The 288,358-nt window shown below is 43.6% G+C and overlaps 3 protein-coding genes, 1 long non-coding RNA gene and 1 pseudogene across 43 annotated transcripts; 2 read left to right on the top strand and 3 right to left on the bottom strand.

The window, feature by feature from the left end:
* Positions 1-41,219: 41,219 nt before the first annotated feature.
* GPAM (glycerol-3-phosphate acyltransferase, mitochondrial) lies at positions 41,220-109,376 on the bottom strand. 12 transcript variants are annotated; one of them, XM_081540260.1, is made up of 23 exons: positions 82,645-83,168; positions 81,690-81,764; positions 81,146-81,276; positions 79,797-79,919; positions 76,549-76,622; positions 74,393-74,549; positions 74,188-74,301; positions 72,339-72,485; positions 65,225-65,321; positions 64,438-64,574; positions 62,000-62,099; positions 61,477-61,689; positions 59,352-59,465; positions 58,145-58,230; positions 54,167-54,282; positions 52,668-52,738; positions 51,416-51,680; positions 50,722-50,858; positions 49,465-49,542; positions 48,642-48,782; positions 47,512-47,701; positions 45,858-45,916; positions 41,220-45,172 (listed from the first exon to the last, which is right to left on the bottom strand). In XM_081540260.1, exons 7-23 carry the CDS (start codon positions 74,229-74,231, stop codon positions 45,056-45,058), a joined length of 2,112 nt encoding a protein of 703 aa, XP_081396386.1. In that variant the 5' UTR covers positions 74,232-74,301; positions 74,393-74,549; positions 76,549-76,622; positions 79,797-79,919; positions 81,146-81,276; positions 81,690-81,764; positions 82,645-83,168; the 3' UTR covers positions 41,220-45,055. The 12 variants fall into 12 exon arrangements, 9 of the variants coding, with proteins under 9 accessions (XP_081396386.1, XP_081396375.1, XP_081396331.1 ...); XM_081540249.1 differs by lacking the exons at positions 81,690-81,764; positions 82,645-83,168 and adding an exon at positions 108,887-109,257; XM_081540205.1 differs by lacking the exons at positions 74,393-74,549; positions 82,645-83,168 and adding an exon at positions 108,887-109,099.
* A 50,067-nt stretch (positions 109,377-159,443) lies between these two features.
* On the top strand, positions 159,444-177,279 carry TECTB (tectorin beta). Its single transcript, XM_081540156.1, has 10 exons — positions 159,444-159,519; positions 160,639-160,829; positions 162,387-162,529; positions 162,633-162,705; positions 168,173-168,276; positions 168,419-168,502; positions 172,664-172,826; positions 174,324-174,396; positions 175,489-175,521; positions 177,230-177,279. The coding sequence occupies exons 1-10, from the start codon at positions 159,444-159,446 to the stop codon at positions 177,277-177,279; spliced, it is 990 nt and encodes a 329-aa protein (XP_081396282.1).
* Positions 162,316-225,565, bottom strand: LOC145539513 (guanylate cyclase 2G-like; annotated as a pseudogene). The gene is made up of 21 exons (XR_014077869.1): positions 225,182-225,565; positions 223,569-223,906; positions 221,506-221,615; positions 219,050-219,231; positions 217,238-217,384; positions 212,406-212,548; positions 209,212-209,285; positions 205,332-205,403; positions 198,879-199,037; positions 197,299-197,455; positions 191,387-191,564; positions 189,926-190,066; positions 188,744-188,942; positions 186,832-187,011; positions 185,408-185,505; positions 184,042-184,135; positions 182,690-182,795; positions 173,260-173,417; positions 172,396-172,476; positions 163,513-163,560; positions 162,316-162,894 (listed from the first exon to the last, which is right to left on the bottom strand). The product of XR_014077869.1 is annotated as a guanylate cyclase 2G-like (transcript).
* A 12,816-nt stretch (positions 225,566-238,381) lies between these two features.
* Positions 238,382-287,528, top strand: ACSL5 (acyl-CoA synthetase long chain family member 5). Of its 28 annotated transcripts, none has more exons than XM_081539717.1 (24): positions 238,382-238,706; positions 241,431-241,610; positions 256,895-256,976; positions 258,963-259,147; positions 262,685-262,793; positions 268,048-268,112; positions 268,242-268,343; positions 270,397-270,496; positions 271,476-271,654; positions 272,398-272,430; positions 272,519-272,570; positions 273,336-273,409; positions 273,954-274,031; positions 276,292-276,426; positions 277,523-277,657; positions 278,186-278,281; positions 281,204-281,276; positions 281,558-281,646; positions 282,181-282,297; positions 284,187-284,330; positions 285,016-285,117; positions 285,607-285,678; positions 286,358-286,504; positions 287,263-287,528. In XM_081539717.1, the coding sequence occupies exons 4-23, from the start codon at positions 258,992-258,994 to the stop codon at positions 286,496-286,498; spliced, it is 2,052 nt and encodes a 683-aa protein (XP_081395843.1). In that variant the 5' UTR covers positions 238,382-238,706; positions 241,431-241,610; positions 256,895-256,976; positions 258,963-258,991; the 3' UTR covers positions 286,499-286,504; positions 287,263-287,528. The 28 variants fall into 28 exon arrangements, 27 of the variants coding, with proteins under 27 accessions (XP_081395843.1, XP_081395786.1, XP_081395796.1 ...); XM_081539660.1 differs by having other exon boundaries at positions 286,358-286,518; XM_081539670.1 differs by lacking the exon at positions 256,895-256,976 and adding an exon at positions 244,190-244,380 and having other exon boundaries at positions 286,358-286,518.
* Positions 239,267-244,714, bottom strand: LOC145525947 (uncharacterized). The gene is made up of 2 exons (XR_014068523.1): positions 243,917-244,714; positions 239,267-239,542 (listed from the first exon to the last, which is right to left on the bottom strand). It is a non-coding gene; the product is annotated as an uncharacterized LOC145525947 (long non-coding RNA).
* Positions 287,529-288,358: the final 830 nt, after the last annotated feature.

Raw genomic sequence — 288,358 nt, 5'->3', positions numbered from 1 at the left:
TGATGGTGGGATTCTACTAGGGGTGTGTGTGTGTGTGTGTGTGTGTGTGTGTGTGTGTGTGTGCGCGTCGGGGGCAGGGGGAGAATATCAGGAGGAGCCTCCCTGAGGAAATGGTGGTTGGGCTGAGATATGCAGGGTGCATAGGAGTTCACTGGAGCAAGAGAAGTGAAAAGTGTATTCATGGCAAAGGAAAGAAGGCAAAGGTCATGGAAGCAGGAGGTGATACATACAAGGGGCTGAGATGTGGACAAAGAAAATGAGGATGGCATCAGAAGAGGCTGCAGAGGGACTTCCCTGGTGGTCCAGTGTCTAAGACTCTGAGCTCCCAATGCAGGTGGCCCAGGTTCGATACCTGGTCAGGAAACGAATTCCTACATGCAGCAACGAAAGATCCCACATGCGGCAACTAAGACCCAGGGTAGTCAAATAAATGAATAGTTTTTAAAAAAGAAGAAGAGGCTGGAGGGGGATGTAGAGTGGAGACCGTGAGAAGCTTTGGCTTAGGGAATGTTCACAGGGTGAATCTTTTTCTTAACAGCAACGGGAAATCATTCAAGTCTTTTAAACTGGAGCTGGGGATCATGAAGGATTGAGATCTCTCCTTGTCCAATGGCTCCCAACCTGGTTCACACATAAGAAAAACACTGGGGGAGACCTTTAAAAATAAACATCTTCTGACCCCACCCCAGATCAAATGAATCAGAATTTCTAGGGTGTGTCCCAGAGATCAATCATTTTTTATAAGGTTGAGGAACAATGTTTTAAGCTGTCACAAACCCCACATTCCTATATAGCTCTATAATCCATCACATAGTTCATTAATATATGCCTGAGGATGACTAAAGATGAAGTTACCCAGAGGCATCTAGAACCTTCCATGGATGGAAAAGTGATTCCAGGCTAAGTTTTGGGGTCAGGAAGATGGCTTTATTAGCAGAAGGCCTTGCTATAGCTTACCAGCCTATGGTAGGTACTATTCTAATTCTGGTCTTTACAAAACTACTAACCGCCTCTAGAATACAGTTAATCCCATGAGTTTGGAAATCTGCAAATGCCAAGGAGCTGCTGTATTTAGAAGATGCAAATGTTGAGGTAGAAATCAGATTCACATGATGCAGGAAAGCAACAGTAAAAGTGGGAAAAAGAAAAGTTGAACTGAACAGCAGACTTGCTGATCATGAGGAGAGACGTTATGTTTTTAAGTAATTTCAAGGGGAGTAGGGATGGAATTCATTTCTGAAGTTTGGAGTTTCGATGTTGCCTGGAATTACAAATAATTTATGAAGTTAGGAGAGATCCTTTAATTGAGTGCGCCCAGGCAAAGGGAGTGGTCTTTCGCTAACTTACCCCTTTACGGTACAAGGTAGGCACTAAACCACAGTGAACGTGACAGAGATCATTTCACATCACAGTAAAACCTATTCTAAGCACCAACAATAAATAGGCTATATTTTGAGCTAATAAAGGCAAGCAGAGACATGGGAAGGTTTTCAACACAACGTATTAGACCAAACAGTACAGCTAACTCAATTAAACAAAACTACTTCCATGAGGTCAGCTTTATCCCAGCAGATAATTCATTTGCTTCGGTTCATCATGCACACAGAGCACTGGTTATTAGAGACACCTGGGAACTACAGCACGTCCCAGTGGAGTTCATGACCTTGACCCCTGGTCAAGGCCACTGGCAAGATGAGTAGGAGGTAACCAATAATTCCTTTTTGTTGTTGTTCAGTCACTCAGACGTTTCTGACTCTTGGTGTCCCCATGGACAGCAGCACACAGGCTTCCCTGTCCTTCACCATCTCCCGGAGCTTACTCAAACTCATGTCCATCGAGTCAGTGATGCCATCCAACCATCTTGTCCTCTATCATCCCCTTCCCCTCCTGCCTTCAGTCTTTCCCAGCATCAGGGTCCACATTGCTTTGTTGTGGCTTATATAAGAATGGTGGGAGAGGGGCAAAAGAAAACCATGCATCTAGCTTCTTGGGTCAGACTCAGGCCCAAGTACTCCGGCTTGTGACACAAAAGTCCAAAACAGACCAAGAATCTTTTCAGAAGCTTCCACTTGAGGATGCTCTCAAAGTATGATACTTAGCTAATATTCTATGATTCTACGACAACAGATATCTAAGGTTAAGGGAAATCTTAGAGCAGTTTGCAGGGTAGTAACAGAGACACAGACATAGAGAACAGACTTGTGGACACAGCAGGGGAAGGGGAAGGTGGGACAAATGGAAAGAGTAGCGTTGACATATATACACTACCGTATGGAAAACAGAGAGCTAGAGGGAAGCTGCCGTGTAGGGTAGGAAGCTCAGCCCAGGGCTCTGTGATGACCTGGAGGGGTGGGATGGGGGTCAGGGTGGGAGGGAGGTTCAAGAGGAAGGGGATACATGCATACATATGGCTGATTCATGTTGTTGTACATCAGAAACTAACACAACATTGTAAAGCAATTATTCTCCAATTAAAAAAAAAATGGTAACAGAGCAAAGGAGAGAACTCAGGCAACAGAGATACTCAGAAATTGGAACATTTTGACCAAAAGAGAGGCTGATTCTTATTTTTTTTATTCAGATTGTTTGTAAAATAAAATAGTAAGAACCCTGGGAACCCTTTAGTAACCCACTGATCTATACCCTTACAAGCCAAATTCTTCCAATGATATAAATTTCACTACCCATCACAACCCATCTATTTTTTTCCCCAACACTACACACGAGGGTTAAAAAGGGTCAAATCGCTATCAGGATCACAAACTATGATATCACAAATTAAACAGAATTTTCTCCAGACAAGGAAAAAAATTATAAGCATTTCACAAGAATTGCTTTTTTATTATTTTTGTCAATCAATTGATTAATAGTGAGCCATACATAAGGGGCTTGTCTGGTGGTTCAAACAGTTAAGAATCTGCCTGCAATGCCGGAGCCCGGGATTCAATCCCTGGGTTGGGAAGATGTCCTGGAGGACAGCATGGCACCTCATTTCATATTCTTGCCTGGGGAATCCCCAGGCTTCTTGAATCCCCAAGATTGTATCCCCAATTGATTGAATCCCCAAGCCCACCAGGTTCTAGGATTGCAAAGAATCACACATGAGAGCGACTAACACTTCCGCACGTTCACACGTCTCATACACAAGGAATTTTGGATTTATAAGATGAATTGTGACTTCAAGCATTAAAGGGGAAAACTCCATTTAATTATGGATTTCTGTAGGATGTGTATTTGCACTTTTGCTTTACCTTTAACACATGTTCCTCTCAACTGAAGGATAAATGCAGATGACATTTACAGAAGGCACACACTGTAATTTCCAGACAATGAAGCATTTTTCCTCTTTTGATTAAATTTATAGTTCCATCAGAAAATGACTAGGTGGTTTTGTTTATATTTTATTTGCATCTGAATGATGCAGGTAACAGGTGATGTTCCTGGAAGGAACCCCATTTCCAACCAAAGAGGCCAGTGTCCTTGTATTTGGGCAAGTTTTTGCTATGGATGAGAGCAATTACCCCAACAAACAGCAAATCAAGTGGATAAACTTTTAATAAAAGAACAAGCCCATATACTCTGTATGTATTTCTTGACCAAGCAACTTAACTTTTTAAAGGTTTGATTCTTTGTATATATACAGTTTCATTATTTGAGAAATGCCCTAATACATCAGAAAGAAAGCAAAGTTAATGACTGACATGCCAGGCTGAGGAATGGAGAATCAGAGAACACACAGGACTTGTTGTGCTTTCGTCTTCCTCTTTGTCTGGAGGCCCAGATCTACTGTCAATCACACAATCGATGAACTGTAACTAATTGATTTCCTAAGACCCACTGAGACATGACAGGAAGCTATGAGATTATTCCCACCTTATGTTACAACTTTATTTCCATGCACTCCTTAAACAGTGACTAAAATTCTACTGTTTAAGGTCTATTCTTTCCCAGGCACCATTCTAGGAACTAAGGAAACAAAATCAACTTGTCTTCATCAGATCTGGTCTAATTGTGGGTTTGCAGACATAAATAAGGACACTCGAAGGCATTAACTTCCTAGGGTGGGATTTGCTCAGAATGTCTTGGGGCTTCATAGCAGAGGAAACATTTATTGAGGGCTTCCCAGGTGCCAGGAATTTTACATGGATTATTTCATTTAACTCAAAAATGAGCAGGGTACTTATAATCTCCACATTCTAAAGAGGAAGAAATTGAGCTCTAGAGAGTTTCAGGAAGCTACTCTGGGTTACACAGAGAATAAACGATGACACCAACATGTGGACTGGAATTATCTGCCTCCAAACTCTCTTCTCTTGATTTCCCTGCAACAGAATCCTGCAAAGCAGAAGTGGTGAGTCTCATCTTGAATGAGGTCTGAAAGAAGAAAGCAGGACAGGCTTCATGGAGGAGGTGGCTCTTGAGCCAAGTTTAAAAGATGAGGGTGTACACTGGTAGGCAGACCCAGGAGAGGGCAGCATGAACAAGACAGAGATGCAAACATCTTAGCCCTCAGGGAAGTTTCAGGGCAAGGTCTGGAGAGATGGCAAGCCACGCACTGGAGATACCCACGGGGCCAGACTGTGGAGAACATTAAATCCAAGCTAAGGAGCACAGACCTGGTCCACAAGCAGTGGGAAGCCACCCAAGGGTTTTAGGCAGGTACATTAACATGGTCATATTAGCATTTTAGAATTATCTGGTGACACAGTGGAAGATGCATTAGAGGGATATCAGATGGAAGGCAAGAAGATCAGGGAAGAAATCATCACATTAGTATGGGATAAAATCACTAATACAGCAGCCCTGGGGATAGAGAAGAGAGGATAAATTCAATTAATAGAGTTGCGGTGAAGAGGCATGTGACTGACTAGCCCTAGGAAGAGAGAGAGGGAGGTGGTTTGGAAGCCACTCAGATTTCCATCCCAGGGAACTGAGTGATGCCATTTACCAGGTCAGAGACAGTAGGAGACTCAGCTGGTAATGTAGAGCTTCAAGGTAATGAGCTCATATGGGGATATTTTAAATATCAGATTTCTATGGACCTTCTAAGCAGAGGCATATCCAGTAGGATATGGGGTCAGAATGCCTTACAACAAGCACACATCAAAACAGTAAGGGTAATAAGCACTGGACAAGGACACTGTGGTTCCCTAGAGGACCAGTATGGACGGTGGGGTGTCCTACAGAACTCTGAAACCTCAGAGGCAGCAGAGGGAGCGTTCTCTGTTTTCACCACAGGAGGGCAGCACAGAGTCCCCACCTCACTGGAGACCAGTCGCTCTTCTGTTTCTTGGCTGCATTCATGCCCTAACTGTTGACACAGGACACCAGCGTTCCACCTAAATAAAGGTGGTTCCCAAGGAAGCCCTATCCATTTGCCCTTCCCGCCTTGAGCAGGGAGGCAGGCTGGGACAAGCAGTTTTCCTTTCAATATATTAGTCCTGACCGGCTGAGCCCTGATGACAGGTAAGGTGAACTAATTTCTCCTCTGTCTAAACACATCACCTAAAGTGTTCCAGAAGTGAAGTTTATGGAGGTTTCATGTGGGTATTTAGTCATCAATAATTCCACATGCCCCTGAAGAGTTTTCCCTTAAAGCACTTTACAGTTTATGATTGCGTCTGTATGTGGTCATTTGATTAACATCTAACTTACTATTTCTGCCAGGGTCTCCCTTACTATTTGTGTCACCCACTGTGTCCTCCTAGTTAATGTTTACCCTTCAAGAAATATTAAATGCTTACCGTGTACCAAAGGATTAGTTGGCTGAGACACAGTTCCTAACATAAAGTTGTTGTTTAGTCACTCAGTTTGCATATTAAAAAGCAGAGACATTACTTTGCCAACAAAGGTCCATCTAGTCAAAGCTATGGTTTTTCCAGTAGTCGTGTATGGAGATGAGAGTTGGACTATAAAGAAAGCTGAGTGCCAAAGAACTGATGCTTTTAACCTGTGGTGTTGGAGAAGACTCTTGAGGGTCCCTTGGACTGCAAGGAGATCCAACCAGTCCATCCTAAAGGAAATCAGTCCTGAATATTCATTGGAAGGACTGATGCTGAAGCTGAAACTCCAATACTTTGGCCACCTGATGCGAAGAACTGACTCATTGGAAAAGACCCTGATGCTGGGAAAGATTGAAGGTGGGAGGAGAAGGGGACGACATAGGATGAGATGGTTGGATGGCATCACGTACTCAGTGGACATGAGTCTGAGTAAACTCTGGGAGTTGGTGATGGACAGTGAGGCTGCAGTCGATGGGGTTGCTAAGAGTCAGACACGACTGAGTGACAGAACTGAACTGTGTCCGACTCTTCGCGACCCTGTGGACTGTAGCCTGCCAGCCTCCTCTGTCCATGGGATTTCCCAGGCAGGAATACTGGAGTGGGTTGCCATTTCCTTCTCCCAGCCAACTGTGGCTCCAGTATTGTCCTCTTGGTCAGCTAAGCACATTGACTCTGACTCTGTTGAAAAGAAGCTCCCTCTGGTCCCCTGGCACTAGCTTCCAAAGCGCCCCTCTAGGTCTGATCCTGACACTAAAACCACGACAGCAGAGCCCAGGGAGAAAGGTGCCCCCATAAGTCATCACACTAGAGATTAATAAAACACTTTGAATTTCTTTTAAAAATGATAACATTGTTGATTCTTAAGTGAGAGATAAATTGTACTTTAAGAGTCTCATTTGTCCTCTTTCATTCTGAGCTGTGATATGCCTCCCCAAGTCTTCATAATCAAAAGGCTCTGTCTATTTCTCACAGCAGACACAGCTTCATGGACCAACCCATCAAAGTTATGATTTACATATTTGTTTTTGATATTGAGGATTTTAGTCTTGCTGCTCAATGACAAGAACTGTCATGAATTAAGATAAAGAATTACAGACCTAACACATGATCAGAAGTGATTAGCTTGAGAGAAACAAAAGGATATTGTACCATTATTATTTATGAAGTAACTTAACACTGAATTTTTTTCTTCAGCTAATTTCTACAGTCATTTGTCTATATAGATAGATAGATGCGTGCGTGCTAAGTCACTCAGTCATGTCCAACTCTTTGTGACCCTATGGACCACAGCCCCCCAGGCTCCTTTGTCCATGGGATTCTCCAGGCAAGAATACTGGAGTGGGTTGCCATTGCCTCCTCCAGAGGATCTTCCTGACCCAGGGTGGAACCCACATCTCTTACATCTCCTGCATTGGCAAGTGAGTACTTTACCACTAGCACCACCTGGGAAGACCAGAGCGAGAGATGCATGCCCTTTTATATAGAGATACAGATCCATTTAATTGAGGTATAATTTGCACACCATAGAGTTCACTCATTTAAAATGTTCAATTCAATAGTCTTCAGTATATTCACTGAGTTGTACAACCATCACCAGTTCACTCATTTAAAATGTTCAATTCAATAGTCTTTGGTATATTCACTGAGTTGTACAACCATCACCACTATCTAATTTCAGAATGTTTCCATCATCCCCAGAAGAAACCCTATCTATAAAGCAGTCATTTCCCATTTCCCCCAGCCACTGGAAACCACTAATCTACTTTTTGTCCCTGTGGATTTGCCTCTTCTGGACATTTTATAGAAGTGAAATTACATGATATGTGGTCTTTTGTGACTAGCTTCTTTCACTTAGCATATTTTTAAGGTTCATCCCTGTTGTACCATATATCAGCACTTCGGTCCTTTTTAATGCTAAATAATATTCTGTTGTATGGATAGACCAGATTTCGTTTATCCATCCATAGCTGATGGACATGTGGATTGTTTTCACTCCTTGGTGATTACAAATAAGTTGCTGTGAACATTCATGGTCGAGTATTAATATCTGCATGGATATGTCTTCATTTCTCTTTAATGTACACCTAGGAGTGAATTTCTTGGCCATGTAGTAACTCTGTGTTTAACATACTGAGGAACAGAAGGCTATTTTCCAAATCACTGCACTGTTTTAAATTCCCACCAGAAATCTGAGAGATCTACTTTCTCCACCTCTTTGCCAACACTTATTACCATCATCTTTTAGATTATGGCCATCCTAGTGAATATCAAGTGGGATTCCATGTTTTTGATTTGCATTTTCCAAATGACTAACAACAGGCTTTCCCGGCAGCTCGGCTGTAAAGAATCCACCTGCAATGCAGGAGACGTGGGTTCGATCCCTGGGTCAGGAAGATCCCCTGGAGGAGGGCATGGCAACCCACTTCAGTATTCTTGCCTGGAGAATCCCCATGGACAGAGGAGCCTGGGGGGCTACAGTCCATAGGGTCACAAAGAGTCGGACACGACTGAAGCGACTCAGCACGCACACATGCAATGACTAATGATGTCCGTGATAATTCTGGAATATGAATTAGACCTTTACCCTCTACATTGACATGAAAAGCTATCTTCTGAAAACATAAGCAACCATATAAGGCCATGCTGCTGCTGCTGCTAAGTCACTTCAGTTGTGTCCAACTCTGTGCGACCCCATAGATGACAGTCCACCAGGCTCCCCCGTCCCTGGGATTCTCCAGGCAAGAACACTGGAGTGGGTTGCCATTTCCTTCTCCAATGAATGAAAGTGAAAAGTGAAAGCGAAGTCACTCAGTCATGTCTGACTCTTAGCGACCCCATGGACTGCAGCCTACCAGGCTCCTCCATCCATGGGATTTTCCAGGCAAGAGTACTGGAGTGGGGTGCCATTGCCTTCTCCGATATAAGGCCATGGGATCTAGAATATCCTTATAACATCAGTAGAAGCTGCAAGCGCCATCAATGATTTTGGGGAGCAGAAGGAAAATGCAGTGAAGTTGTAGGTAGACAGTGTTCCTGTTCTTGGGCTTCCAGAGAGAGGGGATGTAGAGTCTACCAGCCTCCAACTAACGGGGGTGGGGGTGGGGGTCCATCTGAGGCTGCACTGAGCAACATCATTTCTATCTGTTCCAGTCAGGTCCTCGGTGCAAGATCTAATGAGGCAAAAGTCAGAACCCAGTAAGAGAGGTGGGGATTGGGGGCGGAACAGCAGTTCTGTTCAGTCTTGCTGACTGGCCTCAGGGAAGATCTCACTTGGAGTTTGGGAGAAGTTTGTACAAAGCTCTATAGGACCTTGTTTTGATCCTAAAGGGGCTTTAGACCAAAGATAGGATCATAAGAAGATAGTCCAGGATTGTAAAACCCAAAGTGGGAGTGGACGGAACCTTTCAATCAAAAACTTCTTAAACAGCAAACCAGCTGTCACCACATCTGTGATCAAGGCCAGCATGAAACAAACTAAATGTGAACACACCCACCTCCTCACCCCTCTTCTATCCAGAGGCCTTGCCATAGGCTGGCAAGGCTCCTCTGTTCCTGAGGTTTGTGTGAATCAGCTTGTGTTACAAGAAATTGCGAGAGCCTCTGGGTTGGGCTAAGTCTTCATCAGAAGACTTAGAAGAGATGCAAAGAACTGGACTCCCTTTAAGAAGCTCCCACATTAAAAACAAAGGCAAAGTGGGGGAGAGAGAGAGAGGGAAAGAAAAAAAAAGAAAGGAAGGGAGGGAAGGATGGAGGAGAAGGGAGAAAGAGAAGAAGGGAAAAAGGTGTGTATGTTCACCTCTATGATTTCACGTGGTATTTATCAGTAATCTAACTTTTTACTTTTAAAGCAAAAGTCACCAGTTAGGATGTGACTCTCAATGAAATCAAATTGCTAGCCCAAGCTTATGACAGAGAGGGACATTTGGGAGCAAGAATTGTTTGTGTTGAGCCCACATGATCAGCAAGCTTGTGGTTGTAGATCATTGCTCAGCATGGAGCAGAACAGCTCAAGCTGCCCATGTGAATCCATCAGACCCCCATGAGGCTTCTCTCCCCTTCCGGCCGTGTGGGTCAGATGAGCCTGATCTAAACCCCCAGTACAGGGAAAGCACAGCACCTAGGACTGGCCAGGAAGAGAACAACTGGGGGCCCTAGCTGGAACCAGGGTGACAAAGAGAAGACATCTCTTTCTACTGGACTTGAAGCGAGACACCCTTGGGGACCATTGTGTGGGAACATCCGCCTATGAGAGTGGCCAACAGAAGTGATGTCAAAAGACAAAGAGACACGAAGCACTATTGACATTTGAAGTTTTGGTTACACCTGTGCCTGAAATGAATTACCTCTGGAATTTTCCATTAAGTGAATGAATGACCCTCCCCATCCACATATATACATATTTTTGTTTGGTTTCTGTTTTATTTTTCAGTTAAATCAGTTTAAATTGGGTTTCTGTTACTTGCCAACAAAGGTCCCAATGGACACCCAACTCGGAAATGAATTTATGTTCAGCAATCACTATGCAGACCTTCTTTAGCACCAGGGCCTCTGTTTGGACCTACCTGCTTGTCCCTGGACCACACTCTCTTTCCATACAGACAAGGCAAATCCCTGTCATGTGTCCCTACACAGGCCAACTGTCTCCACCACCAGCTTGCCCTTAGTGATGCCCCCTCTCCTGTCTTCACCACCAGCTTGCCCTTAGTGACCCCCCCTCTCCTGTCTTCACCACCAGCTTGCCCTTACTGACGCCCCCTCCTCTGTCCTGTGACAATCTGTAAGCTGACCCACCCACAGCAAGGACCCGCTCCACTCACCCCCATCCTGCTCTAACACCATCTGCTCAAATGCATCCTCAGCTCCAAGACAACAAGCCTGACACACGGCTCATGGCTTGGCGGCATCTCAAAGGCTTTCCCAGCTAAGCAGTGCCCTGGGGTCAGGCTCATCTTCTGGTCCACTCCTCCTTGCTTTTCCTCTTTCCAGTCCACATATAAATGAAGGGATTTTTAACTACGATAGCAATCTGCTCATTATCAGATGCAATAACCATTCTAAATGATGCTGTCACTTGTTGCCTACTTGCTAATCTGTAGGGAATAAAGCCAGGCACAGTGAGAATCCTCACACCGCCATCCAACCCAAGTCCCTATAATCCCACTGGAGTTTTCTGGGGGTGTCTATAAAAATTCACAGAGAACTTTACCTAAATCCTCGCAGTGGAGAATACATGTATACAGATGTCCCGAATCCCACTCCGTGTTCTCTTGCATGTCACCTCCTTCTCCCCCGCTGCTTCTATTCACTCCCCAACACTCCAAAACCTTTCAAACAGACAGGAATATGGACAAAAGGAAGTGGCTGATCACACATCCTGGATGGGTCTTTATCCCTATGCTGGTGTATCTTGGTTCCCAGTCAGAACGGCATTGTTCCAAAAGCATCCTTTAATTTTTATTATGCTGTGATTTCACCTAAAAATCCTATCTCCCTGGTTTTTGAGAAAGCTGTTGTTTAGTCTCTAAATCATGTCCAACTCTTTTGTGACTCCATGGACTGTGGCCCACCAGGCCCCTCTGTTCATGGGATTCTCCCAGCAAGAATACTGGAGTGGGTTGCCATTTCCTTCTCCAGGGGATCTTCCCAACCCAGGGCATTGGCCGGCGGATTCTTTTATCACTGAGCCACCTGGGAAGCGTTTGGAGAGACTGAGGCCTACTGTTCAGGAAATGGAGAGACATGAGCACACAGACGCAGCACAGTGGTTTACAGTGTGGTCTCTGGAGTCGGACTGTCTGAGTTTAAATCCCAGGTCAACCATTTGGACACACTACATAACCCGCTTTTCTTCTCTAATAGAGATAATGATAGAAGTCACACCATTAGGTTGCTGGGAAGATCAGCAATGATAATGTATACAAAGCATGCAGCACAGCACTCAGCTTAGAGAAAGAGTTGGAAGGACATTCTCTATTGAGATGCTAACCCTCCAGTTGGTGAAGGAAGTTTGTGGGTCCTATAGTTCGTGATGTCCAGATGCTCTCAGTGTCCAATTGTCTCCAAATGTGTGCCTGTAGGTCTCAAGTAGAAATACTGTCTAGGCAGTAGTTCTCAGTCGGGGTCAATTTCACCACCATGAGTCAATTAACAGTATCTGGAGACATTTTTAATTGTACCAGTTGGGAGGGGTGTTTCCACCAGCATCTAGTGGTAGAGGCCAAAGATGCTATTGCCCACTCTTCAGGACAGACCTCCCCCAATTAAGAATCACCAGCCCGAATGTCAATAGTATCAAGATTACATAACTCTGGTCTATGGCTACAGTTCTTGAAGTTTGGTTCTCTGGTGACCTGCATCAGAATTAGTTTGGAGTACAGGCTAGAAATGCACATTTTAGGGACTTCCCTGGTGGTTCAGTGACTCTGTGCTCCCAATGCAGAGGGCCCAGGCCCCATCCCTGGTTGGGGAATTAGATCCCACATGCTGCAACTAAGAGCTAAGAGTTCACATTAAGTGTTAAGAGCTAAGAGTTCACATTAAGATTTTAGACTCCAAAATCACTGCAGATGGTGACTGCACCCATGAAATTAAAAGACATTTGCTCCATGGAAGAAAAGCTATGACCAACCTAGACAGCATATTAAAAAGCAGAGACATTACTTTGCCAACAAATGTCCAGCTAGTCAAAGCTATGGTTTTTCCAGTAGTCATGTATGGAGATGAGAGTTGGACTATAAAGAAAACTGAGTGCTGGAGAAGTGATGCTTTTGAACTGTGGTGTTGGAGAAGACTCTTGAGAGTCCCTTGGACTGCAAGGAGATCCAACCAGTCCATCCTAAAGGAGATCAGTCCCGAGTGTTCATTGGAAGGACTGATGCTGAAGCTGAAACTCCAATCCTTTGGCCACCTGATGCGAAGAACTGACTCACTGGAAAAGACCTTGATGCTGGGAAAGATTGAAGGCGGGAGGAGAAGGGGATAATAGAGGATGAGATGGTTGGATGCCATCACCAACTCAATGGACATGAGTTTGAGCAAGCTCCAGGAGCTGGTGATAGACAGGGAAGCCTGGCATGCTGCAGTCCATGGGGTCACAACGAGTCGGACATGACTTAGTAACTGAACTGAACTGAAGAGTTCATGTGCTGCAACTAAAGATTCCGCATGCCACAACAAAGGTCGAGGATCACACGTGCCACAGCTAAGACCCAGCGCAGCCAAATAAATAAACATTTTTTTAAAAGAATGAAAGAAAGAAATGCACATTTTGAAGCTGACCCCCAGAACTACTTGGTTAGACCCTCTGGGGCTCCCTGTCGATTCCCAGGAGGACCACAGTTTCATGGGACTCCTTCATGCATCATGCCAGCCTTCACGGACACCCCCAGACCCATAGGCCTGTTTCTCTCCTGCTGTTCCCTGACTAATCAAAGAAGACTGCAGAGGATCAACACTGGGAGCTGCTCTAGGTACTGACTTTAGGTACTGACACATCGCTCTTCTGGGTTCCAGAACGCACTGGGATTGGTGAGTCAGGGAAGGGGACTGTGAGAGCCAGAAAGCATCAGTGAGATCACCAAAAAACCCCTTCTTTTTGCAAAGAAGGAAACTGACATCATTAAGAGGAAAAAAGATAAATCCATACTTGGTCAAATTCCAGAGTAGGTCACTGTTGGGTTTTTTCCTATTTTTTTCCATCTTAATCAAAATCGTATAAAAAGGAAGTGGAGGAGGAAAAGCCTCATGGCAGGAGGTAGAAAGAGAAGGGCTTGGTAGTTGGAAAGGTGAAAATAATGTGCTCTTGCAGTAACGGAAGAGGAGGCAGCGGGAGCAGAGACAGTCGGCCCGAACTCCCGGCTCATAACCGTTGAGTCCTGCACCCTTCCCCGGTCATCTCAGGGTAGCTCTGGCCCCTGCAGAGTCTGTGGGCCTGAGGCAACTCCAGCTGACAAGGCCGTCAGCCAGGAACAACCAGGGAAACATCACTGGCCATATTCTTCTATCTTTCCTTTTGGAAAGGAAAAGCAAGGGTATTATCAGTCTGATTATAACACAAAAAGGCAGACATCTTTCACATGCTTTTTATTCAGCAAGATCACCATTCGGGGAAAACTTTATGTTCTACACACAAGCACACACATACAAATACACACATATACGTAACAGTGACAGATATATATACACAGATAGATAAATATACACATGCACATGTATATATACATGCACAGATATACACATATGTATTCATCCATGCACACACATACATACGCACGCACTGAAAGTCACAAATACATGTACACAGACACACAAGCACACATATACACAACAGTTATACATACACACAGAGATATACAGAGATACACATACACACAAATACACATGAATACACATATACACACAAGGTACACACGGAGACACATACCATCACAAACACACACACACACAGTCTTGGGAAAGACAGCACAGAGACAGCACACCTACATTTCCCATCCTTCAAGCCTGTCTGTTCAGGCTTCTGTCTACTTTCAGAAATGGCATCTCTAAAGCTCTCCAAAAGGCTTGGAGGGATAGAAACCACACTCCCTGTCCTCACGGGATTTTAATCTGGGTAGAGGACACACGCCTCCCCACGAACACAGACAAAGCCACAGGAAGCAAAGCCAACTACGATGTTAGTGGGGTAAGGTGTGTGCGTTAGAGGGGCCACCTCCATCAGCATCCACCCTTCCCTGCCTGGAGCAGCCTTCCTGCCTGCAGCCTGAACTTCAGGTCAGTCCCTGAGCCCTCTACCCTGGGGACAGTCAGGAGACACTGACCTGCTGTAAATCTCAGGGCCTCAAGGATTCCCGTGTCCTTGACCTCTGCTCCCCACATTCTCTGCCCCAAATCCTTCAAACGGGATCCTTCCTTACATGCCATGGCTAGAGCCAGGATTACCCTGGGATCCTCCCCCTGGAAGCGAACATTTAGTTCCCCTGAAGAGGAAGAAGGTCCATTTCACTCCATAGGAGCACCCTGCCCAAGAGCAACGGGCTGAGGGGGGAGGAATTTCCCCGTCTCTGGAGGTGGACTGTGAACCAGGAGGGCCTATGGCGGAAGTGTTCACCCGGTACTCAGAGTGCACGTGGACAAACACAGGCACTGGGGTCAGGGGGAATCTAGTTCCAGTCCTCCCACTGCCACTTCAGAACGGTAGAAGAAATTATGCCCATTATTGAGATGTACTGAAGCAGGTGCCTGCTTTCTTGATTTCTTAGTTGACCTATGCATGGTCTCTTTCTTCTGCTCCAGGTAATAGAACCACGATTTTCCTCTATGGAGAAAGTATCTGACTACCCCATCCCTAGCTCAAGAGGTGGGCATTGTAGCCCAAGAGGTCAGTCAGTATATTCCAACCCCTAAGTCACATGGATCAATTAATCAGCATGACCCATGACCCAAGTTAGACCAAGGAGATTCAATTCAGGGATTTGGAATTGGGATCTCTGAGAAGGAAATCTCCCTTTTTACTATACTTGAAACAAAGAAGTCATAAACCTGAAGTCACTGGGGCTGTCACACCAAGAAAGCCCACCAACACAGAAGAAAGTAGAACCAAGACCACGAAATGGAGCCCTGATGACATCATGAAGACCCTGGATCCAGCTGTACCTGAAGCCTTAGAATTTCTACTTACATGAATAAAGTCCTCTCTATTTGCCTCACACCAAATGAAACTGGATTCTAAACATGTGCAAACACAAGTCCTTGGTAATATATCCTCCAAGCCTGTATTTCTTCATATTATAATATATAAAATATTTGTTTTTCATCTCATATGGTTGTGGTGAGATCTTTAATCATGATGTAGCAACAAACAGAAAGTGTTTTCATGCCAGTTTCTCTTATGGAAGAAACTCAACTTGATCAGATCAGAGGTTGTGGCAGAAACAGTCATTGAGAACAACAATGTTCCTCAAACATTCCATGTCTCACCCTGTATTTCCCAGCCACAAACATATATGAGGCCATATGACCTGTCCTGTCCAATGAGCTGTGACCAGCATTGCAGAGCTGGTGTGTGACCCTCCATCTCTCTCATCTCTCACCCCAGTGACCAAGAAGCTTCATGAAGAGGTGATGGCACCAGATCAAAGCAGCCAGAATCACTGAGTTATGGCCTGAAGGACAGCTGCCCTGAGTGTTGCTGGACCCATACCTGCTGTTTGAAGCCACTCGGATTTAGACAGTATTTGTTACCACAGCATAGCTTATTTCCTACTGTGGGTCTTAGTTGTGGCATGTGAGATCTAGCTCCCTGACCAGGGATCAAACCCAGGGCCCCTGCATTGGGAGAACAGAGACTTAGCCACTGGACCATCAGGGAAGTCCTACCTAACCTCAATGGACTAACAGAGTTGTCTTCTGAAGCAAGACTTCCACAACCAGACGGGTGAATGTAGTAACCATTAGAGCCTGCACCGAGGGCGACTCATCCAAGGAGATGGACGCTCCACCCCCAAGATCAACTTCAGGCCCTTGTGCAGAAGATCCACCCCTCCCAACTCCCGAGACTCTACCTGAAATCTGTCAAGCGCAATAGGGTAGGCCAGGTTTAGATGTCAACCAGAGGGAATCCATGGCCAGGAGGAGGGCAGAGGTTGGGAACACTTTGCCAATGCTCTGAGGATTAAACATGCAATGCTAAGTCATCACTATGACTCGGAAACCCATGATGACTCAGAAAACCCATTACTCCAGGCTGCAACTCATGTGTGGCCCCCTCAATCATGACACCCCCACCTCATTGACCTACCAACAATTTCTGGAATATCTGAGTCTCATTACTTCCTCAGGGCTTGTACACAGGCTATTGCCTCTGTTCAAATGCTCTTCACATGGTTGGTTCCCTTTCATTTTTCTGGTCTGAACTTTCACGGCAAGTCCTTCTCTGGGTCTTCTCAATCTCTCTTTTGGAAGCAAGTCCCCTCAATGTTGTCCCTCTCAGCATCCTTCCTGATTTCTCCTCTTCCTCCTCCCTGAAACCTTCCTCTTCTTCTTCATCAACATAACTAACATTGATTGGTTGTTTCCTACGTGTTGGGTGGGACTCTAATCTGTCTACAGGGATTATCCCATTGAATCTAGCAACAATCCTAGGTACCAATTGGGAATTTTAATTTCACCAATAGACATGACTCATTTGAAAAGACTCTGATGCTGGGAAAGATTGAAGGTGGGAGGAGAAGGGGATGACAGAGGATGAGATGGTTGGATGGCATCACTGAATCGATGGACATGAGTTTGAGCAAGCTCCGGGAGCTGGTGATGGACAGGGAAGCCTGGCCTGCTGCACTCCATGGGGTCGCAAAGAGTCAGACATGACTGAGCGACTGAACTGAATAGACATGAAGCTTATCTAGGACAAAAATACATGTGTAGGAGGGGTATTTGGTAGCTCACAAAATCAGTAGGATGCCTAGAACCAAGCAAGACTTGATGGTCAGAGTCCCAGCCGCAAACCATAGGCAGAAACTGTCTAAGAGCAGCTGCCACCAATGCTGGACATGGGCCAGGATGGCCGTCACCACACCCCCAGAACTCAATACACTCGCTGCCTTGGTCACCTCTAACTGCTCTAGCACCTCTGAGGCACTTCCTTGCTTGAGTCAAAGTCTTAAGCAGGTGCATCCAGTTTTCCAAGCTAAGACCCAGGCCCTTCCCTGGGGCAGGATAACAGCTGGCAATGTCAGCCCACATGGATAGCAGTAGGGCTGCCTGGTGAGGTGCATGGTGGGATATTCCCAAAGCAGAAGAAGGAGCTGCAGAAGCTGCCCAGCTCTAAAGGCGATGAATGCTCACTCGCCTTGAGGCAGACAGAACGTTCAAGTCCCAGTTTTTAAAAACTCCTTTCCGACACCAATGACACCCCTACTTAAAAAAATATGATGAGCAAATATTTAAAGACTACCCATTTGAAGAGGGGTCAGATTTTTAGCCTGACAAGGGCACCCACACTCTTCAGTCTCATTCTACTGGTGAGGACGGGCAGAGAGGTTTTCCAGGTGAACGTGTGTTTCAACCTGAGTTTCTCATGGACATGTAGCTTCTGACAGTGACAAAGCCAGCTAGCTGAGCCTTCCAGGTCTCGCTATACAACATGTGATCCTGGAACCAGCAGCAATGTCACCTGGGAGCTTGTTAGACATGCATCTTCTCAGGTCCCACTACAGCCTACTGAATCTATATCTGCAGTTCAGCAAAATCCCCAGTGATTCGCGAAAGTTAGAATGTACTGTGGGAGTAGCCCAGTGATTCTCAACCTCACCCACATGTCAGAATCACAGAGGCAATTTGTACAAAGTATGGATGCCAGAAGGGCTTCCCAGGTGGCTCAGTGGTAAAGAACCCACCTGTCAAGGCAGGAGACACGGGTTGGATCCCTGGGTCGGAAAGATCTCTTGGAGGAGGAAACAGCAACCCACTCCAGTATTCTTGCCTGGAAAATTCCATAGACAGAGGAGTTTGGTGGGCTACAGTCCATGAGGTCAAAAAGTGACTTGACTGAGCACACATCGATGCCGAAACTCACTCCCAGAGATCCCACTGTGATTATTGGGAGGTGTGGCCTGGGTATAGACATTTTGAATACTCCACAGAAAACTCTAATGAAAATCCAAGTCAAGAACTACTTAGAAAGACGATTCCATCCAATTCAGAGTACCCTTGGATTTAAAAAAAATAAATAACATTCTTAGGAAAATTGTGTCAACTCAGGGAGTCATTTTTCAACAGTTCCCTCCTAAAGGCTCCCTGAGCATCTAGAGGTCCATTCTTGGACATGTAATTCTGAAAATCAAAGGGCGCTGATGAGTCTCTGCCACTCTGAGCTAATTATTCTAGACCTCAGTGCCTTAATTTATTTTTTCCTACAAGTGTCCAAGTTTAATAAACCCTAGAGGTCACGGGATCTAACCCTCTCATTTTACAGATGAGAAAACTGAGGCACACAGAGAGGAAATGAGTTTTCAAGCATAATGGAGGATCTGAACTCCAACTTTCCAACTTCCCAGGCAGCTCCTTTCCACCATGCATACTCCTTCTCCAGCAACAGGCACTTATGAGGAAGGATGTTTGATGAGCACATGGTCAAAAGTTCATCACCAAAACGTTTATTATTAATAATAAGGTTAAAAGCTTCAAAGCCAATCCAGTGCCGGTGGCTCCCATGAAAGCCATTTTTCAGTTTGTTTTCATCTAATTACTGGTAGGTACAGTAATTGGAAACAGGCTATATCCGATGGGCAGGGTTTCAGGAAATGGAAATCTCTAATACAATTCTGCCTGGGAAGGGTCAGCTGCCATCATCACGTGCAGCTGGGACTCTCACAAGGTCTGTCCTGGAAAGAAGGAAAAGAGAGACATTCCAGGAGAAGTGGGGAAAACAGACATAAAAGATAAGATGGCTGAGGTTGGGGAGAATTATGGTCCCACCAGGAAAGCAAGCGCTGAGGGCACTCTGGGTCGTGCCAGAGCTCCAGGGGCCATTACTACAACCACGTTATAGAAGCACCTGTGTGAGTGTGGTTGGGGGTGGTCTTGAAGTTACACTTACTAAGTAGGTGGTGCTAGTACAAAGTGGCAGGTACTGAACTAAGGACTCTGTTGCTAGTACCCCATTTAATCCTTGTACCCATTCCATGAGATGGCACTGCGCTCAGTCGTGTCTTGACTCTTTGCGACCCCACGGACTGCAGCCTGCCAGACTCCTCTGTCCATGGAATTTTCCAGACAAAAATACTGGAATGGGTTGCCATTTCCTTCTCTAAGGAGATACCCTCTTTGGCAGAGGAGGAAACTGAGGCTTCAAATGGCTTAAGTCACTTTGCCATAGTCCTGCAGACAGGGCTGGAGCCAGGATTGGGACCCAGAGCCCTGTATCCACTGCACTCCACTGTCCAGCCTTCCTGGGTGCAACAGTTTCAGCCTGATGGTTGCAGGTGGAGGCGAGCAGAACCCCACTAGGCTCCATTGGAGCCGAAGGGCAGAGGCTGGTCAGAGGAAAGGAAGAGAAAGGAAGGAAAGGGCACTCACAGAGCAAACAGATGCTCCTCTCAAATGCTCAGAAGGTGCCAGCAATGTGAGTTCAGCTGACCTGGGAGCTGCCAACCCCAGCATCTGCCACGGTTCGTGTTGGGACCATGAGACCACCACCGCCACTGGCACCATCTGGCCTTCAAGTGGCAGAGATGCGCCCCGTTTGCAGCTGAGCGTGAGCTGAGCCAGTCTCCAGTGGCTACCGTTTAACAAGTTCATGGCTCGGTGGTTCCCGCGATGGATTACTGGAAGCCCCGTGCTTGGGTGCTGATTTTCTGCAAAGCCGGTTGCAGGTGGTTTCCTCAGGTTGCCATCAGCCTTGTTAACAGGACCTGATCTGTAGATCATCACTTTCCCATCTGGTGCCCGCCAGCTGGGCTGCCGGTGGCTGGGGGATTGATTTTTCAATCTCTCCCTCCCCCTCCCTCCCTCTCCCTCCCTCCTGCCCTCCCTCTTTGCATTTTTATTCCAAACTGACTTTTCTCAGCACTTCAAAACCCCATACTTCATTTCGACCCATTTGGTCCTTGTTTTCCACCTCAAATTTGCATCGGCTAGGTGAACATATTCCTTCTGGTATGATCAACCTGGTGATGTAGCATCAGCTAATTCAAGTCCACCCGCCTTCTTCCGGAGATCACACAGGAGGTTCAGGAAGGCCAATGCAATGCTGAGGTTTGGTGGGATAGGAAGGACAAAGGCTGTCTGGATGTGGTCATCAGCTGCCCCTGCAGGTCACAGCAGAGTCATCTCCACCCCACCCACGGGGGCCACTTTTGGCCTCATGACCCCCGAGAATTGTCCACTTCTTGTTTTTCATTTTAGGTTGAGGAGACACTGAAACTGTCAGGATGTTGCTTATCAAGACCCCCTCAGGAAACCATTTCTTCCCCTACGTCTGGCGGCCTCAGACAGGGCTCTCTTCTGCCCTCGGCTCCCACAATTATCTGTGTGGCTGCTTCTCCAGGGCTCAGCCAAGCTCCTCCGGGGATCTCTCTGTGTCTACACTGGGCCTCCTTCCCCTCCAAGCCTCCTCCCTGCGTCTTCTGGGCAGAGACGGGGATAGAAAAGGGTTCCCTTTCACAAGCTTTGTTTCCTCCAAAATATTTCCCCTCTGATCTGAGTCCTTTCTGGCCCCCAAAGGGTTAAGGCTATTAAAACGCAAGTAAGAGGGCTCCTTTTCCTTCTCCTTTCTGCTGTCACAGGAAGGGATATGGGGAAAGAGAAGATGCACCAATGAGTGAGGGGAGGGGCCAAGAAGGAAAAGGAAAAATACAAGTTAACATTTTCAAAATGTGACACTGTCACCGGTTAAGAGACAGTCTCTGAGACATGAGGTATGTTGCCCAAAGACACAGAACACATGATTGTGGAGGGATTTGAACTGGAAATTAGCCTCAAGAGGATGAAACATGAGAATTCAGACACCTTTAATCCACTGGGTCCGGCTGTGAGCCAGAATCACCTGGTCTCACGTGGAGTCTGACTTTAACAAGAGCCACTGGAAATTTTCTAGGGTAATTCTGCACTCTCTGGAAATCATTTTCCAGATGAAGACACTTAAGCCCAGAGAGAGCAGGCTCTTATAGTTAGTTTGCTGTTGTTTATAATCTATCTCTGTCCAAAAAGAGTGGAGGCCATTCATAACAAGTTCACGGCATCACGGCTAGACCGTGAGGCTCAGGATTCCTTCTTCCAGAAGCCGACCTGTTTCTCCTCCATCCTGTCCTCTTCTGGCAAGGGAAAATTTCATCCATCTTTTATGATTTGTAGCCAATGTATTCCCCAAAATTATCTAGGAGGCCAATAGAGTTAGAAGAGAAATGGAAAAGCTTGTGCCCAGGTGCAACTGCAGTGAGAAAAAAGTGATGCAAGTACACAGTCAGAACTCTTCTGTCCACCAGAGGGCGTATACACGTGTTTGGGGCAAGCAGGCTAAAGATAGGGCTTCCCCAACCGCTGTGGATAAAGAATCCATCCACCTGCAATTCAGGAGACACAGAAGACGTGGGTTTGATCCCTGGGTCAGGAAGATCCCCTGAGTAGGAAATGGCAACTCACTCCAGGATTCTTGGCTGGGAAACTCCATGGACAGAGGAGCCCGGCAGGCTATAGTCCATGGGGTCACAAAGAGTCAGACACTACTGAGTGCACACACACACACACATACACAGGCTAAGGATAATCCCCAAACACTGATATGATCGGCAATTAATTACTTGATTAGTCCTAGGAAACTACTGAACAATGTCATTTTTTTTTTTTTGATGAACAAAATCATTGAATTCTCCTATGTGCTCACCCCCACACTTAGACTGGGGATACAGGTATATATGTCTATAAGGCCTCTATGCTTTAGGAATTGACATTTTTATGGGAAGACAGATCAAAAATAAAATTAAACATGAAAATATATACATTGATTCTTATATATGAGGAATGACATCAAGAAAGCAAGCAAGAGAATTCCCTGGTGGTCCAGTGGTTAAGACTCTAGGGGAAGGGGCACAATTTGATTCTTAGTTGGGGAACCAAGATCCCACATGCTGTACAGCATGGCCAAAATAAAAGAGCAACTATACTCCAATAAAAATGAATAAAGAAAATGCAAGCAAGCAAAAGGCTGAGCTAGAACAGGAGTCGGCAAACTTTCTAGAAGGGGCCAGATGGTAAACATTTTAGGCTTTGTGGGCCATATGGTCTCTGTTGCAACTACTTGGCTCCACGATTGTAACCCCATCGCAGCCAAAGTCAACAGGTGAAGGAATGGCCAGGGGCCGTGAACCAATAAGCGTTGTTTACAAAACCAGGCTGCGGTCACATTTGGCCCACGGAGTTTGGTGACCCCTGAGTTCATGCGTGGGGAGTAGAGTGGACGTCTCTAAGGAGGTAACATTTAAACGGAGACTGGCAGGCTCTTCAGGAAAAGCAGCCATGGGAATCGAGGGGACAGCCTCAGGGGACATCAGGGGAGCCCAGGACAGGAGAGCCCGGGCAGCGAGACAGCAGATGGAGGCTGGTGAGGAGCTACAGGGCTGGAAGCCTCGCCAAGGACCCTATCTGTGGGCTCTGGAAGGGGTGGGAATTTTTATTCCAAGCACAACAGAAAATCATGGACATTTTTAAGTAACGAACTGACAGAATCTGAGCGACTTTGATCCTAAAAGCATCGCCCGTTTTCAAGCTGCTTTGTGAGACACAGACGGTATGGGAGACAGGAGTGGCTGCACACACCAGGGCAGAGGCTTCTGAGCGAGATGATGGTGGGGCCCTGGTGATGGACAGGGGCGTGGCATTAGAGACGTGGGCAGAGATAAAACCACAGCTCTGGGGGTAGACTGCGTGTGGAAGGGAGGAAAGGACAGACTCAATGATCATTGCCAGGTCTCTGACCTGAGGAGGTGTAGGGGATGGACTACACGGTCCCCTTCGCTCTGAGATGCTGTATTTCTATACATGAGGGAAACCATGATGACACAGTGGATGGGTAAGTCACCAAAAGAAAAAAATAAATCATCTCAACTACAAGTTCAATTCAGTTCAGTCGCTTATCGTATCCGACTCTCTGCAACCCCATGGACTACAACACGTCAGGCTTCCCTGTCCATCACCAACTGCCAGAGTTTGCTCAAACTCATGTCCATTGAGTCAGTGATGCCATCCAACCATCTCATCCTCTGTCGTCCCCTTCTCCTCCGGCCTTCAATCTTTCCCAGCATCAGGGTCTTTTCCAATGAGTCAGTTCTTCACATCAAGTGGCCAAAGGATTGGAGCTTCAGCTTCAGCATCAGTCCTTCCATTGAATATTCAGAACTGATTTCCTTTAGGAGTGACTACAAGTACTCAAGGCTATTCATCGCCTCAGTCAGCCTTAATTAAGCACTAACTGCGTGCCCAGCACAAAGCAGGATTTTTTGGCTCCACATGGATGGAGTGGGCAGTTTACTGAGAAATCAGGACAGGAACCGGGGACGGCAGGCCTCCTCTGGCCCCACCGCTCCACCCCCTCCACCCCCGTTTGTCTCAGGTTCCTGGACATCAGACAATCAGAAGGGCAGTGAAGACAAAAGCAGGGCTGCAGAAGCGGGGCTGTCCATAAGTGACTTATCAGCATTGGCTACTCTGGTGGAAAAGCTAGGGAGTTTTTAAAAATTTAACTTTTAAATGAAACAGAACTGCCACCTTTATTATCTTTAAGTAAAAGCTAGGCCTGATCAAGTGATTTAAATGCCAGCCCTCCAGAGAGCCTACAGAGGGGTTCTCTGCTTCGTTTCTGATGTGTTTTGGTTTTTTTTAAGAGGAAAGAAAGGCCTTGGGGAGGATATATCCACCTAGGGAGCCCGGGTTCTAGGCCTACGCTGCCCACCAGAGAGGACGCCCGAGTTTTACGCTCATCTAGCCAGAGGCCCTCACAGGACCTTGGTGGACCCATCTGCAAACTTGGAGAGGGAGCAGACGTGCTCTGAGGCCCTAGAGTCTGGCCTGTGCCGTAAATCTCTCCTGTCGGGTGATGTAATTGCCCACAGTCATTTGGCCCAAATGGTCCGAGACTCATGCAAATCATGCCCTCTCTTGGGGACCCATGAATCACAGCCCAGAGAGCCGAAAGGCCTTTCCCATAAACTCGGGACATGCAGAGCCAACTTCTGTCCATCTGGCAGAGAAGTCCAGCACAGGCAAGAGCCTCCCCGAGTTTAGGATGAGACCCAGGAACTGGCACAGATCTGCCTTCATCACCATCTTCCCTGGGGGCTGTGGATTGGGTCGTCTGAGTCATTTCTGATCCCCACCAAACCCACAAATCTCTCCTCCTCCTCGCCATGTCCCACTGACACTGATATGACCCTCCATACAGCCTCCTCCCATGAAATATTGTCAGTTGCACTCGTTAGCTTCATTTCTTCATCTGATGTTTATGGAGCCCCTACAACATGCCAGACACACAGTACACAAAGCTGGAGATCCGGGGTCAAGAAGGCAGACACACGTGCCCACCAGGAGCCCACAGTCTGCTCAGGGAGCAGCACTGAACTCTATTTAAAATTACCACTTGTAAAAAGGTGCTAGGATGGAAGTTCAGAGTGAGATGTGAGAGACAGACGGGGGACCAGGAAACAGGAGGTGTGAGAGGAGCACAGGCCCAGGTGGCAGGACAGATGGGGCCAGGGGACGCCCGGCCGGTGGGACATGCCGGTGGTTTAGGGTGTTCATCTAGATGCCATCTTATTTTAAACTATTTATTTTGGCTGTGCCGAGTCTTCATGGCTGCATGGGGCTTTTCTCTAGTTGCAGTGCATGGGCTTCTATTACAGTGGCTTCTCTTGTTGTGGAACACGGGCTCTGCTTCCATAGCTGCGGTTCCCGGGCTCCCGGGCATGAGGTCAGTAGGTGTGGCACACACTGGCATGTGAGGTCTTCCCGGACCAGGGATCAAACCAGTGTATTCTGCATTGGTGGGTGAATTCTTTACCACTGAGCCACCAGGGAAGCACTCTAGATACCATTGTGAATGCCATTCATGAAGGCTTTATTGGTTTCCTAGGGTGGCTTAAACTACAAAAATGTATTCTCTCACAGTTCCAGAAGGTGAAATCCAAAACCCGGGTGTTGGCAGGGCCGTGCTCCCTCTGAAGGCTCTAGGGAGGAACCCTTTCTGCTCCCTCCCAGCTTCTCCCGGCTGCTGGTGATCCTTGACTTTCCCTGGCTTCCAGGCATCAGTGCAGTCCACCACGGCCTTCATGTGGCTTTCTTCTCTCGGTGTCTCTCCACGTCCTCTTCTCATAAGGACACCAGTCACTGGGTTTAAGGTCCACCTTAGCCTGGCATTGGACTTCCCTGGTGGCTCAGATGGTAAAGCATCTTGCTTACAATGTGGGAGACCTGTGTTCGATCCCTGGGTTGGGAAGATCCTTTGGAGAAGGAAATGGCAACCCACTCTAGTACTCTTGCCTAGAAAATCCCATGGATGGAGGAGCCTGGTAGGCTACAGTCCATGGGATCGCCAAGAGTTGGACACGAATGAGCAACTTCACTTTTTTAACCTAGTATAACCCCATTTTAGTTACACGTAACTTATTTCTAAAGAAGGTCACATTTTGAAGTTCCAGATAGGCATGAGTTTGGAGGGGAGTGCTCTTCAACTCTGTACAGGATTTTCAGTAGAGAAGTATGATGGGATTTATGCTACAAAAGTATGACTCTGGCTGCAGTGTGAGAATGGATTAGAATGAGGAAAAGAGAAGCTTGGAGTTGGTGGGAAGCAGTGAGGAATTTGATGGAGAGAATGGGACCAATCTAAAATCTGTTTGGGGGACTTCCCTGGCAGTCCAGTGGTTAGAACTCTTCGCTTTCATTGCTGAGGGCCTGGGTTCAATCCACGGTCTGGGAACTAAGATTCCACAAGCGCCTAGCCTGGCCAAAAAAAATCTGTTTTAAGGGTTGAGTTGACACAGTTGACCAGGGATTGGATGTTAGGGACAAACATGAGGGGTCGAGAATTCCTCCCTGCTCTTGGACACTGGTCACCAACTGGCTATAGTGCCACATGTACATTGAGGGTACAAGGTGACCCTTTCTTCTCCCAGCACCAGTGAGGGCTCAGGAAATACCCTTGGTTAGATGGATGCTCCCAGAGCAAGGATTTCTGTTTCCAGGACAAGCATCTTAGAAGCTGAGCACAAGGCCTCTTTCTCCACTTTGCAGCTAACACCTCCAGTCTCCGTCTCCAGCTAGGATGGTGGTTTTTACCCAGTACGAGAGGTGGAGAACAGACATGTGCTCCCTGCCCTGGCCCCTCTGTTTCCAGGGCATCCCCGGGGACCTCTGGCTGGGGGCATTTGAGCAATTGCTGTCGCTGCAGTTTCCTTGTCTGTCTGCCCCATCAGCCCATGGGGCCTCCGGGGTTAGAAGCAGAGGTTCATGTCTAACTTCTCCACTTTTGGCAGAGAACTGGTCCTGAAAGCTAGGAAGGAGCAGGAAGAGAATGCTAGGTCCTCAGACTTTGTAGGGTCCCTGACCGGAAAGACCATGAGTCAAAACATGGGGAACAGAAGGAGGCAGGGGGAAGAAACTGGACGCAGACATCAACATAAAATCTGTCTCCACTGAAGGTTTCTCCAAGGCAGCATTCCAGGGGACTGGCTTGGAGAAAGTGTTGTTGTTCAGTTGCTCAGCTGTGTCTGACTCTTTGTGACCCCATGCCAGCATGCCTGGTTTCCCTGTCCTTCACTATCTCCCGGAGTTTGTGCAAACTCATGTCCATTGAGTCCATCATGCCATCCAACCATCTCATCCTCTGCCACCCCTTTCTCCTCCTGCCTTCAATATTTCCCAGCATCAGGGTCTTTTCCAATGAGTCAGCTCTTTGCACCAGGTGGCCAAATTACTGGAGCTTCAGCTGCAGCATCAGTCCTTCCAATGAACACCCAGGACTGATCTCCTTTAAGACTGACTGGTTGGATCTCCTTGCTGTCCAAGGGACTCTCAAGAGTCTTCTCCAATGCCACAGTTCAAAAGCATCGATTCTTCACCACTCAGACTTCTTTATAGTCCAACTCTCACAACCATACATGACTACTGGAAAAACCAGAGCTTTGACTAGACGGACCTTTGTCAGCAAAGTGATGTCTCTGATTTTTGATATGCTGTCTAGGGAGAAAGGGTACAGCTTGCATTTGCTCCTTAACAAGCAGCCCTGAAGCAATTTTGTAACCTTGAAAGGAACCTGTGACCATGGGACAACAGTGGCTTCTGGGAGGTGGCCAAAGGCAGGAGAGAATAGCCTACATGCACATGCGCGTTCGCACACACAGGCATTCGCACACACTATACATTGCTCAGGAGGCTGTCTTTTAATCTTGTGCTTTGAGAATGCTGGTGCTATGAAAATTGAACCTGGTTGAAGCCACCAGATCGAAGTTCCAGATGACAAGAAATACAGGGGACAGAGGAACAGGCTGTAAGGGACCCTGAAGACACCAATGGCCAGAGCCAGGTGGAGGGAACCACAGAGTAACTGACCAGACTGCTTAAATAGGATGTTGCAATGGGAAAGAGAGAGGGAGAGAGAAAAGACAGCTCAAGAGAAACTGAAAAGATTTTGCTGCCATGCATGGCTCTTACTTGGATGCTGACCAACTGTTAAAAAAAAATTGAAGCAATTGAAGACAGACTAGAGTGAGTCCTGATGTTTTCAGGTGTGATAATAACATTATGATTATGGTTTTAAAACAGAGCCTTTATCCTTTAGAGCTGCCTGCCGAAATACTTATGGATGAAATGATACAACATCAGGGATTTGCTCTGAAATAATCCATACATGGTGGAGCAGAGAAGATACAGATGGAACGGAATTGGCCCTGGGTTGGCAGCTGTTGAATGTAGGTGATGGAAGCGTGGGGCTTGTTACACTATTGTCTCCACTTGTGTGTGCATGAAATTTTCCATGATGAACAGGAATTTTTCTAGAAGATCTTTGACCTGCAGACTCCCAGCTCTCCACTGCCCAGCAGCAGCCCCTAGCTGCCCCTGGCTCTCCAGGAGCCCCAGCCCCTTCTAGGGAGGGACTCATGCCATGCTGGGGCTAGATGGAGTCTACTCAGGACTCCATGACTACCATTTACTTTTGCTATTTATTTGTTTGCTAGTGTTTATTCTCTCTGGGGACATTCTCAACAGGGCATCAAATTATTAGTTTGGCCAAAAAGTTTGTTTGGGTTTTTCCATTACACCTTAAAACCCTAACAAATTTTTGGTCAACCCAATACTAGACTTTTTTTTTCTTTCAACTATTTTTCACTTCCTCCAAGAAGACTTGCTTGATACCCCATTCAACCAAGGTGAGTTCCTCCTCTGAGTCACCCTGACATCCGGCCTGGGCTCCCCCCACCCGTATGTTATAATGGCCTGTTGACTTGCCTTCATTCCCTATGAACTGTCCTGGCCATCTCACATACAGTGAGTGCTCTGTAATCTGACCAACTGAATAAAAGGAACTGTGGACTGCCCACCCTTCAGTGGCCTATTTTGTAGAAAGAACTTTGAAGATCAGGATGCAGAAATCTGCCTCCCCAGCCTTGCTGTGTCTCCACTTTACTGTGTGACCCAGGGCAAGAATCTCAACCTCTCTGAGCCTCTCTGCCTCTATAGTCACACTTGCAGTCACACTGCCACACAGAATGGATGGAAAGCTGGCCACCACCCACTGCTTCCGGTTTCCTCCTGGAATCTGCACTCATAACACGACCTCTCTGTCATCCTCATCTTCAGAGGTATCACCATCTCCAACATGCCAGCCCTCTCCTTCACTGGATCCCTTCATGTTCCACGTGGGCTCTGCAGGAGTCCGCAGGCTCTGGACAATTGCCCTTAGGAAGACTCTCATGGTGGAAATCGTCTGCCAATGACTTTTTAAATTAACATTTCAGACAAGCCCATTACACAACTAACCCAATGAGGGAATATTTTCAGCCTAGAGAAAAGGGTGCTGGAGACCAGCAAATAAGTAGGGACCTGTGGCTGCAGAGCAAAAGCTGGCATGAGAAAATGCAGCCTGGCCAACGTGCCTACAACCCACGTTACCAAGGCAGGAAACCCTCTCAAAATCCTAATGGAGCATCTTGATCCTCAGGTCCTATGATGCTCAGAGATGCTGGTGGCGAGAACCACACCAGCTGACACCTCTGCAGACGTGACAGCTACACCTGCAGCTCTCAGGGCCTCTGTGAACCCCATGGTGATCCTCCAGAGAGCTCGGCCCCTATGGTTGAAGGCCAGGGCAAAATAAGGAAGACATTCCTCCCTGGTTGCCTGGCCCAGAGCAGCCTGGAGGTTAGAAGGCTCTAGAAGCTGGGGGAAGAGCCAGTTTCATGAGTTGGTTTCCTGGGTCTCAAACAGCAGCAGCTGAGGTGCCCAATGGTTCAAACCCTCTCTGGCTGTAGATTCCCCCATCCACCCACCCCGGGCTGTCTTGACCCTCCACCATGCTTCCAAGAGCAGCTCACTGCCCTCCCCTGCCTCTTCCTCTTCTTCCTCTTCCCCTTCCTCTTCTTCCTGCTCCCGCATCACCACTGGGCATCCCCAGCCTTTCAGCTGCTTCTGAACCTCATCTTGCACAACCACCACCTTCTCACCCACTCACTGGCTTCCAAGGTGCTGCCACCACCCTAACCAGCTGCCTGCTAGAAGCCACACCCAGGAGGCACTGGGCCCCCTGTGGATTTGATGAGCTCCTACTGACTGCAGGATCCAGCTGGGTCCTGAAGGGCAGAGGAACAGGCAACAAATATTCCAAGACAGGTTCTCTTTCCCAGGAAACTCACCCCACAGGGAGGAGGCCATAGGCACTTGCAGGCTCCTGGGCAGGCAGACCCGACTATGCACACGGGGGCCAGTGTGGAAAGCCCCTCTGATGTTCATCACAGCAGCCCAAAGCCCCCACCTGTACCTGTACTTGGCCAGGGGTCCCTATTCCCCAGGGCTCATACTGGCAATGGTGGGGCCAGAGCTGGTCTATGAGATGCCCAAGGAAACAGCAGCCACATGTGAGCAGCAGAGAGAAAGAGGGGGCAAAGGGGGTACAAGGCAGGAGTTCCAGGAACGATGGAATTTCCGAGGGCCCTGAGACACCCCAAACTCCTCATCAGTGGCCTTCGAAGCTGCACCAGCAACTGCAGGATGCTGGCGCCCTCTAGTGGATGGAGGGGCCAGGATTCACCTGGACCTTCTTCCCTGAGCCCTGGGAGAAAGGTTAAAAATCCCAGACAGGCGCCAGCCCAGGGCAAAACTGCAGTGGACAGGACACCAGCCTTCCAGCCTCAGCATCACTGCCCTTGCCCCTCCTCAGCATCTCCCCATCTTCCCACCAGTCCCAGATGCAGTTCCCATGTCTCCCTACAGCCCTTCCCAGCTAGCTCTGTGGATTTCAGTGTTTCTGAGGTACAGATTTGACACTGTAAGACTGACTATGGCAGCTTTGTCAGAAGGAAGTCTGTTTAGAGCTGGCAAAGTCTTTGTTAGGAGGGAAGTCCCGATATGACTCAGGCATCCAGGAGGCATTTCTGGGAGACATGGGAGGTCCCACTCTCCTCTTTTGCAGGGCAAGCTGGATTCTAGGGCTCCTGAAACCATCAGCACCCCACCTTCCAGAAGTGAAGAAGTATGCAGGTGGATTATGAAAGGGGAGGAAGCAGGACAGGGGTTCACGGCTTAGCAGCCGCCAAAAGAACCAAGAAGGCTTAGAGTCCCGGACACAGAGCCAAGGAGAAAAGCGAAGGCCTGACCTCTGCAGCCACCGCCAGCATCCTCAGTGCTCCCAAGACAGCCACCGGTGGCAGGCAGTAAAAGGGGTCCTGCTTCGGTCCCCTGGGCACCCGTGTCTCCAACAATATCAAATCTTTACGTTTATTCTACCAAAGGGAGGCCACCTAGGAGACACTTTCTACAGTCACAATTCATCCAGTACACTTCCTGCCCTCAGGGAGCTTTGAGTCCATCAATCAAATGTCAGATCCATCATCCATCTGCAGCACCCCCTGCAACCCCCTAGATCAGGGGTGCTGTATCACGTGACTCTGCCCCTCCCTCACAGAGCCCCAGAGGCAGTGACCTCTTTGCGGCCCCAGCCACTGGAGTATTCAACTTGACACTCAGTCCCATGCCTTTGTTGTAGGGCAGACCTAGAACATCCCCACCCCCACCCAGTCCCAGCCGCCATCCTCTCTCTGCATAGCAGTTTCATTTCTTCCCCTTCCCCCAGGCCATGTGCTCAGAGAAGCAACCATACTCTCTAAAGAGCATCAACCTTGATGTTCTACTTCAGTGGCTTCCCTGCCTCCTGCTCTGGCAGCCTCCAGACTCAGAGGCTGCCCAGCCTCTTCTGGCTTCTCTGCAGTCCGGGAGGGCTCAACCCACCCCTAAGCCCCTTTTGCAAAACTGGCGCCTTCTCAGCCTCAAGACTCAGCTTTGATGTCAACTTGCTCGGAGGAGACTTCCTGAGCACACACCTCACAATTACCCTCTTCCACAGCACCCAATAGTTTCATTTACTGCACTCACCACAATCTGTACTTTATTCACACTCCTGTTTACTCCTTTTCAGGGCTTCCCTGGTGGCTCAGATGGTAAAGATTTGGCCTGCAACGCGGGAGGCCTGGGTTTGATCCCTGGGTTGGGAAGATCCCCTGGAGAAGGAATCTTGGCAATATTGGCAACCCACTCCAGTATTCTTGCCTGGAGACTTCCACGGACAGAGGAGCCTTGTGAGCTACAGTCCGTGGGGTTACAAAGAGTCAGACACGACTGAGTGACTAACACTGACTGACTTACTCCTTTTAGATCTATCTCAGCAACTAGAATGTAAGCTCCACGAGGGCAGGGATGTCAGCATTATTCCCCTCTGCACACCCAGCATCTTGCTGTATACAGTAGGTGCTCCATGAATACTGGAATGGCTGAATGAAAGGGTCCGGTGCCATAGGAGAGATGTAATGAGGGCTCAGAAGAAGGAACAATCACCTCCAGGTGGCCCAAGGGGAAAAAATAAGATTTAAATATGCAGAGGGGTGACATCTCGCAGAAGCAAAGGCGAGGAGGAAGGAAAGGAGTGGTTGGGTTTGACTGCACTGAAGAGTGACGGCAAAGAAAAGAGAGGTGGGCTTGACGGGCTCTGAAGGTCTTCACAGAGGAGCAGAAAGGCGCGTGGAAAATGCACTGCAAGGCAGAGGTGGGCAGGGGACCGGAGAGAGTGACAAAGCGACCAGAGCCTGGACTAGCACAGCACAAGGGGCAGGAACGAGGCTACGGACAAGAGACCGACCCCGGGTTGCAGGAACCACTCCCGCTGCAGCCAACCTCACTCTTCCCGGTTTCTGTCGCTTCCTTTCCCTTTCCTCCACTTAGGGGATTCAACCCGGAGCCTCATTTGTGACAATCGGTGAGAAGCTCCACTGCTAAGGCGCACCCAAAGCCCCGCCAGGAAGCACCAACTCCAGTCCCAGGGTCTGCGTGGCTGCGCCCTCCTTTCGGTCCCGCGTTAGACGCCCGAGATGAAGTTCCAGCGCCACCGCGTGGACCAAGCTGGAACCGCGGCCACATCCTGCATCCCGGTGGGGCCGGATTCACGCAAAGTGAAAGCCGTTCAGTCATGTCCGATTTTGCGACCCCACGGACGCATGGAATTCTCCAGTCAAGAATACTGGAGTGGGTAGCCTTTCCCTTCGCCAGGGTATCTTCCCAGCCCAGGGATTGAACCCAGGTCTCCCGCATTGCAGGCAGATTCTTTACCAGATGAACCACAAGGGAAGCAGATTCAAGCAAAGTTGCCCCTGAAACTCCACGGCCTCAGGAAGGCTGAGGAGGCTGGGGAAGCACAAAGCACTAAGGTCAGAACTACGCAGTGACTTGCCCAGCGTCTTGCCAGAATATTCTAGGAACTGCTGGCTGAGAGAGCGAGAGGGTAGGTGGAAGTAGAAAAAGCAGAGAGTCCCAAGGAAAATTTTCTGAGTCATCAAAAAAGGGGAGACCTTTAACAGAGCTAATATTTATGAAGCATTTACTATCTATGTGCCAGGCTTGGTATTAAATGATTCGTGAAGATTCAGTACTTCCTTGACCACTCGATTAAGCGGAGGCAATTTAGCAAAAAACAGACTCCAGCCACAACTCCTAACCCGGTGCTGGAGAGCTCGGGAGCCGGCACCTACTGAAGCCCCTACACTACAGAGCCGGAGCTCCACAACAAGAAAAGCCACTGCAGTGAGAAGTCCATGCACCACAGCTAGAGAGTAGCCGCTCCTCGCCACAGCTAGAGAAAAGCCTGTGCGGCAATGAAGACATAGTAGAGCCAAGAAATTAAAAAGAAAGAAGAGAGAGGCACCAGGTTGGGGCTGGTGAGCGCTTAACTGGGATTCGAACCCACCAAGCTTTAGCCAGATCCCGGATACAGAATCACAAAGCTATAAATGCTTTGGCTGCAGTCACATCACAAAGATAACCTGGAAGCCCCCAGACTACCACACCAGACATTATCTGTTCAATACTAGTTTGTTGGTAGGTGGGGGCTCTGTACCCCCAAGAAAGCCAAGAAGATGGACTCACCTGTGACTTCTGTTCATCACCCAGAGGCTCCGCACCAGGGACTGGCCCCCACATCATGCTCAATGCCAGCCCTCCCATCCCTTCCCCTCCCTTCCCCTCCCCTCCTCTCCCTTCCCCTCCCCTCCTCTCCCTTCCCCTCCCCTCCCCTCCTGGAACACCTGTGGCCTCTTTGTCCTTGATTGGGCGGGTTTAACTGCTGGAGGAATATGAGGAAGATGCGTCTGTCCTAGGAGGCAGGCTTTAAACTATGGGGGGAAATCATAAAGCCCCACATCTTAGGGCATCACCACTCTTTTCCTTCCCACCCTCATCCCTATCCCACCCCTAAATGTGGTCACAGAGGGGACTTAACCACACCCAGATCGAGAAATCCAAACAGGAAGAAGTTCAAGATCAAGGAAACTTCAGGGTGCCATAGAAAGAACAGGGGTTTGTGCAGCAGGCTGGCCAATGTTCCCTTAAGAAACCTGAAGCGCTTCCCAAGACTTCTAGAGCCCCCACTTCCCAGTGTGTAAAATGGGGAGAAGCTAGTCACGTCTGCAAAGCTGTTGGCGCAGAGACTGGCAGATCGTTTCACGCTCCATACGTATTACTTTTTCTCCTCACCTGCACACTCAAAGGTCTTTCTGAACTTAAAATAAACATGTGCATTTAGAGACATTGTTCTTTGCTTTGGAAAAATAAAACTGTATAAAGCCGTTGACTCAATGACCCCTGACCTCTGATAGCAGACAATCCTGCAGGCAGAAATGTAACAAACTGAAATGCGCATGCCCCTTGTAAATAACCTCGCCCCATTGTTAATCCATTGTTCCAAGTCGAGTGCAGACCCAGTGCTGCCAGATCTAAGTTTTAACCAAAGCTACAGTTTAGCTACAATTCTAGACTTCAGAAAAATTGGATGTCTTGAACTTTGACTCCATTCATTTATTTCTAAATTACCAAATGAGGTAAGTCTGCAGGCTGAATTATACCCATGTACACAGGTCTTGCACATGAGCCATAGCATTAATTATTAGGTGAGATTTTGAAAGAATTCTTTTTCACACTGTCTGGGTCTTTCCCTTCCTTCCAGGCCCAATTAAAGACTGACTCTGCCAAGTGCCTCCTCAGTCACCACCCACACCAGATTCTGTATTTTCCTTGACCAACTATAATATTATTAAGTAACCTTTCTTGGGTAACATCCTGGTCCCCTAGGAGACAGGGCACTGCTCCCAGGTCAGCATGTGCTTTACACTTGGCATCCTCTCCGCTGCCTACCTCTCATGCTGGTGCATGCTCATTTGCACAGTCACGTCTGACTCTCTGGCACTCCATGAACCATAGCCCACCAGGCTCCTCTGTCTGTGGGATTTTCCAGGCAAGAATACTGGAGTGGGTTGCCATTTCCTTTTCCAATGGATCTTCCTGACCCAGGGATCGAACCTGCATCTCCTACATTGGCAGGCGGATTCTTTACCACTGTGCCACCTGGGAAGCCCCCTACCTCCTTCTAGACTCTGTCATTCTTGGTTCCTGATAACAGTAACACTCCCCAAATCTTTACCACCCTGAGTTCAAATCTCTCTAACCACCATGTGGATCTTTCTTACTGGCAACCAGCAAAGGGGGAAGGATGGTGTTTACAGATCCAGTCCTCATCACCATCTTCAAACACAGATGTCACACTGGGAATTAGAGGTGTCGTGTTCTCTGTCTCTACTTATTCTGCGTTGACAATGCATTGGTGAGTCCAGCTTAGCAGTCTTTGAACAGTCTTTGGAAGCACTAGCTCTCAACACCACTTTGTGCTCAGCATCCAGTCCATGAACAGTCATGAGGACTGTCTCAGTCTGAATTCCCCCCAAAACAGCTCCTCAGACCACATTCGCTCCGAGTCCTTGATGTGTGAGCTGAGGTCAGGGAGCACAGGTAAGGGACAGGAAAGGTTAGACATGGGAGGGGAAGAAGGATTATTATACCCCAAGAAAAGGAAATAATGAATGGATCACCGCTGTGGCCAACTGGACTTTAACCCCACTGGGGACCCTCTGAATTGCTCCAGTGGGGGGCTTTTTAACTTGTAGCTCCCAACCCTCTCTGGTTGAGGGTCCCTCCTGGGGTGTTGACCACCCAGCAACTTCAGCAGGCTCTTTGGGCTCCACATGCCCCCATATCAGGGACTGCCCTCAGCAGGGAGATCCAGGCAGACAAGGTGCAGGAACATCCGCAGGTGACCTCTAGGTGGCCACAGGCATATAGGTAGCTTCCTACAGAACCTACTGCCAGAACTCCACCTCAGGAAAACCCAGCACCTCACAGAAGCCTGTCTTTACATTTAGATAATAAATGACACTTTCCAAGCACCACCCACTGGCTCAGGTGGCTTTTCATTTCTCCTATGATAGACGTGGTACATGTGGGATGTTAATCAGTGCCCTAATTTACAGCTGGGAGAAAGTCACGTAACTAGTTACTAACTCTAATTTGCAGACTTGGTGAACTTCATATAACTAAAGATCTTAAAATTATATGTTCAGTTTACTGTTATGATTGGGAAAAGAATATTTTAAACAGAAAAACCACGTTTGTTTTTTTTTTTGCTTTCGGTGAGTGATATTTTCTATAGTATTTAGAGCGATAAATATTCATGGGATGCACTAAAGCTTAGACAGGGTTAGAGAAACATTGGGCTTCCCTGGTAGCTCAACTGCTAAAGAATCCGCCTGAAAATCCACAAGCATGAGACTCCGGTTCGATTCCTGGGTAGGGAAGATCCCCTGGAGAAGGGATAGGCTACCCACACTCCAGTATTCTTGGGCTTCCCTGGTGGCTCAGATGGTAAAGAATCTGCCTGCAATGCAGAAGACCTGAGTTCGATCCCTGGGTTGGGATGATCCCCTGGAGGAAGGCATGGCAACCCACTCCAGTATTCTTTCCTGGAGAATCCCCATAGACCAAGGAGCCTGGTGGGAAAAGGTCGGACACGACTGAATGACTAAGCATAGCACGGGGAGTTACTTTAAATAGCAAAGCATGTAATACTTCAAAATTATTTTGTAACTTTTAAAACTGATTTCCTAACAGCTTTGCTGCAGTGAAACCCATATTGAGGGTCTGCCACTTTCCGGCCTCTCACAGGATCCTGAGACCCAAATGCCCTCTCTGACAATTACTTTTTCAACCTCTGTACTTTACCTTTATTTATGTAAAATTATTTTCTGGGCTCTGACAAGATTTTATTGTTAATAAAATTGATTTAAAACAGGAACCATGGATATACCATGTAAACCTACCCTCTTGGTTCAACAGATTAGAGAAACAATGAATTTTCATCAAGAAAAGACCTAAATGCAGGTTGTTGGCAATGAAAATTAAGTTTTATCCTGATCAGAGACAATGACTGTGTTCCATCACCCATTTTAGACACACTTCTTAAATTAATTTGATTGCTTTATACCTGCATTGTGCCAACGAAAGAATGTCACCATCTGGCTTTATAAGGATTAAGTCACTAGCCACTGCCACTGCTGACCTTTAACACATTCTGAAAGGAGATTGGGGCAAAGATCAGACATGAGGCACTCTGTGCTCTGGGAAAACAGACAGAACAGGCCTTCAGAGAGTTAGATATTTCCAGGAGAAAATTTTATGAACATAACTTCTTGCATCTTCTCATACTTAGACAAGCACTAAAATCATGAACTGAGATGCCCGTTTTCTTATGACTAGCAGCTACCTTCTATGGAGATGTGTGCCTGTTTGCACGCACCCTTTCTCCAAAATCACTCTCGGGCCAACCTCTTTCCTACCTCTTTGGGGCAGTTCCTCACAGCTACCCAAGAGACCGTCTCCCAAGATATCATCCTTAGGAAATCCCCAAATAAACTGAAACACACAGCTCTCACATTGTGCGTAGTTATTTCAGTCGACTCTTGGGAGGAAAAGTTTTCCATGGGGGAAACTGAATGAGGCTCCAAGGCTCCAACAAAAAAAATTCCCAATTCAGAGATGTAAGCAAACTTTATGTAAAACCTGACTTGCAGTTTAGAGCCTTACAGCATTACAAACGTGTGGGCCTGCTACCACCATTACTGTCTCAGGATTGCAGATTTAGAAGTGATTCATGCAGTGTCCTGGAGGCAGGAGATAGCTCCTGATTCCAGGTGGAGGGGCCAGGACTGAGTCTGCAATTCGGGAGGCCAGGCTGGAACTGCCCCCTCTTCTTTCTGCACAAGAGGCAGAGATTTTCCAACTCAGTGAACATAGTGGAAGACTTCAGAGCAAACCCAGCCAAAGTCTGTCCTGTGTTCGAAACCCCTGTCAAAGAAACTCCATCTCCAGATCCTGTTCCAATATGATTTATTCTCTCTTCTGGACATGGACCCTTAGAGAAGGCTGAGTGTCTCTACTGAGTGCTTGTAAAACACAGTTTTGAAGATCAAGTTTGGAAACCAGCCCCAGCCTGCCAGCAACACAACCTCGAGAAACTGCTTACAATCAGTTTCCTCTTAGGGTCTTTGGGATCCCTCCTACATGATCAGCATGGTACCTGGCCCACATGATCATAAAAATACAATCACACTGTTGGTTTGCAAACTGGCCCCCATACACAGAGAGCAAGGAGAGAATAGAGGAAGAAGCAGACCGCCAGTTGGTAGGTGGCAGGTTTAGCAAGCAAGGGAACTTAACTATGAAGATTGTCATGGACAGCACAAGATGAGTGGATCTCCACCCCCACGGGCCAGAATCTTAAGTTACATTAGAGGCTTTAACTGGGTTCAGTCACGTATTCACTCAGTCCAGTTGGTCTTGACAGCATCTTACTCTCTCAAGGTCGCATCCTTGTCACGGCTGCCAGCATGGGAATAGTAAGCAGCATGGACATTCCAAGGAAAAGGAGGGGGTGAGGAACCTCCTATTGCTGAGATATAGCTCTGCAATCAACTAATGATCTCCTCTCTGTGATCCCCTCGGAACCATTGCTGAATTTTGGCTCTGTACCATGACAAATCCACAGCAAATGGTCGCAAATTCTAGCCATCTTTTCAACCTCAGAAACTCTCCTCCTGCTTAACTCTGGGCAAATGAGAGCTTCTGAGAAATCCTTTGAGCTGGACACATCACCTGAGTAATGTGGTTGCTCTCTGAACTGTACAGGGACACCCTCATGATGGACTTTTGAAGATGAAATTAGGTGGAATGAAGGGAGAGAATCCCTACATTCTTTTCCCCCAGCCCAGATGAGATGTACTGCTTTCTGCCTTATTTCTCTGGGCCTGTCAGTTGTTCTAGGACAAGGGCAGAATTTACAAACCCAGGAAAACCTGTGTCACTATGATGGAGAACAAATCTGAACTCTGCCTTGGCAGAAGCCTTCAGCAAACTGCCTCACCCTGAGCCTCAGTTGCATCGGTGGTAAAATGGAGCTAATTAATGGTACCAACCCTAGAGGATCAAGATGATACATAGAAAGTGCTGAGCACAGTGCCCAACTCTGTACCCACAAATAAGTCCCAGGTACCAGCATGTCCAACACATTGTTTTGCTGGAGTCAATTAACTTCCTTCCACTTTCACATCCTTATGTAATTTGCCAAGTTCCACACCAAATGCAAGGACTGTCCCTACTTCACCGGATGGGACTTGATCATTTTGCTTTCTTGTGCTTTTTCATTTGGTTGGTGGTTATGGGACTGCAGTGTCAAACAAGGCTGCTTCTCTTCTAGATTCTGTCGTCACTTACTGTGTGAGCACAGTGGTATTCTCTTCTGTAAAACATGGGTGCCGAATACTAGGTGACTCCTAAGTTCCCTTTCAGAGCTAAATTTTCTTTCCTAAATATGAAATGAAAATGAAGGTGAAAGTGTTATTCACTTAGTCTTGGCTGACTCTTTGCGATCCCATGGAATGTAGCCTGCCAGGCTCCTCTGTCCATGGGATTCTCCAGGCAGGAAGACTGGAGTGGGTTGCCATGCCCTCCTCCAGGGGATCTTCCCAACCCAGGGATTGAATCCAGGTCTCCTGCTTTGAAGATCGATTCTTCACCATCTGACCCACCAAGGAAACCCTAAATACGAAATGGAGAAAACAAATACCACACAATTGCAACACTTTTAAGCTTATAAAACATTTCTGCATTCATTCTACCTCATTTCATCAAAATCCTGTTGTCCCCATACAACACAGAGGATACCCAAGTTCACTGGGGCGAGGTGACTAGCTCAGAGGCTTCCAGCATGTGCCGAGAGAGCCAGAGTCAATCCTTTAAGTTTTCTGTTCCCCAAACCCCATGCTCTTTCTGCTATATTCCTTTTCTTTAAAAATAATAAAAACTGATCTGAAAGGCCATATAAAATCCACACACAGAACACAACTTTGACAAGTCTTCCTTTTCCTAGATTGAGGGCTGAGAACCACCCAGATGCCAAGCTTTCTGGTACAAGTTCACAAAGTGCAGGAGCTATGCTGGCATCTACAGAGATGGCTAATGATGGCCATCCTGTGGACATCACAGGTGCTGTGGACAACATAATGCTTTGTATTTGGAGGTTAGAATTTTACTAGCTGTGTGTGTACCAGACAGACTGTAAGGTGTTTAAAAAGGGAACAAATAGGACTAAAATTAGTGAATATAGGACTAAACATGAAAAGACCAGGGTTCAAAATTAATATCCAGCTAAAGAGGAGTGGCTGTAAAAGTGGGCATTTTGCTTTGATCAAGGGAAGGCCACGTTTGGCAGCAATAAGAAAGTTGCTAATGCAAATGAAAGAACAAGTACACCCAAGGGTGAGGGCACAGTCACGGCAACAACACCCAGAGGAGACCAAAGGGGCCAAAGTACAAAGTTCAGATGGAGGGGCTGGCACAGAACAGATGGGATGGCCCTCGGTGTTGCTCAGGTTCACAGTTCCATCATGCACTGTCATGCACCCCAAGGGCATGGATGGTGTCGACAGAAGGCTGCATCTGAGCAATCCAAAGCATCCACAGAAAACAGTGCTCCAATAAAGAACTTGTCCTATTTGTCAAAAAAAAAAAACTATTTTGAGTAACTATTATGAACTAGTGGGAAAAACCCAAGACTTCCATTCATACTTTTATAAACTTAAACATATTAAAATGATAGAAGCACCATGCTTAAAGAATATTCACAGAAACCCAAAGAATATTTCTGTGATGTGAATATTTAGTGAGGAGGGCAATAGCTAAGCTGTAGATATCTACAAACCCAAATGCTTGATCAAATTTGAAGAGCTCTGGCTCAATAATAAAATCATGCACTGCAGGTTCACAAATTTATTTAAGATTGTTTCCTATAAGCATTTTAATCATGGTCTACGTGAAGTCAAACAAGAAGTGTTTGTATAACGAATTATGTAGGGAACTTTTAACTACAGATACAAGACATCAAGAATATGTTCATTTTTTGGTTTATTAAAACAAAGCTACACCTCTGTGCTTCTTACAATATATTAACAGGCGTAAAAATCAATCCACGTTTCCAAATCAGTTTCATTCACAACTTCACGCCATGCTATTTTATGGTACTTTATAATCAATCTTTTTACAAACAATCTAACATTTCTTTGTACAACAGGCAAACAGTTTAACACCTTCCATCAAGGCATTTCAAAACTTTAGATGTTTAGAAATAAAGTCAAAAGTCTCTTTCAAATGCCATCATTTTGTATTAAACTGAAATGCCAGATGTCAAGTCTCAAGTTCCTAAAAAGAGTGCTTTAAAAAACAGATTTACATCCAAGTTAAGTCTTATAAATCTCAGTGGTAGGTCCTATCATTTCTAAACACTAGAACTATTTGTGGATAAAAAGCTGCATTTGATTGTGCAATATCTTCTGCTAGGTCTGACTTAAAATCTTAATTTTTTACCCCAATTAATCCTAGTGTTAATTTTGCTCCTTTCAGTTAAAAACCCAGACACATTGAGGGCAGATCTTTCATCAAAGAGCTCTGACCACCTATACAATAGTTTTCTGTGCTTATTGTCTCCAGGGGAGGAAGTATATATCCATTTAACACAACGCTTGCTTGATCGTACAAAATGCATGCAAGATATGCCTCTGTACCACCTGGCGGTTACTGTCTTGTCCTCTTACAGAAATACATAACATAGTGTTTCCCAAAATGTTTTCTGTGAACCTCAGGAGAGGTCCACAGGGGTGTTCCGAAGGGGAAAAAGGCCCTAGGGTTGCACAGATTGGGAAATGCTGGGTTAATACAGGCTTGGTACCGGTGGGCCCTGAGCCCTTACTGTACTAAAGTGCACTGTGAGTTTCTAGGAAAGAGGGTTAGTGTGCAAATTAATTTTACCAGCAACACATTTTCTACAAAACACCTAAGAACATCTCACAGAGCACTCATATACACAGAGAACTCTGGGAAATGGTTTGCTCCTCAGATTGGAAATTCCACAATCTGAGTTTACATTCACTGCGGTCCCTGATGCGTTTTCTCCACTCACCCTTGTGACTTCATGAGACTTCACAGATCTGAGGAGGACTCATAGTCCTTTCTCTGTTACTAGTTCTACACACCTCACGCTACTTCCTTCCTTCTCCCTTAAAAGCGAAAGTGCCTTCTTCTCTTTTGAATTACTGAGGACTTTCTCATTTTGAAAGAGTGTAGCTTCATATTGCTTATCATTGGGTCTTTTTGTTTGCTTTTTAACTCGACTCACAGTCTGTCTTCCCCTGGAGGGCATGCATTTCAGTATTCTAGAAATGCAATAGAGTAAACGGTAATGAATTATTTACAAGCACCTAGTTCGTTTAATCTTACGTGAAAGCCATTTGCTTTTGGAAAACAAGGAGAATAAATCTTTTAGCAAAAGAGTGGTATCTGGAAGCCTTACTGGGATGATGGATGTTTGTTCAGTAATGAGGCACTAAAGAATGAGCTGTGCTAAAATTAACTCGAGGGTGAGCTTGTCTGGATGAGCAGAACTTTGGTTGAGATTTGTCTTCCTTAAAAAAGGTTTTCAAAGCACCAGTTAATTACAGAAAGCATGCATATTTATTCTCACAGTGAGTTAAGTGGTGAGAGAGCTAGCAAATCATACATTGCATTCCCCAAAGCATCTGAGTAGATTTCTAGAAAACAAACCAACTGAAAGGGAAAATAGAGCCAGAGAAGCCATTGCTCCCTGCTCAGGCTGGCGAAGCAGCAGCTCTTAGCGGAAGTCACAGGCAGGGCAGCAGAGTCCACAGGGAAGTCAGTGCCAACCTTGACTTGGACAGTCTGAGTAAGCCTTGGTCTATAATTTCATGGATGAGTAAAAGAGACTAGTGAAACGTTTGCTTACCTAGATAAGGAACACACAAGGGGATAAATAAGCCTCCCTGGCTGTTCCCCAAAACACAGAGCTCAATCCTACTTAGGATGTAAAACGGAATGTAACACGGTGAAGACCCCACTCCACACCAGAGCCGCTGCAACACTGACAGCGGCTTAATGGGATGTGAGCTCCTATAAAGAAAACATGTTTTAAATGCGGAATTTGAGAAGAGTGGAAGAAAATCCCAACAGCATGGCATTATTGCTCCGAGTTTCAAAAATTTCATACAATGTGAAATACCAATCAGTATTTTTCCCTCTCCCAACACACACAGAATATTCACAAGACATTATTAGCGTTTAAAATCCAAGCTGACAAAAGTACAAACTTAATTCTCAGTACCTTTCTATTAAATTCAAAGATTACCTGCAGTATTTGTCAGGAAAAATTCCTAATTCCATCATACCACGGAGAGAAGAAGTAACAGTCAACTGTTAGAAAACATTTTATATCACATGATCTTTAAGAAATCACCGTCATTGCCACAATTAGCAAACAATTATGATCCCTGCTCACAAAAAAGGCACCTACCTGTTATGAACAATTTTTCATAATTATTTGCCACTATATGGCATCAGGGTTTAGGAAAATAACCCATGCACATTTTTAAAGAACCATGGTTTTCTTTTTCTCAAAGCTAAAAAAATCTACAAATGCCTCTGACCATCTGCCAGTCTGCAGGGCCATCACATATGTGATGTACAACCCACAGGTGGTACTCTGCCCAACTTGAGTGGATACCAGCCACTCAAAAGTATACAACCAGTCTGCAGGACTAAGAGGCCTGGGTCATGAGTCTGCAGCCAGAGCACTTTACACTAACATGGGCGATCAGGTCAAGCTAATAAGTTAGGACAGTTGCTATCTCCAAGAAACAACTGTACCTGAGAGGCAGGTACTACCTGAGGCAGGAGGTGGGGGGAAGGGTGGCAGGGGAGGGACACAGACATAAAACAGGAGTTGTTCCTAAATACTTGCTGGTCATTTAAAACTCAATGGCACTTTTTCACATGAGCAAACATTTTCAAAGTCAGTTTTCTGGCCAAGTTTATCTTGAATTTCACCAGCCAAATTTACTTCCTGGTACTAGCTGTTTGGTCAGATTATCTCTATTTCTGACCTAAATTAATATTGTGTTTTCACTTAGCTCTTAAAACACTTTCTATACCTGACTGCCTCAGACAGCACAGTGACACCTATGTGTGAATCGCCCGTTCAATTTGTCAAGCACTTTGCGAGGAAAAAAATGTTCCCATTTAAAAGTTAGCTACAATTGACATAGATTAAACAGAAAAAACAAACATGAAAAAAACAAAAAACAGTGAATGGATGACGCAATTATTTTTAAAGGAAGCATTAATCAGAACATATACCAACAAATTACCTGACAGCATTAAGTGTACTAAACACGATTCAGTTTTAGAATCAACTACATTTGTGTGTCCATCACAGCAATAAGTCCCTAACAGTTATATTTAGAATGTAAATCTTTAATAAACTCCAAAATTTCATTTTGCAATCTATTGATTATGAACTGCAAACGGAGGCTGGGGCCCCCATGGTGTGATCTGTAGGCTGTTGTGTCACCTCAGTGTCCAACGATCACAGATCACGGAGGGGAGAAGGCACTTGTCTTCCAGGAGGTCACGTCGGGACAGGTCAGGCCCGACCACACGACGGCGCCGTCCACTCTCATGCCACAGGCGGAGCCTATGAGGAACTGGTCCCACGCCCTTCACCTGCCAGAGGTGCCCGAAGTTACCTACAGCACCACAAAACTCAGAATATATTCCAGGAGTTTTTGCCGGTTGCATTGAGGTAGAAAAGTGCTGCTGAGTTCTAAAACAGACACTCTCTTTTGTTTGGTCTCTTTGAAAACCTAGAGAGAAAGTTTAGATTAAATTAAAGACAAACGAAAAAGGGGAAGGGGGCGGGTAGACATTTCTGTCACCAACCCTTACTTGATGTGCGGTAAGGCATATAAAGCCATATCCAGGCTTTAAGAAAATGTACGCGCAGGGTGTGTGTGAGTACAGGGTAGGAAGGTTATGGGGGTGGGAGATTATGGGAGCAGGTGTGGGGTTTACTAGTGCACTAAATTTTAAATTTTATGTTAGAATAAAGTCACAGAATAGTTCCTTACAAAGACCACTAGTACCTCCATGGAACTCATGTCCCAAGTAATTTGTGAAGATAAAGGATACCTGAGGATACTTCTAGCAATACTGGTAAAAACACAAGAAAATAACTGAAAATCATATGGCATAATTAACATTCCCACCAAAACTGCAGTAGAATCTTGAAACACATGGACACCTTCATTTAGGATGAAGATGAAAACCAGGACAATTTTGGAACATTCAAATAAATCTGTGTGGAGGGGCCTCACCTTCAACATGCCCCTCCTCCTCCCAATCCCCAGAAGTGCCTGCATGATTAAGCCTGCAGAAACTGCATCTCTCAGGGTCCAGCCCAACACAAAGGGGACTCAGACAGACTAGATCTAAACAGAGAGAGGACAGAAGTGAACACACGCTCTTATACCATAAGCGGTGGACACTCACCCCGATATCCTTAAACATTTTCACAGCATTCTTCACAAGACAGTAAGTGGCACTCTCAGCTGTGGAGAAAGAATCAGGCCCTGTTAAATGTTTAGCCCCAGTGACAATGAAAACCTCAATATCCACAGGAAGAGAGTGTAGGAGGCTGGGAGGAGGTCAGAGCAAGTCCGAGGACTGCGCCAAGCTCCCTTTTCTACCAGTCACCTGTGAGGCCGCAAAGGGTCTGCTCTTTCTTTAAATCTACTCTGTCATCTTTTGCAGGGGGTGGGAAATGGAGAGAGGGGTAGGGAGAGAAAGAGAAAAAGGGAGGAAGGAAGGGGAGGAGGCAGGGAAGGACAGAGAGAAGAGGAAGGGAAAAAGAAAAACCCAAAACATCCATCTCGAAAGCTTTTTGTGAGACTCAAATGAGCCAGAACGTATAAGTTCTTTTAAACTGTGCAGGAATGCATAGATGACTCCTACTGGAGTGGACCCAGAAAAAGCACAAGCCCAGAGGTCAGAAAAAAGGAATTCTAAACCCAGGCTGCCCTTTAACTAGCAGCATGATCTGGAACAGTGTCCTCATCTCTAAAGTGAGGTGACTCTAAGTCTTGATCTCCATCTAGAAATATAGCTATAGATGTAGCTATACATCTCTCTATATATCAATCTGTAGAGTTCTAGCTGCTGCTGCTGCTAAGTCACTTCAGCCGTGTCCGACTCTGTGCAATCCCATAGACAGCAGCCCGCCAGGCTCCCCCATCCCTGGGATTCTCCAGGCAAGAACACTGGAGTGGGTTGCCATTTCCTTCTCCAATGCAGGAAAGTGAAAATTAAAAGTGAAGTCGCTCAGTCGTGTCCGACTCTTCATGACCCCATGGACTGCAGCCTACCAGGCTCCTCCATCCATGGGAGTTTCCAGGCAAGAGTACTGGAGTGGGGTGCCATTGCCTTCTCCAAGAGTTCTAGCTATCTCTAGATAAATATCTAGTGATTGATTATCTCTAGATCCCTCAGGGCTTTAAAAATTATTGATTCAAAGTAGCTGCAGTCCTATAGAATAACTGTAGAGAATGCTACTCCCACCCCAATCACACCTCTTCCATAAGAGACAGAACCAGGTGCCAGCCAGGAGGGGGACACCAGAGGTGCACGCTGCTGCTGGGAGTTTCTGGGTTTGGCACTCAGGAACCTCTGGACCACACCTACTGATGCCAAACACACCACACCCTGCGAACAGGCAACTCTCCTCTACAGGCCAACATAAATGAGTCCATTTGTTTGCCCAAGGACACACCCAAACATGTTCATGGCAGCACTATTCAGAGGAACTCTGAACTGCAAAACCCAAATATCCATCAGTGATGGATACAAATCGATGAAATGTGGTAAATATTTATACAGTGGAATACTACAACACAACAAGAATAAACAACTACATGGAACAACATGTATGAATCTTGCTTATATTGTTAGGAGAAAAATGCCAGACATGAGCATGTAATCTGTGTAATTCAATTTACACAACACACCCAAAGAGGTAGTAGTAGCAATCCATGGAGTGAGAGGTCAGGATAATTTTGCATTCTTTTTTTCCAACTATCTGCAATGAGCAGATTCCTGTAACCAAAAACAACAGAGCTTTCAAAGGAAGCGAAGGGAGGGGCACACATACCGTACACGGCAACCCTCCTCTCCGTTCTCGTGATTAGGTATTTGTGCAGCTTCTGCAGGAATTCAGGCTCGGGAACGGGACCACTGAAGTTGTGAATGAAGATGGCGGCAGAGCTGTAGGCCTCCAGCAGAGGCCCAAGGAGCCTCTGTAGGAAGGTGATGAACTGCTGGTGCTCCTTGGACTGGCTCACCTGGGAGGGCGAGAGTGGGAGACCCAGTCGTGGGGGGACAGAGGCACCTCCTTGGAGCACCAGCAGCTCAAGAAGACGGTCCCTCCCTGTCCCACACAGAGACAGCCTACTGCTCTGTGGGCTCAGAATCACCCCTGGAGAAGACCGCTGGTTTTGAAATGTGTTCTTTATTGTAACTGGTGACTTTCACAGTATTTGAGGTTTACATTCATTGAACAGCTGCCTAGAAAAAATGGTTGTACTTGAATGACATAATTATGACATACTCTCATCACTGAAAATGGCTGGTCCCCAGGCTGGACCCTCCAGGCTTTGAAGCCTGGCTCAGCAGTCACTCAAGTGCACAAAGGCCACATGCCAAGACCCCTGACATCATCTCGGTCCCTTCCAGCCCTTACAGCCCACCACTCCCATGTGGTCTCAGGCCCACAGTCTAGCACCACAGGAAAAGGTGGTGGTGGTGATGGGGGTGCTCTGGGCAGTGGCGATGGAAAGGTGGAACACGACTCAAGCAGAGCAACCAGGCCAGCGGCAGTAGAACATGCACTACTCCTCTCCCTCACCTGGCACGGCACCGCCTTGCCTTGGTGATGCCTGAACAGAACCTCTGCCTCCTCAGCAGTGAGTGCAGGGATGGCTACCGGTCTGCACCCTTGCATTCTGGTGAGAGGGTCATGAAAGGTATGATCTGTGATGTTCATCTTCCTGAAAGTTGAGACTCTTGTCTCTTCTTCCATTTATCTATACCCCAGACTGAATCATTTCAGGAATTAATTCAGTTCAGTTTCAGTGTCTTAACTGGGCAGAAACTACCACGGCTAGTTTGTGGGTGCTTTGAGTATGTCACCAGAGTCCCAGTTTTTAAGCACCTTGTCAATCTGTGGCTACATGAGCCTCAACTCAGCACTGTGGTGTCCACCCAGATTCTTCACCCAAGTACCTTCAGGTAGCAATCTCGTTGCTCCTCACCAAAATCGCTGTCTTCATCTTCTTCATCACTTCTCCAAGACAAAGGTTCTGGAAGCTTCTTGTCCCACTGCTGCTCGGCAAGACCAGGACTGATATCTTCCTGATCATCTTGCTATGCCAGGGAGATGACCAACAGTTAGTGAATATGCACAGGCACACAAACACCCGCCTGGCTGGACCCCAGACAAAGTTGTCCTCTCTCTTGCCCTCCCCTCTTCTGTCTGTCCAGCCATTCATGACATCAATCCACCACCCTCTCCAAAGCCAAAATCACTTGGGAGACAGCAGGGGAGGAAAGAAGAAAAGAAAGAGTGGGGTGAAAGCCACCAGACACATCAATTGAAGTACCATCAGCTCTGCTGAACTGGTATCTATTTTCCCAGGCCACATCTTTTATACGAAAGCTGCCAAAATTAAAACAAAATCTCAAAAAAGAAAAACACACACATGAAAGCTACAAGCACATGGATATGCAGAAGATCTGGTCTTGGAACACAGGCTTCTGGATGCCATGGAACCAAGTCAAGATATGCTTTATGCAACACCAGTTACATAAAAGGAACCAAAATAATATTAAACCATTCCAAAAGACATTTACTCACTCTCTCCATTCCTATTTTTCTCATCTCATCTTGGACATGACTCTCTCCCTCTCTCTATATATATATATATAAATATATATATATGTATATACACACGCACACATCAAATGGAATCATTGGTAAAGTGGGTGGTAGAAAAGATAGTAAAGAACAAGAAACTAAAGGCAAACAAAGGCAAGCTCGTCTTCTTACCTCTGCCACTGTAAGAATGCCATACTGGATAAACCTGCCCACTGTTTCATGGCAAATTTGGTAAAAGGTCTGGCAGGGCTGCAAAGAAAAGGCATTTCAGTGTAAATGTCATGGTCTTCCACTTATTTTTTTTTAAAGACAGAAGACCGTACAAAGTGGCTGCCAAATACTTCCATGGTTACACCTGCCTCACTCCACTAGTCAACCACTAAGATTTCCAACGCCACCCTCTTGACAAGCTCACACTGTGGACAAAGTCTGAGAAGAGACCTTGTTACCTGACTGGCAGAGCGCCCAGTGAGGCACCACCTGCAGACGGAGCTCCTGAGCTGAGTCCCCCCAGACCCCCACCCCTCCAGTAGAGTGCGGCCTCAGAAGGGCTACGTGTCCGGCCCCTACACCTAATTTTTTCCTTTATAAGACAATTTCCCTGCAAAACCTGTCTTACAGTAAATGCTGTACACAAAGGTGGTGGATGAGGAAACGCAATATGTATTCAAGTAATTAAAAAAAAACCCAAGTGAAAGACAATGTCAACCTTGAGAGCCTTATCTACCCTTTTCTCTCCCATCCTGCCCCCCAGATTCATGCGAAACAGATTCCACAACAGGACACAAATATAACATATACAGACAATGCTGTAGAGGAGGGCTGTACTCCCAATACCTGTACTCAGAAATGTCCCAGGACATATTCCCGTTAAGTGGAAAACAACAGACTTTTAAATAAAAATTTTATTAATGGATGACTTTGAGGGGAAAAAACACCTCTCTACTGCTTAATATGTATGCCTCATTATAAATGTCTAGAAGTGTTTAAATATAACATAAATGCTCATTAGTACTGCTGGGCCTTAGTTTCGCCATTTGGAAGAGGGGCTGAGCAGATGAGTTTTAAGACTGTTTCTGACTCTCATCTTCTAGGTTTCTCTCATCCACGGGTGGGCATGTTAATCATTTACAAACCTCTGACCCAGTGGCTTATGCATGATAAGAGTTCTGTGCCTCTGGATCCAAGTGACGGAGAACGCTGAGCCCCTGGAGCCATCACAGCACAGGAAGGGTTCTCTGGAGCAGTGACCCCAAGAGCAAACCAAGACAGTAATGACACAATGGTCTGGTGGTCACCGAGACCCAGGAGGAGGATGTAAAGCTTCAGTAATAGACCAAAAATTCTCCAAGAGGAAAGCATTTTATGTTTTCATTAAGACGCTCAAGAATAAGAGAACAGGAGACACTGAAAAGAGTCTTCACTTACGAGAGAGATGGTGCCTTCATTGGAGAGCAGATAGCACAGGCTGGCAGCCTTGCGGACCAGCTGCTCCTGGCTGATCAAGCTGGGAGATGCGGGACCTCCTGGGCCCCTCTTCTTCAGAACTGCGTAAAGGCTGCAGGCTGAGAAAGTAAAAGCATCAGCAAAGCTGGCAGCCTTAGATTTCCAAGAAAAACCTCAATTGGCTCAGACTGGCTGCACTACTGCAAAAGATCGTTGATACATCCAAAATAATCATCTGCGTTCACTGGAAAAATTTAAGTAAATCCTTTCAGAATTTACTTCTTGTGATTCCATGTGATCCCAACCTGTCAAACCTTCTTCAGAAGCTTCCATCCCCTCTGCTCTCCATTTCCTCTGTTCCCTCCACTCACTTCACTGCCACATGTATGTCTCATTTCACCTAGATTTTCAGCTCCTGGGCAGCAAGACATCTGACCTCTCCTACTTGGTAAATCATGTAATACTATGTATACACTAGTTCAGCTACTACTCATTGAATAGTAAATATAAAAATAAGCTATAATCAGTGAAATAGCAGATGACACTTTTATTTCAAAACTAAAACTATAGCAACACATTCCCTGAAACAAGGGACTATTATCCAAACTGAAGTAGACACCACCACGTGCTTTTGGCCCCTTGATTTGCCATGAAAATACTTCGGGGCCTGACATACCTATGATGGCCTCCATGATAAAGACGTGGAGCACCCCATTGCTGTAGAAGTTGAGTTCAAAGACTGATGGGATAGTTGTGCTAGGAGTAATAAAAAATTCATCGTTCTTGCTGGTGTGGGTGATTGTGATACAATTTCCCAGCAGCTGTATGGCATGCATGACTACATCTTCTGAATTTCCTGAGAAACCCAAGTCAAAATCACGAGCCAGGACTTCCTCCTTCATCACAAAGAAGTCTTCCACCAATGTGGAGAGGTCAATTCCCTATAAAAACAGACAGAAGGGGTCTCATGAGAACACAAAACCCACTTCTCAAAAGATGGAGAGACTGCCCCAAGGATTTTTTTTTTTTCCCCCTTGCCTTGGCTTTCCTGAAGTTTGCTGTCAGAAAAAAAAAAAGCCAGAACACCAGTGTAAAGAAAGTTAGAAAACTGGTTAAAAAGCTGTCCCCCAGGAATGTCAAGATATTTCATGTCCAGAGCATACTCTAGCCACAAAACATGATGTGAGCGTGTAAGATCTCAAAGGGAAGAAGCCACCTTCTGAAAAGAAGTGGTACTTATTTTTCAGCAAGAATTTCTCAAATTGCTTAGCTGGTATTTATGTATTGGCACTGCGTTTGGTGTTGAGAACATGACTGTGACAGAGACAGACAGACAGTCTTTCCCATCACAGGACGTAGACAAGTGTACGGTAGGAAGGCGGAGCACAAGTCCTCAATACAAGTCAAAAGGCCTGGAAACCATCAGCAATCAGAACACTTTCTACGTGTTGATAGACACGCCTTATTTCCGTTAACTGTATTCCTCGAAGAATGCCTTACTGTCAGATAAAACAGTCACTGAGGCTTTTTTCATATAGATGTCTTCCTCCATTGGGCTGTAAGCCCCTGTGGGCAGAGTCCTTAGATTATTTGACTGTTCACCTCACAGGACTGTGGTTCCCTGGTGGCTCAGATGGTAAAGAATCTGCTTGCAATGCGGGAGACCTGGGTTCGATCCCTGGGTTGGGAAGACTCCCCTGGAGAAGGGAATGGCTAGCCACTCCAGTATTCTTGCCTGGAGAATTCCATGGACAGAGGAGCTTGGCAGGTTACAGTCCATGGGGTCGCAAAGAGTCGGACACGACTGAGTGACTTTCACTCACAGGACTAGCTGCAAGGGAGCCAAATCTATCAGTGGACAAGCATCTGAAAAGCTGACAAAGCATTTCCCTGCTTTCTGTTGACCTCCAGCGACACTGCAGACATACCTGCCTGTGTCTGTAGAGGAGCAGACAGGCCACGATGTGTGTTGACATAATAGCACAGGACTTGTTAGCAGCTGGAAGGCAAACACAAATCTTTAGTTGCGCTTTTTTAATATAGCTGAAACTTTTTAAAAAGTACCTAAATCTTGAAAAAAAAAAAAGTATCTTAATTAGAAGCATTTAAAACTATAAAAGTCCTCTTGCTCTGGACCAGTAGAAGCTCATTAGAGATCATTGCTCATATAACAGAATTCAGTCTAAGATAGGTCTACCCTCAACCCAGAAATTGATTTTAACTTCCTCTTTTCAACCTGGACCGGAGGCAGGTCAGAGGTAGGAAGGAAGGGGACAGACAGACATCTGAAAATGACTAGAGTCCATTACTCAATATTCCAAATATGTAGAAATTTATAATCATACAAATCAAATATGAGAACAATTGTAGTAGCATGGAATAATCTAAGATAAAGACACCATTTGCAGGTTGTCTGAGAAGATATTGAATTCACGAATACTTCATTCATAATTAATTTTATCGCCAGTGTTTAAGAAACAAAAAAGTTCCCAGTACCATATATATTTGGCCTTTAAAAAGTATATTTAAAAAAGCTTTCATAATACTTGTTTTATAAACGGAAAACAGCACAAAAAAAGAATATTTTCATAGACTAGACAGTAACCCATCTGGTCATCTGGGTAGTGGATTTTATCTTTACTTTCCAGTTTTTTAACATTTAAGGATGTATTATTTTCAGCATCCAGGATTTAAGCAGAGACTCCATCAGACATCCTCAGAAAAGAGGATCTCAGCCCAGCGTAAATCAGTGGCAGCAGCAGCTAGACAGAAAGGAGCAGGATGAGGTGAGGATGCGTCCACATGGACAGGAAGTGTGGAGGGCCTAATCTGATGGGGAGGAGGCACAGGGAAGGGCGAAGAAATCCCATACTGTTGCTGCTTCCAATCTTAAAGCAGCCTCTACAAGGTAATACAATGCTGCCATTTGCAACTTAAGGACGACTAATTCTGCATGTAACTCATTCCACGCTGATTCACTCCCACTTGCATTATTAGTGTACAACCATCCCACTGAGAAGAGCAGAACCTCTTTAGGTACAGAGCCAGTGATCCAATGTGTACTCCCCACAGCTAGAACAAAGCTTTACATGCAATAGACACACAATATTTACCAAATAAAAAGGATCACGAGGTCACAGGGTAAAGGGACGTGCAACTATAAACCTAGAAGCTATACCATAAATGAGTTCAAAGAGACTAATTCATGAGCATCTACTAATAATCAGGCACCGTGTGAGATGTTTCATTCAGTTATGTCAAATCCTCTCAGCATGATCTTCCTTCTAATAACTTACTTAGAATCCCCTGCGTGTTAGTGCTAGAACCAGAAGTAGAATCTAACTTTGGCAAATTCCAAAACCTGTATAGTTCACACTGCATCACACTGGATCTGAATTACAGAATGAAAGAGTGGAATTCTACTTACTGAAAAGAATGTGCTCCGCCAGATGTGCAATCAGTCTTCTTCGGCAGGATTCATCTGTTGCATTTCTGGACTCGTTAATGGACATGTCTGTACCTTCATCAGCAGCATCACTGGGTCTAAAAAGTTTTTTGTTTTTTTTAAATTAGACTTCTATAACCCCAATCTTTCACAAAGCAAATGACATGAGATACAAATGTATTAGATACTTTAAACTACTACATATTCTAAATTTAAACCACAAATAGATTATTTCTATAAGTTGTTTTACTCCAAAATATACTTCATTATGAGCTTCCCTAGTGGCTCAGATGGTAAAGAATCTGCCTGCAATGCAGGAGATCTAGGTTCGATCCCTGGGTCAGGAAGATCCCCTGGAGAAGGGAATGGCTACCCACTCTAGTCTTCTTGCCTGGAGAATTTCATGGACAGAGGAGCCTGGTGGGCTACAGTCCATGGGGTCACAAAGAGTTGGACACAACTGAGTAACTAACACACGCATACCTCATTATATTTAAGACACTCTCCTGAACACAACATGTTATTTATTTATGACTAAATAATCTGTTGGTACATCACTTTCAGAACTCACTGGCAGAAAGAATGCATAAAACAAGAAGTTCCATTTTAAAACAGTTTCAAAAATTCGACATTTGAACATATAAAAAGAAAGGCTTAATATTTCTCTAAGTGACCATTTGATTTGAATTCTGGGAAATTCACATAAGAAACCCTTTTACATGTCACATGAATGTGCAATATGCATAAGCTAAACTACTACCAAGAAGAACATTTCAAGCATTCAAAAACAGAAATCAAATAAGAACTCATATATGATTCACAAAAATCAAAAAGATTTTAAGATCCAAATAATCAAAAACCTTCAAACTAATACACAAACACATTATTTTAAGAAACTTAACTAGACCAAGAGAAAAATTACTCAAGTGAGGAAGTAAGGATAAGAATATGAATGGCCTTAACAAAGTTAATAAATTTTTTCCATGCAATACAAGAAATCCATGTGTGCTGAATCACTTCAGTCATTTCCGACCTCTTTGCGACCCTATGGAGTTTGTAGCCTGCCAGGCTCCTCTGTCCATGGGATTCTCCAGACAAGAATAAAGGAGTGGGTTGCCGTGCCCTTTTTCAGGGAATTTTCCTGACCCCAGGGATCAAACCAGTATCTCATGTCTCCTGCACTGGCAGGCAGGCTCTTTACCACTGGCGCCACCTGGGAAGCCCAATATAAGAAATAATAGATATTCAGTATAAAAAACTTCCATAAATCTTCAGTTCAGTTCAGTTCAGTCGCTCAGTCATGTCCGATGCTTTGCGACCCCATGAACTGCAGCACGCCAGACCTCTCTGTCCATCACCAACTCACGGAGTTTACTCAAACTCATGTCCATTGAGTCGGTGATGCCATCCAACCATCTCATCCTCTGTCGTCCCCTTCTCCTCCCACCTTCGATCTTTCCCAGCATCAGGGTCTTTTCAAATGAGTCAGTTCTTTGCATCATATGGCCAAAGTATTGGAGTTTCAGCTTCAGCATTAGTCCTTCCAATGAATATTCAGGACTGATTTTCTCTAGGATGGACTGGTTGGATCTCCTTGCAGTCCAAGGAGCTCTCAAGAGTCTTCTCCAACACCACAGTTCAAAAGCATCAATTCTTCTGCGCTCAGCTTTCCTTACAGTCCGACTCTCGCATCCATACATGACTACTGGAAAAACCATAGCCTTGACTAGATGGACCTTTGTTGGCAAAGTAACATCTCTGTTTTTAATATGCTGTCAAGGTTGGTCATAACTTTTCTTCCAAGGAGTAAGCGTCTTTTAATTTCATGGCTGCAATCACTATCTGCAGTGATTTTGGAGCCCCGCCCAAAATAAAATCTGCCACTGTTTCCACTGTTTCCCCATCTATTTGCCATGAAGTGATGGGACTAGATGCCATGATCTTAGTTTTCTGAATGTTGAGCTTTATTTAAGCCAACTTTTTCACTCTCCTCTTTCACTTTCACTAAAGAGAGGCTCTTTAGTTCTTCTTCACTTTCTGCCATAAGGGTGGTGTCATTTGCATATCTGAGCTTATTGATATTTCTCTGGGAAATCTTGACTTCAGCTTGTGCTTCATCCAGCCCAGCGTTTCTCATGATGTTAAATAAGTTAAGTTAAGCATATAAGTTAAATAAGCAGGATGACAATATACAGCCTTAATGTACTCCTTCCCGTTTGGAACCAGTCTGTTGTTTCATGTCCAGTTTTAACTGTTGCTTCTTGACCTGCATGCAGATTTCTCAAGAGGCAGGTCAGGTGGTCTGGTCTACCCATCTCTTTCATAATTTTCCACAGTTTGCTGTGATTCACACATTCAAAGGTTTTGGCATGGTCAATAAAGCAGAAATAGATGTTTTTCTGGAACTCTCTTGCTTTTTCGATGATCCAGCGGTGTTGGCAATTTGATCTCTGGTTCCTCTGCCTTTTCTAAATCCACCTTGTACATCTGGAAGTTCACGGTTCACGTACTGTTGAAGCCTGGCTTGGAGAATTTTGAGCATTACTTTACTAGCATGTGAGATGAGTGCAATTGTGCGGTAGTTTGAGCATTCTTTGTCATTGCATTTCTTTGGGATTAGAATGAAAACTGACCTTTTCTAGTCCTAGGGCCACTGCTGAGTTTTCCAAATTTGCTGGCATACTGAGTGCAGCACTTTCACAGCATCATCTTTCAGGATTTGAAATAGCTCAACTGGAATTCCATCACCTTCACTAGCTTTGTTCATAGTGATGCATCCTAAGGCCCACTTGACATCACACTCCAGGATGTCTGGCTCTAGGTGAGTGATCACACCATCGTGATTATCTGGGTCATGAAGATCTTTTTTGGATAGTTCTTCTGTGTATTCTTGCCACCACTTCTTAATATCGTCTGCTTCTGTTAGGTCCATACCATTTCTGTCCTTTATTGTGCCCATCTTTGCATGAAATGTTCCCTTGGTATCTCTAGTTTTCTTGAAGAGATCTCTAGTCTTTCCCATTCTATTGTTTTCCTCTATTTCTTTGCAATGATCACTGAGGAAGGCTTTCTTATCTCTCCTTGCTATTCTTTGGAACTCTGCATTGAAATGGGTATATCTTTCCTTTTCACTTCTCTTCTTTTCACAGCTATTTTGTAAGGCCTCCTCAGATAGCCATTTTGCTTTTCTGCATTTCTTTTTCTTGGGGATGGTCTTGATCCCTGTCTCCTGTACAATGTCATGAACCTCCACCCATAGTTCATCAGGCACTCTGTCTATCAGATCTAATCCCTTGAATCTATTTGTCACTTCCACTGTAGCATCATAAGTGATTTGATTTAGGTCATACCTGAATGTGAGAGTTGGACGGTGAAGAAAGCTGAGTGCCGAAGAATTGATGCTTTTGAACTGTGGTATTGGGAGAAGACTCTTGAGAGTCCCTTGGACTGCAAGGAGATCCAACCAGTCCATCCTAAAGGAGATCAGTCCTGGGTGTTTACTGGAAGGACTGATGTTGAAGCTGAAACTCCAATACTTTGGCCACCTCATGCGAAGAGTTGACTCATTGGGAAAGACCCTAATGCTGGGAAGGATTGGGGGCAGGAGGAGAAGGGGACGACAGAGGATGAGATGGTTGGATGGCATCACCAGCTCGATGGACATAGGTTTGGGTAAACTCTGGGAGTTGGTGATGGACAGGGAGGCCTGGCATGCTGCGATTCATGGGGTTGCAAAGAGTCGGACATGACTGAGCGACTGCACTGAACTGAACTGAATGGTCTAGTGGTTTCCCTACTTTCTTCAATTTAAGTCTGAATTTGGCAATAAAGAGTTCACGATCTGAGCCCCAGTCAGTTCCCTGTTTTGTTTTTTCTGACTGTATAGAGCTTCTCCATCTTTGGCTGCAAAGATTATAATCACTCTGATTTCGGTATTGACCATCTGGTGATAAATCTTACCTTGAGGGAAGTATAGCTGGCAACAATGCTTGCTCCAAAGAAACTGGAGCAGAAACAGGTTTCTGACTTTGGCTTTCTAAATATTCCTGAAAAAATAAAATACAATCATTTACCCCCACTGTCTCACTTCCATAAACATATATAAAATATAATTTCATCTTCAAAAAGTAAAAAGGGCATTGTTAATAAAATGAGCCATACTATTGATATATAACATGAGAAATACTTTCTACAGCCTAAACTATCTTCAGAAGTGCAGAATGACTCATAGAATGTTGTTAAGCATGAAATCTAAGAACGGAAGCTCCAGAGACAGGATGACGTTTAAGCAAAATCATTTAAAAATTAAGGGCAAAATTTAACTTTTCTCACATCTTCATGAAATTAGTGGGCATTCTCAATATTATTAACAGTGAAAATTGACCAACCATACCCTTTTAAAGAAAATCTGACAACCCGAAGGTCATATTATATTCAAAAGAATCTCAATTCAAAAGCAAAAACAAGAGAAGCTCTGCAGTATTAAAAAAATAAATAAATAAAAAAGTGGTGAGAAATGACAAGGTTCTTAACCAAAAGCATATAGCATAGCAGTTAGACTTCCTTAAAATAAAACCAAGAAGTGGAACAGAAGGAGAGCAGGACCTCTGTGCCTTATCTTTGGGGTTCCCAACTCCCCATCCTTCTCTTTCTCCTTTACCAATTTGAAAATTTTAAGACTTTAAAACTGTAGGACCTCAGAGAACCACCAGCCCCAGGCTCCTCCATGAGGATGGCACTCTTCTTCTGAATACGTGGGTATTAGACTCCACTCAGTAGAACAGCACATCATCCTGGACCATCAATGTTACCCAGCTGTGAGACATGTTTTTAAAAATGTCTCCTAAAGGCAATTTTAAAACATAACATATAAAATATTGATATATGTAAAGCAATATGCAAAATTCTCATGAATTATAAAAGACAACAAAAAATTATGAAACTGGTATTTCCCAAAGACAGACAGTTAGTCTCCTTTGTCAACAGGCATAGTTTGGTGGGAAAATTCAGGAAATACTACTCTTGTCAGAGTCTTATTCTACAAGAGAAGAAAATGAGGCTGTAACTCACATGGAGAAGAGGAATCAGAGGCTGGTCTGGATCCCAGATCTCCCGACACTGAGCTAGACCAATGATTCCACACAGCTTCATCTCAACAGACACTCACCTTTAAAGAAAATGGTTGTGCAAAATCCACTCTGACACATCCGTAGTTTTTTCGTAACATTCTGACAACGCCTCTTGCTATGCCCCAGAGGCTCTCATTCTTCTTGGGTTTTCCCTAGTTTGCAATTTTGAAAGAATAGTATGGTAAGCAATACAGCCAACAAATATGCAAATATTATTATCCAAAGATAAAGTTTATAAATTTTTTTTTATGGAAACTGAAGGTTCATCTGGAAAAATAATAAATGAAGGACGAAAATACATATCCATTTACTGAGACCTGCCAGAAAATGTTGAGCACTCAAAGATGCTAAAAAATGTAATGATATCATTGGGAAGGTAATTTGGCCAATGAAAAAGGAAACATTTAACACAACTTCTTTTAATACATTGTTTACATCATTCACAAAAATACAACTGCAAACTACTGAAGGATAAAGATGACATAATAGCCTGAAAATCTGTTCTGCGGTTCTCAGATAAAAACAAAGAGGCCACCTTATTGTGATCTGATGATCATGATGGTCCAAATACATAACATTAAGCATCAAACATCAAATTTAGCCCCAGAGTGGCCTGTAAGCCAATTGTTCATTAAGTGAGTGTTTCCTGAACATTTAACATGCATAAGGCACAATGAGAGCTGTAGACTGGACACACGACTCAGACATGACATCATGAGAACCCATCAGGGTGAGGGAGCATATGTCCAGGATGGACACAGGCAATACAAGGAGGGGGTCTCACAAGAGATACAGATAATTATCCAGGTCTATCACTTTATTTTTTATTAGGAGTACTTGAGTTTCCAGTATGTTTTGAGCAATAAGCTTGAAATAAGTACCATGAACAGGACTTCCACACTAAATAAGAACAAAACTAAATCCCTCTGGAACTTGCACACTGCTGGGAGGAACAGTAAGTTGGTAAAACCATTCTGGAAAACTGTTTGGCAGCATCTACAAAACTGAATGTACATATGCTTTAAGATCTATCAATTCCACTCCTAGGTACATACTCAACAAAATACATACATATGGTCATCAAGAGAAAGGTTTAAGAATGATCACAGTCAAAACCAGGAAACCAAACTTTTTTTTTCAACAGTAGAATAGACAAATTGTATATTCATACACTGAAACTCCAATACTTTGGCCACCTGATGCGAAGAGCTGACTCATTGGAAAAGACCCTGATGCTGGGAAAGATTGAGGGCAGGAGGAGAAGGGGACGACAGAGGATGAGATGGTTGGATGGCATCACTGACTCAATGGACATGGGTTTGGGTGGACTCCGTGAGTTGGTGATGGACAGGGAGGCCTGGTGTGCTGCGGTTCATGGGGTTGCAAAGAGTTGGACACAACTGAGCAGCTGAACTGAACTGAACACTGCAATATTACACAGCTATGACAATGAACAAATTTCTAACTATCTGTAATAAGTTGTTGCTTGAGCAAAGGAAACCAGAGACAAAAAGTCCACACACTACATAATTCCATTTACATAATGATCAAAAACAGGCAAGCCAATCTATTCTGTAAGAAGTAAAGATAACCAGCTACCAATGAGGGGACAGCAATGAGAGAATGGATAAGGGGGTTTCTAGGGTCCTCGACCTCAGTGCTGATTATGTAGGTGTGTTCACTTTGTGCTAATTCAAGCTACATTCGTATGATGGATGCATTCTTTCATAACTGTTCAATAGAAAGTTCAACAAAAAAATTGCTGCCAGTTTTCAAATTAACTTGTAGCTGCTTTGCCAACATGATCCCACCAATTCTTCAGGTTTAACTTAAAACTCTACACATAAGCAATAAGCCCTGACTAGACCAAGCCATATACACCCTTCCCAGGGCAAAGATGGTAACCCTGTATCAAGTATTCTTTCATTTCCCAACTCTATGACTAAGGCTGGTGTTGATTAATCTAATCATGGCAATTCCTCCAAGTGCAGGAAGACACGTTAGCACTACTAATCAGGCTGCCATAGGAGATGAAAGCCCAGCCTACCATGTGTTATAAAATTAGAGAGTACCAAGAATATTCTCAACTAATTCTAAAAGCACTTATCTAAAAGCAAAAGGTTAGAAAAGCAAAGATGACTTCTGTGCAGGTGGTCTTCTTACCAGTTGTTCGCCATTGTAATGACCCTCAATAATTCGATCGTAGGAGATCCCAACAGGTATTATCAAGATGTCTGGGATGGTATTGGTAGACAGAGAATCTACCACAACTGACAAAAGTCCTGCCCGAGCACAGGAGATTTTTCCACTTCTGGAGCGTGTGCCTTCCAGAAAAATCTCCAAGAACTGCTGCTGTCGAAGTAGTTCAACTATATGCTGGAAGGTAAGAAGAAAGGAAAACACGAACTCATGAACTTAGAATAAGCTCAGCAAAGTTAAATCTTAAGAACAAAAATCCCTTAAAACTTCACTACAGACAAAATATTTTACACAAATAGCAAAAGAGCATCTCCAGTGTTATATTTTGATGATAACAAAAAGTAATCAGCAAACTCATACTCAAGCAATAATCATTGAAATAATTAACTCAGACAACTGTTTTTTTAAAAATCTCAATCAAGTCTCTCTTTCTTCCACTGTAATCGCTACCATAACAACTTTAAGGATAATTAGAGATCACACATACCCCATGGAGCAAAGCTCTATAGAGAATATCTTTCCGTCCATCTGGCGTCTCATCTAGCCTCCGTCGTATGAAAAAGCCTCCAAGCTTATGGATCAAAGTACTATAAATTTAAGAATGCATTAATTTTTTTAAAAAATGTAAAAAGAAGACTCAAATTCCAGTGTGGATATAAGCCACAGGTGTTGTTTGAGCTGCTGATTATGAAAATGTGGACATCACCCATATAGTTGACACATTTCTGTCATTTACATTATGCATTAGCTTTTAGAATGTCACTGTGTATAATGAAGCTCTGTTACATCTGTTATATGCCAAAAGGAGTTTCCATGATACATTACCCTGCAAAAGGTGCTGGTACAGATTTTAAGAGGATTATAAAATACTGCTCAATTTTAAAACCCTGTCCAGGGTCTCAAGACACTGATCTTTAGACATCCCCACATTTTCCTATGGCACATCCACTTCAAGATGAATATGATATTAAAAAAGCTCCTTTGGGGAAATTTTCCCAAATAAGTTATTTCTTAGAGAGTATCCCAGTGAGATAAGGATAAGTTTGTCAAAATAGAACCAAGCATAACCATCCTCCCAAAGCATGAAATAAAAATTTGCTTCATTTACGCACACACAGAATAAACAATTCTTACAACCCCATGTCTCTGCCTACAAAACTGATGAATTATTTATGTCTCTGCCTACAAAACTGATGAATTATTTTGATAGGAGGCTGAAATTTTCCAATACTTGTCAGCCTTTCCAATCTCAGAGCCTCCTCCTCTGTTCAAATAGTGTGATATTAATACAAATATTAATACACAGTTTTGGCACATTCTATAGTCAGCATAAGGAGGACAGTAAGATATCCCTGGAACTTAATGTCTGTGAAAGTTAACTCTCTGAAAGTTAAACTCTGCAGAACAAATTCTTAAGGACATGAGCCATCCACAAAAGTAACCCATCCTGAAAAGTGGTTTGTGACTGTACAGACTGACATGTAACAAAATAAAGTTACTGACATGTAATTGCAAATAAATAGGTCAGATTATTTAGAGTCTGTCATAGCTGAAGGAATGATAAGCTAATTGGCATAGAGGTCATGAAAAGGGAAGAAATTATCAGAGTTTATTAAGCAATTCCCAGAGATCCACCTTGAGAACCAATCCAACATGGAGGGAATGAATATATAAGTTGTTCTGATTATAGAAGAGGGAAACTATTATGGGCAAGGCTTCTCCAGAGCCCAGATGAAACAGCCCTCTTCATGCTCAGTCTATGACTAAACACTTTTTTGAAAAAGTGAAAGTGAAAGTTGCTCAGTCGTGTCCAACTCTTTGTGACCCCATGGACTACACAGGCCATGGGATTCTCCAGGCCAGAATACTGGAGTGGGTAGCCTTTCCTTTCTCCAGGGGATCTTCTCAACCCAGGGATCGAACCTAGGTCTCCCACATCACAGGTGGATTCTTGATCAGCTGAACCACAAGGGAAGCCCAAGAATACTGGCGTGGGTAGCCTATCCCTTCTGCAGTGGATTTTCCCAACCCAGGAATCGAACTGGGGTCTCCTGAATTGCAAGCAGATTCTTTACCAACTGAGTTATCAGGGAAGCTCCCTTTCAAAAAAGAAACATTTTTTTTGATGACTTTCTAATTCAACGTTCCAGGTTCCTTGATACTGGGAAGAGGTAACCATGAGAAACAGCATAGATATTATGATCCTTGGAAAAGCATGCTACTTGGAAAAGTCTGTAGCATCATATCACAGTGGATTAGAGTTAGCTGTTTGTCTACATTCCCCACTGTTTTATATGAACTATTTGAAAGCAAGGACTATTTATCTTGTTTACCCTTGCCTGGAGCACATGTGGGCAAGTATCAGCTGACTGCATGTATGAATGGCTTCTCTTCTCTCACGTGAGTCAGGTTAGCTACAGAACTCTGAACCAAGGGATTAGGAAGCAGCTCCTTGGACTGTGAGGCTGAGGATCAGACTCCCTGGAATGCAAAGCAGTGACCGCCCCCTTGTGAGGCCCTGCCTGCACGACCCGCCAGCCTGCTCCCCTTGGGTCACTCTCCACACTCATCCTCCTCTTGCTCTCTACTCCTCACACAGCTGACCTGAGAGATGCTTTGTGCTCTGAACTTTGAGACTAAACACTTCTCAAATCGATGACCGCTTCTCTGAGAGAACTATTATACCTTTCTTTAAGTCTTCATCATCTGTTGTCTGAACTAACACTGTCAGAATTGATGTAAGTGTTAGTTGCTCAGTCTTTTTTGTACTTTCCAAATTTCCCATGATAAACATGCATTCTTTTAAAACAAAGCTAAAAATCCTAATGTCCTCATTACAATAAAATGTATCTAGAGTTATAATAAAAAAATAAAAATTCAAAACATAATCTTCATATCTTAACTTTCAAAATAAGGTGATCTTACCTGAAGATGGGGATGTTGAGATTATTGCCTGAAGCAATGTACGGTGCTTTGATGTTATGGCAGAAGAGAATGAAAGTGAGCAGGAGATAGTCAATGTGTGACCTATGAACTGGCAGAAATATAAGCGGCAAATTCATCTAGCAAAAGGAAAAATGCCAAATTTAAAATTCAAATGGAAAGTTGAATTATAGTTCGAACATTTGGTTAGAATCATTCAAACACTAGCTAATTAGTGACTCATTCTGTAAAAACATTTTTCACTAAATAAGAATGGCAATTAATATTTCAATTATATATTATCTAGCTAAAAACAACTGCAACAACGAAAAAGAATCAGGGAAGGAAGAGAGCAATCAAGAGTTCAAGATGACTCTGTCATACATCTTCTGAGAGGAAGCCCTAATTATATAAAAAAGAATGTAGGTTTTGGACACAAGGTTGGTTTGGTTTGAAATTCTAGAGAAATGACCTATTGGCCATAACTTGGGACAGTTTCTCTATCTATATGTGCCTTTATTTCCTCATTCATAAAATAAGGATTGTTTTATCTGATTTTCAGAATTATTGCAAGGTAACTTACAGAAGGAATCCTGCATATTGCTGATAGGTCCTTCTTTACACCACTTGTCCCCCCAAATACAAAGCTACTGTAGTTATCTCATATGGGGGAAAACTTGCAAATGTGTGGGACTGCACAAGAGTATACAAAAAAACATTCCCCAAAGAATTCCAAAATCACTCTGCAAAATGTGGAGAAAAAAGAATGACAGATTCACATAATTCTTGCCTCGGTTGCAGCTTTAACCATCTCAAGTTGACCCTTGTGAATCTGAATATTCCAAAAGAAGCTGTTGAACAGTTTCAGCAGCACCCATCCAGTCAGTCTGAAAGGAAGTTTAAAAAGTTTTTAAATGTATACACATATTTATATATACACACATACATAGTTTGACAGCTATCTACCTAAACTTTTGGACCTAAAACCTAAGAGTGACTGTAACTGACTTCATGTTAAGAGCACATATGCGTGTATATGCGTGAATGTGTACATCTGAATTGTGGGCTTCAAGCACTGATTTTACATATGTACTACTCATAGAAGCATCCATTTATCATGTACTAAAATCTTATATTTTACTCTGCTTGCATACTTTATACTTCAGAAGCTATAGTCAAGCAAATAGTTAGGTGAGCAGAGTGATCCCATTACTGAATACAAATCACTCCCTTTAAGACATAAGCATGAGCAGATTCATCAAGAAAAAAAGAGAGTGGGCTCAAATAAATAAAATTAGAAATGAAAAAGGAGAAGTTACAATCAACACTACAGAAATACAAAGGTCATATGAGATCACTACAAACAATTATACCCAAATACTGATAAAATGGACAAGCTAGAAGCAATGGACAAACTCCTAGAAATGTACAATCTCCCAAGACTGAACCAGGAAGAAATAGAAAATATGAACAGACCAACTACCAGTAATGAAACACAGTCAGTAACAAAAAACAAAAATTTCCAGCAAACAAAAGTCCAGGACGAGGTGGCTTCACAGGTGAATTCTGCCAAACATTTGTAGAAGAGTTAACACAAATCTTTCTTAAACCATTCCAAAAAATTGCAGAGGAACACTTCTGATTCTCCCCACTCTATGAGGGCAGCATCACCTTGACAGCAACACCAAAGACATCACAAAAAAATAAAAGCACAGGCCAGTATCACTGATGAACTAGATGCAAAAATCCACAACAAAATATTGGCAAACCAGTTCAACAACATGGTACATTAAAAGTATCATACACCATGAAAAGCAGAATTTATCCCAGGATGCAAGAATGATTCAACATCTGTAAAATCAATGTGATACATCACATTAACAAATTGAAGAATAAAAAAAAATCATATGATCATCTAAACAGATGTAGAAAAAGCTCCTGATAAAATCCAACATGCATTTATAATTAAAAACTCTCAACAAAGTGAATACAGAGGGGACATACCTAAACTTAAGAAAAGTCATAAATGACAAGCCCATGGCTTACATCAGACTCAATGGTGAAAAGCTGAAGGCGTTTTCTCTAAGATCAGGAACATAACAAGAATGTACTTTTCCGTCACTTTAATTCAACACAGTATTGAAGTACTGGCCATAGCAATCAGAAATGAAAAAGATATGAAAGAAATTCAAAGTGAAGAGAGCCTCTTGATGAAGGTGGAAGAAGAGAATGAAAAAGCTGGCTTAAAACTAAACAATCAAAACACAAAGATCACAGCATCTGGTCCCATCACTTCATGGCAAATAGATGGGGAAACAATCAAAACAGTGACAGACTTCATTTTCATGGTCTCCAAAATCACTGCAGATGCTGACTGCAGCCATGAAATTAAAAGATGCTTGCTCCTTGGAAGAAAAGCTAAGACCAACATAGACAGCATATTAAAAAGAAGAAACAACACTTTGCTGACAAAGGTCCATCTAGTCAATGAATAGTATCAAAAGGCAAGAAGATATGACACTGAAAGATGAACTCCTCAGGTCAGTAGGTGCCCAATATGCTACTGGAGAAGAGTGGAGAAATAGCTCCAGAAAAAATGAAGAAGCTGAGCCAAGGCAAAAACAACATTCAGCTGTCGATGTGACTGGTGGTGGAAGTAAAGTCCGACGCTGTAAAGAAAACACTGCATAGGAACCTGGAATGTTAGGTCCATGAGTCAAGGTAAATTGGAAGTGGTCAAACAGGAGATGGCAAGAGTGGACATCGATATTTTGGCAATCAGTGAACTAGACCGGGAGCTGACTGTGGCTCAGATCATGAACTCCTTATTGCCAATTCAGACTTAAATTGAAGAAAGTAGGGAAAAGCACTAGACCATTCAGGTATGACCTAAATCAAATCCCTTATGATGATACAGTGAGAGTGAGAAATAGATTCAAGAGGTTAGATCTGAGAGACAGAGTGCCTGAAGAACTAAGGATGGAGGCTCGTGACATTGTACAGGAGTTAGTGATCAAGACCATTCCCAAGAAAAAGAAATGCAAAAAGGCAAAATGGTTGTCTGATGAGGCCTTACAAATAGCTGTGAAAAGAAGAGAAGCTAAAGGCAAAGGAGAAAAGGAAAGATATACCCATTTGAATGCAGAGTTCCAAAGAATAGCAAGGAGAGATAGGAAAGCCTTCTTCAGTGATCAATGCAAAGAAATAGAGGAAAACAATAGAATGGGAAAGACTAGAGATCTCTTCAAGAAAATTACAGACACCAAGGGAACATTTCATGCAAAGATGGGCACAATAAAGGACAGAAATGGTATGGACCTAACAGAAGCAGAAGATATTAAGAAGAGGTGGCAACAATACACAGAAGAACTGTACAAAAAAGATCTTCATGACCCAGATAACCACGATGGTGTGATCTCTCACCTAGAGCCAGACATCCTGGAATGCAAAGTCAAGTGGGCCTTAAGAAGCATCACTATGAACAAAGCTAGTGGAGGTGATGGAATTCTAGCTGAGCTATTTCAAATCCTAAAAGATGATGCTGTGAAAGTGCTGCACTCAATATGCCAGCAATTTGGAAAACTCAGCAGTGGCCCTAGGACTGGAAAAGGTCAGTTTTCATTCCAATCCCAAAGAAAGGCAATGCCAAAGAATGTTCAAACTACAGAACAACTGCACTCATCTCACATGCTAGCAAAGTAATGCTCGATATTCTTCAAGCAAGGCTTCAACAGTTTGTGAACCAAGAACTTCCAGATGTTCAAGGGGATATAGAAAAGGCAGAGGAAAGTGAAAGTCGCTCAGTCTTGTCTGACTCTTTGTGACCCCATGGACCGTAGCCTGACAGGGACCTCTGTCCATGGAATTCTCGAGGTAAGAATACTGGAGTGAATTGCCATTCCCTTCTCCAGGGGATCTTCCTGACCCAGGGATTGTACCTCTGTCTCCTGCATTGCAGGCGGATTCTTTACCATCTGAGCTACCAGGGAAGCCCAGAGGCAGAGGAAACAGATCAAACTGCCAACATTCACTATATCATAGAAAAAGTAAGAAAATTCCAGAAAAATATCTACTTCTGCTTCATTGACTACATTAAGCCTTTGACTGTGTGGATCACAACAAATTGTGGAAAATTCTTAAAGAGATGGGAATACCAGACCACCTTACCTGACTCTTGAGAAATCTGTACACAGGTCAAGAAGCAACAGTTAGAAACAGACATGGAGCAACAGACTTATTCCAAATTGGAAAAGGAGTACATCAAGGCTGTATACTGTCACCCTGCTTATTTAATTTATATGCAGAGTACATCATGTGACATGCCAGGCTGGATGAAGCACAAGCTGAAATCAAGATTGCCGGGAGAAATACCAATAACCTCAAGATATGCAGATGATAACATCCTTATGGCAGAAAGTGAAGAGGAATTAAAGAGCCTCTTGATGAAAGTGAAAGAAAGAGTGAAAAAGCTGGATTAAAACTCAACAATCAAAAAACAAAGATCATGGCATCTGGTCCCAACACTTCATGGCAAATAGATGGAGAAACAATGGAAACAGTGACAGATTCTATTTTCTTGGGCTCCAAAATCACTGCAGATAGTGACTACAGCCATGAAATTAAAAGACGCTTGCTCCTTGGAAGAAAAGCTATGACCAACCTAGACATCATATTAAAAAGCAGAGACATTACTTTGATGACAAAGATCCATATAGTCAAAGATATGGTTTTTCCAGTAGTCATGTACGGCTGTGAGAGTTGGACCATAAAGAAGGCTGAGTGCTGAAGAACTGATGCTTTCAAATTGTAATGCTGGAGAAGATTTTTGAGAGTCCCTTGGACTGCAAGGAGATCAAACCTGTCAATCCTAAAGGAAATCAACCCTGAATATTCATTGGAAGGACTGATGCTGAAGCTGAAGCTCCAATACTTTGGCCACCTGATGTGAAGAGCTGACTCATTGGTAAAAGCCCTGATGCTGGGAAAGATCAAGGGCAGGAGCAGGAGGGGTGAGAGAGGATGAGATGGTTGAGTGGCATCATGGGCTCAATGGACAGTTTGAAGAAACTCTGGGAGATAGTGAAGGACAGGGAAGCCTGTGTGCTCTAGTCCATGGGGGTCACGAAGAGTCAGACAAGACTGAGCAAGTGAATAACAATAAAAAGTGAAAAGGAAGAAGTGAAACCATTACTGTATGCAGATGACAAGACACTAGGGAAATCCTAAAGCTATCCAAAAACTACCAGAACTCATCGATGAATTTGGTAAAGCTGCAGAATACAAAATTAATATACAGAAATCAGGTGGATATCTATACACTAACAACAGACTATCTGAATGGAAATTAAGAAAACAATCTCATTCACAAATGCATCAGAAATAATAAAATACCTAGGAATAAATCTAACTAAATAAGTAAAATACCATACTTGGAAATATGTAAGACACACATGAAAGATACTGAATATGACACAAGTAGATGGAAAGATATACTGTGTTCATGGATTGAAATAATATTGTTAAAATGACCATATGTCCAAGGCAATCTACAGATTCAATGCAATCCCTATCAAAATGCCAAAGGCATTTTTCACAGAACTAGAATGAATAATTCTAAAATTTGTACGGAAACACATCTGAAATAGCCAAAACAATCTTAAGAAAACCGAAAGTGGAAGCATCACACTCCCTGATTTCAAACTATCCCACAAAGTTACGGTAATCAAGACAGACAGCACGTATTGGCACAAAAACAGATACATAGATCAGTGGAACAGACACCCCAGAAAGAAACTCACACTTATATGGGAAACCAATCTAGGACAATGGAGGCAAGCATGTACAATGGGGAAAAGAGTCTCTATAATGAATGGTGCTGGGAAAACTGGACAACTACATATAAAAAATCAAACTGGACTACTCTCTCGCACCATGCTCAAAAATAAATTCAAAACGGATTAAAGACTGAAATCTAAGACCTGAAACCATAAAACTTCTAAAATAAAACATAAGCAATATACACTTTGTAATCAGTCTTAGTAATATTTTTTTCGATATGTCTCTTCAGGCAAGGGAAACAAAAGCAAAAATAAAGAAATGGGATTACATCAAATTAAAAAGTTCTTTCAGAGTGAAAAAACTCTCAGCAAAACAAAAAGGCCACCTATTAATGGGAGAAGATAATTGCAAAAGATATATCTGATAAGGAGTTAATACCGAAATATACAAAAAACTCAAACAAGACAACAACAACAAAAAACAATCCAATTAAAAAATGGGCAGAGGATCTGAATAGACATTTTTCCAAAGATACACAGATGGCCAACAGGCACATGAAAAGATGCTCAACAGCACAAATCATTGGGAATATACAAATTGAAACTATAATGAGTTATCACCTTACCCATCAGAATGGCTATCAAAAAGACAATAAATAACAAGTGTTGGGGAGAACGCAGAGAAAAAGGAACCCTTGTATATGGCTGGTAGGAATTTAAATTGGGGCACCCACTATGGAAGACATCATAGAGATTTCCCAAAAAGTGAAAAATAGAACTATCATAATCCAGCAATCCCACTACTGGATATTTATCTGAAGAAAATGAAAACACTAATTAGAAGCCATATATACACTCTTATATTCACTGTAGCATTATTTATAATAGCCAAGATGTGGAAGCAACCTAAGTGCCCATCGATAGATGAATATATAAAAAAGATGTGGTATGTACACACACTCAAAAACACACAACGCATTATTACTCAGCCATAAAAAAGAATGAAATTTTGCCATTTGTGACAATATGGCTGGACTTAATGCTAAGTGAAAAAAGTCAGACAGAGAAAGACAAATACTGTATGATTTCACTTACATGTGGAAACTAAAAGTCAAGACAAAACTATAAACATAACAAGACAGATACAGAAAAAACAGGTGGTTGCTAAAGGAGAGGCAGGTGGGGATGTAAGACATAGGTGAGGGAGATTAAAAGGTACAAGCTTCAACTGTAAAATAAATGAGTCACATTTATTTTATGAGTTTGAAATGTACACACATTTCATGAGTATGAAATGTACAGTGTGGGGAATTTAGTCAATAACTACATAGTACCTTTGTATGTTGACAAATCATAACTAAACTTATAGTGGTGATCATTTTGAAATGTACAGGAATACTGAACTACTATGTTGTGTAACAGGAACTAGTATGGTGTGGTAGATCAATTATACGTCCAAAGCAAACTCAGAAAAGAAGATCAGATTTGTAGTTATCAAAGGTGGTGGAGGGAGGAGGAATCGGATGAAGGCGGTCAAAAGATACAAACTTTCAGCTATAAGATAAATAAGTACTAGGGATATAATATACAACTCAATAATATTAATTAACACTGCTGTGTGTTATATATGAAAATTGTTGAGAGTAAATCCTAAGAGTTCTCATCACAAGGAAAAAAAAATTTCATTCTATATCTTTAATTTTCTATCAATATGAGATGATAAATGTTCAGTAAACACATTGTGGTTTTCATAGTGGATGTGAGTCAAATCATTGTGCGGTATACTTTTAGCTTACACAGTGCTGTCAGTTATATCTCAATGAAACTAAAAGAAAATAAAAAGACATGAGCATGTGAAACCTAACTCACAACTAGTCTAGAAGACAGCAGCAGTAATACAATGGATGCTATCAACTGACAGAGACTGAGGTACCTTGAAGCATCCCAAGCGCTACTTCTCCTCAGAGTTAAATAAGAATATAAAGAGGAGTCGGTTTTTAACATCAGAATATGTTAAAAACCTCTTTTGGCCCAAGAGCATTAAACTAGGAAAGTCCAACGGTTCAGTCCTGTCTGCTCAAAACCAGATGACCCTTGATTAAAGTTTTTTGCTTTGCCTTTTAATACCTGATCATTGCCGGTGAAACGGTGGCAACCATTTCTTGAAGGATCTTTCTGGCTTTCTTTTTCACTTTATTCACAGATTTTGATTGCTGATGAGCAGAACCATCAGGGTTTAATTCAGCAGCCACTTCTGCAATTGCCTCTTGTACTCTGATTTCAAAATGGAAAGACAGACAATGTAACTGGCTCTATGCTACAGTCTGTATTATTTTCTAAACTACAGATACAAATCACAAAATATACTTTCTCTTTTAAATGTGATAACACAGAAGAATAAACTCAAGTTAGAAGTGCTTTCTTTGGCTGTTTATTAAATATTAAGTATATTATATTCCCAAATCAATGACTCCCTGAGGAAGCTGGAAGGCAGCTTTAAAATTTTAATTCAAATTCACTGGGAAACAACTATGTGAATTTGAATGTTCCAGTTATGCTGTGAGGGGCAGACGCAAAGTTGCACTCCAGCAGAAGGGAAGAAAACAAAGATTATCCTTCTAGATATATAATTCAGAGGTACCTCAAACCCACTGCCAAAGTAACAAGATTTTTTCTTTTACTCATTATTCGTTTACATTGTGCCTCTATGAGTGGGATATTTGTAAAACTCTCTAGGAGGGATTGAAGGTGGACATAAATAGTCACAAACATTTTCCAAATCAAGTCAGTAATTTTAAAAGGCACAGCTTTAAATAGCACAGACCAGTAAGCTATAAGGTAAAAGGGAAGATTTAATCCAGTCTTGTAAATCTCCCACATAACTTAGGGAAGAATGCATGAGGTTTAAAACTCCTAAAAATAACTTCTAACATCCTAGTTACCAGTCAAAACATCTGGATGAAATGAAACACACTTGATGGGCTTTACCTAGAAAACAGAATATAGAATAATCCAAAGGAGTTTCTCAAACAATTGTTTTTTTCCTCTCACTGCTGTTGATTTTAGAATAATGTACAGCAAAACTCCCCATCATTCATTACTACAAAAAGACCAATTCCACAGGACACTGATACACCATCCCTAAGTCTATCCTTGAACAGCATTTATACAAATACGGCCAGGAATGCTTTCACAAGTAATTCATGTAGTTAGTACACCACCATGATTAACTACTAGTTCATTCGATAAATATCAAAGTACCTACTACATGCCACTACTGCTCAGCCCTTAACAATTGTACCACTAGGCTTGCATTTCTAAGCATTTTTCAACCCTCTTTGGTCTCCAGCTCCCCAAATTCAGATAGGTGTCTAACATGGGCCACAACAATGAGGTGGAATAGAGGCCAACCTTCACCCAAACTCCCACAATTTAATGGCTAAACTTTGTAATGATTTCCCCACTCCATCAGAGTTCAAGTAGGTCTCTCCAATTTTTAATCAAGATCCTCTGAGGGCAAGGACAATTACCTTGTTCTCTTAAAATTACTAATAATGACTTTCTAATAAAAGAATCTGTGCCTAGGTGCTCAACAATTATTTGACAGAAATATGAAATGAGCTTCTCTTCTGGCTGTAAAGTAGGAAATGCATCATCCCCAATATTCACATTACAAAACACTTAACAGAGAACTCTGGAAATATTTGCCTATCTGAACTCCAACTCGCCTTTCATATTAGAACCCCATTCAATTATTCATGCATAAAACAAAGCTGTTATTCCCATATGGCACCGAAACCATCTGTTCTCTTGCCTTTCTTTGCTTTCTTCTGGAGCTTGAACATTTAATGTTTGGAAACACAAACTCCTCTTGGGACAGAGTCCCAGAGAAACTAAAGGTTAATAAAGGAAATTACTTCTCCACTCCCACCACCCATCCCTGCCTTTCCCCTTTACAGCAGTATCCCACCCTTACCGACTGCTGTTCAGCACATTTTCAGTTACGTTGGTGGCAAACATGCCTTTATGAACATCTCGCTCTTGAACGAAAAGCACATAAGAAAGACGTCTTGCCAGCCACCCTCGGTGCCTGCAATACGAAAATGATTTAGCAGAGAAGAAACCTAGGAATACCAATTATACACAGACTTCCCTCCTGTAAAAACAAATCCTCCTTTCACCTGTTTCAGAGATTTAGGGTTTTCCTGTAGCAAATTCTCCTTAGTAAGTAGTTCAGGATGCTATGAAGACAGTTTTATTTCTTTCCTTTCATATACTCTCAGCTAAAATTTAAACTTGGAATTTGTGTATCAATGCTTGAATAGATTGCTCTGCAAACTAATAATCCAAATATAAAAACAAAAGAAATGTAAGCATCTTACTTTATTAATACCACTTAAAAAACCAAATATGTTGAATGCTTTATATACAAGCTATATAGCTTATAGCTATAGCTACGGCTATAAAAAATAATTCGGGAATCTTTTCCTACCACAAAGGGCTAATTTTCTTTTTGTTGTCGTTACAGTAATTCTTCTAAGGTGATCGCTGACTCTCAAATGGAATTGATAAGGCTAACCAGTTGACAGAAGTCAAGGTTAACTAGACAGTAGTCTGAATACTTGCACTCTGGTCTTATGAAGCCAGAAGTTCTTACTGAGTTTTCTTTCCGTGTTTTTGTTTTTGGCCTTTTTATAAAACACATTCAACACACCTAAGAAACAGGACAAACTTCCAGCAGTGACAATGACTATGTGTTATGTGAATGGGGGTTAAAGACAGGGATCTCAGAATAAGAATGCTGTAAGATTTCATTATGTGATGATTTGAAACCATTTGTAATGATTATATAATGTCTCATTATCATTTCCTCCACAAAGATATCCATACAGACAGTAGAAGATTTCAATTACAAATTAATTCTGAAAATATACAAAAAGTCTTCAATCAAGGAAAAGTAACTTGGGGGAGAATTGTTTATGAATCACATGTTCCTGCAACTCTCCTTCCTTGCATTCTTTTTCTTCCTCCTTTCCTTTGTCCCACTTCGAACAACTTGGCCCAATATGTTAAGTGTTTAATTCTAAAATCTTTCAGTGAACAGTTTCAAAATTATTACTGGAACGTACAAAGTCCACACTCTTGATGAAATCCTTTTGCAACAGACTGAAAGCAGTGTGTGTGTGCACATAAAACTGTTCATGCTTTGCTCCGTGCAACACAGAGAAGAGCTAAATAGCCAATCCACTTGTACAGGTAGCTTTATTACACTGAATAGTTTCATATTGCCTAGTCAATATAACATGCTAAAAAGTGTGTGTGTATCTCATATGTTTTTTTTTCCTTAACCGCCTCCAAATGAAGACAACAAATGAACTTCTCAGTTTTGTATGTAAAATATCTACTTACATAAAGAAGAGACTGAACGGGATTCTTTTGGTTAGGATTTTAATCATGTCAACCAAAGGGAAAAAAAATTGCTCACCAAAGGGAAAAAAATTGCTCTTTCCTTTTAACTTAAGAAAACAAGAGAGAGAGGAAAGGAAGGGTAGCATAGAAACTCGCAAAACCACATCTCTTGATTTTAGTTCTATTACAAAAAAACAAAAAACTTAGCTAACATATATGCAAGTATATGCTCATTTATAAAAACATTATTAAAATATGAGCAGTAACATCAGAAAGCCTTAAAATTTAAGTATCTGACTTCTTGGACCAGTTTTTTCATGAAATTTCATGTATTTCTCATCTCCTGAGCCTCCAGGCATTTACTCTTGGAACTATAAGGACTGGTAGTGGTTTTGGCTCCCATTCTGCTCTTGTCTTGCAGACATTCACCCTCCTTCCTCATCCCCCAGCCTAAATCCACTGAGAATAAAGCCTCTTTTTCTCTCACTCTGATGCCTGGAATTTGGAAGTAAGAATTCTAAGAAAAGACTTAAGCCAGTAGTAAACCAAAGAATATTCACTCTATAGACCAGGTAGATTTCAGAAAGTTATACTTTTTAAGTATAAAATAATAATATATCATAAGACATTCAAACCTAAACCTCTCCTCCGACAAATTTCTATCACATTGTGGCACATTTCAGCAGCAACATCAATATATGAATAAGTTAAAGAAACCTGTAAGTAATATCTACAGTCTCATGAAAATAGCAGTAGAATAGTAAAAGGTCTCTCAGGTTCCAGTTTTTAGATAAAGTATCATATGTTAGAAGTTAATACCGTATTAACTCTTTAAAAAAAAAAAGAGATTCATCTTAAAGTGCATTGGTTGGTTATTATGGAGTCTTTCTCTTGACATGCATTAGAAGTATAAGAAATGTATTTTTACCTTGTGTGCGTTTCATTGATATAAATAACATTCCGCAAACCCAAAGACGGGATACTGGGGTTGAAAAATTTATCCTATATAAAAAAATAGTAAATATAGACATAAATATACAACTGGATTGTTGAGGAAGGACTCAAATGACTAGTTCTTGAGGACTTTCAAAAATCTGAGATGAAGAAAAATGTTTTATTGAAAAGTACTCTTTAGCTTTCAAAGGTCACAAACTCAAAACTACTCCTCAGCATCTTGCAAAGGAAACAGTGCCTCTGCCTTTTCCGAGCCCCCCACCCTCAATCAGAAAGAGTTAAAGTCATGATGGCTTGTCACTGAAAGGAATACTGGAGATTTCATTGTTTTTAAAATACAAAAATACTATGCTAAGTAGTAGTAGTGAAAGTCACTCAGTCTATGCTAAGTACCATGTATTATTTTGAGATTACTAAATCTTCCAATAATCCTGACATATAAGAATTATTATCCTCATTTTTTTTTTTTTGCCTTTCTCAGTTTAATGGTATTTTAATATTAAGAGACATTAGAAATCTCTTTTTAGGAAGTCTCTTTGCAGCCAACTTTGGTTTTAATTCACTCGCTTTACTGAGTGGATAATAATGTATTCTAAATCAACATCTTATCTGTGGCCGTCAGAGAAATGACTTCTGCTCATAATTGCTAATATATTCTTAAGTTTATTTAGAGGTTAAGAGGAGCATGATTTTGAAGCTTTTCTTAATGTAGTAAGTGGCTTTATGAAGTATATGAAAAGGTACAATTGGAAGAATGGAAAAATCATGAGTAAATATCTTCACATTCCATCATAATCAGACTAGCAGTAGAGGGAGATGAATCCCAATTATGCCACTGATCAGCTATATGACCTTGAGCAAGCTTTTCCTCAATTCCCTCATCTGAATAAGGAGAATTATAATGATAGGACTTTTGTGAATATAAGAACAGTTTTTATTTTTAATATTACTTGTCTATTTTTATATACTTATATATGTTTCTTTGGGCTTCCCAGGTGGTTCTAGTGGTAAAAAATCCACGTGCCAATGCAGGAGATATAAAAGATGCAGGTTCAATCCCTGTGTCAGGAAGATCTCCTGGAGAAGGGCACAGCAACCCACTCCAGTATTCCTGTGGAGAGAATCCCATGCACAGGGGAGCCTGGCAAGCTACAGTCCGTGGGGTCGCAAACAGCTGGACAGGACGGAAGCAACTCAGCATGCACACACATATATTTCTTTTATATATTAAAGACCTGGCAAGGACAAATCGTTCACTCTAATAACAGTAATTCTTGAGGACTATAACATACATTATCTCATTCATCCTCAGGGTAACCCATATCCCCATTTTATAGGAGGAAAATTGAGGCTGGCAGAAGCTTAGTAGTCAACCCCAGATCTTGCTTCAAAGTCTGTGGTCTTTCTAGTCCCCTAAAATGATTGTCTACTTAATGAGAAAATGTATAACTAAAGGTCACCCTTTTTGTGAGTAATCTTGGAAGATAATCCAGAAATAGTTCTGGTAAAAAGATAAAGTCCATAACTTTAACAATGTAGGCAAAAAGGTAAACCTTCCACAAATAAATGCTGAGAAAGCATAATGTAGCCACAAAAGAAGATGTCAAAATACTTAAGTGCTATCTCTTTAGAGAAATAGGACTTCAGAGAAAAGGTAGCAGAAAATCACTATAAAAATACTGTCAAGCAAAAATTATTTTACATAAACAGGCCATGGAAGAACTTAAGATCAAGTTCAGCACCATCAGGTACTACGTTTAAGCAAAAATCATTTATCTATTATACTACTCATCTCTCCCCACCCCAAACCATTACCACCACCAAATAATTTCTGACTGATTAAAGTATTGTTTTGATCTTTTAACCATTCAAAATTAGAATTAGATGAGATGCCAGATCTAAAAAGAAAAGCCACATGACCTTCTACTTAAATCTTTATTTCTATTGGCCTATTAATCAGAACTGGCCTTACTCTTAGACTAGAAATTTCCATGATCCTTCATCTACACCAAACTATTCCAACAAGATATGTGTGATTTAAGAGGAGCACTATTTCTATCATGATGTTCTTGAGCAGACTTGAATATTTAACACAAACTGCTTATTAAACAAATCTCTCCCAGATTAATAAACTCCTTATACCAGGCTAGAAATTCTACTTCCTGCCCAGCCAACCCTGAGTGGGTTCCTGTGTGCTCCTCACACAGCACCAGTAGTTATTTACACAGGTTATAAGCAACCTCAATAAATGGCAGGGTTAATAAACAGCACTTAAACGTTCTAATAACTAGCCCATCCCAGAAAGAGTTTACCATCCAGGTGACCCTACTGCCTGAGATCACAGCCATATTAGAGCCCACATTCCTGTGCTAACTCGTACTTCCGGCAAAATGCCCTCAGATGCATATTTATCCAATCAACTCAGATACTATAATGTGGAAGATTTTGCATGGCTTTTTTCCACCAAAATACAAACAACAAACCCATCACACTCTTTCTTAAATCTTCACTCTAACATTTTAGTGACCATCCTTCACCGTCACAGAGTCCAAAGAAACCCCCTCGCACCCCCCTCCACTGTGGGAACAGACACTTAGCTAAAGGGTAAAGCCACAGTTTTACTTTCTTTTTCTGTCCCACTCACACTCACATGTGTGTGTATGTGCATATGTGTGGGCACGCTCATTTTCTTTCTTTCTCATTCATCTTGCTAGCATTTTAAAGTTCAGTGCTAAATTTCAATGTCTTGAAGTTACATGAAGGATCCCACTAACTCTTTGGAAAAGTTATCTGAAAGCAAGATCTACTCTCCCCCTAAGGTCATACTAAGACAAAAACAAAACAAAATATTGCCTGGCACCAACTATTAGACCAATATTCACTGAATAAATGAATGGAAAGAAAAATTAACTCAACATTTTTACTTGGAATATTTGGTTCATAAACGTGGACCTAAGTTCTAAAAGTGCATTAAGTCCATTAAGACTAAGCAAAAATAAAGTTTACACGAAGTTGGAAATCCATGTCACATATTTCACTGTTTTGGGGGGCTTCCCTGTGGCTCAGACGGTAAAGAATCTGCCTACAGTGCATCCCCGGGTTGGGAAGATGCCTTGGAGAAGGGAATGGCAACCCATTCCAGTATTCTCACCTGGAGAATTCCATGGACAGACTCACTAATCTATTAAAGGTCAACAAAGGTATTAAAGGTAACATTCTTACCCAGCTCTGAGGAGTACAGGAATAACAGCACCTTCCCACAAAGGGCCTCTTCCGGCTCATTAGGCTTTCTTTCCACTTCAAGGTCGCAGATCTGAAGACGGTTGGCCTGAAACCACACTCACCCTAATAAATATTAAGGAAAAATAGTGTGTGAATGGCAAGAAAATTCTACTCGTCTACTTGATCTCAAAACTCTAAAATCTCTTAAAACTAAGCTGTTTGAGACAGAAGAGAAATTTCTGACACATTTTCCTTTTGGTAACCCGCGTTTCTGTTTCTCATTCCAAGGACTCCGTCCATGACCGACACCTGGAACAGAGCTTGGACCATAAGCAAAAGCTGAGCACCTAAGAATAGCAATAGCTGGCAACACTCAAAGTAGCATTCAAAGGTTTAAACATTAAGTTGTAAAAGGTCAGACAGCCTTCTGACAGTAGCAGGAGGAATTAAGTCAAACCCCTGGAGCCCTATGCTAACAGTTCATCTCCCTCCCTCTTAAACCACACACTCCTACAAAAGAACTACAAAGGCCTTACTTAAGAGTAAGCAAGTTGTTATAATATAGCTTAAAATAATTCACTTGAAATGAAAAACAAGGTCAACTTATATAACATTCCCGTATCCTAACAAGAGAGTTTAAAGTCTGGAATTGAAATTACAGCCACACTATCCAATTAGGGTCAAATTCTGCTCTTCTGTCTAAATGTCCTTTAACTTTGAATTCATCAGTTGCTCGAATCCCAGTGATAGAACATTCTCAAAAAGAAACCCAAAGACCACCCTAAACTCCAACCCCCGCAAAAAAGTTTTGTTTTGTTTTTAATCTGAAGCAGACTGAAGAAATATCTGAAGAAATATTGAAAACATGCCATGTTATACTGACATAGAGAAAACAATACAAGAATAACAACAAAAAAAACCGCCAAAAAATGCCTTTTGGATTGGGATTCATACTAAAATTTCCTATTTTCAATTATTTAAATAAACTTTATTTCCACTACAAAATTCACACTTCTGAAATGTAATTATGGAAAACAGATACAGAATTAAAAATAAATCTGGTTAAATTACACCACCCAAAAGAACAGGCTTTTTTTCCTCTGCAAAAGTATTTTGCTTTTAACATAATCACCGTCCTTACACTTCTTACCCATTTTTTTCTTCCCAATAACATAATACCGTAAGAATTTTTAAATATTAGACTTCATAAACTAACCTTCAAACAGCTGGAGGCAGTTTCTGTAGCTATTAATGTCTATTTGAATTTATGCTTCCAGTATATCCACCTTCATTAACACTGAGAAGAACATCTTTAGGCTGAATGCTTTTAACCTGTATCTTAAACTTACCCACTCCTCAGTGGCATGCTTACACCGACCAATGCTGTATTCAGAAGAATTTGGCAAATAAGATACATCTATCGTGCCAAGGGTCAGTGCAGATTCATCCATGTCACACAGCGTAATTCACGAATCATGTGCTGTAAAAAATGTATACCGTTTAAGTTAATGAGGGATCCAGAGAGTAAATAGTAGAACTCAAAATTCTGATTTCTATGTTATTTTGCTTCAGGGTAGGATGTTAAATGAACTAAGGAGGACTTCTTAGTCATTGTATAAAACTGGACTTTGATGTATATATATGAACTCAGTTAGGTCATCCAGAGTTAAAAAAAATCTGTTATCTTTAGACTTCATGAACAAAACAGCTATGAATTCATGAGGGTAATTATCACCCTATTTCAGGTATGTGACAAATAATTATTTTATTTGTGTTAACTGAATAGTTCCTGGAAAGATGAAAATACGCATTTATTAATTTAAAGTTACATGTATGCACACAAGTAGATAATTTGTGAAAAATTATGTGCTGGGAATTTTTGGTCATACATACCATGCAATGTAAGATGAGTGCACCTCTAACGTTTCCCACTTAAACTGAATTAAGCTTCTGATTTTCTTGTGCTGCCTTAAATGAAATGGTATTTGCACTTTTAATACATCTACAAAGCTCTAAACCAAGAAAACACTGTTCTAAAATATCTGATTTATAAGTTTTCATATCTTTGCAATAAGCCTTTTCCCGCCCTCAGAAAAAACGTTCACTAACAGTGAACTGCTAAAAAAAGATATTAAAATATAAAAATTTTCTAAAATAACCCTCAAATTATTTCAGCTTCTGACTATTTCTCACCTGGCCTTAAATCAGTCCTTTAAAACCTTAAAAACTCATGTCCAGGTTAACAGAGTTCCTTGGAGAGCAGATTCTCATTTCTTTACAATCCCCATATGGATTTATAGTGGTAACTGTAATTCTCAGGATAACTGTACACATTCTTAACAATCTTACCTAAGTAACAATCTAACAAATAGGCGAGAGGAAGGAAGAGTAAACCAATGCACTTGGCAAGAAAGCTCTTCTGTGTTATAAAATAAAACTCAGCTATCAGTTTCAGGTGCAGAATGTAGCTACGACAGGGGGAGCCGGCGGCTGACTGGGAAAATGAAGGCTTGGCTGGCCCCAGTGATGAGGGGAGGACGAGAGGGGGAAACAGCCCTGTGCCAATAAGAAGTCCACGCTTCGCTCCTCCCTCCACACGTTTGTCCAAGGTTGAAACGTGCTTCGACGCCACCCCACCCAAAAAGAAAAGCCAGGCTATGGGCTGAGGGGAGCCAACTGTGGGTTTTGAAAGCGAGAGAGGCAGGAGGGCCGACTATGAAACACATCCCCCTCTGTTTACCATCCGTGGTCACCAACAAGATGGGTTAACAACAACTTAGACAAGCTGGTTAATTCCCATGCCTTGGTTTCCCCATCTGGCAAATGGGCACGATATGATAAATCTTACCTCCTGAGTTGCGGGAGTTCTGGATAATACCCCTAGGGCGTCTGGCACTGTGTCTGACGCCCAGTGAGTGCTCAGCTCAATCAGTGGTCATCTGTCATGGGACTGTCCCCTGCACCAGCTGCTTTCAGCGTACCCCTGCAGCCTCAACGCCAAAGTCAATGCCTCCACGTCCCCTTCGGGTGTGCGCGGGGACTGAGCCCAGAGGGACTTCCCTCCCGTCCCGGGTAAGCCCTGCCACAACCCGAGGTCCCCGGGAGAGAACGAGCTCCACCCCCACGCCGGCACGAGCCGGGCCCACCGTTCAGGGGCAAACCGGGAGGGAGCTCGAGAGAGAGCGCGCCGGGGCGAGCAGACCGCCAGGCAGCTGGCAGGAGCCGCGCTGGGTCCGGCAAGAGGGCGACCACGCACCTGTTCCGGCGCTCCCGGCCCCAGCAGCCTCCCGCAGCCCGTTCCCGCCCTGGCTGCTCGCACCCGCAGCTCCGCCGGCTATAGCTCTGCAGCTGCCAGCATTTCAAGCCTGAGCCGGCGCTGCTGCGGCGTCGCTCCCTGATGACGCAACGAGGGGGACGAGAGTGACGGGCGTCAGCCCACAGCCGGCCAGTTCCGGGCGGGCAAGGGCTGGGGACCCGCGCTTCGGGCGACTCGGGCGTCGTGCACCGCAGTTGGGATCTGAGAGTAGCAGGTGTGCCCGCAAGTGTGTCTTTGTGGTGTGTGGCCAGGCGTGTGCTGCCTAATCGCTCGGCGGTTCTGTCTGGGCGCGGAATCACGTGAGTGTGTGTGCTCTTGTCTGCGTCGTGTGAAGCCTGCTCCTCTGAAAGTTTGTATCTCCGCCCGGCTCTCCTGGGAGCACACACGCGGGCCGTCTGAGTTTACTTGTATAGGTGTAGGCCGTCTTTTTTGTGAGATTTGTAAGACTGCAGAACTTACTGGGCATGAGAGAGGTGGGGACTGGAATGGCCCTGTTGTGTAATTTTCCGAACAGGGACTTAGTGCCTTTTCCCTAAAGAAAGAAAATGAGGAATTCAAATAGAAACAAATAAGGCTTGGAAGAACCGGAGTCCAAATTTCCTGGCCTTTGGTCCTTGAAACAAAATAGCAAGGAGCATGAAGAGTTTTTTTCACAATATTTGTCTTGCCATTGACAAGGCCAGTGGTTATAAAGAGATTAATAATTTATTGATAGAAGGTAAAAGATAACCTTTTACCTGCACTTCAGCAACAGGCATTAAGTATGAACTAGCAGATAGGGAGGGGTAATGGGCTTCCCTGGTGGCTCACAGGTAAAGAATCTGCCTACAATGCAGGACGCATGGGTTCAGTCCCTGGGTCAGGAAGATCCCCTGGAGTAGGGAATAGCAACCCACTCCAGTATTCTTGCCTGGAAAAATCCCATGGAACAGAGGAGGCTGGTGGGCGACAGTCCACGGCGTAGCAAGAGTGGGACTGGACTGAGCACCCACATAGGCAGCAGATGGAGATACAAAGATGATTAAGGCATAATCCCTGTCCTGGCGCCTCTGCCACCAGGCCTCACCTCCTCTGCATACATGAACCCTTACCCTCTCTTTCAGACAATCTCTGTCTCTGTCCACAAAAACCATCCAGAGCTCCCCACAGTCCAAATGCCTAAGCCTAGCATCTAAGACTTTCACAGAGAAGCCTCTTCTTTCCCCACCGTTCTCCATCAGGAGCCCCTTCCTTTAGCCTCTCTGATTTTTCCTCATCAAGCCCTGGGCACTGGTACTCCTAACAGTGCTCACATCACTCTCCCCTAAATTTGACAGTTCTTTGCTAAACTAGGTCTCCAAGCCTTCCCTCATCTCGTGCGCCCTCTATACTCACACTGTCAAGTGAAATCGCACAGATTTACTGTGGTACCACACCTTGGGTCTTTAGGAGTTTGTGTCATTTCTCCACAAGATTATGAACTCATTATCGTAGCATGTTTCTCAGGTAACACTACAATGTATTCTTATAGTAAACACTCAGTAAATACTTGTTGAAGCTAAGGAACAAGAAGTAAAAGAAGCATTGCTTCCCTTGCACTTTCTACTGTTTATAAATCCATCCCAAAACAATTCAAAACAGCAGGAGTGATTATTCATTTAAAAAAAGATTTTGAGCTTCTTGAAGTCAAGGACCCTGTTTTTATTCAACCCTTCTCCACACACACACACACACACACACACACACCCCTTCACCACCTAAGTGCTCCAGGCCAATGTTGGCTAGAATAAGATGAATTCTCATCCCCAAATATCATGAAATTTGTGTACAGATTACTGGCCCCTGACATGAAAGAAAGAAAAGGAGGGAAGAAAATAGGGGAAAGTCACTGTTAAAGAGAAAGTAATGAGAAATGAAGTAGAGCATCACAGGAATGAAAATGTAAGCTAGAGGGGAAAATTAATTGTCTTACATAGACTTCATTTGTATGCAACTCTTCTGTAACACCCTTTGCACAAGAGTTTACTGCACCCAAAGGAGATGTGGATTGCGAAGCACAGATTACTTAATGAGGATTGTTTTGGAAACAAGCGACACCCTTGGCAGTCTTTCATCTACAGAACAGTGATAATTTATAGTAACCCAGATGCAGTCTAGCCAGCCAAGGCAGAGCAACAAGAACTGAATTTACTGTCCTGCTAACACAACAACAGCAAAAACAAAACAAGCAAAATATATTGAAAAGGCAGCTGCGCAGGACAGTGCTCCATAAGGGAAAGGAAATGAATGAGGTTAAGCACTATGATTGCCTCAAATTACTGCCTAGAAAGAGTTTCCAGTCTATAGTGCAGACAGAGTAATCCAGGAAGAGCTAGGCAGACTTTCTGAGTTGAGGAGCTAGAATCAGGAGACCAGGAAGACCAAAACAGTTGGAGCTGGGAGAAGAGTACCAGAGAGATGTTCTTGTTCTCACAAGGCAGAGTGAAAAGACGCCCAGTGAACCTATGGGACCAGGAATATAGGGCTTGATCCTGGCCCCCTGGAAAATCTCATAATTTGCAACTCAGAAAGTCTTGCCTCAGTGCTCAGTTGCATCTGACTCTTTGTGACTCCCTGGACTGTAGCCCGCCAGGCTCCTCTGTCCATGAAATTTTCCAGGCAAGAATACTGGAATGGGTTACAATGCCCTCCTCCAGGGGATCTTCCTGACCCAGGGATCAAACCTGTGTCTCCTGCATCTCCTGCATTGGCAGGTGCATTCTTTACCATTGAGCCACCTGGGAAGCCCCTTGCCTTAGTAGTGGGGTAAAATTAATCTTAGAATATCTAACACTGCTCTGGTCCTACCTAACAAATAAAAGGCAGTCCCCAAAGGATCAAACTTCCCAAAGACAAAATGTCCCAAAACAAAGCACAAGAATACTTATAGGAAGTCAGAAATATTTAGCACCCAACAAGGTAAAATTCACAATGTTGTCCTTCCAATTGAAAGTCACCAGGCATGCAAAATGAAGCAGGAAGCAATGAACCACAGTGAGCAGAAAAGTTAATTAATTGAAAGAATCCCAGAAATGACAGAGGTGATAGAATTGGTAAATACAGACACTAAAAAATACTTACAACTATATTTCTGTAAGTCCAAGAAAGTAGAGGAAATATTGAGCGTGTTAAATAGATGTGGAAAACATAAAAAGACCCAAGCCAAACATCTAGAAATTATAAAACCATTGCCTGAGATTTTTAACATACACACATGCACACATTACTTGCAGGGGACTAAGAGCAAATTAGACAGTACTGGGGGGAGGGGGTGGAGATTAAAGAATCAGAAAATACTGTCATAGAAACTATCCAAAATGAAACAAAGAGAAAAAAAAGTAAAGACTGAAATTAAAATGAACAAGAGTATCAGTTGAGCTTAATATACATGCAATTGCTGTCCCTGATGAAAAGGAGAAATACCAAAAAATGTATTTGAAAAAGTAATGACTGAAAACTCAGATTTGATTAGAACTGTAGGTTCACAAATCCAAGAAGCTCAACAAACTCTAAGTAGAAACAGGAAGAAAACTATACCAAGGAACATCTCAATTAAACTGCTTACAACCAGTGATAAAGTGAAAAATCGCAAAAACAGGAAAAAAAAAGGACAAGTTACTGTGCAGAGGAACAAAAATAAGAATATCGAAGACTTCTCATTAGAAATATGCAAATGAGAAGAGAGTGAATTTGCATCTTTAAAGTACTCAAAACTGTCAATTTAGAATTCTTTCCCCAAACATACATTTCAAACACTAGACAAAATAAAGATATATCTGACACGCAAAAGCTGAAAGAATTCACCATCAGCAGACACTATTAGAAATTTTAAAAGAAACTCCTTCAGGTAAAAAGAAAATACAGCCAGATGGAAATCTGAATCTACATAAAGGGATTAAGACCTCAAGCAAGCGTAAATCTGTAGGTAAATACTTAAAAAATAAAAGACTCTTAAAAGATAATTGCTTAATGCAAAAATAAAAACAGTATTTTGTGGGGAGGAGTAGTCTGTTGTTATAATATTCTTACACTAAGGATAAAGTGGTATACTATATTGGGTTGGTCACAAAGTTCATTCATTTTCCATAAGATCGTATGGAAACCTGAACGAGCTCTGTGGCCAACCCAACTCTTGAAGGTAAACTGAAAAGTTAAAGATGTATACTCCAACTCTTAAAACAACTGCCATAAAAGCAAAATAAAGAGTTGTAGCTAGTACATCAATGAAGAAAATAAAGCAGAATCATTTTTAACAAGTCACTCAATAAATCCAATGGAGAAGGCAATGGCACCCCACTCCAGTATTCTTGCCTGGAGAATCCAGGGATGGCGGAGCCTGGTGGGCTGCCGTCTATGGAGTCGCACAGAGTCGGACACGACTGAAGCGACTTAGCAGCAGCAGCAGTGAATCCAAAAGAAGGCATTAAGTGAGTAGAAAGGGGAAAAAAATGGATTGATAAAGAGAAAACACATAGCAAGATGACAGATTTAAATTCATGCATGTAAGTAATCACCTCAGTTAAAAGGCAAAGATTGTCAGACTGGAGAAGAAAGAAAGAACCAACTATATGTCATCTATTAAAATCACTTTAGATGTAAAGACAAATTGGTTAAACAACTGAAAAATAATGTACCATGCTAATGCTAATCAAAAGAAATATGGGTAGCTATATTACTATCATAAAAAATACATTTCAATACAATGAATATTACTGGAAATAAAGAGGATCATTTCATAATGATAAAGGAATCAGTCCAACAAGGGGGAAAATTATTTTAAATATTTATGCATCTAATACAGAGCTTCCAAATATATGAATCAAAAACTGACAGTCTTGCAAGGAGAAATAGAAAAATCCATGACTATAAACAGCAGTTCAACCTCTCTCTCCATAGCCAAGCAAGTAGGCAGAAAATCAGTAAAGATGTTCAAGGCTTGTACGATACCATCGACCAGCTTAGCCTAGTTGACATTTATAGAACACTACATTCATCAACAGAAGATCATTTTTTCAAGTGAATACAGAACGTGTTTTAGTAAAACTTGCCATAAAACAAGACTCAATAGATTTATAACGATTCAAATCACATGAAACATACTCTGGCCACAGTGGAAATTAGAAATCATTAATTTAGACGTACCTGGAAAATGCCCAAATATTTGGAAGCTAACATGTTTCAAAAAACAAAAACAGACCAAAAGACACCCCATGGTTTGAACAAATAAGAATGAAAATTAGAAAGTAGTCTGAACTGAATGGTGGTGAGAACACCCCTTATAAAGGCTGGGACTCTTAACACCTTGAAATACCACCTTGAAATCAGTGATTGGAGTTGAGACTTGTTTTCTAATACAGACATTTTACTGCTATAAACGTCTTGCTAAGTATTGCTTCAGATACATCTGTCAAATTATGACACATGCTTTTTTTTCCCCTCTGCGAGAGTATTATGAGGAACAATGTCACCTTTCTTGCCACAATTCAATAATAAAATATCTATGACATTCCATGATCTCAGATATAACAATTACTCTATCAGAAACTTTTATAGAAAATAAAGTCTGTCCTGACTTCCTCTTAATCCATGCTGTTCTCATCATCTGCTTTCCTCTAGATTCATTTTCTTTTTTTATAAATATGTATAGAACTCCTACTGCCTGCCAGGCAGCATAGGATGAGACCATCTAGAAGACAAACTCCTGTTTGATCATTGTATCCCAAAAGATTCAAAAATCAGCATCAAGTTCAGTAGACTGTGGCCTCTAGAACTCTGCTGATTTGGGGCAAACACTGAGACCTATCTGTCTGCTATCCATTGCTTGCAGGTTCCTGGCTATTAGAAGCCTGATTTTATTCAGGATGATCTTTTGTCCAGCCCTGAGAAAATAGTGAATCAAAGTATCTGAGTTAATGATGATAATCTTGCTTTCTAATATTCTAACTGTTCCTGCAGCCAAGATGGTCTTATGATCCAGTTCTGGGTAATGACACCTAAGAGAAAATCAAACTTGAGGATTTCTGGAAAAGCTTTTCTTTCCTGGTAAAAGGTAACCGGTACAGTTGGTATGTTTCTTTTTCATTCTTTTCCCTATTTGCTCTGCAACTTAATATCCAAACCCCACACTACCAATCACACAAGACTGGTTTTTAAGCCACTTAAATCTTGCTTTCTGTTCCACGTTCTGTTGCTCAGTCATGTTTTACTCTTTGCGACCCCGTGGATTGTCACCCATCAGGCTCCTCTATCCGTGGGATTTTCTAGGCAAGAATACCAGAGTGGGTTGCCATTTCCCACTCCAGGGGATCTTCCCAACAAATTGCATTCCTGACTCATCTTTAATTCTTAAGCACAGTCCTGGCTGCTAGAATAACTCAGGTATATGGAGGGGAAAGAGTGTTGAGAAACAGTCCCTGCTAGTATATCACCCTGGGGAATGGCAATGGATGTGACCTTGGAGCCTGCCATTTAGAAAGCACCTTAGGCCAGAAGAGAATGGGACCGCTCCCTTCCCTGATTCACATTTACCACATTTTTGACAGAACCGGTACTTCAGTTTGACTGAAAACGGCTTCACAATAGACTAAGCTAAAAACTTCAGATAAGCCAGGCAGGAGGCTGTCTACCTTCTGGGAGAGTTGCCTTGGCAGCTTCCATCGTGTAGACTGCTTGACAGAGCTGATTGCCCACCCCCACGCCAGGAAGGAAGGCGGGCAGAAACTAGGTAGGGTTCCAGGCTTTTGGTCACTAGCAGGGCCTCAGGCCCTGATGACTCAGCAGGTAAAGAATCCTCCTGCAATTCAGAAGACACGGGAGATGCTGGTTGGGTCTCTGGTTTGGGAAGATCTCCTGCAATGCAGGAGACACGGGAGATGTGGGCTGGATCCCTGGGTTGGGAAGATCTCCTGGAGGAGAAAATGGCTACCCACTCCAGTATTCTTGCCTGAAAAATCCTATGGACAGAGGAGACCAGTGGGCTATAGTTCAAAGGGTCGCAAAGAGTCAGACATGACTGAGTGACTATGGATGTAGGGCCTCAGGGCAGGAGACCAGCTCTAGAGTTGGAAGTGGGACACTGGATCAGCAACTGCTAGAGCTGGGTAATTAAGGAATTAGCTTCCCAGTTAGTTTTTTTTTTTTTTCCAGTTTATAACTGTTAGCTCATTCTTAAGAAAGGAAAATTCTTTCTCTTTCTTTCAGGAGCGTAGCCAGGCTCTGTAGTTTAAGTCCCAAGGTTCTGTTGAAGGAACCTAAGTCAGCGCCATTAGTAGTCTTTGTTCCTGAAAGAAGACAAAATCTGAAGGGACCTTTGCTTTCCCTGTGCAGTCAAGCTAGACTGGGTGAGAGGGAGAGGTTGTCTTGAGCAGTGGGGGTGGGGAGAGTCCACAAAGCATGGAAACTGCAATGAAACTCCCAACAGCACCTGGTCACCTGTGACCAGTATTAGATAAAGGAATGGGAAGGGCCTCTCCAAGTGAGGAGCAGCTACGCTAAGGCGAGGGTGTGAGAAGGATGGGAAAGGAGACCAGAAAAGATCTTTACAAGAAGAGGGGACTATACCTGCCAAAGCCCCAAAGGAAGACAGAGCTTGGCAGAGAGAACTGGACAAAAGCCAGTGTGGGCTGTAGGAAGGGGTTGGGAAGACAGAAGGGGCTGGATAGAGCAGGGCTTTTTAAGCCGTAGTAAGAAGTTTGGAAAATTAGAAAGAAAGTAGTGACGTGTCACAAATGTTGAGGAGGAATCCACATGCCCTTTACCCTACAAAGATTAGAGAATAATGCATCAAAACGAGCCCAGGTCTCTGGACTCAGACAGCCTGGAGAGAGAAATGGGCCTTGATTCAGGAGCTTTGGGGTAAGCAGGGGCCTGCCTGGTGCATATTGGCCTCAGAACATCTAGGTAAGAGGTAAGTCAGTACATTTTGTAAGCTGCCACTCACTGGGCAATTATTACATGCCAAGCACTATTCTCAGTACTTCATAGGCATGATCGCAAGCAATTCTTTGTATCAGTCATGGTGCAGTATGGAAAAGAGCCCATGCCAGACAGCCACTAGCGAACTTAAATAGAGTTCTACTCAGAAAGTTCTTAGAAGAACTGAAAGGACCAAAGGGGACAGTGAGGCAGCCCTTGGCAATATAAGATCACTACCTTCCCTGGGGCTGGAGTGACAAAGCCAGGTGCTAACAGAGCCAGGAACCAGAACCAAGTAGGCAACAGCTGGGACCAAGGAGAGACAGGCCGCCTAAGAGGAGCCGAAATCACACTGGAGATGTCCCTGGAGAAAGAAGGGGCCACCATCCCTGGCTTTTACCCCTTTCTGGCCTCCCATCACCTGCCAGTCCTCCTGTCGGCTGAAGTAAACTGCAAGGGAGTCTAAGGAATGAAGGTGCAGGGGCTGCCTCCCCTACTCTCCCCCAGCCCCTCCCCAGACAAGGAGTAGAGTTGAGAAGGGTGGCGATTAGATCTGAAAGCAAACAGGCAAATAAGGCACCCATCCTCCCGGCAGCCCCATGAGCTAGAAACTATAAATCCCCATTTTCCATATGGGAAAACTGAGGCATGGGGAGAGGTAAATCTGGCATGTGGAAGAACCCCAATTTGAAATCAGATCCCTCCTATTCTAGAGCTCAAATGTGTGACTGATATGTTATTTCAGTTCAGTTCAGTTCAGTCGCTCAGTCGTGTCTGACTTTTTGCTACATATGTACCCCTATGGCTAATTCATGTTGATGCATGGCAAAAATGAAACCAATATTGTAAAGCAATTATCCTTCAATTTGAAATAAATAAAATTTTTTTAAAAAGTGGATTTGCTAACATTCCCTTACTTACGTGGTTACTTTGAGGTAAAATGAAATAATGTATACAGATAATTAGCATATTGCCTTCCAAGTAGTGAGATTTACTAGATAGTAGCTATTATTATGATTGATGTTGGTCTCCCCTTGCATAGACTCCAGAGACAAAAGAGATATCCTATTCCTTTGAGCCTAAATCCTGGCAAAGTATTTGTCCTGAAACCTTCCAAACTCATTTGAGCCATTAAGGTTACTTTGTTCTGGGGAGAATGTCATGGTACTGGTCAGGATGGGATAGGTTGCAATTCAGTGACAAACGTCTCAGAGTCTTGAGACAACAAGGATTATCTGCCTCTGCTACATGGAAACTGTGGGTTATTACAGGGGCTTATAAGGTCACTGAGGGAGGCTGCAACTTGACAAGTGCTTCCTCGATTGCTGAGGCTGGGACCAAAGAGTGTAGTGAACCATGCACTAGGTCTTAATTCACATCACTTCTGTCCCCATTTCATTAGATAAAGCATCATATGTAAGCAAGAGAGTGAAGAAGTGTAATCCCACCACGTGCCCAAAACAAGGTAACTAAATATTTATGAACAATCCTAGTGACTATCAGAATAACCTCAGTAACCTTTTGATTGGGCTGGATAAAGCAAAGGCCCCAGCCTGGAATGAAAAGATACAGGAGCCTCTAACAGGCCAGAACTACCGAATATGACATTATAAAAGTTTGTCTTTTTTGAGAAATGTTTTTGTTGTGGTGAAAGTCACACAACATAAAACTATTTTAACCATATTTAACAGGACATTTCAATGGCACTAAGTATATTCACAATGTTGTACAACTCTCACCATCATCCATCTCCCAAATTTTTCACCTTCCTAAACTGAAACTGTCCCCATTAAACACAAAGTCCCCATTCCCCCTTCCCATCCCCCACTCCCTCACACCAGTCCCTGGCATCTACCAATGTACTTTCTGACTTTATGTATTTGACTGTTGTAGGTACCTCACGTAAGTGGAATCAAACAGTATTTGTCTGTACCTACTGTGTATTAGAATGCAGTTTTTAGGTTGACTTAATATATGCCCTACAAATAGGTTTTTTCTTCCCCCCTCTGCTATACAATAGGTTCTCATTAGAAATCTATTTTATGCATAGCCATGTGTACATGTTAATCCCAATCTCCCAATTTAGCCCCCTTCTTTTCCCTGTGGGTGTCCATATATTCTTTCTCTACAACTATGTCTCTATTTCTGCTTTGCAAATAAGTTCACCTGTACTATTTTTTCTAAAAGTTTGTCTTCGTTGTGCCTAGAATGGCACCTCTGAAGACATTATGTCTTTTAGGAAAACTTTTTCTTCCTAAAGATTGCTTAAGACCACTTCTCTGAAAACCATTGTCAGTTGTTGGAACATGTGATCCAAGATGGTTTGTGGAGCTGAGTTGCTGACTGAAAACAAAGCATCTTGTCTTCTGAAAGAAGGATCCTAATGTGGGCTAGATTGTGCTTGCGCAGACTTAGCCAGGACCTTTCTACTGTTGCATAACCTGCTGCCAGGTTATTGAATAGTGATGGCTTGTTGAGCAAGCTCAAGCTCTGGGTGTAAACCTTTTCTCAGCTTACACAACCAACCCCATGTCCTGCTGGATCGCTTTCTACCTACCTGAATATTTTTTCTTGGCATCTTTTGCTAGCTCAAGGCCCTCCTTCATTCTCATTCCACACACTGTCCTTAGCAGACCAGGAACCTAGGAGTTGTTCTTAACTTCTTCCCACATTCGACCCGATACTGACATCTGACAATTTTACCTCAGCTTTTAAACTCATCTCCTTTTATCTTCCTCTCTGCCTGAACTGTGTTATTTGAGGACCTCACCACCTTCCCTGGAAGCATAACAGCTAACTACTAGGACACCTCATGTCTGCTTTCTACCCATCACCCTCCCAAACATGCCACACATCAGCCAGGATGAACATTTGAAAGTACAACACAGACAATGTCAAACACCCCCATTTCTCTGTCTGATCCCCACTCCAACTGATGAAAATCTTGTCAATTATTCCTTTAGAACTGCCAGTGCCTGGCACATTCCATCATTGTTAATCTCACCACCCTCATGTCCTCCCACTTGCCCTCTTTTTCTCTGACTTCAGTCACTATGGCTTTCTTTCAGTTCCTAAGAAAAAGGGACTCTGCTCTCCCTTTGCGCAAACTACCTTCTCTGCCAGCAGTGGTCTCCCCCACAGCCCTCTTTTTCCTCCCACTCATGCTTCATAACATAGTTCAGATCTCACCTCCTCATGAAAAACTTTTTGACCCTCAGACTAAGGCAGGTCCCCTGTCATACGCTTCTTCTCCAAGGAATATATCACAATTATAATGAACATTAATTAATTGTAGAATTAGCCATATATAATTAGCCATCATCTCTCCCTCTTAAATGTCTATCTTAACATCTCCCATCCCCTTCCTTTGTATCCCTAGCACCTAATAGTGCCTTGTGCAAAATAGATGCTTAAGATCTATTTGTTAAATGTCTAAATACAAGACACAATTAACAATTAATAAAGGAGGTGTGAATGGCTATTACACCTGTCAAGAGTCCTGGACACAGATAGCTCCAGGGACACCCTATATCTGGACACAGATAGCTCCAGGGATTTTGAATACTTCAAGGAGAAGTATTCAAGGAGAGATATATGAACCTAGAGTTTTGGGGGCTCAGGACTCACGTGTCTTGGGGAAGGCATGTACCCAATCTGATAGGCAGGTCGGAAGCAGATTTCCCATTCCTCTCCCACACCCATTTCCTGAGCCATAGTAGTGGGAACAACATAATGCAAGGGAGACCAGGGGCCCAGCTCCTCAGGGGTAACCAGCAACACAGCGGGAGGTGGTCCACCGTGGATAAGAACGCCACAACTGAGAGCGAGGCAAAGCGCAGGATACACTTGAAGGAAGGAATGGGAAAACACTTGAAAGGGAAAGCTAGACATGGCTGGAGACAGACTTATTATTTTTCTTCTCCTAGAATCAGTCTTTGTCAAAAAGGAAAAAAAAAATTCATGAAGGGGACAAGGAGAAACAAAACTACTCTGCATTTATTCTTTTTTTCTAATGAGTTCAAAGTCAGCTAGAAACTTACTTATTAAGTCTAATTAGAGGAAAGATCAATTGTAGTTCAACTAAGGCTCATTTTTAGAACACTTTTAAATAAATTTACTTTCATTACTTTGGGGACATAGACGTTCTAAGATTTTCTTTTGGGAAAGTTATTCTCCTGGGTATTCTAAACATACTCCTTGAAACTGTCTCTTTTAACTTACAGTTTTCCCAAAAGAAAATCTGTCCAAAGTAAAGAGCATTATCAACCCAGTTTCCAATGATCTAAATTACCTGATATAAAGTGAAACCCCAATAAGCATAATACAGTTGACTGTGGCTTTAACCAAATATTTTCTGCTGGTCATCATCATATTATTCCATAAAATATTTGAAATTTGTTACAAGGATGACCGTCAACATGAAGTAAGGTATTAAATAACAGGCCTTCCATACTTGAGGGTCATGGGTTGAAATCCTCTCTCCTAGGTCCACTTTGTCATTCTGCTGGCTTGGTGTGGGATTAAATCTGACCCTTCACTCAATTAAGATGACTTATACATCACCTGTTCCTGTTGCAGATTCGATTTTGCTTAGAAGATAGCAAAACATTTCCCCCTTTATCAAATTATGTTGTGTTTTTTTTCCCAGAGAGGCTCTGTTCTAGCCCTGTATTCCTATCTTACCTCTGTATGTAAATTTAGCCCACATACATGAATAGTAGAATTCCTAGTAGCCACTAGAGGCTACAGGTGGGATTAAACAAACCTTAATAGCCACAATGTTGGTTTTCCTATAGATTATTTATAAGTGATTTTCTTAGAGAACAGGTCATCTAAATTTCTAGGTCACTTGCTCATTAATTGTTAAATAAATATAATCTAGGCAAAGGGTGAATTATATCTAAAGTCCCATCAACTGATCAACTCCTGGAATGAAAGAACTTTAGCCTCCCAAAGATAAAGTTTAGCTATCTTTAAGATCTGCAGGGCGATAGTATGCCTTATGTACATAGCAGAAATTTCTTAGGGATAATAATAGCTACAATAATAAAATTAGCTACTTGGTCAGTCACCACACTTGATAAACCATGGTGATTCAGCTAAATTCAAATTAAGTAGTCAGCTGGCTCTCCTCTGCATGTGACCTGCAATCTGTTTTTATTTATGAAACCAGAACTGCCACCTTTAAAAATCCTGTCATTAATGAGTTCTGGGCTTCATGGGTACAACATGGCCACTATTCAGACACATCCAAAATGATAATTATTCTGAGCTATTAATCACAGCTGGACAAACTATATTATCCAGAACAATGAAGGGTCTTGGGATGCTGAATACAAAACTTAATGTATGGTTTTAATCTGTGCATGCTCCAATTCCCTCATCTGTAAAATGAGACTAATAATTGTACAGACTTTATAGAGTTACTCTGAGGAATAAGAGTTAAAATCTGCAAGGCTCTAGGATGAACTAGAGAACTATATAATGTCTGTGAGAACTATATAATGTTTGCAGTCATGATAAGAATTCCCAGGGTCCTCTAAAACAAAGGCTGCCTTTGATCCAATTATCAATCCTACTTGCTTTCACAGATCATGCTTGATAAATGTGATCTTTGAGAATCGCCAGCTTCCCCAGTTCCAACTCAATAAATTTTCCTTTTCCACTTAGAAAAGTTCTAGAATTTTCCTTTGAAACTCACACTACAGATTGAGTCAATAAAGTCTTTAAAGCAGTAGTTCATAACTTCTTGCAATCAGGGAACAGTTTGAGAGTCTAATGAAACCCTAGACTTTCTCCTTTTAAAAAAATGTAAAAAGTTTCTATTCCATTTCAGGGGGCTCATGACCCCCATCCATGATCATTCATGGACCCCAGATTTTAAGAATCAGTGTTTGAAAGCATGGCTTGGAAGAGAGCCACCTTCATATCTTGCTCTTTTAACAGTGTCTGAAACAAAATGAGACAGAAACACATACTTGCGCATTGTAAAGGAAGTATTGATTACTGTTAGCCAGGGGAGAAGGGGGTCAATAAATCAAGGGTTTTGATGAGGATAAAGATGATAAAGGAGGAGGAGAATGAAGAAGAGAACAGGAGAGGGAGGAGGAGTCACCCCAAGTGAATCAAGGTTGATAAACTAAGTGCACACTTTTACCTGTAAGTGAGCCACATATGCAGCAGGGTTTTGAACTGGCAAATACTGTATGACTGTTATTATTGGCAACTCAAGGCAGATTATCTGATTGTATCACAGCTTTCTTTTCAACCTCAAACAGGTAAAATATTATCACTGGGGCTCTTCACGCCTGTTCCTTGGCACAGATACAAAAGAAATGCTAATTATGGGAACTGAGCTGTGAATTTTGAGTGACCCTAGGGATCAAATGATTATCTGGTTGTCTTAAGTTGTGGGAAATTTGTTAGGGGGTTTTAAAATTACATTAACGGTTTTTTACCTTAAGTGCTCCACCTGGAGAAGTATTCAAGTCTCCTGATAAAGAATGATTTCAAAGAGGTAATAGCATCAGCCAGAAGACCTTTGGGGTGAGTCAAAGGTACTGTAAGGGGAAAAGCCCAAGCAAGCTGGGTGTGCCCAGCTGGGGTGTGATGGGTTTGCCACTCTGACTCCAGCTCACTAGGGCCCCTACTCGTCTCCTGTTTCTAACAGTGATGAATGCCAGAAACCAAAAAGGAAGAATAATATATTTACAATAAAGGTCACAGAACGAGGCCAAGGACTCGGTTACATTTCTGCCCCATTACGATCTTAGATTGCATCCATGCCTCTGAAAACCATCTTCCCAGGTCTCCAAGCAATGACATATTCTTACCTGTGCTGACCTCTGCTCCTTCGTCTTCTACCATCACTACCCCCTGCTTATTGTGCCCCAGTCCCCAACGCCATCACTTTGTTCTTGGACCATCCCAAGCTCACCCCTGGCTCAGGGCTTCTGTATTTATTGTCTCGGCCAGGAACATTCTTTCTCTAGATATTTGCATGGCTGACTCATTCTTATGTATAAGTCTCAGCTCAGGTAGCAACTGAGCTGACTCTGTCCCCTGCCTTGTCACCTTCCTTCTTACTATCCTGTTTTATTTATAGCACTCGTCACTAGCTGGAAATAACCTCTTGATTTGTTTTCTTCATATTGTCTGTCTTCCCCATTAGAATGTAAGCTCCATGAGAGTGGGGATCATCTATGCCTTGGTCACAGCTGCAGCACCCGAGGCTTAGTGCAAGAAAGCACTAGATATATATTTGTTGTGAATGAATGATCATCATAATAGCTACATTTATTGAGCTCTTTCTCTGTACCAGGCACAGAGCTGCAACTTTTTATAAATAGTATCTCACTGAATTCTCACAGCTACTCTCCAAGGTGAGTCTTTCTTAGCCCCATGGTACCGATTAGGTATCAGAGAGGTGATGAGGCTTTTCCAGTGTCAAAGCGAGTGAGTAACTAAGACCTGATTTAAACCAAGGTGTATTCAACTCCAACGCAGACACTCTAAATTAGGAATCAGTAGGCTTTTTTTTTCTGTAAAGGGTCAGATCATAAATATTTAAGGCTTTGCAGGGTCTCTGTCACAATTACTTGACTCTGTTGTAGAAAACAACCATGACAAGACATAAACAAAGGGATGTGGCAGCATGTCAGCACAACTCTGTTTACAAGAGGAGGAAGGGTTTGGCCTATAATTTACAGATCCCACCTTTAAGTCATAATTCTAGCTATGCTTTCCTAGAAGGGGATTAAACAAAAGAGGAGGAGGGGAGTAAAAGAAAAACATCACAATGTGTGCTCTTGAAGTAAGAAAGACAGCAAGTGGATTCAGTTCAGTTCAGTCGCTCAGTCGTGTCCGACTCTTTGCGACCCCATGAATCGCAGCACGCCAGGCCTCCCTGTCCATCACCAACTCCCGGAGTCTACCCAGGCTCATGTCCATCAAGTCAGTGATGCCATCCAGCCATCTCATCCTCTGGCAAGTGGATTAACTAAGTTTAAAAAGGCAAAATAGAGAAATTCTGGTGGGAGTAATGACTCTACTGATTCAACTTTTCAACTGAATTATAACCATCACTGAAGGTAACAGGAGAGTTTGATGCAGACAGGGAAGCCTGATGTGCTGCAGTCCATGGGGTCTCAGAGTCAGACATGACTGAGCAACTGAACAACAACAAGGTATTCTGTTTGAACCACGGTCCCATTCATATTGTAATGACAGGTGATCTCACCTGCCAACGTGCAAACAGACCCACATAACCTCCATCCCAGCAGGCCCAAGGTAGGCAAGATTGAAGGACAAAGTAAGGCATTCTGATTGCTAAAACTCTTCCTCTCTCCACCACTGAGCCTGAAAACTTCAGTCTTTTCTTCCCAAGCTAATGTCTGAGTTCACTGGCAAGAGGTGAAAGACATGAATCACAGGTTGGAGCCAACCCAGAGAAATCTCTTGAAGCCTCATTGAGGAGGTGAACATACTGGGTGCCTAGCTGTTTAATCAGAGTGGCTCTTGAGACTGAATATCAGCATTAAAGCAAAAGATCAACTCACCAGAACTTTGAGCCTGGGTTGAAAGGTAAGAGCTGAGCTATGGGAAGGTGGGAGGCAGGAACAAAGGTGGTTTCTGTAGTGTTTAGCTGGTGCGTGAGCAAAGGCTGGTGTGGGCTGGAGCCATGGAGGACAAGGCCTTCTCATTGCCCAGTTTTTCTCTTGGGCAGCCCTAAGGCATTAGAAACACGGTAGATAAAATACTCATTTCTCTCTTACCCTAGAAAGAATACCTCTGGAAACAACATATGATTCTTGTCTTAGACCAGTAGGTGAATTTTCCTCAGTCTGTATGCAATTTTCTAAACATGGGCTTTAAATGTTTGAAGAGTGACAAAGATTCAAACCGTAGTCAGGGTCCGGAACCTTCTCTTCTCCGAGGCCTGCATGTACGCTTTCTTGTAAAATCCAGTTCTCATAAGAATGCTGCTGAGTCAGTTTAACCAGAGTCCCCACCTTTGACTTCTGATTAGGTTCCTTATCCTCTGCCAACCCCGGAGGTGATATCCAACACCTTAGACTTTCAGCAAAGAATCCTATTAGGTCAGTCCACCCAGAAACCCCCTCATCCATGATGTTTCCTCTTGGCAATTTTCTACCCACTGAACCCCATCCTGCTCCTTAGCTATAAATCCCTACTTGCCCAGGCTGTACTTGGAATTAAGCCCAGACTCTCTCCCCTACTGCAAAATCCCATAACAGCAGTCCCTATATTTATCACAGTGGTCTTGAGTAAAGCCTGCTTTGCCATCTTGAACAAGTGTTGTTGAGTCCTTTTTTCTTCTAACACAGAAAGGCAGCTTCAGCATGGTAGAGCCAGCATCTGAAGGGGAATCTAGAGATGCAAGATCTGCATTAACAAGCAGTGATGTCCTGGGTACCTCTTGCCTCTCTCTTTCTTTTTCTGAGCCTATTTTCTTATCAGTAACATAGCAAGTCAATTTCATACCTTTTCATCTATCTTTTTGTTGTCTGTTTAACATCTACTATATGTATTGTTATTAATAGTCATATTTAAGATCCTTTCTACTATTATAAAAATTGATTTCTCTTGAATACTTGGTATTTACCAGAATTGTGCCATATGCTTTCCATATGTTCTCATATTGAATTCTCACAACATCCCTATAAGGAGGAACCCTTCTGATTGCAGACTCACCGGTATGACAGCTTAGGTTCAGGAAGGTAACATAAATTGCCCAAGGTCAACTGGAGAGTAAGTGGCAGAGTTGGAATTTGAGCCTGAACCTTTTTTCTTTGAGAACTGCACTGTCTTCATGAGCCCTGGAGCCCCTGGTCAGGGTCTAAATGGAGAGGAAAAATGCAGATTCAAACTCTCTTACCTAACTTTTTATTACTGAACCACAATTTCTCTCACTGGGTCTGACTACAAAATACCAGGGTGTTTTTCCTGGAGGAGATAGTGCTGGACCTGCCAGGGATGTTCAATGCATGGTCTTTGCCCTTGAGACACTTAAAACCCAGGAGAGATGATAAAACCCATGACTTTATCCATGCCCCAGGAGTCCTGATAACCCACAAAGTGAGGGTTCTCATCCTCGATTCCATATAGTCATTTTTGTGCTAAACCAACAGCAAACAATGTCATTTGCAACTCTCTGGTTATTGGAGAATCTTTTCTCTTTGCTAAGGAGAGGCAGTCCCTTAATGGATGGACCAAGTCAACAGTCTAGTGATACAAGCACTCCTTGAAACAAACAGTTAAAGATTTATTTTTTGAAATGACATATCCATGTTGGCTTGACAGGGAGGTGGTTGCAGGCACATGGTAGGATAAGGGTAGATTCCCAGAAACAGAAGAGCAAGGCTGGCAAAGTTACTGGTTTGTGCAGAGCTGACTCGTGGGGTGGGGGAGAGAAAAGAGGAATGATTTTAATTATTGAATGTCTACTACGATCTGTGTGCTTTTATATACACTAAGCATTAGGTCCTCACAACAATGTATAAAGTTTCTATGTTACAGAAGAGGGTAGCAAGATAGACAATGGGAATTTGCTGTATGACTCAGGGAACTCAAACGGGTTCTATAACAACCTAGAGGGGTGGGATGGGGAGGGAGAAGGGAGGGGGGTTCAAGAGGGAGGGGACATATGTATATCTATGGCTGATTCATGTTGATGTTTGGCAGAAAGCAACAAAATTCTATAAAGCAATTATCTTTCACTTAAAAAATAAGTACATTTTTAAAAAAGATCGTTTTAATAAAAACTAAAAAAAAAAAAAAAAAAACCCAAACAGGACTTCTAGCTCTTTTTTTTTTTTCAATCTTTACTTCAGTGCCTGTGTAGACACCTTCCTACTCTAATTCAGATTTTCATGAAGCAGACGGCACTAGAATACCACTATATTCAGGCTGTAAAAACTAAAACAGTGCAGAACATACAATAGGAGCTCAATATAACAGGGTGAATTAACAACTCCTAATGTGGTTTCTCAAACTTAGATGTCATCTGATCCAATAGTTCCCCACTGGAGATATTTGGAAATATCTGGAGATACTTCTTGTTGTCACAAAAGAGTGGAGGTATCCAGTGACTAGGATGCTGCTAGCATCCTGCAATGCACAGGACCGGTCCACAAAAAAATTATGACCCCTAACGTCAATAGTACCAAGGTTGAGACATTCTAATCCAACCAAACGTGTTTCGCTAGGAAACCATGACCCAGAGAGATGAAGAGACTTGTCCAGGGCCATACATCAACAGCTGGTTGATGACATCCCCTGGAGCCTTCTACAATTGTTTCTTGCCAGACCTCGAGGCTAACCAGCCAGAAGGCTCCCTGTTGTAAGAGAGATGGGTTCAGTGGGAAGGAAAGGTCATGTTGACATAATGGCCCAGGTAAACCAAACATAATCACACCAGTTCAAAAGGACCACAGCTCTTCAGTCTGGATCATCCCCTGAATAAGCAGCAAGGGAGGTTCTGGAACTAGGAGACCAGAACTCAGAACACAGAGTATTCACCTGGAAGCCTTTACTGCCCACCAGCTTCATCTTCCACTCCTTCCTTTCCTTAGGGTTGCAAACCAAACACGATCATCAAGTCAAAAAAAATTTTTTTTCTTTTAATAATTAAATAGGCAAGTTAAAAATATTAATGATTAAGTGGTCATATTAGGTCAAGTAGAAATTGCCAGAAACTGAGTCTCTCTAAAACATGTTAGTCCTTTGCATTGTCATTGTCACCATCAACAATTTTTTGACCTCTTATGTGTCAAGAGACATGCTGGGACCCAGGGGAGAGATGGGCAGAAGGAGAAGAGGGTCTCCACCAGAAACACACAGAAGTTATATCCTTGACCCCAAGAAGCACTAAGTCCAAATGTGAGGATCTCCTTTGCAATTGCCAGCACAGAGCAAAGCCCACAGTGCAAAACGGGTCAAACAAAGCACCTCTTAAAGCTAACTAGCTAAACCTTGTGTGAGTCACTCATTTTAAACACCTTTTAACACAAACATTCTACTTTAACCCAAGAATTTGGACTTTACCACTTGTATAATATTACTGGGATTTGGTTTGCCTGGTGGACATTTTCTTCTATTCATCAAGCTTCAGGGGGGGATTTTCAGTGCCCTAGATAATACCTGGAATGGCAGGGTAACCAAGTGCAATATGAGACTTCATCTAACCAGAGCAGATGCCTGGACCCCAAGATCCCCTAACCTAAGAAGGTAGACAGAGGGCCCCCCAAAAGGCAACTTTAAGCTAAAGTACCAGCATCTTTTCCAGTAAGTCTCTAAGCTGCATCTCAGTGGAAGATGGGGATCTCAGTTAACACAATTCTGCAAGATCAACTTTTATCTTGAAATTTTAATGAAAAATTAAACATCCTGATAACAGCGAGTACTAATGGCTTTTATTTCCATTGCAACTGCTTTCTGAGACGGATAATTCCCTTTTAGATTTTCATGAGTTTGACCCAGAAATTGGATATTCAAGGCATTAAACATACAGGAGCCTGGGCAGGCAAGAAAACAGTAGAGTCTATTTAAGGATTGGGCTGCCACAGGCAGCTAAATGTCTTGGGGAAGTGAGTGGAATTTGAATACATCAGCTCTGCCACTCTGCTGCAGACTGGAAAATCGGATACTAAGACAGACGCCCCAGGGGCTCCTGCTTGGGTTTGGACATAGGTGCGAATTTCAGTGATGAGCAGCTTTTTTGGGCAATGATTCCCAAGCCTTGAACTATCGCTTTTTTATTCAGCCCAGTCAAAATATTCAAATTCAACTCAGCAGAAATTGACAGTCTACAAACATCATCATGTAATAAAAGAAAAGAATGTTTTAACAGCCCAACAAGGAGGACCGACAGCTTCTCAGAACAATGGGAAATTTCTCAAATTGACTATCCATGGCTGTCTTAAAGAGTTGCTACTTTGTCCTCAGTTCTTATGTCACCATAGACTACAAAAACCTCATAGACCAGCACCATATCTGCAGTCTAGAGTCTGGGTATTGTGAGCAGCCACTGGAGTTGTGTAAAGAATTAGGCTTGAGACTCAGCTTAAACAGAGAAGACATTCCAGGGCAAGGATAGGGAGGGTTGAGGGGGTGAAAATGGGGGGACAGCAGGTGCCCTGAGAATAAGCCACTCTGCTCTATGGAGGCACTCTGCACACTGTAATGCCACAGTACGTTGATTGCTTAATTACCCATCTCTTCCATTGGGCTTTGAGTTCCTTGAGAGCAGTGTCTGTGCCTTGTTGCCCTGAGTCACAGAGCTAATTAGATGTGGTTGTGTGGCAAGGGGGCACTGGAAGGAACAATGGCAAAGCGCAAGGGACACACGGTGCTGCTTCAAGGATCCATATGATCTAAGGATTTGGAGGGTACATTTTCTATTATCTAATCATGCATGCAGTTTCTGCCTGGTGGAGTGAAAGAGGCTCCACCTCCATCCTACCTGGCAGATTCATCCTGAGTATCAGCCCACAAGATAATTAAAATGTGCCCAAGAGGAGCTTGGTGGGGGTCAGGACTGCAGCTGCTCAGGACAGGTGCCTGGGGACCACTGAGCAATGGCTCAGGTCTGCTCCCTTGGTCCCTGAAGCTGTTTGGGCAGGAGCAGGGCTACAAGTGGGAGCAGCCAGCCTCCTGCCCAATTGCTGCTCGATCCTCTTGTTTCCCCACTGCCAAGTCTGAGAAGGGTTCTCAGTTCCACGGTTTTCACTTTTCCCAGGCCCTTGTTCCTCATAGTCACATTCTGGAATTGACTCAAAGAAAAACATCATTGACACTGTTACCAGGAGCTCCCAGGGTTAAGCTCCACAACAAGCTCCCCTTCCCTGCAGAGAAAGTCCAGCCCACAGGGAAATGGATGTTGCTTTCTTTCAAGACTCATTTTGGAAGTTTTGATTTTTTTTTTTTTCAGTCAACCTGATATCTGGCAGGACACTGAAGCCCAACAGACAGAGCCAACCTCAGCTGAACTTCCTGCCAGCCCCACTGGCCACTGGATGGAAGCCAGATGCAAAGCTTACCCAGCAAATGCACTGAGAGAAGGGGAGGATAGGGTGGGGAGACAACACAGAAGCCCAGGAGTGATGATTGAGCACTTTCATTAGCTGACTCAGTGTGACAACCAGTCCACTTCATTTCAGTTCAGTTCAGTTGCTCAGTCGTGTCTGACTCTTTGCAACCTCATGAATCGCAGCACGCCAAGCCTCCCTGTCCATCACCAACTCCCGGAGTTTATCCAAACTCATGTCCATTGAGTCGGTGATGCCATCCAGCCATCTCATTCTCTGCCATCCCCTTCTCCTCCTGCCCCCAATCCTTCCCAGCATTAGGGTCTTTTCCAATGAATCAACTCTTCGCATCAGGTGGCCAAAGTATTGGAGTTTCAGCTTCAACATCAGTCCTTCCAATGAACACCGAGGACTGACCTCCTTTAGGGTGGACTGGTTGGATCTCCTTGCAGTCCAAGGGATTCTCAAGAGTCTTCTCCAACACCACAGTTCAAAAGCATCAATTCTTTGGCACTCAGCTTCTTCACCGTCCAACTCTCACATCCATACATGACCACTGGAAAAACCATAGCCTTGACTAGACAGACCTTTGTTGGCAAAGTAATGTCTCTGCTTGTCAATATGCTATCTAGGTTGGTCATAACTTTCATTCCAGGGAGTAAGCGTCTTTTAATTTCATGGCTGCAATCACCATCTACAGTGATTTTGGAGCCCCCAAAAATAAAGTCTGTCACTGTTTCCACTGTTTCTCCATCTATTTCCCATGAAGTGATAGGACCAGATGCCATGATCTTAGTTTTCTGAATGTTGAGCTTTAAGCCAACATTTTCACTCTCCTCTTTCACTTTCATCAAGAGGCTTTTTAGTTCCTCTTCACTTTCTGCCATAAGGGTGGTGTCATCTGCAAAACCAGGAACCCCGTTAAACATCTGAAATGCTGCTCAGCGGCTGAAGAACTAGGTTCCACGTTGATGGGATTAGCGAGGGTGTGGGTTCTGGAAACTGAATGGTGAAGATGAGTTTCCCATTGCAAACATCCTGCCATTTTCCTCTTTTGACCTGTTGGGGAGAATTGACCTCGGGGTACCACTCGCTATTTAAAGTCTTGTTGGAAATGGTCTTGTCTAGTGTATTATTTACGTCATAGCATCTCTTTTCCTTTCTCAACATCTAGTCTTCTGTGTCTCTCTCACCAAACAGGGTCTGAAATCCTGAATCCGGGTGAATTCAGTTACGTGCCTTAAGATATCAATCCTACTGCCTGCTCCCTGCTGCCATGCCTGCTCCCTTCAGCCATCACTGGCTAAAACACTGATGGCCCCAGGAGGTCCTACTAAGCCTTGTGACCAGCGAGCAACAGGTGGGAGTTGGCTAGCAGACAACTGAAGGCAAAAGAATGAAGCCCCAGCTAAGGAAGAGGGGATGGAGGGAGAATTGATTTGTCTCTGAAGGTCATGGGCACAAGGCCCCCATTGGGAAAGTGGAAAAGAAGATGCTGACACCGTTCTTTCAGAAACCTGAGACTGACCATTTCCTTTCATCACTCTCTGCAGGCTCAGCCTTCCCGTCACCTCCCGGAACTTCTGTCTTTGTCTGGAAAAAATGCTAACCAGCTCCTTACAAGAGCTGTCACTGAAGCCCCGGCCAGAGGGCTCACAAAAGACACTGTGTGCAGTGGGAAAGGAGCATGGTGCTCCTGGGAGGCTGAGTGGGTGGGGAAGGGGGCAGTCTTGAGCGCACTGATGGGCAGCCAGAGAAGATGATGTGCCCATCCCAAAATACTCGCCCCTCCCCACCCCCCTGCTCTCCTCCCAGCCTGTCCGTGCTTGGAATTTCACCACCAGAGATGACCGCCCCAGGTGGGTAAATCATCTAGGATGGAGATGTAGGAACCTGGGGGAGAAAGACACAGAGAACCTGTTTTCTGCACCCTCAGCACCCCTGCCATCCCTGGGAACGGGTTAGGGATTTTCAGCTGATAGAAACAATCCCAGGGGAGGGAGTATACTGGGCTCCAGCAACAGAGTAGGGTGGGGGTGCTGGGAAAAAGGGATTCTAGGAGACTGGCCCGCTCTTCCTCTGTCCTCCTTGAGTTTGGGCCCCGCCTCTCCAGCGGTGGAGGCAGCCAGGTAGAAGAGCACTGGACAGGGAGTCAGGAGGCCCCTGTTTCATCTGCCTCAATCCTGCTACAGGTCAAGGAATCGTCAAACACCAGAGAGCAGCAACTCAGTCTTAGGAATCATTCAGCTCATCAAAGAGGACTTTCTCAACTAGCTCTCCACCCCCATCTGAACCAAGTCCTTTGTTCTTTTTTCTCATCACAGATGGGGACAACCTATTTATTTGTGTGATTTTTTTGTTTGTTCGTTTACCACCTCTCATCCCCCACCCTGAACTGTAACCTTCCTGAGGGCAGGGAGCTTTCTCTGCCTCATTCTCCACTACATCCCAATGCCCCTCACACAGTAGGCACACACTGCTATTTATCGAAAACAGATTCTTTATTACTAAAATAACCCCATGAGAGAAGTCTTAGAACCATTTTACAGATGAGGAAACAGGGACTCAGACAATTTAAATGTAAGTGGAAAAGGCAAACATCAGCCGTGGATCTGCATGGGCCTTCCCCCATGCTCTACAACCTTTGTACCAAAAATTACCAGATGACCAGACAAGGGAGATACCCTTAAGCTGTGGGCATTGGCTTAGGCTTTTCGGGCTGTGATGCTGTAGGACCAGACGCCCAAGACGGCTGGGAAAGAGGAGGCGGGAGGAGGGAGAGGGGTCTCTCGAGAACAGGTAGATCCCCAGGTAGGTGCCTGGTCTTGCCACTTCAGGCGCTAGATCAGGATCAGGAACCATAACTCTGTGCACTGGGCTCATCCTCTACCTCTTCACATTTCCCTGAAAATTATGAAGGGGAAGCAGGATTCACTTTGATGAACTTCTCAGACCAATGACTCTGAAGAGTCTCAAGAAATCCAGCGGGCTCAGTAGAGAAAACTCCCTGGGAACCACCAAGTGTCAGCAGGAAGAACAAACTTCCATCCTGTGGGGCAGCTTTGTGGGACCAAGCCCTGATACCCTCCGACAGCAACTAACAGAGCAGGGACAACCTGGATACAAATGCTTGAGAATTAAGACAACACAGATGGAAACATTTGGACATTAAGACAGCCACCGAGACAGGAGAAGGGCAATGCACTTGGCATGGCTATTTCTTCATCTAAAATGCATAGGGAAAAAATCAGTTTGAAGAATAACCATTTACCATTTGTTATTTAGCTTCATAAGACATATCCAACTCTTTTGTGACCCCATGGACTGTAGCCAGCCAGGCTCCTCTGTTCATGGGGTTTCCCAGGCAAGAATACTGGAGTGGGTTGCCATTTCCTTCTCTAGGAGTTCTTCCTGATCCCATGTCGGGATCGAACCCATGTCTCCTGCAAAGTGTGCAAAACCCTCTCAGTAGTGAGCCAGGGAGGAGGAGGATGAAGAGGCCAAGGGAGCAAATAGACCTGGAAGGATTTCATGGGGACAGAAGCACGCAGACCTAAATGGCACATCACCTGCCATCGCACTCACACCTCTCCAGGTGCAAACACCTCATGCCTTGGCTCTGCCTTTCCATAGAATTCCAAGATTCTGACATCTCTCCTTCTACTTCCTTCCTCCACATCCTCTGCCTTTCCCAGGCAGTTCTCCACCCCAGCCCTGCCCCAGCCCTCCCACCCCAGGCCCATTTCCTAAGAAATCAGAATCCCCTCCCCCTTCCCAAATTTTTGTTTAAATACCTGTATCCTTGACTCTGTGCTGATTGAGGAATTATTTCCAAACAGCTGATGAGCAAAGCCGATGGAGACCCTGGAGAAGACTGCCCCAATCTGAGTGGGGGATGAAAGAAAATCTCCTCTGGGTGCTTGTTTGTATGACCAGAAATGGAAGGACTTTGGGTGCTCAGTAGTAACCTCAGAAAAAAAAATCCCCAGGCAGCAACAAACTCTCCCAACACAGTTTTGAAACACCACCGGAGGAAGAAGCCCTCTTTGATCAAATAATAACCAGCCAGAGATAAGGCCTGCTAGGCTGAGCCCAGCTGGCCAATCACATACTTCCTTCCCACCCCAAGGACAAACAGATCCAGGCTTCTCATTCACCCAGGAGTGAGTTTCAGGGCTTGTTATAATTTAATGATGCTGCCACTGGCGTCTTCTTGACTTGGCCTGGTGGGGCTTTCTGACTAGGAAGTGAAGCTCAAAACTCAGGAACCTCCTCACTCTCAGTGAAGGCACCCAGCCAAGGGGCTGCAGCTGAGGACCCCGTGTGATCATGTGACACCCAGCTTCCCACGCTGATGCTCCCACCTTGCCAGAGAGAGTCCTCACTGCAGCTGGGGAGCAGCTGGGGTCAGCAGGGGGTGAGCATATTTGACTCGTTGACTGTGACCCAAAGAGATGGTGGAGACCCCTGTGACTCGCCCTCATGTGTTGGAGATGCTTCACAGGCACTTCTTAGGGGTCCTTTGTTAGCAGTGACTTTGAGCTTTTCTCTGTCCTCCAGCCTTCCCAATCACCCTCCCCTTCCACTGTTATCAGTGCCACCTTATGTCACAGAGGTATATATAGAGAGAGGGTAGGTTCTAGAAACTTAACAGGCCTGGGAGTGAATAATGGCCCTCCAGCTCTTTTCCAGGGCACTCTGAGGTTATTACAGGCCCTGAGGAGGTGTAAACAAACCCTTCAGTAGTATTGTTATATTAGAGGAACCCAAGGAGAACCCTCTTTGGCTTTTTTGTGTTTTTATTTTTTGATGTGGACCAGTTTTTAAAAGTTTTTATTGAATTTGTTACGGTATTGTTTCTGTTGTATGTTTGGTTTTTTGACCTCAACAGATGTCGGATCTTAGCTCCTCCACCAGGGATTGAACTCATACCTCCTGCATTGGAAGGCAAAGTCCTAACCACTAGACCATCAGGGAAGTCCCAAGAACCCTTTTGTTAGTAAGTAACACAGCATCGATTTTAGGGCATTTCATCACCCCCAATAGGAACGCCTTTCTGCTAGCAGTCATTCCCCCTCCCCCAACCTCCCCATCAGCCATTCACTCAACAATATTTATTCGGCATCTATTACTGGAGGAGCACCAGGGGTGAGTTCTCCACCCTCAGGAAACAATGTTATAGCACAGGAGGCAGGAGTTTAATAGAGTCCTCTGTGCATGGAGCCAATAGCAGGGCAGTAAAGGGGGCTTGTCACAGAGGATCTGCTCCCGTCCCAGGGCAGCAAGGGAGAAACCAGCAACGGTGCAAGGGAAATGGACTCAAGACAGAGAGCCAAGTGCAGCCAAACCTTCCCCAAGGGAACTCCCTACAGATATCAGACTAGGGGGACAAAGAGGAAAAGCAGAATTGTATCTTCTCTCCTTTAAAAAAAAAAAAAGACTTTTATATATATTGGGCTTCCCTGGTAGCTCAGACATAAAGAATCCACCTGCAATGCAAGAGACCTGGGTTCAGTCCCTGGGTTTGGAAGATCCCATGGAGGAGGGCATAGCAAGCCACTCCAGTATTTTTCCTGGAGAATCCCCATGGACAGAGGAGCCTGGTGGGCTACCGTCCATTGGTTAACAAAGAGTCGGACACAACTAAAGTGACTAAGCACAGCATATGTATACAATCTTATGAAGAATAATTCCCATACGATGCAATTCTCCCACTTGAAGTGTATCATTCAATGATTTCTAGGATATTCACACAGCTGTACAGAATCAGTTTTAGAACATTTCATCACACACCCCCCCACCAAAGAAATCTTTTCTCATTAGCAGTCATTTCCCATTCCTGCCCTCCATTCCCACCTCTGCCAGCTCTTGGCAACCACCAACCCACTTTGTCTCCCGTGGATTTGCCTGTTCTGGACGTTTCGCATAAATGGAGTCATACACTATGTGGCTTTTGTGACTGGCTTCTTTCACTTGCCACTATGTTTTCAAGGTTCACTTCATTGCTTTTTATTACTAAATAATATTCCATTGTAAGACTATATGACAATTTGTCTTTCCATTCATCCATTGATGGACATTTGGATTGTTTCCACTTTTTTTTCGCTGTTACAAATAATGCTGCTATGGACATCCATGCTCACATCTCCACTCCCTTTTTTCCCACAAATTCACAATCTCATAGCAGGGAAATTAAGAAGGAAACAAAGCAAGTGAGAGAACTAGCTTTTGAAAGACATCTCTTTAGCCGGAAGGTGGGATAGCGCAACAGTGGCTGAGCCTCCTATCTGTGTACATTTTCACAACACGTAAAACACTGTCATATGTTCTCTCTTGTGTAATCCTCTCTTCAACCCTAGGGATTAGGGAGGTTTCATTTTTATTGCCGTTTCATTTTTATTGCCATTTTAAAGATAAGATCAATCCCTGGTGGCTCAGATGGTAAAGCATCTGTCTCCAATGCGGGAGACCCGGGTTCAATCCCTGGGTCGGGAAGATCTCCTGGAGAAGGAAATGGCAACCACTCCAGTACTCTTGCCTGGAAAATCCCATGGATGGAGGAGCCTGTTGGGCTACAGTCCATGGGGTCGCAAAGAGTCGGACACGACTGAGTGACTTTACTTCACTTAAAGATAAGATCATAATAAGAAAATTTGAGTAACTTGCCAAAAGTCACTCAGTAAAGAACTGAGACAAAATTGAGTTCTCTGTTCTTTCTACTCCAGCTCTTCATACACAAAACAGGCTTTATTCTTCTCTTATATACTCAGACTTGGCTTCCAAGATGCATAGCTCAAGGGCGTGGGGGTGCAGAGGAAGAAGAGAAAGGAAAGAAAAAGAGATTCGGCATTACTTATGGAGAAAGTGGAAATTAGGCCAATAAATAGTTGTCATTGTCTGCATTTAAAAATTTTGTACTTAAGGTTCAGGAAGATTAAATATCTTATCTAAAGGCACAGAACTAGTGAGCCAGCCATTGCTGATTTAAAGGCAGCTACGTGATTTCCAAACACAGGCTACATTAGCTTGTTTTCTTCCTAACATCTAACCAAGAGCCTTGGAGCTCTTGATTATTCAGGTGAGAGGAAGGATTAACTTTGGAGCGAGCACTGCAGGTGAGGGTGGGCCTGGGTGATAAAGAGGCCATACATAGTAGGGAGTGCAGAGGGAATAAAGGAACATGAGAGTCTGAAGATGTAGAGAAAAGAAAACTATGGAGAGAAGAGCAGAAAAGCAAAACAGAAAGAATGTGGAGCGAGTCCAGTTGAAAGGCTGGCCAAGTTCCCAGCTTGTCTCATGGCCAGGAATGTTTCATCCAAACCCTTGCAGTCACTTGATAAACAATATGAACAGATGTTCTGGGTGCAACAGTGTGGGAAAAATATCAACCAGGACAAGAGAATCCATCCAGCTTCTCATCCCCTGTCCAGTCCCAATCAAAGAGCCCAGCCCTGCACCACCCAAGAGGGATTCTCCCAGAAGCAGGTGGGCAAAGATCTCTACGAGGGAGAGATGAGGTCAAACAGGCCGGGTGAGCACAGGTGGTGGCTAGACACAGCTCACCTCGCCCCACGTGGAGATTCCAATGCAAAGTGCTTCTCACCTGGGAGTAGGATGACAGCATGAACGGCAGGGGCGTGGGCATGCCAGGGAACCAACCAGGCATCTCATGGCTCTGGCTCTTGACTCGTTGCACCAAGACCATGCCAACTGTACTTGGTTTCCTTGGGCCCATTACCTGCAGAATTCAGTACACAGCAGGCAAACCACTGTCAGGAAAAGTGGGTTAGAAAATCTCTTTAAGGTTAGGAAGCAGGCCTAAACTAGTCACAGGACCCTCAAATCTCTGAGCCGTCTACAAGATCCACTTCTGGAAAATGATGGGCTATCTTTGGAAAGTCTGCATCATGGGCCATGTCCCAATAGATGCTTTCCCTGTCACATTTTCTCTTTACAAAAACCTATAGGGTAGAAACGGGCTTCCCAGGTGACTCAGTGGTAAAGAATCCACCTGCCAAAGCAGGCAATGCATTCCCTGGGTTAGGAAGATTTCCCCAGAGAAGGAAATAGCAACCCCCTCCAGTATTCTTGCCTGGAAAATCCCACAGACAGAGAAACTTGGCAGACTACACTCCATGAGGTCACAAAGAATCAGACACAACTGAATGACTCAGCATACACGCATGCATAAGGTAGGAATATTTATACCCACTTCACAGAATAAAGGGGTGCCCTGGTGGTTCAGATGGTAAAGAATCTGCCTGCAATGAAGGAGGCCCGGGTTCGATCCCTGAGTTGGGACAATTCCCTGGAGAATGGAATGGCGACCCACTCCAGTATTTTTGCCTGGAGAACTCCATGGACAGTCCATAGGGTCACAAAGAGTCAGACACAACTGAGGGACAAACACTTTCACAGGATGAAAAAGCAGAGCTCAGAGGGATTAATTAGTTCACCTGAGGTCACACACTTAATGGGTGGCAGAGCAGGAACTTGAGCCTAAGGCCATCTGACTCCAAAGCTCATAATCTTTCTATTTCTTGTTACCACTCTTTTCTTAGATTCATTTTTTTCTGTCTCTGACAAGCTGCCACTTACTCCCATTCTTCCTTCAGTAATTTTTCTAGCATTCCCCAAATCATTTGTGTGCATGTGATATATAACAGATATGCATCTAAGTTCATACTCATATGTATCTGTGAGAATATATATCTGTGTACACATATTCACATGTATGCCTCCTTGCTTTTAGCTATGTGTGTTCTGTTGCCTTCATAAAAGGGAACAAATGCCTTTTCTTTTTACTTCCTTGAGGCTGTGAATAAGTCTGTTCTGAGATGCCTGAATGAATGTCAGCTGTTGGAGAAGACCTGGATGCTGGGAAAGATGGAGAAGGCAATGGCACCCCACTCCAGTACTCTTGCCTGGAAAATCCCATGGATGGAGGAGCCTGGTAGGCTGCAGTCCATGGGGTCGCTAAGAGGCGGACACGACTGAGCGACTTCACTTTCACTTTTCCCTTTCATGCACTGGAGAAGGAAATGGCAACCCACTCCAGTATTCTTGCCTGGAGAATCCCAGGGATGGCGGATCCTGGTGGACTGCCGTCTATGGGGTCGCACAGAGTTGGACACGACTGAAGCAACTTAGCAGCAGCAGCAGCAGCTGGGAAAGATTGAAGGCAGGAAAAGGGGAGAGCAGAGGATGAGATGGTTGGACGGCATCACTGACTCGATGGACATGAGTTTGAGCAAGCTCTGGGAGTTGGTGAAGGACTGGGAAGCCTGGCATGCTGCAGTCCATGGGGTTGCAAAGAGCGACTGAACAACAGCAACACCAAGCAGAGAAATTGGTTCCTGTGACCAGGGCAATTTCCCTACTGCAGGCATCTTCTGAGGACCTGGTCCTAGGATGGGGTTTTCCTAAGGGTTTCTGAACCTGACACTCAGGCTTAAGATTCTCAAAAACAGAATTTTCAACAAACAAGGAAAGATCAGAGAATCCTGGCCCAAACCTAGAACCAGCAAAAGGCAAACACTGGTCCACAGTGAAATGGTTCTACTAACCTCAGAGATGGTGCTCCTAACTTCTGTACCAAGCTATGTGATCTTGGGCAAGTTCTTAAGCACTCCACCCTTCTACTATCTTTATTTGTTTATTTATTTTTTGGTCGCCTGCTGCAGCTTTCAGAATCTTAGTTCCCCAACCAGGGGTCAAACTCCAGCCCACAGCAGTGAAAACTCAGAGTCCTCACCACTAGATCACCAGGGAATTCTCTCATCTCATCTTTATAACAGAGGTGCTTCATAGGGTTGCTGTAAGCGTTGGCTGCGTTAAGATATGTAAGTTCTTAGAAGAGAGCGCAGCATGTGCCAAGCTCACAGTAAATGTTGACAACGTACCCTCTCTGGTCCACTGGAGACTCCTGACAAATCTGCCCATGGAGCTTCAAGCCGTGGCCTTCCACTTCTCAAGCTAACCCATCTGGTAGTAGTCGGGCCAGACAACTCCTTCTGAAGGCTTTTGTTCACAGGGGGGAGTTTGCACTCTGATTTTAGCCTCTTCTCATTTCAACAGTTGATGGAATAATCCTTCCTTGAATATGAACTTTCAGTGCCTCTGCAGTGTGTACATGCACTGGGATCAGGTCCCTGAAACCACAGACTCTGGAGACAGATGGCCAGTCTTCAAATCCCAGTGTTGCCACTTATGTTACTAGTCACACTGCTCTACCTCTTTGTGCCTCAGCTTTCTCATCTGTAAAATGGGGATAATAATGGTGCTCGTAGGATCACTATGAGGATCAAATGAGTTAACTTCTGAAAAGTTCTAAAAACAGCTCCTAGCATATATTAATGCCTATATTAGTATTATCATCATGACTCTTATTTTTACTGTAGAATTTAAAATATTTTAATTGTGGTAAAATAGTTATTGCATATCATTTAGCACCATTTCTATTTTAAAAAAATTTTATTGAAATATCATTGATGTACAATATTATATAAGTTACAGGTGTACAATATAGTAACTCTCAATTATTATTATTATCAAATACTGGCTACATTCCCCATGTTGTATAATATATCTTTATAGCTTACTTTAAATATAATAGTTTATACTTCTTAATCCTCTTTGCCATGTGATGCGAAGAGCTGACTCATTGGGAAAGACCCTGATGCTGGGAAAGATTGAGGGCAAGAGGAGAAGGGAGCGACAGAGGATGAGATGGTTGGAGGGCATCACTGACTCGATGGACATGAGTTTGAGCAAGCTCCGGGAGATGGTGAAGGACTGGGAAGCCTGGTGTGCTGCAGTTCATGGGCTCACAAAGAGTTGGACACAACGGACTGAACAACAACTTCTTAACCTCCTACCCCCTTTCCTTCCATCATCATCATTTTTAAGTGAGAGTTCAGTAGGATTAAGTATATTCACATTATTGTGCAAACATCATCACATCGTCTTCACATGGAAACATTTTTCATCTTGCAAAACTGAAACTCTGTACCCATTAAACAACAGCACCTCATCTCCCCTCCTCCCAGGCCCTAGAATTCATCACGCTATTGACTGTTTCTGCCTCTATGAGTCTGATTACTCCAGGGACCTCACAGAAGTGGAATCATACAGTATTTGTCCCTTTGCAACTACTGTATTTCCCTTATCATTAATGCCTTCAGGGTTCATTTATGTTGTAGCATGTGTCAGAATTTCCATTTTAAGGCTGAACCATATTGTATGTATAGACCACATTGTGCTTATGCATTCATCCATCCATGGATTCTTGAATTGCTTCCATCTTTGGCTATTATGAATAATGCTACTATGAACATGGGTGTATAATATTTCACTGGGTCCCTGCTTTCAATTCTTTTGGGTTTATACCCAGAACTGGAATTTCTGGATCATGTCACAATTCTGTGTTTAATATTTTTGAGGAACTGCCGTGTTGTTTTCCATAGTAGCTGTACCATTTTACATTCCCAACCAACAGTGCTCAAGGGATCCAATTTCTCGACATTCTCCCCAACACTTGTTATTTTATGGAGTTTTTGTTTGTTTTGTTTTTATAGTATCCATCCTAATTAGTGAGAGATGGTATCTCATTGTGGTTTTGATTGGCATTGTCCTAATGATTAGTGATGCTGGGCATCCATTCATGCACTTATTGGCCATTTGTGTATCTTCTTTGGAGAAATGTCTATTCAAGCCCTTTATACATTTTTAAATCAGGTTGTTTGCTTATTTGTTGTTTAGTTCTCATCATGATTCCTAAGCACTGACTCCTGTAATTTATATTATTTGGAGCTTGGTAGCATTCAGAAAACAAAAACTGCTTGTTTTCCAAATAGCTTACAAGGAAAAAACCAACTTCTTAAAACTGCTGACAGAAAATGAAAAGAAAGTCCAAGTTATTGAATTCAGTGCCTTTCCTTCTTTGTACTTGTATAAACTCTGAGACATCAGGGTATTAGCATGAAATAGTGTTTGCCACCAAAAGAAAAACACTTCCTGCTGATAAATAGATATCCATGGAATTGTATACAAATGGCCAATACTCTGAGGGAATTAATACAAATCTTGAGACATAAGAACATTAGTAATAATATGAACTGAAAAGACTGACAAAATTCAACTCGCAAGGCCAATAATTGGAACTTATAAAAGCTACAACCATCTCCAAATCTAAAGTGCAAAAAAAGATGCAAGGTCTGTGTGTGTGCAAGACATATTTTGTATGTTTGTGTGATGTTATGTATAGATTGTACAAGAAAGAAAGACTATATGTGTACATGTTAAAAAATTCAGGTGATATAATTTAATTCTGGAATAATCGGGCAATTCAAGAATTGGTACTCTGTTTGGTCTTTTGTCACCTAGTTATTTAAGCAAGAAAGTGTTTCTCCCTTGACATATTAATAGATTCTGAACATATGAAAATGTCACTGCACTTCATGGCAGAAAACCAAATGCATAAAATATCATTTCCTGTGTATTCTATGAAAGCAGAAAACACATACAACTAATACATTTCTTATTTTTCTAGTTAGACTGGAAAGTATGGGGGAAGAAATCATGCTCAGGGGTTCTTTAATTTTCCTCCACATTGCCTAGCAGAGAGCTTCCACATTATGACATGAACATGATTGCAGCTAGCTACTGGGCTAAGCACTCTATATAAAACTCTAGCAGCCCTGCAGAATAGATATCATTATGCCCACCTGACAGATAAGAAAATTGAGGCTCAGGAAATATAAATGTGTGATAGTATTGTGGATATGTTTTAAAAGAAGAACAGTGCCCTTATTCTTCAGAGATTTCACCAGTGAAATTATAGGAGGTTGGGGATTTGCTCCAAAATAATACAAGAGGGGGGAGCTGGATGAGGCTACAGGTGAAACAGAATTTGCTGTGAGCTGATAATTGTTGAAGCTGTGTTATGAGTGTGTTGATGGTCTATTATATGATCTGTTATTCTATTTTTTCACGTTTTTTCTATGTAGTTTTTTTCCTGGTTTTTTTTTGTGTGATAAATGGAAAGGAAAGACTTCCCACTACTACCTCATGCTTCACAGAGCTTAACAGATTCATAGTAATGAATAGCTTCGTCCATTGTTTGCACCCCACCATGTATATTAGCAGGATTCCAATCATTAGGAGCCCCACACAGTCTCACATGCTTCTATAGGTTTTTTTTTTTAATGACTCATCAGTCTACAAGGCCTTCAATATTGTAAGCTTGTTAATGATCCACCTAATTACTGTACCTGGCATGGAGCCTGGTAGTTGATAGGTACTTGGTGAATGTCAAATGGATGGAGGCAGCACGTGGGCGTGGGGCAGGCTGAAATGGTGCAGAACACCTGGCACACACACCTATCATATTGCCTAATGGAAACATCCTAGGCTCTCCTCCAAGGACCCCTCTTTGAACCTCCAGCACACATCACCCCCCACAATCTCACACTGTTCCATCACTCTCCTGTTATTATTGCCTTGGCCATTATTTAATGCACATTCCCTCTCTGAGGTGTGCCCACGTTTGGTCCTCCCAGCTAGACAATGAGCTCTGAGGGATGGCAACCATGTTCCTCCAGGCTGAGCATGGAACCTGACACAGGGGGTGCAGGCAAATGCTGCACATCATGGTAGCCACAGAGGTGCACAGCTCAGCTGCACCGTCAGGAGAACCTGCTGCAGGAGCGTGGTTGACTGACAGCCTCTAGGTGCCACCCTGTTGGACCATGCCATGTTCCCACCAATGCCACACTTCCGCTGGGCTGCTGCTGGCCAGTGGCTGGGCATGGCAGGGCGCTAGAGCCAGTCCCTTCCTGCCTGCTGTGACATTCTTTCACCCGCTCAGCAGAGATATTCCAAAGCTTCTCTGTGGTCCGAGGCTCTTCCTACCGAATACTACCTTCCCCCTCTCCTGCCACAGGGCTCAGACCTGCATCCTGGTCCAAGGTTTGCCTATGTCTGCTCCTTCCCCCTTTATCCTTCAAAAGCATCCCCCTAATAAATCTCTGGCATATCTACTCCTTTAGCATCTGTTTCTCCAAGGACCCAAAGTACCTGAGCTCTGATAATATCCAGGGACTTTCACAGTTCCATACATGTGTGAAAATTGCTATCGACCTCCCAGGTGACATCAGAACCAATGTAAATAAATTGAAGAAATTGCACACTGCACTAAGCTGCTCTCTTCTATGCCAAAGTCACAAGCTACAGTAGAGTGAATCAAGGTTCCCTATTCAGTTACACATGACCATGGAGACCTTGAGCAGAGCACTTTACCTCATGGTGCTTCAGTTTATTATTATTATTATTCTTTAAGTAAGTAATAAAATCTTCCTTCTGTTGAAATAAATGTCTAGGCTCAAGAAGGAGACACTCCTGTCTTGGATGCCATATCAGCAACCTGAATCTTAGGTAATATTCATTTCCCTGTAATGCTCCACTTGTATAACCACTCACCACTCCTCGAGCACCAAGCCACCTCTGGGATCTATATTTATTTCCTTTTTCCTTGTTAAGGAAGGCCATCAGTGGGCAGAGGATGAGAGGGGAAGGAGAAGGGATTTGCAGAGCACAAGAATTAGAACCCAGAGGTTGGAGGAGGGTGAGGAACTGTTTCTCATTGGAAATATAGAAGGAGGTTTGGAAGAGATGTGGGGAAGTTTCACCATGCCTGGCATCCAGGTTACACCCAAAACCCATATGACCCTGGGCACATCACTCACTCTGTTGAGTGTCTCCATATCAGAAAAAATAATTGGTGGCCTAAATGACCTCCAAATCCCTTTAAGTGCCAACATCTATGATCCTGTCTACCCCAGCCAGCATCTTCCTCTTTTACTTCTTGTGGACCCTCTCCTGATGCCTTGTAGGAAAAATGACATAAGGTGTTAATGTAATGTGGTCTTTGAAGAAAGGAGAGTCTTTTAAACACAAACTTTTACTTCTTAAGGAAAGTGAGTTTGGGGGATGAAGGAGCATAACAGAATTGATTATTCTATTCTTTTCAACTAACCCCTGAGCCTTCTCTCCTGCTCCATGCTCCTCGCTGGCACCTTTCCTTCCTGGAGCCTGGTCATTGCCTGTCCTTGTTCTTCCCTTGCTCAAGTAACTCACCTGATGGGCTGAGGTCAAAGCCCCTTCAGTTCCTACAGTCACCAAGTGGCCTTGGCTTTGAGCCCTCTGGCCTCCCACCAAGCGGAAGCTAAGATTATCCTCTCAAGAGATTTATTCCTGGTCCCCATGGTTGAAGAAGATGGATTGGGCCAGGCAAACGAGACATGAACTGAAGACATTCACTGAGCAGTTGGCTCTCATCCTGCTGCTGCAAGTGGCCAGACAGAGGTCAAAGTTCCCACCCCCACCTACAACCGTTGTGCAATGGCACACCAAGGAGAACTACATGGCAAGCGCTTGGTGACTTTTGGAACCACAAACAGTTCAGGTCAATGTGATCTGAAGACTTATTGGGCAACCATACTACCCTTTCCCCTCTTTTTCTGCCTTGCCACGAGACTCCCTGATGACCCACTACCTGCTCAGACAGGCAAGAACACCAGCTTCTCAATTATAAGAGACCACATCACCAAGCATAGTTCAACTAATTGACTATCTCCTGTTAGCAGACATGAGCAGAACCAAAGCCTCCTCACTAATCATTTCCAGATCTTTTCAAACAAAACCTTTCTTTCCAAAGGTTAATCTTAGCACTGGACTGAGATATGAGGTAATAACAATGGATGATAAAATAACAATGGGCAGCTGAAAATACTCCTTAAGTGAAAGAGTACTGTAGCATCATTTTGACCACTCTGCTTAACATTTTAAAACACAAACATTGTTTTGTGTTCATGCATTCTGTGAAGACCTCTAAATCAATAGTCTCAGAAATTCTGACACATTCTGTAACCAAGAGATCAGAGAGTTAAAATCAGACAATCAAACCACTAATTTATTGAGTATCTATGTTTCACAAAGCACTGTGCTATGAGTTGATACACAGAAATATAAAGTTCAGCTCTTGATTTGGGGATGGTAAGTTGGTCACTGAAGGGGGTTTAAAGACATAAAAATCACAATAGCCAGATGTTATGAACTCCCACTGAAATGAACATGTGAATAGGTACCTTCCTGGATCAAGCATATGATTGTGAACATTGCCCCACCAAGTTCAATAATGAGAGTTGGTAATTTTGCATGGAGCATGAAGAGATGAAGGACAGACTTATTTAATACTGAATTCTATATGAATCTCAAATCAGCTAGGAGGGCAATCATAAATAGTGGCTGTAAAACTCACAATAAAGATTTAAACAAGTTCTCACTCAATAAGAATTCCAAAAGTAGACAGCTCAGAGCTGGAGACGCTATCATGATATTTTATCAACAGTTTCTACTTTGCTTGTGGATTTGTCCTCATATTTTTAAAATGGCTGCTACACTCTAGGCATCACATCCACATTCTAAGAAGGAAAAAGAAAGGGTAGTGTAAACAGTGAAAGTTTTCTCTTTTTATTTTCTTTTTATTTGGGAAGAGAAGCCTTTCTCGGATATCTGCTTTAATTCTCTTGATCAGAAAAAATAACATGACCACACCCAGCAGGCTTCCCCTGTGGCTCAGATGGTAAAGAATCCATCAGCAATGCAGGAGGCCTGGGTTGGGGAGATCCCTTGGAGAAGGGAAAGGCTAACAACTCCAGTATTCTGGCCTGGAGAATTCCATGCACTGTATAGTCCATGGGGTCGCAAACAGTAGGACATGACTGAGTGACTTTCACTTTCACCCCCAGCAGCAAGGGAAACCCCCTTGCTTGTTCACCCCCTGGTGGCTCAGATGGTAAAGCATCTGACTACAATGCGGGAGACCCAGGTTCGATCCCTGGGTTGGGAAGATCCTCTGGAGAAGGAAATGGCAACCCTTGCCTGGAAAATCCCATGGATGGAGGAGCCTGGTAGGCTACAGTCCATGGGGTCACAAAGAGTCGGACACGACTGAGTGACTTCACTTCACTTCACTTCACCCAGCAGCAAGGGAAACAATAACTTTCACTTTCCAGGTTCCATAGTAGAGAAAAGCAAGGAAGGTGATTTAAATAGGTTTTACTGGGCCAATAGCATCTTCCATATTCTATCACGTAATAATCACATTATGTATGAAACACACTGAATTTTTTTTTTTAATAAATTTATTTATTTTAGTTGCGGGCTAATTACTTTACAATATTGTAATAGTTTTTGCCATACATTGACATGAATCAGCCATGGGTTTACATGTGTTCCCCTTCCTGGACCCCCCACCCACCTCCCTCCCCATCCCATCCCTCTGGGTTATCCCATTGCCCCAGACCTGAGCATTTGTCTCATGCATCGAACATGGAATGGTGTTCTGTTTCACATATGATAATATACATGTTTCAATGCTATTCTCCCAGAACGTCCCACCCTCACCTTCTCCCTCAGAGTCCATAAGACGGTTCTATGCATCTGTGAAACACACTGAATTTTAAATGGTCATATTATAAGAGATTATTTCCCTGGCCTCACTAAATGTGCAATATGGCCCAATTTTTATTGGAATTTTTTTTTAAGAATAGCTTTTAGACATAATTATATTTTAGGAATATGTTTTTAAAGAATAGTTAGGTATATATTTTATAGTCATTATCTCTGAATTGTGAAATCATAGATTTTTAAAATTTCTTTGTGCTATCTGGGGTTTTTATTTCATTTTATTTTTTCTAGTTATTTTATTGTAATTATTTTACAAAAAACAAAATTTCTTAAATAAGAATACTCATGATGGTTTATGGCATAGTCAAATGAAAAAGCAGTATATGACATGTTCCCAATTTTCATAAGCATGTATGAGAGAAGTAAATAATATGTATATAAGAGAAGTAAAAGCCTGGAGATTTCTCTGAGTGCTGGGAATATGGATTATTTTCATTTTCTTCTTTATGCTTTTTTGCATTTTCCAAAATAATCACAGTAAAAAATATTAGAAACAAACAGCTATCTCAGGTTAAGCAGTTCTCTGCTTGGTCTTAAAGGAAAGACAGCCTTGCATATTACTGAACAACAGGCTTTGCAAATGAAAATCGCAGCAAAAAAAAAAAGAAAAGCATTCACCAGAGGAACAAGCCTGGCTTGTTGACACCAAAAAGGATACAGGAAAAAGCTTTCCTCACTCCCCTTTTCCTTTTTCGGAAAGCACTTTCTGCTGAGAAATATTAAACCCTCTTAACATCTTCAGGGGATTCTCAAGTCCGAGGCTCAGAGCCCGACAGAGGGGTATCTGTTCCTTTCTGGTGCATCAGCTGTAAAACATGGCAGATTGTTTTTCAGCAAATATGGCCACTGGAAGGGACATTTTCCTAGGATCCTTTCTTCCCAGGAGCAGGAGAAGCTGGGGAGCAGAAAGATGGCTGATGGCTCCTTTGCCCTTCAGATGGCCCATATTCAGTCCATATTCATATTCAGTCCATATTCATATTCAGTCCATATTCAAATCCAGCAGCCATTCCCTTCTGTCTCTGGTTCTCTCTCTTTCTTTACTGCTTTCTCCCAGAAAGCAAAAGGCCATCTACAATTCTCCTGAATATGCAGAGGCAGAGGCTGTAATCCCAAAGGCCTGGGAAATTAATAGTCCTGCCCCCACTGGCTCCATCTCAATGACAGACAGCCCATTCCTCAGGCATTCATTCATTCCTTCATCTACTCACTCTTCCATCCAAACATTCAACCACAGTGCCTGGTCTGGGGATACATAGCAACAAGGCAAACAAAACATGGGGCTTTATATTTGCAGGCCATGGAGGCAGGTGGGGCCAGACAATGAGAAAATAGGAAACACAGCAATACATACTTCCATAAGAAATATAAAGAACTATATTTACACCATATAAGAACATAAAGCAGGGCAAGTTTCTAGAGAGTCACAAAGGAGCAGGGTGGTCAGGAAAGGGTCTTTCAGGAGATGATATTTGAATAGAACCTGAACAGTGGGAATGGGGGAGCCGTGAGAAGCTCAAGCAGACAGGCTGCAGCCGGAGGTGGGATCAGAGCACTGGGAGCACGGGGTCTTATAGGGAGGAGGACAAGCGGCCATCAACAGGGCACTGAGGAACCAGAGCGAAGGGTTGCAAGCGGCCATCCAGCTCTCAGCGACTATTTTCCAGCCTTCCTGAATGGAAACACAGAAGATTTTTGACAAAAAGTTTCTTATTTCCTAGGTGCCTCCAGTCTTGGGAGGCAGAAATGACACCCAGCACAACTATGGAAGAATTCAGGGCCAAATTGTGTGGCTCTGGTTCTACGCAAAGGCATCTGGAGATACTGAGATCAATGTAAGCAGAAGCAGTCAGAGGATTTCATGATGGGTGGGAAGTGGGCTGGACACAGGCGAGGGGATGGTCAATCCCACGGTGAAGACTGTCCTGCACACACGCCCCTCCCTCCACTGCAAACGCCTTCACCCCTGCACTGCTCTCTTTTCTACTCACCGGGGTCTCCAAAGCCTTCTCAAACTAGCATCCAGGCAGATGCCTTCAGTTAATCAGAGTTAGCACAGGAGGAGAAATTGCAGCCTAAGCCAGAGACAGTGGGTCAGGGAAACTAGGGGGAGAAAGTGCGTTCTGAATAGAGTGGCCTAAGGATCAGGCGGGAGTTTCCCAAGTGAAGTTGGGAAAGATGGTGGCCCCAGCTAGAAGCAGGGCCCATGTGAGGACTAGGGGTAAGAAAGGGGGCAAATGATACCATGTAAAGTGCAGGGGGCAGAAGAGCCTGGAGAGCTGAACACAGAGGGTGGTGAAGGTCATGGGAAGAATTGGAACTTGACGGGACAGCAGTGAATAGTCTTCCCAGGGCTTACGCAGCAGGACACAGGGTGGATGGGCAATATCCTAGTCTAACTTCAACCATCATTCTAACTGCTCTACAAACCAGGGACAGTGCAGGAGAGGGGGCTGTTGCAGGAACCAGATAGTGGGGTGAGGGGTTGGGCTAGAGAGGTGTCTGGGTAGATGGAGCCAAGTGGGTGACTTGGAGGAAATTTAGGACAGGGAATCGCTCAAAAACAGTGAATAGACGTGATCACAGAGAAGAGGGTTGAGGACACAGTCTGGCTTCCTCACATGAGTCCACAGGTCCTCCCACTGACAAGGGAGAACTGAGCTGGGTATTCAGATCTGCAACACCCGCAGGAAGCATTGGTGCCTGAAGTTTTTGCAAAAGATATCTACATCTCTACTGAGAACTTTACACATCAGACAGGCAGCTTCTTGTCACTTCTTGTCACTTCTTCCACTTTAGGTTTCAGGCAAACTGTACACAAAGGCCTGTCTGTCCCAGCCAACTCCTTGTACAGGCACCAAGCAGTAGCCCAGCCTTTGAAAACCACTTGATATTGTAATTTGCCAATAGATAATCTTCGTAGAGGATCCTCCTAAGGCTCAGAGAGGCTAGGGATGTCATTTAAGGTCACACAGCAAGATGGAGATGAGCAGAGAGTTAGAACAAACCAGTCCCAATTTATTAGACTGCTTGCTGCTCAGGCCCCTAACCAACCCAGCATCTTAAGTTATTATGCCTCTTCCTGCCTTAACACGTTTAAGTAATAGTGCCACACGCAGGAGAAAATGACAAAGATCTCACCCTCTGTGTGTTGTGTCAGCATCTCTACGAGACTCCCCTGTACATTATAAACACCCTTCAGGGTTGGCCCTGGAGAGGTAGATGGGTGAGCAGGGATTCACAACATCTATATGCATCCTAGTTCTTCCAGATTCTACATCTTCCTTCTTTGATGAACTTTTAAAACTTGAAAGAAGGTGGAGCGGGGTGTGTTCAGATTCTGAAACATGACATTGGAATGGGACCTCACTTCTGAGAGAGAGCTGTGAGCTGAGGTGACACCTCTGACTCCTCTTTTCTAGCGGCTCCCCCAACAGGCATGTGAGAACCTTCTGTGGGCAGGACTGCCGTCAGCACTGCACACTTGTTACCCTTGTTCTTCTGTTTAGGCCTCTGCACTTTATGCAGACAGGAAGAAACAAAAAAGATTTTGTAAAGTTCGCCTTCTCCTGAACTCTAGGCCCCTTTTGACTGACCTCCTTGTGTGGGGCATGCAAATTCAAAGGAGCTGAATTATAGTGTGAAGGGAAATGATGAGATATCTAAAGATCTGGGGATGGGAAAGATGAAGGGGGGGGGGTGGTCCTGGCATCTCAGAGGCTGGGAAATCCCCGCACAGCGGTTTCTCTCCAGGATCGGAACCTTCACCCCTTTCTGTTCCTATGCTTCTGTTGTGGTTAGCTGTGTTTGTTTCTTTGTTGGCAGTATTTAAAGGGCTTCTGTAGTGAGTTCACGAGAGTCCAGGGAAAAGAACAACGATCCTCTGTCCCAAAGAAATATTCCCAAAAATGATTAAACCTACTGAGGCCCCTGGCTGATGGGTCCCTAACACTCAGCCAGGGAATAAGGCCATGTTCATTTGGAAAACAAGCCCTAAGCCTATTGTGACCTGGCCTCATGAGGAGATTATTATTGATGACTGGAGAACTTGAGTCATGTATCAGGGAAAATTACAGAAACTAAGCCAATTACCTTTTCTCATAAAGATTGGGACACTAGAGATATTTGTGCCCCTTAGAATCTAAGAGTAAACAGAAAGAAATATATGAATTGTATTGTAAATATTTTCTAGGTAAACTGCAAAAGACTTGTCCCTGCCAGAAATAGTCTTGTGGTATGTGGGTAGATGGTAAACAAACCACCACCGACAATGGCTGTATTATGAAGAACTCTTGATCTTAGATGCCACTATAGTACTTATTCACTGAAGCAAGACGCTGTATTCGCTGTAGTAGCAGGTTGTACAGAATAAGTAGATGGAACAGTATGATTCATAGGCTATGTTTTAGTAGAATAAAAATAGGTTTCGGGGTAAACATGTAACCAAAATGTAACAAAGGACTAGGAAAAAAACTTTTAACATCTTAGAATCAGGGTATGTTGAACTGAAGGGAAAAATATTGTAAGAGTCATTACGTAGAAGAACATGTGCTATATAAGTAGAAACTGAAAGCAATAAAGATTATGGTCCTTGGGCCATCAAAAAAAAACCCTGTTTCTTTCCTCTCGCTGATGCCGTTCATCCCGTGGGTACTCCTGGACCAGCTGGAGCAGGACTCTGGCAGCAGAGCTTGGCAAGAATAAATATAAGTGCTTGACAAACACGTGCTGAATGAATAATCAATGTGTCTCATCCATAGCTCACTGCATCTATACTGCATTTCACTCCCTTGACCTGACTATCAGTTCCAAGTTTAACTCAGGCTCTGAGACGAGACAGCATCTTTCACAACTAATAATGTTCAAGCAGCAAAGTGTAGTTGTAGTAAAGCATTCTTAGCTCATGTGAATGCCAAGTGTCCCAGAGCCCACTTGACTCTGCTTACCCCACACCCAGAAAAACAAGTCCTGGACATAAACACAACCCATCAAGTGTTACCAACAATCATCTTGGCAATGCTGAAAAGTCTAATATGTTTTCAGTGATCTCTGAGCTTCTCCTTGAGTGATGTTCTCAAAAGAGGCTTTACCTTTCCAGATTCTTCTTCCCTAGTCAGACACACAGGCACACACAGAAGTATGGAATGATGGAGCAATGGAACAAGGCAGGATTCAGGGTCCAGAGGGTTAAATTCTAGTCTAGCCTCCTATACTTTGTAGCCATGAGTTTGCACAAGTCCCCTGTAGTCTATAAACTTCAACTTACAAAACAGCATCTAATATTAATCATCTCCATATGCTCCTTTCTGGCTCTGAAACTATTACTCTCCTGTGAAATCTAAGTCTCTGTAAAGAGGATGCCAGAAAGATTCAGGATTGCATCTTCTCTCCTCTTCCACTTGACCTGTCTCTGCTCTCCGTCTCTTCCCTCTGAGCAGACCACCTTTGGTCACACTCAAGGGCAATCTTGATTACAAGTTTCTTGAAAGGGTCTCTTGAGCTTCAGGTAGATCATCTCTGAAACGCAATAAGCATACCGACTTCTTGGGATGAAATAAGCTCATATACACAAAGCACCCCCCCTCAGGGCATGATATAGAGCAAGCTCTTGGCAAACATTCATTCTCTCCCTTTCAGGGCCCCTCACGGTTGGTTTGGATGAGTCCAAGGAAAGAGAGAGTACACCAGATCATTAACTCTGGCCTCCATCTGATCTCTTCTCCATCTTCTCTTCAGAGATAACAAGCCAGGCCAGTTTGCCTTGGTTTGTACACTTCCTCCTGGGCTCAGTGAAATCATCATGATGTCAACAGGCATTTTTGTGGATCACTCACAATACTTATTTAACTTACATGCAGAGTATATCATGCAAAATGTTGGGCTGGCTGAAGCACAGGATGGAATCAAGATTGTTGGGAGAAATATCAATAACCTCAGATATGCAGATGACACCACCCTTAGGGCAGAAAGCGAAGAGGAACTCAAGTGACTCTTGATGAAGGTGAAAGAGGAGAGTGAAAAAGCTGGCTTAAAACTCAACATTCAAAAAACTAAGATAATGGCATCTGGTCCCACCACTTCATGGCAAATAGATGGGGAAACAATGGAAACAGTGACAGACGTTATTTTTTGAGGCTCCAAAATCACTGCAGATGGTGACTACAGCCATGAAGTTAAAAGATGCTTGCCCCTTGGACAAACCTAGACAGTATATTAAAAAGCAGAGACATCACTTTGCTGACAAAGGTCCATATTGTCAAAGCTATGATTTTTCCAGTAGTCTTGTATGCATATGAGAGTTGGACTATAAAGAAAGCTGAGTGCCAAAGAATTGATGCTTTTGAACTGTGGTGCTGGAGAAGACTCTTGAGAGTCCCTTGGACTGCAAGGAGATCTAACCAGTCCATCCTAAAGGAAATCAGTCCTGAATATTCACTGGAAAGACTGATATTGAAGCTGAAACTCCAATCTTTTGGCCACCTGATGCAAAAAACTGACTCCTTGTAAAAGACCCTGATGCTGGGAAAGATTGAAGGCAGGAAGAGAAGGGGACGACAGAGGATGAGATGGTTGGATGGTATCACCGACTCAGTGGACATGAGTTTGAGCAAGCCCCGGAAGTTGGTGATGGACAGGGAGGCCTGGTGTACTGCAGTCCATAGGGTTGCAAAGTCAGACACAACTGAGCAACTGAACAACAGCAACACAATGGCTTGGTTTTTTGCAACAGTCAGTCTCTCATTTAACCTTCACAATAGCTCTCTGTGAGACAGATATCATATCCCCATTTTAAAGATGAGAAAACTGAGGAATGGGGTGTTAAGTAGCTATTCACAAGCTAGTGTGTAAAGACTGGGAATGAACTTCTAGTTTCCAGATGCCCTGTTCCTTCCTCCTTTCCAAAGCTGTCTGGTGAAATGGGTTGGAAGTAATGAGTGAGTGCCTGGGAAGCTGGGCCAAGTTGAAGGAACTAACATCACCCTGGCCTCTGACTTACTAAGGGGAAAAAACTAACACACCTTAACCTGTTAGGCAGCCACATGTCTATGGTATTACATCTGATTTCTAATTTTTCAAGTGATCTTATAGGAAATAGGGGTTCAGAACTGGCCTGAGGATACCCAGACAGTGACTGGTGGAGTCAGGATTCCCACCCAGGCCTCCCTGGCTCCATGATCCCCCCTATCACTCTGTAATTATTTCCAGTAATATTAGATGCTGGCTCCTAGGGGTGAGGTCTAACAGCTACATTATTTGAGCACTCACCCTGCATGAGCCCTGCTCTGAGTCTCATCACAGGAACCAGCAGCAAGGATTTGACCTCGACTTCCCCTCCTCTCACCAGAGCCCACCAGGTACCCTCCCTCTCACCAGCTGTCCCACTCACCAGCCCTTAAAATTGCTCTGTTTCAGTATCATAGTCCATACTTTCTCGGAGACAAAGGACACCTCAGGACAGAGACTGTCTGGGGTCCATCTTTGCTCCCCCATAGTACCTGGCTTAAAGCCTCTTTCTTAAAGCTTGAGAATGAATGGCTTTCTTCTCAGTACCGTGGGAACTGTAATGAGAAGTGCATTTTACTTCATTACCAGATTGTTGTTGTCAACCCTGAGATGAAATGGGCTGTGAAATTCGCAGTTAAGCAGTAAATACTCAGGTTAAGAGTGACTTGAGAGCTGAAACCATCTGATTCAAGGTTGAGCCCTTATCCATGACCTCGATGCACAAACTTTGCCAAATCTAATAACCCTCTAATGTCTGTAAATATTTTTGAGGATGTTCACTTGTCCACCACAAGAATTTATAGCTTTACTCGGATTCCCAGAGTGGATGAAGACGCGCCTCCCTAAGTACACAGTACATGCTCAGTCATCCATCTAACCGATGCTGAATGAACGCTTCCTTAACAACCATTTGCTACCTGGATTAATGGGCCTCCAGGTGGCTCGGAGATAAAGAACCCACCTGCCAATGCAGGAGATGCGGATTCTATCCCTGAGTTGGGAATATCCCCTAGAGGAGGAAATGGCAACCCACTCCAGTATCCTTGCCTGGGAGACCCCATGAACAGAGGATCCTGGAGTGGCTATAAGTCCATGGAGGGATCACAAAGAGTTGGACATAACTAAGCAACTAAATGATGACAATCCGGATTAATAGCTAAAGAAAGAGAAGTGTACAAAGTACAGACTATTTATTTCACTAGTCTTAGGTAAAGCCTTTGGGGTTCTCCTAGGTGACCAAATTCTTTTTCTCAGTCCAGGTATCAAGTAAATCAACACCCACAGGCCAAATCTTAAAAGTGATAATGTTACACGAGTTTTGGACTGGAAACTGGGAAATCTGAATTCTGATTAAAGTCTTTGCTTAATCAGTCAGCATAGCCAAGGGTAAATCCTTGAAAAAAAGGTGATTAATATCAGTTCTTAATCTGTATTCTGCCACAACCAAATGACAGATGACATTCTCATTGGAAAACAGGTATGTGGTTTTTTTTAATGTATAGGAAAGTAAAATATGACAATAATTCCCACTCACTCTGTGTGCATTAACAACATGTTCCAGAGCATTCTTTAGGACACCACACACCTGCATCCTTCCAGGTCCCTATGCTTCTCACCCACTTCTGTCTTTCCTTTTGTTTCTATCCAAGAAAGCATATGAGCAGGTGAGCAATAGAACTTCCTCCCAATTTAATTTAAAAGTTAATCATTTCCAGATGCAAGTGCTCTGGTGAGTGTATATTACAAACCCATATGATATCCCTCCAGCAGGCTGAGCATACAGAGCTAAAGAACCACAATGTGTGTGGGTGGAGAGACTGTGACTTTATAGTCAGGTCACTAGGAGAGCACATCTCAGCTCTGATGTTGGGCTATGTGACTTTAGGAAGTTAAGTGACTTCTCTGTTTTTATCTGAAAAACGGTAATGATGCCCCTTACTCACAGGATTGTGAGGAGTAACAAAGACTGGTGTGGAAAGGACTACATAGTCCTGTGCTCAGCCCATGGAAATGAATTTTTGTGCCTCTCTCCTCCTATTCCCCTCTCTGGACCTCAGTTTCACGGTCATCAAGATGCGAAAGTTAAATTAGATCCAGGTCAGAAGACATATGTTGGCCTCCTTCACCTTCTGCCTCTAGAGTGGCTCCCAGTTACTTTGGGAAGAGTCTTTCCTAATATGGGGGAAAGAGACAGAAACCTTGTCAGCAAAATGATGCAACAAAAATTTGTTACTTGAAAACTGGCCAATATTTTTCAGTGAATCTTCTTTGCAGCTATTTCTCCCTGAAGGATAGAAAAGATGCGGGATGTCCGTGAAAGCCTTTCATCCAGGGCACAGAATGGAAATGTGCCCCCAGGATCACCTTCACCCCTGTAGCACCCACAAAGGGAACACACTGTCCAGGCTTTCCACACTCTACAGATAGAATTAAATATCTACAAACCCTCATTTCTCAAATTAAGGGACCAGTATCCTTGCAGGAATATGGAAGGAGCTGAGGACACCCAAAGGCACAGGGTAAACAACTCATCCTCCTGAGACACCAGTTTTATTCTAATTTATTTTTCAACCTTAATTTTTCATGCTAAGTTTCTAAAGTGGCTATATAAAACCTCATTTTTGCTTTTTTACAGTGTCAAAAGTTTTACAGTGTCAAAAGTTTTACAGTGTCAAAAGTTTTTATGGCTGTTTAAGACCGGGGAAGAGGCATAATCCATGCACGTATTCCACTGTGAGGGAGAAAATTTGAGAAACACAGGACAGAACAATCTTCCTAAAATCTTCTGTGGTCACGTATCTGTGTCAGGTCCAGGCCTGCCTCAGATTATCAGAGCTTACTAAAAGCAAACAGATTCATTAAAATATAAAGCTGGTGGTGGGGGTGGGGAGTGGGGGTGAGGGGAGATTCAAGTTCACCTTGAAAAGAATTAGCTCTAAAGGCAACCAAAGCAGGGAGAGCTGACAAACTAAATGCTCCTGGCACCAGGCTGTAGGATCCTGGGGGAACATTTCCATTCTGTGCCCTGGATGAAAGGCTTTCATGGACATCCCACAGCCTGAGTCGGGTGCCTTTGTGATGTTGAAGGCAGGTAGGGAATGGGTCCATCCTTCTTATAGTGTGTGAAAGGAAACCCGGAAGCTATAAATGTTGTCATGGAAAGAAAGCTCACAAGTCAACTAAGCATCAAGGATGACAGAAGTCTTATCATTTCTAGGCACTGCTTACATTTGGAAAGCAATTCATTTTATTATGTACAATTGGGAAGTATAGGAAAGCATAAACCAGAAGTAAAAGTCACCCATAATCCCTGTTTTAGTCGGTTGAGGCTGCTATACCGGAATACAAGCGACTGTTGTCTAGTTGCTAAGTAGTGTCTGACTCTTCTGCGACCCCATGGACTGTAGCCCGTCAGGCTCCTCTGTCCATGGGATTTTCCAGGCAAGAATACTGGAGAGGGTTGCCATTTCCTTCTCCAGGGGATCTTCCTGACCCAGAGGTGAAACCCATGTCTCCTGCACTTGCAGGCTGATTCATAACCACTGAACCACCAGGGAAGTCCTACTAGAGACAGGGTAGGTTACAATACGAACTTATTTCTAACAGTTTGAGAGGCTGGGAAGTCCAAGATCAAGGCACTAGCAGATTCGATGTCAGGTGATGGGTGACTTCCTGGTTCATAGAAGGCTATCTTCCTGCTGTGTCCTCACGTGGGGAAGGGGAAAGAGTTCTCTGGGCACTGATTCCGTTCATAGGGCTGAACCCTCATGACCCAGTAATCTCCCAAAGGGCCCACCTCCTAACACCATCACACTGGAGGGGTTAGGATTTCAACATACTAATTTTAGAGACACACATTCAGTCCATAACAATCTCTTCTCCCAGAGATAACAGCTGTGAGCATTTTATATAGCATATACATATATAATATACGTATGTGTATATGTATATGTGTATGTACAATCTAAATTTGGGATCATACTATACCTAATGTTTTATAACATATTTTTTCACTAAGCATTAAATTATGAGCACTTTTCCATGTAAATATTCTGCCTTCTCAAAGGTATCCAGAAATATCCAATCTACTTTCAGAAAAAATAAAAAAAGATTTGGTTTTATTTCTAATTAGTAAGAGACAAAAAAAGTAGGGAAAACCACTAGTCCATTCAGGTATGACCTAGATCAAATCCCTTATGAGTATACAGTAGAAGTGACAAATAGATTTAAGGGACTAGATATGATAGACAGAGTGCCTGATGAACTATGGACAGAGGTTCGTGACATTGTACAGGAGACAGGGATCAAGACAATCCCCATGGAAAAGAAATGCAAAAAAGCAAAATGGCTGTCTGAGGAGGCCTTACAGATAGCTGGGAAGAGAAGAGAAGTGAAAAGCAAAGGAGAAAAGGAAAGATATTCCCATCTGAATGCAGAGTTCCAAAGAATAGCAAGGAGAGATAAGAAAGCCTTCCTCAGCGATCAGTGCAAAGAAATAGAGGAAAACAACAGATTGGGAAAGACTAGAGATCTCTTCAAGAAAATTAGAGATACCAAAGGAACATTTCATGCAAAGATAGGCCCAATAAAGGACAGAAATGCTACGGACCTAACAGAAGCAGAAGATATTAAGGAAAGGTGGCAAGAATACACAGAAGAACTATACAAAAAAAATCTTCACGACCCAGATAATCATGATGGTGTGATCACTCACCTAGAGCCAGACATCCTGGAATGTGAAGTCAAGTGGGCCTTAGAAAGCATCACTACGAACAAAGCTAGTGGAGGTGATGGAATTCCAGTTGAGCTATCTCAAATCCTGAAAGATGATGCTGTGAAAGTGCTGCACTCGATATGCCAGCAAATTTGGAAAACTCAGCAGTGGCCACAGGACTGGAAAAGGTCAGTTTTCGTTCCAATCCCAAAGAAAGGCAATGCCAAAGAATGCTCAAACTACCACACAATTGCACTCATCTCACATGCTAGTAAAGTAATGCTCAACATTCTCCAAGCCAGGCTTCAGCAATACGTGAACCATGAACTTCCAGATGTTCAAGCTGGTTTTAGAAAAGGCAGAGGAACCAGAGATCCAATTGCCAATATCCGCTGGATCATCGAAAAAGCAAGAGAGTTCCAGAAAAACATCTATTTCTGCTTTATTGACTATGTCAAAGCCTTTGACTGTGTGGATCACAATAAACTGTGGAAAATTCTGAAAGAGCTGGGAATACCAGACCATCTAACCTGTCTCTTGAGAAACCTGTATGCAGGTCAGGAAGCAACAGTTAGAACTGGACATGGAACAACAGACTGGTTCCAAATAGGAAAAGGAGTACGTCAAGGCTGTATATTGTCACCCTGCTTATTTAACTTATATGCAGAGTACATCATGAGAAACGCTGGGCTGGAAGAAACACAAGCTGGAATCAAGATTGCCAGGAGAAATATCAATAACCTCAGATATGCAGATGACACCACCCTTATGGCAGAAAGTGAAGAAGAACTACAGAGCCTCTTGATGAAAGTGAAAGAGGAGAATGAAAAAGTTGGCTTAAAGCTCAGCGTTCAGAAAACTAAGATCATGACATCTGGTCCCATCACTTCATGGGAAATAGATGGGGAAACAGTGGAAACAGTGTCAGACTTTTTTTGGGGCTCCAAAATCACTGCTGATGGTGATTGCAGCCATGAAATTAAAAGACTCTTCCTCCTTGGAAGGAAGGTTATGGCCAACCTAGATAGCATATTTAAAAGCAGAGACATTACTTTGCCAACGAAAGTCGGTCTAGTCAAGACTATGGTTTTTCCAGTGGTCGTATACGGATGTGAGAGTTGGACGGTAAAGAAAGCTGACCGCCGAAGAATTGATGCTTTTGAACTGTGGTGTTGGAGAAGACTCTTGAGAGTCCCTTGGACTGCAAGGAGATCCAATCAATCCATCCTAAAGGAGATCAATCCTGGGTGTTCACTGGAAGGTCTGATGTTGAAGCTGAAACTCCAATACTTTGGCCACCTGATGCGAAGAGTTGACTCATTGGAAAAGACTCTAATGCTGGGTAGGATTGGGGGCTGGAGGAGAAGGGGACGACAGAGGATGAGATGGTTGGATGGCATCACCGACTCGATGGACATGGGTTTGTGTAGACTCTGGGAGTTGGTGATGGACAGAGAGGCCTGGTGTGCTGCAATTCATGGGGTTGCAAAGAGTCAGACACGACTGAGCGACTGAACTGAACTGAACTGAGTAAGAGACAGAGATCCTGCACCTTAGATATTTTTGAACCCAGAAAATGATCATCCCAGGGAGTTGACCACCTTCCTCGAGGCCCCAGGACTTTACCCTGATGGCACTTTAGGAAAATGACATCTGTAAGAAATGAGAAGGCATCACACTCAGCTTCCAATGGCACTTTCCCGGAGGACAGCACCACGGTTGCTGAACCAACTCACTATTTTCCCGCATCTTTCAGTCACTCACAACCTTCCTGAAAAAGTGGAAGCAGCCAGTGTAGAGGAGGCCCTGAAACCAGCCAAGAGGAAATGCTCATCATGTTCCCCCAGCCCCCGCGTCTTCGCCACCCTCACCCTCTAGCGCTTTTACAAATCTGATAAAAATATCATTTTCCTTCCTTCCAGTTTCTCATGTTTTCTTCTAACACAGGAGGCTGTTTCAGAAGTTGGAAGATGGCCACTTTTTCCCTGAAGCTCTCCTGCCCTCCCACCCAACCCTGAGATGAGTTTTTCTTTTGGAAGCCAGTCCAGACCTTTCTCTGTTTTGGCCTTGGGACAGAGGAGGAGGGGGTGGTCACGTTGGGACAAGGGAACAGGCCAAACCTGTCAGCTTCTTCCTCAGAACCCTCGCTTTCTCCCACCACTTTGGGAGGTTAAAAGGGGGCTTTTTGAAAGGCAGAAGAAAACAACAGAAAGCCTTTTGGAACAATGCTTTAACTGTTACCAGATCCCTCTCATGATATTGGGACAGGAGCCAGGTGAAACCAGACTGGAATGTTCCATATGTTCTCACACATTTCCCCTCCAACCCTCCCCCCACACACAAAGTGTATCCATTTGCAAGAAAAAAACAAAAAAACACCCAAGAGTATTATTGTAGTATTGTTCACCACACTTCCTGGTCCTCAGCTCCCCCAAAAGTGGGCAGATAGGATAGGCTTGCAGAAAACCAGATTGCTTCTCACAAAACACTGCCAGGCATTTTTTTTTTTTTTTGCATATGTTTGTTTTAAGGCAGACTCCTCCTCCCTAGGTAGACTTTTAAAACCAAGCCAAAGCACCAGGTTTATTTGTAAAATAATAAAACATCAACTCTATCAAGTGTTTTTAGAGAAACTTTATTCCAAACTCCTTGTTTTGCTCATGGAGACACCCACCAGGAGATGTGACTTGTTTCAGGGTCAGACATGGACATGGTGGCCAAGGAGGGAGGTGACTCCTCAGCAATTGCGGAAGAGGCCAGGGCTATGATAGTGACCTTGGCAATGCACAAGCCTCCTCCACCACCTCACCACCCCGGGAAAGAATTATGAAGGAATTTGCTTTTTTTTTTCCATGTATTTCCAAATGAACATTAAAAATTCAAAACTGCGTTGGATTCTTGATATCTATTTTGCTATTCAGTATTTATATTTGAATTACAAATAGGACAAGAGGTGACATGAGATTTTTAGGGCTTCAAGCCCTGCAGTCTTAACACAGCCTGTTCTTTACCACTTCTCTAGGCCTCAGCTCCTCCTATGTCAAACATTGCACTCCTGCCTCCTGCCTCAAACAGTCCCATCCACAACCCACTCAGCGAGGGCATGCTGACTTTCTGTGACATCTTCCTCATTCAAGAGGCTGCCCGTGATATTCTCGTGGACCTTCTGCTGTGGAAAGTGCTGGAAGCTGGTGGCAGGAGGAGAAGAGAAAGGTGCACGGGGATTTCCCCTGTTGCCCTGAGTGGGGGTTTAGAATTAATTCTACACAGAGAGAAAGGAAGGTGGGGCCAGGATCTCTGAGCACCATACTCCCACTGCACAAGTCAGGGAACAGAAACCCAAGGGACGACTCAGATCACCTGTGGGCAGAGTCAAAATTCAATCTGGGAATCTCTCTCCGATCCCGGGCATTTGAGGAGAAACCTGCCCCCATGAACCCTAGTGTCTTTTAAAGGGTAAGCATGGGAGTTACCGCTAAGGAATGGCACTACTGGGAAATTTTTAGACTCCAACAGACAGAGAGAAATTAAGAGGGTGTCCACCAGAATGATCTAGGGGCTCTTCCAAAGGAAGCCTGCTCTCTCACTCCCCACATCCCATCCCCTCCAAACCACCTGAGGTGGGAAGAGAAAGTTGCCCCCATGGTTCCAGTACATAAAACCCCTTCCTCCTGCCACTCTGGTGAGAATCCACAGTAAGCCTGACTCCTCAACCCCTTCCTCCTTCACTCCCACTTCCCCAGATGCTCTCTGAAGGCATCTGGTGAACAAAACCACCGGAAAATTTCACCCAGGAGAATGCCCGAAAAGATGGGTCCTAAGATCTCTTAAACGTTGTCAAACCCATGAGTCAAGTCACAGGCTAATGTACTTCCAGCCACTGAATGAGGCCCATTGTTCAGGCCTCTGGGCCAAGCTGACTCTGAGACGTCGAGACCTGAGGCTTCTGGGTTTGAGCTACTATGAAGGTGGGTTGGGGAGAGGAAGCAGAGGAAGGTGGAGGGATGAGACCCCCAAAATGGTGACAGCTATTGGCTGACACTGGTTGGGTACAGGTATAAGAAGGAAATGACTCCCCTCAAATGAAAACCAGAAACTCCTGGCTTGAACAAGAGCAAGGAAGGCAGGCCTTACAATGTAAGCAACCTTGACCATGGCCCTGGGTTCCCAACTCCTGTGTCACCCCTATCCTGAGAACCAGCAGGTGTGTGTGTGTATAAGTTGCTCAGTTGTGTCCTACTCTTTGTGATCCTGTGGACTGTAGCCCACTAGGCTCCTCTGTCCATGGAATTCTCCAGGCAAGAATACTGGAGTGGGTCACCATTCTCTCCTCTGGGGGATCTTTCCGACCCAGGGATTGAACCCAGGTCTCTTGCATTGTGGGAAGATTCTTTATCATCTGAGCACCAGGAAAACCCTTTTAATACTCAGGCCCAGAGTGTTCATAAAATCTTGGTGGTTCTCCTCAGTTCCTTTCAGCACAGCCAAAACATGTGGCATTTTCACTTAAAAAGAAAACAAATAAAAACCTTTGGAATACTAAGGAAAAACATAAAAGAAAGGAATACAAAAAAAAATGCAGAGTGACAGTCAACACATTCTGCAGTAAAGTGTTCTATCTCCATCGAGGTCATGAAATAGTTTGCTGACAACCAAATACACTCACTCACCCAATGATACAAATGTGTATCCTGCATTTCATTACTTCCAGTTCAGTGCTCATAGTAGACATCACTAATCAGTCACAGCACTTCATCCAAATGTTGACTCTACTAATCTGAGAATCTTTCTCAACACAGCTTTCTATACAGCCAATACTGCCATCTGTGCTAGAGAGAAAGTTTATCTGCCATCTCTGCTCTTGCCAAGAGGGCTGAAAGAACAATGGAGCACCTTGTTCAGTTCCTTCCCTTTTAGTTCCATTTGTCTTTTGACCAAGAAAAGCCTTCAGTCATCATCTTGATTTCCTTTTGGGCAGGACATGGTATAACAGTCACTTTCAATGAATTTCCAGTGCCTCCCTCATTGAAGCGCAACCTTTTCCCATGTTGCAACAGACCATGGAACCTAGGACCTTTCATTAGGTCTCTTTCTAGGCTAGATAAATCTTGTCCACACTGGGCAAACCCCTAGAGTTGGAGTCCTCTCTGCCTTCCATACTCCACATCTCATCCCTCATGGTCTGCCCACATAAGTACTGATGGGCCCCAGCCAGAATGGGAAGATTCAGGATTTCCCCAGATCTGAACCCAGACATCTCCTCCAAGTCTTCAATGTCATGTTCTAGGTGTTTAGTAATTCTTTAGAAGATATCCTGAGTGTCTTGGTCTTCCTTGTTGGCTCAGATGGTAAAGAATTTGCCTCCAATGCAAGAGACCGGTGTTCAATCCCTGGGTCAGGAAGATCCCCTGAAGAAGAGAATGGCTACCTACTTCAGTATTCTTGTCTGGAGAACTCCATGGACAGAGTGTGTCTTAGTTATATGTTATTTTCAAATTTTCATTGTTTCACTTAAAGCAGGAGTTGCAAACACAAATGTCTTCAGAGTTGAGACAGGAAATAGGAATGCGGGAGGCAGAAGCAAGTGGAAGCACAGGTAGAGACTCTCAGTGAGCGGCAGGGACTGTGACAACTGGAGAGTCTGTGATCTGCCAACAGGGGCCAGGGGCATCTCTGCAACCACAGCTACCACTGTACACAGCTACCACTGTGGGCACTGTATTGCAAATTAAAAGTTAAGTTGTTATGTGAAATCTTATTTTAAAATGTGGACTCAAATTCATAAAGCCCTATGAGAGCCAAACAAGTCATGTCACCTGCTGGCTAAACTGGCCAATGGCCTGCCTGCTCATGACCTCTGATCTAGGGAATGCTCTTCTGTAAATAGTTACAGATTAGGTAAGTAGTGGGAAGTGACCCTGGAAAGAAAATAGGGAACCACTATCAGCAGAATGGAAACACTTGAGCAAGAGTTGGGGGGTTATTAGTCCATGGCACACGAGAGAGGAACTGTGATTAATTTACTAAGAGGGATGGAGAAGAAGGAAATAAAACCAGAAGCATAAATTAAGGGAGGTCATGGAGGGACCTTAATGTTCATATCTGGGGATTTGATTTGATCCTGGAAATTCACAAGAAGTCATTAAACATGTTTGAGCAAGAAAATGATTGACATTGTCCTACAGAAAGATCTTTGAAAATCTGACCATTCCTAGAATCTCCTTTTCTAAAGGATGAAACTGCTTCCCTCCCCTTAATTAAACCAGTAGACTACAATCAAAGGAAAGCAGTAGAGGCTACAGCCCCTTTGGCAGTACAGGCACAGCTGAAATCCAAGTGCAAACTTGCCGACTTGACTTTGTTCTTTTTCCCAAAAGCCACTTTCTGGTCGTTCTCCCACTTGCAATGTGTAAGCCGCCTCTAAGGGCCACCTAGGAGTTACTTAATACGGGCTCTGAAAGGCCTGGGACAATGGGGATGACGCGATCAGCTCCCTTGAAACCATAAATGTAGAAAAACAGGGATTGCCCAGCAGGATAATGGTTTCAGTGTATTCAGAAAAGGAGGCCCTGGCCCAAAGTCATGGGCCTGAGTGATGCGGAGGAAAGAATTCCGATCCCCACTCAGGATAAGCTCGGGGCACAGGGGAGAGATTGATATTTGCATTTTTTTCCAGTGGCCATTTGATAGGGACCCTCTCCTGGACCCTGATGAAAGATTCAGGCGTGTAGTTTACGGTCACAGTGCTGTTATCGCCACCTCAACCCCTTTCACCAGCTGGAAAATAAAGATGTGTGTTCCCCCACTCCCTGGATGGCTATGAGGCTAAGTGAGGTGATTCTCCAAGGCTCCAATTCCCCAAACTCCACCTGGGAGATGAGAAACAGAATCTGGTACTGCCCTTCTCCTACTTAGCGATGTGGGGATGGGGGCACCTTTGACACAGAGGAATATTTGAGGTTGAAACTAATCACAAATGATCCTGAAAACCCAAGACATGGAGTCACTTGCTCTTTCCAGTCGTGTGAATTGAGTTTCAAGTAGTGGGGGACTAGGTTATGGGATCTGATTCCATAGTTAGTGGTGGAGCCCATCGACAGGTCACAGTGCAATGCAGTTTATTGTCACGTGTGTACTAGTTAATGGAAAGTCATGGAAAGTGCCCTGAACAGATAGTCAATTGCTGGTGAAATAGAGAAGTTTTATTTAAAAGGTGAAAGTGAATAGGGCTTCCCTGGTGGTTCAGATGGTAAAGAATTTGCATGCAATGTGGGAGACCTGGGTTTAATCCCTGGGTGGGGACGATCTCCTGGAGAAGGGAATGCCTACTCACTTCAGTGTTCTTACCTAGAGAATTCCATGGACAGAGGAACCTGGAGAGCTACAGTCCATGGGGTTGCAGAGTCAGATACTACTCTTATCATTATTGGGGAATCATATTCTATGCAAATATTATCAAAATGGGGATTCAAGAAAGTGTGGGGAACTTCCTTGGTGGTCCAGTGGCTAAGACTCTCTGCTCCCAATGCAGGTGACCTGGATTCAATCCCTGGTCTGAGAACAAGGTCCCACATGCTAACTAAGAGTTTGCCTACCATAACTAACACCCAGCATAGCCAAATAAATAAATAAGTAAATATCTTTAAAACAAAGAAGTTCCTGAGATCCATCCCTAAAGATTATCAAGGTTCTACTACAGTACAAATAAGAAAGATCAGGATACCAAAATTTCATAAATAGTAGACTCTCAATGATGTTTTTAAAATGCATAGCTTAAAAACAATAATAACAATAACAAAAGAAAGAAAATAGAGAAGAGCGTAGGAGTTGCCTCAAGGGGAAAGAATTATGCATTTTCTCGGCTTAATATTTTATAGCCTTTCTAGATATTCTGCAAACAGAAAATATTACTTCTATAGAAAGAACGAGTAAAAAGGAAACCAAAGGGGAGGGAGAATGAAGGTAAGAAACTTGGAAGAAGAGGACAATAGAGGATGCTAAGAGCCATGTCTCAACCTAACCTAAACTTAACTTTAACCTAACTCAAGTGTGCAAGCTCCAGCTCAGAGTCACTACTTCAGCCTTATCTCTATTTGCACATTCAATAAATTGTAATCTGTACAACAGTCTAGCCTTTCCGCAAGATAAAAACACCACCAGCCACAAGGCCAGCTTTAGTGTTGGAAAAGGTGATCCCTGTAGTGTGTGTGAACTTACAGTTTTTAAAATGGAGCCATTTGCCCGAGGATGCACAGAGACTTAAGAGCAGAACCGAACTGAGGATGGGGTCTGGGTTGGAGGAACCTTAGGCTTCCCAAGACCAAGGGCAGACCACGATCTCCTGTGGTTACCGTGGAGTGCGCACAGAGATGCAAATGGATTTCCTACCAATTTTAACCATCTTTTAAGTGCACTGGGGAGGATAGATGTCCACAGCTTTTTAATCCAATGTAAGATGGTCAGGCAAAGAAGGCAATGGCACCCCACTCCAGTACTCTTGCCTGGAAAATCCCATGGATGGAGGAGCCTGGTAGGCTGTAGTCCATAGGGTCGCTAAGAGTCAGACATGACTGAGCGACTTCACTTCACTTTTCCTGTTCATGCACTGGCGAAGGAAATGGCAACCCACTCCAGTATTCTTGCCTGGAGAATCCCAGGGATGGCAGAGCCTGGTGGGCTGCCGTCTATGGGGTTGCACAGAGTCGGACACGACTGAAGCGACTTAGCAGCAGCAGCAGCAGCAAGATGGTCAGGAAGCAATAGTTAGAACTGGACATGGAACAACAGACTGGTTCCAAATAGAAAAAGGAGTATGTCAAGGCTGTATATTGTCACCCTGCTTATTTAACTTACATGCAGAGTACATCATGAGAAATGCTGGGCTGGAAGAAACACAAGCTGGAATCAAGATTGCTGGAAGAAATATCAATAACCTCAGATATGCAGATGACACCACCCTTATGGCAGAAAGTGAAGAGGAACTAAAAAGCCTCTTGATGAAAGTGAAAGAGGAGAGTGAAAAAGTTGGCTTAAAGTTCAACGTTCAGAAAACTAAGATCATGACCTCTGGTCCCATCACTTCATGGGAAATAGATGGGGAAACAGTGGAAACAGTAACAGACTTTATTTTGGGGGGCTCCAAAATCACTGCAGATGGTGCTTGCAGCCATGAAATTAAAAGACACTTACCCCTTGGAAGGAAAGTTATGAGAAACCTAGATAGCATATTAAAAAGCAGAGACATTACTTTGCCAACAAAGATCCATCTAGCCAAGGCTATGGTTTTTCCAGCAGTCATGTATGGATGTGAGAGTTGGACTGTGAAGAAAGCTGAGTGCCAAAGAATTGATGCTTTTGAACTGTGGTGTTGGAGAAGACTCTTGAGAGTCCCTTGGACTGCAAGGAGATCCAACCAGTCCATCCTAAAGGAGATCAGTCCTGGATGTTCATTGGAAGGACTGATGTTGAAGCTGAAACTCCAATACTTCGGCCACCTGTTGCGAAGAGCTGACTCATTGGAAAAGACCCTGATGCTGGGAAAGATTGAGGGCTGGAGGAGAAGGGGACGACAGAGGATGAGATGGTTGGATGGCATCACCAACTTGATGGACATGAGTTTGGGTAAACTCCAGGAGTTAGTGATGGACAGAGAGGCGTGGCGTGCTGCAATTCATGGGGTCGCAAAGAGTCGGACACAACTGAGCGACTGAACTGAACTGAACTGAACTGAAGATGTAAGAGAATAGGGTTGATTGCAAACCCAAAACTAAAGCTGTGTAAATAGTATGAGGTAACTAGTGAAGGCCATAGGGTGCAAAGGTCAGGGCAGGAAACCACAGAACCATTCAGCATTTGCAATACTTAAAATGAGTGAGGCCGGGCCATGCAACTATCCAAATTGCTCAAATTCAACTTACTGAGCTACTCTTTTGTTTTCCAAAGGAAAAATATACATTATTGCACTACATGTTCCCATAAAATATCTCACAGCTGGAGAAATATACAGTGACCACAAAAATCACTAAATCAACTGGCTCCATAAAGACAGCTAGTGACAATAAAAACATATGGGAATGAAACCAGAAAGACAGCTCATTGGTGTCCCAATCTTGCAGGTGAGAGGTGGTAGGGATTTGGACTAAATTCATCCTGTAAGTTCTAACCCTGCATGTTCTTTTGCTTTGACCCAATTTCCCAACCCATGAGGAGATGTGGGCTGACAAGACAGAGTTGGTGGATAAATGGTCCCTTAGGATGGGGTTTAAAAGCGAACTCAATGTCAGAAAGACTGGACTGAGGGCCAGAAGTATCTTGAGGTCAGAAGCTCCCAGAGTGTTGAAGACAATGGTGTGGGCATCGTGCAAAGGAGATCACAAGTCCACATACATGGGGACCTCTGAGCCTATCCAGTGGAAGCTCCGAGGGTTCAGAAGATTTCTTTTATTTTTTTATTGGAGTATAATTGCTTTACAATGTTACATTAGATTCTGCTATAACCAACCTGAATCAACTGTGTGTGCTAAGTCACTTTTGGTTCAGTTGCTCAGTCGTGTCAGACTCTTTGTGACCCCATGGACTACAGCATGCCAGGCTTCTCTGTCTATCACAAACTCCCAGAGTTTGCTCAAACTCACGTTCATCGAGTCGGTGACGCCATCCAACCATCTCATCCTCTGTCGGTCCCTTCTCCTCCCACCTTCAATCTTTCCCAGCATCAGGGTCATTTCCAAGGAGTCAGTTCTTCGCATCAGGTGGACAAAGGATTGGAGTTTCAGCTTCAGCATTAATCCTTCCAATGAATATTCAGGACTGATTTCCTTTAGGATTTTCTGATTTGGTCTCCTTGCACTCCAAGGGACTCTCAAGAGTCTTCTCCAGCACCACAGTTCAAAAGCATCAATTCTTCAGTGCTCAGCTTTCTTGATAGTCCAACTCTCACATCCATACATGACTACTGGAAAAACCAAAGCTTTGACTAGACAAACCTTTGTTGGCAAAGTAATGACTCTGCTTTTTAGTATGCTGTCTAGGTTGGTCACAACTTTCCCTCCAAGGAGGAAGCATCTTTTAATTTCATGGCTGCAGTCACCATCTGCAGTGATTTTGGAGCCCAAAAAGATAGTCTCTCACTGCTTCCACTGTTTCCCCATCTATTTGCCATGAGGTGATGGGACCAGATGCCACGATCTTAGTTTTTTGAATGTTGAGCTTTAAGCCAACCTTTTCACTCTCCTCTTTCACTTTCATCAAGAGGCAAGATTCTTAACCTTTCTGGGTCTCAATAGCCTCACTTGTACATTGGAGATAAATATACATATCCACCTCATCAGCTTGTTGCAAAGAATAAATTTGTCAACACATGAAAAGTGTTTATAATAGTGCTAACCTCATAAATGCAGCATAAATATCAGCTGGGACTCTATTACAAGATAGCTTACTAACTAACATCATTCAATTTCAAAAATAAATCCCTTTCAATAACATGTTACTTGGAAGATAAGGAAGCCAGTCATTAAAGGGCCTGTTGAATGTCCTGGACATAACAATCTGAAGGCCTTCCACTTATAACCCTCTTCTGAAGGAAAGGGAAGGCAGCATTGCTTTATGCATGATCGCCATACTTTAACCAATTTGAACTTGACTCTCTAATCTCCACTGATTGGACCAGAGATTGGTCAATGTATGGGCTAGTTTGCAACCAGTGCGACAGTTGGCCTGGCCAAAGAGCTGCACCAATAAGGAACTAGCTGACCAATCATGTCTTCTCCTGGGATTGTCCCAGAATCTACATAGGGCTCTGCAAGCAAAGGAGCAGGTAGGCAGAATGTCTTGGAAACTAGAAGGAGATGTGGCAGCATCGTGCCAAGATTTACTCTTCTGGCCAGATGATCATCAAAACCTTTGCCAGGTCTGATAGCCCAATGACACTTCCAGCCCAGGATCCCAACTTCTTCTGTCCCCTAACGGCCAGAGTTCACCAGCCTGAAATCTGGGGCCTGAGGCTTGCCTGCTTTGCTCAGAAAGCCAGGCCTCTCTGAAGTGTGTGCAGTCTTTCTACTGAACCGTGTCCTCATTATCTCAGTGGGGCCTGCCTCCTCTTTAGATTTCAGTGGTGGAGGGAAGAAAAGGGAAAATGAGACCTTTTCAGTTGGTTTGTTTGATGTTTTTTTCCCACACAGTCAGCTTCCATCAAAAAGCCATCACACTGTCTGCAGTTCTTCTGCTGGGCCAGAGCCCAGGAGATGGCCGCCAGCAGGCACTTCTAATGCAGCCTGGGTTGACAGGCATAACCTTGCAATGTTGCCGAAGGAAGCAGAAGTGGGCATAGGGGATGAAGGAAGGGCAGAGAATCTCAGCATCACATCTATTTCCTGGACAGATGTACAAAAAACTAGAGAGGATTGGGAGACCTCAGTTTATCTATAATACACATCAACCATTTCAATCTTCAAAATGAACAACTGAGATTTTTCAGTCTTCTGTAAGTTACCCATCACCAAAATATCCTGTTCTTAACTAAGTTGCTGCCTTAAATATTTTCCTTATAGAAAATTTGACACCACTGTGTATAAGCTAGTTCTTCCTGGTACATCACTGGGTTCATTCTGCAGAGCCCCTACTCAGGCTCAGGACCCTTCTGTGATCCTTCCCCTGCATAGAACCAGTGCCAAGGCTGGTATTCATGGAGTATCTGCAGGGCAGTGGATTCAAGAACAGTGTAGCATGTCCGAAGGTGATTTCTTCTGTCACTCTCTCTGCCAAACCTGAATATTTTCAATGAGTAAGATACCTAACCCTTTCTAGAATGAGATCAGGAAAGAAGTCATTCTTTAACAACCCAGAATCAATGCTTCTGAGAGCAGCCTTTCAGAAGTTAGGACAGTCTAAGACCCAGTGCATAATCTCAGCTTATTTCCCAAAATTCTCTAATCAGGGGCCTTGAACCAAGTCCAAGGCCTTTGGTTTGTGTTCATTAGGCAGTCAGTTAACCAATATTTACTGAGCATTTATTAAAGATTTTCATGTCATAAATTGATAAGGTTGGAGCTGTCTCTTAAGGATATTGATCTGTCAATAATTTGCCTGGTTGATGGACATCAAGGAACACAGATGTGGCTATTCTAGCAGTTAAATTAGGATGTTGTGGGGCATGAATAAAAATAATGACAGGGACATAGAGAACCATGGAATAGTGGCATAAATCCATTAAGAGGCAAATAAAGTGTGCTGTCTGTAGAACGAGACAATCATGGGTCACATTCAAGCGCCAGTATTTACCCCAGCAAGTGACATAATCATCTCAGGTTTCAGTCTTCATATCTGTAAAATGAAAATAGTAAAACCCACTCATAGCTAGAAAGATAGGTAGGTAGATAGAAAGAAAAATAAACAGATAGACAGACAGACGGGTATGCACAGACTCTTCCCAAAGGCAGCTCTATGTATTAGACTGCTATCTGTTCACCAAAACCCATTTTTTCTTCTCCCTGGGCAGACGGCTGAAGTTATATGCCGCACAAGTGAGTTCTAGTCAATAAACTGTAAGTAAAATGATGTGTGCTCTTTCCAGGCCTGACCTTTACAGATCCCCCCTTGGAGCTCCTCCATACTCTTTCTCCATCTGTTGGCTTAATACAGAGATCTCTGAGGACTCAGAGAACCGAGCCATGATATTCAAGAAGCCCAATTCTGTGGGCAATCACAGAAAGACTACTGAAAAACTGGGAATAACAGTCTGAAACTTTACATGAGAAATGAATTTCTATTATATTTAGTCAGTTCAGTCATTCATTTGTGTCCGACTATTTGCAACCCCATGGACTACAGCATTCCAGGCTTCCATGTCCATCACCAACTCCTGGAGCTTACTCAAACTCATGCCCATTAAGTGATGCCATCCAACCATCTCATCCTCTGTTATCCCCTTCTCCTCCTGCCTTCAGTCTTTCCCAGAGTCTTTTCCAATGAGTCAGTTCTTCACATCAGGTGGCCAAAATACTGGAGCTTCAGCTTCAGCATCAGTTGTTTCAGTGAATATTCAGGGTTGATTTCCTTTAGGATGGACTGGTTGGATCTTCTTGCAGTCCAAGGAACTCTCGAGAGTCTTCTCCAACACCACAGTTCAAAAGCATCAATTCTTCAGTGTTCAGCTTTCTTTATGGCTCAACTCTCACATCCATACATGACTACTGGAAAAACCATAGCTTTGACTAGATGGACCTTTGCTGGCAAAGTAATGTCTCTGCTTTTTAATACGCTGTCTAGGTTTGTCATAGCTTTTCTTTCAAGGAGCAAGCATCTCTTACTTTCATGACTGCAGTCACCATCTGCAGTGATTTTGGAATCCAAGAAAATAAAGTCTGTCACTGTTTCCATTGTTTCCCCATCTATTTCCCATGAAGTGATGGGACTAGATGTCAGGATCTTAGTTTTTTGAATGTTGAGTTTTAAGCCAGCTTTTTCACTCTCCTCTTTCACTTTCATCAAGAGGCTCTTTAGTTCCTCTTTACTTTCTGTCATAAAGGTGGTGGCATATGCATATCTGAGGTTATTTATATTTTTCCAGGCAATCTTGATTCCAGCTTGTGTTTCATCCAGCCTGGCATTTTGCATGATGTACTCTGCATATAAGCTAAGTTAGCAATGTGAGAATATACAGCCTTGACATACTTCTCTCCCATTTGAAACCAGTCTGTTGTTCCATGTCCACTTCTAACTGTTGCTTCTTGACCTGCATACAGATTTCTTAGGAGACAGGTAAGATGACCTGGTATTCCCATCTCTTTAAGAATTTTCCACAGTTTTTTGTGATCCACACAGTCAAAGGCTTTAGCATAGTCAATGAAGCAGAAGTAGATATTTCTCTGGAATCCTCTTGCTTTTTCTGTGATCCAACGGATGCTGACAATTTAATCTCTAGTTCATCTGCCTTTACTAAATCCAGCTTGAACATCTGGAAGTTCACAGTTCATGTACTGTTGAAGCCTAGTGTGGAGAATTTTGAGCATTACTTTACTAGCGTGTGAGATGAGTGCAATTGTGTGGTAGTTTGAACATTCTTTGGCATTGCCTTTCTTTGGGATTGGAATGAAAACTGACCTTTTCTAGTCCTGGGGCCACTGCTGAGTTTTCCAAATTTGCTGGCATATTGAGGGCAGCACTTTCACAGCATCATCTTTTTGAAATAGAATTCCATCACATCTACTGTCTTTGTTTGTAGTGATGCTTCCTAAGGCCCACTTGACTTTGCATTCCAGAATGTCTTTCTCTAGGTGAGAGACCTCCTCAGATTTTGGGCCTGATATCTATCTTTCTATTCTTGCACTGAACCTGATATTATAATCCCTCAATAAATTATCATTATGTCTGTTTTTGTGGTTTTACCAGAAATACAAAGACTTACAAGTTCTCAGTTTAAGAAGACAAGATATACACAGCAGCACACAGTATACGTGGTGCAGACAACAGAAGTTCAAAGTCCCCAGGAGGGAGAGCTGAGACAGCCTCACATAGCATGCAGCACTGAGTTTGTCTTTGGAGACTGGCTATGAATTGTCTGGATAATACAGACTCCATTCATTCACCAACATTTTAAGAAATCAACAAAAAACTCCCCATAATTAGGTATCTACCCCTATAGTCTGTAGAACACTTCAGCTCTTACCTAGTATTTCTCTTTCTCATGTCTGCTGCCAATGATGTCCAAAGTGGTCTAGCCCAGGTTGCTATGCCAGCTACCTGCACCTTCTGAAATCATCTAACTTCTGCTTTCCATCCCCGAAAACTCTGACTCAAGAAACAAAGGGCATGCACTTCAGAATTTTTGAATCCCTTCTTCTTGGGTCCACCACAGCCCTGAATTTATGGCTTTTAGAAAACCATTGATCAGCCACTGGTCGATGAGACTATAATTATGTGTGTACATTGCTCAAGATTTTTACCTTGCTCCCTGCAGCTATTGGGCTTCCTTGGTGGTTCATGCGGTAAATTATCTGCCTATAATGCAGGAGACCTGGGTAAGAAAGATCCCCTGGAGAAAGGAATGGCAACCCACTCCAGTATTCCTGCCTGGAGAATCCCATGGACAGAGGAACCTGGCATGCTACAGTCCATGGGGTCATAAAGAGTCGGACATGACTGAGTGACTAACGCTTTCATTTTCTGCAGCTATTGATCAATAAATCCATTTTCATTGCCATTTCCCTCTGGCTGTACAAGCAAAGAGCTTCATTTCAGAAATCAAAAGACTGATCAATCCAATGAAAGGATTTTGTTTTAATCAAAAGATTGATTAATCTAACAAAAGGGTTTTCTTTTAATCAAAAGATTGATTAATCTAACAAAAGGGTTTTCTTTTTTGGTCATTACCTTACACAGAAAGTCTACAATATAAACTTATTGCTCTAATTTCCCTCTGTAAATAATGAATCATAGATGATAAGATGGGAATTCTGCCGTGATTTATTAGTTGTTTAATCAAAACTATTGTCTTTTAGCCTTTTAAAAAATATATTTATTTTATTGGCCATGCCACGCAACTTGCAAGATCTTTGTTTCCCAGTCAGGGATCAAATCCGTGTCCCCTGCAATGCAAGCATGGAGCCCTAGGCCCTAGACTGCCAGAAATTACCCTGCCTTTTAGTCTTTAAAACCAGTTGGAGTGCCTATTTTATAGGAATAGTAGAAACTACCTTTGTAACTTTCCAAGTTTTCAATTTTCCCCAAATGTTGAACACAGACATTGTAATTCTCTAGGTTCAGAAAAGCACAATGTATTCACTGAGATGTGAATTAGACTTAAACACATCATTCAGCCAGTCTGTTAAACAAATGGGATCCACATATGCAGTGTCAGGGAAAACAGAATAACAGGAGTACTCAGAATTTGGTACATGAGACCATTTAAAACATTTAATCACAACGTCCAGCATGCATTTTGCAGGCGAGTGCTAACCAGGCTGCAGGATTTAGAAACATTTTCTCCCCCACCTCAGAATGCTATTTGGTTCTTAGAGGAAAGGGGGAACATTGGTGGGTATATACACTACAGTTGTACAGAAACCACTTTGATGCAATATGGAAATGATCCTCTCTTCAGAAACGCTTAAACAATGATGTCTGCAGTTGCTGCTATAATCATACCAGGTACTGAGAACTAGTATGGACTACAAAGAGCTGGCTGAAGGAAAATCAGAGACACACATTTTCAGGGCTTCAGGAGGAGTCTGATCAGGTCATTATATGCTAACTAGCCAAATTGAATTGAGTTCACATAGAAATCCAGAGGGCTTTTCTGGTAGTGCAATGGTAAAGAATCCCCCTGCTAATGCAAGAGACACAGGCTCAATCCCTGCGTCAGGAAGATCCCCCGGAGAAGGAAATGGCAACCCACTCCAGTATGCTTGCCTGGGAAATTCCATGGAAAGAGGAGCCTGGTGGGCTACAGCCCATGGGGTTTCAAAAGAGTTGGATACAACTTAGCAACCAAATAGCAACAACAACAAAGAAATCCAGATTAATACCCTTCAATAGAGCTTTGTGTCTGAGCACAGTTGCTTTGTGGTTTGAAATGTCCTTTGGCTTCTTCCAAAAACAACTCTGTGTCATTTACTCATTCAAAAAATATTTTCTAAGTCAACTATTAGCTAGCTACTGTGCTGGGAGCTAAGGATTTAATTTTAAGCAAACACCCAGATATAACCCTTGCCTTGATGGAGGTTTCATTCTGATGAAGGAGGTTCATTCCAAAATCTGAAGTCATACTATGATAAATGCTATGTAGGAGAAGTGCATTAGTTCTAACGGTGTAATTCTGGCTAAGAAGCAGTCCAATTGCTTATACTGCAGATAACTGAATGGGTTTCAACCATATGCTAATTCCAACTGATTCAAATAGTGTCTGAAATACAGTGTTGATAATGCTTCTGAGGTCTTGTTTGAGGTCAAAGGGGAAGAGTTTCCTGATGAGTGAATCTGGCATGCATACAGAGGGGGAAGTGACTGTATGTGTGGCTTGTATCTGATGTATCTGGTATTCATCAATAGCATATAGGCATTTGAGAACAAAGTGATACGTGGTTACAGTTGCGCAGGTGTGTAGCAGACAAGATCCCTATATAGGTTCTTTTCTTCTGCGGCTTCTTACTTCCATCTCTGGCTACCTGAGAACTGGACTGGCCAGTATGTCTGCACTAACCCATGACAGACAGTAAGGAAGATGAAACTCACTCCATCTCTGGCACAGTTACACAGATATCAGACTTTGTGAGACTTTGTCCGGGAGTGAGGAAGAAGTCACAAGTGGCTCATTGGGTAAGAGAAGGCTCCCCATGAAGTTTTGAAAGGAAAAATCAGTCAACCAAAACACGGATCCTAGAGGGCAAGTCTGTGAATCAGTGTTAAGTTTCTAAGGATCCATGGGACAATCACTATAATTTTAATTATAAATCTATAACCAGAATAGGGGCTTCCCCGGTGCTGCCAGTGGTAAAGAGCCCACCTGCCAATGCCAGATATGTGGGTTCAATCCCTGGGTTGGGAAAGATGCCCTGGAGGATGGCATGGCAACCTACTCCAGTGTTCTTGCCTGGAGAATTCCATGTACAGAGGAGCCTGGTGGGCGACAGTCCATGGGGTAGAAAAGAGACATGAATGAGTACATAACCAGAATGACACTAATTTGCCAGAGAAAGAAAACCTAGACTGGCACTATCTACCAAGGATGGAAATGGTGAAGATGTGAAAGCCCAAGTAAGAGGAAATGTGCTTCAAGTCAAAAAGGAAAGCTTGCTTGGGTGTCTGGGAAAAGAGCTTTAAAATAAAAACTATATGTTGGTTAGTGAATGTATTATCTCCATCCTACATCAGAGCCTCCTTAAGTGCCATACCCCTACCCCCTGCCTAGAATATTCTGTCCCTACACACACACACACACACACACACACACACACACACACACACACACACACACCCATGCATACAAGCATGCGTGCACACATGCACACATCCTATCAGCATCTACCCCAACCTCTCATCCTTCAGGTCCCCTCTTAAGTCTCTTCAAAGAGATTTCCTCAATCATCTAACTTAGATGCCTCTTCTCTGTCTCATTATTCTTTATTTTTAAAGCCTTCTTGTGTCCTGTATCAATATCCTTACATTAACCCCAAGTAGGAGATAGATAGGTAGATATTCATATATATGTATTTCATTATTATCTGGTAGATTACAGACAGTCATTACATATCTGGTGAATGAATGAGTAAATGAATGAAAGAATAAATAGATGATACTCTGAGAAGATTCAAGAACAGAACAAATTACTTGCCTTGAATGTTTTAGACCAGCAATGGGATCCCTAATCCTGATCTGAGGAGAAGCTGTTTTAATTCTTCAGTTCTATGATTGGAAGAAGGTCCTAGTCCTGAGAGAAAGAAGGCAAAGCTTTATCTCCTGCTTAGAGATGAGTCAGATAAGCCTGGAGAGGCCAGTTCGTCTGTAGGAACTGGTGGTTACAGGGTCTGGGGAGTGACGGGGGCGGTGGAGCTTCTTGTTCTGATTTTCGGAGGTACTGTCAGAAGAGGGTCTTTTCTCATTTCTCAACTTTCCTTTATGAAGTGCATTTGCTAAGAGAGAAACACCACTTTCTTTAGAGAACAGTGAGAGGCGTAGGCCATCGAGGCCTGCAAGGGAACACCCACTCATTTGCAAATTGGCTAAGAGAGTCTCCCACAAAGTAGAAGAAGGCTTGATTCAGGACTTAAAGGAAACAATGGAGTCTGTTCAACAAAGCCAACATTTAAAGAACCCGAAACAGTGTGCTTTAAAAACTGAGTTAACAAAGCAGCCTTTTAAATTTTACTGCACGCTTTTTGGGTTTATTTTCAAACTACCATCTGTTATCCCAGTAAGAGTTTACTGGTTTGTTTATCATCATGATTCATCACCTGTAAGATTCCTGAGGTATGAATGACAACGCTGATTGGAATTCTGCAAATGGCAATACTTTTTGCATCTGGGCCAGCTTGCACCAATCATGCAAGACCTTTGAATAGAACTGGCAATTCACAACAGAAAGACGCAAGGAGAGACAAAACATCTTTCAGATGAGCCTGCCATAAACCCCTTTTGGAGGGGCTCTTTTACGATTCTGAGGTTTTAAAAATCTTCCCATCCATTTTGTGTTTTATGGAGACATAACCATGGACCTCAGTGGGAGATGTTGCTTTGGGGTCATCTCCCAGTGGCACCCTTCTCACTCCATCATCTTACAAAGGGAGAAGAGTGGTGAAAAGCAGAGAGGGGATGGGGTAGTGCCATGGAACGGTGGGTAATGACCAAGAAAAAAAAAATAGGAGCCTCCTACCTTTTATCAGAGCAAGTATCAAATACTGTTTGGCCCAAGTACGTTTTGTCCCATTCTGTTTCTTATGCAAATTAAACATCTAGAGACCAGCCTGCCACAAAAGTTAACTCTGCTTCCCTGACTTCATTCAACTTGCCCTTGAAAGGAGTATCATGTACCTGATTATTAGCTGGATCCCCCCTCCGAGAAATTGTAGGCAAGATCTTATCATTATCGGGCAGAAATCAAAAGCACCTGCCCTTTGTGAAGGTGGGCTTCTAAAGAGAGAAACATTCCCATTAGAAAAATGCCCGGAGTTCATACAGGAACACGATTGACATGTCTTCCCAGCTTGAAGGCACCAACCTCAGATGAAGAAACTTGCGAACGTGGGTCAAGCACTTACTGTGTGCCAGGCACTGTGCTAAGCAATTCAGAGGCTCAGTTTCATCAGGCCCTTGCAACAGCCACAGGAGATGGGGAGCCTGACTATACAGATTTGGAAACTGAAGGCTTGGAAAGGTCAAGTTCCTTGCCCAATATCACACAATTGGAAATGTGACAGAGCCACAACCTCTAGTTCCAGAGGTTGTGCCCTTAGTTACCTATGACATAATTCAGCACTAATGACATCAACATGTACCATCCAGTGACAATCCACTCCTAAGAGGCTTCCCTCTTCAGATTTTCCAAGTAGAACTGCACATAAAACCCAAGTTTTCCCTGATATTCTGCCCCTGTAGAGGACAATAAGCCATTCTAGGACTCCCCATTGGTCCTTCCCACTGGTGGTCCAGTGGTTAAGAACCCACCTGCCAATGCAGGGGACATGGATTCAATCCCTGGTCCAGGAAGATTCCACATGCCTCAGGGAAGCTAAGCCCATGTGCCACAACTACAGAGCCCATGCTCTAGAGCCCACGTGCAGCAACTACTGTGCTCACAGGCCGTAACCACTGAAAGCCCAGGCACCTAGAACCCAGGCTCTGCAACAAGCGAAGCCACCACAATGAGAAGCTCACACACTGCACCCCTAGAGAGTAGCCTCCACTCACCACAACTAGAGGAAGTCCGCACGCAGCAACCACAACCCAGCACAGCAAACAGCAAGAAAATAAACTTTTAAAATAAATAAAGTCAACCTTATTTTAAAAAAAGCAGTCACTCTATGTAAACTGACTTATATTTCTTTTAATACTCTGAGTAACTGTTACCATAGATATGATCATAGCCACTCAGTAGAGGAGGAAATAAAGGCTCCCAGAAGCTAAGTAACTTGCCCAAGGACGCACAGCTAGTAAGTGGCTGCTGCTGCTAAGTCGTGTCAGTTGTGTCTGACTCTGTGCGACCCCATAGACGGCAGCCCACCAGGCTCCGCCATCCCTGGGATTCTCCAGGCAAGAACACTGGAGTGGGTTGCCATTTCCTTCTCCGATGCATGAAAGTGAAAAGTGAAAGTGAAGTCGCTCAGTCGTGTCCGACTCTTCGCAACCCCATGGACTGCAGCCTACCAGGCTCCTCCATCTGTGGGCTTTTCCAGGCAAGAGAACTGGAGTGGGGCGCCATTGGATCCCAGGCATATTGTAGGCATCTCTCAGATATTTCCACTGGGATACAGGAGAGGCCTGTAGTTCCCCTGAAACCCTTTTCATGAGGGGATTCTTCCCTTCCTCATGAGTTAAGATGATCCTATTGATTGGACTGGGTGAAGGTTGGCTGAGAAGAAGGACGTATTGAAGATTGGTGAAAAGAATTCATGTCTGCTGCTGCTAAGTCACTTCAGTCGTGTCCGACTCTGTGCGACCCCATATACGGAAGCTCACCAGGCTCCCCCGTCCCTGGGATCCTCCAGGCAAGAACACTGGAGTGGGTTGCCATTGCCTTCTCCAGTGCATGAAAGTGAAAAGTGAAAGTGAAGTCGCTCAATCATGTCCGACTCTTAGCGACCCCATGGACTGCAGCCTACCAGGCTCCTCCATCCGTGGGATTTTCCAGGCAGGAGTACTGGAGTGGGGTGCCATTGTATGGCAAAACCCACCACAATATTGTAAAGTAATTAGCCTCCAATTAAAATAAATAATTTTTTTTTTAAAGAATTCTCTTGAAATGGAAACAAGGATCCTAACATACATGGAAGATCAACACTGAATTATCAGTGACCAATAATCGTTTGTATCCAATCAGAGGGGCTGTGCTTGCTTGTTACTCTGTCAAGCATGCTGACCCTCCCTTTTCTCTCCTCCCATCTCATGTTCCCTGTACAGATTTCCATCACTCTGTGCGCCCCACCAACCCAGTTCCTAGTTCTGCTGACTTGCCTTTGTCTTCCCGGGGTCTCATCCCTGGTATACTGTAGGTACTCGATATACGTTTAAAAAGTAGATGGAGGAAAAAGCTCAGAGACAGTGCTAAGTCCTAGGAAAGAGAAACTCGGAATCCACGGATGCCTGTGAGATTCAAGTGCCATTTGTTACTCAGGAAGTAATGCCTGTAATGAGTCGTGGAGACCAGTATAAACATGCTGATACTTCCAGGTCACACCGAATTGGATCCCAGTTTTAGAAGCATTAATGTGTTCCCTCCTTTTCCCCTCTTCAGCCCATTCAGTCATTATGTAAAAAAATACACTCATTGCATGTGTGTTATACAATATAGACATGTCTCATGTTGTACAACTCTACCATGGGTACTTCATGGTACTTCCTTGGAAAAGAAAAACAACTCAGGGATGCATACTGGTTGCCAGAAATCGTTACTTATCATTTTGTGTCATCTACTTCTTTACCTAGCAATTTACAGTTTACAAGAGCCTTTACATCATTGCTCTCGCACCCTCTGAGTTGAGGTTGGGGCTGAGATTTCCATTTACAGAGAAAGAAACTGAGTCACAAAAATCTATCATGGCTGGCCATATGGCTATTTCCTCAGTTCTTAGGTATCATTACTGTAAGCTACGCCATTGATTCAACAATAGGTTTTGATGATATAAAGATCTCTATCATATTGTAAATACATATTGCTTATAAGACACACCCCAACGTTTCTGAAACTTTAAATTACATGCATTCAGAGGGAGAGACACGTATCTTAAAACTAAGGAAATGTGGTAAGGTTAACTGAACAATGACTTAACAAGCATTCTAGCTCTGAGGCACTGTGTACAATTTACCTTCTCAACTACATTATAAACTCCTGCCTGCAGGGCATTTTTCTACACTTTTTACACTTGTCTTCTCAAAACCCTTATTATAGTGGCTTCTGTGCAGTATGCTCTCAGTTGGTTGATAAAAGAGTCTATTTCCTCTAAAAACAAAAGCTGAAAGAAACCCTTATTTTTCATTCTTAAATTTCCTGGTGCTAAAAATTCCAAGAGAATATATTTGGAAATTTGCAGGAGCAGCATTGTATCTGTTGTTTCTGGGGAGATCTTGTTTGGTGACTAAGAACTGAGTCATAAGATGGCCTTTCTGAGAAAGACAAATGTCATGATATCACTTTTATGTGAAAACTGAAGTATGATATAAATGAACTTATTTACAAAAGAGAAACAGAGTCACAGACACAAAAACAAACTTATGGTTCCTGAAGGGGAAAAGAGGTGGGGGGAGATAAACTAGGAGATTGGGATTAACACATATACACTACTATATATAAAATAGATAAACAACAAGGTCCTACTGTATAGCACAAGGAACTATATTAAATAATTAACCATAATGGAAAAGAGTATGAAAAAGAATATATATATGAATCACTTTGATATATACCAGACATTGACACAACACTGTAAATCAGCTATACTTCCATAAAAAATAACAAATGGTTAAAAATTGTCTTTCTAAGTTCCTTCTTCTAGTATCATCGCTCTGGGGGACTAACAAGACTTTAGAAAACTCAGTGTCTACAATCAAAGTTGTATTTTAGAATGAAGTTCTAGATGAACTTCTAGAAGTTCAGGATTTATTATAAAATATTAGAGAAAAAAATCTTCAACATGTTTGCATGAACACAAACAGCCTGTTTTTTCTTTAGTATCAGGTATAACACTGTGGGACTTAAGTCTTTCTACATTCGCAGTTTAGATCACCTACACATAAAAAATAAGAAAGCAAGAAATAAACCTAAGAAAACAGGATGTGAAAAAAGAAAACTGCAACCTGGAACCGTGCAGAAAATAGTTTGCCTCTAATCAAAGTTATTTTTTGTATGAGGAGGAAAAAAATTCAACTTTTTATTCCACTCCTGGTTTAAAAACGAGTTTTTAAAAAAAGTTTCTCCAACTCTGTGAAGCAAAAGAAATTAGCCTCAAGTGGCCGTAACTGAGCTTCCCATTGGATTATTGTGCAAGATTGCCTTTTATTTTCCCCCACAGTGGATAATGCGTGCTCATTGTGATTTATCTGGAGTAGGTTTCTTTTACACACTCGGGCTATATAAAGTCCAGCTAGGACTGGGAACAGAGGCTTGAGGAGCACCTGAGAGGCAGCCTCCAGTCTGGGAGAATGAAACAGTTGGGAACAGGAGCAGCCGCGTGTGAAATTGACGCTTTCTGCGGTATGAGCCCTATGTTTGCCTCTCAGACCAGATGAAGAGCCATTAGAAATGGGAGACAGGATCAATATCCTCTGATTATGCTGCTTTTGTTCTCATCCTTGATTTTAATTTCTTGCACATATCTCTGACCTAGAATGATCAAGGCTCAGGCCCTGGCAGGACCGTGAACGTTTGGTCAGCTTGATTCGGCCACCTGGCAAAAGCAATGGTGATGAGGGCCTTTGTCCTGTTGGCTGTCTTTGCAGAAGCCTCTGCAAGATCTTGCACTCCAAATAAAGCAGGTATGCTCTGGTACTACCCCATTTTCCTGGAAAGGAACATTTCCTGATGCGTATCTTCCCAGAGCTCAAAGCTCTGTACTTATATTGTTAGGAAAATGCTGTTATGTAGCCAAGTAGTCTTCGCTAGTGACTCAGATGGTAAAGAGTCTGCCTGCAATGTGGGAGACCTGGGTTTGATCCCTGGGTCAGGAAGATCCTCTGGAGAATGGAATGGCAACCCACTTCAGGATTCTAGCCTGGAGAATCCCATGGATGGAGGAGCTTGATGGGTTACAGTCCATGGGATGGTAAAGATTTGAACATGACTGAGCAACTAACACATACACAGAAGCACTTAAGCACCCCAATGCTCATTCGATTTTTCCTGCAGAAAGTACAGGATATTGGATAAACTTACACTTTTTAAAGCTGTGAAACTGTTAGTTGCTTAGTCGTGTCCAACTCTTTGAGATCCCATGGACTGTAGGCTCCTCTGTCCATGGAATTCTCCAGGCAATAAAATTCTAGTGAGTAGCCATTCCCTTCTCCAGGGGATCTTTCCAACCTGGAAATCGAACCCATGTCTCTCACATTGAGGGTGCTAGATAGATGAATAAATAGAGATAAAATCTTCACCTTTTTTTCCTATTTTCCATTTGATTATTGATTTTCTGTGCTGTGCCATAAATTACTATTTCATAGCATTATGCATAAATTGACATTTTAACTTTAATGTGCTCATTTTGTGGGATTAAAAAATATGTATATAAATTATATAAATATATATATATATAATCTGGTTTCATACATATATATGAAACCAGATTGAAATATACATGTATTTCCAATTCATTCAATCTGGTTTCAAAAATACGTTCCTTAAAATACATTCAAGTTTAAACGTGGACCAGTTTTGAATACATGTTAATAGTGCAGATTTTACGCAGAGGTTGCAAAATCTATAAATGGGGGACTTTAGTGACTGATGTCAGGGGGAACTTTCATCACAGCTCATGAAGAATAGTGGGGAAAATATTTTTAACCAACTGCTCTGCATGCTCAGCTGTAATAGGAGCCCACCACATGGAGATTAATGTGATTACCAGATCTGATTTCAAACCTTGTCTCTCATCTTTCCAGATGTCATTCTCGTGTTTTGCTATCCCAAAACAATCATCACCAAAATTCCCGAGTGCCCCTATGGATGGGAAGTGCACCAGCTGGCGCTTGGTGGGCTGTGTTACAATGGGGTCCATGAAGCAGGTTACTACCAGTTTGTAATCCCAGATTTGTCACCTAAAAACAAGTCCTATTGTGGAACCCAGTCTGAGGTAAGTCCAAACTACACAGGGAAGAGCTGCTAAAGGGAGGCAAGTGAGCCCATCTGCTGTCCATTCTTAAAAGGATTCAAAATTCACCACTTTCCGATTAAGAGTCAGTCCCGACCCCCAAATTTCCTGAGATGTGAGTGTTATTTAAATTCTTTTCTGCTCAGCTTAGGTGACTTTTTTATTCTTCTAATTTGTTGCCTGCGCGGCTAGACCACCTTCTGTGAGTAGAATAAACGATTGGGTTGGCCAAAAAGTTCATTCAGGGTTTCCTGTAACATCTTACAGCCAACTTGATGCATTTCCCACCTCCGTGTCACTTGGAGCTCTGAGCATGTGCTCATCGCTGCCACTCTTCCCGGGCTGGGTAGGTGGCCCATCTTCTACCCAAGATTTTGAAGTGGTGACAAAGTGCATTTGGAAGGCATCTTAAAGGAGAGACCAAAGTATAATACAGCCCATAACTGGGTCTTGCGAAGTACCTGGGATAGGTCATCAGAATGAAAAGGAACCACAGATATCCTCTTGTAAGTGTCCTTATGGAATGGAGGAGAAATTGGAGACTTCCCAGTCACAGTTCAAGGCCACAGAACCAGTAGCAATACAATCATGAAGAAAGGCTAGGTCTAGAATTCCTACTGCCTTGACTATAGGAGATGGTACATCTACTAGGTCTCAGATCCTGTGGCCACATTTGCTTCCTAAAGGCCCCACAGTGATTCAGTGATTCAGTGATTTAGTGCGAAGAATCATGGGCATGATTAACAAAAACATCTTGTTTTTGTATATCCTGGTAAAATGAGCTAGAAATCATCTGTGTGGTCTCAGGCAGATCGCTTCTCAACTGAATATTGGAGATCCCTTTTAACTCTAATATTTGGTGATTTTAAAGTCAGAAGTCAAAAGAAAGAATCTCAGAATTAGTGCTTATGATTGGAAGAAGGAAAGACCAAGAACTAGGCAGTAATGTTCTAGAGCTGGGAGATAGGTGAAGGTGTTACATAATATTACTTGGGCTGCTGCTGCTACTGCTAAGTCGCTTCAGTCATGTCTGACTCTGTGTGACCCCATAGACGGCAGCCCACCGGGCTCCGCCGTCCCTGGGATTCTCCAGGCAAGAATACTGGAGTGGGTTGCCATTTCCTTCTCCAGTGCATGAAAGGGAAAAGTGAAAGTGAAGTCGCTCAGTCGTGTCCGACTCTTAGCGACACCGCGGGCTGTGGCCTACCAGGCTCCTCCATCCATGGGATTTTATGATGTTGGCAGATAAGAGCTTCCTGAACCAGTTCAGTTTGGTCAGAAGCCTGATAGATATATGGATTTTTTTTTTAAGTATACTACATTCAACTTAGATTATTTTAAACAATCTTGAACAGACTTAAGAACTCTTTACAAAAATTACCAGCTCACCTACAAACAAGAATGGGTGTTATATCAATGGCAAACATCTATGTCTCCCCATGGACTTTTTTCTGAGCCATCATACATAATTTTTCCAAGAACTTTCATTCACATCATGGGCGTAAAGGGCTACCCTAACCGCCTTCTTCCTTTCTCCAGTACAAGCCCCCAATCTACCACTTCTACAGTCACATCGTTTCCAATGACAGCACCGTGATCGTCAAGAACCAGCCCGTGAACTATTCCTTTTCCTGCACCTACCACTCCACCTACTTGGTGAACCAGGCTGCCTTTGACCAGAGGTAAGCTGCTCTGAGAGCGGAGGGCTGGCTGTCTTGTGTGTTCTGCAGTCCCTGTCAACCAGGCATGTTTCAGTCCTTATGCAAAATTCTCTCCCCTTTTCAGAGTGGCCACTGTTCATGTGAAGAATGGGAGCATGGGCACATTTGAAAGCCAATTGTCTCTCAACTTCTATACTGTAAGTGGTCTCCAGGTCCCCACTGTTGCCCTGTGGTCTTTCCAGGAAATGATGGGATGTTTCCACAGCATTTGTTCTCCTCTAAGCTGTATATGGAAGCCCATTCTTGAGTTGGAGTTGAATCATAAGCTTTGGTCTAGTGTTAAGCCTCTTTGAAGACTGGATTCAACAGACATTCAGATTCATAGACTGGATGGAAGAAAGGAAAGTTGTCACAGAGAAAAAAGGTTAATCTTCCCATTTCACAGATGAGAACATTGAGACAAGAGAAATCATATGAGTTACCAAAGGTCAGTAGGCGGTAAAGACAGCCATGGTCTAATTCCTAACCAAGATCAGTTGCCACTACAACCCACTCTACAGATTTAAATTTAGGATCCAACTCTTGTTAAAACATCGGGCACAGCGTAGTGAGCTTTCTACCTGGGATAGGGCTAAGGGGAAAGGTTAGGGTGGCTGTGCTGCCTGGCTCTTTGGTCTTCAAATCCCTTTGGTTAGTGGGTCTCCTCTTTGTCTAATTTCGGCATGCTGCCTATGTTGACATTGAAGCTAAAGGCACTCAGAATAAAGCACTCCAGAGAAACCAAGTATGCAATGGCCATTAGCCCAGCTGCCCTCCTTTTACAGGGGTGCTTTGTCTTTTAGACCTGCAGCTTCCAGTGAGGAGGCAATAGCCCAGCTGGCTAAAGGAAAACATAGGCAGAAATCAGAAATAGAAACCTTTACGTAAAAGATTAGAACAGGAAGATAGCCTTAAAGGCCATCAAGAGCAACCTATTCATTTCATAAAGGAAACAATTATCTTACCTGGAACTCCAGTAACTTTGAACTCTTGGAACTCACTTTACCAGTTCCCTGAAAGTGAAAGTCACTCAGTCATGTCTGACTCTTTGCAACCCCATGAACTATACAGTCCATGGAATTCTGCAGGCCAGAATACTGGAGTGGGTAGGCTTTCCCTTCTCCAGGGGATCTTCCCAACCCAGGGATCGAACCCAGGTCTCCTGCACTGCAGGTGGATTCTTTACCAGCTGAGCCACAAGGGAAGACCTTCCCAGTTCTCTGGAAGCTATTAATCTGCTGAACTTAGAAAGTGAGGCATAGAAGGGATCCTAGAATAACCTAGTTCATTTTACAGAAAAGGATCTAAAACCCAATAAGAAAATGATCTGCCCAAGACCCCACCTGTGGTCTAGAGCAGTTCCTAGTCTGGAACAAAGACTCCTAATACTGATCTCCAGGGCAAACTTACTACGCAGGGAATGAAGCTTAAGTGTCATGGCCCCTAACATTTTGTTGCTGTTGTTCAGTTGCTCAGTCATGTCCGACTCTTTGCGACCCCATGGACTGCAACACGCCAGGTTTCCCTGTCCTTCACCATCTCCAGGAGTTTGCTCAAACTCATGTCCATTGAGTCGGTGATACCATCCAACCATCTCATGTTCTGTCATCCCCTTCTCCTCCTGCCTTCAATCTAACATGCACAGGCCCTTTTTGAGGCCCTGTGTCTAATTTTGTATTCAAAGTCTTGATTCTTCTCTTTCAAGAGGGCTCTCTAAATAATTTGAAAGGTTATCTCTAAATTATCTCTAAATAATTTCAAGGTCCCACAAAACGTAGATCTGCCCCAGGCTATACACCACTAGTGATTAAGTCCTGAGTAAAGGAATCCCATACAACCCCTTGACCTGTATTGGCAGGGGCTTGATACAGTGTGGATCACCAGGGTGACAAAAGAATGGCAAAACCACTGAAGTAACTGAGAAAGGTTCTCCAGGAAGGAAAATAAGCGTCACACATGACAACAGACCCAGGGGACATGTTGATGACGGGTTATCTTTACTACCGAATCCCTGTCCAGAAGTACAGGATTGTTGCTTTAACCAGATAAAACTGTAGATATGACCTCATGAAGATTTTACGATAGGTGGAAATGGAGAGGCACCATGGTTGTCAAAATGCATCATCCACCATCAGTGATGTGGAGTGAAGTTTGAGACGTGAATATCAAACCTTCAAACTTTTTAAAGAAAAAATAAAAATCAGGAAGCATGTTCTCAGCATCACCAGGCCATCCTCTGGGCTAGACAGACTGCTTCCTTGAACTGCTAGAAATGAGTTCTTGCTAAGGCCTTCCCTAGGGCCCACCACAACCCTTACAGGACAAATGAACCTTGGCAACGAGGGGGCTCTGAGGTTACAACCGAGATTTTGGTACTGATTAACATTCCCACAATGGGCTCGGTTTCCTGTGCCTTACCCATGTGGTTGGTATTTTTCTTCTCCTCCCTTCTTCCACTTTCAGAGCATTCTTGTATGCTTCTGAAGCAACAGCTGCTCCCTGCATAAATTTCCATCAAATTAGCAGGGACAGAGCAGTACCCTCCTGGGGCAGCGGAATCAGTGCACTGCTAATTGCCCAGGATTCCTAGAGCTCCAAATGCTGGGCTCCAAAACCACCAGTTCTGCTCAGCCTGCTTCCTCTCTTCTCTCTCCACCCTCTTCTGCTTGTTACTGCGAGTGGTTCTGTAGTTGGTATTCTTGGTGAAAAAATGTTTTGACTCTCAATCCCAAATAAAGGAAGGTAGTCAACTTGCAGAAGTAGCCTAACATTGAGGTTAAGAAAATAGGCCTTGACATCAAACCACAGGTTGGAAGCTTGGACCTTGGGCAAGTTAGTTAACTCCTCTGAGTCTCCACCTACGAATTTGTTCAATGGGGATAATAACAGCACTTACCTGAGAGGTTTGTTATAAGGGTTAAATGAAATAATCCTTATAAAACACTTTGCACAGTTCCTGGCACAAATAAGTGTCCGAGGAAGTAGTCATTTTCATAATTGTAAACTTTGACCTCATTTTTTAAATATCTATCTATTTGGCTATGTCTAGTCTTAGTTGCAGCATGTAGTTTCCTGACCAGGGATTGAACCCAGGCTCCCTGCAGTGGATAATCAGAGTCCCAGCCACTAGATCGCCAGAGAGGTCTCCGGACCTCATTTAAACTGGAAACTGAGAGCTCCTAGCTCTAGCATTGTTACTTTTATGGGGTTGAACGTCAATGTCAGAGTGGGATTAGGTTGACTTTTATTCAATCAAAATGGTATAGGCTGTTGCTTTTAGTTAGACAGAAACAAATGACAAAGCTGGGATGGAACATATGTAAGAAATAGAGACCAAAATCATAGACTTCCAGAGTCAGAACAAACCTCAGAGGTGATTAATGTAGACCTTCCATCTGATGCCCCAAACCCTCTGCAAGACTGTTGAGGGACGAAATCCCCATCTCTTCCAAGGATGATGACAAATTGGGCCTTCCCATTTTAGGTCAACATGTGAAATCTGACGTCCTGGACTCTGGCCCGTTGGCCCCAATTCTCTCCTCTGAAATGATATTGCTGCTGGTCCTTCAACTAGCTCAAGCCTGTCTTTCCCAAACTAAATATCATTCCACTCTTGGTGGTCCATTTATCATCGTATTCACTCTTCTCTGAGTATGATCCCCTGGCTTAATGCTCTTATTAAAAGGCAGAGCCCAGAATTTGCCAAAACAAATTGCCTGGGTATTAAAGGGTGATGTCCTCTGGACATAGGTCCCTAATTTTCATTTATTAAGAAAGTAGGGGGGACACACTGAGCATTGCCTTCTGTCAGGTGAGAAGTAGAGAAACTGATCATCAAAGGTGTTTCTTCTCAGAAATTGAATTAAGGGTGAAGATTGTGTTCCTCTGCAAGTGGAGGCATTCCAATATTCCAATTCCTGGTTCCTAGGAGATGGGGGCCAGGAGAAGTACCTCTGGCTACCTTGGTGATGGTATTATCATCCTTGGGTAGATCCTACATTTGGAAACAGTCCCTTGAAATAAAATAAATCTCAGAAAATAATAAGAAGCTTTAGAAGCCACTATCCTCTGCCACTTCAACTTGCACATTAAGCTGATCACTTATATTTAAGAATGTTGTTGTTTAATCATTACAACCATTTCAATGGTGCAAGAGGCTGAGAGAAGGGAAGAAATAAAATTGACTTCTGGGTGACCGAGTTAGGAGGCCCTGGCTGGACCTACAATCGATAAGATAATGTAAGAGACCGTAGAAGATGATTCTGAACCCTCTTGTCAATTCCCTAAATTTGACCCTTTAGGGAGTTATGGTCTATTTTATCTAGATGTCCTTGCTGTCATTGTTTACCCATTGCAGTTCTGTAAATCTCTAAGTTCATGAAACTCAATTTTTAAATTAGTATCCTGGTCTAAGCTTTATGCTCCTATTACATACAGCCACCATCATAGAAACATTTCTGCAAGGCAGACAAGGCAAAAGATATTCCCATTTTGAAAATGGAAATACTAAGGATCAAAAGGCTGGCTTGCCTGTAGTGTGTCCCAAGTTAGCGGTGGGAACTAGGATTAATCCAGGATCCTTGTCTTGATTCCCTTGTACTTGAATCATGGCAATGAGTCCCAATTGTCCTTGAATTGAAGCCACAGTCTCCTGGATCCACCCCTACAGTCTAACTTCCTCTCCTGCCCTCCTCACTCCCTGCCTCTCCCCAACTCCCCTTTACTCACTCATGTTCCAGCAGACTGGCCACCTTGCTGTCCTGCTTGCCACTCTCTCCCCCAGGGCCTTTTCCTGCATGGCCTGATGCCTGCATGGCATCTCCTCCCTCCAGTCTTGATTCAAATGTCACTTCCTCAAGGAAGTCTCCCAACTACTGTATTTCAAATTAAAACCTGTCCCCTCCTTGCACTCCCAATCTGCCTTACCCTGCTTTACATTTTTTTCTGAGTTTTTCTATGTAGAATACTATAGTCTATCCTAGCCATCTAATTCATTTAACCTACTGTCTGCTGTCCAACTCCCTTGCTAGAACATTAGGTGGCTGGAGACAGAGATCTCTACTTGTTCACTGATAAATCTCAACAGACAGGACAGCCTGACTTAGAGACTCTCTCAACATAGAGAGCAGCTCCTGACACATAGTAGGTGATCAGAAAGTTGTTTCTGTTGTTAATGTTAGCTGAACTGGGAATCAGAGTATAAACTTTCCAATCCAAGCTGGAATCTGCTCAAGGAAATAATAGAGGAACAAGTGAGTGCAGGGTTGTATGCGTTTGGTCCCATGTCTTTTGGTGATTCAGTAAAGCACAAACCTTCAGCGTTGCTGGATTCCACTCTTTTTCCACCAAGCAAGTCTTGTTTCTCATCGGCATAGATGGGACATACAGTACATGTCTCACTGTAACCAGCAAATCCAGTCATGTGATGTCCTCATCCCTGCTAAGATGACACCAGGATCCTAGGAGGTGCTGCTTCTCCAGCCCCTGAGGGTCTCACTGTGGTCTCATGAGCTTGTGTCTTTGGGTTGCTCTCCACCCCCACCCCGTCCTGGTGCATCTGCTCCTGTTAGACCCAACTGCTCAGCCTGACAGATCATAATGCCCAATGTCAATTTCCTTCCAAAGAATGCCAAGTTCTCCACTAAGAAAGAAGCGCCTTTTATCCTGGAGACATCCGAAATCGGTTCAGATCTGTTTGCAGGAGTAGAAGCCAAAGGGTTAAGCATTAGGTAAGTATGTGTTCTTATTGTCTGTATTTGTAAATACAAAGACGAGAAAAAAGGACCAGATCAGGGGCTTTTTAATCACCCAGTGTTTCTAGGCATACACCTCTCAGGCTTAAAGTGAGATGCGTTTTGTTTCATTTTTCAGGTTTAAAGTGGTTTTGAACAGCTGTTGGGCCACACCCTCAGCTGATTTCATGTATCCCTTGCAGTGGCAGCTGATCAACAAGGGGTAGGTATGGTTCTTTGGACACAAAGCTGAGAGGTGGGACCAGGTGACCCGGGGTGACTTGGGACAGCTTGGGAGGAAGAGATGGAGCCTGTTGGGGCCACGTTAGTGACTTCCTCTGTGCTTCCAGACTGAGTAATGATACCAGGAAAAGCTTACATAGTGCTTTCTAGGTACCAGATACTATCCCGAGAGCTTTATCATGTATTAAATCACTTCCCTGACAGGTGAGTATGATTACTATCATCTCCTCTTTCCAGATGAGGAAACTGAGGCATAGGAGGGGTTAAGTAATGTCACATAGTATGTGTATGTGCGGGTTTATGGGGAAATGGGCACGTTGGGTTCAAATCCAGTCCATCTGACATCAGAACCCAGATGAGGACTAAATTAGATAGTCCATGTAAAAAGTTTAGCACATAGTACCTAGTTGGTATCCAATCAATTTTAATATCATTGTTTTTATTTACTAATAATTCCTTCGGTAATTCTTAAAATTTGGAGTAGAGGACTAAAGTATTGGAATTATAGCATAGAAAAGTGATTCTAGAAATCATACATAGGTGGTTTAGAAACAGTACACAGGAGGTATAAAGACCAGCTTAGAGGCTGTGGCAGCTCTAGAGCCCAAGGTGATAAGACCTGAATGAACGCTGTAGCTAAGTGAATAGAAAGAAGGCATCCAATGCCATCCAATGCTTCTCCATGAGGAGAAGCAATAAATATTTAGCAACCAATTAGATATAGTAGAGGGAAGGACAGGGCACAGCATCTGAAGAACATATGACAAAGAATGCTATCTACTGTTGACTATGGATTGTGAAGATGAGGAATTGTTTGTAAGCTCCCAGGGAAGAGAGGTGCTGGGTAAGGGAGACTGGATTCTCCTTGAATTCATGATGACATGCTGACCCTGAGATGACAGTTATTTAGAAACCCTTAGAATTATAATTTTGGAAAACAAAGGAGAGGATGAGTTAGACTAGAGATGCAGGCATTGTCCACACAATGCACAGTAAACTCAGAAGAGGCCATTCCCCAAACCAAAGCAGACAATTACACTGGAACCCATCAGGGCTAAGCAAAAACACCCAGGGCCAGGGACAAAGATGATGAGATAACACAGATGAAGCCACTTTGGATCTTTATCTATATTTATTTAAGAAGCACTCATACAGTCCTTGGGCTTTCCTTGAGGTTCAGCTGTAAAGAATCTGCCTGCAATGCTGGAGGCCTGGGTTTGATCCCTGGGTTGGGACGATCCCCTGGAGAAGGGAAAGGCTACCCACTACAGTATTCTGGCCTGGAGAATTCCATGGACTGTATAGTCCATGGGGTTGCAAAGAGTTGGACACTACTGAACGACTTTCACTTTATATAGCCCTTAAAACATACCAGACACTGCTCTCGATAGGTGTTTCACAAATACTTTTTTCAATTTCATTAAAATTCCTATAAAGTAGGTAGTATAATAATCACTACTTTATAGATGAGGAAACTGAGGAACAGACAGACTCAAATTCCAAAAGTCTAAGCTAGTAAAGGGATGGATGATCTGAGCAGCATTATGAACAGAGGAGCCTAGCTGGCTACAGTCCATGGGGTTGCAAAGAGTAGAACATGCCTGAGTGCCTGTGTGCACACACACACATCACCTTATAACACCAGGTAGGACAGGTCAGTAAGGGCCACATGCAAGCCGCCTATCTTCCCGCAGGGATGAGAGCTCAGTTTGGGTCCTTATTTTATATGTCATTGAATGAGCCATTTAGGTTTTGTTGTTGATGGTACAAATCCAATGACTTTGGAGAGATTCTAAAATAAATTATTGACCTATAAGGACCTTGAAATTACCAATTGGGAACCTCTCTCAAACAATGGCCACACAAGGGCAAAGTCTTCTGACACATCATGGAATTGTCTCCTTAGATAGTTCTGATACTCTTGCTCACCTAGCAGTTGTGTGATATGACAGAAAAAGGAATGCTTGTGACTTTGGGGTCTTCTAACTCTAGTGCACATAGGATTTCCTTTGAGTGTCTGCTACTCATTCAGACACATCACAAACCTACAACTTCAGAAGATCCTGGGGTGAACCCTGGGAATCTGCATTTAAGTGCTGCTAAATCAAAGAAGCCCTGATATAGTTGCAAACTCTGCCTAGTTGAAATGGCCCCTTGAGGTTGGAGATGGATGCACAAAGACCAGTGCCAAAGGGGAGAATTAGAAAGTCCACTCCATAACCTCCCACATGCTTTTGGTTCACATCAGGCTCTTTGGGAGAAAAGCCGTTTTCAAGATGCTTGGAGAGATTGGAATAAATAGGTTGTCAGGAATTTTGACCTCAGGTGGGGAAAGGAGACTCCTGTGATGACAGTGTAAAAGCCTCTCTGTGGGCGTTCTGCAATCCTGAGCTACCTGTCACGGACAGGCAAATGCCACAGCCAGCACCAAGAGACAGCAGTGCCAAGGCATCTAGGCCTGCCTGTGGCTTACCTCCTGCCTGCAACCAACAAAGCTCTGCTTACGTTGCTTTCCACTGGCTGACACCAGGCCTTGGACACTCCAGCAGCAAGGATCTATTTTAAGCACTTAAGTCTTGAATTCATATGAGGATCTCAGGTTCATTGACCGAGTGATCCTTCAAGAGTCTTGTTTCACAGCTCGGAAAATGCCCCCAGCTCTGTCACTGCTCAGAGGCCTCCACCGACAGAACCCAGCTTCCGGCCTTGGTCAGATAAAAGGTGCAGTGTTGATGCCTCATTTCACTCAATGACTCTCAGAGTTAACATCCCTTCTGTCCTACCTCTAACTTGGCCCCTAATGTCTGATTCTGATGGAGGGGGCGGGGGAGGGTCCCCCATGAAGGTTCCCTGGTGTGGTTGCTCCGCTCTCTGTTGTATGTCTTGAGTTGGAATGACAGTAGAGTCAGAGGGACACGCCAGGAGAGTCATGAACTTTGGGGTCCAGGCTGGGCTGTTCACTGGTCTTGAGCTTTTGAACCCATAGACCTTTGTTCCACAGAGGACAGATCCTGATGCTCACCGTCACCTGTATGCAAGTCCCCACACTCTGTGGGCCTCCCTGTGTATTCCCAAGAAACACTGTGTCTCTTCCAAACACCTGGTTGAATGTCTGGCACTTATGTAGAGAATCCATATGTGCTGGACAAATGAAAACTTATTGTGCTTAAACCAAGGTTTCCCGTTCTCAACACCATGGACTCTTTGGGCTAGATCAGTCTTTGTTGTGGGGTCTGTCCTGTGCCCTCCAGGACATTCTGTAGCACTCCTGATCTCTACACTTTAGATGCCAGGAGCATTCCCCTGCCCTCTGAGTCCTGACTAATGACAAGTGACCCCTGGAAGCAAAATGGCCCCCAGGTGAGAACAATGGGTTTCAACACATGTCCATCTATGTTATCATTTTTTTTTCTTTTACTGCAATTGTTACTTTTGGAACTTTGAAACTTCCCGATAGTACATTCTCTGTACAGAAAATTTAGAAAAAAAAAAAACACATAAAGGTGAAAGAAAAAAAAACTGTCCATAATAGCCAGGGTTAACATTTAGGTGGTATCCTTCCAGCCATTTTTCTGTGCACATATTAAAAATATTACTTTTTTACCAAAGTAGTTACATGTAATACAATGGACATAAAACTTAAGTAATATAATGTAAATGCAAATTCCCAGTGGCAAAACCTCACAACACACACACAGCAATGTGCTGGGTGTGACCTGGGCAGAGGTGGCTGTGACAGCAGACTGGGAAATGCTGCTCCTAGCACCACCATCTTTATTTTGGACACATGCTGAGAGTCTGGACATATTCCAGTCCTCCAAGGATGCTATCTTGGGGGTTTCATTTCTTTGGGACAGAGATGTGATGACTTACCAGATGTGTGGTTTCTCAAAAGTTGTTCCACCCTGGCTGTACTCTGTCTGTAGAATAGGGATGACCACAGCCATCTCATAGCTCCTCAAAGAGACACCAGAGAAACGAAGATAAGTGAGGTGTCACCAGCCAAAGTGCTTCAAAAGGATAACGCACTGTGTCAAAGCCCAGAGGAGGCTATGTGTGACTTTGCCTCAGACACTCTTGCTGGAGTTCATGAGGTGCCCTTGTCTCCCCCACTTCCCTCCCCCCACCCCGTGTGCTCCAGCTGCCCCACGGATGAAACCGTCCTCGTGCATGAGAACGGGAAAGACCACAGGGCAACCTTCCAATTCAATGCCTTCCGGTTCCAGAACATCCCCAAACTGTCTAAGGTGTGGTTACACTGCGAGACGTTCATCTGTGACAGTGAGAAGCTCTCCTGCCCAGTGGTGAGCCACCCCTCCCCGGAACGAGAGTGTTACCTGAGGCTGGGGGTGGGGGGGAGCAGTATTTGAGAAGCTGAGTTTTTTTTTTTACCTGGGAAATTATCACTAGACCCTGTAGGTGTGTGCTGAGGACTTTCTGGAGGAAAGGATGCTGAGGGTGGGAGCAGATGTCCTATGTGGTTCTGACCCGCCACCAACAAGCTACATGGTCTGGCCCATGTCACTTAACCCCTGAGCCTGGTTTTGCCATCTTTAAAGATAGAGCGGTGATGAGTAAAGGCAGCCCTTCTCTTCAGAGAGCAGTGTTAGGGAAAATGAAAGCAATAACAGACATGGAAATGCTTTGGAAAAGTTAAAAGGGTAAGGGAAATTCAAAATCCAGGTGATAGCAGTAAGCTCTGGATGGAAGGCAAAGGTACTTTTAGTCTTGACTTACCAGCCTGAGGGTCCATCTCTGGGACTTGTGATGGGCCAGAGAGATGCTGTAGGAATTCCCATATGAGATCACAGTTGTTCTGATCACCTGAGAGAAAGGGCCCAGCTTCCCAGACGCAGGGTGGTCAGTTTCTCTTCTGTTTCTCCCCCAAGAAGTTGCTGCAAGATCAATCAACATGCAGAGTGAATTCAGGTGGGAGATAGTTTTCCATTGAGACCTGGTGTGAACCTGGTCCTTAGAGCAGTGGTTCCAAAGTGCAGTCCACGCAGCTTCAGCATCACTTGGGAACTTGTTAGGTGTGGTTGCAAATTCTTAGCCTCCCACCCCAGATCCACCTGATTCAGACACTCCGGGTGGGCCCAGCCATCTATGCTTTAGCAAGCTCTTTGGGTAATTCTGAGGCATGCTCCAGTTTGAAAAACACTGCCTTAAGGACCTCAAAGTGCTTAATTCCAAACTATTACCTCCTCCAGTCTGTTTGGACCAGAGACCTCAGTGAGGAGGGACACAGTGTTTGTGAAGAGGGTACCTGCTCACCTGTAGTGACCAACAGAAATAAGATGATAATCTCTATTTCTATTGATTCCTATTTGGCCAGACAATAGTCACTTATGTGCACGAACAGATAAAGGGAAGGCAGTAGAGAAACATTTAACTGTTCCTGGAAGGATAATCATTGTTATTACCTTCAAAAAATGAAAATGAACCAGAACACATTTTGCAGGTGTCCACATCTCAAACCACTCTGAGAAGAGTAACTATGGGCAGAAGTCTTACTTCTCATCAAAAGAAAGTGTCAGTTCCTTCCCACACTCTATGTGGATTTGTTCCAGCTTGAAGAGTTCACGATGGAAAGATCTCTTCCTTTTTTTCAAGTCAGAGAAGGGATGAAATACATCTCTCTCTTGGTTATAAAAGAATAAGGGAACTGGTATCTGAGGTCTGGGGAATTTTGACTCCATCAAGTTTGTGACTTTTGAAAAAAAAAATCTCTTTTCTCTCCTGTGTTTGTTTGTCATCCCACCTCCGCCCTCCCCTCCCCTTGGCTTCTGCTGGGTCTCCAGACTTGTGACAAGCGGAAACGCCTCCTCCGGGACCAGACTGGGGGCGTGCTGGTGGTGGAGCTCTCCCTCCGTAGTAAGCTTCTCTGTTTTCCAAACGGTTGCCTTCACGTCGGGCTATGTCCACAGGCACGGCCAGTTTGAGCATTTTCACTGAATTGCCAAACCAGTTGTGCCTGTAGACACAACCTTTACCTGCAACGAGTCTCCCCACCTGGGGGCGGTGGGGAGGTTTGTTAATTACCCTGAAAAGCTGGGCTTGTGGCTGCAATTCCAATGCCCTCCAGGAACTAGGAAGTGAACTTCCAGACCCAGCGCCCAGGCAATAATAATAGAAAACGAAGCTACTGGGGCATCCAGGGCAAGTCAACAAACCAGTAAAGGAGCAAGCCTGCCCTGGGTTGGCACTGGGGTTTCAGAAATAAAGGAGCCCCATATGGGTCTCATCTTCTAGAATGTACCATCCAGCAAAGAGAGAGATGCTAAATGCTAAGGGAAAGGGAGATGACTGTTCATCGGGGTAGGGGAGGCAAGGTCTATGGGAATGGACAGTGGGCAACTCAACCTAGTCAGGCTTAGGGAAGACCTCTGTGGGTCGTCTTGAAGTGTGGCCCTCAAGGGGGCTGTGACATCAAGGGTGGGCAAGCCTGTGGCAAGGCTGGCGTCACCAAACTCTGGCCAGGAACCCAAACCCAGTCACTGCCTGATTTTGTATGATCTTCAAGCTAAGGATGGTTTTTACTTTTATATGGTTGAAAAAAATCAAAACAGTATTTCATAACACTCAAAAATTACATGAAATTCAAATTTCGGTGTTTCTACAGAAAGTTTAATTGGAACATGGCCACACTGGTTCATTTAGGGGTTGTCTCCACCTGCTTTCAACCACCTCAAGTGGTTGCAATAGAGACCATGTGGTCTGTGAAGCTGAAAATATTTACTATCACCTGCTGTTTCCAGAAAGTTTACTAGCCCCTGCTATAGAGAGCTGAGAAGAGAATGGTGAGATGAAGCCTTGTCAAGCCTGCGAGAAATTTTGTCCTAAAGGCAATGGGGAGTCGGTTGGTTTAATCAGGGGAAAATCAGTCAGGTTTGTGTTTTAGGAACACAGCTTCTCCCTCTGTGATATTTTCTTAAAGCTTCTGCATTTTCTCTTTACTCACTACAGGCAGGGGATCTTCTGGTCTCTATAGCTTCTCAGGTAAGGAAAAGAGCTCCATGCAATGTTTTTAACAGGCAGATGTGTGTTTCAAAGGGGCTTCCCAGGTGGCGCTGGTGGTAGAGAACCCACCTGCCAATGCAGGGTTTGATCCCTGGGTCAGAAAGATCCCCTGGAGGAGGGCATGGCAATCCACTCCAGTAATCTTGCCTGGACAGAGGAGCCTGGCAGGCAACAGTCCATCAAGTCGCGAAGAGTCAAACACGACCAAAGCGACTTAGCATGCACATGTGTTTTTTTGTTTGTTTTGTTTTTTTAAATTATTTTTTATTGAAGGATAATTGCTTTACAGAATTTTGCTGTTTCCTGTCAAACCTCAAAATGAATCCACCATAGGTATACATATATCCCCTCCCTTTTGAACCTCCCTCCCATCTTGCTCCCCATCCCGCCCCTCTAGGTTGACAGAGTCCCTGTTTGAGTTTCCTGAGCCATACAGCAAATTCCCGTGTTTTAAAAGAAGCTTACCTTTGGTTCCTTAAGAATTAAAAGGTATACTTTAAAGCACATCTGAATGAGGTGGAGGGGGATTGAAGGTAGAGGTCTCTCTCCAACCAGCCCCTGAGCTTGGAAGGGAGGGAGGAGCTGGGGACAAGTTGGATGAAGCAGAATGGGATCCCTACCCCCAGCCCCACCAAGTCTGAGCAAAGACATCACCAGGTGGTTTCTTTGGGGTTTCTGCATTTGGAGAGCTTGAGTTTTCAATGATCTGTTCATTCAACAAATATTTCTAGTCCCTTCTGTGATCCTGGCATCATGAACTGATTGACCTTGAGCCATGACCTCACCCGTGCATCCTCCAGTTTCCTCTCTGAAGCTGGGTTAATAATTGCCCGTCCCATACACAGAAGTTGTGTGGATTAACTATTATAGCTAAGAGCCCTAAACAATGCTCAGCATGCAGCAAACATCCAGTAAATATCAACCATAATTACTGACTCTGTACCAGGCACTCTTCTAGGTGGTGTGACTGTCACAGTGAACAAAGCAAGCAGGGCTCCTGCCCTTCCTAATATGTGTGAAGTGGTGTGGGTGGGAGCTGAATAGTGATTTAGACAGCAGCCCTAGAAGCCTCTTAGAGGAAGAAGATCTCGACTCTGTACCAGGCACTCTTCTAGGTGGTGTGACTGTCACAGTGAACAAAGCAAGCAGGGCTCCTGCCCTTCCTAATATGTGTGAAGTGGTGTGGGTGGGAGCTGAATAGTGATTTAGACAGCAGCCCTAGAAGCCTCTTAGAGGAAGAAGATCTCATCAAATGAGGAGGAGGAGGTAGCTATGCGAGAAGATGGGCAGGACAGTTCTATTTATTCATAAACTCACAGATGTTAGCTTTGCTCTCACAATTACAGGAAATCGTGCAAATCAATTCTTCATGATACCCAGATTCTCATTCTTAAAGGAAGTTCTACAGCTAACACCATACAGTGAAAAGCACCATCACTATATTATTTAAGTTCAGGTTCTCATTTGTCAGAGTTCCATTTTCTGAGCTTATCTGTTGGGTTCTTTGCACTGATGAAGGTGAGCTATGGAAACCATGGAGGATGAAACAATCTATGTACAGAACGTGCAGAGTTTTATGAAAACCCACTCAACGCCCTTGAGTGTACCCTTTGGTGGTGACTCTCTTGCTGAGTTTTCCTTGCTCCTTGTCGAACTGTTTCTGTCTCCTTTCCTGTCTGGTCCATAGATGTGCTCTATCACCTCATCGTGATGCTGGGGGTTTGCACTGTGTTATAAGGGAGAGCTGGGCAGGCAGCTGCAGCACCAAGACCATCTCCTCTGTCAATGACAAACCCACACTTATTGTGCTGCCAAAAAGAACAAACAGAAGGCCATATCGTTGGGGAGCAGAGAAGAACGCTTCGCCAAATATGTGTTCCAGTGATCTTTGTGAATTTCAGTGATCGTTTTTTCTTTGGCGCCCCACTTCCTCCTGTGACTTCCTGTGGCTCTTAGGTTCTGCCGTCCCTCCCCTGCAGCTGGCGGGGGAGTCTCCTTTCCCCAGAGTCAAGACGGGGCTGCAGTGGACTCCTTTGACAGTTATGGACTCCTTTGAAAGTTATTCTAATTTTAAACGAGTAGCAACCAAGCACAGCTGAACATTTTGAGGAGATGGTAGAGAAGAAGCACCAAGTCAGCACTGGGGACAGAACGCGCAGAACAGCCAGCTCTGCCGAAGGGGCCTTTGTCATCAAGGCTGTACAATTCTTATCTAAGGACCAGGGTTGAGCCACCAGGCAGGGGTTCTAATCTTTCAAGTGATGATGTGGAAATCAGAGCAGAAACGTTTATTTTGCTCCAGACTGAATAGTATGAAGGAAAATTATTCTTGAGAAATCCCCATGAGTGCTAACCTAATTTTTTTTTTTACTGTAAAGTTTTAAAATATGTATAAACATTATGTAGGCAGACACTCACTATGTTTATAGCTGATATAGACTTCTAAGATGAGAAGAAAATGACAAATTGAATAGGACTCAAGCTGCAAAAAGAATAAAACGTTAGCATTAGTTTCACGTGATAATACAGCATTGCCTAAACGAAACTGCTGCTTGCGACATGCCTCGGAGTGACCACTGTGACAGGTTCTCTGCAGCTTGGCAATCACATCCTGCTATGCCTTGTGATGCTCAAGGCTCTCACTATTTTTATTCACTCTGCTAAGAAATCTTGATTCAAAGAATGGTCTGACCTCATTTAGCCTTGACGGCGACATTTAAGCCCGTATCTGTTTTTATCTCACTAACCTGTGATCGTTCAAATGGAACCAACAAAACATCGGAAACATAAATGCAAATAAAATGAAAACAAATGGCCAGTGAGACCATGTGGTGTCTGATGCTGAGAGCACTGCCACTCCAGTGACCCAGAAAACGTTGAGAGGAATGATTTATACGGTCAAACAAAGGAAAACTGAAAGAAGTTGTCCTGGTAGAGAATCGGCAAATCCCAGAAAATATATTGAGGACCCCAGTTTGAGGCTAGCAGCTGGGATGTCATTGGAAAAGCCTGAGCCTTAAATTCTGTTCTTTGTCTTGTATAGATTTGGGCTTATCGTTGGAAAACGTGTCAGCTTGTATCTCTGCATTTAATGTATTTGAGAAGTTTTAAGATCTGTAGTTTGACGGTTCTTTTAAATGGTGTTAATGAACTCAAAAATTAAGCTAATTCTAAAATCTCTGGAGACACAGCGTGCGTGTTTAGGAATAGGTTACATTAAAATAAGTTGATGTAGTCGAAACTGGTCTCAAAGCTGATACTCCAACCATTTGGGATCTCTTCTTCCTATAAATTGAGAATTTTTGTAGCTAGCCTTTACTTTTTGAAGTAAAGAAAATTTATCAATTCTAGTCAAAAACTCTTTTAATAGCATACTCACAGCCATAATCACAAATCCTTGGCTGTCAGAGTAAAACAATGTTGTGGTAGTTTTGCTTTGTTTTATCATAATGTTTAATGATCTTGTATCTCTTTGTGGTGCTATGGAATAAATAAAATGTCTTAAAGTAAATAACCAATGACTATAGCTTACAGTGTTAATATACCATGTTGATAGCCAATTCTTCAATCCACTCTGGGGTTTCTATGAGTAGAACTTCTTAGATTCATGTATATTCCACTGGTGTTCAATCATTTTATCCTACATTTGCATTTCAAAAATTCCAATATTAGGTTTCTGTGCAAGGAGGTGGAGCCATTTCACATGATGAATGTTTGGGGGAAAAGTTTTTGTGGCCATCACTGTCTCTAAGGCCTTCATGTCTCAGTAGCAACTGCATGTGTTTAAACTTGAAGTTAACTAACAGGTCTATTATATTTGGTTGTATGTTTCATGTCTCACAACTTCTCTATCACTAAGAGAAAGCCACTCTCCAAACATTCTCTCTTGCAAATTCCCGCTAGTACTGAACAAAAAATAGACATTGAAAGAAGGAGGGAATAATAATTTCCCCTTTAGGCATCCTTGGTTGATACAGAAACAACCTGGATACAGATTTTGGGAAATTGCTGTTATCGAAATTCCTGGTTATGAGTCCTAAAGATATCTTTCTCTCTTGAGTAATTCAAAGGATATATATAGAGAGAGACATGGACATATACACACACAGATATATACTGAGTGTACACGTGCACAGAAATCTCTACCTATTGGTCAACTGATAGATACAGCTATACCTATAGCTATAGAGAGAGAGAGATAGAAAGATGTATGTATATATTCAGTATATGTGTATATATGAATCTATGTGTGTGCATGTGTATGTATATATGTGAATGTGTGTGTGAATATGTATATGCAGGCACATGTATATGTGTGTATATATATATATATTATATATATATGTTCTCCAGGCATGTGTGTGATTGGATGCCAAATGTTCGTATCATAATGTTTGATGAAAAAGGCAGAAGTAACAAAGTCTTTACTATGTGAACATAACTGTGTAAGCTTGTGTTTACACAAGCTTGCAGGCTGGTGCTGGAAGGGAACAAACATCCACACTTGATATAAATACAAAGACTGGACAATAATAGTTGATTATCACATCCCACCCCATCCCTGTGTATCATTTTCTAATTCTCTTTCAATGCACCAATATTGGGTTTCTCAGTTACTTCCGTTCTTTTGTACATACCTCTATTAGTCCTTAATACATTGCATTACTAGTATGCTTCCTCTCTTCCAGTAAACTGAGAGCTAAAGATCACAGAAAGTTTCATATTTTCTTGTGTCTCCCAGTGTGGTACATGGCACAGAGTAAGTACTCAATAAATGCTCTCTGAATTAATGAAATGTTCATAAGGATGGATAGATACATGGGTAGATGAATAGATGGATATGTGAATGAATGGATGGGTGGATGGGAACTGGCCAATCTCTCTGAGAGACCTCAGAGCAGAGGCTGCCTTGTTTGCTTTCATGATGGAACAAAGTGCTAGCACTCAGAAGCCCTGATCCCAAACAAGGGAAGAAGGTGTAAGGCATGAGGAGACAAGTTTTGGCCCACGGTCTCCATGCTGAGGTAGCTCCATGTTTCGGGCATATAAATGCCTCTTCCCTCTCTTCTTCTAAGCATCAGTCAAGAGCTTTCAATCCTTGATGCTGAATGGCTTTGGAGAGGAGCAAAACCCACCACGATGAAAATGGTATTGTGGCGTCTATGAAGGTCCCAGAATTCAGCTGCTCACCTCTGGGCAGGAGAGTTCTGCTGATGGGAATGCTTAGGCACTCAATGGAGCTGGGTTACTGTTTGTAAAGCTCTTCCCTCGGTGCCTGGATAGTGTCCATCTTCCTGAAGAAAGGCAGGAATTCCACCAAACCTTTTGTCAAATTTGGTATTAAATGTTCCCATCCCACCAAAAAGCCCTATACAGAGCTCAGAAATATCTCCACAAAGGCCACTCTGAGGTCAAGCGAAAAAGAAAACATTCCTCTTTGGTTTTCACATCTTCAGTCCTGGAAACTCAATAGAAAAAGACTCAAAGAGGACATATCATTCAAGTTGCTCTGCCATTTTCAGCGGCAGCCGCATGGAAGATAATCTGGATGCGAGGAGTTTCACGGAATTTAAAAAAAAAATACTGTAAATGCATCAGTGGTTCAGTAGATCTATTGCAAAACCCATAAAAACAACATGGGGCCCCATTCTTTTTGTAAAGAGGGGATTACCCATGGCAGAATTGATGGGTTCACCTTTTCTCCTGGAGATTAAAAAATTAAATACTTCATAAATGAATTTTAAAAATCCTACTTAAAATTCAAGCCTCGATTCTGTCCTTTGTTCAGTGGATAGGAAAGAAATTAAGCAATAAATTGAGAACAGGATATTATGTATTTGGAAGGCACAGTGCTCACAGGAAGTAAAGCCAGGCCTTCCAGCCAGAGTGAGGGGGTTCTGCCTGCCGGGGTGGCCTAATTCTGTTGGATTTCAGTGATTCACACCTCAGATAGAGCTTCAGCCTAGAAAACATTCCTGAGATGCCTTCAGCTGTGGGCTTCTATGTGCCTGCATTCTGATTAGCCGATAAGGATAATAAACACTAAAGGTTAGGGAGCAGGAACTTTGCAAAGGGGGGCAGGTCCCTGGCTCCAGGCTTCATTCTCCAGCTTTCTCCTTCCCCAGAATGAAGTTGGATTCACTGCCAATTTGCAAGCTAATGGGCTGGAAACTTCTGGCAGGAAGGCAGGCTCACTGGCAGGTCTGGGAGCAGTAGCCCTCGTCCCCCAGGAAATGAGGTCACTGTATGCAGTTCATCAAACTCCAGGTTTACTCCAGGCCACAAGACTCCATATTAAAAAGCAGAGACATTACTTTGCCAACAAAAGTCTGTCTAGTCAAGGCTATGGTTTTTCCAGTGGTCATGTATGGATGTGAAAGTTGGACTATAAAGAAGGCTGAGTGCTAAAGAATTGATGCTTTTGAACTGGGGTGTTGGAGAAGACTCTTGAGAGTCCCTTGGATTGCAAGGAGATCCAACCAGTCCATCCTAAAGGAAATCACTCCTGAATATTCATTGGAAGGACTGATGTTGAAGCTGAAACTCCAGTACTTTGGCCACCTGATGTGAAGAACAGACTCATTGGAAAAGACCCTGATGCTGGGAAAGAGTGAAGGCAGGAGGAGAAGGGGACGACAGAGGATGAGATGGCTGGATGGCATCACCGACTCAATGGATATGGGTTTGAGTAAGCTCCAGGAGTTGATGATGGACAGGGAGGCCTGGTATGCTGCAGTCCATGGGGTGGCAGAGTCCGACACGACTGAGCGACTGAACTGAACTGAACAGGACTCCAGGGTGCGCTGAGGCCAGCTAGATGGCTCCCCCTAGTGGGAGACAGACTCAACACCCTGGAACCGTAGGTGTGTGCTCAGTGGCTCAATCATGTCTGACTCTGCGACCCGATGGACTGTAGCCCACCAGGTTCCTCTGCTCATAGGATTCTCAAGGCAAGAATACTGGAGTAGGTTGCCATATCCTTCTCCAGGAGATCTTCCCAACCCAGGGATCGAACCCTCATCTCCTGCATCGGTAGGTAGGTTCTTAACTACTGGGCCACCTGAACCACAATCCCTAAACGGGATATTTAAGGCACCCCCACGGACTTCCCTGGGACCCCACAAACACCTCTGAAGAAAATACTCACCTCAGAAGATCTCTGGGACTTCAGCTTCTTCCTCAGTAAATTCGGGGAGTGGAATAGTGAAGTCTTCTTTGCCTTTCAACCAGAAGGTGGTTTGTTTTCCTTTGCCCTGTGGGATGTCAAGGAGAGCTGGTGAATCTCAGAGCAGGAGAGGCTACCTGTCAAGTGTGGTCTCTCAGGAGACAACTCAGGTCACTCTTGCTGGCTTCCTGAGAATCATGTCTGTAGCCCAAACTGCAACCACGCAGGAGCTGCCTCGGTAAGAGAGAAGCTTCATTACCAATGAAATCATGATCCTGTCCTTGGACTTGGCTCATAAGCCCAGATGGACACTCAGCAAATGGCCTAGGGGGTGAGCGCCAGTGGAGCTAAGTCTGTTGAGAAGAAAATCTTTTAAAGTAATAATAAAATCTGTTGAGCTCTTACCACGAGTAGGGCACCAGGTGAAACACCTCACATACAGGTTCACAATTAACCCTCATGCCATGTGAGTGTTAGTCTTATCACTGTTCCCATTTTACAGATGATAAAACCAAGCCCCCAAATCAGACAGCTGGGAACTAGTGGGGACAGGATTCATAGCTAGGTCTACACTGCTGCCATCTAAAAAAAGCTTCCTCTTACCTGACATTAGATGACGCCAGAGCCAGGCTTAGTAAACTGAGGAGTTGAAGGTACCCCCCCCCACTTCACTTCTTTCCCTGGACCCTGACATTCACTCAAGCTCCCAAAGTCCTAGTAACCACTCACCACCTCCACTGTGAACATCTCCAAGATGTGAGACATACTACCACCCCCAGAAAGGCAAGGTTTATCAAAAAGAAGAGGAGGTTTCATGATACATTTCAGTGATGGGCTGAGAGCCAGCATGGAAAGAAAGGCAGAGGGAGAGGGAAGAGATACTGAGATGTGTAGAGATGAGATGAGGTCTAAGTGCCCCCAGACCAATAGGCTTCCATTACCTCCACCTGGGCACTTTAGACTCAGGAGAAAGGAAGTAGAAGAATTTGGGCCTGATTATTCCTGGGTTGCATTTGCTGTTGCTTCTTGTGGGAGACTACTTCATTCTGGGGTGTTCAAGCAGAAGCCAGGAGACCAGTGCAGCAAAGAGGAAGGAGGCATCACACGAGAGGTTAGTCTAGGTGGGAGCCAAGGTCACAGATTCCATGTTTGACCATCGAGGCAACTATACAGCCCTCTCTGGAGGAAGACAGCTGGCAATCATGAGGGCTCCATGTGGACCTCAGTGATCTCCATGAACCAGGGCATGGAGACTCACTCATTACATCAAGTTCCTTGACATCTCTTTCTGGGACCCAAGTGGGGAAGGGTGTTTACAGTGGGCCTTGTCTTACCTTGACTGGAATAGTGCCTCTCTTTTGCAAAGCATACCCCCTCCCAATGCCAGCAGGATGCCGGCAGTACTCTGAGAGACCTGGATCCGGAGAGCTGCCAGAAACCAGTTACAGTCTAGTCATCACCATGGTTGTGAATTTCCTGTGGATGTCAAAAGTAGGGCAAGGGCTGAGGGAACACCTCACACTTGGCTCAAATTCTGGGACTGCCAGCACCTCTCATTAAGCAAATTACAGACAACATCTCCCACATCTGGGACACATGGGCTGGGAACCCCAATCGTACAGGCATTGCTCACACGCTGCTGGGTGTTGCTCAAGCTTTAAAAGTTTCAGTTTAGAAATAAGACCGAACTGACTCCATATGCAAGTTGGCATTGCTGATGGATGGAGGTCAGCTGGGTTCCTCGGGCTCCCTGGGATGGTACCAAAACTGAGATGTACCACTGAAAATGTCCTTTGTAACTTGAACTGCAAATAAGGTCAGGCTTGGAGCCTACATCAGCACTTCCAATTTCATATTTTATGCTTGAACTCTTAACTTACAAGCTAAGACATTGGTTTAAATCTGGATTTGGGAACTCGCTTGATTAACTAAGACAACAAAGTAATCAGGGAGGAAAAGATTTTTTGTGTGTGTCTTATGTGCTGTGTAAGATTTACAAATTCAAAAGAATGTTAATCTAAATTTTTTAATATTTAAATCACTGAATAATTAGTTTTTCCAGTTGATAAATGTCTCAGTCAATAAATGGCATATATATGTCTAGCAATAATCGGTGCAATAAAACTACTCTAAAGCAAAAGAATTTGATGTTCCCCAGAGCTCCTGGCCATAGATTTCTTTGGTATCACCAAAACTATACATCAAGTTTGGCACATGCTACTGACAGGCCAAATTCTGCCCACCACCTGTGTTTGCAAATAGTTTTATTGGAACATAAATACACCCAAAATTTACAGGTTGCAAACTGCTGCTTCTGCATGACAACAGCAATTATGTAGTTGCAACAGAGATTATGGCCGGCAAAGCCTGAAATACTTACTCTCTGGTCCTGCTCAGAAAGTTTGCCAACTCCTACTCCTCATTTAAATGATCTTACCCTATGTGTACCTGACTGTTGAGGATAGAAAGTCTTAGAAGGAGCTGTCACGTGTGTTTACAGGGCTCCATCAAGAGCTCAGTGCAAAGCCTTATCTACAAAGCTTGCAACCAGTGTTGTCTAAAGTGGATAATGATCTCATCCTTTAGATGGAAAAGAGTAGACAAAATGCAAATGGTCTTCTAAAAATACTCTCTGGTTAAAGATAGGGGACCAGAGGGACAGCGAGCTTGGGTTTGCAAAGTGCTGTAAACAATACCCACGCAAACTGCTGTTTTCCATTCTGGACGCCACGTTTACGGTGTCTCCAAACAGGCAGTATCTGGGCATGGTGATTCCCACCACACCAGCCACCATGGGACTTGCAAAGCCAAGGACAGAGGGGCACAGCCAGTCCACAATGCACATCCAGTCAACAAATGTTTGTCAAGTACTCTCTTGGGACAAAGTTTGGCAACAGATTTCAAGGTTTACAATGAGGCAAACTACGGAATTCACAGACTCTGAATGGAAAGCAACATAATCAATTGTTATGGGTTGAATGTTTGTGTGCTCCCCCTTCACATTCACATATTGAATCTCTAAACTCAATTCGATGGTATTAGGAAGTGAGGCCTTAAGGTGGTAATTAGAGGAGGTCATGAGTATAGGGCTCTTTTGATGGGATTAGTGCCCTTGTAAGAAGAGGAAGGGGGCTTCCCAGGTGGCACTAGTAGTGAAGAACCCGCCTGCCAATGGAGGAAACATGAGACATATGTTCGATCCCTGGGTCTGGAAGATCACTTGGAGGAGGGCATGGCAACCCACTCCAGTATTCCTGCCTGGAGAATCCCAGGGACAAAGGAACCTGGTGGCCTACAGTCCATGGGGTCGCGAAGAGTCAGGCATGACTGAAATGACTTAGCCCTGAAATGAACAGGAAGAGACACCAGAGTTCTCTCTCTTTTTCCACATGCGGATGCAGCCAGAAGGCACTCTGCAAGCTTGAACAGGTAGAACACACCGTGGTAGAATCCTTGAGCTTAGCCTTTCCAGCCCCCAGAACTGTCAGAAATGTGTGTCGTTTAAGCCATCCAGTCTATGTATGGTATTTTAACAACCAGGCTGACTAAGACATAAATTCATGATGATGTTATTCATGTACACAAAGCATCAGTGGCAGAAACATAGGAGTGATTAATCCTGGAGAGGAGTCGGGGTCTATTTTAGTTAAGCTGTGGAGGAGAGGGAGGAGAAGGTCTGGCTACCATAATTTGCAGGGTCCAGTCTCAAATGACAATAAGGGATCTTCCGTTCAAAAACTATCAAGAATTTCAAGACAGTGACAGAATAGCATTTAATCAAGTGCAGGTCATCTATTCCCAAGTCACAGGCCCGTGAGTTTGATAAAAACAGATCAAAGGGCATTTGATGGTGAGGCGTGGAGGAAAAGCAGCCCAAAATAACTGTTCTGGTTTGGAGGCTCCTCCTTTTTGGGGCTAAACACCTTGGAATCCTTTGTGTGTCCTTGTTATTACCAAGCAATCTGGCTAAGTAGAAATACACAAGCAAAGATGATTCAATCTTTTCTTTCCCCCTGAGGATATTACCATTTGGTTTCGGGGCTTCTGAAAGCCTCGGGTCTAGGGTGTGAATTTAGAACTATCTGCTGCTGTATCTGGGCCGCAAGGCCACCTGCCCTTAGTGCTGTCTCCCTGTGTGGAGGCCAATCCGGAGCCTCAGCTTCTCCCTGGGCATGTGCCCAATCCTGAAGTGGATGGTGGCACCAAGGAAGTGCAAGGACATCGTGGCAATCTCGTCCACGTGTCGGATTCCATTGCAGACGGGAAGTCTGCTAGCCAATGTATGCATCCCCAATGGTTTCATCCTGAAAACAAAGTAAGAAAGCGGCTTTGTGTTCTTCCCAAGGGAGGCTGGGGGTGAGGGGATGAGTGCGAGGCAAGGCCCCTCGTTACTGACCCTGCTTTGGGCCCCATCCTTGCAAGGGTCGCACTCCATGACCTCCACACCATCCAAGTCCTAGCATTTCCTCAAGGTCCTACCCTTGTCCTGTTTTCTCCACAAAGCCTTCCTTCCCTGACCCTCTTCCCCACAGTCATGGCCTTCCCTTCTGAAATCTGAGGCTGCCGGTGACCGTATTCCCCCAACCCAAGTTCAAAACTAGTTAGGCACACAGCAATACACTGATGGGGCACACCTTGAAAGATCACCTGGATCCATCAAGGACAGTCCTTGGAATATCTTCACTTCACATAAGGGCTCTTAGGTACCATTATGCATAAGATTATGCTATACAAAATATATAAATGTAGGCAGCCGCCTTCTTTTTCCCTAATCCTCCTAATAAAATCATCTTTCAGATCCTTCACTCACAAGAGAGAATAAATGACAAGCATTAAGTATAAAGTTACAGCTCCTTTCAGATCCATCTGCATTTCCGCAGATTCCAACGACAATGGTAAAGGTGAAATTTTAGGCCTTAGCCAGGCAGTAAGAACACGTCTGCCTCCTGGTGACACTGAAATTACCCAACATCAACAAGCACACAGGTCGAACTGCTTCTAGGCTACCTCACCGCACCATGGGCACAGCCTTTAGAAATACAAACTGATGTGAGCATCAGCTGATGCAGAACGTTGCTGAGAGGAAAACACTAAGAGGCAATCCCAGAGGAGGATCTTCTAAGCAGAGCAGCTTCTGTTTTTGTTGGGTGAATGCGATCTGCTCTTTGTGATCGTCTGTACTACCTTTCCATCCACTCTTGAATGGGGGCTACATCCTTGGGGAACTTTGGGGGAACACCACTGAGGACGTGTTGCCAGAGGACATGATTACGTTGCCCCAAGTCTTCCTGATCCAGGACCACAGGCAGAGAGCCCTGCAATCAGAGGTCAGAGCTGATGAGCTTGTGGCTGCCTACCTGGTGTGTATGAACACAGGCATCCTGGAGCTCTGGCCCCACCAGAAAACATATAAGGTGGCCTTGTCATTAATGAATGAAGCCCAATTGTCAGTTTTTGTTCTCTTCCCCTGCAAAACTCATCTTTCATTCTAGGTGACCTTGTTCATACATCTCCAGAGTAGTAGTACTAGTCAGGCAGTTGCTATCTGACCTTTAGTTATGAGTCTGATAATCTAAGCTTGAATTGCTAAAGATCACAGTAAAAGAAGTGAGACACACCGGATTCAAAGACAGTGAGACATACCGGATTCAAAGACTTTAAAGGGGAGTAAATGTGAGCCTCTGTGAATATGAAAAAATAAATATTCAGGAGGGAACTGGAGGAATTAGCCAGTAGAAGGTCAGTGCCTGTTTTAGAAATGTGTTTACTGTGAGATAAAATAATGGAAGGAAACAGAGGGAACAGCTGATGATTCTTGACAAGCACCTACATCTGTGATGAATCAAGCCCTTTTCCAAGAAAACAAACAGGAATCAAATATTGAGTTTCTGCCGTGAATTGAGATAGACTACCAGCCTAAAATAGAGCCTTCCTCCTGGCTGATGTCTTGGGCTGGATTCATCTTCATTCATGCCCAGTGGGGGACAGTTACAAGGATCATGTGTGCCCCCACGACCCAGGAACCAGGTGTCTCACCTTATACATGTCATAAGTTTTAATGATGTGATCAAATAACTGTACAAGTCATTAAGGAGCTTCACAACTTGCGGTGGGGGGGGTGGTGCTGAGAGAGCAGAGTTTTGTGAATCCAACAATGTCAGAGAAAAAGACTGTCACGGACTCAAAATGCTCTGGTTCCACGGACCTTCCGGCTACAAGCTGCTCTCCAATGAAGCTGAAAACAGAGAATGAGGATGTTTTTGAATAGTATCTTATTCATATTGTCTCCTACACATCCCTACAAAGTCTCCCTGGTAGATCTTTTTTGCTTCGGTGCATTAGATTTTTGGTTAACAAGAATCCATCTTCTAGAGGGAATTTTCTGACACCCATCTCTCAGCCTGCATTTTCTCTAAAGAGATATATTAATTGGTAGGTTTAAATTTGGGGAGGAGTGAGGAGCAGGTCACATAAATGCCTTTTCAAAAAGATTTTCTCCCTGAGGGAACTGCATTTTCTCCTACTGGTTATAGAGTTGATTGGAAAGACTCAGCCTGCAGATGTGGAAACAATTGTAAACACTCATCAATTCATAAATTAACATTTTTGCTTCTATCAACCAATCTCACATTAACACATTCAAATTGCCAACCCCCTTTCTTTGCCAAGACACACAGAAGGGTACAGGAATTTTAAGAGCAGATGCTCTGTCAAGCATTCAGAGTGTCCAGGTGATAACAGCCAAAAATGAAGCAAGTTTTGAATCTGTAGTAGTGCATATTGTGCAAAGTATTTGGACAGACATATAATATAAATAATCTGATAGTGAGGGACAGGGAAGCCTGGCGTGCTGCAGTCTCTGGGGTCCCAAAGAGTGGGACACGATTCAGCGACTGAACAATAATCTGAATGGACGGAGAGTATTGGACTCATGAAGCTAGGGCACCATCTAGTGGTCTCCTCCTATTGCTGCATTCACTATATTCCATCTTTTACAGATCTGTATTCTGTAATTCCCGTAGATTGGAGGGCATTTGCTTCTGTCTCCCTTTACAAGATGTACCAAATTACACACAGAATGCTTGACCCATTTTAGAAGAGCCTAACATTCTCTTAGGAAAAGAACAAAGGAAATTTTCTCTCCACGTGGAGCCTCCTTAAATAGCAATGGTGTTGCTTCCTGGTTCTTTTGTCAAGGCCCCTGGAACTTTGGAATACCTGGGCAGCATTGCAGACAAAAGCTGATCCACTTTCCTCTTCTCGGCCATCAGCTGGTTGGTCCTCTCTTCCACCACCTCCTCCAGGTGGTTGACGTACACTTCCAGCTTGCTCATCACACTGTCTAGTACATTCACGCAGCTTTCAAAGAACCCAGAGATTTACATCTTTGTCCAAGAACTTTAGGGCCACAGTGGAACACAATATCCAAGTATACATTCCAAGACAACATGTCTTGCCCTTGAGGGTTGCCAATGGACAGCAGTGAACTGACGATGGCCACAGGCCTCTGGGAGGACAGCCCATCTTTCACCAGCCCTGTGATCTTGAACTGCCCCCGTCAGTCTTCGGAACCTCAGTTTCTTCATCTGAGAAATGAGGATAATAATATATACTTCCCAGGGTCCTTCGGAAAATTCAGGGAAGCAGAGAGTACTAGGGCTGTGTCCGCTCCCCAGCGGGCACTGAACAAACAGTAGCCGTCACTGCCCTCGCCCCGCCTCTCTTCCCTACATGTTTCATGTCATTGTCATAGTCAGGCGGAAATGTAGGTTTCAGGATGAGTTGTTCTTTTCTCTTAGGATGGCAACACCAGATGTTTTCTTTTCTGGTGACAGCTATCAGGGGCATTTCTAGATCCTATAGGCTCTTGTTTTAGAGGCGTCTTCAGAGAAATCAAACAAATTTTTCATCTTTCACGTGAGGAGACTGAAGCTCTTATAGGAAATACACTTACCTTAACATTGGGGACCCTATTTTCTAAGTAAAAAGTATTCACTGACCTGAGACCTACTATTTAAAACTATTTTGATGTGGATAATGCAGAACACAGGGCTGTTCTGTTAACGTATAGTGAAATGGCCAAATTAGGAGTAGATGCCCAACTCCCATCCAGGCGTCTATCAACTCAAACTACTTCGCAAAGGCTGTGTCTTCTGACATTCAACGGGTCAAAAGATGACACAGTGACCCTCATGTGAAGCCACTACTGAGAAAATTATTCAAGAGGCATGAATAATTAAAGTCAATAACCTACTCTAAGTTTGGTGAATAATTTTTTTATCCTACCATCCAGTCCGAATGAGTGAGTCATAACCCCTGGAATGTTGGCTTGAAAAAGATTCTGAGGTCATATCAGAACTCCTTGAGAACGAGAGTCTTGATTGATAAGCAGTATCTGGGGTGGACAAAGGAGGGCAATGAAAGTCTGATCCATGTTTATATCATTTATGAAATAAAGGGAGAATTTACCACTAGACTTCAGCCAGCACGTGGCACAGTGCTTTGTATATGATGGGCACTGAATGACTATATGATGAAGGAAGAAAAGGAAGGGGGGGAGGGAGGAGGGAGGAAATAGAAGGAGGGAGGGAGGCACACAGAACCAATCATAGTCACAGAGCTTTGAAATTCTAATGGTTAAATAAATAGGAGTAAACCTCTGCTACACATCTAACTCACCCTCTGGGACTGGCTTCCTGTAAAGTCTTCTTGATGGAACAGAAAGTGGGCCTTTTCTCTGGAGCTTCATCCCAGCATGCCTTCACCATGACCACCATCTTTTCATCTCCCTTCTCCTCCGACAGGGAAGGTCGAAGTGGCTCAGAAGCCGTGGGGTCCATGATTCGGGGAATGATTTCTGAAATCCATTTGGAGTTTAGGTAGCTCAATGCCTGAGCTTTGGGCCATTGAGTATGCTTCACTTTAAACAGAGGTGTTTTCAAATTTACAAATTCAGTTGTTAAGCAAATCAAACAGGTTAAAATTTCAGAGAAATCTGAATATTTTACAAGAAATATTAGAGTTCTCCTGGAAAACGAGGACTCCTAATGTACACCCTTATTAATCTGATTTTTTTCTAATAAAACTTTTCTTGAAATGAAGGTATCTCCCTGTGATTTCAGGAGTATATATGCATTTGATACTAGAAACACCCGAAGTGTGCTTTATGAAATTTGCATTACTGGTAAAATTTTTCATAAAAGCTATTTTAACAAACAGTAAATTGTAACTAGTATGTTCTACCTCTGTGTCCAACTATGCAAACCTACTTTCTTTTACTTCCTCATTGGCTTCTACAGACTTTTATTAAACATTCTGGTTTGTAGAGGAAATAATATTTGACAACAATGTACATGTTTTTGTTATAAAAACACTGTGGGTGCGACAAAATGAATGAATCTTAAATTTTTTACTAAGTGTAAGAAGCCAGTCTGACAAGGCTATGTTCTATATGATTCTGTGTATATGATATCCCAGAAAAGGCAAAATTATAGACAGAAAATAGATCAGAAGCTGCCAGGAATTTGGGGAAGAGAAAAAGTTAAATAGGGGAAGCACTGGGGATTTTTTTATGGTCATGAATTATTCTGCACAAAATTGCGTTGGTGGGTCATGACACTGTGTATTTGCCAAAACCCACAGGACTTTACAGCAGAAAGAATGAGCCTCAAAGAATGCAAATTAAAAAATAAATCAGTTGGGAGACTGGCCAACTGCAAGACAGAGACCAAAGAATCTGTTTTACAAATGCGTGACATAACCTCATTGAAGGGGGAGGGGGTAAAGCACTGATGTAAGCCGCTTCTAAAATGAGTAGATAGGGACTTTCCTGGCAAGTCCAGTGGTTAAGATTCTGAGCTTCTGCTGTAGGGGACACTGGTTCATTCCCTGGTTGGGGAAGTTCCATGTGCCACTAGATATATTAAAAAAATAAAAAGAGTTCTCTTAAGGTGGTTCACTTCCTTGGTGGTCCAATGGTTAAGAATCTGCCTTGCAACGTAGGGAATGTTGGTTTGATCCGGGTCGAAAAAGTAAGATCCCACATACCACAGGGCAACAGAGCACACACGCTGCAACAAGAGATCCTGCATGACTCAATGAAGATTCTGCACGCCGCAACTGAGACTTAATGCAGCTAAATAAACAAATATTTAAAAATAAAATAAAATGAGTAGGGGTGGTAAGACTAAAGTCAAAAGGAAATATTCATAATCACTATCCTCTAGCTGGTAGGAATGCTTCTCCTGGAGGTTCAGATGAACAACTCTGATACTTGTGTAAACATATACTGGGATTGAACAAATAAGTAAACGGGTGGCAGATGGCGGGAGCCAGGATGCTCGCTATTGGAAAAGGAGGTTATGCATAAGTGATGGGGAGAGACTAAAATAAACAAACCATGTGATAATGACACTGGAGATGTCAACATGAACTCATGTTTTGCTTAATACAGATACAGGTGAGGAGATAATGATACGAATGTGTGTGTACACATAAGCTAGTATATACACACATATATCTTACTCTGTCTATTGAGAGGGGCTAGAAACAACAGCATGCCCATAGCAACAAGCACATCTAGCGTCCAGGTGTTCATTCTCCAATAAGGGAGTCAGGGCTTTTCAAAAAAAAAAAGCAGTTGACTCTAGTACTGAAGCAGGGAAAATCCAAGATGAGGCTAAAGCATCTTACACTATCAGAAACTAAGGAAGCATGAAATAAAACACCGCAACGGGTATATGTCAAAGATATACAGAATGCAATCGAAATGGAACGGTCAAAGATAAAACAATTTGAGCAACAAAATAAAGTAGGATTAGATAACTCAAAATATAAAATAACTATATCATATAATAAATTATATATACATATCATAAATGAAATATAATAGGTAATTGAATGAATAAATACAAGGGAGAGAATAGACAAACCTGTAGAAATAAATTCCAAATAACTTATGCAGATTGTTCTCCATTCAAGGTGGTGGAGCACACGTCCCTGTCCTTAGAGAGACCTTCACACAGTGACTTCTTTCTTAAGAGCAAAGTATAGGGAGAGAGGAAATCAAGTCCCAAACGTTAGTGTTAGTGGGCCTCAGAATCAACTGGGCAGCTAATTAAAACACAGATCCTGGGCGCATCCCTCTACTTTTCAATTCAAATAACCCTCCAGCTGATTCTGATGCCCATTAAAATGTTTGAGAGTGTGCGTGCTCAGTCGCTAAGATGATTTCGACTCTTATCGACCCCATGGACTGTTGCCCGCCAGGCTCCTCTGTCCGTGGGATTCTCCAGGCAAGAATACTGGAGTGGGTTGCATGCTGTGCCCTTCTCCAGATCTTCCTGACTCAGGGATCAAACCACTGTCTCCTGTGTCTCCTGCATTGGCAGGCAGATTCTTTACCACTGAGCCACCTGGGAAGCAGTAAAATGTTTGAGAACCATTGCTCTAATGTGTGCAGAGAATTGTTTCCAGGACCAGGATTTGTTTTCAGGGATGTAGGAGAAGTTAATGGAAGGGTGTGTTTGCCCATAAACTATGTCTCATTGTACTCTTCCTGCTTGTGGCCCTGTGTATCCATTGTCCCCTGTGACTGGCTCTCATTCAGCTTGGTGAGCAGAGGACCACAATGAGGGGGAAATACACCCATTGTCCATAGTCTTTTCACCACCACCACCCCCCACCCAGTTGGCACAATCATGCGGCAGCTGAGCTTAACAAGGGTAGGTGGGCTTCCTCCTGGGTTCAGTGAGGGAAGGTCTGTTAGCTGCTTGGTTCCAAATTCAGATGCCCCTGGATCTGAGATTAGCCTTTTGGGAGGAGTCTCACCTCTGCTTCATTTTGCCACAAATTAGAAACCAGAATCTGCTTTCAAAGTGACAAGTATACTCAGAAAGCCTCCTCCTGACTTGTAAAAGTCTCCAGGAAATGCACGATGATTTAAAGAGGTTTGGGATGGGCCATGGGGGATGGACTAGAAATGGTAGGGAAGGCAGTAAACAAAAGGGGGAAAAGATAAGGCCCTCCAGGTGGCGCTAGTGGTAAAGAATCCACCGGTCCATGCAGGAGTTGCGAGACACAGCCTCGATCCCAGGCTCAGGAAGATCTCCTGGAGGAGGAAATGGCTACTCACTCCAGTATTTTTGCCTGGAGAATCTCATGGACAGAGGAGCCTGGTGGGCTATAGTCCATGGGGTTGTAAAGCGTCAGACACGACTGAACACAGCACAGCAAGGAGAAAGAAATCAAGAGAGAAAGGTGGGCCGGGTTTACATAGAAACTCACACACTCACACACACACACACATATCCTCTCTCCAAGACAGTGGTTCTCAACCTGAGCTACATGTTAGAATCACTTGGGAAATTTTATTTAGGTCATACCCCAAACCAGTGACATCAGGCTTTCTGAGGCTGAGATCTAAAGCTCAGAAATTTTTAAAGTTCCCCAGGAAATTCCAATGTGCAGCGAAAGTGGAAAATAACAGTGCTGGGGGTACACCTACTATACATTTTCTAATCAATTTTGATCAGGTTTTGTTTCACCTCCCATTGCTTTTGCACTTAATTCCCTCATGGATGTGTTCAGAGACAACCTGGCTCCCCAAACCTCTCAAATCTGAATATATCCTTTGTAAGTAGAAAATTGGACACCATTTATCAGAAAATTTGAAAATGTTTAAAATAGGTTTACCTTTTCAATTTCATGAACAGAAATCTACCCTGAAGAAATATCCACACATGTCCACAAAGATTCAAGACTACTCACTGCAGTAGTTTGGAACAGAAAAAAAAAAAAGGGAAACAATCAAAATGTCTACAAATCAATAATACTGGGTTGGTCAAAAAGATCATTTGGGCTTGTTTGTACCGTCTTACCCAAATGAACTTTTTGGCCAGCCCAATATATAACATAACGTTACAGTGAAAACTGTTGTAGTCCTTAAGAAAGAACGAAACAAATTTGTATTTACAAATATGGAGTAAGAGATGCCCAGACAGAGGGAACAGCGTGTGCAAAGACTCTGGAGTGAAAGTGGGTCACTTTGGAGGCACATAAAATGGCCAGTGTGATTAAAAGGAGCAAGGCATGGGAGGCGGAATTAGGAAGATGGAGAAGGCTGAATGGTGGTCCCCAGAGAGATATATCTGATCCACAGGACCTGTGAATGTGACCTTATTTGAAGAAAAAGTGTCTTTACAAATATAATTATCTGGGGTTGAGGCGATCATCTTGGATTATCTGAGTGGTCCCTGATCCAAGGACAAGTGTCCTCATAAGTGACAAACGGAAGAGATGTACACAGAGGATGTGGCAATATAAAGATGAAGGCAAAGATTATAGCTACGTGGCCACAAACCCAGGCAGGCTGGGGCAGCTACCTTGAAAGAGGCAAAGAGTGGGCTTCCCCAGAGTTTCTAGAGGTTGCTCAGCCCAGCCGAACCTTGGTTTTCGACTTCTAGTCTCTAGAACTGTGCAAGAACGTTGTTTCAAGCTAGCCAGCTTGTGGTCACCCGGACACAGCCCTTGTCGTTGTTTTAGTTGCTAAGTCATGTCCGACTCTGCAAACCCATAGACTATAGCCCGCCAGGCTCCTCTGTCCATGGTATTTTTCAGGCAAGAATACAATACTGGAGTGGGTTGCCACTTCCTTCTCCAGGGGATCTTCCCAGACCAGGGATCGAACCTGCATCTCCTGCTTGGCAGGTAGAATCCTTACCACTGAGCCACCAAACGCTAATATAAGTCACAGAGGCTCCATCAGAGGCCTTCAGTGATCTTGCAGGCTATTGTAAGGGCTTATCTTTCACTCCCCAGATGGGAAGTCAGGGGGAGATTCTGGGTAAAGAAGTGATACAATCTGACTCATTTTCTAACAGAATTGCTCTGGCTGCTGTTATTGAAGTATATAGTTCTGAGTTCCTTAATTTTTTTTGTAGCCAAACTGTAATTTGCCTTCTAACTCTTTAAGGAAGAATATGAATTTTAAAAATAAAAAAATAAGACTGGAATAGATTCTAAATTAATAAACATCTCACAAAACAAAGAATAAAAGCAAGCATTTAAAAGGTAGTTCTCATTGCTGTGCTTCGTTTCTCAGTAGATTCCGACTCTTTGCAACCCCATGGAATGTAGCCCGCCAGGCTCCTCTGTCCACAGGGATTCTCCAGGCAAGAATACTGGAGTGGGTTGCCATGCCCTCCTCCAGGGGATCTTCTCAACCCAGGAATTGAACCATGGTCTCCTGCACTGCAGCTGGATTCTTTACCAGCTGAGCGACCAGGGAAGTAACTGACATCAACGATACCCTGTGCTTCCTGATGTGAAGAAGTATTCTTGCTAAAAATAACCTACTTCCAGCTATTGGGAAACTGACAAATTCAGATAGTAGTACATTCTACAAGACAAGAGATCTGGACTCTGAAAATGTCAGTATCTTAAAAGACCAAAAAAGGGTGGAAGAATGGAACTGTTCAAAACAAAAAGGGTCTAAAGATATAAGATTTTTAAAATAAAAAACTGACTACACAGCAAAGAAAAAAGGCTTGACTGAATGACCAAGCCGGCCAAGGAGTCTCTCCCAACATTACCTGCTGGTGTCAGGTTCTGATCATCAAAAGGTCCAAGGTCCTGGTGATGAATCAGCTCTCTTATCAGGATGGCAAAGCTGTAAACATTTCCCTTCGGGGTGCCAGACCGAGGCACCCAGGGGAGCTGCAGTAGTTCTGGGGCCCGTCCAGTAGAACTCTGCAAAGCCAAGATTGTCAAAGGTCAGAGCTGCTGGGTGGAACAGGAAAAGTCACCCCTTCTTTTTCCAGGAAGCACAGGAGCCCTGAAAGTATCCAGCCCCTGAGAAGTTGGCCCTGATAGTTGGAGACATCTCCATATTCACACACTTGGGGGCCCGTGTATGTGAATACGAAGGAACTAATGAGGATGATCCTGCCCTAACACCTTAACAGCAGTTAACTCACGACTGTGCAATTACAGGCGGCTTTTCTTTTCCTTTTTCCTTTCTGTACTGCCTACACTAAAAAAAAAAAAGTGTAACAATTCATAGAACATAAAACTAACTACCTGAAACCGAACAACTCGGTGGCACTGAGAACCCTGGCAAGGCCGTACAGCTAGTACATCTAGTTCCAAAACATTTCTGACTCCCCAAAGTAAAGCCTTGAATCCATGAACCAGTTTCTGACCATTTCCCCCATCTCTCAACTCCTGCCAACCATCAGTCCACATTCTGTCTCTACAGATGTATCTGTGTTGGATATTTTATAAACTTATATTTCTTTTGCAGTGATGTTTGTAGATTTTTATATCATTATAGGCTACAATCATGAAAAGAAAATATAGTGGAGGATGGGGAGAAAGAAATGGCTACTAACAGGTTTTCAGCATTTCCCCCTTTGTCTTTTCTGCAAGATACCATATTACAGACACCTCCCCACGTGCACACAGCAAAGTTGCTGGCAGCGTGCTGCTTCAGAGAGAGGCGGTCAAGGTGGAACGCACTGGGCTCACCAAGGCCCGGGACAGTGCAAGGCAAGACTCAAGAGTGCTCAGTAAGCCTGGACAAGAAGGAAGAGTCGTGGAGTCTCAATTCGCACACGTGTGAAGGAGGGCTGGACGCCAGGTGGTGTCTTGTCTCGAGGTGTACATCAGAATCACTTGCGAGGCTTTTAGAAAACAATACAGATGCCCAGACCCCATCTTCATAAGTTCTGATTCAGCTGGCATGGGATGGGACCCAGCCCCTTTCATGTCGTTTGAAGCTTCTCAAGTGACAGAGAGGGTGGAGAACTACCAAGCTCATCAACTGTAAGGGGCCTGGCAGGTGATACCTTCCCTGCTGAGAACACAGGATGAAGACACGAGGGGACATAGAAGCCTGAAGACAAGGGCAGTGACTCCCCTCAGGTCACCCAGCTAAGTCAGGGCAAGGACTAGGCTCCTCACTCAGACACCCCACCATGGATTCAGGCCACTAGTGGGTTGTTTTTTTTTTTCTCTCCTCTCTTTGGGTGACCAGAATAACCACATCCATCAGCCCCAGAGGAAGGCCCAACTGCAGGGACCCAAGTGGCTGAGCATCAGAAAGCACAGGTGAGGTGAGGAGCCCTGTATCCCTCTCCTGACAGCTAGCGGGTGCAGGATTTGCAGCGGTTACCCGACAGGTCCGTTGTTTCCTCATTGTATGTCCGGCCATGCTGGAGTTCCCGCAGCCCGAATCCCGACAGCTTCACCTGCATCTGGCCGTCCACCAGGCAGTTGGAAGGCTTCAGGTTGCCATGGGACCCCGGGGGCTCCTATGGAGGAACAGCAGGCCCTAAAGAGTGAAAATGAGTAAATGGATTAGAGCAGGTGCCAATGGCCGCTGCTGGAAGACATAGAGACCAACACACAGAAACAGACAGGCCCATGGTGGGAGACATGTTCATTTCCACATTCGTTTGTTCAAGAGCCCCTCATCCAGGGCGTCACCCTGGGCAGGGACATCCAAAAAGGAGAAAACTATTTCCAGCTCCTTAATGTGGAGCCACAAAGGCAAGGCCAGCTTAAAAAAAAAAAGTAGCCTTGTGATCAGACTCCGGGGTTCAAACCACATGGTAGAAGGCAAGTAAATTTACCCCATGAGCCTCACTCTTCTTGTCAAAACAGAGATGACAGGGGACTTCCCTGGTGGCCCAGTGTTTGGGAGTCTGCCTTGCAACACAGAGGACATGGATTCGATCCCAGGTCGGGGGACTGGGATCCCACATGTCTTGGAGCAACTAAGCCCATGCACCACAACACATTACACCAATTATTTGTATGCAATAAGAAAGCACTATTATTTATAATATTATTTATTTATAAAGAGGACAGAAAAAAAGCCTAGAGTCAGAAGACATGTTCAAGCCTAAACTTTACCACTAAGTTTCTTCAAACAAATCATCTAACTGGGCCTCAATTTTACCATCTGTGAGATGGGTCTGCCTTAGACCCTTGCTACTTGGAAGATGTCCCAGGGACCAGCAGCATCAGCATCACCTGGGAGATCAGCAGAAATGCAGAATCTCAGGCCCTGCCCAGACCTACTAGATCAGACTGTGCATTTAAACCCGGTCCCCAGGAGATGCATGTATCTATTAAGCTGAGAAGACTTGTCCTTGTCAATTGTTCTCAGCCTTGGATGCACATTAAAATCACCTGGGGAGCTTAAAAAGAATAAAGGAATGCTTGGGCCCAGACACAAGAACCTGTATTACTGCAGATTACATATCATCCAAACTAAGCCTGAGTGCAGAGAAGACTGATCAGAATGGAGGAAGAGGACTTAATCTGAAGGCGGGCCGAAGGAGGTCAGTCCCCAGGGCAGTTGCTGCTAAGTTGCTTCAGTCGTGTCCGACTCTGTGTGACACCATAGATGGCAGCCCACCAGGCTCCTCTGTCCCTGGGATTCTCCAGGCAAGAATACTGGAGTGGGTTGCCATTTCCTTCTCCAATGCACGCATGCTAAGTAGCGTCAGTCGTCAGTGATGACTCTTATTTACTAAGGAGATGAGGGCGGTGAGGGAGGATCTCTCACAGTGAAGAAACTCGGGGTTTTAAACGTTCCCTGTGGGGGTGGGAGGGAGGCTCAAGAAGGAAGGGATATATAGAGACATATGGTTGGTTCACATTATTGTACAGCAGAAACTAATACAACATTGTAAAGCAGTGATACCCCAAGTTAAAAAAAATTTTTTTTAAGATATGTTAAAATATTTAAAAAATAAACTGCTCCCAGAGAGCAGGGATGGAGCTGGAAGATAAACCCAGGTTGGGTCACCTTTGAAGTCCAGCTACTTCTCAACCACCCGTTTCACTGTTTCTGGAGCCCTGGTGTTTGCGGAGTAGGAAGCGGGTAGCTGAAAGCATACCTCTTCTTCTGACACCACTGTCAGGTTTAAATGAATCACAAGTCTAGCCTTGAGTCACTCAGTATGGTTACAACGTGGCACCGGTGTCCAGCAAGGGGGAATTCGAGGAGTGTCACTGAATGGATTATTGCACCCTGGGACAGGGTCCTTGGGCCTCCCAGTCACCAGCTCCAGGACTCCCCTCTTCCTCCAGCAGTAATGTCAGGCTGAATCACTGTCGGCTTTAGCTAGAGCCCTGAGCCAATATTGCATAGAATTCAGGCTAATACCGAAAGCGATAGGAAACATTCAAAACAGTGGGTACACTACCCTCACCTCACCCCTAAAAAAATCAGGAAGCTGTGTTCCTTTACCATCCTGCTTTGTCGTTTCTTGAGATGACAAAGTTGAATCACATTTTAGAAATGAGACTCACTGAACCAGTCCCGGAGGGGCCCGGGTGGGGTTGCCTCTGGAATGTTTCCGGCGAGGCTCCAACAAACAGAGGTTTGGGCTTGAAATCTGGGGAGACCTGAGTCCCATCCAGAGTCCTCTCAGACCTCATGGAGACCTCTCCATTCCGCAGGACTCCTTCTGGGGACACATGACTGTCCCTGCCCTTCCTAGTGCCAGGCACACCCCAGACATGAGACCTTCTACTTTCTGGTTGCTGCTGACTACCGCTGACATCCAGGGATATTAGCAGAGCTCCTTCCATGAGGACAAAAAATGACATGTTTAGGGATGCCTGAAATCCTAGGAAGGTAGTTCTCTTCAAGAGATGGCATGCATTTGTCTGTTTTGTTTTTATTTTTCTATCTTGATGGAAATGTCCGATAAGGGCCTGAAATGTATTCTGTTGTCTGAGAACAAATAGAACCATGAGATTTTCACAGTTTAAGTGCCAGGTTTAATACACTTTTGGCAGTTCTATTACCTACGTGTCTGAGGCCACCTTTATTTTCCAATTGGAAGGCTGAAGCTGGCCCACACGGCTCCCCGCTCTGAATCCCACACCTGTGTTCTCTAGCACTTGGCAGGAAAGAAAGAATTCAGCTTTTGGAGACAGACTGGTTGCAGAGCCCGATCTGCTTCGTGCCAGTTGGGCCAGTTACTTTACCTCACTAAGCCTCTTTATTCTTCCTTTTGAAAAGGAAGTAAATATTAATATTACAAATATTGGAGCTAAGGATAAATTAACGGCAAGGTTAATTGCTAATTATTAAGAGATTTATCCAATAGAGGCTTCCCTGGTGGCTCAGAGGTTAAAGCGTCTGCCTCCAATGTGGGAGACCCGGGTTCCATCCCTGAGTCGGGAAGATCCCCTGGAGAAGGAAATGGCAACCCACTCCAGTATTCTTGCCTGGAGAATCCCATGGACGGAGGAGCCTGGTAGGCTACAGTCCACGGGGTCGCAAAGAGTCAGACACGACCGAGCGACTTCACTTCACTTTATCCAATAGAAATATAATGAAGCACATGTATCATGTTTAAATTTTTGGTTAAGCAGGTGAAATTACTTTTAATATTTTACATAACCCAATGTGTTAAAAAAACTTATCGTTTCAACACGTAATCAACATGAAAATATTATTCAGATATTTCACATTCCTTTTTTTTTTTTAACTTAATCTTCCAAAACTGGCATGCATTTTATACTTTTAGTACCTCTCCATTTGAACTAGCCACACTGCTGATGTTCAGTAGTCATATGTAGCTGGTGGTACCATATTTAAACAATGCAGGCTTGTCGTATTGTTCAATTAAATAAGAAAGTGTATGGTTTTTAGTATTAGCAATTGGGTTATCTGGGGTAACAGTAACACCATGCATGCTCAGTTGCTAAGTTGTGCCTGACTCGGCGACTCCAAGCACTGTAGCCAGCCAGGCTCCTCTGTCCATGGGATTTCCCATGCAAGAATACTGGAGTGGGTTGCCATTTCCTCCTCCAGAGTAAACCATACTCCTGCTAATACTAACAATTAACATTTATTAGATAACCGTTTTGGAGCAGGCATGATACTAAGCAACATGCATATCTTAGTGCTCATAACAAAACTATGAGGCAGGTCCTATTATTATCTTTTATTTCATACACAGGGACACTGGTTAAGGTCATCTGGTCCATACATGGCAGAGCCAGGGTTTAAATCCCCAGGACAACTTCTATGCCAAACTGTCCTTCATGCTGTTAATCAAGATGTCTCTCCCTGAGAAACAAAGGCCCGTCCCTAACTCAGGATGAGTATTATACTCTCCAAAGATCCTTCCCAAGCTGGCCCCACTGGGTTGAACTCTCTGATCACAGGACAAAGAGATGCATTCCTCTGCACCCTTCCAATTGGGTTAACCCAATTAGGTGCTTGATCAATATACATTTGCTATCTTGAAAAGTGGGTGGTATCTCAGAATCTCCCTGATACCTGAAATAGAGGAGGTTCTGGTCAAATGGACATCGGGAGAGAAATTGTTCTTATGACTAGCATGTGATGGCCAGAAGTGCAACCTGACCCTCAGAGTTCGGTCCAGCACCTGGGTTCGCGTCCAAGTCACCCATGCTAAAGCTCCAACATGATATAGGGAACTTTCTGTTATTCTTAACCCTCTTTCAAGGAATGTTTGCAGAGTAATTGGCCTCAGAGGCCCTACATGAGCCTTGACATAGTGCAATGTGCACACTTCATTTCAGGAGACAGCAAGCCTTCCAAAGCAAAGAGTTGAGCTGTCCATTGTTTTTCTGGCATGGAATGGAGGCCAGACTTAGTGACCCTAAAATAGCTGATGACCACCAGGAAGACTGTCCCCTTCAAAGTGTCATTCACACCTGCCCCAGCATTTCTCCAGAACATCCTTTGAGTTAATTCTCGAAAACCAAACACCCACACCAAAAAAGCTAGTCATTCACATCATGGTGAGAACTTACTAGCTTTCCTTTACATCCAATATAAACGATGCCAACTGCTTTGATTGGGATGGGAGGCAGATCACTGGAGATGAGATGAGACTACTTCCCTGGGCTTAGTGGGGAGGTAATGGAAAGTAGGGGAGGGGAAACAGAGAAGATCCCAGAGGAGAGGATACCACATCAGAGCTTCCTATTTTAAAACTGTTATAGCACCATCTAAATAATTTCCTATGTACAATTCCTGACCTTTTCATTTTTTTCTCTAGCTTCATTTTAAACCATTCAAAGATGAAAACAAGTCCTTGTCTTCCTAAGAATGTGCACAGATTAGACCAAATCCTTAAGAGACGCTCAATGAAGTTTTACTAAAATAGTATGAGTGGTGGCCCAGAGTTGTCCTCAGAAACCAATCACAGGGAGGTTTCTCTTTGTCTACCTTCCTTGGTAATAATACATCAGCTTCCCACTAAGGCCTGGGAGGTCAAAGTTTAACAGGGTCATTAAGACTTAGCTCCTTAGACACAAAGAGCAATCAAATTCTTGAGGAACAGATGTCCTTCGAGGTCAATCAGGTCAACCTCATCCATGAAACCTACATGGAGGCTGAGTAACAATAATAATAATAATAGCTAAAATATATCTGACACTTCCTCTGGCTCAGATACTTTCTAGCACTTTGTGTTCATTAATTTACTTTATGCTTGCAACAGAATATGAGGCAAATCTATTATTATCCCTATTTCAGATGGAAAATGAGTCAGATGGGCCATGACACTGTGGACCAGCATTCTGAAAATGCTCTCTTCACCCTGGCCTAAAATTCAGCTGCTCTTTCCAAGCTCACGGATCCGCTCCTACCATTAGAGGGGAAGTAACTTGCCACAGCCACTCAGTGAGACACTGGCCTGAAAACCCAGGAGAGCAGAGTTTATGTTTCACCCATGTATCCCCCACAACACTCATGCAGGGTCTTGCCTATAGGAGTCTATCAGCTGATGGATGGGAATGTTGATTCATGGACAGACAGCCTTGCCCTGCTGCCATGTGTCAGGGTGAGTGACTTCCTCACCAGGACCCATTTCCAGGTCATTGGCTTGGTCCCCTCTAATGGAAAAAGCAGATGCAGTGAGCTTAGAAAGACCAGCTGGATTTTAACCCAGGGTGAAGAGAGCACCCTCGGAATGGGTCACAGGTGGGTCATTTTCCACCTGTGAAATAGGGATGATAATAAATCTACCTTTTTTTTTTTTTTAGATCTTCCTTATCTTTTGTTGTGAGAACAAAGTAAGCACTATTTTAGCTATTATTACTATTATCCTCCTCCTCTTCTTTACATTCATCGCAACCCCCTTTGCCCAAAGTGAATATTCACCTGCTAGTTTACTTTCTCAGATATGCATCCTAAGGCCACCTCTTAGATCAACAGCTCTATGGTGACTGTGGCAGTTATTCCCATTTTCTGGAGAAAAGAATCAAGGGTTAGGGACAAGGAAGGGTTATTAGAGTCTCCCTCTCCAACTCACTTTATGATCCAGTAATTAGATTTTCTTTGGGGTAAAAAAATTTGATGCTAAAATGTAAATACTCCGTTCATATTCAGGTATCCCTTCCAACTTGAGTGTAAAATATTTCACTCTGTTGACATGTACTTGAGATCAGGGAGGGTGAAAAGGATGGAAAATCTGATGGAAGAAGTGTATTTTAGGAGTGGAATTATTTTGTTTGAAGAGATTTGAGGAGCACCAGAATTTTTAAGAAAGATTACAGTTAATCCAAGACACGGAACAACTCAAGAACACTATTTGTTCTTTACATAAGTTTATGTGATACTCACATTGACTATGTCATATGCAAATGAGAGCTTGAATATCCAATCCATTTCATTGTCTGAGTTTCTCAAAACATCCTGAAAAACACAATTATTCCAAACATCACAAGTGGCTCACCTGGAAGCACAGGGGCTTCATAGGTTCTGTAGATTTGATCCTAATGCTTCGGATGATGTTAAGCAGAAATGATAACACCTGAGGCAGAGAACTCTAAATCGAGTAACCAGAACTCTTCCTGGGAGAAACCATAACCTGATTAAATATTGAGAAAGTTACACAGTCTTGAGTTTTACAAATACTTCCTTGCTTCTGACACAAAGCTGAGGGTCACACACCACAGGGAGGATGGGCCCAAGAACACAGTTCAGAAGTAGCTATGACACCGTAGGAGACAAAACCAAGCTCAAACAATTTCCACATAGAACAGAGAAACCAGACTCTTGGCAACTGCCCTGCTAATTTAATCCTCTGCAGGCAGCCCAGCAAGATAACTCAGATCTTTAAATTAGACCGGAGAAGAACTGCTCTTGGATGAAGGGGCAAAAGCATTGATAAGCTTCTTTATTCAGTTTAGTTCAGTTCAGTTCAGTTGCTCAGTCGTGTCCGATTCTTTGCGACCCCATGAACCGCAGCACGCCAGGCCTCCCTGTCCATCACCAACTCCCAGAGTTTACCGAAACCCATGTCCGTCGAGTTGGTGATACCATCCAACCATCTCATCCTCTGTCGTCCCCTTCTCCTGCCCCTAATCCTTCCCAGCATCAGGGTCTTTTACAATGAGTCAACTCTTCGCATGAGGTGGCCAAAGTATTGGAGTTTCTGCTTCAACATCAGTCCTTCCAGTGAACACCCAGGACTGATCTCCTTTAGGATGGACTGGTTGGATCTCCTTGCAGTCCAAGGAACCCTCAAGAGTCTTCTCCAACACCACAGTTCAAAAGCATCAGTTCTTCAGCACTCAGCTTTCTTCACTGTCCAACTCTCACATCCATACATGACCACTGGAAAAACCATAGTCTTGACTAGACGGACTTTGTTGGCAAAGTAATGTCTTTGCTTTTAAATAGGCTATCTAGGTTGGTCATAACCTTCCTTCCGAGGAGTAAGCGTCTTTTAATTTCATGGCTGCAATCACCATCTGCAGTGATTTTGGAGCCCAAAAAAATAAAGTCTGACACTGTTTCCCTATCTATTTCCCATGAAGTGATGGGACCAGATGCCATGATCTTAGTTTTCTGAACATTGAGCTTTAAGCCAACTTTTTCACTCTCCTCTTTCACTTTCATCAAGAGGCTCTTTACTTCTTCTTCACTTTCTGCCATAAGGGTGGTGTCATCTGCATATCTGAGGTTATTGATATTCCTCCCTGCAATCTTGATTCCAGCTTGTGTTTCTTCCAGCCCAGCGTTTCTCATGATGTACTCTGCATAGAAGTTAAATAAGCAGGGTGACAATATACAGCCTTGACGTACTCCTTTTCCTATTTGGAACCAGTCTGTTGTTCCATGTCAGTTCTAACTGTTGCTTCCTGACCTGCATACAGGTTTCTCAAGAGACAGGTCAGATGGTCTGGTATTTCCATCTCTTTCAGAATTTTCCACAGTTTGTTGTGATCCACACAGTCAAAGGCTTTGGCATAGTCAATAAAGCAGAAATAGATGTTTTTCTGGAACTCTCTTGCTTTTTTGATGATCCAGCAGATGTTGGCAATTTGATCTCTGGTTCCTCTGCCTTTTCTAAAATCAGCTTGAACATCTGGAATTTCACGGTTTACATATTGCTGAAGCCTGGCTTGGAGAATTTGCCCTACTGGGGCATAAAAGAGCTCTTGCCCCCACTGGCTGTTGGCAAAGGAACTGACATCCCCCAAAATTGTCGCACTAGACGTGATACTGTTGTTCCCTCTGGACACAGGCGTGGCCCTCTGGAGTGGCTGCAAAACAGGACACAACTCGGTTGCTCTCAGTAGGATGACCAAGTACTAATGAGACTGTGACTTTTATAGATGAGGACGATTAGTGCCAAGGTGAATAGCAGTTAATAAATGAGAGTCAGGACGCCAGCCCTGATCTCTCTGACCTGGAGTACAAGCGCTGAACTGCTCCACACACCACTGCTGGGTCTATGCCAATGTGAACAGTGTCATGGTTAAGACTCGGCTCAGGCTACCCCAATTCAAGTTCTGGCTCTGGCACTTAACCTGATGCGTGACCTGATGCTGACGTCATTTTCCTCAATGATCATGTGAGGATGTGACCTCTCTGCGTCCCACCTCCAGGGCCTCCCCAACACCTAGAGAATGTATTTTAAGATTTTTTTTTAATATTTATAATTTTTTTTTAAAATTTGGCTGGGCCAGGTCTTAGTTGCAGCATGCAGGATCTTTCATTATGACATGAAGGATCTAGTTCCCTAATGAGGGATCAAGCCCAGGTCCCCTGCATTGAGAACACAGAGCCTTAATCACTGGACCACCAGGGAAGTTCCTAGAGAATATATCTCAAACAGAGTAATTCTGCTTTTCAAGAAGAGTCTTACGCAGGACCCTAATGTAGAATACAATAGACCAAAGCAGTGCTGTTTTAGTTGCAGAGGAAGAGGAGGGCTCAGAATTCCTTCCAACCACACCTCTACCTCATTCTATCATCCACCCAAGGCCAGACCAGTGAGCCCCAAGATCCCCAGGGACACTTGAAAAATAATTAACAAGTGAACCCCAATCTCCTGATCAAGCTTCTTTGACTTGAAAGTGAAAGTGTTAGTTGCTCAGTTGTGTTTGACTCTTTGGGATCCAAGGGACTGTAGCCTGCCAGGCTCCTCTGTCCATGGAATTCTCCAGGCAAGAATACTGGAGTGGGTTGCCATTACCTTCTCCACTCTTTGACTTAGTACCTGTCAAGTCACCTTTTTTTGAAAGTCATAATTCATTTATTCAATAAATAGTATATTTGAGAATACCAATAAAAGAAAACTAATTTTGCAAACTATAATTTTGAAAATAAAACCAATATAACAGGAATAAAATATACATAACACAAAAAGAATGTTTGATTTTGACTCATCATGCTTTCTTGATTTTTACAATTAAGCTAAATGTCTTCAGAACAAACCTGTTTTCCTTGGTCTAACTTGAGCACTTTTCTAACAAGCAACAACATTCTGGAACACTTTTGCTTTGAGATATTTGAGATTCATCTATTTGTTGAAGTGCATAGATCCTAATTCAATAGTTGATATGCCTATCTTGTTATCCTCTGAATATCATCAGTAGCATGTATTCCTGAACAAGTACTGTCTGCAATTCTAAAATTTTTTAATCTTTGACATAAAATTTATTTCAGTTGTGGGTTTTTGATCACTTTGAGAATCACTTGAAAGTAAATTTGAAACCCTCCCTTCACCTTCCCGTGGGAACAAAGAGCTCTTATCAAAGTGTAGAAACTTGGGTTCTGTCTTTCTACTCTAAAGAACATTTCTCACTAATGCCTCTGGGAAGGCAAAAAGTACTTCAAAATAATCAATATACACTGGCAAAAATTACCCTGCCTAATATTAACAACAAAAACAAAACAAAAAAAGGTGGGGGGGAAGACACTTCAAAACTTCAAGCTTAAAGTATGCATAAAACACAGTTAATGCTGTATTTTCTGGAATTACATAAATATTATATACTTATCAAATAAGGTCATGCTTGTTAAATGTGTGTCAAGTCTCACAGCCCTGAGAAGCCCACACCTCAGTATACCCTGGCATGACCTCTCTCCTGGTCACCACTAGCAAACCCACCCTCCCCAAATGACACCTCTTCTCTGAAGCCTTTCACAGTGCTGCAACATTCAATCCCTGAGCCACATCCACAGAGACCTGTAGGGGTCTTTGCCTCACCTTGTAGACACCTCCCAGAGAACCCGCCTCCCCCGGAAGGCATCCGTTCCCAGTGTATCCTCCACTCTGCTGGCCTGAAGTAGACGGGCAACACATGTATGTGTTGAATAAATGAATTGTATTGTCTTTATTATCAGTAAGTTAAAGAAGTTGATGCAGTTTTGAAAATAACTAAATGCTCCCCAGAAGACAGCTTTAATATTTGAGCAGGATATATGAGTTCTTCTACTACCCAGGTGGCACTAGTGGTAAAGAACCTGCCTGCCAATGCAGGAGACACGGATTCAATCTCTGGTCAGGAAGACATGGCAACCCACTCCAGTATTCTTGACTGGAGAATCCCATGGACAGGGGAGCCTGGTGGGCTACAGTCCATGGGGCCGCAGAGTTGCACACGACTAAAGTGACTTAGCGTGCATGCGTACAAGTTCTATGCACCACAAAACAGAGCTGAAGGGAACTTTAGACACCATCTGATCATATTTAAGTATTCAGAAACTGAGGCCCGGAAATGACGCTCCCAGCAAGAAAGTGGTAGGTCTAGAACCAGAACACAGGGCGCAAGACTCTCCATTAACCATTCACTTTATAAGTGAGTCAGTATGCACCCTCACAGATTTCTAGTTCAGGACCCTTCCATGAGGCCAGCAGTGAGCAGGAAAGTGGATGTCTCGGCCAGGCGTGGCCTCACCTTGCTCTGGGGCAGAATGGTGATGTCGTCATAACTGATTTGCCACCAAATATCTTTATTTTGCCTCTGCAGTTTTCCTCTCTTTATCCTTAAAATCAGACCTATGATGACAGCTCCCAGGATGGTAATCAGGAGGGTTAGGGTGAAGATCACAGTCAGTTCAGTTCAGTTCAGTTCAGTCGCTCAGTCATGTCTGACTCTTTGCGACCCCATGAATTGCAGCACACCAGGCCTCTCTGTCCATCACGAACTCCCGGAGTCTACCCAAACCCATGTTCATCGAGTCGGTGATGCCATCCAACCATCTCATCCTCTGTCGTCCCCTTCTCCTCCCGCCCCCAATCCTACCCAGCATTAGGGTCTTTTCCAATGAGTCAACTCTTCGCATGAGGTGGCCAAAGTATTGGAGTTTCAGCTTCAACATCAGACCTTCCAATGAATACCCAGGATTGATCTCTTTTAGGATGGATTGATTGGATCTCCTTGCAGTCCAAGGGACTCTCAAGAGTCTTCTCCAACACCACAGTTCAAAAGCATCAATTCTGCGGCGCTCAGCTTTCTTCACCGTCCAACTCTCACATCCATACATGACCACTGGAAAAACCATAGCCTTGACTAGACGGACTTTTGTTGGCAAAGTAATGTCTCTGCTTTTAAATATGCTATCTAGGTTGGCCATAACCTTCCTTCCAAGGAGTAAGCGTCTCTTAATTTCATGGCTGCAGTCACCATCAGCAGTGATTCTGGAGCCCAAAAAAATAAAGTCTGACACTGTTTCCACTGTTTCCCCATCTATTTCCCATGGAGTGATGGGACCAGATGCCATGATCTTAGTTTTCTGAACATTGAGCTTTAAGCCAACTTTTTCACTCTCCTCCTTCACCTTCATCAAGAGGCTCTTTAGTTCTTCTTCACTCTCTGCCTTAAGGGTGGTGTCATCCGCATATCTGAGGTTATTGATATTTCTCCCGGCAATCTTGATTCCAGCTTGTGTTTCTTCCAGCCCAGCGTTTCTCATGATGTACTCTGCATAGAAGTTAAATAAGCAGGGTGACAATATACAGCCTTGACGGACTCCTTTTCCTATTTGGAACCAGTCTGTTGTTCCATGTCCAGTTCTAACTGTTGCTTCCTGACCTGCATACAGATTTCTCAAGAGGCAGGTCAGGTGGTCTGGTATTCCCAGCTCTTTCAGAATTTTCCACAGTTTATTGTGAGCCACACAGTCAAAGGCTTTGGCATAGTTAATAAAGCAGGAGCAGATGTTTTTCTGGAACTCTCTTGCTTTTTTGATGATCCAATGGATGTTGGCAATTTAATTTCTGGTTCCTCTGCCTTTTCTAAATCCAGCTTGGACATCTGGAAGTTCATGGTTCACATATTGCTGAAGCCTGGCTTGGAGAATATTGAGCATTACTTTACTTGAGTGTGAGATGAGTGCAATTGTGCGGTAGTTTGAGCATTCTTTGGCATTGCTTTTCTTTGGGATCGGAACGAAAACTGACCTCTTCCAGTCCTGTGGCCACTGTTGAGTTTTCCAAATTTGCTGGCATATTGAGTGCAGCACTTTTACAGCATCATCTGTGAGGATTTGAAATAGCTCAACTGGAATTCCATCACCTCCACTAGCTTTGTTCGTAGTGATGCTTTCTAAGGCCCACTTGACTTCACATTCCAGCCACATGTCTGGCTCTAGGTGAGTGATCACATCATCATTATTATCTGGGTCGTGAAGATCTTTTTTGTACTGTTCTTCTGTGTATTCTTGCCTCCTTTTCTTAATATCTTCTGCTTCTGTTAGATCCATACCATTTCTGTCCTTTACTGTGCCCATCTTTGCATGAAATATTCCCTTGGTATATCTAATTTTCTTGAAGAGATCTTTAGTCTTTCCCATTCTATTGTTTTCCTCTATTTCTTTTCATTGATCACTGAGGAAGGCTTTCTCATCTCTCCTTGCTATTCTTTGCTATTCTTTGGAACTCTGCATTCTAATGGGTATATCTTTCCTTTTCTCCTTTGCTTTTTGCTTTTCTTCTTTTCACAGCTATTTGTAAGGCCTACTCAGATAGCCATTTTGCTTTTTCGCATTTCTTTTTCTTGGGAATGATCTTGATCCCTGTCTGCTGTACAATGTCATGAACCTCCATCCATAGTTCATCAGGCAATCTATCAGATCTAGTCCTTAATCTATTTCTCATTTCCACTGTATAATCATAAGGGATTTGATTTAGGTCATACCTGAATTGTCTAGTGGCTTTTCCTACTTTCTTCAATTTAAGTCTGAATTTGGCAATAAGGAATTCATGATCTGAGCCACAGTTAGCTCCTGGTCTTGTTTTTGCTGACTGTATAGAGCTTCTCCATGACTTATGAGTTCAGAGAGCACCAACTTAATTATAGGAGCTAGATTCCCCAGCTGACCTCCTAGCAAGAACCACAGCCCTCTGTCTCCTCCCAGCCCTCTTTCCGTAGCATGAACTAAACTTGGGAAAGGTCCTGCCATACATGATGACTTCCTGATTGCTGTCATATTGAAGAAAAGGCATAAATAGGGAGCCATCTGGGGACTTTTGTAGGACATAGATCGAGTAATCCATGCGCCTTTCTCCCTGGGAGTCCACAAACACGGGGCCGGTGATTCCCAGAAAGAAAAGCATTTACACACAGTAAGGGGGACAGAGAGAGGAACTTGGAGCTCAAAATGCCAGCCTGCCAACTCGTATCAGAGGATTGCCCTCCCCATATTCTCCACGCTGCCAGGCCCTGGGGCACGAGTTTGCAAACTTCACTCTCAGCGTGGCCCTTCCTTTGTGGTTTTGGCTTGTGCTTAGCCTTGGTGCTCAGATCGGGCCCAGGTGCATTCCTTGTTGTTGCTTAGTACATGCCAACCCCACACACAAAGGCTACATTAGCAATCCCATAAGAGTAAAATACAGCAGTTCCACACTCCAAACTAGGACCTGGGGTCTGACCTAGGACTTACTGAAGATGTGTTCCCTCCCAGGACACGTCACAACATTAACATTCATCAGCTCCTGCAATGTACCCGCGCTGCAGGTTCTAGTGATTTCACGCAACTAATCCTAGAGAAGAGAATGGCAACCCACGCCAGTATTCTTGCCTGGAGAATCCCATGGACAGAGGAGCCTGGCGAGCTACAGTCCATGGGGTCGCAAAGAGTCGGACAGGACTGAGCAACTAACACTTCCATTTCCCTTTCAGTCACGGTGGACCCCGCAGAGGAGGCACCACCATCCACTCCTAATAAGCAGGGGTTAGAGGCACAGACTCCCTGGAGTTTGCAGAGCCAGGAAGATGCAGGCCTATTGGCCCCAAGTGTGTCGTCTTCCACACCTCTCGCTGCTTTGCTGTGCCCACTTGCTGGTGTCCTCAATGTTCAGGCTTGAACACTGCTCCCTCCCAAGGTCTGCACAGGAGAAGGGCCACAGCAAGGGCAATAACCAGGGTTGAACCGGGAAACAAATTGATCTGACAGAGAATTAAACTGAGATTAGGAAGACAGACTCCTCCCACTTCCTCCTCCCTTGTTAAGTAAATGCTTCAGGGTCAGGAAGAAAAGATGGGAAACAGGTTAATATTTCCACTTGGAAAAGGTGTGGATGGGATCGTTGTGAACTGAATCTATGAATATCCCAAAGATCAGAGCTTGACTCTGCTTTTGAAATGTCAAGTGAAGTGTAAGTCTTAATTTATTAAGGGAATGATAAGCCAAAGGAAAGATAAATAGCTGCCCTTTAACGGGCACATGCATGCCTGTGTGCTAAGTCGCTTCAGTCGTGTCTGACTCTTTGCGACCCTAAGGACTGTAGCCCATCAGGCTCCTCTGTCCATGGATTCTCCAGGAAAGAATACTGGAGTGGGTTGCCATGCCCTCCTCCAGGATATCTTCCTGACCTATGGTTTGAACCTGTCTCTCCTGAGGCTCCTGCAGTGCACCAGATTCTTTTGCTGTTGAACGAGTGCATACTTCAGAGTGCCTGAAGAACTGTGGATGGAGGTTCATGCCATTGTACAGGAGGCAGTGATCAAGACCATCCCCAAGAAAAAGAAATGCAAAAAGGCAAAGTGGTTGTCTGAGGAGGCCTTACAAATAGCTGAGAAAGGAAGAGAAGCTAAAGGCAAAGGAGAAAAGGGAAGATATACCCATTTGAATGCAGAGTTCCAAAGAATAACAAGGAGAGATAAGAAAGCCTTCCTCAGCGATCAATGCGAAGAAATAGAGGAAAACAACAGAATGGGAAAGACTAGAGATCTCTTCAAGAAAATTAGAGATATTAAGGGAACACTTCACGCAAAGATGGGCACAATAAAGGACAGAAATGGTATGGACCTAACAGAAGCAGAAGATATTAAAAAAAGGAGGCAAGAATACACAGAAGAACAGTACAAAAAAGATCTTCATTACCCAGATAACCATGATGATGTGATCACTCACCTAGAGCCAGACATTCTAGAATGTGAAGTCAAGTGGCCTTAGAAAGCATCACTATGAACAAAGCTAGTGGAGGTGATGGAATTCCAGTTGAGCTATTTCAAATCCTCACAGATGATGCTGTAAAAGTGCTGCACTCAATATGCCAGCAAATTTGGAAAACTCAACAGTGGCCACAGGACTGGAAATGGTCAGTTTTCACTCCAATCCCAAAGAAAAGCAATGCCAAAGAATGCTCAAACTACCGCACAATTGCACTCATCTCACACTCAAGTAAAGTAATGCTCAATATTCTCCAAGCCAGGCTTCAGCAATATGTGAACCATGAACTTCCAGATGTCCAAGCTGGATTTAGAAAAGGCAGAGGAACCAGAAATTAAATTGCCAACATCCATTGGATCATCGAAAAAGCAAGAGAGTTCCAGAAAAACATCTGCTCCTGCTTTATTAACTATGCCAAAGCCTTTGACTGTGTGGACCACAATAAACTGTGGAAAATTCTGAAAGAGCTGGGAATACCAGACCACCTGACCTGCCTCTTGAGAAATCTGTATGCAGGTCAAGAAGCAACAGTTAGAACCGGGCATGGAACAACAGACTGGTTCCAAATTGGGAAAGGAGTCCGTCAAGGCTGTATATTGTCACCCTGCTTATTTAACTTCTATGCAGAGTACATCATGAGAAACGCTGGGCTGGATGAAGTACCAGCTGGAATCAAGACTGCTAGGAGAAATATCAGTAACCTCGGATATGCATATGGCACTACTCTTATGGCAGAAAGCTAAGAACTAAAGAGCCTCTTGATGAAAATGAAAGAGGAGAGGAAAAAGTTGGCTTAAAACTCAACATTCAGAAAACTAAGATCATGGCATCTGGTCCCATCACTTCATGGCAAGTAAGATGGGGAAACAATGGAAACAGTAACAGACTTTATTTTTTCGAGCTCCAAAATCACTGCAGATGGTGACGGTAGCCATGAAATTAAAAGATGCTTGCTCCTTGGAAGAAAAGCTATGACCAACCTAGACAACTTAAAAAGCAGAGACATTACTTTGCCAACAAAGGTCTGTATAGTCAAAGCTATGGTTTTTCCAGTAGTCATGTATGAATGTGAGAGTTGGACTATAAAGAAAGCTGAGCACCGAAGAATTGATGCTTTTGAACTGTGGAGTTGAAGAAGAGTCTTGAGAGTCCCTTGGACTGCAAGGAGATCAAACCAGTCCATCCTAAAGGAAATCAGTCCTGAATAATCATTGGAAGGATTGATGCTGAAGCTGAAACTCCAATCCTTTGGCCACCTGTTGTGAAGAGCTGACTTACTGGAAAAGACCCTGATGCTGGGAAAGATTGAAGGCAGGAGGAGAAAAGGATGACAGAGGATGAGATAGTTGGATGGCCTCACTGACTGTATGGCCACGAGTTTGAGAAGCTCCGGGAGTTAGTGATGGACAGGGAGGCCTGGCGTGCTTCAGTCCACAGGGTCACAAAGAGTTGGACACGATTGAGTGGCTGAACTGAACTGAACTGAACTGAACTGAACTGATTGCATACTATGCGCCAAGCACTTGATATGTTTTAGTTTAGTTTCCTAACCAGGGATTGAACCCTAGCCACATGTGTTGGAAGTGCATAATCTTAACCACACGACTGTTGGGGAAGTCAACAATATTGGTATATTTTAATTACTTCTCAGTATTATACAACAGTGGAAAACATGAACCTTGAGAAAAAAAATAAAATAAACAGGCCTTATTTTGAAATCTAACTCCACCATCCCATAACTTTGTAACCCTGGGCAAGTAGGTAACATTTTTACCCTGGGATTTCATGCCTGTGTAGTGTATCATAGATGGTAATAGCACTACCTCATGTTTGGTGCAAAGATTAAGTGAAATAGAACACAGAAGCTCTTGGTACCCAGCTTGGTATAAAGTAAGCCCTCAATAGATGCTGATTATTATTATTAGAGATGGCAGCAGATATTATCTCTGTCTTACAAAATAGAAAGCTGGAGTGTAGCAAGACAACCTCCACTAGCCAGCTCCCAGGGTGATTTCAACACAGTTTGCCTATCCTCACACCTGCAAGGAAAGTAAAAATGGGATCGGCTCCATCGTTAGAGGCTGAGGTCCTGCGCAGGCAGGCACAGCAGCAGAGAAAATACAACTTGGGGAGTCTCAAGGGGGTGATCCCAAGAGGTGGGTCTCACCCTCTTGAGTTTTATTCTTTTTTTTAAACTTCTTATTTTGTATTGCGGTATAGACAATTAATGGGCTTTCCTGGTGGTTCAGTGGTTAAAAAAGAAAAAAAGATCTGCCTGCAATACAGGAGCCACAGGAGACTCAGGGTGGATCCCTGGATCAAGAAGATCCCCTGGAGGAGGGCATGGCAACCCATTCCAAGATTCCTGCCAGAGGAGCCTGGTGGGCTACAGCCCATGGGGTCTCAAAGAGAAGGACATGACTGAAGCAACTTAGCGCACACATACACACAGGCAATTAACAAACAATGTTCTGATAGTTTCAACTGAACAGTGAAGGGGACCCAGTCAGATGTATACATGTATTCATTCTCCCCCAAACTCCCCTCCCTTGAGTTTTATTCTCGATGAATTGAGTTTGAAAGGAGCTGTGGGAGAGACTTTCAGGGGGGAAAGCTACCCTAGAGGAACCCCCACCTAGTCTGGAGCAGCCTTCTAGATAGAGCAAGAAGAGCAGACTGTGGCCACTGGAGACTGAACCTCAACCACCTCTCCAGGAAGGCCGGAATCTCCACGAGAAAGAGGAGTTCTGTAATCACAAGCCCAACAAACTCCAAGCCCCACGGATGGAGCAGCTGGCCAGAGTAGGGAAAACCCACCACAGTCAAGTCACTTACCCTGCAACATGGTCTGATTGGAGCCTTTCAGACTGATGACTAGCCACCTCCCATCCCAGAAATAGCTCCCGGCTATTACCACTTCCACCAGGGTCTCAGCATACAGCAGGACTGCATCATGAAGGTAGGCAGCGTAAGGGCTCACCTTAGATGGAGGAAGCAAAGGCAGGGTTGAGAAGGGCCGGTGGCTTCCTCCATCACAGTCTGGGCTCAGTTAGAAGCACCCTTCTTCCGTCCTCTTAAGAGTGTGACACAGCACAGCAGAACATAGTGACATAGAACCTAGCAGAGGTTCTGCATCATTCCGACAGAAAAAGGAGGCCCTCCGCGTGTCCTGGCCTGTGCTGGCAAACTCGGGGATCACAACTGCACTTTTCCTCTTTAGGTCTTGTTTTCTCTTGTAGATTGCATGATCCTTCAAGTGGGGAACAGTGTTATCAGCCATAGGCAGGAGGGGATAGGGTTTAATCGAGAAGGTTGGAGCCAGGAGCCAGGCTGGTCCTGGTACTGACTGTGAGACTTGAGTAAGTTCCAGAACCTCTCTGAATCTTGGCCCATTCATTTATAAAAGAGGCAGAAGGCTGTTGTCATGGTGAGTATGCTGCTGCTAAGTCGCTACAGTCATGTCCGACTCTGTGCGACCCTATAGACGGCAGCCCATCAGGCTCTGCCGTCCCTGGGATTCTCCAGGCAAGAATACTGGAGTGGGTTGCCATTGCCTTCTCCAGTGCATGAAAGGGAAAAGTGAAAGTGAAGTCGCTCAGTCATGTCCGACCCTTAGCGACCCCATGGACTGTAGCCTACCAGGCTCCTCCCTCCATGGGATTTTCCAGGCAACATGGTGAGTATAAGGACAGTTAAATGAGGCAGAATAGGTATGGTATCTTTTGTATTAAGTGGCACATATTCGGTCTTCACTTAGTCAACAAAAATGCAAGTGCCTACTAGGTGCGAGGCACTGTTCTCCCTATAGAACCTGGTATGGAGCTGACACTTAGTCAGTGACACCCCAAATATTCATTGATCATCTTTTCCTGTGTGTTGGGGTCCACAGTTAGCTGCCCCATTCCTCAAGGAATCTCTGTCATCAGTAGCTTCTCACCAGCTTCAGGCTCAGCTTGGCCCCGCATTGGAAGGAGCTTGACTCTGGCCGATCGTCTGGCTAACCAGACACGTTGCCCCATTATCCCGCTCAGCCTGGAACTACCACTGGCTGATGGCTGCCTTCTCCCTGTTCCAGATCATCTGCCAGCCTTGACCCGTCCTAGCTCCACAGCTCTGACCACCCCATTCTGGTTCCTGGTCCCAGCGTCCTTCTGAGAAAAGAAACTGTTGGGGTCTGAGTGCCCACTGGTGTGTGTTCTGCCGCTTGCATGTACTATGTCTTCAGACACTCCAAGCTACAGACTGGAAGCTGATGTCGTTATCAGTCCCATTTTTAGCGGAGACTCAGATCCAGGGAGGTTAAACAATTCCCCTCAAAGTCTCATGGTTAGTAAAACGCAGAGCGAGGATAGAAGCCCAGGATTCTGACACCCAGGCCACGTGGCCTCTCAACTAATAACCTCTGCCCTCCTCGTGAACCTGGGTGTGGATTTCACAACTCATCTGGCCACTGTTAATTTGGGGCTGAGGAAGATAAAGAGAGAGAGAGAGAGAGAGAGAGTGTGTGTGTGTGTGTGTGTGTGTGTGTGTTAGGAGCCTGGGGAGTAGGGAGAAAAGAGAAGCAATAAGAGTGGAAGTGTAAAAGCCAGACACAGATATCCTCGAGGAAGGGGGGACGGATGTGTATGGGAAGACCCCGTCAGATCCGCTCTGCCGTGTGGATGGGGCTCTAGAAGGGTGGCCCCTGCAGGCTTTGGTGGACCTGCTCTCGGAAGCCTTCACCACTAGGGCCTTCTCAGGCGGAGCTGAGGGCTATGAGAAACACTGACTCGTAGACTGCAGGAAAGTGTGTCACCTTCTGATTTGTCAATACCTCCTTCCAAAAGCGGTCCTGAAAAATAATGAAATAAATTAGCTGTTCTGTAGGAAACACCCTGAGCAACAGTCAGGGTCAATTTTGAATGTCTATTCTAATCCTTGGAAACACTTTTGGCAGTCTGACATACTTCATGATGACGGCTCTGGAAGACCTGCCCTGCAAAGTCTATGTCTCCTAGCAAGCACTGAAACAATGAGAAGGAAGCAAAAAATAATAATAATAAACCAGTCAATCAATAAGAAAGCTTACCTGGGGCAATGAGCAGCTAAGATGCAAGAAGCTCACCTTTTAACAATGGACGGCAAAAGCTTGAAAAACTTACGCTGATTGATTCTCAAATTTCTGCTTATAGCTTAAGTGGTTGGTTAATCTCGTTATTACCTACATTATTACAATTATGACAGTAATACCCACTCCCTGTGTGTATATATGTGAAAGACAGTGAGATCTCCCCCAGTTTCCCTATTACCCCCTCTCGTCTCCTCTGAGAGGTTTTCAATGTTCTAGACATGGGCAGAGGTGTGTGTGCACATACGTACATTTTTACATAAATAGTATCATGCTATAACGGTGTTCTGCAGCTTGTTTTTTGTCAACTTCAGCATATACTCGGAACACTTTTTGCTGTTTCATTGCTAGGTTGTGTCCAACTCTTTGCGACCCCTCGGACTGCAGCACACCAGACTTCCCTGTCCTTCACTGTCTTCCGGAGTTTGTAAACACTTTTAGGAAATGGATTTACGCTATTCTTTTTTCAAACAGCATGAATTCACTTGTATGGATGCTGTGAGGTCTATTTTTAGGCCCAAATTCTTCCTGCACTTCCAGCAGTTGGAACTGGATCATTAAGGTTTGGGGAGAAAGTGACAAGGGAGTTGGATGGGCTTCCCTGCTGATGCTGAGACTTGGTGCACCATCTTCCCCTCACGTGTCTGAAGGCAGATGAAGGAGAGGAGGAAAAATGAAGGAGAAAAGGTGGACAGCAATGAAAAGGGAAGGTAGGAGGAGGTTCTGAAAAACTTGGCTTACAATTAGAATTCCGACTGGCTGCCCAACGAAACCCAAGACACTTTGGCCATCTGAAATACTTTACGATGAAAAGATGAAAGAAACCTGGAACATTATTATGCACATTCCTGTACTCGCTTTTTCCCCATTTCAGTTTCTTCATTTCAGTTCAGTGGCTCAGTTGTGTCCAACTCTTTGTGACCCCAGTTTCTTATGATCATATAAAACAAGCTCATTTTTATGAAGATAAAACTGCCGGTAAAATTACACAGTGTGTCCTTGGCTAAATGCAAGAAGCTTTTTCTTAGAAGCCTGTGGGTGCACATATGGTGGTTAAATGTACAGACACTGAGGCCACCCCACCTGGTTTGACAACTCAGCCTTCCTCTTACTAGCTGTGTGGCCTTGGGCAAGTTAATTTTCTTCTCAGGACCTCAGTTTCCTTATCTTTCCATAGGATGGTGTGAGCTAGTTTTAGTTTATCAAGCACTCACAGTAGGGCCTGGCAGTTAGCACACACTCCGCAAAGCAGAGCTGTTGGGCCCAAGGTCTCGGTCTCAGAGTCCAGAAGACCAGCTCTGTCACTTGGGAGCTCTGCGATCTTCGATAAGTTTCCTTATTTCTCTAAGCCTCAATTTTTTTCATCTGTGAGTTGGAATGCTAACAATCTCTACATCACAAGGCTGTTGAAAATATCAATGCAATGGTGCATGTAAACAATGCGTGGACTATCCATCTGCCTCAGGGGCTGTTGGGAAAACCTAGCCCTGATGCAGGTATAATGTAGAACTTGGTATTCATGGTGGGATAGTGGTACATGTCAGCTGTCCCTATTGTTACCAAAAGAACCAAACCAGCTACGAATTGCCTCATTGGACCAGCTTGTTGGTTTTCCCAGGACTTATTGGGGCTCAAACAGAGGTGGCTATGGGAGAAAAGAAATTGGGACACTCTGAGTTTGAGACCGTTAGGGTAGGCCTCAGCAACCCAGTAGGAATGACAGTTTCTTCTCAGCTGGTGTTTGCTGATATAAACTGCAGAGGGCCGGGTTCCAGAGCCAGCAGCCTGGCTCAAGGCCAGTCTCCCCGTCCTAGTAACTGAGTGAACAAACTCTGGGTAGGTTCTTTCCGTTCAGTCTCCTGATCTTCAGTTAAGGACGCAAGAGTTGCTGCCTCCTAGGGTTGAGTATTCAGTGAGCTAACGCATCTGGCACCTAGCAAGTGCTGAGTGTTTGTTACCTCTGCCTACCGGAGCCACTGAGGTGTCATTGGCACCCACCTCCAGCTGCTGCAAAATGATGAAGACGAATTCTCCTGTGTGGAGTCCCAGGTTCTCTGCAGCCAGCAGGATAAGCTTTGCATCTTCTGAGCTACAGATTAAGATGATAACTGTAAGACAAAACAGCCAACTGCACATGGGCATGCACACATATACACGTTATAAAGTCTAGCCTGAAGTCACTGCAAATGAGACATAAACATTGTCTTTCCTTGAGCATGCTTTAGGAAATAGGAATGCCTAAACTGCTCCCTCAGCCTATACTTCTTCTTTGTCATGGTTTTCTAAAATAACATTTATTTTTTAAAAGTTAACATGTACATAACAAAAAACCAAAAACACAAGGAGCAAAACACAAGTCATCCATAATCACAAGCAGTTTACCATTTGGTGTGTCCTTCTAGGTCTCATTTGTGTATTTACACAACTAAGCACCCGTTTTTATGTAATTAGGATTTGGGGTTATAGCCACAGGTCTGTATGAGCCTGTACTTCTTGAGCCATGCCAGCCATATACAAACCAGCAGCTTTCACCTCATGGAACGAAAGTCTTCGCTGCAGCTCTCTCCCAAAGCACAAATGGAAAAAGTTTGAGACCACTTCTGTGCTCTGCTGCTGCTGCTGCTAAGTCGCTTCAGTCGTGTCCAACTCTGTGCGACCCCATTTAATTGACTCAGAACAATAGACCTGACTTGTAGGTCGGTTGGATTGACAGAGAACTTAAAACCAGGAGAGTTTAGACTGTCTGAGTTGGGATGGGGAAAAAATGAGTAGACCATGGTATTTTTTTCCCATCCAAACACATCAGCATGCATTCTGAGGGCACAACAATGATTTACTTTTATGTTTTTATTTTCATATTGGAGCATACTTTCACTTCAGAATTTTTATTTTTAACTGACATATAGTTGATTTACAATATTGTGTTAGTTTCAGGTGTACAGCAAAGTGATTCAAATATATGTACACACACGCGCACACACACACATATATAACTTTTCCCTTATAAGTTTTAAAAAATATTGAGTATAGTTCTCTGTGCTATACAATAAGTCCACGTTGGTTATCTATTTTAGTGATTTAATTTTTAAAATGAGATAAATTATAATCTATTTATCTGAGCTCCAGCTAGGTGCCAGGCAATGTGCTAAGCAAAGGATACATCAGTGAGCAAAAGAGAAAGTCTTTGTTCTCAGGGAGCTGACAGTCAGACAGACAATACACAAGTAAAGAGGTTAGAGAGGTCATTAGAGATTCTAATGAATGAAGGGGGAAAAGAATGCTGTGATACTAATGTGGGGAGGGGGAGTTTCTCCACATCAAGTAGTCAGGAAAGGTCCCTTGGAGGACATTGGATGGGCTCTGGGCTGAGTCTGGAGGGATGAGAGGAAGCTATCTATGAAAAGAGTACTGGGTGGGGTGAGATGGAATTATGAGTGGAACTCCAGGCCAAGGGATCAGCAAGTCCCCAAATCCTAAAGCCAGAAGGAGCTTAGTTTATTTGAAGAAGAGAAAGGAGTCAGTTACTAATTCCTGCTAGAAAGTAGAGTCTTAGAAGTATTACCACAATATTTACTACGATATGTTTATCAGTTACTTGGTCTGGCACTTTACAGGCATGACCTTATTTAATCCTCTCTGTTCTATGAGATAGGTAAGATGATTGTCATCGTACAGATAAGATGTCTGAGGCACCGAGAGGTTAAGCTACTTGCTCTGGAGCACACAGCTAGAAAGTGTCAGAGATGGGTTTCAAACCTAGGACTGTCTGTCTCCGGAGCCCTAGCTCTGAATGACAACCCAAGTCCAAGACCCAGCCTACTTAGAAAGTTCTTCCAGAAATTACCATTTACATCAAAACACTATAGCATCAAGAATTTCACTGTAGACAAAATTTTTCTTGTTGGTAGTGATGCTTTTATGTACCATTAATTATATACCCTGTTTTCGTCAGCTTCTTACATTCATAGAAAAATGAAAATTCTTAGTTTTTTTCAAACAATCATTTTTTTCCTCTATCTGCCTCTCTAAACATAAGCAACAGAAGATTCTTTCCTACTTACCCCTGGAAATCAATGACCGGCTCCTAAGATTCTCTTGAAGCAAGACTGGTGTATCTCACATTGGTGGTGTTGGGGAAATGGGATTTGTGTTCATTCTCTACAACCCTCCATAACTCATCCAGTCCATCCCAGGAGGAAGTCCTGGAATGACCTCCAAACATGCCAATGTGTTTCTAGCCCAGGTAGAGGAGGCTTTTCTGGAGGACATTACCGATTCGGTGCATGCGTGGCATGAGGTTCACATAGGTGTCATACAAGAAGTTGTTCTCCAGTTTCACTGTTTGTCCAACAAAGTCGAACATGGGGATGTTCCACTCAGAATCCAGCAAACCAATAACCTTGAAAGTAACCAAACGGATGTCTTTCCATAATTGAGTTTTGTCACTGTCCAACTCCATTATAAAATATCTGCCTCAGCTTTGGATTCAGGGAGTCTATGGGTCATACTGAACCCTCTCTTTTGGAATATTGATAATGTCTTAGGTCCAACTTGATGATGCAAAATCTCAGAAAATAGTAGCAATAGCTAGCATCTCATTGTAGAGCTGAAAATGTGGGGGCACAGAAACAGAACTTACAAAATGAGCAAGCAGTAAACCTTGGAATTCAGGTAGTGTGATAGCAGAGGCCACACTCATAGGTGCTACTTACTTTTTTTTAGTCTTTCTTAATGTGTTCCTTATTCATTTCTCATTCGTTTTCCCCTATGAGCCTACTATTTACAGGAAACTTCAGAGATCTTCCTCTTAAAAAGATCTTGAGATCAATTATTACAGGAGTTAAGACATGTAAAAATAACTGTAGAGTTAAATATGCCCTTCAACATTTATAGGCAATAGATTTAGGGGAACTTAAAGAAGTAAGAAATTGCTTCTAATTTGGGTATTAAGGATGTGAATATTGAGGGTAGAGGGATAAAGACAGGCTCCATGGCTTTTGAGCTTGACTTTGAAGAATGGGTAGGCTTTGTTAGTCAAATGGGGAATTCTAGGAGAGATTAAGATTCAAATTCAAATATAAACTTAACTCTGTAGCACCCACTAATAATAGTTCTGCAGTATTTTTGAACACAAACGTTGTACTGTCTATTCAGCCTTTGCATCTACACCTCTAAGAGCACAAGATACCCAAGGACATTAACAAAGCTAATCTCATGAGGTAAATGAATACAAATCATTCATTTCTCTCATTTTCTTGCCTTAGCTTATGGCAATCTGTTATACACACCAAAGGGAAACCTACCCAGATATTTTTCTACTTAAAGTCGTGTTCAATTTCGTCTGAACCACATGGCTGACAACATTAGTGTGAATAATGAGTTCATATCCAACAACACCAAGCCCAAATAATCCACAGTTTTTTAGTGAACATCAACAAGTTAGTGAGTGAACCAACAATTCTTGACTTGTGAGGATTGCTTTAAAGAGAGTGTTAATTGTTTTCATTGCATGGTCTGGTTACATTTCAAAGAAATAATACCCAAGACTTGACACAGTTACTGTTTATAATAATGCCATCCAAGTCAAAAGATTTTTCAACTCTATACCATCATCTTTAAGATCACCCTTTCCAATGGAAACTCAAGAGTTTTCTTAGAAGGCTGTATACTCTACCTCTGTGGCTTCTGGGCATGCTGGTCCAAACAAGGCAGAAATCTCTTCTTTCTGGACCTGGCTGGTGAAAAGAGTAAGAGACTTCTTGGCGCCACAGGTTGAGCTGGTTTAAGTAAACTCCCAGCTGAAATTTCCAAAGTCCACCAGCTCAGAGGTGATCTTGTCCATGGCAATCTGGAGGCCACCACCCAACCTTTGCACACTGAGTGGATGGGAGATATTCCAAGGGGCCTGAAAACCCACAGTGAGTTTAGCAGCCTCAAGCCATGTCATCAGCACACTGGCAAAGAGCATCAGAACCAGTGTTGGGTGGCCAACATGGCACGCAACCCCCAAACAGAGCTCAGATCTGACTGAGGGCTCAGCACCTGTCCTGGGAGCCATGAATGGTGTCTAATACCTGGATCACTGCAGAACTCTGAGAGGCTCAGCCTCCTGACCACTTGTGCCCAGAGCTTAAATAACAGTGCACAGTTCCCTGAGGACCACAGCTTGTATTCTCTTCAGTGCTGTTAATTAACCAAACTCTTCCCTTTCCAGAGACTGTTCTAACACATCTAGAAGCAGCAGTCTTGAGGAAAGAGCCTGGGACAGGAAGGTGATGTGGCCCTGGTAATTGATCCAGTGGTACCACTGTCCAACTTCATGGTTCTTGACAAGTCACATAACCCTGGATCATCTCCAACCCCCAGGCCCTTATCCACTAGTAAAATATGAATCATGGGAGCCACTCAAGTGTAGACAGATGGTCTAGGATTTAATTCTGACTTCATCACATGTAGTTACATGGTCTAGGACATGTTACTTTCCTTCTCTATGGCTTCATCCCCATATCCACAAAATGGGGGTAAAATTTAATGAAATCGTCTCCAGCTGACAAAGCAAAGATTAAAAGAGATCATGCAAGTCCAGTGGTTGGTACAACATCTGGACAAAGAGAGCCACTTTGTCAGTGTCAGATGATTGGTGGTGGTGGTGAGAAGGATGATGGGGTGATTGATGATGTTGATCGTGTAATAATGGTCATTATTATCACCTGCTGAATCCATCTTATAAGAAATTTTCCTAGGATGAGTGGTTATGAAAGAGTTTACTCACAACTGGCACAGTTTACATCCCTCACCTTGGTCTAGAGACCATGGGAAGGTTACTGGTAAATAAATACTAATTCTCCCTCTACATAGATCAGGAAAAGAGCTGGGGACAGTTCTTTATTGAAGAATTACATATGAAGTATGAATACTTCTCTTGTAAAGAATCATATTATATGAAGTATTAATATTACAGGGATGATAAGACTTTTGGGAAGCCATTATCATCCCCAGGGAAGATGACCTAGCCACCAATCAGGTAAATGCATATCAGTATAAAGAATTCAGCTCAGTCACTCAGTCGTGTCCGACTCTTTGAGACCCCATGTACTGCAGCACGCAAGGCTTCCCTGTCCATCACCAACTCCTGGAGCTTACTCAGTCTCATGTCCATTGAGTTGGTGACACCATCCAACCATCTCATCCACTGTTGTCCCCTTTCTGCTCCCACCTTCAATCTTTCCCAGCATCAGGGTCTTTTTCCAATGAGTCAGTTCTTTGCATCAGGTGGCCAAAGTATTGGAGTTTCAGCTTCAACATCAGTCCTTCCAATGAACATTCAGGACTGATTTCCTTTAGGATGGACTGGTTGGCTCTCCTTGCAGTCCAAGGGACTCTCAAGAGTCTTCTCCAACACCATATTTCAAAAGCATCAATTCTTCCACACTCAGCTTTCTTTATAGTCCAACTCTCACATCCATACATGACTACTGGAAAGACCAAAGCTTTGACTAGACAGACCTTTGTTGGCAAAGTAATGTCTCTGCTTTTTAATATGCTGGCTAGGTTGGTCATAACTTTTCTTCCAAAGAGCAAGTGTCTTTTAATTTAATGGCTGCAGTCACCATCTGCAGTGATTTTGGACCCCCCCCCCCACAAAATAGTCTGTCATTGTTTCCATAAAGAATTCAAATACAACTAAAATGGATTTTCTTTTGGACACTGGCAGGGTAGGCTCTGGCATCTCCCACTCATCCCAGGATCATGTATTTTAACACAGAAGACTCACTATGGTTCTCAAGGCTTGGTCTGAGGACCACTTATATCAGCCTCTTCTGATGGTTAAAAAGACAAATTCTAGGCCTCCACTCCAGACCCTATGAACCAGATGCCTTGAGTTTACTCTAGGAATCTGCATTCAACAGATGCTCATATACTCCTAAATACACTAGTGTGAGAAGCTCTGAGACAGTCTAAAACGAGAGAGGGCAAGAATCACCAATAACTATTCACTACTTCATTTTCTTCAGTAGCAAATTCCCAGCATGGGATTACTGAGCTTTAGCTCTGACCTGCTTCAGAGGGCATTTCAAAACCCCTGGATTATGTGGGGTTGCTTTTCTCCGAACCAAATTCATCGTCACTGCTTCTTCACTGAACTTCAGATTCTCTCTCGCCTCTGCTAGGACAACTTGGTGTCAACTTGCTACATCTTAAAGATTAAAGTCTAAATTCTTTAAAGTCTGAGTCTAAGGACTCCCTTGCTGTAATCATATGCAGAATTCCATGAATCTTTTTGGCTCAAATGCTTACCAGATATAAATAGGCTTGGGTAAGTCAGTTAAATCTGTGCCTGAGTTTTGTCAACTTCAGAAAGAGCTGAACAATACCCCTTTCAAAAGGATGTTGTAAAGGTGTTGTGTGATGACATAACTACTTAGCACAGTGCCCCACACTTAGTAGGAACTCTGTAAAGAAGCATTGCTAAAGGGCATGTCATTGCATAAGTCAGGGTCTTGAGACCAGGATTCTGGGAACAATATTATATGATACACTCTGTGTCCCCTCTCTCCCACTATCACATACAAACTTCTTAAAATGGGTATTCCCACTCTGGATAATTTGAGATTCTCTGGGATTATAGATTGCCTTCCCAGAAGAAACCTTGAGGCGGATGACTGCATGTGTTCTTTTTTGGATCCTCAGATTCAGTACAGTGTTGCATGCTGCTGCTGCTGCTGCTAAGTTGCTTCAGTCGTGTCTGACTCTGTGTGACCCCATAGACAGCAGCCCACCAGGCTCCGCCATCCCTGGGATTCTCCAGGCAAGAACACTGGAGTGGGTTGCCATTTCCTTCTCCAATGCATGAAAGGGAAAAGTGAAAGTGAAGTCGCTCAGTCGTGTCCGACTCTTAGCGACCCCATGGACTGTAGCCTACCAGGCTCCTCCATCCATGGGATTTTCCAGGCAAGAGTACTGGAGTGGGGTGCCATTGCCTTCTCCGGAATAAGCATGCAAATTATTATTAATCATAATAAATATTTTTGTATTGAGCATGGTCAAAACTAGGAGGAAATGCCAATGACGTTCAGTGTTGGTGAGAATTTAAGAAACAGACATGTACTCCTCATAGGAATGTTGCTGATAGCAGTTCTCATATACACCTTTGACTCAGAAATTCCAATTTGGGGGGTTTATCCTACAGAAACAAGAGCATATGAGAGCATATGATAAGATACAACCACAACAATCTTTAAAAAGATTTTAAGATTTTTTTTTTGATGTGGACCATTTTTAAAGTCTTTATTGAACTTGTTACAAAATAGCTTTGTTTTATGTTTTGGTTTTTTGGCTATGAGGCATGTGGGATCTTAGCTCCCAGACCAGGGATAGAACCTACATCCCCTGCACTGGAAGGTGAAGTCTTAACCATTGGACCACCAGGGAAGTCCCCGCAATGGTTCTTTTTTTTTTTTCGACAGTCAAAAATTAGATACATCCTCCATGTTCAACAGTAGGGGCATGGAAGAGGAACATGGAGTGAACCCATATGACTGAGGAGAGAGCACTCATTACAAATGATGTTTTAAATGTGCATTTATTGACTCAGAAGGATAGTCACAACTAAGAGAGGAAGCAGACTTTAAAACAACATGAACAGTATTCCATCTTTTGTTGCCTTTTTTAAAAGCACATAAAGTTGCATAACAGAGATTATATGCATCAAGCCAATAAAAACTCCAGGTGTTAGGAATTATGGGGTGTCTTTTCTTCTCTTTGCATAATTTTCATATTTTTTTATCTTCATGTCTTTGCAATAAGGAAGACAAGTGAAAGTTTTAATTAAAAATAAACCTACAGACTTGTATTTGCAGAGTGACATCACAGTGGATTAAACTGTCTGAATTTCTGCATCAGAAGAACTTCACTTTGGTCTGGGCCTACACTTCTCTGCACTTGGCTTATGCTGTGATGAGCTCAGTCCCTTCTGTGTCTCCATTGCCCTCAGAGGGAGAGAAAAGAGACAGAGACGTGAGGGTCGGGTAACGGTGAGCATCATCTGGAAACCGTTGCCATGGTAGCAGCCCTCCCCTGTTTGTACCAAGTGTTTGATTGGCAAGAGTGGCAAGGCCTGAGGTTAAAACCAGCCTAAGGGGATTTGTAGGGACTGCGGCTGCGGGAGAGGGCACACTGTGGTCCGCTTTGCTTCTTCAGCCCTGCCCTTTTCTAGGCGATTCTTAGGCTTGTAAGTTACCAGTGCTGTGGTGCTACATAGGGGAGTTCATGTTGTTTCACCCCATGATGCTTTGAAATAGAAGTAATATGTGCTTGGCTCCCAGAGGTGCAGAGCTTGGTTCCCTGTATTAGCACTTTGATTCCCAGATGTTTTATCTTATCTCTCTTTCCTGAAAAGATTGTTACTGAGGGAGGATTCTTTCTCCCTAATTTATAGTTTCCTCACTGCTGACCAGCTGGGCCATAAACCAGACATAGGGCCAGCTGTTCACGTGCAAGCTCAGATATGATTAGCTGTTTCCAGGGTGATGGGGCTGGCTTTTTTCTACCTGCCCTTCCCTCCCTTCAGTCTATAAATCTGTGGCCTGATCCTGTTTAGAAAAAAAAATGAAAGGCTGGGTTGTAACTTCTCCAGAAGGTGAGAAAGAGAAAAGGGTGTTTGGCCCACTCAGAATACAATAGAGTGAGCCTGGAGTTTCCCACCTTGAGGGAAAGAGAAGGGAGAGGCGGGCATCCCAGAAGGCTTTCCGGAGTGAATAAGACTGGATCTGAGCCTCCATTTTCGTTTTCTTTTTTGATGTTTTATTTGTAGAGGCTTTATAGCATATTTTAAAGTTTTTTTTTTTTTTTTCTTTTAAGCTGTGCTGAATCTTCAGGCTTTTCTCTAGTTGTGGCAAGTGGGGGCGGGGGGGGGGCCTACTGTCTCGTTGTGGTGCGTGGACTTCTCATTGCAGTATCTTCTCTTGTAAAGGCTTTAGAGCACAGGCTCAATAGTTGTGGTGCATGGGCTTTGTTGCATGTGGGATCTTCCCAGATCAGGGATGGAACCCGCATCTCCTGCATTGGCAGGCAGAGACTTCTCACCTTACCAGCTTCTTATCCTGAAACCCTAGGAGTCTAATGGATTCATAATTAACCCAGTACTCCATGCTTGTGATGCAACAGTTTTTTTCTGGGTCTTGCTTAGGGGTTCCTATCTTGAAGGTCTATTCCACCAGATACCAACCATCCTACAAGTAAGTGTAAGTCAAAATTGTTCTCACCTGCTGGGGTGTGAACTTCAAACTTCCCTATTATGTTCTCAGTGCTTGTAAATAGTTGTAATGAAGTCAAGTAAAAAGAATCTCCAGGTAAGTAAATATTTAAAGAGCTGTAGGACAGTGGAGTAAAGGTTGACTTTGTATAAAGGGGAGATGTGTTTCTTAGGTTGCAACAAAAGGCAATTCCTTGAATCCAAAGCCTCTCCTTTAGGTAATCGCGCATGTACTACTCCCCAGAGGCCGAGGATGGGACACTGGCCTTGGTTTTCTGATGAGAACATGCTGCTTGTTTCTGAAAAGGTTTGGGTCTTCCCAAGTGGCACTGGTGGTAAAGAACCCTCCTGCCAATGCAGGGGATGTAAGAGACACAGGTTCGATCCCCAGGTCGGGAAGATCCCCTGGAGAAGGGCATGGCAACCCACTCCAGTATTCTTGCCTGGAGAACCCCATGGACAGAGGAGCCTAGCGGGGTACAGTCCATAGGGTCACAAAGAGTTGGACATGACTGAAGCAACTTAGCAGGCACACATAGCTGATCCACGTTGGTATACAGCAGATACTGACACAACTTTGTGATGCAATTATCCTCCAATTAAAAATTAATTTGTTAATTTTTAAAAATGAATGTGTCCTTGCCTTAATTCATCTTTCTCTGGGGATTATACCCCCTTTGACCCATAAGAATGACATGCTCCACTATCTGAGCCGATCGGGGGCCTGGGTAGCACCTGGCTTGTCATCTGGGCGATCTCTCTCTGGTGCACAGCCATCTAAACCCAACAGGATGTCTCTCTGGCTCCCCACCCTCTTCAGCTTCTGGTCTGGAGAGACCAGAACCCCTCCCACTTCCTGGCGTTCCTGTTCAGCTTGTGTTAAAAGCTCCCAAACAGCTCCCTAGCCACGCACTCAGTGTTGTTCTCCTACTCTGTGAGCCCAGGGAACCAAGGCTGCAAAGCAGAGAACACTGTCCTTAAAGCCTTGACGAGGGGACAACCGTAAGATGCCCCACCCAGAGTACTGATGCTCTTGTCTGAGATTTCTCCACACCCTCTGTAAGAGGCAGTGTAGCAGAAATGTTGAGAGCACAAGTTTTTGGAATAAGACTTAGGCTGGCTGGGATGTTTTATACTATATGAACCTTCAGTTCTGTTCAGTCGCTCAGTCGTGTCCAACTCTTTGCGACCTCATGAACTGCAGCACGCCAGGCCTCCCTGTCCATCATGAACTCCCAGAGTCCACCCAAACCCATGGCCATCGAGTCGATGATGCTATCCAGCCATCTCATCCTCCGTCGTCCCCTTCTCTTCCTGCCCTCAATCGTTCCCAGCATCAGGGTCTTTTCAAATGAGTCAGTTCTTTGCATCAGGTGGCCAAAGTATTGGAATTTCAGCTTCAACATCAGTCCTTCCAATGAACACCCAGGACTAATCTCCTTTAGGATGGACTGGTTGGATCTGCTGGCAGTCCAAGGGACTCTCAAGAGTCTTCTCCAACACCGAGTTCAGAAGTATCCATCCTTTGGTGCTCAGCTTTCTTTATAGTCCAACTCTCATATCCATACATGACTACTGGAAAAGCCATAGCCTTGACTAGACAGACCTTTGTTGACAAGGTAATGTCTCTGCCTTTTAATATGCTGTCTAGGTTGGTCATAACTTTCCTTCCAAGGAGGAAGCATCTTTTAATTTCATGGCTGCAGTCACCATCTTCAGGGATTTGGGAGCTCAAAAAATAAAGTCAGCCACTCTTTCCACTGTTTCCCCATCTATTTGCCATCAAGTGATGGGACCAGATGCCATGATCTTAGTTTTCTGAATGTTGAGCTTTAAGCCAACATTTTCACTCTCCTCTTTCACTTTCATCAAGAGGCTCTTTACTTCTTCTTCACTTTCTGCCATAAGGGTGGTGATATCCGCATATCTGAGGTTATTGATATTTCTCCTGGCAATCTTAATTCCAGCTTGTGCATCATCCAGCCCAATGTGTCTCATGATGTACTCTACATATAAGTTAAATAATCAGGGTGACAATATACAGCCTTGACGTACTTCTTTTCCTATTTGGAATCAGTCTGTGGTTCCATGTCCAGTTCTAACTGTTGCTTCCTGACCTGCATACAAGTTTCTCAAGAGGCAGGTCAGGTGGTCTGATATTCCCAGCTCTTTCAGAATTTTCCACAGTTTATTGTGATCCACACAGTCAAAGGCTTTGGCATAGTCAATAATGCAGAAGTAGATGTTTTTCTGGAACTCTCTTGCTTTTTTGATGATCCAACAGATGTTGGCAATTTGATCTCTGGTTCCTCTGCCTTTTCTAAAACCAGCTTGAAGGTATGGAAGTTCACGGTTCACATATTGCTGAAGCCTGGCTTGGAGAATGTTGAGCATTACTTTACTAGCATGTGAGATGAGTGAGAAAAACATCTATTTCTGCGGCCAAACTAGATAGCATATTTAAAAGCAGAGACATTACTTTGCCAACAAAAGTCCATCTAGGCAAGGCTATGGTTTTTCCAGTGGTCATATATGGATGTGAGAGTTGGACGGTGAAGAAAGCTGAGTGCCACAGAATTGATGCTTTTGAACTGTGCTGTTGCAGAAGACTCTTGAGAATCCCTTGGACTGGAAGAAGATCCAATCAATCCATCCTAAAGGAGGTCAATCCTGGGTGTTCATTGGAAGGACTGATGTTGAGGCTGAAACTCCAATACTTTGGCCACCTCATGCAAAGAGTTGACTCATTGGAAAAGAACGTAATGCTGGGTAGGATTGGGGGCAGGAGAAGAAGGGGATGACAGAGGATGAGATGGTTGGATGGCATCACCGACTCGATGGACATGGGTTTGGGTAGACTCCGGGAGTTGGTGGTGAACAGAGAGGCCTGGTGTGCTGCAATTCATGAGGTCGCAGAGAGTCGGACACGACTGAGGGACTGAACTGAACTGAACTGAGATGAGTGCAATTGTGCAGTAGTTTGAGCATTCTTTGGCATTGACTTTCTTTGGGATTGGAATGAAAACTGATCTTTTCTAGTCTTGGGGCCACTGTTGAGTTTTCCAAATTTGCTGGCATATTGAGTGCAGCACTTTCACAGCATCATCTTTGAGGATTTGAAATAGCTCAACTGGAATTCCATCACCTCCACTAGCTTTGTTTGTAGTGATGCTTCCTAAGACCCACTTGACATCACATTCCAGGATGTCTGGCTCTAGGTGAGTGTGAGTGATCACACCATCATGATTATCTGGGTCGTGAAGATCTTTCTTGTATAGTTCTGTGTATTCTTGCCTCCTCTTCTTAATATTTTCTGTTTCTGTTGGGTCCATACAATTTCTGTCCTCTATTGAGTCCATCTTTGCATGAAATATTCCCTTGGTATCTCTAATTTTCTTGAAGAGATCTCTAGTCTTTCCCATTCTGTTGTTTTCCTCTATTTCTTCGCATTGATGGCTGAGGAAGGCTTTCTTATCTCTCCTTGATATTCTTTGAAACTCTGCATTCAAATGGATATATCTTTCCTTTTCTCCTTTGCTTTTCAGTTCTTTTCTTTTCACAGCTATTTGTAAGGCCTCCTCAGACAACCATTTTGCTTTTTTGTATTTCTTTTTCTTGGGGATTGTCTTGATCCCTGTCTCCTGTACAATGTCATGAACCTCCGTCCATAGTTCATCAGGCACTCTATCAGATCTAGTCCCTTAAATCTGTTTCTCACTTCCACTGTATAATCGTAAGGGATTTGATTTAGGTCATACCTGAATGGTCTAGTGGTTTTCCCCACTTTCTTCAATTTAAGTCTGAACCTTAGTTTAATTTGATTTAAAATGAACCTTAGTTTCCTCGGCTTCCCTGGAGGCTCAGAGGGTAAAGCAAGGCGGGAGACCTTGGTTCGATCCTTGTGTTGGGAAGACCCCTAGGGAAGGAAACGGCAACCCACTCCAGTATTCTTGCCTGGAGAATTCCGTGGATGGAGGAGTCTGGTAGGCTACAGTCCATGGGGGTCGCAAAGAGTTGGACACGACTGAGCGATTTCACTTTCACTTTCACTTTAGTTTCCTCATTTTTAATTACCATGATGAGCTCATGAGAGGATTAGGTGAAGTAATAGGTTTTTTTTAACTTTTTATTTTATATTGCAACATAATTGGTTAACCATGTTGTAATAGTTTCAGGTGTACAGCAAAGCGATTCAGTTAGACATATACAAGTATCTATTCTTTTTTCAAAATTTTTTCTCCATTTAGGTTGTACATGATATTGAGTAGAGTTACCTGTGCTATGGGCTTCTCTGGTGGCTCAGCTGGTAAAGGGTCTGCCTACAATGCGTGAGACCTGGGTTCAACCCCTGGATTGGGAAGATCCCCTGGAGAAGGGAAAGGCTACCCACTCCAGTATTCTGGCCTGGAGAATTCCATGGACTGTATAGTCCATGGGGTCGCAAAGAGTCGGACTCAACTGAGCGACTTTCACATACACACACACCTGTGCTGTACAGTAGGTCCTTGTCAGTTATCCATTTTATACAGAGATTTGTGTAATAATAGCAGTTTTATAATAAGGATGCTGAGTAGGATTGGGGGCAGGAGAAGAAGGGGACGACAGAGGATGAGATGGTTGGATGGCATCACCGACTCGATGGACATGGGTTTGGGTAGACTCCGGGAGTTGGTGATGGACAGAGAGGCCTGGCGTGCTGCAATTCATGGGTCACAAAGAGTCGGACATGACTGAGTGACTGAACTGAACTGAACTGAACTGAATAAGGAACTATTGTATCAGTCAAGAAGATCATGACTTCTGTTGAATGAATGCTATGTAAACGCAAAGAAACAAACTGATGCTGCTATGGAACCCAGAGGAACAAATAAAAGACTTGACTGTCTTTAAGAATACCCAGAGCAGGTATAATGTGTTCACTGCTAACACCAGGTAATACCTCTTTTTGCTTATATCCTATAGGCATTAAGCCAGAGGATCTTTGGTCTAAATTAGTGTCCAAGAAAAATAGAGCTTGAGCCACTTAGGTAATGTTAAAATTCCCAGAAGAAATATTTTAAAATTAAAAGAAGCAAATAAGATTGATTATTTAGTTTATTCAAAATGTTATCAATTCAACACATATGCCATATTTTAAAATTTGAGATTGTATGTTATTTGCTTCATACTAAGTCTCCGAAATTTGGTGTATTTTGTACTTAAGCACATCTTAATGCAGACTTGCTTCATTTCAAGTACTCAGTCACCACCTGTAGAGACTGCTTACAGTATTGGACAGTCCACGTCTGAACCTTCACTCTTAGCTACGCATCTAATCAGCTGGGAAATAGAGATGTTTCCTATCGGGCTGTTGGTTCTGGGAATTCAGAGCCAGAGCCTCTCTAAGGACCTTTTCACTGTTCATCTGACTCTTAATTGCTCTTTCTCATAAAGGAGCAAGTTGTCTGTGTCACTGTGTTCCAACCTTGCTGACATGACCCTGAGAATAATAGTATTTATATGACGTACTGAATCCCCTAGGTGGGGCTATACAGTGTGTACCAGCATGCTATGGTTTGCCAGTTGGGAAGCTCAGATCCAAACTTGCAAGGCAATCCGCACCCTGAGGGTTGTATGGGGGAGGGAGGCAAGCTTTTCATTGCAATCTGTGCAAACACCGTTCTTATCGATCAAGTGTTCATGCTTAAGTAACACCTCCTTCCCACAAAGAATGAGCCAGTGGCCTCATGAGCCCAGGTGCCCAAGCTGTTGCTGTCAGAAACTCTAATTGAGCAAAACAAGCTCCTCCAGATGCTGAGCCTTGGGGTCAGTTTCTCCCATGTGGTTGACAGTGGGGCCCAGAAAAGCACTGTGGCCAATCCCAGCACAGCAGACAACAAAGCAGAAAGAGCTGGGGATTGCACAACCGAAAGACGTGACCCACTGACAGGCCCCTACCCAGCACCAGCCCAGCCTACCTTCGGCTGAGTGAAGCAAGGCTCTGTGTGGGAAGTGAACTCAGCCTCAGAGCATGTCCAGGCTGGTGGGAAGCCCTTCAGAGGAGGGGGAAGGGAGCCATTGTTCCACCCAGGCCATCAGGTTCTCCTTCCTGATGGTGGCCATCAGGCTCTCCTTTCCTAGGCCAACAGTGCTTGATTCTCTTTGAGACACCAATCAGAGTTCCCAAGAGGAATGCGTGTATAAATAAATGAGACTGCACAAGGTACATGAAATCAGTTCAGTTCAGTTCAGCTCAATTGCTCAGTCGTGTCCGACTCTTTGCGACCCCATGGACTGCAGCATGTCAGGCCTCCCAGTCCCTCACCAACTCCCTCACCCCTCACCAACTCCTGGAGTCTACCCAAACCCGTGTCCATTGCGTCGGTGATGCCATCCAACCATCTCATCCTCTGTCGTCCCCTTCTCCTCCTGCCCTCAATCTTTCCCAGCATCAGGGTCTTTTCAAATGAGTCAACTCTTTGCATGAGGTGGCCAAAGTATTGGAGTTTCAGCTTCAACATCAGTCCTTCCAATGGACATTCAGGACTGATTTCCTTTAGGATGGACTGGTTGGATCTCCTTGCAGTCCAAGGGACTCTCAAGAGTCTTCTCCAACACCATGGAATGAGTACATGGAATGAGTCATCCTTAATCAATGTACTTGGATTATGGACTCAGGACTACCTGAACTCAAAATCTGCCTTTAAGACTCTGCCAACTCTTAGCCCCGTGCCTTGGGTGAGCTAACTTGACCTCCCTTAGCCTTCCCTCTTCTGCAAAATGATAATAACTTCTTCATCAGACTGCTGTAAGATGAAATGAGGTACTGCAGACAGTTCAGCCCAGCGGGGCCCCATGAGAAGTGCTCAACAATATTCACAATCATCTCAAAGGCCTTCAGAATGGACCTGGCCTGGGAACCTAAGAGCGCTCACCTGAAGGTGTACTCTGAGTGCCATTAGCCTTTTGAAACATCAGATAACCAAGGAAAATGTGGGTATGGAATTCCGATAATCAGAATAGTCAATTAGGGCAACTTTGTCAAGTTGAGGGAACTTTGTCCCTTCCATTTCATGTCTCAGTGGAAGGGAAAACTTTGAAGTCAGCTCTTCCATGTGGGAAGCTAAAGGTCAATCTATCACAGCTTACATTTCACCCACTTTGTACCATCGCACCCTCTGCCCTGCTGTCCAGCTGACTCCTGGGAGGGACACGACATCTCTTTCCTTTCTGATTCATCATTACTGAGTCAACATGAATAGGTTCAGCCTATAGCTCTAGGATTCTTCCCTCTCCAGTATTCTTGCCTAGAGAATTCCATGGACAGAGGAGCATGGCGGGCTACAGTCCACGGGGTTGCAAGAGTCGGACATGACTAAGCGACTAAACCACCACCATAGCTCTAGGACTCTGCTTCTCTTTTTTCTTGGGTCATGTTGCCTGACTTCTAAAGTCTTGGATTAGCAGTCAAAATAGCCTCAGGTCCTTCCTTGATAAGTGTTTGCCTGGCGCCACACATCCCAGCTACTCCACCTGTCCTGGGCTGCCCTTCTCATCTCCAGCTTCCTTCTTTGCCCTCCTTCGGAATGCTGGCAGTGAGCATTGTTGAGCAGCTATTCAGGAATCTGAACCGAGTGAAGTGTTCTAAAGCAGAGGAGCCAGAGATGCAAGATGAGTCATCTAGATTCTGAGGGCAGAGGCTTTATTCAAAGGAGAAATTCCACTTTCCTCTAGAGGGACTTCATAAAGGTTTGGTGATGTCTGAAATCTGGAAACACCCTGAAGACCTTTAAATAACATTTGGTTCCCTGACTGATTCACGCCTCCCAATCTGCTCTAAAATCTGCCTTGCCACCAAACCTCTTTTTCAAGAACAAGCTGTGAACCATCCAGCTTTGCAAAATAGCCTGAAAATATTTTTTAAAAACATGCTTGGCCCCACCATCATCATCATCTTCTTAGGAAGGTAATGTACCTGCTCTGAGCCTTCTTCTTTTCATCCATACAAATAACTACCTGGCAGACTTACTGTGAGGGCCAAATGAAGTCCTTTTCATGGAGCTTGGCTCCTGGTGGCCCCTGAAGGTGTTGTCCCTCTTTATCCCTCACAGGTTAGGTAAGAGTTAGTCTGGAGGTGTTTTATAAATTGAGAGGAGCTATATAAATGCAGAGCGATGCTGTGTAAAGTTGGCCTGCTGAGAAGGTCTGGTTTTCTGACTTCTCCACTTTAAAAGTACAGGAAACCTGGTTTCTACTTCCAACGACCTGCCAACCCTATCACAAGAGGTATTTTGGCTCTTTCCAGACTGTGTTACAAAACTCTGGAATGTTAGCTTCTGGTCTTCTTGAAATGTTGTAAATGAGGTGTGTGGTTCCTTTGTCCCTACAAAAGGGGAAAGAGTGTACACTGCTCCCCTCCCGCTGACCAGAGCAGCGAGCTTGTGTGTCAGAAAGACAGCTATTGGGTCAGACTCCTTACCTCGGACAGCTCACCCATGAAAGACATAAAACAAGGAAGACTTGCAGTTTTTAGAAGTGATAGGATGCCTGGACTGGCAAGGGGCTTGCTTTTTATTGATTTCTCAATGCAAATGGCTATGTGAAGGGAGGGTGACGTGGAGGGTGTTGCAAAACATTATCGAACACAAGGGTTTTTGAAGAGAGAGACTGTAGGAAACCATAGTTGATAGGGAGACAGCGTGGCCTGCTAGGCAGTGGAAGCCTGGATTCGGGATTCCCCTCTCCTACTAAACTGATGACTCATCCTAGCTGGCTGCTTCACCTTTTGGTGTCTCAGGTGCCCTGGAGAATAAAATTATGGTTGTTAGATCAGGGGGTCCCCCTTCCACACCCACACTCATACCCACATGGGTCATCCAGCTGGGATGCCAGCGCTGATTTACATAAAGAAGAGTGAGAGGCAATACTTTCTGCTGGTGTCAAATCACCCTCCAGGTCTTGGCCCCTCACTGGTCTTGAGCCTCACCTCTCTTCTAGGGCATGTCATGAGTTCCACTCTGCATCAAATTGTCCTTCCAATTATAGGGTCACCAGAGCCAAAATGACCCTATGCAGAGTTCTTTTTAACAGTCCAGTAGTTGAGTCCATGGAAGATGGGGTGGCTGCTTGGAGCAGTGGTGGTCCAAGTGTGTCCCCAAACCAGCAGCCTCCACATCATCTGAAATTGTCAGTAATGCAGATTCTAGAGCCCTGACCCAGGCCCACTGAGTCAGAAACGCCAGCATGGGCCCAGCCATCAACATAACAAGCTCTCCAGGGAACTATATGGCTCCCTGGAGTTTGGGAACCACTCAGAGCATCGTGCTCTCAGGCAAGTGTGGTGTCAGCAGGTGTTCAGTGGGTTGCTACTTAACACAAGTTGACATTACCCCAATCAGTTCCCAGTTCCCATTGAAGCATATCTTTCTCTAAGCTACCTCTTAGAAGACTTTTTGTTTCAGGTCCTAGGGCAGGCTTAGGGCTGCGGGGCAAGAAGTGAGTCTGTGGAGTCAATGTGCCGACAACCTGCATGAGATTCTGGCCACTTAAGACCTCTTACTGTTAATGAGGACTTGACGACTCCTCCAGGCCGAGTCAGCAGGAAGTGGTGTTGGCTTCTGATTTAGATATTGGCCGCCAGACCAAATTCAGTGAGAAGAAACCTAATGCAGCATTTCCACGAATTTCTGCAGGCCTGATACACAGAAAGCATTCAAATATTTGAGGTCTGCTAGTGGTGAAATGAACATTTAGCAACAAAGCAGCACCATGCAAAGGCTCTGCGGTGGTGGTCTGTGACGCTGGGTCAGGTCTGGCCTTGAGTGCTAACCGACTGCATGATGCTGGGTGATTTTTTTCACCTGATAAGGCCTCATTGGCCTCACCTATTAAATAGAGATCACTCTCCAGAATTGCTTGCATGCCCATCCAGCATTTTTGCTTAGTGATGATGCCTTGCAGTCTCAAAGATTTTGGACTGGAGATTGGTGACTAGTGACTTGAAAATGGAAAGAGAGAGGAGGATAGGCTGAACTGTGATGCCTTAGCAACCCTGCTTCTTCAGTGCTCGCTCAGCTGTGGGTGGTGCAGGCTGTACCCATCATTCTGGGTTCTAAATCCGACCCAGCTATGCCTGTCCCTCTGTCTAGATTCTAGAGTGACTTGAAAACATTGTAATTCTAGAGGGGTCACTAGCCCATTCCAGAAGAAGGCTTATCTCTAAAAGACAGACCTCTGCTTATCCGAATCTTAAAGTTATAACTGGAGGCACTTAGAGTGGTGTCTCAATTTTCTCTTCCCCTAAAATCAAGGAGCACTTTTCCCCTCTTGTTACTTAGACCTTCCTCTTCCTATCACAATCTCAGGGATTCTGCCCAAAAATGAAGATGCAAAGCCTTGTTTACCTCCTCCCCTTCCCCAAGGTATGGGCTTTATAAAAGGTTTTGCTTGTTAAAAGTTAGCTTTCCGAGCTGAGGACTCTCTCTCTCTCTCTCTCTCTCTCTCTCTCTCTCTCTCTCTCTCTCTCTCTCTCTCTTGTTCTCTCTCTCTCTCTTTTTTTCTTCCTCTAAAGCCCATTGCATAACAATCTCCTGTTTTAAACTTTTGCCAAATCCTACACTTCTCACTGCCAGAGGTTACTGTGCAAGTGTTTGAATAGGTAACGTCTACCTTTGAACCTCTATTGCAATAGGTTCAAAGGTTCCAGGAGAGCTGGTTAGCTACTCTCAGTACGATACACATTGGCTTCAGGTGTGGTTCAGACTCCAGCGCTAAGGAAAAGACAGAGGCTCCTGAATGTGGTGCTGAACCAGTACAGACAGCTGCGAGGGGCACATTTCCTGGAACCTGGAAGTGAACAGACTCTTACAAGGTAAACTGCAATAATGCTACCCGCTCTATAGCATATATGATATGGGATAGTAGAGGTGGGGGTGACTGGGGAGAAGAAAGTTGGACATGTGCCTATTCTCAGGCTAAGGCTCTTTTACAACATGAAATAGCATTTGTTTGCATAGTGATCTTAGCTGACTTGCATGCGAGGCAAAAAAATCAGCTGCAAAAGGCGGGTGGAGACATGGAAGGAATCTGAACTGCTAGCAGGAGATGGACTTGGAAGAGAGAGTGGTTGATTTTACTAAGTGCAAATAAAACAGACTTAAAAGCTTTAAGGGTTATAGCCAAAGCCAAGATGTGGGTCTCCTTCATCTTCCATTCTGAAATGTCTGTATGATTGGAAACGCCATCTGCCAGCTGCAGCCCTTCCCGTTTGGAAGGGAGCAGGGAAGGGAACCCTTAGCAAACTTGCTATCCGATGCTGGGGTCTGTACTAGATGTGTGATGTACATTGGCTCATTACCTCCTGTAAGGTAAGGGGTATCATTCCCGTATCACAGGTGAATGACATGCCTCTGGACTGTTAACCAGCACGGCCTGGGCTGCATAGCTAAGAGGAGGTGGGGCAAGAATCTGAGTCCTGATTGGTATGCTGCCTGATGCAGAATTCTTGAGTGCTGTGAAAACTGTCCATCGTTCCGTCAAAATTTGGCAGTATCCCTGGTGTGTGTATGATTGAACAAAAATGCACCTCCAGGTGCTAGAGCTTTAGAGCCACCCAGACTCTTCCAAACTTGAGCGTTTGATCCTAGAGGGAACCATCTTCTCCTGGCCCTAAGCTCTTCGTCTGGTTGGTAAAAGAAGACAGCACCCAGGGAAAAGCCCAGCAGCATTAGAATGGCTGAGACTCGATACCCACTGTGCTGTCCTCTGCTCTTTGCTGGAGGGAGCTGCCCCTGGGGAGACGAGCTTGGAAACTTAGCAAAGACAAGTGTTCTTCCAGCCAAGAGATGAACCCAAAGATGGAAAGGCGGTGGGCAGAGGGGGGACACCCTCATTCTAACCTACTTCAGCTTTCTTCCATGTCTAAAATGGGATCCCATGAAGTCAAGGGACCAGCTCTTATGTTCCCTGAGACTGGGGTACAGCTCACTCTGGTTTTTATGGTTGGAGGCTTTGAGGAACTCCTCTGTGTAGAGCAGGAACCCTAATACATCTCTAGTGAAGACCTGAGCTCTTGTTGGATTTACGTTGAGCCTTCTTAAAGGGACTGAGGCTGGGGAAAGTGCTGCTTAATTCTGGGGTGTCTGAGAGGTGGTGGGGAGAGGTGGGGTTGGGAAGGGTTAGAAGAATTCGTTTTTTCTGCCTTCAAATCTGAGAATGGAAACTCCCATGCCCTTCTGCGGCCACAACCATAGGTGAATCCGATGAGAATACTATGGGTTCTGATGCCCTGAAGACCAGTCCTCAACACCCTTTCAAGGTGTCTGCACATGCAAAGCAATTTTTATAATAATTGTTATTGTTTAGTCACTAAGTTTGGTGAAGGCAATGGCAACCCACTCCAGTGTTCTTGCCTGGGGAATCCCAGGGACAGGGGAGCCTGGTGGGCTGCCATTTATGGGGTCACACAGGGTCAGACATGACTGAAGCGACTTAGCAGCAGGAGCAGCAATCGCTAAGTTATGTCCAACTCTTTTGCAACCCCATGGACTATAGCCCACCAGTCTCCGCTATCCATGGGATTTCCCAGGCAAGAACACTAGAGCGAGTTGCCATTTCCTCCTCCAGGGGATCTTCCCAACCTAAGAATCCAACCTGTGTCTCCTGCAATGCAGGTAGATTCTTTACCAGTGAGCCACCAGGGAAGCCCCTTTTATAATAATATCAAGAAGTAGTTTGCCTTTTCACTGTCGTTGTCTCAAGAGTGTACAGTGAAGTTTTTCAGAGGCTCCTGCAAGATACAGGATCAGTCTGACAGCTGATGGCATATGTGCTTGTGGATTCCTGATTTTACAATTTCTCAGATTTTATCTGGGAGGTAAGGGTGCCAGCAGCAAACGTTTTTAATTAAACATTGGAGGTCTGAAGAGGATGTGTCAGAGGAAACAAACAGACTCTCCGCAGCTGTCCCTGTGGTTCCTGATGTGCTCGTTTTGCTGGCTCTTTCAGCACAGCTCCAAGATCTGAGGCAGGCAAGCGGGGACTAGGGAGAAACGACGGCATGCATGGCTGGCCAGCGGAGCTGGCCTCCAGGTGTCCCCACGGTCCTGGGAAGGATGTGAGGGCCAAGGTGCCCTGTGGTTGGACTTCATTGTCCCGGGAATCCAGCAGGGGTCTCACCTCTCTGACAGGGGTGGTCTGCGAGGGGCACCTCCATCATCTTCATCTGGTTCTCCATCGTCAGGCAGACAGAGCGTGAGTTTGTGAATGCAGGCTGGCTGCTGTATCAGCCCTCAGGGACTGCCAGTAAAGGCTCTGAAACCCAGCCAGGGGAGCTTTGGCAGCTTTTCTCCTTCTGGTCAGAACACTTCCACTTTCTGTTGTGAAAGAAAAACCAGGAAGTGAAGTCCCCGAGCACATTAGAAGCCCGCTGTGGTCTGACTCCTGACTCAGGGCAGCTCAGACTCGGGGCTGACGGCTTGGAACCAGAGATCTTCAGCCTGAAGGGATGCTCTGAAGCCCCCCTGACCCTGGAGGAGCTGGGTGAGGGGCAAGGACTCAGAGGGACTCATATGCCTGGAGCCACTCAGAGCCAGGAGGCTCCATTCGCTGGGAGCATCAAAGAGATGTGGTCCTCTCACAGGGTAAGGGGGCAGCTGGAGGTATATTTGGCAAGGGGTCTTGTGGGTGTGGGGCAGAAGCCTGGGGGGCATCCTGACCGCCAGCTCTGGGGAGCTTAGAGCTTCCTGTATCCCAAGCACGTGTCGGCACTTGCTTTCTCACTGGTGTCTGAAGGACTTTTTTAAACCCTCCTCATCAGGAAGGTCAAGGGGGAGGACGAATGTGGAGCAGGAATTGGTTTTCTTTTCTCCTGCCTCTCTTGGGGAAGGGAACCACAACCCAGACCCCTTTTTGTGGGCCTGAGGCTCTGCCTATAGCTCCCCTGGGCTGCACTGGAGGGAAGAGAAGGGTGCTACTGAGTCATGTTTGACTCTTTGTGACCCCATAGCATTCCAGGCCCCTCTGTCCATGGAATTTCCCAGGTAAGAATGCTGGACTGGTTGTCATTTCCTACTCCAAGGGATCTTCCTGACTCAGGGATCTGGGCTGGAGAGTGTCCTCGATTTTCCTGATGGATTTTGAGACCTTCTGAGGGGAAGAGCTGCTGGATGCGTGACGGGTGGAATGAGTGCTTTCTGGATGAAGCTGGGTCTGTTTGAAGGGGTAGGGCCACAGGTTGGCCTTCAAGGAGTGAGTGTTGGGAAGGAATTCCATGATTGGGGCTTACTGCCTTCTGTGGGTATCCGTCTTTTTGGTGGTTTGAAAAGCAAGATTGAATCTAAACTCCAATTTGTAGGTAACTGGTAGTCTTCAAAAGTAATAAAATTAAGCTAAATTTAATTTAATTTAAAAATAAAAGATTGATTTAGTTAAGAATTTTTTAAAAAGGAGTCATTGGTTTTGGTGATACCGCCCTCTATATTCCAGCATGGGAGTTACTTTATGGTTGTTCCCTCCAGCTGATAAATATTTGAGGTTGAACACTGAATAGTCTTGGAAGAGACGTAGTACAACATCTTGTAAGTATCACTTATATAGTTGGCACAAAAAAAGGAACAAAACCAGAAATAAAACAAGACTCACAAATCATTATAGAACAGACAGGCAATAGAGCTAAGTAAAGTAGATGATACGAAATAAGATGCAGGTCAGGGTGGGGAAGTCTGACAGAATGCAAGGCAGGCACATCCCAGATAAACATAGTCCAATTCAATCCCTAGGTCGGGAAGATCTCCTGGAGAAGGAAATGGCAACCCACTCCAGTATTCTTGCCTGTAAAATCCCATGGATGGAGGAGCCCAGGAGGCTACAGTCCATGGGGTCACAAAGAGTCAGACGCGACTGAGCAACTTCACTCACTCAATGTAATATTGTTTGGGTTTTTTTCTAACCATTTTCCAGACCAAACAGGATGCTTCAGCCAAGTGTATTTGTTGAGGTCCTGACCTAAAATAATCTTTTCTCCAAGTCATATTCTAACTCTCTGGAGGCAATGGCACCTAAAATAATATCAGTGTATCATTGAATGCCTAAATGCTAAACATGCAATGGGGGCTCCAGATGCAAGAAGTAGGCTGGGGGTTAGGGAAGGAGAAAGTGTGTGGAAACAAAGTGGGAGAGGGAAGAGGAAGCCAGTTAAGCACTAGATCATCACAGGGACTCTGACATTAACTAAGACGATATTAGGAAATAGGTGGTGAAGAGAGTAGGCTCAGAGAGGTGAAGCCAGTTGTCAACTGGAATTGAAGCTACAGTCCGTGTGATGCTAAAAGACACGTTCCATCCACCTCTGTGTAGAGTTAGCCTTCCTTTGGATTTTCTAGATATTTTCGTTTGTAAAAAGATTCTTATGTATGGTGACCTAGGGGGTAGGTAGGTAGGTAGATATTGACTTCATGTATCTATTAGAGACTTTTTAGGTTGACGTTTTTCTAGAATGCAAATAATACAGCTATCATTCATTGACTATTTACAGTGGGGGCAGTGATGTATTTACTGTTTTACGGGGCTTTCATCTCTTGCTCTTCAAAAACAGTCCTATGAGGTAGGTATGTTTTTTTGTAGATGGGGGAAACCAAGACTGAGAAAAAAACCTGGACACAGTATGAAAAGACTGGAGTGGAATCTGGCTCATTTAGTTCTGAGGGCAAACTCTGCCTCCATTTCTGATGAGTCTAGTTTAGTGCATGGACCTAAGAGTAACAAACCAGAAGAAATTTCTTTTTTGCAAATCCTCCCACTGCACGTCCATGGAAATGGAAAGCAGATCCATCAGTGGTTGCCAGGGATGGGGAGGAAAGAAGAGTAACTGCTTAATGGGAGAGGATTTCCTTTGGGGATGACGAAAGTGTTTTGAATCTAGATAGAGGTGGTTGAACAACATTATGAATGTACTAAGTGCCCACTGAATTATTCACTTTTAAGTGGTTCATTTTATAAAGTTACATGATTGCACCCCCCCCCCCAAAAAAAAAACAACTCCCACTTCTTGGCAGGTGAATTCCTAAACCAGGATTTGGAGATTTCTCAGAAATCAAGAATGTGATTTCTGTTTCTCTCTGTCTCATACGCCTGGCCGGCGGATGAACTGACTCCCATTTGAGATGTGACCTCAGGCGACCCATGTCTGGAAACATCCTGCCAGGGTGACGTGTCTCCAGCAGCCCTGAGGTCAGCCTTCGCTTTTACTCTCACCGCACCCTGTTGTAAACATATCCTGATCTGTTTCTTCCCCCGCGTAACTGTGCATCCTGAGCACTTCTCATTCCTCCCCTGACACAGAGCCTGGTATTTCCCAGGCTCTTAATTCATGTCATTAAGACAAATAAGAGCTTTGGAGCTCGGAAGGTTAGGCAGCCCTTGGACTGCTGTCGCCAGGCCATGGTACCCACCCTCTGTTGGGGAGCTGGTCGTAGATTTCTGGGTCTCTCCATGGGTCATTCTACTCTAAGAGGTTGAAGTGGCTATGGGAGGATGCAGGTTGAGGGAGACCATGTGGTCTCCAATTAGAAATCCTCTGTTTGAATGCAAATGAGGAGATGGTAAGACATTTGCGTATAAGTTGAAGGGCAGTTACAGTACAAAGTCCATGACCAACTCTTCTCTTTGGGGACATCTCAAAATAGAACATCTGATATTGACAAGAAGTTGGAAATCGAGGTAAGTGGCAGAGGGAAAAGGGAAGCTTTTCTTCACTGAGGGCTTCCCACGTCCCAGACAGTGTACTGGAAGGTCCATCCAAAGCGAAGACACTAACCTGCCCCTTCTGGAGTGCAATGGAGGGAAACTGATGCTCAGTGACATTAGGTAACTGTCAAACTAGGAGAAATCAAACAGGGCCATCTATTTGGTAGATGGTAGTGCTGATACTCTGGAGAAGGAAATGGCAACCCACTCCAGTGTTCTTGCCTGGAGAATCCCAGGGATGGCAGAGCCTGGTGGGCTGCCATCTATGGGGTCGCACAGAGTCGGACACGACTGAAGCGACGTAGCAGCAGCAGCAGCAGTGCTGATACTCAGGTACCTGGAAAGGATAGGGCCTTAAAAGTTTACCATTGGAGCTGAGACTTTGGGGAATAAAGCTTGTTGTTTGCACATTGCCTTTTCATACTGTTCGTGAGGTTCTCAAGGCAAGAATGCTGAAGTGGTTTGCCATTCCATTTACTAGCAGACCATGTCTTGTCAGAACTCTCCACCATGACCCGTCTGTCTTGGGTGGCCCTACATGGCATGGTTCATAATTTCATTGAGTTAGGCCAGGCTGTGGCCCATGTGATCAGTTTGGTTGGTTTTTCTGTGATTGTGCTTTTCCTTCTGTCTGCCCTCTGATGGATGAGGCTAAGAGGCTTGTACAAGCTTCTTGATGGGAGAGATTGGCTGTGGGAAAAACAGGGTCTTGTTCTGGTGGGCAGGGGCATTCTCAGTAAGTCTTTAATCCAATTATCTGCTGCTGGTGGAGCTGTGTTCCCTCCCTGTGGTGGGACCTGAGGCCACTTGCACATTCAGTCTGGTGAGCCCTGACCATTGGCCCAACCAAGAGTGCGAAGGCTGATTCTGCAGAGGCCTCTCTCCCAACCTCTTGCATCAGCCTGTCTTTATCCTGCTCTTCAGTGACTTAGTCCTAGCACTTTGTCCAGCCTATCTTTGTACAGGCTCTTATCAACTCCAGTAGATGGTACTGGCTCTGCTGACCTCCATGCTCTCATAATTCACTTGGTCAGCAATAAGCTTGGGAAGCCTTTGGAAACGTTTACTGAAGCAAGGCTTTCCTTGGGTTTGGTCTGCCGGACTCTGACTTGTTGGAAGGGCAGTAGTAGGTCAAAGCTGACTGAGCTGATCTGAGATCCAGTGGGATTTGTCACTGCCTGTCACCAGTTTATGAGTGGCTCAGCAACTATTCTATACTATCCTCATGGACTGAGGTAAGATGATTTTGGCATTTGACTTAATGAGGGCTTTCCTGGTAAATTCTACCCAACCCAACTGGCCAAGGTTGGCACCCCAGTGCTCTCTGGCGTTCGGGAACTGAATGACTCCTGTGCTGCAGTGTCTATACCAGGCCCCATACACTGTCTTATTCAGTCATTTGGAAGCCTTTTCTTTTTCCCTCTCAACTAAAGGCAGATCCTCTACCCCCATCAGAAGTGCTTCTTCACCATTTCCCTTCACGCTTGTCCTGCTCTTGTGTCTCCAACCACACCTCACCTCTCACCCAACATCTGACTATTCCTCTTCCTCTCTTCCCCGGAGGTTTATCCTGCCTAATGTGGTGACGACTCTCACCATGGAAGAGTGGATGGAGAGACACAGATAACAGTGGAGAAAGATGGTTTGGTGACAGTGACCCTGGTTGGGATCATAGTTGGGATCTTAGCATCCATCGGCTTCCTTTGTGGGGTGGTCATCCTTGATTGACCCTGGACAAAAGACTATCGTATTGGCAATAAAGCCAGGGGATCAAAGACCACGCATCCTTGAGGAGCTAGTGCTCCTTGGAGGTACCTCCACCATCTCCAGTCTACACTGGCTTCTCCTTCAAAGTCATTAGCTCATCTTCTACACTGCATCCTTCTATAAGTGCTTTCAGTGTTTGATGGACCTGTAAGTCCCCAGAGGGCAGGAGCTGTGTCTTCTAAGTGTTTGGCCCTCTGCACATGGCACAATGCTGAATACACATGGTACATTGCTGGGTATACACTAGTGTATACAAACAAGATCTTAGTTTGCCTTATTCAAAGGAAATGATATGTAAATTTAAAATACAGAGGATAAATGTATGTCTTGCCACACACGCACTTTGTCCATTCCAGCAGATGCTCCCAGAGCTGGGGTACATTTCACAGAACATAGGTTTTCCATCTGGGGAAGTGGTTTTATCCCCGATGGACTAGGAACTCTGAATGTACTTTCACCATTGTTGAACCCACTCCCTGGCACACAGTAAGTACTTGTTTATTTGAATACTTGCAGGATGAATGAAGCTTGACCTCACTCAGGTCAGGCTGTTGAGTGTTGCCCTTGCTATGGCAGGAAGTCCCAGATGTGGCATTTCTGAAGAGGGCTAGGCGACTCTACCCCCATCCCTACCCACACTCCCTGCCCCATTGGGCATAGGCACACATCATGTTCATTGCAGAGTTGAATTTTGCAAGCTGTTTCCTCCCCCAGACCACCCCCCTCAACCCTGCCCTTCTCTGAACTTGTGACAATGGTGAGTGAAAGGGGAGGGTGGCTCTCTGGCACTCTGGGCTAATATAGTCTCTGCCTAGGGGTGCTTGCAGCCCAAGCTGTCTGCTGAGCCCCAGGAAACATGCAAGACCCAAACCCAAGGACAGAGCAAATTCAACTCCAATACAATAGCTTTTTGATTGGAAGTGAAAAAAAATCTATCTTAATTTGGACTGCAATTTAGTATATGATAACAGCATCCACTGAGGGTATTTCAGGATTTTCTCATTACATAGACTTGTCTATTGATAACCAATAGAAAATTTTCATAGTAAGCAAATTTGGTAATGTTTACTTCACTGCTACCCACCCAATTCCTGTTATTTTTCAAAAATTTTCTATGTTTTATAAGTTTTCTTTTTCTGGGTTAGCTTTAACTTTTTAGTTTCCCAAGAAAATCTTGTTGGTCTTTATTAGGGTTGCATTAAATGAATAGATTTATTTAGGAAGATAGGACCCCTTGATTATTTCAAGTATATCTTTCCATTTTTTTCAAGGTTTCACTTTTTAAATATAGGTTTTACACATTTATTCTTATATACACTATTGGTAATGGCATCTTTTCCATTATTTTCAAAATATAGGAAAGCTATTGATTTTCTGGCTACTGATTTGGTAACTGTCCACCTTACTGAAGGCTTCCCTGATGGCTCAGCAGACAACAAATCTGCCTGCAATGCAGGAGACGCAGGAGACATGAGTTTGATCCCTGGGTCGGGAAGATCCTGTAGAGGAGGAAATAACAATCCACTCTAGTATCTTGCCTGGAAAATCCCATGGACAGAGGGGACTGGCGGGCTATAGTCCAAAGAGTTGGATAAGAGTCACTGCGATGAGATGACACCTTATTGACATAGCTCATGGTATCTAATTGCCTCTTATTTCTTTACAGGAATTTTAGGATTCCCCTCTCAGCCACTTTTTTTAAAATTGGGAAATATGAAAATAAATTTTATCTTGGATATAACTGAATATTGGTCCTTTTGATTTTTAAATGATGTAAAATAGCATAGGTACCTGGATCCTGGATGAAGGATGAGCAAGAAATATTGGTTGTTGTAAAAAAAAAGAAAAATAATAATGCCATGGTTAGTTGAGGTTTACCCTCTTTATGGGCTTCCCTGGTGGCTCAGAGGTTAAAGCGTCTGCCCGCAATGCGGGAGACCTGGGTTCGATCCCTGGGTTGGGAAGATCCCCTGGAGAAGGAAATGGCAGCCCACTACAGTATTCTTGCCTGGAAAATCCCATGGACAGAGGAGCCTGGTGGGCTACAGTCCACGGGGTCGCAAAGAGTCGGACACGACTGAGCGACTTCACTCACCCTCTTTAAGAACCAATGCTTTTCTGTATCTGCCTTTAAAAAATTATTATTATTTAAAATTATTATTGAAGTATAGTTAATTTACAATGTTGTGTTAGTTTCAGGTGTACAGCAAAGTGATTCAGTTATTCGTATGTATATTTATATATATATTCTTTTTTACATTCTCTTTCATTATAAGTTATTATAAGATACTGAGTATAGTTCCCTGTGCTATGTCCTCATTATCAGCTTTTCCTCTGGCTAGTTTTGCGAAACAGGTTTGTTGTCTCAAATCATATTATCTTTTATTTTTTAGTAGAAGAAAACTCTATTTGCTACAGAAGAGTAAACTGGGTAGAAGGAAAGGTGAAAACTCCTTAGTTCTTGAGGAAACTGGGTGAAGGATCTTGCACTAGAACACTAGAACACATAAATGTGGTTCACATTTATTGCATATTAAGGAAAAGTTTATCAGTTCCTCCCAAGTGTAGTCATGAGGCTATTGGTTTGTAATGTCCTATTGATCTTTTGCAATTATTTTGAAATTTGTCTATACATATTAGCTATTCAGTTAAGGAATGAAATGTTGTTGTTGTTTAGTCGCTAAATCATGTCTGACTCTTTTGCAACCCTGTGGACTGTATTCCACTATGCTCTTCTGTCCGTGAGATTTTCCCAGGCAAGAATACTGGAGTGGGTTGCCATTTCCTTCTCCAGGGGATCTTCCGGACCCAGGGATTGAACCCACATCTCCTGTATCGGCAGGGGGATTTTTTACTGCTGAGCCAACAGGAAAGCCCTTGAGGAATGAAATGAAGCCTTTCTAAACTGGAGGTGGCAGAAATTTAAGGGAAACAACAGTGAAGGCTGGGTTAGAACTTAAAGCCCAACCAAGAAAGCAGAACTTTCATATACAGCCTCCTAAATAACACACAGGCCCCTCTGGAGTCATTATGAGTTGTGAAGACTTGTTTCATAGTCTCTAGGAGACAGTAGGTAATTCAGGATGGAAGACTGTTAATTAATTGGGTATAAGAACTTGGGGACTCTGGACTCTCTTTTAATGAACTTACTATCACCACAGAATGAGCCCATATATGCAGGAGAACACAAAAACCAGTTAAGCCCTAATGAGTGAGCCACTTTCTAGAAGGCAAATTTTTTTTTTAAAAAAGCTTATAATTGCAATATATATCTCATTATTGCATAGAAAAATAATTAGTTCTTCAAGCTTAAAAGCAAAGATAATTTTTCTTATTGTCCTTTGAATTCCAGAAATCCAGAGTAACAGAATTACATATTTCTAGGTTGGATTTTTTGCCCACTGAACACTGTAGATGACTTCATCTGATAAGATCCAATCCTGTAGCTGCCTCTAAACCTGGAGCAATAAACTGACCCTGACCAGCTTTTGATATGTTAGAAATACATCCTTTCACCATCTGTTATTCCAAAACAAATACCTTGTCAAAATATTGATTGGGAGTGCATGTCTCAAGATTGTCCAGAGTGACTTTTGATGATCTAAGATTGGAGAGCTTGTAGGTGGGGGAGTTTTATTAAGGGAAAAATGAGTCAACTGAGAGGGTGTAGAGCAGATAATTCTGAACTAGAAAACTGATCATTTATTCCGTAACCACTCATTGGAAGTTTCCTCTATGCCAAGCATGATGCAGGCATTGGAAGCACCACAGTGAACAAAACAAAAGTCCCCATTCCAATTAAACCATCAGTTTAATAGGGGCAATGGACCAGGACTGTTTAAGATAGCTGACAGTGACATGAAGAAGAGAGAGCAGGGTCCATGATAGCTTTTGAGGTCCAATAGGGTGATTCTAGAGAGCCTCTGAGGAAATGACATTGGAGTTGAGATCCTACCTAGAAGCAATACATGACCATTTCAAATCTGCGGGATAGCGTTTCAGGCAAAAAAGAAGAGCAAATGCAGAGACCCTAGGATTGGAGTAGACTTACGCTTGAAGAGCAGAATGCATGGCAGAAAAATAAAATCTTTTAAATGGAAGGAATCATGAGAAGAAAAATTATTTGTGGATTATAAGGATAATCTGAAAGACTCATAGCAATAAACATCGTTGACCAAAAACATGAATTTAGAGTAGAAGCGGTCATTGAGGGACTTTATTCAAAGAAATCAAGACTTAAGACATGCTGCCCCAAATCTTCAAAGGAGCAAAACCCAAAGGTGAATATGAAGTGGTCACAACTTAGGTGCCAAGGCTGGTTCTGGGAGTTTGCAAGCAGGTATGAAGGCAGAAGTTGTCCTTCAGCTAGCTTGAAACGTCAGTACGTCAGGAGCCAGATGAGTAAAGTTGGCTCTGGCCATCCAAACCACAGAGGAAAGGAGGGCCCTGGAAAGAATCAGGGGAAGGACTGAGGACAGATGGGCATCAGAGGGGATGGGGCTGAGGCGTGTCAGGGTTGCCACATCAAAAAGCAGAGGAAGCTTTCCACTTGGGGGAAGCCTGTGGCTTGTTCGACCATCTGTAGATAACCTCAAACAGGAACCCTAGCTACAGCATAACACAGCTCTCCTTCCTCTCTTTTTACTGCTATTGCACTTCTCGCTACTCCATTCTTTCCCAACTGGGAGCAACATTAGGGAAGAGGAAATGCTTGCAGGGGTTTCTGTGGAGTGACAGGTCCAGAATTGTAATTCGAGTGACACAGAACACATGACGAGAGAGAGGGTGGCTTTCCCCCTTGTTATTTGAGCACCTCTGGAAGTGTTAATAGATTCTAAAGTTTAGAATGGCAACCAGCCCAGTGCTGGTGTAACCTGAAGGTCTTGCCTTCTTTCAGCTCTTCGGTTTCTCTCTTTTAAGCAGTGAGAGAGTTACATGATATGGTTGCAAATTATGCTCTAGTGTCAGCATCCTCAGTTTCAAAATGTGTCTGTGTTGTACATCAAAGAGGAGACTATCAAGATAGTGAAATGACAACCTATACATTGGGGGAAAATATTTGAAAATTATATATCTGAAAAGGATGTAGGATCCATAATATATAAAGAAAGCTTGCAACTCAACAACTTATGGACAAATAATAGCTCAATTTAAAAATAGGCAAATGGCTGAAATAGACATTTCTTCATAGAAGAAATGCAAATGACCAAAAAGCAGATGAAAAGTTGCTCAACATCATTAGTCATAAGGGAACTGCTAATCAAAACCAAAGTGAGATGCCATTTCACACCCATTAAAATGGCTATTATTAAAAAGACAGAGAATAGCAAAAGTTGGCAAGGATGCAAAAAGCTGGAATCCTTTACATTGCTGGTTGGAATATAAAAATGATACAGCTACTACGGAAAACAGTTTGGTGATTCTTCAAAAAGTTAAACAAAAATACCATGTGAACCAGCAATTCCACTACTATGTATTTACCCCAAATAATTGAAAATAGATATTCAAACAAAACTTATATACACGTCATAGCACTATTCACCATATCCAAATGGTGAAAACAACCCAAATATCTATCAGCTGATGAATGGGGCAGCAAAATGTAGTCTATCCATACACTGGAATTTTATTCAGCCATAAGAAGGAATGAAATATAATACTAATACATGCTAAATCATAAACATGGATAAACCTTAAAAATATTAAGTGAAAGAAGCTAGACACAAAGGGTCACATATTATCTGATTCCACTTAAATGAAATATTCAAAATCGGTAAATACTAAGTTGGCCAAAAAGTTTGTTTGGGTTTTTCCATACCACCTTACTGGAAAACCCAAAGGAACTTCTTGGCCAACCCAATACATGGAAACAAAGTAAATTAGTGGTTGCCAAGGGTGGAGGGAGGAGAGAACAAGAGTGACAGTTTAATGGGTGCATGGTTTCCGCTGTTTGCAGTGATGAAAATGTTTTGGAAATAACTAGAGATAGTAGTTGCACAACACTGTGAATGTATTGAATGCTACTAAATTGTCCATTTTAAAACTGGTTTATTCTACGTTATGTGAATTTTACCTCCATTTAAAAATATATGGGAGCCAGGGAGAAAGGAACTGAAATTCTGTGTCTAGCCTGTGTGGATACCTGATCTGCAGTAGCAAAAAAAGTGAGTAAGCTATTTCAGCTGACGAAATAGATTCATCCTTCAGTGTTTACTGCAAACAAAGCCCCTTGCCAGTGTAGGCGAGGTAGTGAAGTGGTCAAGCTCATCCCATTTATGGGCAATAGGACAGTAGTATGTCTAAAATGAGGGCTCAAGAATTGGTAGATCATGATCCAGATTAAACCCAACGTGTATGTATTTTTCCCCCCATACATATACACGTGTCCATTCTCCCCCAACCCCCCCCTTTTTTAAAAAATATTTGTTCAGTTATTTAATTTGGCTGTGTTGGGTCTTAGCTGCGTCGTGTGGGGTTCTCTAGTTCTGGAGCATGGGCTTCAGAGCACTCAGGCTCAGAAGTTGCCCTGCGGCATGTGGGATCTTAGTTCCCCAACCAGGGATCAAACCCACGTCCCCTACATTGGAAGGAGGATTCTTAACCACTGGACCACCAGGGAAGTCCCCAGATACGTTTTCATTTATCCCATGCCAGACCTTTATTCCGGAGAAGGCAATGGCAACCCACTCCAGTACTTTTGCCTGGAGAATCCCATGGATGGAGGAGGCTGGTGGGCTGAAGTCCATGGGGTCACAAACAGTTGGACACGACTGAGACGATTAGCAGCAGCAGCAGCAGACCTTTATTCATTAAACCAGAAGTTAAAATTGAGCTTTCATAAAGATACAGTGTTCCAGGTTTTCTAGAGAAAAAAAATCTGACCTTCTGGTGACCCTGGGCTCACATTACTACGTGGTAAGAATCAGCCGGGGTGGACATCGAGTGCCACCGTTAGACTGGCCAAGGGCTCTTTCTCTCCTCTCTTCGTGTTACCTGCCAGGAAGTTCACCCCTCTTCTTCCCCCCGACACCCTGGCACATTTCACCTTTAAATCCTCTTTTGAAAATTTTGTATACAAAGTCTCCCATTAAGTCTCCCATTAAGACATAAATCTGCCTTGCTGAAGAAGAGAGCAAATGTCCGAAGGGCAACAATTTGTTCTTGAGGCCGAGAAGGGTGCAGGTAAAAATCTCTTATTTGAGGGTGGAATGAGGGCAGAGGGCAGAACCCCAGATCCTAAGATAACCACCAGACTGGTGGCAGAATCCAAGCTGAGGCAGGGAGAGGTTGCCAGTGGGCAGAGATGTATGAGCACAAAGCAGGTTTCCCCTCCCTCTGGCACTGCTACCTTCCTGTGCATTTTGCAACCTTCCCTGGGGTGGCCCCCCTTCTCAGCCTGGCTTGGGTGGCCAGCCTTTGAAGAGACAGTGTCCCGCATGGCTGGCTCTTGAACGAGTTTTGCCTCCTGGACTGCCACTTCATAGAGGCCTGGGCAAAGCCAGATTGGAAAAACCCCAGCTCTCAGAATCCTGGCAGATTGTGACAACAGCACCTGTTGTTAGGTAACCTACCACCTGTGGGATCTGGCTTTTATTTTAAGCTTCTGTTTATTTTTTTTTTCTTCACATAAACACAACGTGGAAGAAACCAGAGTTGGGACAGTCATCTCAGTCTCTGGAAGTTCAATTTTCCCCCATACAATGGCAAGGGACTACTCCAAATTTAGGTAATAACCAATTAGAGGCAGAAAAAAATGATGAAAAGTGACTCAGGGTTTCTTGTGACTGTTCCTGCTCCCACACAAAATTTCTAGGCTTTATAAAAGACTTTGTGAGAGTGGGCCGAACTGTTTTTCTTAATGGAGAAATTTCCAGATGCCTGCTAGTGGCAGCTGCCTCAAACCTCGAATGGTGACTATAAGTTTGATTTGATAAATCTCTCTGTTGGACTTTATTCACTCTCTTGATTTTGAGTAGGAATGTTTGCTCTAGTCTCTTAAGATATTCTTAGGGCTTTACAGTAAATTTTTGTTGTTGTTGTTCAGTCACTCAGTTGTGTCCAATACTTTGCGACCCCATGGACTGTAGCACACCAGGCTTCCTGTCCTTCCCTATATCCCAGAGTTTGCTCAAACTCATGTCCATTGAGCCGGTGATGCCATCCCACCATCTCATCCTCTGTCACCCCTGTCTCCTCCTGCCCTCAATCTTTTCCAACATCAGGGTCTTTTCCGGTGAGTCCACTCGTCACATCAGGTGGCCAAAGTATTGGAGCTTCAACATCAGTCCTTCCAATAAATATTCAGGATTGATTTCCTTTAGGATTGACTGGTTTGATCTCCTTGCTGTCCAAGGGACTCTCAAGAGTCTTCTCCATTACCACAGTTTGAGAGCATCAGTTCTTCAGTGTTCAACCTCCTTTATGGTCCAACTCTCCCATCTGTCCATGACTACTGGAGAAACACATACAACATCTGAACATCCTTTGCTGTGACTCCTAAGGTGCTGGATGAATTCAGCCTTCTTGAACTCTATGGCTAGACTCTATAAGGAGGAAATGAGTCATGGTTCTGTCAATTTTAATAGGGAGGCAGCAGTGGGAAATGGTGAATGACTTTGGACAAGCCACTTTACTTCTGGGAGTTTCTATTTTCTTATCTGTAAAATGTGACTTTGTGATATTGGTTGAAATAAATCAGATAATCCATGCAAATAACCCAGCTCGGTGCCTGGCATACAGTTGGTGCTCATATGTTTCCCGCTGTTATTGTCCTAATCAAGTCTGAAAGTTTTGAGGCAAAACCTGGAAGAGATGATGTCAGTGAGAGTAAGGTCCTAGGATCTACCCAAATGTTAATACCTCCTTTTAGAGTAGTTTGAAGCTAAAGTTAGCTGGAAGCTACAAGTAAAGTTGAGTTGTGAAGGAAGACTTTGTTTCTTTTGGTTCCTAGAGATCTCTTCCTGGCTTAAATCTTCAATGCCCGCTGGCTACCATGTGTCGGGCCCATTCTCTAGCATCCTTTCTGCAGACCTGTCTAAAGTTGTCTCCGATAAAAATGATTCCTCCAGGTTCCCTGGAGAAAGAGGACTTTGGACCCAGCAAGTTGTCATGCTTTTGATCTCTGAGACCCTCAGAAAAGAAAGCAATGAGCAAGGCATATCTGGGCCAGCAAGAAATGTCCTTCATAGGAGAACACATGATTTCTAAGATGGCTAGTATCACCTCTCCAGAGGTTCTGTCTTCTGTTTGGCTGATACTAGGGAGATGCAGTCGTTAAGAGTCCTTCATGACCCTCCATCTGCCTGGGTGGGCAAGCTCTCTGGAGCCCCCTCCTCTAACTACCAGCTTATGTTGGATCCAGAGGGCTTCTTCTAGGCTTTGTGAACCAAAAACTAAAATGGTAGTCATTTCTCAAAATTTTATGGGAAATGATTAACCTCTTTCCTTTGATCCTTTCCCACTTGTGGGAGGACAGTCAAGTAGCCAGGGTGGAGAACATATTCTAGTATTTCCGACATTGCTAAGGTAAACAGTCGGAGGAATTCAGCTGCTAGAGTGGTTATCCATGGCGATTTGGAGGGTTAGAAGTTGTTTGTGTGTGTGTAACTTCTGTAAGCACAGAGAGCTGTTTGAGGTAAAAAAAAAAAAAAACAAACCCAGCATTTCCTCTTTTTCTTTCCTTCTTCTTTTTTTTTTTTTTTTTTTTTTACAGGCCTGAATTTCCTGCTGCTATTCATAAAGATGCTTTTTATCTTTAACTTCTTGTTTTCCCCACTTCCAACCCCGGCACTGATCTGCATCCTGACCTTCGGAGCTGCCATCTTCCTGTGGTTGGTTAACAGACCTCAGCCCGTCTTGCCTCATGTTGATCTGAACAAGCAGTCGGTGGGAATTGAGGTAACATGCCAATTACTTTTGCAGTTTGTCAGCCTTCATGGAACACAAACTGTAATTCAAGACCTTAGGTGAGGTGGTAAAGGAGACTGGGAGTAGTGTGGGAAAGTAAGCCTTTTTGAGTAGCAAAAATTAACAGAAAATCTACAAGTTGAAAGTTCTAGTAATGGTACATTTTTGTTTGTAATGAAATCACAGATTTTACTGGCTTTATGATGCCAAAAGTCTAGATGTGGGATTGGCAAACTATAGCATGCAGGCAAAATCCACCTTTATCTGTGTGAGCAAGCTAAGAACATTCTTTATATTTTTCAAAGGATATGTAAAAAGAATAAAAGAAAGGGCTAGGTCATATGTGTTCCACAAAGCCTAAAGTATTTACCATCTAGCCCTTTGCAGGAAAACGTTGCTGACCCACGATCTAGATGATAGAGTCAGTATTCTGTGGACAGAAAAACATTTTCATTGAGAAATACCATGTCTAATAATGGGAAAGAAGTTATTGAATTCAATTCCAGCTTTGAGTTAATAGTCGCTCTTAAAACTGACAGACATTGAACTGGGTGTCTCCCCTCAATTCTTTGACGTTTTAACAAATCACACCACTTCCTATATCTCTGAACTAAGGGATAGCTCCATGAATTTTCTCTCATGATTTTTCATCTTCAACCCTTTTCAGAGAAGAAAGCATTAAAGCTAACCCCTTCTGATCTTGTTACAAACTCTGCGCTTCTAGTTGGGAATCTGACTCCAAGTTGCCTCCCTTCTCCACCACCCTCCCTTTTATTTGGAAGATTTTCATCAGCATCTTCCTGTCCCTATAATCCTGATACTTCAGGCTGCCATGTCTTTTCAATCGTCCCTTTCCCCTGAGTCTTTAAGAGCAGACTGTTGATTTCCCCTCGTGAACTTCAACACACTGAGATCTGACCTTTATCACTACCATCCGCTCAGACTTCTCTGCATCACTCATAATCTAACTTCTAAATTCAGTGATTCACAACAAGATGCTCCTGTACAGTACAGGGAACTATATTCAATATTCTGGCATAAACCATAGTATAAAAGAATATAAAAAAGAATGTATATATGTGTATAACTGAGTCATTTTGCTGTGCATCAGAAATTAACACTACATTGTAAATCAAGTATACTTCAATAAAGAATAAATTAAAAAAATAAATTCAATGATTCTTCCTCTCAAATGACTTGACACTTTCTTCTTAAAACTTCTTCCTTTGCATTTCGTCATATCCCTCAGTGAGATTTCTTCCTAATTCCAAGATAGTCTTTCTTTGGCACTTAGATTCCTTCCTCTCTTTATTCTAGAGTTTCAATCTTACCATTTTTTGATTCCTTTGAAGCAAGGGTTGGCAAACTTGTTCTGTGAAGGCCAAATAGTGAAGAGTTTAGGCTTTGCAGACCACATGGGTTGTGTTGCAACTATTCATCTCTGCTGTTACAGTGTGAAAGCACCAAGAGGTATGTAAATGAGGGCAGGGCTGTGTTCCAATAAAACTTTATTTAAAAACTGGCTAGCCATGTTAGGACCCAATTATAGTCTGCCAATCCCTGCTTTCAATCCTCACAGCTTTTGAGAAAACCCCCCTCTAATATGACATGAATATGTACCTGAAAGGCTATGACACCCAAATCTGACCTCTCTTTTGAGTTCCAGTCCATCTCAGTGACACTTGAGTATCCCAGGCTCCACACATCTCTTTATTGCATGTCTTCTCCCTTACATAACGATGTGAGCACACACACACACATGCATACACACACACATGCATACACACCTGCACCCTTTCCTGCTTCCCCTCCTGCTCTATCTCAGTTAAATGCATCTCTTCTTACCCAGTTGCCAAAAGCTGAATCATCTTTCATTCTTCTTCAATGTTGTCTATGTAAGTAGACAGCAAGACCTCATCTTTCTTTCCTAGAAATAGAACTTTGTTTTTGATGTCTTGACTTAATGGGACATCTGGTGGAAATCTTCCCTGATGCTCCAGATTAAGTCAGATCTTTTGTTAGAGTCTCATGGGTTATCTTGGACTTTTATAGCTGCTATCTTGGTGTAGTAACTTACAGTTTTGAATGCCTATTTAATTGATGGCAAGGCTTCTCTAACTTTCATGAGGGTTGAACCACACCTCAAACTCCTATGGCAGCTCCAGAATATCTAGATCAGGACTGGATCCTAAAGTTCCAGATGGCATTTCTAGACATATCCCTAGCTGTGCCCTCATTCTCAAATACCCTGTTCTTGAGCTGCCCATCAGAATCTGCAATGTGTTTTCTTGCCTTCTTTTTTTTAAGTTGAAGCATAGTTGATTTACAGTACTGTATTAGTTTCAGGTGTACCACATAGTGCTTTTTTTTTTTTTTTTGCAGATGATATTCCATTATAGGTTATTACAAGATACTGGGTGTGATACCTTGTGCTATACAATAAATCCTTGTTGCTTCCTCTGCATCTTTATTCAGGCTATTCCTTCACTCTGAACTGTTCTCCTTTCCCTCCATTCTATGAAACCACATATTTTTGGTAAATGCTTACTCTCTTCAGAGTCTCTATTGAAATATTATTTCTTCTCTGTAGGCTTTCTATTTGATTCAGGATTGGTTACTTCATTCATCTCCCAAAACATACGTTGTTATTACAGTGTGTACATCATGGTATTATATTTGTATGTTTTCCCCTTCTTGCCCTACCCCAGCTCCCAAAACTCTCATTTATGTGGCACTCATGGGCAGATCCCCTGGGGAAGGGAAAGGCTATCTACTTCAGCATTTTGGGCTGGAGAATTCCACGAACTGTATAGTCCATGGGGTCGCAAAGAGTCAGACAGGACTGAGCACTTTCACTTTCACTTCACTTTCACAGGCAGTACTTTTGTCTTAACTCACTTTGCATCTACAGTATTTGCACAGTGCCTTGAACATAGTATGCATTTGATAGATGTTTAAACTTAATATGATTTTTTATAAAAGGGCTTCCCTGGTGGCTCAGATAGTAAAGAATCTGCCTGCAATTCAGGAGACCTGAGTTCAATCCCTGGGTTGGGAAGATTCCCTAGAGGAGGGCATGGCAACCCACTTTAGTATTCTTGCCTGGAGAATTCCATGGACAGAGGAGCCTGGTGGGCTATAGTCCATGGGGTCACAAAGAGTCGGACACAACTGAGCAATTAAGCCCAGCACAGCACATAACTATAATATTGTCTCTTCTGTGTGTGTGTGTGTGTGTGTGTGTGTGTGTGTGAGAGAGAGAGAGAGAGAGAGAGAGAGAGAGAGTGCATATGCATATACCTAGGGAGGTAGAGGGAAATTACCAAAAACATAACTGCAACAATCTCTGGGTTTCTCTGATATGAAGATACCACAACTTTGAGACTTAAAAAAATTGATTGAATACTAAAAGGGTCATCAGTGTGACCTCAATATTCAGTATTTGTGTTCCTTTCAATTCAAACCATACAGGTTTGGAAAGGGTGGGGAAAGACTCAGGCTTGACCTAAACTCGGTCTTGTGTCTTAGGGAGGAGCACGGAGAGGTATTTGCCAGAAGGACAATGACCTAATACGCTACTACTTCTCAGATGCCAAGACAATGTATGAAATCTTCCAAAGAGGACTTGCTGTGTCTGGTAAGCCTAGCTGTCTCCCCTGGCCTGTAAGACCAAGGTGGGCTCTTGTTCCCTACCTCGCCTTCCCTGTCTCACTTCTAAAACTTTGTTTAAATGTGGTGGTCCGAGAAGAATAAAAAATACAGCATGGCGGGGACATGAACAGAGGATCTGGATGGGTGCCGGAAGCTGTGTAGCAGGACAGACTTGGGCTTAAAACCCAATTCTTCTATTGCCAGCTGTGTGACTGCACAAACCACTTTGCCTTTCTGAATCTGGTTCTCATTTAATACAAGGAGAACTTCCTGGCCAAGTTGTTGTTAAAGAGTTAACAGTAGGAAAGTATTTTGGTTAATTCACTAGTACACTTGTTTAGGAGGATGTGTTTCATAAATGTAGTTCCCTGCATTATAGAATCTGAGCCAGAATTAGCATTCAGGCCTCCTGAATTTTTACCTTGACCTTGCCCCTAGTATAGTACTGCTGGCCCTTGTTGCTGCCCTTAGTATCACAAAAGGTAATTGTCTTTTGGACTTTCCTAGAAACATTATCCCATGACTTTTGGTACATTCATTTCCGATGAATGAAATAAGTACATCAAGGTTCAGTACTTCTGTCTGATATCATTGAACACAATGCTGGGTATACTAGCTTCCTTTCAAAATCAATGGGCTTATAACTCTCTCTATAATTTTTTTAATGTTTATTTAATTTATTTATTTGGCTGCATCAGGTCTTAGTTATGGCAAATGGGATCTAGTTCCCTGACCAGGGATCAAACCCAGGCCCCCTGCTTTGGAAGGTCGGTATCTTAGCCACTGGCCCACCAGGGAAGTCTCACTCTCCCTATAACTTTTTTTCTTTGGGGTGATATTCTGTTCAGGCAGAGTTTTACCTATGTGACTTTTTGTCCTCCACTTCCCCTCTGCCTTTTAACTAAGTCTACGACAATATTTAATAGCCAATTCCTGTTGAGTACTAACTATACTACTGCATGGATAGCATCTACTTATTTTCTTACACCTCAGGGATTAGTTGTTATACACCCCCATTTAAAAGTTTTATTTATTTATGACTGTGCTCAGTCTTCGCTGATGCTCACGGGCTTGCTCTAGTTGCCATGAGAGGGGGTTCCTCTTTGTGGTGTGCAGGCTTCTCATTGCAGTGGCTCCTCTCGTTGTGGAGCAGGGACTTTAGAGCATGCAGGCTCAGTAGCTGTGGTGCCCCAGCTTAGTTGTCACGAGATATGTGGTATCTTCCTGGACCAGGGATCAAACCTGTGTCCCCTGCATTGACAGGTGGATTCTTAACCACTGGACCAACAGGGAAGTCCAACCTCAATTTTTAAAGTCTCTTTTTATAGAGACTCAGAGGTTCAGGAATATTTTGAAAGTGACAGAACTAGAAAATGTTGATGCTGATACTGAAATCTAAGTCTCTGTCTAGATTATTTTATTTTACGTCAACTCTTAAGTGTTTTGTAAAAATTGTTGCTCCTAAAGACAATGAAGGTTTACTGTAAAGAAAGCTTCTATCTGAAGGTTTCAGAGTGGACTGTACTTGGTATTTCTGGCTCCACATCAGTACTGATTTAGATTTCCATCCACATAACAAACAAAAACAAACCAGCCACTAGTTTCTTTACTTATTTGGCAACTTAAGATAGTATATAGCAAATACAATAGACTTTCCTTTGGGACTTTCCACTTTTTGAAGTTTTCTTCACTGAGCATGGATTGTTATTGGAACTAAATACAAGTCATTCAGCACACAACATGTGGCACATAGGACACCTTCATTTAGAAATTTTTTTCAATGTTAAATTAAAGCTGAACAGATAAATTGGCTTCTCATGTAAGTAGGCATGAAAAATCCAGCCTATTTCCATAGAAAAAAGACACATCTGCTTACAACTGGGATGGAATACATCAGCCCTAACCTCTAACTTTATAGTGTTCCCAGGTGGCTATAGTGATCAAGAAAACACCTGTCAATGCAAGAGACTTAAGAGACGTGGGTTTGATCCCTGGGTTGGGAAGATCCCCTGGAGGAGGGCCTGGCAACCCACTCCAATATTCCTGCCTGGAAAATTTCCATGGACAGAGAAGCCTGGCAGGCTATGGTCCACAGGGTCATAAAGAATTGGAAACAATTGAAGCAACTTAACACAAACACACACAACCTCTATCTTTAATCCCTACCCAGTAGATGGTCCATGTTGAGAATCACCTGTATGCATGTATGCTAAGTTCCTTCAGGTGTGTCTGATTCTGTGTGACCCTATGGACTGTAGTCTGCCAGGCTCCTCTCTCCAGGGATTCTCCAGGCAAGAATACTGGAGTGGGTTGCCATGCCCTCCTCTGGGGAGAATTACCTGCAGATAGTGTTTAAAATATAGATCCTCTGGCTCCACTGTGTTTTACTGAATTGGAATTCCAGATAGTCGCTGTTCAGTTGCTAAGTCCTGTTCAACGTTTTGCAATCCCGTGGACTTCAGTACATCAGGCTTCTCTGTCCTTCACTATCTCCCGGAGTTGGCTCCAATTCATGTACATTGAGTCGGTGATGCCATCCAACCATCTCATTCTCTGTCGCCCCCTTCTCTTCTAAATATGAATTTTAAACAGAGCTTTCCAAGGGCTTTGCATGCCGAAGTTTCAACTCTACCTAGCCTAGGGCCCCAGTTTTGCTGAGACATTGTTAATGGGTGGATTCTTTATAGATGGCCTTGTCTTAGAACAGAAGATCTAAGTTGATTAAATTAATCAAAGGCTAGGCTATTGCCTAGTCAGGACTTCGGCTAATCAAACTGAAGCTGATTGGAGCACAGAGTTTAATGAAACCCCAGTTGGTGCCCCCTTGGGCCAATTATTTGACTTATTCCTTGACCATGGGCCTCTGCTAGTATTTTCATCCGTAGGGAAAAGATAAGGAGATGCAATAGAGTTTTTCTCACCTTTATCAGCTCTGCCACTTACTGAGTGAGCTTGGAGTTGTTCAAGTTCATGATTCTTGGTTCCATGGGGATAACGATAGTTATTGGGGAGACCCAATGAGTTAATGTGACAGCGCAGAGTAAGCTAGGGACCATACGAGGTACGTATCACTGGGGTTAATGTTGGTACAAACCAGTCCATCGGTAGAGCACAAGTGGCATACACTGTAGGCTGGAGCAGGGGCTGTGAACCCCTAAAGCAGGACTTGCCTGGCTTCAAGGAACATCTCAGTCTGAGGCTTGACTTCTTGAGCATTCATGCAGCTGTTTCAGCAGAAAGAAAAAGCACTAATGTTTCCTGTGAATAGTCTCCATGTTCATTAAAAAAAAATAAATCTCTTTAGTCAGAGTGGCCATCTCTTTCTTGCGTTCTTTCCTTTCTCCTCTGTCACTTAGTCTGGAAGTTCACTTATTTGCCTCTGAATTCCTAATGACCTTCTCATTGAATGCTTCCTTTTGGCTAGAACTGAAATCCCCTCAGCAATTTGGCTAGATCCTCTATGTAAAACTTCCTTCCCTTCTGCGCTCCTATTTGTAACTCAGTTTCATTCTGGCTTAGATATGGGGTTTTCTCAGCCAGTTAGGGGTTTTCCTTAGCCTCATAAGTACCATAACTTCTGTGACTTCTGTATTAATATGTGTTAATAGCTGCATGACTATTTAGTAAGTGGATGTTCCCAGACTTACTGTAATTTTAAATAAGGCAGAATAGTTTCAATTTTCAGAAGTTTAATTCTTCTATTGTCAAATGTGAGACACAGTTGTAAAAATATTCAAGGCTAACGTACATGTGTGTGTACACGAGTGCTCCTGGGTATACTCATGTGTGTTCTCGTAGTTCTTTATGAGTCTCAGTGTCTCAGAAGACACTCTCATGTAAATTACATTGCCAACTGATTCGTGAGAGTAAATGAAGCTTTACAGATAAGGGAAAAGGTCCCATTTTAATAGCTGTGAAAGAAACTTAGACTAAAGTAATAACTTTTAAAATCTGTTAAACCAGAAGACATATTAAAAAGTGACTATTTGGTGTCTATGGCTTGATATTTGCTGGTGGGAGAAGAGGAAAATTGTCCCAACTGATTCACCAAGCAATGCAGAGCTAGGTATCAAAAACCTGAGCCGTCTAACATGGAACTCTGCCCAATGTCATGTGGCAGCTTGGATGAGAGGCAAGTTTGGGGGAGGATGAATATGTGTATATATGTATGGCTGAGTCTCTTCGCTGTTCACCTAAAGCATCACAATATTGTTAATTGGCTGTACCCCACTACAAAATAAAAAGTTAAAAAAAAAAACCCTGAGCTTTCTAACCAACTATCCTGACCCCCAGCTCCTGCCACCCTTCCCAACTCAGTTATTTCATTTAAAATACTCTATTCTAAGAAAATGTTATAATTTTGAAATGATCAGTTTGAAAATATGTATCATAGAACTATTTGAGGTGTCAATTTTGGAAACAATCTCCATGCCCAAAATGAGATCAGTTCAGCTATACACTAGAATCCTTCGTTACTTGGCCATAATAAGGCCATTAAAGTCTCTATAGAGAAGAAATAATAACAGGGGAATATTTGTACAAAATGGAGGAAGAAAGCAGGATACCAAAATATATATGTGGAATGAACATAACCTTGTGAAACTGTCAAAGGAACTATCAAAGAAAATACTTGATATCAGTCTTGATAATGGTGTTTATATGGTGAGATTACTGATGACTTGTATTTTGATTTTTCTGTCTAAATTTTTATGAGCATCTTTTTTTACTGTGCATTTATGCTAAGTCGCTTTAATCATGTCTGACTCCTTGTAACCCTGTGGACTGTAGCCTGCCAGTCTTCTCTGTCCAAGGAATTCTCCAGGCAAGAATACTGGAGTGGGTTGCCAAGCCCCTTTTTTATTGTAGGGAAGCTCAGTCCAAGATTACCCAATACAGGCTATTTGTGTTCACTTGTAGGTTTTTCCTTGTTCACTTCATATGGGCTAGTCCATATTCATGGCTTTCCCCAAATGCCTGTTACCATGGAGATCACATATTCCAACATGGAACCACCCCTGTTTTTCAGCATTTCCTAAATGTTGCAGATGCAGTTTTCAAGGCTCTCTCTGTCTTTGAGAACTGAGTACTTATCACTTTTGCATTTCCTTGGCACGTAAGAGAAGCTTGCGTCCTTCCTGGATTTATCCTTTGTGTCTTGTCACTTCCTAACCTCCTTTTACTTTCTCTGGTCCAAAGAATTTGCAACTGGAGCTGATTTTCTCTTAATATTATGTTTTTAGACAATGGGCCTTGCTTGGGATATAGAAAACCAAACCAGCCCTACAGATGGCTGTCCTACAAACAGGTAAGTCAGGCCCATGATTTTGGATAAGTTCTTTTGCTTATGTGGTATCCTGAGCTAATTTGTTCTCTTTGGAATCTTGATTGCTTTTCTCTCTCTCTCTCTCTCTCTCTCTCTCTCTCTCTTTTGTAGGTGTCTGATCGAGCAGAGTACCTCGGCTCCTGTCTCTTGCATAAAGGATATAAACCATCACAAGACAGCTTTGTTGGCATCTTTGCTCAGAATAGGCCAGAGGTAACTGTGTTGAAATTAACTGAAAGAACTGAGTCATGGCCAAGTCTAAAGACTTTAAACCCTACCCCAAATCCTGCACTCTGATGCTTGATAAAGACTTACAAAAGCTGTTTGAAGACCTCAGACTTTAAACATTGTTCCAGTTGAAAGAGTGATAGTGCAGGGCCTCTTTAATCCTGGTTGAATGTCTGGTGCTATTTGCTAGGTGACTGGGCTTTTCTCATGTGTTTCTAGTTATGTGTCATTTTAAGCCAGTCTGTCATACGGGGGGAGATAAGGAAACTGTGAGGGGACTGGCAGATAAGAGCTCGAGGATGACGTGGGAAGGGATGAATTGGTATTAGAATTGGAACTCACACATTGCCCCTGAACTAGTAACCTAGGCATCCACTTCTCCTGAGACCAGCTGTAGCCGTCTTTCCACAGTGAGTTGAAAGCAGATTTTAGATATTACGATCATTGGAATTAAGCTTATATCCAAGTTCAGGTTAAGTCATTAGACCCAATATCCTCAGAGAAAGACCTTTGTGTGTTCTGGAATAGTTGCGTGACATGTGCTTACCCGAGCCAGTTGTTTAACTAAAATCCAAGGTAGGGGCAGGCCTGGCTGCACTTCTGGGCACATCTATACATTACATCTTCCCTTACACCCAGCCTCAGAGACATCCTTGACTCTAGTTCAGGAACTTAACACCACACCTGGTATCTTAGTCTGTCAGAGCTGCCATAAAAAAATACCACAGACTGGTGGCTTAAACAACAGAAATTAATTTTCTCACAGTCCTGGAGTCTGGAAGTTCAAGATCAAGGTGTCAGCAGGGGTGGTTTCTCCTGAGGCCTCTCTTCTTGGTTCGCAGACAGCTGCCTTCTTGCTGTGTCCTCACTTGACCTTTTCTCTGCCTCCAGCGTGTCTTCCTCTTCTTATAAGGACAGTAGTTGCATTGGATCGGGGGCCCATCCTTACGAGCTTTGTCCTGTGCTGTGCTCAGTCACTCAATCATGTCCGACTCTTCGGGACCCCATGGACTGTAGCCCCTGCCAGGCTCCTCTGTTCATGGAATTCTCTAGGCAAGAACGCTGGAGTGGGTTGCCATGTATTCCTCCAGGGGATCTTCCCAACCCAGGGATCAAACCCAGGTCTCCCGCACTGCAGGCAGATTCTTTACCATCTGAGCCACCAGGGAAGCCCAAGAATACTGGAGTGTGGGTAGCCTATCCCTTCTCCAAGGAATCTTAACCAACCCAGGAATTGAACCAGGGTCTCCTCTATTGGGGCAGATTCTTTACCAGCTGAGCTTTATGATCTCATTTCATCTTAATTCTTTTTAAAAGGTGCTAGCAACAAAAACAGTTGCTTTAGTGTCAGGGCTTCGACATGAATTTAAGGGGGAACATAATTCAGTTCATAATGACATTTAAGACCCACCATTATCAGGTTCTGATCCATCAGCCCAATTCACTTCCTGTCACTCTTTATGCTTTCTGATGTATATGTAATGATGTCATGCAATCCTGCTTTGTTGACTCACTTCCTTCTTCCTTCTCTGCCTCCATCTCCATAACCAAATCCTACCTGTCCTTCAGAGCCCTGCCCAATTTCCGTCAGTTTTTCCAAAGTAGTTCCAGATAGCCTTACCCCACCCCTGAGAGTGACTCTGTTTCCTTAAGACTCCCTAATGCTTTCTGTAACTCTTATGGATAGAACTTATTACACTCTATCTTTGTTTTATAGTTGTCTCTGCACCCACCTTATCTCCTTTATTTAATTATACTTGATAACATCAGCAATGACAGTCCCTAAAGCATCACAAAAACAAAAGAGATTTGAGGGGACTTCCCTGATGGTAGGTGGTTAAAACTCTGTGCTTCAAATGTTGGGAGTCTGGGTTCCATCCCTGGTCAGGGAACTAGATTTCACATGCCACAACTAAAGATTTTTTGTTTTAACAGAGCCACCAAATAAAATTTAGTCATTTGTTGACTAAATGACTGAATTAACACACTTCTTCATCAAAGCATATGCTAGTACTTATTTGAACATCTCTCCATACAGTGGGTCATCTCTGAGTTCGCTTGTTACACGTACTCCATGGTAGCTGTGCCCCTGTATGATACCTTGGGAGCAGAGGCTGTCATATACATCATCAACAAGGGTAAAACTTTGCTATTACATTTTAACTTGATTGTTTCTTGATGCTGAGTAGTTCCTCATTATTGGTTTTTATTAGCAGACTTAGAATGCTGTGATCAGAAAAATGCTCAAGTCTCTCTTGTTCTGTAGCACCTAGGATATAATTTAGAGGGAAGTTACAAAAAGCCTGTGAATCAGAGATATACTCAGAAATTTCAATGAAATGCTCCAGGGTTGCGTAATATGACAAAATAGTTTGGCAGTGAACTATTTTCACTGGACACCCTGGATGAAAGGCCACAGAGTGAGTGAATAAATCACTTAATTGAGTGTATCACAATGAAACTACTGGTTTAATTTCCTACTCTTGTAAATCAAAGTGAGTATAGTTCACCAGCATGTACCAATGTCCATGGTGAGTCTGTAGACAAAATGACTATTGCTAGAGAAACAAGTTCAAGTTCAATGGGCGAGTAAGCAATATACTAGATGTTACCTTCCATCCCAAAACTGGTAGATTAAGTGAGTAGATCCACTGGAACTATAGACTTAATCAGAAAGTTTCTATTTGTGTAAACAAGTATCAAAGTAAATGCTACCATTAAAAAATCATAAAATACTTGTCTGCTAAAATCCTACTTGCCCCCTCCTTCCCCTTTTAATCCCTCCTCCCCATGCCCCCAAACAAAACAAATGGACAGGACCATATATGTGACCAAGCATGTTGTCTGTATTCTTAAGCAGAAGGAATTTTGTGATTCCTTTAGAAACTATAAACAGTTGGCAGTGTGCAAGGAAACTAAGTACTTCTGTTTCAATTAAGCTTATTTTATTATCAATGGAATGTTTCAGATTTTATACATTTTAAATCTGATTTACAAACATAATCTCCCTTAGGGATCCCGTAGTTTTGACATTTTCAAAAATCTTTTCCTCTTTGCAAGAAAATCAGGTGCACAGCAACACAGGAGGCTGACCTCTGGGTCTATTTCTGCTTTCAGCTGATATCGCCACAGTAATCTGTGATACACCCCAAAAGGCATCAGTCCTGATCACTAATGTGGAAAAGGGCCTCACCCCAGGCCTGAAACTGGTCATCCTCATGGATCCCTTTGAGGATGACCTGAAGAAGAGAGGGGAGAAATGTGAAGTTGAAATCTTATCCCTGTTTGATGCTGAGGTAGGGGCCTGAAGCTCAACCGCCAGCCAGAAGGCTGGTTTCACACTGTGGGCAACTTGCAGGACTTCTATACAAGAAAGCAAGTTGATATCCTCCAGAGGTGGCAGGGGAGGAGTCAATTACACTCATGCTATTAAGCTATGGGAATTATTTCCCTAAGACAACTCAGAAAGCCTGCCAGTGGGGGAGGAAGGTCTATGGCTAGCAGACACGGACTTCCAAGTAGAGAATTTATAAATATCGAAGTAGTTAGGGAGGTGATCCTGGAACCAGGCTTCCTAGGTTCACCTTCTAACTCCACATCCATTAGTTATGTCACCTTGGGCCAGTTGCACCACATCTTCCTTTCCCCCTCTGTGATATGAAGATGAAACCATCCCTACTTCACAGAGGAGATTTAAAGAGTTAAATGAGAGAAGATAAAGTGCTCACGACAGTAATATAATGTGCAGTAAGCCTTGAAATGTCAATTATTCATTTTATTTAAAATGATTTAGCAATGGTCCTGGAAGACTGAACCTTGAGAGTCTGATGGGAAGTTTGGACATTTGAGATCTGCCCTCATGAGGTGGTATTCTAGAGAGAACTTATACTTTATCCCCGAGGCTCCCATTGTGCCTGAATGTTGGCTTCTGGGCCTGACCTGGGTTGGAATTTTGCTTGTATTCCCACAGAGATGTTCACATGCAAAAGACTGTCTATCTCAACTAATGTCTTTCTTTCTTGCTATTCTGTTCATGCAGAATCTAGGCAAAGAGAACTTCAGAAAACCCATGGTAAGTTTTTTTCTGCCTCATCTTGAGTCTTACCATCTCCAACTCTCAAAGCTCACGGTAGACTAAGCCCTTATGCTTCCCCCTCCAGCCTCCTGCACCAGAAGATCTGAGCATCATTTGCTTTACCAGTGGGACCACAGGTCAGTATCCAGGAAGTTGCCCCAGATACCCTTGGTTAGCCAAAAACATGACTTGAGTCACTGACCACTGGTGGGCTGGTAAATATGCTTTATAAGCAGCCCTATCCTGAGGGACGTATAATCTAAGACTTCTGAATATGATTGCCCACTTAGAAAAACCCAAGCATAAGCAAACACATTTCAATGAACAACCAAGAGCAGTTTACATGCTATGGAATGGGAGGGCCTTAAAGATGGCTTCCTAAAGTCAACTTTCTCCCCCAGCCTACCACTCTCTCAACTTAACATCACTGGAATGGCTTCACTCAATCAAGATAGCCCAGTGGTAGATCTAAACAGATCATTCCGTGTCCTCTTTCTCCCCCTCTATGTAGCTACCTGGCTACTAGAACTCTTAATCAATTTTAATTTGACCCATAATAACCTAGAAGTTGTAACCATTCCACTGTGCCCCGTTTATAAAGTGATGGCTAGGTAATATTATTAGATCTGAAGTCTTCAACATGAAAACAGCACAAGGCAGGGTGGGGGTCACTTGGATTCTTCTTTCTGTTGCTGAGACGGTGGCTGTGCCCTGTGTGGTAGCACAAGGCTAATAACGCAGTCAGAGTAGAGTTTCAGGGGTATCAGTCATTCATAAAAAGACCCAGGGACAGAAGTGCTCAGCTCCATGGAACAGAACCAGACAAATGTAACTTCTCATTTCAATGCCAAAGACAACCTATTAGTCACTTACTGGATCTTTCCACCTCTTGTTTCCTACAGGTGATCCTAAAGGAGCCATGTTAACCCATGAAAATATTGTTTCCAATGCCTCTGCTTTTCTCAAATCTGTGGAGGTCAGTGGTCAATTGAAAACGAGGTCCTCATAAAAATGTCAATCTGTCACAATCTTAAAGTGAGAGGAGGCAGAGAGGGAAAAAACAGGTTGAAGGCCTGAGTGTGGATGAATACTGGAACATCTTTGTCTGGAGTTTTGCTCTTTTATTTATTCATTAAGACATATATTTTTTTAACCTGGACCATTTGTGAAGTTTTTATCGAATGTGTTATAGTATTGTTTCTGTTTTATGTTTTGATTTTTGGGGGCTACAAGGTACGTGGGCTCTCAGCTCCCTGACCAGGGATAGAACTCACACTCCCTGCATTGGGAGGTGAAGTCTTAACCACTGGACCTCTGGGGAAGTCTCTTAGACTTTTGCTCTATTAGGGTCACTGCAGATCTCCACACTCAATGCAGTTAGAGCAGCCCTTTGAGTCACACAGGGCACATCTGCACAACTGTATGCGGCAATCCTGGAAAGAAGAAGTGTTTAAATCCTCTTTGGAAGAGGAAATTGATGTTAACCCATTGTTGTCTCCTTTCCATTTCCTGATCTCTAGGGTGTTTTTGAGCCCAATCCTGAGGACGTGACTATATCCTACCTTCCCTTGGCTCATATGTTTGAGAGGCTTGTACAGGTAAGACCCTATATTCCTAGCAGGTGTGTGAAAAGAGGGTCCTGACTTGCTAGTCACACATTTATTCCAAGGGCAGCTCTGCAACATTTGCAATCCACTGTCTAATGTGAGGGCACGGGCAGCAGGGAGTTGTCACGGCTGAGTCCTAATCTTGGCATCACCCCTAACCAGCTGCAGAGTCTTCCTGTGTTGAGTCTGTCTGTATCGCATGGGGTGAATGCTTGCTCCTGCCTTCCCACAGGGTGCCTGCAAGTCCTTGGAGCTCATAGCCTGGGGCTTACTATCTATCCTGCGCAGGGAGATGAGGCATTGTTTTTTCTTTTCTTTGGGCTAGAAGTTTTGAAAAGATCTATGCTTAAAGAAAAGGAAGTTCCCCACAGAGGGGCGAGGAAGGAGCCTTTGATCCAGATAAGGGGTCCAGAGTGTGTCCGGGGAGCTGCTGACGATGGCACATGCCTTGGGGAAGAGCTGGCCTTCTGTGAGTGGCCACCAAGCTTTCTGGGCTATTCTGAGGCTGATTTGAGAACCAAAAGCAAAAACACGGGTGTCATTAGAGATGGAAAGCCCCTCTCCGATCCCTGCTTAAATACCTCTTCCACCAGCTTATCTCTTGGTACATGAAATGCTAAAATGGAAGATTCAGTTCCTTGGGTTAAAGTGCTGATATCTGATTAATATTAATTCTAATAAGCGTGTTTTTCACATTTGCAGTCAGTTCAGTTGCTCAGTTGTGTCCAGCTCTTTGTGACCCCATGGACTACAGCACTCCAGGCTTCCCTGTCCATCACCAACACCTGGAGCTTGCTCAGACTCGTGTCCATTGAGTCGGTGACACCATCCAACCATCTCATCCTTTGTCATCACCTTCTCCTGCTGTCTTCAATCTTTCCCAGCATCAGGGTCTTTTTCAGTGAGTCAGTTCTTCACATCAGGTGGCCAAAGTATTGGAGTTTCAGTTTCAGCATCAGTCCTTCCAATGAATATTCAGGACTGATTTTCCTTAGGATTGACTGGTTTGATCTCCTTGCGGCCCAAGGGACTCTCAGGAGTCTTCTCCAACACCATAGTTCAAAACCATCACTTCTTCGGTGCTCAGCTTTCTTTATAGTCCTACTCTCACATCCATACCTGACTACTGGAAAAACCATAGCTTTGACTAGACAGACCTTTGTTGGCAAAGTAATGTCTCTGCTTTTAAAATTGCCGTCTAGGTTGGTCATAGTTTTCTTCCAAGGAGCAAGTGTCTTTTAATTTCATGGCTGCAGTTACCATCTGCAGTGATTTTGGAGCCCCCCAAAATAAAGTCTCTCACTGTTTCCATTGTTTCCCCGTCTATTTGTCATGAAGTGATGGGACCAGATGCCATGATCTTAGTTTTCTGAATGCTGAATTTTAAGCCAACTTTTTTACTCTCCTCTTTCGCTTTCATCAAGAGGATCTTTAGTTCTTCTTTGCTTTCAGTCATAAGAGTGGTGTCATCTGTGTAGCTGAGGTTATTGATATTTCTCCCACCAATCTTGATTCCAGCTTGTGTTCTATCCAGCTGGCATTTCGCATGATGTACTCTGCATATAAGTTAAATAAGCAGGGTGACAATATACAGCCTTGACATATATTCTGTGAATATATGTGAAAACTTGCGGAGTTTTCACATTTTATCACTTCTGAAATTGAGATGGCCTTACCACTGTAGGTGTGTTCTAGTTTGAGTGGCAGTGCTTTTTTCTTAGTGCTGTGTAATGAATGGACCCTTAGAAACGATGCCTTAGACACTCACCCAGAGCTGTGGGTGGAGTAAGGGTGGGCCTGTAGCCTCACAATCTGACTTACCTGTCCTGCCACCTCGGCAGAGGTGAGTGTCATCCTGTCTGAGGAGTAGGGTCTCAGAGTTCTGGGTACATGAAGTGTCAGGGGTGAGGGGGTGCAGGGAAAAGTGCTCATTTTTGTTGTTGCTCAGTCACTAAGTAGTGTCTGACTCTTTGAGACCCCACGGACTGCAGCACGCCAGGCTTCCCTGTCCTTCACTGTCTCCCAGAGTTTTCTCAAAATCATGTCCATTGAGTTGGTGATGCTATCTAACCATCTCATCCTCTGCCACCCCCTTCTCCTTTTGCCTTCAGTCTTTCCAACACCAGCGTGTTTTCCAGTGAGTCAACCCTTCACATCAAAGTGCCCATTAGATATCCTTAATTCTGTCCCAAAAGACCCGACTCAAAGAGGTTCTTTGGCTCTGAGCCCCGCCCTCTGGTTTTGCTTTTAGGCTGTTGTGTACTCTTGTGGAGCCAAAGTTGGATTCTTCCAGGGAGACATTCGACTGCTGCCTGACGACATGAGGACCCTGAAGCCCACATTGTTCCCTACGGTGCCTCGACTCCTTAACAAGGTCTATGATAAGGTACTTAACTTGCTTCTGCTGGGTTGGCCCTGAGCTGTGTGGGGCTTAGGCCTGACTACAGCTCCTAGAGACTCTATGTTGCTAAGAACTGTGCTCCATTTCCACCCTTACCCCGCCCCCCCGACCAGCATCCACTTACAGCCACACTTACAAATGCAGCCATGAAAAATCATACAAATGAAACCCCTTTTCCTCCGGATGAGATTACTTGGATGTGATAGGAGAAACAGATTAATTCAGAGACTTGAGGAACCTCTCAAAATTCAGCTGACTTGGAAATTGTTACTCTGATTTCATAACACCTACTGGTTAGTGTGCTTCTTGCTGAGGTGCTAAGCCCATGGTAAATATTTCATATACATTTCATCATTTCATTCCTACAAAAACCCAGGAAATCACACCAACATTTATTATCCCTAATTTACAGATGATGAGACTGAACCTTGGAGGTTAAATAACTTGTCCACAGTCAGGTCTAATAAGGAAATGAGCCAAAATTTCATGGCCTCATGACAGTTTTAGCTGTTATTGATCTCTGCTCTGTTTTTCATTAAGGTTAGGAAAGTGGTGATTTTTCTCATCCAAGCGTTTCTCTTGCCTTCATTAGCTGAGAGTCTTCCAGGAAGGCACAAATATTTGATTTTTTTCCCTTTATTTATCAGTCCTGAAAACAATGAACTGGTACCCCAGTGACCTTCAAAAATGGTCAGTGAGAAGTTTTCTTTGTAATATTATGATACTATATAACATACATACATATGATCCTAAATCAAAAGCCCCAACAGTGGTACACAATCAGCTGTTTCATCAGTACTTCCAGGTAACTTTGTAGATAGATGCTACCTTTTGGGGACATGCTGTATCAATTGTCAAGGTTGTTTGCTAAGGACAAGGAATTTGGAGGAGCCGGAGCTTTGTCTGTGTGTACAGAGTTCACTTCTTTGTTAGCATGCACTTTCATCATTTTTCAGCATACCAGTGCATGAATAAGAGCCACTTTCTTTTGATGTTAGGAAGCACTATCTCTTGCTTGCTGATGAATGGTTTTGGTGAGTATCCAATAGGTTTCCAACTAAGAAGAGCTGTTACTCTGCAGGTACAAAATGAAGCCAAGACACCCTTGAAGAAGTTCTTGTTGAACTTGGCTGTTGCCAGTAAATTCAGTGAAGTGAAAAAGGGTGTCATCAGACGTAACAGCCTGTGGGACAAGCTCATCTTTGCAAAGCTCCAGGTATGTTGGGTAGATCCTGATGGAGCCAGGTACGTGTCTGAGCTGCCCTCTGCCTCAGCATACTTTGCTTTGCCTTTGATGGTCAAGTATCTCTTTAACTGGAGACCCTTTGGCACTTTCTGTGTTCACTCAGCCTTTTGAGATCTCTCTCAGACAACTTTGTCACTAAAGGGATTTTGCCAAAATGCAGAAAGGGGATTTTTCTTAGGTTCTAGCACTTTCATTCTCTTAGGTGGTCTGTTGAGAGTCCTAAGTAATTTGAAAGGTCCAACAATACAAATTACCTGAGGATATGTCAAAAAAAAAAAAAATTGCAGGTCTGGTTCCCACTGTGGATGGTGGTGACCATAAGAGCCAACATTTTAAGTTCTTTTCTACAATCATGGACCCTTCCTAAGTGTTTTGTGAATTAATGAGTTTAATCCTTATGACAGCACTGGATAAGTAGGCTGTTCTGCCCATTTTGCTATTCAGGAGACTAAAGCCAAGGGAATAGTTTTCAGCAGGTCTTTTGTTTCTATTGAACAGGAAAGCCTGGGTGGAAAGGTTCGGTTCCTGGTCACCGGAGCTGCCCCCATCTCACCTTCCGTCTTGATGTTCCTTCGGGCAGCAATGGGATGTCTGGTAAGCCAAGCACTTTTTTTTTTAAATTTTTTTATTGGGGTGTAGTTGCTTTACAATGTGTGTTAGTTTCTGCTGTACAGCAAAGTGAATTAGTTATATATATCCATATATCACCTCTTCTTTCCTTCCCATTCAGGTAACAGGCACTTTTTTTGATGATAGCTAATTTCACTTTGGCACAAGTCAAACTCACTATTTAAATAAAAATGAAAACACAACTGAAAAGTGCCAAGGAGAAAGTCAGCCAGAAGCTCAAAGTCAAGAGAAAATATCCTTCCAGTCACTGCTTCATGCATCTGTGTACAGAAACCTTGACACAAATAGCATCAGTTTTAACAAATCTTCGCCATTTGCAGCAGTGTAAGTGGACTTGGAGGGCATTATGCCAAGTGAAATTAATCAGACAAAGACGAATTCTATGTGACATCACTTATATGTGGAATCTAAAAAATACAACAGACTAATGAATGTAATAAAAAAGAATCAGGCTCACAGATACAGAGAACAAACTACTAGTGGTGGGTAGAGGGCAATTTAGGGGTAGGAGGGTAAGAGGTACAAACGGTTAGGTACAAAATGAGTTACAAGGATATTATTATATGGGGAATATATCTGATGTTTTATAATAACTATAAATGGAGTATAATCTTTAAAAAATGGCATCAGTGTTCTAATATACTTGCTAAGCAGTGCTCGCCCCATCCATATTGATCCTAGTCAAATAAACATCATTTTAATGGTTTTGTAATAGTTTATTGAATGTACCCAAATAACTAGTCTCCTGTTGATTCATGTTAAGTCGCTTCAGTTGTGTCCAACTCTTAATTCTTAAAGACCCTATGAACTGTAGCCTCCTCTGTCCATGGGATTCTTCAAGCAAGAATACTAGACTGGGTTGTCATGCCCTCCTCCAGGGGATCTTCCCAACCCAGGGATTAAACCTGCATTTCTTACATTTCCTGCATTGGCAGGTGGATTCTTTACACTTGTGCTACCTAGGAAACCCAGTTTCCTGTTGATAGACATAATTTTTTTTTTTGCTGTTACAATCAATGAGGTAATAAGGATATTTGTGCATATTTGTACAACTATCAATTTAGGATAAATCTTTGCAAGTGGGAATTGTTGGGCCAAAGTATATGAGTTTTTTTACATGTTAATATTGATGCTCACACTTCCTCAGAAGGGCCTTGTCTTTCTTATACATTCCTGCAAATAATACACAAGTCCTGATAGCCCCACCTTCTTGCTAGTGATAGATGTTTTCAGTCATTTAAATCTTAGCCAAATAGATACTTGAAAAATCTTATTACAACTTTGTTTCTTTTATTAACACCAAACAACTTTTTGGGGGGTCTTTTTTTCCCTTGCCCTCATCTCACTGAACATTCACAGATTTATTTAATAGTATTTGTGAGGTTTTGTTTGTTTGGCTGCACTATGAGACATGCAGGATCGTAGTTCCCCAACCAGGGACTGAACCCAAGACCCCTGCATTGGAAGTGCAGAGTCTTAACCACTAGACCACCAGGGAAGTCCCTAAACATCCTTTCTATTGTTTACTGGCACCTGTATTGCTTTCATGAGTTACTACGTTACTTCCTTGTAGAAAAAAGAGCAAAGGAGAGTTTGGTTCTCTTTCACCTTGCTTTCTAAGAATTCATATAGTAATAAAATCAATCTTTGTTGTGTTAGAAGTGTATTTCCTAGTTTCATCTTTTGCACTGTGTATTGCTAGATAAAAGTTTTAAATGTTTATGCACTAAGTCACCTTTTTTATGTGGTTTTATGAGGGCTTAGACTTTAGGCTTCCTGACCCGACCCTCAATATTGCATAAAACTGTTTTCATCCAGATTTTCTGGTAACCTTGTGGTTTTACCTTTTTTCAATTAAGTCTCTGCTCCATCTGGAATTTAGTAAAAGGGCTTGAGTACAGACAGTCTCATATTTTCCCGCCAGATGGCTAACTAGTTCATTCTTTCAGCCAACGTGCACAGCATGAATGAAACAAACAGCCTTGTCCTCATCAAGTACTACCTATGTGTATAACTGCCTTCACAATAGATTCCGAATTGATGCCAATGCCAGAGTTCCTCTGGCCTTTCAAACTAGCATCCTCTTGGCCATGCTTAACAGCTTCCTTTCCCTCAGCTCCTGAAACCCATAGATCAGAAGGCCCTATGTCATATCCCTCCCAGAAATACCTTCCTCTCTTCTACCAGCTCTGCCTGGGACAGACCCCATTCCCGCTTCAGACTCTGCATGTGTTTCCCCCACAGCCCCTCTCCAGTCAAGGTTATCCTTTATACCAGCAGTTGGTCTGTGCTACAGACCAAATCTGGCCTGTTTCCTCTATTTATAAATACATCAATAAATACTCATTTATTTATGTATTGCAGCAGCAGCAGCAGCAGCTACTGCCACTTTGGTGCTATATTGGCAGAATTAAGTCATTGACATAGAGACCAAATGGCTCATACAGTCAAAAATATTCACTCTCTGGTTCTATATACAGAAGTTTTCCAACCCCTGTTCTATACCATAGCTATTTCCCTTAAAAGAGGCTTCTCACTTTCTTTAGCTCCTTCAGTAGCATGCCGTTGCCTCGGTTCAAGTCCAATTGCCATTGGATTGCATGTTACTTAATGAATAACTCTCTTTTCCCCATCAGCTTGAAATGCCACATTTCCCAAAGTATAGTATGTTTCCATACTTCGGTCTATTTCTGGATCCTTTTGTTTTTTTAGTGAATCCACAGTTGTAAAGACCTAGCATCTCAGGTTCTCATGAATTCAAGGCTTTAAGACACTAAGTGTCCTCCAGCTCTCAGACACCTTGCTTTCCTCATGTCTGGCCGTAAGGCATGGCCAAGTCCTGCTCTATCCTGAGTAACTCTCAAAACCCTTCTTTGTTTTACACAGGTGTTGGAAGCTTATGGTCAAACAGAATGCACTGCTGGCTGTACAATTACATCACCTCGGGATTGGAAATCAGGTAGGTTCTTTGTTTACCGGACAGCAGGTACAATGGCTGGGTGAAGAGTTCTACATAAACTAGGATTTGGGTGTTTAGATAGCCTCAATACTCTGGATGAATGTGGCAGATACTAAATCTAAGGGTTGGTCCAGGCCTTTCTGTCTTGACTGTCTGGCACTGGTGCCAGATGACTTTTCAGTTTTATTCTTCTAGAGTCAATCCATAAAATATCTCTCAAATATGGCTGGAGTTATCACCATTTCCCAGTATCCTGGCTGATTCAGTGTGGTGTGTTCTAGGCCACGTTGGAGTCCCCATGGCTTGCAATCATGTGAAGCTGGAAGATGTACCTGATATGAACTACTTTGCTGCGAACAATGAAGGAGAGGTGAGTAGGTTGTGCTCAGCAGTCATTTTTACATAATCACGGTGGGGACGTGCTTATCAGAAAAAGCACACAGTTGTGAGCAGGTTTGTGTTTGATTCTTTCGAGAATTTTAGCAAAGACTTCAACGTCTTGGAGCCTAACTTTGTCCCCTACAATGGGAATTAAAATCTGGTGCTCTTCATTAGTGCCATTGGTGTTAGTCACTCAGTTTTGTCTGACTCTTTGCAACCCCATGGACTGTAGCTCACCAGTCTCCTCTGTCCATGGAATTCTCCAGGCAAGAATACTAGAGTGGGTAGCCATTCCCTGCTCCAGGAGATCTTCAATCCCGACCCAGGGATTGAACTCATGTTTCCCACATTGCAGGCAGATTCTTTACCATCTGAGCCACTAGGGAAGCCCGGTGTTCTTCATACTATAGTGAAAAGCATCAAATGAATCAAGGTGGTGGAAAAAAAAAAAAGATGAAAGGCAGGAGTAGGTGTTTGTAGCAGCCTTTGCTGTTGTCACCACCTCATCCCAACTTCTGTACAGATCTGCATCAGGGGCACCAATGTGTTCAAAGGATACCTGAAGGACCCTGAGAAGACACAGGAAGCCTTGGACAAGGATGGCTGGCTTCACACAGGAGACATTGGTCGCTGGCTCCCGGTGGGTGCTTCTTCAAAACTTCTGGGTGTCCCTTAACAATGAAATAGACTTGCTCAAAATGAAAGTTGCTCAGTCATGTCCGACTCTTTGCTACCCCATGGACTATAGTGTAGCCTGCCAGGCTCCTCTGTCCATGGAATTCTCCAGGCAAGAATACTGGAGTGGGTTGCCATTCCTTTCTCCAGGGGATCATCCCAACCCAGGGATCGAACCCAGGTCTCCCGCATTGCAGGCGGATTCTTTACCACCATCTGTGCTACCAAGAAAGCCCGAGAATACTGGAGTGGGTAGCTTTCCCTTCTCCAGGGGATCTTCCTGACCCAGGAATCAAACTGGCGTCTCCTGCATTGCAGGCAGATTCTTTATAAGCTGAGATACCAGGAAAGCCTGGATATCAGGAATGACTTGTTCAAAGACAGGGGAAAATTTGGTGACTTTTCCAAAGAAGTGTAGTAGTGTGTTTTGTTGTTGTTGTTGTGATTTTTACTTTTCTTGTGGCAGAAACAACTCAAGATAACTCCATGGGCCTATAGTGTTTGCCTTTTATAGGGATACATATTTTTTTTCCCACTTAATATGTAGTAGAGACATATCAAAATGAGGATGCAGGATTTCTAAGCCAGGTTTATGCAGAGACTAGTTTTTGTCTCTCAGTGACCTTCACAGCCTCTCTTGGTGAAAGACACTGAGACTTTCTTTAAAGCATAGCTTGCTGACAAAAAATCAGCAGTAAGTAGTCTCTGTAAACCCCATCTGTTTTCCTAAGAAGAGAGGAAATTCTTGCATGGTAAGATGGTAATTTAGAACCCCTGCAGGGAATTTTCAAGAGCTTTCCTCTCTGGAAAGTTTTTGTCTACTATGTGCTGGGGGAGTGGGAATGTAACCAGATTTAAAACCCCCTTCTTGCTCAATATTCTCAAGATTTAAGTGATATTCAAGGAATGTTTGACAACAAAATCTCTAAGAACACTGGTCCTAATGATCTATTTCATAGATTTGGGTATTATGGTAACATATCTGTGTCTGTATGGTAAGAGTTCTCAGGTCTATTAAGCCCAAAGTATAGGCAATAGATGCATTCTCACACTAGAATTATAAAGGGCTGAGCTTGATTCATCACTTTTGGATGATGTCTGTTAGGCTGAGCTGGTGGTTACTTTCTTGAGTTGGCCTTGTTGATGGTTCCAGGGTTGGTTCAGTCTATTGCCCTATTTCGGGTGTGATCATGTGGACTGTATTTGCCGCTTGTCCCAGTTCTACAATTCAAATCCCTAAAATCCTAAGCTCCTCAAACCAATTAGCCCAGAGATAGAACCTGCAAGTGACCTCTGGTGGCTGGTCAGAGAGCTCTCCCTGGCTCCATTTCTGTCCTGACCAGCGCAATTACTGACTTGTTTGATTAGCGGTGGCACAGTGGAGCTGTACAGACTGCTCCTGGATCTAATAGGGATAGAGAAAAGGGAGACGAGGAGGGGAAGATCTAATTCTAAAGTCTTAATAAAAGATAACACCTTCCCTGTTCCCAAGAGTGCTGGAATGAAGTAATTGGAAATTAAGTTAGTGGAAATTAAGAGCTGCAAAATTTTTCTGTTGGATGAGGCAACCATGTACATAATCCCAGTGGGTCCAGGGGACTTTTCCCGAGGCTGCCCACTGACTCTTCACAGACACATGCAGTATAGACAGGTTTTGTGGAAGGCTGCATCCCTCCCCTTCCCCCAAATCCAAAAAGAGAAATGAAAGATCGTCCAAAAGTCAATGGAGAGGTCAAGTTTAAAAAGGAAGATTAAAAACAAAAAAAAGATTACCTCTGATTTCACCTCGCTCTTCACTGACATTACTCAATAGGCTCAGAAACACTGATGCTGTTTTCTTCCTGTCTGCTGCAGAATGGAACTCTCAAGATCATCGACCGAAAAAAACACATTTTCAAGCTGGCCCAAGGAGAATACATTGCTCCAGAGAAGATAGAAAATATCTACATCAGGAGTAGGCTGGTGTCGCAGATTTTTATACACGGGGAAAGCTTACAGGTAACATACATTTGATAACAACAGGAAGTTTTATAAACACTGTGCTTAAACTTGACTTCTTGGGAGTGGGGGAGGATTGGTATGCAGAGGTCAGAATGGCTTTAAGCTTAATATTGAGCACCACTTCTTTTTGAACAATCACATTTGAATAGAACATTTTTGTAGAGATGTTAAGTGGGAAAATGGGATTAGAGTTCCATGAGGGTTTGAAATAAAGGGTGAGAAAATAGTAGGATTCAGTTCAGTTCAGCTACTCAGCTGTGTCTGACTCTTTGCGACCCCATGGACTGCAGCACACCAGGCTTCCCTGTCCTTCATCAACTCCCAGAGCTTGCTCAAACTCATGTCCATCAAGTCGGTGATGCCATCCAACCATCTCATTCTCTGTCGTCCCCTTCTCCCCCTGCCTTCAATCTTTCCCAGCATCAGGGTCTTTTCCAATGAGTCAGCTCTTCGCATCAGGTGGCCAAAGTATTGGAGCTTCAGCTTCTGCATCAATCCTTCCCGTGAATATTCAGGACTGATTTCCTTTAGGACTGACTGGTTTGGTCATGCCATCCAAGGGATGGTAGCCCTGAATGTCAGGCTTGGTAACCACCGCATATTAGGAAGATAGAAAGCTGCCTTCTTTGCCCCACCAGGGGGCAGTGCTGCGCTAGTTCACATGCCTTCATTTCCTTTCCAGTCATTTCTAGTGGGAATAGTGGTTCCTGACCCAGATGCACTTCCCTCATTTGCAGCCAAGACTGGGGTAAAGGGCTCTATTGAAGAACTGTGTCAAAACCAAGTAAGTGTCACTCAGGAAAGCCTATGCACATCCATAGGCCCATCGTGGGAGGGGGATTCCCTGTTCTCTCCACCCCCTCAACTTGGGCACCCAGGGTTTCCCGGAGCCTCCTCGCTGGATAAACAGACTCTTGCTGTGTCTGTTTTGGCTGGTTTTATTAGACTGGAAGATGAGATGGGGAGTTTAACTATCAAAACAACTATCAAAATCCCTATTCTTTTTATAGTAATATGTGCATTGTGAAAAAATTAATTGGAAAATGAGGAATTAATGCCATCCAGAGAAAACCCCTGTTACCATTTTAGGTTTGCTTTTTCTTCTCATCACTGTCTTTGAGCAACGTTTAGATATCACACGTGCTTGCGCATACCCCCACATCCTGCTTTTATCCTGATGAGTTTAGTAGGTGTTTTGAATTGGTTCCTGCTCAGCCTTTCCTTTAGGCTCTTTTTCAACAGCCAGTCTCTAAGCTATGTTTTATATTCCTAGACCATAAAGAAAGCCATATTAGAAGACATGCAGAAAATTGGGACAGAAGCTGGCCTTAAATCCTTTGAACAGGTGTGTACTACTCATGTTATCCTGCCCTCTCAAGTCACACTAGAAAGTGTTCAAGTTTGCATTTATAATGGGGTTAAGAAGTCCAGTTTCCAAGGAACTGACTTCAGTGGTACTGTTAACCCATTAATGACAAATGGCAGTGACCTTTGCATTCATTTGTGTAGTCCCTCCATGCTGTTCATTATTCATTCTCCTTCTCCACTCATGTCTTTCCCAAATTATTAGTGTGAGAATGGGCGTATGTTACTGTTTTCCTAACCCTCCCACTTCATCATGTCACTTCTATATGAGAAAATATTCTTTAAGTTTCCTCACATAGCGTTTATTTTTTATGTAGTTTTGACCGAGCTGGGTCTCCGTTGCTGTGTGTGGGCTTTCTCTGGTTGTGGTGTATAGACTCTCTGTTGTGGAGGGGGCTTCTCTTGTTGTGGGCCACTGGCTTTCGGGCACACAGGCTTCAGTAGATGTGGCATGTGGGCTCAGTAGTCGCGGCAAACAGGCTTAGTCGCTCCGACGCATATGGAATCTTCCCAGACCAGGGATGGAACCCGTGTCCCCTGCATTGGCAGGCAGATTCTTAACCACTGGACCACCAGGGAAGTCTCACATAGCATTTAGGAGGGCTCCGCAGAACAGTCCGGATCACTAATAAATGTGTGTTCTTGTGCATCTCTTCCAGGTCAAATGCATCCATCTACATCCAGAGCCGTTTTCCATGGAAAACGGACTCTTGACACCAACCTTGAAAGCAAAGCGGGGAGACCTTGCCAAGTACTTTGGGACTCAAATCAACAGTCTGTATGAGAACAGCCAAGAGTAGGTGTAGGTACTTACAGCTGCGTAAGTATGGGCCCATAAGTATCCTGCCTTGTAGGAATGTGGATTAAAAACTAATCTTACGTTCATTTTCTTTTTTTGTCTTTCCTCCTGTCGTTTTACCTACTAAATTATAAAACCATAATTTTAGGGCTTTTAAAAAATATTCAGTGAGAGACTTAGCAAGTGGAAGCTTAGCCTTGAACTAAATAACTCTTGTCTTTCCCATCTTAAATGTTGCTTAAATGACATATTAGGTGTTAGGACTACTTTTATCAAGATACCTTCCTTCAAGGCCCATCTATACAGTATCTTTGTTCCTGCCTTGTGATCTCCAGCTTTTATAAGTGATAACTAGTTCAGGGGCCAAAGTGATCCTTTGGGACTTTTTCCTTGCTTTATAGTTAAACTAACTCATTGGTGGTCTCAATATTTAGAGTTTTCAAGGTTCAGATTAAGAGACCTGTAAGTTCTGAGGAACTTAAGAACATATTTTCTAACTATTCCATAAAACCCCTAAAATTAAGTAGAGTTTTAAGCTATAATAATATTAATCATGTTTATGAGACAGATTCCTTCTATGTCCTTCTGTGTTCACTAAAGTCTGGGTCCAGAAGGGAAGAATTTGATCCCCCTGAGCATTTCCTAAAGTCTCTAGTTTCTCTGACTTGGGAGAATGTAAAACTGGGCCTGTGACACTGTGTCCAAAAACAATGTTCTGAGAGTGTTTTCCACAGTATACCTGGTGACTGAATCTATTCCCAACAGTTTGCTGCTGAGCTGGAAGCTGTGGGGAAAGGAGCTGAAACTCATGTCAAGTGCATCTGTCCAGTAATTGAAGCAAGCACTGAGTGGCCACCTCCTGAACTGGGAATGAAGGCATGAAGCCTGCACAACAGCTGTATCTCCTGGGAAGGAATCAACTGATCTTTCCTCTCGACTCCACTTCTTGCTGTACCTTACCCGTCTTCAACATGTGCTGGTATCGCCTGAAAATATAAGGTGTTAAGAATAAACTATTGCAGAGAATTGAATTTGTGTTGTGTTTCCTCGTGGATCATGAAGCGAGTCAGCCGTAGACAAGGGTTCCTTGACAATCACGGAAGCTAGTGGCTCTCAAACTTGGCTGCTGCTGCTGCTGAGTCGCTTCAGTCGTATCCGACTCTGTGCGACCCCATAGACGGAAGCCCACCAGGACCCCTGTCCCTGGGATTCTCCAGGCAAGAACACTGGAGTGGGGTGCCATTGTCTTCTCCATCAAACTTGGCTACGCACTAGAATTACCTGGGAGTTTAAAAAGATACCAATGCCTGCGTTACACTTCATGGATTCTGGATAACCTGGCCAGGGGTACAGCGTGGGCATTGGGATTTTTAAAGGTCCCTAGGTGATTCTAGAACGCCACCATGTTTGATAGCTACTGAAGGAAATGACCTTGAGGATCAGGCCTTCTATCCCACAGCTGTGAATAAGAAATACCAGTTGAAGTCTGACTCCAGCTGAGCACAATTCGTGCTTTCTCCTTTATCACCCATGTAGTCTTGAAGAGTGTTCCTTTCTGGTCTTTCTAGACACTGAGCCCAGAAGAGCTATTCTGGGATATTGAGACAGAAGGGAAGGCAGGAATGAGTTTCCCTGCATGTCTAGCTGCTGCTGTGTCCTTGACTTCCTTTCCCATACAGGATTAACTCAAAGAGGAACACACCAAGACACAGTGCCATCAAAATGACAAAAATTCAAGATAAAAAGAGAATACTAAAAGCAGCAAGGGAAAAGCAACAAATGATATACAAGGGAACTCCCACACACTACAGAACTTCAGAAATCAAAACAGTATGGTACTGCTATGCAGACAGAGATTAAC

Source organism: Giraffa tippelskirchi, chromosome 2 (genome assembly GCF_054371585.1).
Source record: "Giraffa tippelskirchi isolate mGirTip1 chromosome 2, T2T-mGirTip1v1.2.pri, whole genome shotgun sequence".
Lineage (NCBI taxonomy): Eukaryota > Metazoa > Chordata > Mammalia > Artiodactyla > Giraffidae > Giraffa > Giraffa tippelskirchi.
This window is presented reverse-complemented; position numbering and strand designations above follow the sequence as displayed.

Coding starts and splice junctions, on each gene's coding strand:
- GPAM (XM_081540182.1), bottom strand. CDS start 81,247: ATGGATGAATCTGCACTGACCCTTGGCACGATAGATGTATCTTATTTG. Junction 76,623..79,796: donor CCTGTACTCCTCAGAGCTGG/GTAAGAATGTTA, acceptor TTTTTTATATAG/GATAAATTTTTCAACCCCAG. Junction 49,543..50,721: donor ATGAAGGCACCATCTCTCTC/GTAAGTGAAGAC, acceptor TTTTCTTTGCAG/CCCTGCCAGACCTTTTACCA.
- ACSL5 (XM_081539678.1), top strand. CDS start 258,992: ATGCTTTTTATCTTTAACTTCTTGTTTTCCCCACTTCCAACCCCGGCA. Junction 274,032..276,291: donor TGTTTGAGAGGCTTGTACAG/GTAAGACCCTAT, acceptor TTTTGCTTTTAG/GCTGTTGTGTACTCTTGTGG. Junction 284,331..285,015: donor TACACGGGGAAAGCTTACAG/GTAACATACATT, acceptor TTTCCTTTCCAG/TCATTTCTAGTGGGAATAGT.
- TECTB (XM_081540156.1), top strand. CDS start 159,444: ATGGTGATGAGGGCCTTTGTCCTGTTGGCTGTCTTTGCAGAAGCCTCT. Junction 159,520..160,638: donor TTGCACTCCAAATAAAGCAG/GTATGCTCTGGT, acceptor TCATCTTTCCAG/ATGTCATTCTCGTGTTTTGC. Junction 160,830..162,386: donor ATTGTGGAACCCAGTCTGAG/GTAAGTCCAAAC, acceptor TCCTTTCTCCAG/TACAAGCCCCCAATCTACCA.